Source organism: Pelodiscus sinensis, chromosome 3, assembly GCF_052426305.1.
Source record: "Pelodiscus sinensis isolate ZL-2025 chromosome 3, ASM5242630v1, whole genome shotgun sequence".
NCBI classification, from domain to species: domain Eukaryota; kingdom Metazoa; phylum Chordata; order Testudines; family Trionychidae; genus Pelodiscus; species Pelodiscus sinensis.
The window spans coordinates 37,992,723-38,281,080 of NC_143054.1; the positions used below are offsets into that span (position 1 = coordinate 37,992,723).

The 288,358-nt window shown below is 43.6% G+C and overlaps 1 protein-coding gene across 3 annotated transcripts; it reads right to left on the reverse strand.

Moving 5' to 3' along the window:
• Positions 1-48,882: 48,882 nt before the first annotated feature.
• ERICH1 (glutamate rich 1) lies at positions 48,883-228,200 on the reverse strand. Of its 3 annotated transcripts, XM_006130972.5 has the most exons (7): positions 228,021-228,179; positions 198,649-198,813; positions 169,157-169,291; positions 111,753-112,127; positions 107,134-107,328; positions 53,682-53,761; positions 48,883-51,990 (listed from the first exon to the last, which is right to left on the reverse strand). In XM_006130972.5, the coding sequence occupies exons 1-7, from the start codon at positions 228,163-228,165 to the stop codon at positions 51,844-51,846; spliced, it is 1,242 nt and encodes a 413-aa protein (XP_006131034.3). In that variant the 5' UTR covers positions 228,166-228,179; the 3' UTR covers positions 48,883-51,843. The 3 variants fall into 3 exon arrangements, with proteins under 3 accessions (XP_006131034.3, XP_025044387.3, XP_014432940.3); XM_025188602.3 differs by lacking the exon at positions 198,649-198,813 and having other exon boundaries at positions 228,021-228,200; XM_014577454.4 differs by lacking the exons at positions 48,883-51,990; positions 53,682-53,761 and adding an exon at positions 97,046-97,707 and having other exon boundaries at positions 228,021-228,177.
• Positions 228,201-288,358: the final 60,158 nt, after the last annotated feature.

A 288,358-nucleotide genomic window follows, 5' to 3' on the forward strand; every position in this document is an offset into this window, starting at 1 on the left:
GAGTGGATGAGGGTTTTTACTCCTCTGAGTGTACAGTCTAAGGGATAATTTACATGGGGAAATTTACTTCCATAACTATAATTTTATATAACTGTAAATATACAACCATTCTTATACTGGTTTACTGAAGTAGTGATAGGGCCTGATGGGTCAGTGTGTTTCGAAAGGACTATGGAAATGCCACCCACTGTGGAGATTGCTTGAATTACTTGTGGGTTGTGAGTTCTTAAAGGCTGGGTTGTGAGTTCTTAAAGAGCCAAAAGGGGGAAAGAGGAGGGATACAGAATCAGGGTGCCTGAAGGGTGACCGCGCACTGACCCTAAGGAGGAAGAACCCCTGTCTAAGCCCAGATGGGCAGAGATGGAGCATACCCCTTTAAGTCCACAGAGGCCTATGGGTGGGGTAGGAAGTATAAAAGCTGAGCTCAGAAGCTCAGTAAGGAATCAGCTGCCAGAGGGTGCAGAGGCCTATCCTGAACTCTCACGCTGGAAGGTCCCTGAAGTTCTGGCTGAGGCCGACGACTGGCCTGGGCCAACAGGCCTAGGCATTGAAGAGGAGACCTTTTTTTCCCTATCCCCAAATATGGACTATGCAGACCCTGTGAACCCGCTGCTGCTTGGGAGCCAGGTACAGACTGAGGGGGAGTCCAAAAGTGGCCCAGGGGAAGTGAAGAATGGCCAGGTGAACCTGGAGTAATGATAGAAATGTAGCCGTGTTAGTCTGGTGTAGCTGAAACAAAATACAGGACTATGTAGCACTTTAAAGACTAACAAGATGGTTTATTAGGCGATGAGCTCATCACCTAATAAACCATCTTGTTAGGCTTTAAAGTGCTACATAGTCCTGTATTTTGTTTCAGGTGAACCTGTTCGTCCTTTGATGTGTGGCAGAGTGTTTTGGAGCAGATTTCCTGCTGACCCCAGTGGCCGCCAAGGTTGTCACTGCTACAGCCCTGGACCAGGATGTGGTGGAGTAGGGAGGGCTCATGTCCCCTCTGCCAGCCCACGAACTGGGTGGCAATCTTACCCTCTCCATTTGAGACAAATAACTGTTTGCTTGCCTGCCCTGCCCTGAACCTGGGCTGGGCTAAAACTGACTGTGGAAACTGGTTGAGCCAGGGGCAGGGCTGTGTTGACATTTAGGCTGGTGAGGGCATTGCGCCCTGTCCCATCTGCAGGCCCCACTGTCATAAAGGGGCCGCCAGACTAATAAGTATAGGCCAAAGCACCAGTCAGGGGACCAGGATTGAGTGAGACCACTTACAGTGCCATAGAGTGACCTTTAGTCATGAGGGGTACTTGAGTGTTACAAATAATCCATAATATATTTGCATTTGAAATGATTAAAACAGCTATTAATAATTTATTAACACTTTATAAACTATTTATGCAAAATTACCAAATAAAGTATATATCATGTTGTATGTGTTGACTAGATTACATGTGGCTCCCCAGCAAAAGGGAAGGACTGTTTTTCCTTTGGCAAAGAAAACTAGTTATAACTTCTTAAAATACCCAACAAAACTGAAATCACTCACAGCCTGCAAATAATGTCTATCTAATAATACAAATAAAAGACAATGGTGAGCATTTATGAAAGAAACTTCTTTCTTGGAGACATTTTTATGTTACAGATGATCAACAATGCTTTTTTGTTGAAATATATAATGCAGTAAAAGAACATTTCAAGGTGTCTTTGCAGTTATTTCTCAACTAAAAACCTACAGCATACGTACACGAAATAAAAAAATTAAAAGCTTTATCAGGAAATATCCCTGCTTTCAGTTGCTTTTCAACCATGCCAAATATATTTGCATAATATTGCTTGGTGAAAATTACATTATAAAACACCAGAAGATTTATCCAGCATTGCTTTGGTCCTTAACTCAATTAATTTTTCTTTTTTGGAAAACAAAATTAAAATCTATATGCTTAATTTAAATCATTGGTCTGGGGATGAGGGGATCAGTATGCAGCCTTCTCCAGGGAGAAAGGTCTACCCTAGCCCTCACTCACTGCAGCAGCTTGGGGCCAGGTGAGAAAGCACCTCTTCATGGCTGCGGTAGCTGCAGTGGGCACAATCGGGGGAGGATGCATGTCCCCCAGCTGGGGAAGGTCCAAGTTCATCTGCTTCCTGTGCACCTCAGCCAGAGTGAGAAATGCAGCAAACTGTTCAATCTCCCCTCACTCCCTGACAAAAGAGAAAAGCCAGTAATGTCCCTGTATGAAACAGGGTGGGGGAGAGCATCAGCCCCTATTTGCCTTCCCTAAAGGGTACCTGGAGTGATGGAAGACTCTGGGATGGGCCAGGTTCTTACTCATTTAATTTTGTTTTTTTGGAAAATAAAATTAAAATATACATGTTTTACTTCATTCTGCTCCAGTGAGCACAACTGAGGGAGGGGTGCATGTCTCCCAGATGGGGCAGGTCCAGGTTCATCTGCCCTCTGTGCTCCATAGTCAGAATGAGGAATGCAGCAAATTGTGAATTTTCCGTAACTCCCTGATGAAGGGGAACAGCCAGCAATAGTCCCTAACAGTGCCTGGGGAAATAGGAGGCTTGGGACTAGGGCAGTCCCAGAGGAAGGGGGATGTGCCCCCAGCCAACCCCTTTCACCTGCTTGGTGATTCTGTCTCTCTTCTGTATGATTTTATGGGAAGCAATCCCATTCCAGGCACATCCCATTTTCCTGGCACAACCAAACCCTTACCTTCCTTAAAGTTATGATAAGAAGAAGCCACATACAAAATTTAGTGGTACTCGCTCTTACCATTAAGAGGAGTTCTTGAGTGGACAGACACACATACACAAACATACAATCTCTCTCAACTATATAGCAGAATACACTGAAATAAAATAAAGGGTTATTTCTCTTGGAAGTTACACCAACTAATTTATTTTAAGGTACTGTACATAATTTTAAAAATAGTTGATACTTAGCAGTGCTGATTTGAAACAGTCATTGGTTACCAAATATTTGCAATATACCATTTTAAAATATTTAAGGGAGGCTTGCAACATATGTATTGAGTCTATCAGCTCTGAATGAAATCTTGTTTGGAGGCTAATTCTTTTCTGATGAAACTTCAGATACTGAAGAGATGTCAGTTCATCATAGTTTAACACAATTAAGGCATTGTAAAAGTGCAAGGTGTTAGTAGTAGTAGTATTATACTACTATTAATTCACATTATGATCATATTTATACTGGCACTCTGTTACTGTGTAAACAATAGTGATGAGTACTTTAATTCAATTCTGTGGACCACAGGGGAAAGGAGGTTTTGAGTGAACGAGGATACCAAGTTTTAGCCCTATGATTTAGTGTAAGGTTCATATGCTAAAAAAGAAGAAGAGTGGTTAGTAGAGAAGGTCAATATTTTCCAATCGAGGTATTTACATTTAAGTTTCCTGAATCCAGACTTAGTTCATTCCATGTAGCTGTCTATCTTTCAATAGTTCCAGCTGCTGTTGTCTTAGGTGGGAGCAGAGATAGATACTCAGTATCTCTGAAAAGCAGGTCTGTTATATTTAGATACCAAAGGTGGCTTTAGAAACCTTAGTTTGAGAACTTAGTCTGAAACCTTAAACATGTTCAGTCATTGGATAACTTCACAGTACTCAGTGCTATCAGACTCTTTCCAATTTGTATGGAACAGTCATCAACAAATATTGGTGGAAATGTGGGATAGCAGGTTCTTCCTTCTATACTGGTGGGGGCATCCCTGAAATCAACCATTTTGGTTCATCTTCCTCTGCTGCAGTATCAGCAATTTCTCCAAGGGTTCTTTCTGTTAGGACTACTGATAGAAACAGTTTTATCTGTCAAAGGAGGGAAAATGATTTCTGAGCTTCTGATGATTGCAAGATATACTGTATCAACCAAATAGAAAAATATATCAGTGCCCAATGACATCACTACCCAATTGAGGATAGCATTTGGCCCTTTAATATTGGATCCCCACACTATCATGATGTCATGTTTCAACAAGAGTATTTCCTATGACACTGCTAACCATAATATGAAAACATTTTGGGCCTGACTCAGTACTACCTAGCACTACGGAAAACAAGTGCAATGTGGGTGTGTTATTCTTAGCATTTTACATTCTTTTGCGCCCACTTTGCATAGGTGTATGATTGCACTCAGTGCAAACAGTGGAGAATCAGATCTGTTGGAGTAATGCTTGGTGTCGGTGGAGGGGGAGCAGCTGGCTCCAACTACCTTACAATTCCCCTGATCCTGAGTCTGCTGAGGACCAATTTATAACAGCTTAAAGGTTATCTTGTTACACTGTCTGGCATAGTCACATAGGGGTCACTCTACTAACCGAGGATTGGCTGGAATATTGTGCATTCTTTCCCTACCCTTGACATAGCTTCTCTGGCTGATTGGGGTGTATCTAGACTACAGGGCTTTTTAAAAAACAAAGTGGCCTTTTTTTGAAAAAACTTCCCCTGCTGCCGTGTTCTTTCGAAAGTAAATCGAAAGAACGCCACGGTTTTTTTGAACACAGAAAACATCGTTTTCGAGTGCTCATTCAAAAGTGCTCTTTCAAAAAAAGGCTCTATGTAATGCAAACTGTGCTTTTTTGAAAGAGAGCATCCAGACTGCCTGGGTGCTCTCTTTTGAAAAAGCGGCTTGCTTTTTTGAAAGTACTGGTTGTAGTCTAAATGCTCTTTTTCGAAAGAGGCTTTTTTGAAAGAGGCTCACGTAGCCTTAGTGGCTAATGCTAGCCAAGGATTACTCTGCACCTGGAGACTCCTCTGCTGCCTTTTTGAAACTGTGTTATTCTTATTTGCACCACAGGGATGAGGGAAGGGTTTCTCCAGGGTTGAGAAGCTGGTCCTTTATTTCCATTTTTCCCCCACAGCATGGCAGGCTGAATGAACGGAACACCATTTTCTTTTAAATACTTTAGGGTGTGGGAGGAGGGGGGGCAGGTAATATTAGTAAGTTGAACCTAGTGTATATATGATTCACAACATTGAGAGGTAACAATACATCACATGGATGCAGTTACCACTTAATCTATTATTAAAAAAGAAATAAAATGATCAGTGCAATGCTGTGCCAGAATTACTACTGTATTAGAACAAGTGAATGTTTTACAATGGTATTTCTATACACAAATGATTAGCAAAGGAAAAGAACTGGACCACTACCAACTAAATTATCTATAACACCAAAAACATAATTATAGCTATTATGACAAAAATCCTGTCTGATGCTTTTATTTTTAATATCTTCACCTAAGATTAATAATTAAAAATGGTTTGCTAGTGTGACTATACGTGTACTGGCAAACCCTCCCAGTATAGATGCACCTTCTACAGGGGGAAAAATGTGATAGTTGTCAGTATGGGTATGTCTAGACTGCATCTCTCTGTCGACCTGCCTAATCTGCATCCCTCTGCAGACAGAGGGATGCAGTCTAGACATACCCTATGGTTTATACCAGTTCTCTCAGTTAAATAAACTACACTGGTGAAAACATTTTTTTTTGCCAGTATAACTGCATCAACACTCGGGCTTTTGCCAATGTTAAAAATCACACCACTAGCCAAAATTTTTATACTGGCAGAAGCTTCTGGTGTAGATATGACCTTAAGTTCTATAGGCCCCATGTAGATAGCAACCATTTTAATCATATATTAACATTTTGTTTACTAAAAAGAAGATATTCCTTTATGAACACTGGATCATTAGTTCAGTGATATCAGCTTGTAATTTATGATTCGTTCATTTTTTTATATGAAAGAAGGACACTTCTTTTGATTGTTCATTTCTTGATTCCTTCAACCTCTCTAACAGATTTGAAAATTACTAAATGAGCATACACCTGGGAAAACAAAAAAAAATCCATCTTCATTGCCAGCATATTAGCATAAATCTAGTAGAGAATTCTAACTAAATTCAGTGGAGGTGTGCAACTGTTTTACATAAGAAGGTTATGAAATATGAAGATTTCATCAAACATTATAAGAGGGAATACTAGAAAAACAGCAAAAAGACAACAGTAAAGTGTAACTCATTTGTGAGGAAGATGAAAGTCAGACATATAAGAAGACTTAAAGAGATAACATTGTTTTAATTCCTATTGTAAAACTATGTATTCACTGTGGAAAACAGGCTGAAAGCTAGAGGTACTCAGAAAAGAGCCCTGGGCCCCTCTGAATCACTGGGCCATGGGCAACTGCTCCCTCTACCCTCCTCTGTCAGCAGGTCTGCCTGATTCCTCTATATATTCAATACTTTACTTCCACATTAGCAAGGTTCTTATTGTGTCACTGTATATCTGTATTTGTGTAACTATAGTTGAGTGAAAATTAATGACCATTCGCTGATTATGCTGATTTTTTGCAAGACATCAGCATGGGCAGTGGGTGTATTAGGCCAGGGAAGGCTCTCTTCTGACCTGGCTGAGGCTGCTCTAGTCCTGGGACCAGCATAGGGCTCCTCTGGCAATGGGGAAGAGTTACTCACCTTGGTGCAGTAACAGTGCTTCTTCGAGATGGGTCTCCATGGGTGCTTCACTCTGGGTGCTGGTGTGTCTTCGCGCCAGTGACCGGAGACTTTTTCCAGCAGTTGCTGCTGCACCGCACAGGCACCGTAGCGCCCTCTAGTGCCGTTGGAATTGTTGGGCACCTGCGTGGCGCGGCTCCTCCGTTCCTTCTCTACCCGCTAGAGTACAAGGCTTCAAAGCAGGGGAAGGAGGGAGGGTAGTGGAGCACCCACAGGGACCCATCTCGAAGAAGCATCATTACTGCACCAAGGTGAGTAACTCTTTCTTCTCCTTCGAGTGGTCCCCGTGGGTGCTCCACTCTGGGTAACTACAGAGCAGTTGTTGGCTCACGGAGGTGGGTTTGGAGCCATGTAGTAGTCACTGTGGACAATACTGTGTGTCCCACCGCCATGGATGACGCTATAGAAGAAGAGAGTGCATAATGCCGTGCAAAAGTGTGGTCGGATGACCAAGTGACGGCGTTACAAATATCTTGGAGTGGAACATTCTGAAGGAAATCGGTTGTGGAAGCCACGGTTCTGGTGGAGTGAGCAGTGATGTTGTCAGGTAAGTGTTTATCGTATAAGGTATAACAAGTTCGAATGCAAGAAGTAAATTAATTCGAGATTCTCTGAGACGAGATCACTTGTCCCCTAGATCTTTTGGCATAGGAGATGAAAAGCCTATGTGAGGCTCGCCACGGCTTTGTGTGGTCAACATAAAATGCCAGAGCACATCAGACATCTAAAGTGTGCCATGCTGCCTGGATTGGGTCAGCATGAGGCTTCGGAAAGAAGGCGGGTAAGTGTATGGGTTCATTCACATGGAAGGATGAAGGTACTTTGGGGAGAAATTTCGGTTGGGGTCAGAGTATTAGCCTGTCCTTTGTAAATACAGTATATGGTGGATCAGCCATCAAGGCTGCCAGTTCGCTCACCCTCCTTCTGGAGGTAATTGCAAGGAAGGATACCTTCATGGATAATAGAGAACAAGAACAGGTAGCCATCGGCTCGAATGGTGGCTTTGTCAAACTTTTTAGAACGTGATTCAAATCCCAGACAGGGACCGGTGGACAGACCGGCGGGAATGTGTTTTGTAAGCCTTTAAAGATGCGTTTGGTGAATGGATTAGCGGGGAAAGATGCGCCATCCATAGAATGATGAAAAGCCACTATAGCAGCAGCGTGGACCTTGACACTGCTGAGTGCGAGGCCTGACTGCTTGAGGGATAACAGATAGTCCAGCAAGGTAGGTACAGAGGCCGACTGTGGAGGAGTTGCATGTAGCCGACTATACCAGTGGGAAAATCGCTTCCACTTGTATAAGTAAGCTCTTTTGGTAGAATGCCTTCCACTGTTAATCAGTATGTCCTTCACCTGTTTTGAGCAGGTAATCTTGGCATCCTGGAGCCATGAAGGAGCCAGGCGTGAAGGTGAAGCTTGCGAAGGTCCGAGTGGAGAGTCCTGCTGTGATTCTGGGACAGGAGATCGTGATGGAGAGGGAAGGGATACGGGTCCGTCAGCATCATCTTGATAAGGTAGGGGTACCATGTCTGTCTGGGCCATGCGGGAGCCACTAGTATGACCCACTTGGTATGTCCTTATTTTGTTGAGGACTCTGTGCAGGAGCGGGAAGGGAGAAAACGCATAGAGGAGAGGGGCGTTCCATGTGATGGAAAACGTGTCTCCGAGAGAATGTCTTCCCAGGGCTCCTCTGGAGCAATACTGATGACATTTCCTGTTGTTCCTCGTGGCGAAAAGGTCTATGTCTGGCTGGCCCCACCGAAAGAATAGTAGGGTTAGGGCATGTCTGTCGAGCTCCCACTCGTGCTGATCTCGGAATGTTCAGCTTAGGGCATCCGCTGTGACGTTGAGGATGCCTGGGAGGTAAACGGCCAATGGAGTGACTTGGTGTGTGTGACACCAATTCCAAAACTTGACAGCTTCCGAACAGAGGGAAGGGGATCAAGCCCCCCCTTGTCGGTTTATGTAGTACATGCACGTAGTGTTGTCTGTCATGATGGTAATGGACTTGTGCATTATGTACTGTTTGAAGTGTTGGCACGCATATCTGACCACTCATAATTCAAGGAGTTTGATATGGAAGGTTTGCTCCGTGAAAGACCATTTCCCTTGGCCTGTGATGTTTCCTAAATGGGCTCCCCAACCCATAAGCAAGGTATCTGTTACTACTGTGAGTACGGGAGGAGGACATCCCTGCAGCATGTTGTGTGGAATTGTCCACCAAAGCAAGGAGCTGAGGATGCATGGTGGGATAGCAATGAGCTTGGAAAGTTGGTCTCTGGAGGGTTTGTAAACCATTGTGAGCCACAACTGAAGAGCTCTCATGTGGAGCCTGGCCAAGATGACGACGTAGGTCGTGGAGGCCATATGCCCAAGGATCTTGAGACAATGTCTGACCATCACGGTCGGAGTTGATTGCACCGATGAGATCAAGTCGCGAATGGTGGCAAACCTGTGGTCGGGAAGCATAGCTCTCACCATAGTTGTGTCGATGAGAGCGCCTATAAATTCTAGCCTCTGAGCTGGGAGTAAGGTGGATTTTGCATAGTTTATGTGAAAACCAAGGCTGAATAGAAGGGCTACTGTATTGTCCATCATGGTTTTGGTTTCGTGGAAAGACGCGCCTTTTATAAGGCAGTCATCCAGGTACGGGAATATTATGGTCTCTTGTCGGCGCAGTGATGCCATTATGACTGCTAAGGTCTTGGAAAACACTCTGGGGGCAGTTGATAGGCCGAACGGGAGTACCCGGTATTGGTAGTGTTGGTTGCCCACCGTAAACTGTAAGAAAGGTCTGTGAGCAGGATGAACCATAATGTGAAGTAGGCATCCTGGAGGTCAAGAGCCAATAGCCAATCTCCTTGATTCAGAGCGGGGATGATTGTTGCTAGAGTAACCATCTTGAAGCGGTGGTACGCCACGTGCTTGTTGAGGTGCCTGAGGTCTAAGATGGGTCGCCATCCTCCCGTCTTCTTGTGGGTTAAGAAATAGGTTGAATAAAAGCCCTGGCTGTGGAATTGAGGAGGTACTTGTTCTACTGCACCGAGTTGAAGAAGACGTGCAACGTCCTATTGGAGAACTGCCTTGTGAGATGGGTTCCTGAAAAGGGAGAGGGTAGGAGGGTGGGTAGGAGGGATGGAGGTAAATGGGATAGAATAACCATACTGGATCAGTTCCAAAATCCACTTGTCTGAAGTGATGAGAGGCCATTGGTAGAAAAAGGCCCGGAGGGATTGGTGGAACTGAGCGGTGTCAGTTGGCGATAATGGTGGATTAGCTATGCGGCTCTCGACCTGACCTTCAAACCTGCTATTTGGTTGCTGGCAGGTGGGTTGTGAGGTGTTGGTGTTGCTGTTGGGGTCTACGCCTCTGCGGTCTTTGTCTTGGGCAGAAGTCGGTTCTGGATTGCTGCCTGAAGGTGTCTCTCTGGCATTGGTATGGCTGATATCTAGTTCTCTTGAATGGGGGAGTGTACATTCCCAGTGTCCTGAGAGTCGTACGAGAGTCGTTCATTGAATGGAGCACTTAATCCATCTTTGCCACAAAAAGGTTGGCTCGATCAAAAGGTAGATCCTCAACCTTTTGCTGCAGATCCTTGGGTATGCCAGATGCCTGTAGCCAGGATGCTCTGCAGAGGACCACCGCGGAGGCCGTCATGCGAGCTGCAATGTCCGCTATGTCCATGGAGGACTGTAGGGCTGTATGACCAATGTTGTGACCCTCTTGCATGATGTTAAGCAAGGTTGGCCTCTTGTGCTCTGGTAGGTATTGGAGCAGATCCTGTAATTTCGAGTAGTTCAGAGTCTGCTAGCATAGCTGAGATGACTGAAGAGCGACGGGACCTCCCTGAATGAATGGAAGATCCCAGAGAAGGCGGTGCCGAGGACGTGTGGCTTCCGGTCGGAGATTGGTTCTGTTCACGCCTCCCGGTCGGTGCCGTGTGGTGTGGCGTAGGCGGTGCCAGGGTCGGGCCCGATAATGGTGGAGATGACGGTGCCGAGGGCCAAAGTACCGGGTGGTGGCATGTCAGTGTGGAGCTTCTTCGGCGCCGGGGCCGGTGCCAGCCTCGCATGGTGCTTTGGCCGATCATTGTGGCCGCCTGTTGGTGTGGTTGGCACCGAGGGTGTCTCCGGTGCTGAACCAGTCGGTGCTGCCAAAACCTGTGTTGGCTCAGAGTGAGCTCTCTTATGCGGTGCCGATGGTTTAGACAGCGCCGTTCCCGAAGTTCCTGGCCTGGCCTCAGTACTAACCCGTGCGGCCGACAGCACCGAGGGCCGCGATGGGCTCGGGGTTAAGCCCATTTTTGAGGTCACAGGCCCAGAGTGGGTAGAGGGAGGATTTTTCTCCATACCCTTTCTCAAATGAGCTGATGTTGAAGCCGTAGGAGAATCCTCTGAAAATGGGCGAAGAGACTTCTCATAGAGCAAGGTTTTCAGTCTGTTGGCTCAGTCTCGTCGTGCCCGCGCTGTTAATTTTGAGCAGTGGGGGCACTTTTGAGTTTGATGCGCCTCCCCTAGGCACTTAATGCATTTGGAGTGCCCGTCTGAGGCGGGCATGGCATCCCGACATGACTTGCATCTCTTGAAGCCCGGGGAACCGGGCATGAGGGATCGGGGAAAAGTGGCAAGTGCAACAAGGAAAAAAAAATTATTTTTTTTAACTGACAGGGGAGGAGAGGAGGGCTAAAAAACTTGTACTATGAGGAAACTATAGGATAAAACGCGTTTTTTTGTCTATTTTTAAACAGGGATAAGTAGAACAGTTGGCTCCGTCTGCTGCCGAGGATGGTAGAGAAGGAACTGAGGAGCCATGCCGCGCAGGAGCCCAACAATTCGAACATCACTAGAGGGCACTATGGCACCTGCACGTTGTGGCAGAAACTGCTGGAAAAAGTCTCCGGTCGCCGGCACGAGGACACACCAGCATCCAGAGTGGAGCACCCACGGGGACCACTCGAAGGAGAAGGGATGGTGGCTCACGTTCCACTGGCCCAAGGATTCTCTGGCCATATGGGTGGGGGTTGGAGGTGTTCTAAGCTCTAGATGCTGGGGAGCAGGGCCTTGTGCGGAAGGGACAGGGCTGTCGGTGAGCTAGCCCCCCTGAATTGGGGGAGTCCACCTGCTGATCATGGAGATCAGCAACAGATATGTTACAAGATTATGTGGAGTGTGTCAAATTCTCTGATTTGTGGGTACTGGCAGGAACTGCACAGTCTGCCGGATGAGGCAAAATAAGAGCAGTAGCAAACTAATGAGATTATTGTAATACTTCCTCCTTACTGTCTACCACTGAACTAATATTATTTCTTGGGTGCTCCCAATAAAATTGCTTAGGTCACTGATATATTTGTCTGCCTTACTATTTTTAATCTAAGCAGATCTCAGGAACAGATGGGGAGGACTGAGCATGTGAGCATAACCTCTGAGGGAAAACACCAGTAGCTTTTTTAAAATTAAAATGTATCTTTGTTTCTATATACAACACAGAGCTTTTTTTCTTAAGACACACTGTAATTAATACTATAATAAAGGTAAAGCCACTGACGAGCAAAAGAGGAAACAACAGAATTCCACTTGTCATCACCTACAGTCCATAACTTAAACCCCTCCAATGCATTATCCACAATCTACAACCTATCCTAGAAAATGAACCCTCACTCTCAGAGGCCTTGGAGGAAAGGCCAATTCTCACTTATAGACAAACCCCCTAACCTGAAACAAATTCTTTCCGGTAACCACAAAGCACAGCTACATCATAAACATCCAGGAACCTATGCCTGCAATCAGCCCCGGTGTCAACTCTGTCCACATATCTACACAAGCGATTTCATTACTGGACCACATCAGCCACTAAATCAGAGGCTCATTTGACTGCACATCCACTAATGTGATCTATGCTAGCAATGCCCCACTGCAATGTATATCGGCCAGACTGGACAGTCTCTACGGAAAAGAATTAATGGACACAAATCAGATATCCGAAAAGGAAACACACAAAAATCTGTTGGAGAACACTTTAATCTTTCTGGACATTAATGGATCTCCAAGTCACTGTTTTGTTTCAGACCAATTCCACCAGCCAAATACGTAGTGTTTAATTCTTATACTAATGGTTTGAATTGTAATATTGGATGGCTCGCACATTATCAATCAACCAAACTATGAAGGTGCTAATGGTTCTTGATGTCTGTGTAGACTCTGGTGTTGGTCATCTTTCTTTCCAAGTGCTAACTAATGGTTCTTATCATCCTCTTGTAACTATTTAGTCTTTGAAATGCTACTAAACTAATTGGCTGTGTCTAGACTGGCCAGTTTTTCCAGAAAATCAGCCCCTTTTCCGGAAAAACTTGCCAGCTGTCTACACTGGCCGCTTGAATTTCCGCAAAAGCACTGACTTCCTCCTGTAAGAAATCAGTGCTTTTTGTGGAAATACTATGCTACTCCCGTTCGGGCAAAAGTCTCTTTTGTGCAAAAGTTTTGCGCAAAAGGGCCAGTGTAGACAGCTGAGATTTGTTTTTCGCAAAAAAGCCCCGATCACGAAAATGGCTTTTTTGCGGAAAAGCACGTCTAGATTGGCCATGGACGCTTTGCCGCAAAAAGTGCTTTTTTCCGAAAAACTTTTCCGTTAAAAGCATTTCCGGAAAATCATGCCAGTCTAGACATAGCCATTGTGTTTTTTAAAGTTTTTCCTGTTACATACTCACTTGGCTATCCCTCTGAAGCTTATCTACTCACTGTCTTTTTTTTTCTTCCTCCCCTTCAATTTTTTTCCTCCCCCCACCCCTCTTCCCTTATTTATTCTTAGATCTGGACTTCCAACACTCAAGTCATCTGAAGAAGTGGGTTGTGCCCACAACAGCTCATACCATCTACATGTTTTGTTAGTCTTAAAGTGCTACTAGACTATTTGTTGTTTTTAAGTTTTTCCTGTTACAGACTAACTTGGCTACCCCTCTGAAGCTCATAGGGGCCAGTTTGTCAATTATCATGGGGCCATTATTTTGAAAAATTGCTCTGACTTTCCTAGCTCCCCTCTTGGGCAGAGCCTGACCTCACCCTCTCACCTGACTGGAACTCAGGAGGCATGGCTTGGGCTATAAAAAGCAATCCAGGAGCTCAGTCAGGGCCCAGCCATCAGAGGAACCAGATGCCTGCCCTGTGCCCCCGAGCTGGGAGACTGAGGACTGACCTGGACCCCCCAGGCCTGCCAGAGATTGAGGACTGGCCTGGACCACTGTTCCTGCCAGAGACTGAGGACTGGCCTGGACCACTGTGCCTGCAGGATGCTGAGGGCTGATCTGGACCAGCGAACCTGCCGGAACTGTCAAGCCCCAACACCCCAGCAGACTTGCTAGATGCCCAGGCATATGCAGAGAGGGAAACAGAAGTAGTCTTGGGATAGCCGACCACAGTTCAGATGAGCCAGAGCCAGGGTAGACTGCTGTGCTGCAATTAGGTCCCTAGTCTGGGATGAAGTGGAGTGGGTGGGCCTAGATCCCTCTCCGACACCCAGTCCCTGGCTGGCAGTCTCCCATCTCCACCATTTCAGGTGAACCATCTGTAGTTGCTGGATCTCTGCCTGAACAGAGATACCCAGCTGTTTGGTTGTTATTATTAACTACTAACTATATAGACTAATGACAGTTTCTATTACTGCCCCACCCTTAACCAGGGCCTGAGCCTTACTGACTGTTGGCTCACTGCCCTGCCTCGTTCCAGGGCATGGGTTTTGCTGACTGTATTGCTGCCCCGCCCTGAACCAGGGCTTGAGCTATGAACTATATTCATGGACTATTTGTTTGCCACACCGCCCTAAACCAGGGCCTGGGCTATTGACTGTATCCTGGGACTGTTTGTTTGTTTTGCTGCACTGCTCTGTACCATGGTCTGGGCAGCCAATTATACTGACTAACAGTGGATTTGTCGCCTTGCCCTGAACCAGGGCCTGGGCTACTTACTATTTGTATTACTGCCTGCCCTGCACCAGGGCCTGGACTTCAGTGATTATTTAGTTGTGGCCCCGCCCTGCACCAGGGCCTGGGCCTTTTTAATTGATTGCTTGTTTTTCCTCTCTGCTCTGACCCCAATCCAGAGCCTTATAGAGTCAGACTGTTGGCTCGGCCCGAGCATTGGCCTGAGTTCAGGACTAGAGACTGCCAACCATGATGAGGGCAACTGATTTACCAACCCCCTGTTCCATTCTGATTACCTGCCCGAGACCCAAGAATACGGGGACTTGCACAAACCTAGGCAGGGTGGCCATCCACTGACCCAGACGGGGAAGAGCCCCTCTGTGAGCCTCATTGGGCTACAAATGTAGACACAGACTATGTTATTTTAGAATAATGTGAATTATTCCGAAATAACACTGCTATGTAGACGTACCCTGGGAGGCAGAATGACGCCACCTATTCCGTGCTCCCTGCGGTAGCTGTCATGTAGGGAGTGTTACCATATCTGTGTAGGGTGGGGAGGAGAAGACGGCATCTTACACCCCAGTGCCAGCTATATTATATTGTTTTATAATCTAGTCCTACAGAAATATTAACAAATAGAAGTATCAACTTGGTTTCCTTTTATATTGTGCCCTCTACTGCTCTTAAATTTCTTCTGGATTTTGCTGCTGCTATAGACAAAAATATTCTCTTATTGTGTGTACCTCTGACTCAGCCTTTGGCATGACAATACATCATGTAGAGTAGCTTTTCAGCTGTGAACTGACAACACCACAATGCAATACTTGGCATCTCTTGCCCTAGTGGAAGACATTCTTAGATCACCTTCTTTATGGGTTTGCCTGACTTGTGAATTTACTAATCCAGAATAATTTCTCCAGAATATTATTTCAGTATAAACACTCACACGGACCCTCTTATTCTAGAAAAAGAGTGTTTCTTTCCAATTTAGCTTAATTTACTCTACAAGCAAAATCAGAAAAAGAGTATCCACTTGGGGGCTTTATAATTAAATAGCTATTCTAACTATTGTTCTGGAATAGTTATTTTGGTAAATTTCCAAGTGTAGACAAACTCTTGACATTCTGTAAAATGTATTTTTCTGGGAAAGGAAAATCCTCTTGCCAAAGAGTCTTGCAAAAAAAAAAAAAATGTTATCCTGAACCACAGCTGTTGTGACAAATGATCAATCAATAGACATTGCACTTTATTTCTGGAGTTTAAAGAAGTGAAAGCAGAAATTTAGCTTGTATTGCATCACTGTGTTACTCACTGAGTCGCTTTAATCTTAAATAGAGGAAGATGATTCACTTCTATCTAATGACAAGAAAAGGAAATACTGTTTAACATGCTGAAATGATGCATTGGTTTATTTCTCTTGCCTTGTTACTGAGGTTTGTCCTTAACAGGGACCGATACTGGGCCTTGTCACTCAAAGGAACTGTAAAGCCAGCCCAGCTAGCTTTTTGGGAAATGATCTGCTGGTACAAAGTAGGTGTAATTGGCTCTCTGTCCTCTCCTCCTCTGCACATAAGGAGCATAGCCAATAGAGACTTTGTAGTTGGAGTGCTCTTGCTTCATTCCCATGATTCCCCGCTGCCAGAATTACCTTTTGTGGCTTCTGCAGGCAGCTACTAACTAGAGCAGCCCCAAATCTGGAGATCTGTTAGACCAGAGAACAGGACAAATCATATATGTGTTTCATATATGACAGTAGATGTATTTCAAGTGTTGTTCATATCCCAGTAAGTTCTATGGAAATGGTCTGTTTTTCTATAGATTATGATACTCAGTTTCATAAAATTTAAAGATGGAAGTCCAAGGTGTTTGCAGGAAGCAAGGTACGAAGCCTATTATAAAAGGGATGAATCCCATGAATGCTGGGAAGACTGAACTTTATTTCTTGGTCCGACACATCTGCTGAGTCCAATTTAGAAAAGATTCATAAACATGGTAGATGACAGAGGTCAGCATTTGCTGACTCCAGTGGTTACTGTTACAAGCCCAAAAGACAAAAAATAACTGTCATATGATTATGCAAATCATTCTGCTCCATTTGGCTGATAAAAGGCTTCCGTTATTCATACAGCAGGGATCTGCATGCTGTATAATTAGTGTAAAATAATTGTTGTTCATTACAATTTCAGCACCCCAACAACACTTCACCATTTTGGACAGTGGAAAATACTACTAATAACATAGACATTAATTATTAGTTATATAATAACCGTGCAAATCAGATCACTTCCATCAAGCAGAAAGCAAAGAACCGCTTTATTAGAATTAACTATGCAAGTTTATAACACTACAGAATTCCTCTTCTTTGACTGGTTGAATGCACACTTTTTCAGCACAACCCTGAATAAACACTTAGCATTTGAATATGCAAGCTTTTTTATATGAATAGCAAAACTTTACACGTTATCCAAGGACCTCAAATAATTTACAACAATAACTTTTTGTGACACCTCTGTAAAGGTTAGATGGGTAAACTCAGTCACAGGAAGGTGACTTGTTCAAGGACTCACAAGAGGGTAGCAGCTGAAACAAGAACTATGTGGTAGCTCTCTGATCCCCTCTCTAAACACCAACTAGATTTCCCTTTTCTGGTCAGTCAGGTATATCTGGTGTACTGTCATCTATCTTAGGTATTTAGAAGATGCCTATCAACTTGGAATCACAGATTATTTAAATATGCATACTTTCACCAAGCACTATGATAAGAGCCATCACTTGGGAGAAAAGCCTATTCATCAGAATTACAGGTATGAATCATCAGTTAGCAGGGTATCTCCCTTCATTTGTAAGCTCCCATAAGATGCCAGAGAAGAGCTAAAGAGTATTACCTTAGAAGGCCATTTAGTAGTAAAAATATCACTATAAGCTTTCATGGATGCTTTGGATACAGCAGTTAGAACCAGGACCACCACTGTGATCATGTGCAGAGATTCATGGATCTAAGTCTCTGGCATTCCGATAGAAGTGGAAGGCACTACCAAGGACTTAGTTGAGGCAGAGAAGTACTCAGCATGACTATGGACAATGCACTTCTTTCTCAAAGATTCCAAGGCAGTGATCTATTCTTTGGGCATATGTACCTGAGCCCTGAATCATAATTCCTTCAAGTATTAAGGGCAACCCACACCAAACACACCTTATTGTTATCAGAATAGATCCTCCCATTATCCTCTTAGGGAAATGCCTACATACTCTCAAAGAACAGCACGGTCTTCCTTAATAGTTGGTCACTCCACACCAGCATCCACCTGTTGTAAGGCCATGTATCACCTACCTATGCCTCTCTGCTGGTAGACTAGCTCTGTGAAGTCTGAGGTAACAGTACTTTGGCTCTCTGATCTCAGTCCTACCAAGGTGCTTTGGTTTTAAAGAAATTGGGAACAAAACAAAACAAAAAACCAACACATAACTCAAAAAGAAGGGCATCCAATGAACTCTCATTAAGACTCCACCCTTTTGTTCCAGACTTGTCTCCAGCCAGTAAGCCAGCTCACACTCTGGGCTGCAACCCAGCTTGCCTCACATCAGGAGCAGAAGAATTCTGATCTCTTTGCTGAACAGCCCTGAATTAGGCTAGATCTCCTCCCTTTAATTCCCCTCTCCTAGTGCAGGTATAGTGGAGCATGGCCCATTGATGCCATAAGCCTCATTAACCCTCTTGTTCCTCTCTTCTAGAAGAGAAAAAAAATTACAACTCGGACTTGACTGATCACCTTGACAGGACAAAGCCCTTTTGATTCTTTTTTCATCTCTTCACTGACATCTCTGGTGCTTCAAAGGGTCAAGCCATCTTTTCCCAGAGAATATCAAAATGGGCTAAATACTGCACCCGTCCATCTGTTACCACATAGCTGATATACCTCTCCCCTCAATGTTAAAGTGCACTCTCTTCATGCTGTACATGCTTCAGAATGATCCCCATATCTGAAATTCTGGCACTGTTAAGCAGTAGGCCCTTCATCTGGCAGCCAATGCTAATTTCAGGAGAGTAGTGCTGCAATAACTTTTTAGTTAGTGTCAGGACCACTCAGTTTCATCTTCCAATAGGCACTGAATATCAGGCCCCCAGAGAGACAACCACACAGACACATCCTTGAACAAGAGAGAAAACCCTTACATATCTTACAGTGGATCCATGACCTGCCCTTCATTCTTGCTTTTTAGAGTCCTTATTATCTAGGATTTCTGAATTATCCAGGAAACTGAGGGAAGGTTGTGACTTCTCTGCTGCTTGTGCCTTTAGGGGTGGGGAGAGGGCAGGTGCAGCCCAATGGACCCTGCTATTCAAATGAGTCAGATCTGGCATGCATGGTAATGCATGTGAACTTACAATGAGATCCATATGGATAAAAACATCATTATAAGATAAATAATCATTCTTTTATACTAGTATGGCAAGGGGAACAGCCATTTTTTAAATTTTGATTGTATTGCCAATAATGTGGTAGTGGCTGCCAGTGGGAGCGCCTTCGATCAACAGAGTATCATGGGCCTGACTGAAGCTGATGTGTATGCCAGCCAGCTTCCATTCAGGATAAATGAAGAAGCAGTTAAGCTTATTTATCCTGTGAGAGCGATGAAACAATAGAGGCAATTATCCAAAGCTCTGGACCACATGGGAAGGCCTAAGCAAGAAGTAACTCAGAGAAAACCATAGGGGCTTCCTAGGCACTGGCTGAAAATTCAGGGGCTGGGGCACTGTTTCAATTGCAGCTTTTTGGGTACATCTACACAGCAGGACTAAAGTTGAATTAAGCTACACAACTTAAACTACACAATGGACGTAGCAGAAGTCAAAATAGCTTAATTCGGTTTTTTACATTGTCTCAACAGCAGGAAATCGTATGGGTTACCTAGGAGGTGGTGGAATCTCCATCCCTAGAGGTTTTTATGTCTCAGCTTGACAAAACCCTGGCTGGGTTGATTTAGTTGGGATTGGTCCGGCATGGGCAAAGGGCTGGACTTGATGACCTTCTGAGGTCTCTTCCAGCTCTATGATTCTATGAAGGAAGAACACTCTTCCTTCAATTTCCCTAACTCCTCGTGAAATGAGGGTTACCGTGAGCTGGAGTAAAAGTTCTCCAGTTCAACATTATTTCAAAATAAAGGCTTGTAGTGTAGACGCGCGCTATGTTATTTCAGAATAATGTAAGTTACTCCAAAATCATGCTGCTGTGTAGATGTACCCCTCAGTGTCAAAGCAAAAGAAATTAGTAAGCTGGGAGAAAGCTAAAGAAGCACTGGTAGTGTGGTCCTGAGAGGAAGCAGAGAATGAGCTCCTTGGGGGGCACTGGACTAGATTTCTGAACAACAAAACTGCCTCCTATTTGTTCCTAATGCGTTTAGTGAAAGAGAACCTTGTTTATATTCCTCACAAATAAACAGGATTCCACCAAAGGAATAGCTGACTCTATCATAAATATTTTGTTCTAAAAGAACCAACCCCACTATACCCCAAATACTGGGTAGCCAGTTGGCTCACTGGTCAACAAAAATAATAATATCCATCAACAATCTAAAAAACAATGAAAAGTCTAGTAGCACCTTAAATACTAACAAAACTTGTAGATGGTATCATGAGCTTTTGTGGGCACAACCCACTTCTTCAGATGATCACAAAAGCTCATGATACCATCTAAATGTTTTGTTAGTTTTTAAGGTGCTACTAGACTTTTTGTTGTTTTTTAAGTTTTTCCTGTTACAACTTACTTGGCTACCCCTCTGAAACATCAACAATCTGACAGGCACGATACTTGGCTTCTGAGTAAAAGACACAGCTTAAGAGACTAGAGAAGGCTTGATCCAGATTTACTTAGTTCAGGTTTGCCCAAGGGTAATTCCAAAATCTTCAGTGAAGTCATTCCTGAATTACACCAATATAACTGATGGCAGAATCAGACAAGAAGAGCTAATGAAATAAAGGAATAAGTTATTCTATAAGAGTATGTCTACACTACCCCGCTAGTTCGAACTAGCGGGGTAATGTAGGCATACCGCAATTGCAAATGAAGCCCGGGATTTGAATTTCCCGGGCTTCATTTGCATAAGCGGGGCGCCACCATTTTTAAATCCCCGCTCGTTCGAACCCCGTGCCGCGTGTAGCCGCTAGTTCAAACTAGCAGGGTAGTGTAGACATACCCTAACTGAATTCAACAGAAGCTCCCTTCAGAGCAGAATAAAGGATGTGATCTACTTATCATTGTATGTTAAGTAATCAGATTGCATTTGTATATAGACCAGTTTAAATAAAGTGATGAACAACTCTTGTTTCAATCAACCATGTAATACTTCAGAATGAAGGAGCTAACATCTTTCTGGGTTCTCACTAAAATCCCCAGAAACAATTCTTTGTCAGGTATAGCAGATCATTTTAATGGAAGCAGTTCTGATCTCTTCTAATTCTCCCTTCTTTTGGCTCTAAACTTCTGTCTATCCCTATGTCACCTCACAGTTGTGATATTTTTTATAGCTTTTTTTTCCAAATGACAATTTTACTACTGGGAGTTGCCCATCCTCCTTTCAAGATCGTCACTATGAACTTTCAGACTCACTTCTATGGGCTTCTTTTTTTTATTTTCTCATTTCAGAGATACTGGATCAGTGCAGCAGAAGAAGAAAACTGGAGATCATATATAGAACAGAGCAATAATTTATTTTGCCATAGCCAGATATAAAAAATCATCTTCCTGTAAATCTCACCTGCTGTACTGTGAAACTGAGATCCAGTTGCTGAATGCATTACAAGAAATCTCATTGTCTTCCACATCAAGTTTAAATTTCCTGTCATCATCTTCAGTGATCTGCACAATTTTGTGTCCATCTATATCTGTTCTAATCTAGTTCTGATCTGACCTTTATTTCTGTTTCCTTTGGATCCATCACCAACTTTTCTCTTTTCACCTTTTTTCTCGCTGCCCTTTATTCCTTCTTCTATGAGTACACTAGACAGCCTCTTTCCTCTCCTCCAGATACCTTCTTGATTGAAACACATTTCTTCCATGGAACCTAGGCTGAGTCTACATTGGCACGATCTTGCGCCAAAGCAGCTGCTTTTGCGCAAAATCTTGCTGCCTGTCTACACTGGCGGGGAGTTCTTGCGCAAGAACACTGACGTTCTAATCTGTGAAATCAGTGCTTCTTGCTCAAGAACTATGATGCTCCCGCTCAGGAATAAGCCCTCTTGCACAACTGTTCTCGTGCAAGAGGCCAGTGTAGACAGGCAACATGAATTTCTTGAGCAAGACAGCCCGATGGTTAAAATGGCCATTGGAGCTTTCTTGCACAAGAGAGCATCTACACTGGCACAGATGCTCTTGCACAAAAGCACATCTCTTGCGCAAAGGCACATTCCAGTGTAGACGCTCTCTTGTGCAAATAGTCTTTAACGCAAGAGTTCTTGCATTAAAAGTATTTGCGCAAGATCATGCCAATGTAGATGTAGCCCAGTAGCACAAAGTTCAGCCAATCTTAAGCTACTATGTATGCAGTTTTCAGCTCTGCTTTGTGATAGAGCCATCTTCTGGACAAGTGGTACTTTGTTCATCTGAATTGTTAGGTTGATATTTTAGTTGGCTCTTCCTTTGTGTTTTGTATAGCAGCAAGCACATTTTTGGCACTCATTACATAATCACAACAAGCTGATTGCAAAATTGCCAGTCTGAGATGTACACTGTGCTCTCCAAAGGATAAGCCTCTGGAGGACAATCATACCATGAAAAGGCAAGGGTACCCTCATTGCTGGGTGATGAAATGTAGTCCAATGAGAATATTGCATGTAGACTTAATTCCAGTTCTGTGGGAAAATGTTTTCTTCTTTTTTTAAATAAAGAGATTTAGATGATTTTACGTGACTCAATAAACCTGATTAAACAAACTGCTGCCAGTTTGTCGGTCTGCCAATTTCATATTATGCTCCAAACACAAACTCTGAAAAGGACATTCCACATGTCCCTAATGTAAACTTTACCTCTATGAGACATGCCAACAGGCAGAATGCTAGTAATGTCACTTTTTCAATGGATGCTTGCTGAAACCATGTCCTTAGTATGAAGTAAGATCAGTAACATTTAACAAACCTATTGTATGCTGTTGAAAATGCTTCTTATATACTTAAATTAAAATATATAGTATTTTAAAAACCACAACATTTTGCAGTAGCCAGGACTGATGACAGACTTCACTAGGCCCTGAGCAATGGGAGGGGCCTTGTCTCTCCCTTCACCAGAAGCAGCGGGACCTTGGACAGAAAGGGTGAGGCTAGGGTCTAGCCTCCCCAGTTCAGCTCTCAGCACCCACTGCTCTGTGCCACATGGGACTCTGGAGGTGATTTAAAGGCTCAGGAGTCCAGCTGCTGCTGCAGTTGTGGCAGTGGTGTCCCTGAGCCCTTTTAAATAACTGGGCACCAGGGCAACTATTCTCTCCCTACCCCCAATCAGTGGCCCTGGCAGTAGCACATAATTGTGGGGGGAAATATAAGGCAAGCCTTAACCTTAAGGCTAGCTCCTGTCTTTAAGCCTCCAGCCTTACTGCCTCAGGGTTTGATCTGAACAGTTTTCATTAGCAGGGTTGGGCCTTGTTAGTACTTCGATGATGGACTTTCAAGGAAGCCTCATGTTGCTGTGGGTCTTAGTGACTCAGTAGCTGTCACTCTTCTGTCTTCATTGGAACTGAACTAAAGTCATAATATGGTGTGATGATCAAGAGCACTGTGCTGCTGGGAGTACCATGATTCAGATGAAGGAAAATGCTGGAGGTTCTGGCCATTTGCAGTCAATTCATATCCCATGGAACTTTTGGCAGCAGTATATATGTCCAGTGCTTTTTTTGTGACGGTACGGCCTGGAACGGCATACCATCACCTATTTTCTCAGCACACAGAAAAGGAATGGTATTTCCCCCGTGGGTACCGGCACCTGTTTTCCTGGGGTGGCTCGTCTCGTGACGGAAGCCTGCTTAGGACACAAGTGTTTTTTCTTGTTGAAGGGGAAAAAAAAGTTTGAGCCTGGAGTATTGGCACCTTTTTTCTTACAAAAAAAGCACGGCATGTATCCATTTTGCCATCCTGAACACATTTGTAATTTGGGTAGTTAGATTCTACTCTTGGGCTGCTCTAATTTAAACAGGGGGCTGACCTGGCTTCTGGAAGCCCTGGAAATCAGGACAGTAGAAAGATACTTAAAGCTACTTTTTCAATTCCCTCTTCTCGGGTGCACCAGATACAATTCTAGCACGTGTGAGGATCTGGTAGAGGAGTTACTGCACTGTAAAAATATCAGGTTTTATGCATTTTTGGCACCATAATCATCAGAGACTATACAAATATGATAACGATGCCAGAGTAAGATTTTCCATTGTTCTTAGATGGGGCATACAGCACTAAGTTTTAATGGCAGAATGAAACAAGGCATAAAGACAAGAGTCAGGGAAGTATACAAATAAAGACTTAGGTCTTGATCTTGAATCACTGAAATTCAAGGGATTCAAGATTGAGTCAAATGCTTGCTGTATCAAGCTCTTCATGCAGGAAGCAGAATAGGGGAGTAGAGGTATTATTATATGAACATTTGCACAGCACTGTTAATTTTTATTTTGAGACATTATACTGTGGTGTCTAGTTCCTTTTCCTAGCTTTTTTCACAAAGAGTCACATGTTAAAGATGTTTTGCAAGATGCTGTTATTAGGCAAATAATAGTGGATAGGAAAGCAGAACACTTCCATTTCTTTTAATGACATACTGTGAATCACTGACCCTGACATTTCTTTCTCTGTTTATTTTTTCTTTGGGGAATACATTAAATTCCTAAGCAATAATGTGGACTAAGATTAAATACCAAGCAAAGATTTCTAAAGGAGGCTCTTTTACTGAGAATGTGGATTTTATGTTATTTCCCAGGAAGATATAAGATATATAGCTTAAGAAAAGTAACATGCACTGTTCACTTTGCTATCTGTCACAACTATGGAGACATTTTACTAAAGTAAATGAAGAGCTGATTAGACCGAGTAGAGCAAGCATGTCAAACTCGAAGCCTACTGAGGGCCACACAAATGAAAACTGAGAGCTTTCAGGGCCACCTAGAGTTCCCAAATGGTTTGTCCAGGGGGAAAAAAAAAGCATTTTAGGTGCCAGGCAGAAGGCACCTGGCAACCCTAGGGCCACCAAAGAAAATGTATTTTGTTGGAAAGTTGTAGTTATTTATTATTATAGATTATGTTTTAGGTATATTTTCTAATATTACAGGGTATGTCTACACTACAGAGTTAGTTCGAACTAACTTAGTTCGAATTAGTTAATTCGAACTAAGCTAATTCGAACTAACGCGTCTAGAACTAAAAACTAGTTCGAATTAGCATTTTGCTAATTCGAACTAGCAAGTCCACATTGAGTGGACCCTGAACAGGGCTTAAGGATGGCCGGAAGCAGTGCCGGCAGGGCATCAGAGGAGGACTTAGAGCGTGGAGATGCTGTCTCAGGCTAGCCGAGGGCTGCGCTTAAAGGGACCCGACCCCCACCCCAGACAGACAGTTCTCAGGGGTGCCCCGCTTGCAAAGCAGTCCTGGCTTGGAGTGCCCGGAGTGCCCACACTGGGCACATCACACCACTTGGCCATCAGACCGGCTGCACTTGCCGCAGGCTGCCATCTGGGGAGAGGGAACAATTGGGGGGCTGCAGGAGAGCTTCCACCCCCAGAAGGCCGCAGAGCCAGCCCAGTCCTCCCCATCGGGGGCTCGTACCCCATTCCTCCCTCACCTCCTTCCACTTACCCTTCCCTAGCTCCCCTTCCTGATGTACAAAATAAAGATAACGTTTCTTCCAACATTGACTCGGTCTTTATTGAACAAAACTGGGGGAGACTGGGAAAAGGAGGTGGGAGAGGGGAAGAGAAAGGCTGGAAGAGGGGAGGGCAACTAACATGATCAGGGGTTGGGAACAGGTCCCAGATGAAGAGAGGCTACAGAGACTGGGACTGTTCAGCTTAGAAAAGAGGAGATGGAGCAGGGACAGGATAGAGGTCTCTAAAAGCAGGGGTTTGGTTGGAGAGGGTGCATACAGAAAAGTTCTTCATGAGTCCCCATAAAGAAGGACTAGAGGACACCAAAGGAAAGGAATGGGTAGCAAGCTTCAAACTAGTAAGAGAAAGTTGTTCTTCACAAAGCAAAGAGTCAACCTGTGGAACTCCTTGCTGCAGGAGGCTGTGAAGGCTACAACTAGAACAGAGTTTAAAGGGAAGTGAGATCAAGTCATGGAGGTTGGGTCCATGGAGTAGTCTTAGCCAGGGGGTAGGAGTGGTGTCCCTGCCCAAAGTTTACGGAAGGCTGGAGAGGGATGGCACGAGACAAATGGATGGTCACTGTCTTCGGTCCATCCCCTCCAGGGTCCCTAGGGTTGGCCACTGTCGGCAGACAGGCTACTGGGCTAGATGGACCTTTGGTCTGACCCAGGACGGCCATTGTAAGCTCAGGGCTCAGGGTCGGGGGTCTCAGTGGACCCCCTTGATTTTCATGCACACCTGCTCCTGGGTGGCCAGGCTGACAGCTGTCCTGCCCTAGACGGCCACTTTCCTGTGCCTAGTGCGGAGATCGTGGACAAGGTCCACAATGTCTGCACTAGCCCAGGAAGGTGCCCGCCTCTTGCGGTCCCGGGCAAGCTCCCGGGAGCCGCCAGCCTGGTCCCGGGAAGAGGGGGTGTGCTGGGGGACATCGGGTGGGTGGCTCTGTGCCGTGCCAGGTGCAGGGTCTGCTGGCTGGGTGCTGGCAGGCTTGCACCTGGCACGGGCACCGTAGCCAGTCCGTGCCCCTTTAAGGAGTCCGGGGCCGGGAGGGGGGCAATAGAGTTTCCCTGGTGTTGGCCAGAGTGGCCACCAGGGAAACCTGGGGAGGACTAGCCTCCCACTAGTTCGAATTAAGGGGCTACACACCCCTTAATTCGAACTAGTAAGTTCGAACTAGGCTTAATCCTCGTAAAATGAGGTTTTCCTAGTTTGAACTAAGCGCTCCGCTAGTTCGATTTAAATTTGAACTAGCGGAGCGCTAGTGTAGTGCCTATGAATGTTAGTTCGAACTAACGTCCGTTAGTTCGAACTAACATTGTAGTGTAGACATACCCCCAATGATTTGATCTGTAGAATTATTTGCTCATATTAAATAATCTTTAAATTAATTTTACATAATTTTTAATTTAAATATAAATTTAAGGTACTTTTAAATTTTGTATATGGTATATAACTTGTTCTGTTGAATTAAAAACAAGTATAGACCATGGTTAATCAAATAGAACAGGCTTCTGTGAAAATTTCAGCTACTTTGTAAGTTTGAGATTTTGCATAAAGATATAATTATTCATGCAATTGCAAAAAATTGACATATTTATTGATATAAAATGAATATACATTGTGATTTTATTTGGGAATAAATTAAAAACAAAATATTAACAAAATAACCCTTTCTTCTGCCCCATAGCCAGGCACTCCCATACCCCCATTCTAACCCAATCCCCCTCCATTCCTCCAGAGCCAGGCTGCCCCCCAACCTAATGCCTCTCCCCTGCCCCAGAGCCAGGCTCTCCCAGCCCCCCCAACCTAATACCTGGGTCCTGGAGTTGATGTTGCCGCCTAAGGCACTGGGGTAGCATGAACACATCGGCCAGCTGTGAGCGCCTGTTGGAGCACCCAGGCAGCCATAAGCATGTGCGCAGAGCAGCCCGGCCAACTGTGAGTTCCTGCTGGAGAGCCCAGCGCAGAGCGCCCAGCCGGCCATGAGCATGCACAGAGCGGCCCAGACAGCTGTGAGCGCCTGCTGGAGAACCCAGCATAAAGTGCCCAGCCGGCCGTGAGCACAGGCACAGAGTAGCCTGACTGGCCGTGAGCAGTTGGTGCAGCCCAGCCGACTCTGACCAGGCACTCGGCCACATACTCCAAGCGGCCAGCGGACCACACTTCATTTTTTTATAAAAATGTTCTGGTATGCCGTAAAAATTTCGATCGGGTCACATGCGGCCCTCTAAATGCCAGTTTGACATGCCTGGAGTAGAGGGTTAAAAAAATCACAGAATGTATGTGCTTTTAAAATGTCCAGATACCAATACCAAACATTGTATTCTTTAAGGGTACGTCTACACAGCAGGGCTAAATTTGAATTCAGTTATGCAACTTCAGCTACATCAATTGCCTAGCTTAAGTCGAAATAGACTAACTCAGCCTTAGGTGCTGTCTACAGAACAGGAAGTCACTCTTCCTTTGACTTCCCTTACTCCTTGTGAAATGAGGGTTACCATGAGTCAGAGTAAGAAGTCCTTCAGCTTGATATTATTTCAAGTTCTCCAGCTTGACATTATTTCAAAATAAAGGCTTGTAGTGTCGACACCCTCTTTCTTATTTCAGGATAACATCAGCTAATCAGAAATAAAGCTGCTGTGTAGACATACCCTAACTGATAAAACAGAATATTCAGGAATTCCTGAAAAGGGGAGGACATATATTACCCTAAGTAGACCAGTACATCACAGACTGGAATTTTCAGAAATAGCATCAGTCAAACAAACCCAGGAACAATTTCCAAAAAAAAAAAAATGAGCAGTTTGACATTTTCCAACGGGACTGACACTTAGCTGATCAGACCAGTGATTTTGTTTTGTTTTCTAAAGTTGTCCCCTATGATTCTCCATAATCTGGTCTTCGGTTTATAGTTAATGAGCCTACAATATATTAATTGAAACGGATTAATGTGTCCATTTAAGAGACTATGTTGATGTTTTTCTTATTGCTTTTAAAGTAGCGATACTTTGATATAAAAAAAATCAGTACATGAAATAGTTTCCCCCTCCCTGATTTCTAGAAACATCTCAAACTATTCTCTTTCTTTTTTCAAATCAGCCTAGGGGCGTGTAACCCACAGGACTGGCCACATTTTTGTAATATTTCCTTAACAGCAGCATAGAATGCACTTCTTTCCAAATTCAAAGCCCATTGAAGGCAATTGAAGGATTGTCCTTGACTTCAATGAACTTTAGATCAGGCCCATACACTATTATCCTTGTAGATCAATGATTTTGACTAGTAACTGATTTCTATGTCTATGCTGGAAAGATTTGGCCATAAAAGTACCATCGACCTTCAAGTCACCAAAACAAAAGTTGACAACTCATGATTACACTGTCACCCTCTGTAGACATATTATGTCCACATTGTTAACTCCCCCATCGACAGAAAGAACAAAGCAATGTGGGTAGTCATCCAGAGTGTTTGGTGTCACCTTCCGTCACTAACCACTGTGGAATGAACAACATAGCACTAGGCATCTTGGGAACATTTAAAATGTCCCGTCATCCACCTCCATGCTTCCCAGCCCTCCTGGGGCTTTTAGCTTACTTTCACATCACATGAATGACAGTCCTTGCTGCAAATGACAGCATCTGCTGTGAGAAACCATGGATCCCAGACTTCTCTCCCACCCATATAGCATTTAATGTGCTTAGGACATGTAAAATCTCATTTAGTTAGTTAACTGGTTAAAAATTAAGTTTAACTGGTAAACTGATTAAACGGGGGCCAGCAGCCTCACACAGGACCAGAAGTGGCAGCAGCGGGGGAGGGGTGGGGCTGGAGTGCCCCTTCAGCTGCCAGAGGCCACGGGTTGGGGGTTGTTCCTGATTAAAGGTTAACTGTTACCTGGTAGACATTACCCATTCACATCCTTACATCACTCATTGCAGCAGAACTACTTATGCACTTAATAGCAGAAGACTTGGATGTGGACAACAGTGTGAGTGACAGGCACAGCAGTGAAGTGACATTGCATTGAGCTGTCACAAAGCAGCTGTGCATAGTAGAGCATTGTTATTGGGCAAGGGAAACCAGCATTGAGTGGTCAGATTGTATTGTCATGCAGGGATGGGATGAAGAGCAGTGGCTACAGAACTTTTGGATGTGTAAAACAACCATCCTGGAGCTGTGTAATGAGCTGGACCCTAAACTGCGGCACAAAGACACCCAAATGAGAGCTGCTTCTTGGTACAGAAGTATGTTGCAATTGCTTTGTGGAAGCTGATGACTCCTGATTGCTACTGTTCAATTGTATATCACTTTGGAGTGGGAAAATTTACTGTTAAATGGGGTAGCACTTATGCAAGTGTGTAGGGCAATAAATCATATTTTGCCGCATAGGACTATGCCTCTGGGAAATGTGGATGACATAGTGGCTGATTTTGCTGAAATGGGCTTTCCAAACTGTGGCAGGGCAATTAATGGAACACACATTATAGTGTCATCCCACCTTGCCTCAGAGTACATCAATTGGAAGGGGTACTTCTCCATGGTGCTTCAGGTGCTTGTGGCTCACCGTGGGCATTTGACCGACATAAATGTGGTGTGGTATGGACAGGTGCATAGTGCACACATCTTGAGAAACAGTGGCCTGTACAGAAAGCTGCAGGCTGGGACTTTCTTTCCAGACCAGAAAATTACAGTGGGGAATGTGGGAAATTCCCATAGTGATCCCAGGTGACATGGCCTGCTCCTTCCAGCCCTAGCTCATGAAGTCTTACATGGGCACTTGGACAGCAGTCAGGTGCAGTTCAACAGGCTACGCCAATACCACTTAGTTGTTGAATGTACCTCTGGCAGATTAAAAGGGAGATGGAGGCATCTTTATGGCAGGCTAGACCTTCTGGAGGTTCATCTCCCCGAGGTGGTGGCCACATGCTGTTGCTTACATAATTTGTCTGAGAGCAAGGGTGAAGTATTTGCCTGTGGGTGGAACAATGAGACACAGCACCTGGATGCACAGTTTGAACAGCTCATGATTATGATATGAGAAAGAAATAAAATAGGGTAGTGATAGGACCTGAAACACAGGCTAAAGACATCACAGTGATTTAAAAAAAATACAAAACCTATCAAGAGAAGCTGCGTAGAGCAGATTAGAGGGCGTTAGTGAATAAAGAAATATATTCATAGCTATTAAAAAGCCAAAATTCATTACAGGTCATCTGGTCCCTGGGTATCCTTAATATAGGAAATCTAGTTAATGGTATTCTCTTAAGAATCTATCATCATGGACTCCATCTTATAACTGATTCCCAGTCATGTCTATATTTCAACAATAAGCTCTGTTTCTTAGCCTAGACATGATATGGTTGCCATGTGAATGTATGTGGGTTTTATATTATGATGAGATGTGCCTGTCTGCATTCCAGTTGCCTCTCTGGCTGTAAAAAAGCATAAAACGGAAAACAGCACTTTCTACCCAATCAATGTCTCCTAATGGGGCTTATGCTAGCTCAGCAGCACACTAATGGCCCTTTGACTATCCTGGTGTTGACTCTTTGCTTTCAGTGCCACCAGAGTATCCCGACCTCACTCACACTAAGTATGGAAGAAATTCTTCCAGCAAAATGAGCAGTTGCTGCGAAGGGCAGAAGAAGCAATGGGAAAACAGGGCAGACCTTTGGTCAGACAGCATTTTGTTAGTTCAAGCACATTCTTCCCAAGGAGTTATCACCTTAATATGCAGGTACTTCAGTAGGCCTAACTTTCAATTTGTGGGTTAATGGGGAGAAATGGCCAAATTACTGTAAAAGTGTAAGTCTTATGATGACAAATCAAATATATTGCTTTCATCAGTGGACACAACCCCACTGAAGCCACATTTGTGCCTACTTATACCAGCAGTGAATTTGGCACAATAAATTTAAATAACCATCTAAAATTGCAAGTTTATGGGTCAGATTCTTCAAGGAGATGCCTAAATGAACCCTGTTTGCCATGCAGGTATGCTTGATGTGACATGCTTTCTACAGAGAACCCCACTTAAAGAACATTGTAGGGGAGAGGCCTTGATTTCTTAAGCTGTAAGATCTACACATGGCCCACTTGAAGTCAATGAACATTTTTCCATTTACTTTACTGAGAGCTGAGTCAAGCCAATGCTGAATGCTTTTGAAAATTCTTTTCCATCCATACTATGCCTTTGCTCCCTTAATAATGCTGTACATTTCATTGCATGCTTTTCATACATATATAAGCAGGGTCCGAATCAATGCTTCCATTACAGCCAGCTGCAATAGGAAAAGAAATCCTGGGTGTGGTTATGTAAATACAGATAACTTAGTTTGCTTAAGCCTGCTAGAGATTCAACTGTTAGAAGGTGTTTTGGGCATTGTAACCAGTGTGGCTCTTGTGTGGTCACAAACTATGTTAACACTAACCCCAGGAATTGTAAGATATGACCACCAATGCTTATTGGGAGAATGCAGAAAAGTCAGACTGTGTTTAAATCAGTTCAAAGGAGAGACCCTATCAGTGGGTCACTTGGATGGACAGAGGCTCATCTTCCAGAGCCCTATAGATTAAGCTGGGGAGGGAGGTAAGACAGCAAGCTGCATGCCTTCCAGGTGTGAGCTCTAAGAGGGGTTCAGCATCTTTATTCCCACTGTTTACTTGTGGTTTTGGTTATGAATTTTGTTTGTGGTGTTTTCCCAAATTAATGCCATGCTACTTCTTTCCAACTTTATTACAAGTTTTTTTCCACACCACCATCTGTGTTTGCGAGTGGGGAAGCATTGCCTCCCAGAGGCACCCAGGCGTGTTATGTAAATTTATCAGGTTACTGGGTGGAGACTCAAGCCAGTTCTGTGATGGATGGAGAGAGAGAAACCCCTAGATATTGAACCTGGTTCTGGCTGCTGGTGGTGCTACCTGGCAGAAGGGTTACACATACTACATTTTTTCCTAAAGCCAGAAGGGACTATTATAATAATCTGCATTCAGAACCACCCAGTGAGTTTTGCATTAAGCTCACAGCTTCTGATAGGGTTAAGGTGTATCTTCTAAAAAAAACCCATCTTGATTAAAAGAATTTGAGTGACAGAGAATTCACCACATCCCCAGGTAAACTGTTCAAATGGCTAATCACTCTCAGTGTTAAAAGTTTTAATCTTGATTTCTAGTGTGAATTTATCTAGTGTCAGATTGGAGCCATTAGATTTTGTTTCACTTTTATTTCACTGCTGTTTAAAGAGCCAGAGAGACAAGAGGGGTGAGATAATATCTTTTATTGCAGGGGTGGGGAACTTTCTGGGAGTTTGGGGCTGCTGACCCACAGAAAAATCAGTTGGAGCCCCACACAAGTGAGTAGTAGATGTTGTGTGTTCCAACCCTGTGGTGGGACAGCAGGGGTCTGGAGGACCAGTGCAGGCTCCCCAATTTTGGAGTCTTAGGGACTGGATGCAGCAAGCTGGGGGCCGCATCCAGCCTCCAGGCTGGAGGTCCCCACTTCTGTTTTAAGGGATCCATCCAGCCACATACATAGTTCCTACCATAAGGAAGGAAATTCCATTCTTTCTGTTTTTAATTCTCATCCCAAACATGTGATATGGTGTATTTACATGCCAATAGGATGGTTTAGATATCATTTGAAATAATAAACACGGTGGGTGAGAAGTTTGTTTTTATTTTTTGTGGCTTTTCCTTCTCTGCCTCTTCTTTTTCTTGTAAATAGACATGGAAGGAATTCATGACATCACTGCTTGTGGCTGTTCTTGTGCAGCTTATTCTGGAAGTAAAATGTGAATGAAAACAAACCTCCCCATTTACATTTACATTTACAGGAATTTGTACATGTGAACTGGTGACTGCACATATTTTACAGGCACAATTTCAGAGGCCTGTTTGGAAATCTGCTCCTTTCTGCACAGCAGTGGTTTCTCAAGGTGAGTATTTCTCTGCAGTTATTTGGCATTATGGATTAGGTACAAGAGCTAACTTAAAATGGAACACATTGGATTGTTTTTTATAGAACAGCCTTAATAGGCAATATTGCAAAATGCTGTATAGGTCAAGGTTGTATACATAAGACTTCTTCAGCTCACTGAGCTGTAGAACCCACTTCTTGCAGCCTGCTGGAACGTTGTGCTAATTCAGAAGGCTTATTTATACTGATTTGACATTTCAGTTGGGATTTTCACTGATATAATCATCCTCACCATGGCAAGGGTGTTACTCTGCCATTTGCTAATACAACAAAATGGGGCCAATTTTGGCAGTAGGAGTTAAAAGGAAAACCGCTTTGCCCGAGCCACTATGAAGTCTGATCAACATGTTTCAAAACATTGAGAACCTCTCTCCCCCACAATATTTTGTCTAGTTTTAGCAATAGCCAGAAGATGTTTAAAACTCCAAGGAAGGACAAAATACAATCAGAACCATTTCCCTGAACATTTTTGCCACTTATGACCAGCTCTGCTAAGTTATTTTTTTTCTGGTTCTTCTAGTGCTCCCATCATTGTGATATCGAAGTACCATATACAGTTAAGAACCAACAAAGAGACTGTGATGAGTTCCAATCCCTAGTTGATCAATTCTGTGCAGCACAACTCAGTGGACCATTTCAGCATTAATTACAGGTTTGTTGTTACCCCATTTACACTCCTTGAATTATTTAAATGTTTTTGGGACTAAAGGCAGTTTCCCTGGGTCCCTCTATAATAATGAGTAGCCTCTGTTTCTCTGGAGGTGGACGACAGGGGAGGGATTATGTGAGGATTACCTGTTGTGATCTCTCCCTCTGGGGAATCTGGTATTGGCCACTGTTGACAGACAGGATACTGGACTGGATGGACCATTGGTCTGACCCAGTATGGGCATTCTTATAGGCCTACATGCCCTCCAGGCACAAGCTGTAAGACTTGTTTAACTTGTTTCTCTCCTCTCCTCCCACCATTCTAATGATATAACTAAAAAAAGCTCCACAAGGAGTCTCTTTATTATTTTAAAGAGTTATTCCAGTGAATGCTGGAATCTTTTAGCTGGCCTGTGCTGTGGGCCAAGACCTGAAATCACTTGGTTTGGCCTAGAGCCAAATCAATCACAGGGCCAGTGGGGTGGCTGGCAGGAGCAAGCAGATGCCCAGCGGGAGCAGCGGCCAGCAGGGAGGCTGGCAGGAGTGAGCAACCAACAGGTGGCTGGCAGGAGCAGCTGGTAGGAGTAAGCAGCTGGCTGGAGGGAGCAGCCAGTGGGAGCAGTGGCAAACGGCCCAGCAGGCAGCAGGTGGGAACGGCCGGCAGGAGGCCAGTAAAGTGGTGGCAGAAGGCAGTGAGCATGTGGATGCAAAGTGACCAGCAGAGTGGATGAGATGCTTCCTATCCCACCCACAGAATGGGAGGTGAACTCTGCAGATCACCTCTGAACTCTGGTCTGCCCTGACCAAGGGCAGCAGCTGTAAGTGGGGTGCAAAGAAGGGTTGGGCATGTGAATGGGACACTTACATAGCTGGACTTGCAAGCTGGAGAGACAAAGGACATTGCCCAACCCACTTGAGCTGGGATGTTTACTTATGGTTTGGTCATGAACTATGTCTGTGGTGTTTTCCCAAATGAATGCCACGTTACTTCTCTTCCTCTTTCATTACAAGTTTATTTTCAATCTCAGTATCTGTGCTTGCGAGTGGGGAAGCATTGCCCACCGGAGGTGGTTTGTGGATTTCCCAGATTACTGGGTGGGAGCTCAAGCCAGTTCTGTGTTGGATGGATGAAAAGGAACCCCTAGATATTAAGGACCCTGGCTACTGCTGGTGCTACCTGTCAGAAGGGCTACAGATTATTAAAATAATGAATATTTATATATATTTTGGAATTTTAGGTTGCATTCCAAGCAGCAACCTCGACCCAACAAATTTGAAATTAGACTGGTCAGTTTCTGCTTTGAAAATGAACAATGGCCACTATCCAAAGCAGTCTCAATGGTCAAACTGCCACTTAGCCTACTGCTCACTTCCTGAGAGTGAAAGGTAACACCGCGAGTCTTTCAGTTCACTCCTCAGGCAAGCCTGGGATTTGACTTCCACTCCAAGCATTAGATCCATCCAGACTGCCCAAGTCAACTTTTATCTTCAGTAAGTCTAAGGCAGTGGTCCCCAACCTTTAGAAGTTCCCGGGTGCCCGGGGGCGGGGCCACTCACGCGCCGGGCGCCCGGGGTGTGGGGTCACCCATGTGCCAGGGGCAGGGCCGCGTGACCTGGGGCACGCCAGGGGCAGGGATGCCCTTGCACCCGGCGCCGGCATGTGCCCCAGGGCCGGGGCCACCCGAGCGCCTTGTGCCGTGGGCCCGGGGCCAGCGCCGCCGCCAGAGCCGCGCGCCTGGGGCTGGCACTGGTGCCGCGTGCCTGCATGTGCCCCGGGGCTGGGGCCGCCCGAGCGCTGCGCACCAGGCGCCGGTGCGTGTCACGCGCCTGGGGCCGGCGCCTCCAGTGCACCGTGCACCAGGAGCGGGGCCGGCCCAGGTTGTCGGCGGGCGCACACAAATGCCCTGGCAGGCGCCATGGTGCCCGCGGGCACCGCATTGGGGACCACTGGTCTAAGGCTTTGTCTACACTGGCAAATGAGTGACAGAGCTTTTGTCCTGCACAGGTGCTTACCCTGCCCCCTCCACATCCCCAAGAATGACAAAATCTTTGCCGTGACACATGTTAGTGTAAACAGTGTTTTGCCTGCACCGTGTGGGGGTGGTGTGTGTGGAAGATTTTGTCGGACAGTATTTGCTGACGGTATTTAAAGTGCACAACTTCTGACAAGATTGGCCATGTTGTCACATGAGCGGGCGTGTCTTTCCCAGCCCATAGCATGGGGTTAGCACCCACTTGCCCAATACTGGGCTGATATATCCCATCATATGTCCCAGACAGTCACCAACATGTTTTAACTGAAAATGCAGTACTATTACATTTTGTTCATCAATACCAGGTATCCAAATGGTGAGTGTAGCATTCATCTTTAAATAGCGACCAGAGTGAATATTAATGTGGGAGCTGCAGGTGAGTACATTAATGTCCTTTAGAATGTCAAAATAACATATTAGTTTCAAAAGATAAGCAGTTGCTATATGTGAATTTTAATTTTGGAAAAGTAGTCAGATTAATGCACTATTTGTGGGTTTTCTTTATATATATATATATGAAACGTCAAATGCAACAATTCAATTTTTGTATTGTTTAATGAGAATTTCTTGCAAAACTAGGAGAATGTTAGAAAGTGCAACAGAAGAGATGAATTTAAAATTTTTTGTCTCGAAATATGTTCACTGAAGTGAACACTCCAGTCTATGGACATAGGGAGGGATTCTCCCACTGTGCCGGGGGAAGGTGTGTACAAGGCCCACCCACAGCTTAAATTCCATTTATGTTCTTGCTGGGTTGATTTAGTTGGGATTGGTCCTGCCTAGAGCAGGGGGCTGGACTTGATGACCTTCTGAGGTCTCTTCCAGCTCTATAATTCTATGATTCTATGCTGACAGCCTGCATCAAGAACTTGGTGACTGGTGCATGTAATGCATTCTCCTTAATCTTACTCTCAACTTTTTCTTTCTTTTGTTAATAAACCTTTAGATTTTAGATTCTAAAGGATTGGCCTAGTGTGCTCTTGTGGGTAAGATCCAAAGTGTAAACTGACCGGGGATCTGTGGCTGGTTCTTTGGGACCAGGAGAACCAGTTTGGGGTAGGTGAGATTGGGTTCTACAACCTCTCACCTGTGTGTAAGGTCAGGGCTGATTGTGGCATAGGGAGAGCTGGCATGTCCGAGGGGTTTTGCTCCTGAGGCTTCCTGCTGGCTGGATTGGCAGCTGAAGTGCTCTGTGTGACTAGTTTGTGACCTGTTTGGGAAAGGTCTCCAGTCTAGGGCTGTAAGCAACCCTGGTTTTGACCAATTCGCCTTGAGCGGATGCCCTCAGCAGTGCCCAGACCCGGCCCAGTCCGTCACCCCCTCCACTCACTGCCTCCCTCCTTCCCTTATTTAGTCTTGGATCTAGACTTATTATACTCCAGTCATCTGAAGAAGTGGGTTTTGCCCATGAAAGCTCATGACGCCATCTACATGTATTGTTAGTTTTCAAGGTGCAAATCGACTATTCGTTGTTTTTAAAGTTTTTCCTGTCAAACTAGGACAGGCCTGGGCAAAGTACAGCCCATGGGCTGGATCTGGCCCACGGATGCAGTGGAGAACCCCTGACAGGCTCCTTCCTTACCTCATCCCACCCGCTCAGAAAAGCAGGGCTGCACCTGGCCCAACACAGTCCCCTTGGCTTGTTTCTGTCCAGAAACCAGCCTATGGGAGCTGCCTGTTTGAATAACAGGCAGCACACGGATCACTATGCCTCCCTCCCCTCCAGCTTGTTATTCACATTCGCACAGGGTTCCTGCAGCCTGTGCAGGGGTGGGGCAGATGGTAGGCTGCCTCTGAAACATGCTGGGCCAGGAGTCACCTAGGCTAAAGCTGGCCTCCGGCACCCCAGCCCCTCTATTCCCCATCCCTCCACCCCCAACTCCTGCCGCCCTGGTCTACATAACCCAAACCCTTGGCCCCCCTTCTGCACCCATATTCCCTCCCAGATTCAGCACCCCAATCCCCTGCCCCAGATCACAATCCCCTCCTGCCTTAGGTCACATCCCAAACTCCTACACCCCAGTCCAGTGCCCCAGGTCATAACTGCCTCTTCCATCCAAACTCCCTCCCAGATCCTACTCTCCCTCCTGTACCCAATCCCTTACCCCAAGTTCCCTTCTACACTCAACCTCCATCCCAGACCCTTCACTTCCTCCATTAATATCATGGAAGAGTATGGCCTTTGACCACTTACCAAATTCTTAGACTGGTCCCCCATCCAAAATTATTGCCCACCCCTGAACTAGGAGGACAAATCTGTAATACATTCATTATGCTCATTAATGACTTGGATAATGGAGTGGACGGTATCCTTCTAAAATTTGTGGATGACACCAAACAGAGAGATTGCAAGCGCTTTGGAGGACAGCATTGGAATTCAAAATGTCCTTGACAATTTAGAGAATTGGTCAGAAATCAACAAGATGAATTTCAATAAAGACGGATAGAAAATGGTTCACAGAGGAAGGAAAAATATCAAGTGCACAACTATAAAATGGAGAATAACTGGCTAAGTGGTGGTATTGCTAAAAAGGATCCAGAGGTTAGGGTGAATCATAAATTGAATCTGAGTCAGTAATGTGATGCAGTTGTGAAAATGGATAATATAATCCTGGATATATTAAGACCGTCATATGGAAGACAGAAGAAATAATTGGCCCATTTGGCACTGATGAGGCCTCAGCTGGAGTACAGTGTCCAGCTCTGGGTATTATGTTTTAAGAAACATGTGGATAAACTGGAAAGAGTCCAGAGGACAGGCACAAAAATGATAAAATCTTTAGAAAATCTGTACTGGGGTGCACCTCTTATTGCTTGATGGAGACTCCTCCTGGTTACTCTGGGGATCGTTCAAGGCCGACAATCCTGATGATGGTCTGCACACCATCACTCCATCTTCCAGAACCACCACATGCTCTTCATGACTCAGCCTTCTGCCGTATCGCCAGCCAGACTTCCCCCTTGCAGGGGTGCAAATCTCAGTCCTATGCCCAGCCTCTTCCCCAGCAGTAAGTGGGGAGAACCCAGGCCCACCCACTGCTCTGGTTTCCAGGCCAGGTACTGTGTAGAGAACAGCTTCTTGCTGCCTTTCCTTAATTGTCTGCCAGTGCTGCTTCAATTCCCTGGACCACTTCCTTGCAGCCCCAGCATCTTCTTCCCCTTCTTGCATGTCCAAGCAGCAATCCAGGAGTTCACTCTTACTCCCCCAGTCTCTGCCAGTAGATCCTCGGTCTAATGAGCTTGCTTCCATTCTCCTGTTAGCAGCCCACTTCTCCCTCCTTGAGCTCCAGTCAGCAATCTGTCTCTGGCCCTGCTGTGCCTTCAGGTAAGTCTGTTGGGCCCTGATTGGCTACTCTGTGTGGCTTCTTGGCAGTTGGCTGTCTTTGAACAGCTTTCCTAGGCTGCTTTTAATCTCTTCATTTCCGGTGTGGTAAGAACACCTCATCATACTGATGTATTAATAAATGTTTACAAAATTGGGCATGTTTTAGAAGAATGAGGTGGAACCTGATAACAGTCTTCAAATGTATTAAGGGTTGTTATAAAAAAGATGGCAATCAATTATTCTCCAGGTCTAATGATGGTAAAACAGGAAGTAATGGACAATCTGCAGCAAGGGGGATTAAAGTTAAATATTAGGGAAAACTTTTAACTATTAGGGTAGTTAAGCTCTGTAAAGGCTTCCAAAGAAGCTACTGGACTCCCCTCACTGGAAGTTTTTAAGAACAGGCGGGACAAACACTTGTCAGGGACAGTCTAAGTGTTGTTGGTGTTACCTCAGCAAAGGGGGCTGGGCCAAATGACCTCAGAAAGTCCCATCTAGCCCTACATTTCTATGATTGCGCTAGTTACAGTACAAATGGATAGTGAAAGATTCTGTCTCAAAGAACTTATAAGTAAAATGTTTTATTAATTGAATGAAAATAGAACCTAGAGACCCCCCATCAGGGATCAGGGCCTCGCTCTGATAGGCACTGTACAGAAGTATAATGAAAAGTTGATGCCTGCCACAAAGAAATTAACCAAGTTGATGAGACAGACAAAGAATGGAAGAAAAGAAGTTTTATTATTCACATTTTACAACTGAGGAAAAGAGACAAATAATAAGCTCCATGATCAGCAGTAAATATAAAACGTGAGTTTTACTCACCAAAGACTATGTCTCCATTTCTCTATCCCTTAGTAAAGTTACTGCAGATCTTTGGCATCTTCTCAGCTCTAACTGCTTGAAGCACAGCACTTTATTTACAGTACACCATGGATCTACTGGTAAGTCACCTACATAGCTATTATATAACTATGTACACACAGATGCATGTACTGAAAATAAATGAAAACATTATTTACATGCAATCCTTCCATATTATCAGGATTAATCAAAATAATAATGAGTAACAATTCTTATACAGCAAGCATTGCATTTAGAGAAAGAATTAAATACTAGAGATAATGTTATGTTAATATTGTATTTAAAAGATTATTATACTACACAAAGGCATGTTTTAAGTCTAGTTTTAAGGAACCAAGAATGTCAGCAGTGCAGCACAATTCCCTCTTAATATCATTCTGAAATGGCCACAAAACACACAAACAACTGCCTAGTGTAGCCTAATTGGCAGCTGACTTTCTACACAGTCAAGTATTGGTAACACACAACATAAGAACATAAGAACGGCCGTACTGGGTCAGACCAAAGGTCCATCTAGCCCAGTATCCAGTCTACCGACAGTGGCCAGCACCAGGTGCCCCAGAGAGGGTGGACTGAAGACAATGATCAAGCGATTTGTCTCCTGCCATCCCTCTCCAGCCTCTGACAGTCAGAGGCTAAGGACACCATTTTATCCCCTGGCTAATAGTCTTTTATGGACCTAACCTCCATGAAATTATCTAGCTTCTCTTTAAACTCTATTATAGTCCTAGCCTTCACAGCCTCCTCTGGCAAAGAGTTCCACAGGTTGACTACACGCTGTGTGAAGAAGAACTTTCTTTTATTAGTTCTTCTAACACAAAATCTGTTCATCTGTCAAATGTATGATTATCATATCAAAGTGCCATGGATATTGTGATGGGTAGGACCCCCATGTGATGTCATCTGTTGTGCTGAGATTCCATTGAGCTTGCCTTTTCTGCCAGCCTGGACAGAAATTAACCCTGTCTTGCTGAGCCAGGCTCTTAAGCCTACTCCAGCACATGGATAGGCAGAGCCACACCCAAATGCAGAATCACACACACCGAGATCCGCTCTGGGAAGATTCAGCTTAAGGGACTTGCCACAACACCCAGATGCCAACCTCTCTTGAAGTGCAAACTCAAAACTATATGAAATTTGCTCCTTCAATGTGGAGGAAGATTTGCACAACCCCACTTTCCAGTTAGAAGAAAGTGTATTAAATAAAAAAGGTGGATTTTAAGTGGATAAAGAGGTAGCAAGCAGAACAAAGCGGATTACTAAGCAAATAAAATAAAGGACACAAACTAATCTTGAGTCACTAAAAAAATTGGTTACAAATATTAATTCCTCACCCTAAATACTGTCCCAAGTAGATTCTTTTATGGGCCAGATATCTTTCCAGCCTGGATCTAGAATTCCCTACCCCCACTACAGTAGACTTCCAATAATCCGGAACCTATGGGACCTAGGTGGCCAGGTATGCTGGAGTATCAGGAGGTACTATAAGCTGGTTATGTATATACTGTATACATATATACTGTATATAAAGTGTTCTTAACCCTTTTTATTGTATATATTGTATACAGTATACTGTAATGTTTTAGTTTTGTTAACCCTTTTTTATCCTTTTTGTTCAGTTCAGCTGCTGCTGCTGTTACCTTGTGACTCATTTTTTGCCGAAGCTCACTCACTAGGCTCTTGCCATTTTGATGCCGGACTATCAGGAGTGCCGGACTATTGGATGCCGGACTATTAGAGTTTTACTGTACTTAGTTCCAGTTCTATTTTTCCAGGCATTTTCAAGTATCTCATGAGTTATTTGGGTAGGGAGGCAGAGGAGAAACAAACTGAAGACTTTGATTGTCCGTCTCCCGCCTCCCCCCCATTTAGGATTTCCACACAATGGGAATCATTTGGTTGAGTCTCCCACATCTCAATGGAAAAGTTCAGCAGTCCAAAATGGAGTTTAGTATCAAGTGACCAGGTCAGCTAACCCTGTAGTATCGCCGAGGCCCTGAGTTAGCCACAGTATGGAATTGTCCAGAGGAAGACTAAGCCTCTTCCCAGTGCATTGTTCTTCCTGATGGGCTATTAGCCCTGTCTGGCTTTTCCATTGTTGCACCTGAAGTGTTAGCAGTGGACACCACACAAAGCAGCACAGTTGAAATACAGATAGATAGTCAATATTCCTAACCTCAGATACAAAAATGTTACAGGCATACAAGTATCATCCAGTAAATCATAACCTTTACAATGATAGCTTACATGAGTTATTTGCATAAAGCATATCTTAGTTTTGCCATATAAATATCATAAGCACATTTTCATAAAGAATATATGAATAGGCATCCAGTGGCTCATGCATTCCAGAAAAACAAATGGTTTACACCAAGCTACCTTTCTTGGCACATAGGAACCTTGCAAAGTACATGATTTGCAGTTAATGTGCTGAACAACATGGCTCAAGGATTCCATCTGCTTAGAAGATCAACATTTTGGGAGCTTCTGCCCAGATCCTGAGATCATTCTGACTCAATATTGTTCAGTCTTGGCAATCAGAAAGCAAATACCTTCAATGAACAGTTTGGACAGATCCCAGCCAATTTCTCAATGTTCTCCCCCCATTTTCCAAACATCACCTCTGTTTTACCTGAGTTGAACTTGAGTCAGTTGCTTTTTATCCAGATATTTATTTTTCCCAGGCATAGTGATGGTTGATAAGGGCACAGTCCCTGATAGATTTATGTACAGCTGGGTATTGTCAATGTATTCCTGGCATCAAACTCACCGCATCACACTATTTCTATTAATGGTTTAACATAAAGGTGAGAGCTCTTAAAAGTCACAAGGAGCATTTGCTCGTCATAATTTTCTGGAATCCATCCAGTAAGAATGAGCAAAGGCAGCTTACCACTACTCCATTTGTCCCAACATTATTTCAGTCCTACGTGCATTCATCTGGAGCCTGCTGCTTTTCAGCCAGTCACTTACTTCTCTCTGGCATGAAAACAGTTGGCCAATGGCAATGCCTGAATTTAATATAAAAGAGTTGTAGCAGTAGGTGCCATCAGCATATTGTTGGCAAAGAAGGTCTGAAGAAAGCTAACTTAATACAATTTCAGCCACCCCTGCCAGGACTCGTAAATGATTCAGGACCATCTCGTGATGAATAATGTTGAAAGCTGTCACTAGATCTAGAAACACTAAGATGGATATTTGCTCTCTCTCCATGAGTGAAAGAAAATTATCCACTAGTGTAAACAGTGTCTCCTCCATACCATATCCTAGTATGAATCCTGACTGGGGGAAGTCACATCAGGATATGGCAAGATCAGGTGTTATTAGTGTGTTCACCATCTTGATAATTTTGCCTAAGAAGGGGAGCCAAAGGATAAGGCAGTAGTTGATGAGATTGTATGCACTGAGTGGTGGATTCCTGAGATGTGGTTGGACTATTGAACTTTTCAGGGTGGTTGGAAGGCTGTCATTTCTGAATAGGGCATTTGCAGTCTAAGTTATCAGTGGCTTTAGGCCAGGCACTCATCATTACCCACCAACCATAAAAATCATAGGTCTATTTCTTATGCACGGATTTTTGTTCATGTCTTGACATTTGAGATTTCAGCAGTCTCTATGAAAGAAAAGGTTGGGTTTGCTGGCTACTGCTGTGATTCCAGTTCCTCAGACCCACAGGAAAATGTTTGAAACTCAACTGACCTTCTCTGAAGAAAAAAAAAAGGCTTAGTGCACCACACAGCAGGCTGCACTTGTCTGAGAGAATGCACTAATTAATCCACTATCTAAAACAATTCTAGCTAGTTGGAATTTTGCAGACACGAGGATTCTGACTTTTTGCCTCCCAGGGTGTCTTGGTAGACTGTTCAGTGAAGATGTTTGCTTAATGCACAATGGTAGTCAATAAAGCAGAAATCTGGCTGTGTTAAGGAGGGATAACAATTTATAAAGAAAATATTATAATGCCCTTACATGTTGTGCTCCCCATATTCTTCACGGTATTACGTTCATGTCCTTTCCCCTCACTTCTCTTTAGGATAGAAAGGAGGGGGGAGATTTAAAAAAGTTCCAAAGTGTTATCAACAATGACAAAAATTATTTACAAATGATGGGAGAAAATGACCCATTTTGTTTTCATATTAAAAATACCTTCTGGAGTTTTTTAAAGCTTGTATTCAGATTCCTTCTCTTGAAATGTGATATTATCAGCTTCCAGTAAGAAAAGTGAAAATAATACCAAGGCAAGGTCAAGGTCTGAAGCACAGTGCTTAATCCGTAAGTGAACAAAATGGAAGGGAAAAAAGAATCAGAGAGGTCTGATGAAAGATCAGATTCTAACCAGATCTATACTACAGAGAGAAACTAAGAACCAAGGGAGGCTATTGTTTTCTAGTTAGGTAAGGGATTTGCACAGAGTAGGTTATACAATGGCAGTCTTCTTCACATCTCTTCATTATTAAGCTCTTCTGTAATTTGAGTATCAGAACTCCATCCTTGCCCTTGAATGCTCTTTCAATCTCTCTTCATGCTCCTGTAGTACAAAGGGGCCAGAATGCTGTTCTAACAGGGTAGCTGATATACAAAAAGGTGATATGGAGTTGGCATGGTGAATCGGGCCCGGCTAGCATAGATATGTCACTGCCTGTCTGTGCTATCCCCCTTGATGTATCTTAGTGTGTAGCCAGAGTACATAATACTCAGAAAACCCCAATCCCAACCCAACAGAATTTAGTTATGGAAAGGGTTGAATGGCTCTTGGCAACCCTAGGGAGTAAGGCATTCTTAAAGCACCATTACTCTCCCCCTTTTCCTCACTGTGTCCAACAGAGCTCACATATTGCTGCAGGTGTGGCTCAGAGAATATAGCACAATCTTATTCATTAGTTTTTAATAATAAAAGTCTTACTATCTTTTTAAAAGAGATCCGACTCACAGACTAATGATAGGAAGGAGCATCATGATCATCTAGTCTGGCCTAGATCCAGTCCTCAGGGTTAGCCCCTGGCAGGCCCCCAGCCCCATGTTTACCTGTGCCTCTGAAGATATTGGAGGATCGCAGCTCTCGTTGGCCGTGAATTGCCATTTGCGGCCAACGCAAATGGCGGGAAGCAGTGTCCCGGTCTACAACGCTCCCCACCACTGACATTGTCCACCAACGGCAATTTGTGGCCAACCAGAGCTGCGATCGTCCAATACCTACAGAAGCGCAGGTAAACATAGCAGTGGGGTCCCACCAGAGACTAACCCTACGGGCTGCCGTTTTTTTATTGCTCATCCCTGAGCTTGTCTGACCTCCAACACTTTGCATGACAGAGAACCTTGCTTACCCACTCCTGTAATAGACCCCAACCCCTTGCTGATATACTGAAGTCCTCAAATCGTGGTTTAAAGACTTCAAGTTACAGAGAATGCACCCTTTAAAGTAGTTTCTATCAGCAAGTGACCCATGAGACAGCGAAAGGTGAAAATCCCCCAGGGTATCTGTCAAACTGATGTGGGAGGAAACTCCTTCCTGATGCCAAATATGGTGGTCAGCCCCTGAGCATGTTGGTGAGACCCACCTACCAGATATCTGGGAAAGAATTCAATGTAGTAACTCAAATAAAACCATGAGCTATATTCTCTCTATATTCACAACCTCCATGGAAGGCTCTGTGCATTGCACAGCTATGCACCATCACCACTTTTCTAGTGTGCAATTTCAAATCAACAAGGACCTTGGTGTGCAACACACATTGGAGGACAATTTTCTCACATGAAGTCCTTAGCAGCAACGTCTTTCTTCCTCTTCATTTATAAACAAGAGGTCAGCAGGATTAAAAGGAAAGCAAATGGGAATTTACATGTTGTCATGATTATGAGGGTTAGCCAGCAGCCTGGGGATTAAGGGGTTAACTACACCTAGCCAGGTGGAGTGACCAATAGGAATGTAGGTGGGATTTTTCAAACTGGGACAAAGGAATTTGGGTTTTTTTCTTTTCTCCCTTTGTCTCTCTGAGAGCTCTCTGCAGCTATAGAGAGGGACAAGCATCTCTCTCTCTCTCCAAGACACCATTCTTCATTTTCTGTAAGTAGGGTAAAGTTTAGGTAGTCTCGTTAGGTTTTATTGTTTTAAGGATTGGGTATGGGATCTGAGATCTGGCACTGCTTAAAAGATGTTTTGGCTTTTCTTTGTAACTAAGTTCTAGGCCCATGGAGTTTCTCCATGAGTATATTTTGTTACCTCCCTATCTAGTCATTATGTCGCAACAGGAATATTGTTGTGATAATAAAAAGTTCTTTCTTTTCTTTTATTAACCTGGCAGTGGTTAATAGTGTGTCCTGATGTTTATTTTAGGGGTAAGATTTCCCAAATGATCTTTCCCCTGGTTTCTTTAGCAACATTTGGGTGGTGGCAGCGGAAGTTTTATTCCCAAGATCTAGGTTTTTAAGATCTTGGGGGAAGTTTTATACCAAAGCCTGGTAGATAAGGCTTTGGGGTACACTTGCTGGCCCCCACTTCTGCATTTATCATGCCAGAGTGGGGAAGGAGCCATGACACATGTATAGTAAGAACATTCACATTCTATTAGACAAGTAAAGCATGGACTAATGGTTTGTAAACAGGAAAGAGTTCCATGAACTTCTGAGATCTAATTTTGCGGCTCTAACTATGGGTCTCCACTGTAGCTATGGTCAGATAATTTAACCTGTCTGTCTCAGTTCCCCTCATCAGTAAAACAGGGCTATCATTATGACTTACCCACAGAACATTTAGAGATGGTGTTGATCATAGAAAGCTAATACAAATTTTTTAAGTTGAAAAATGCTTATTAATTATTGTTATTGAAGATGAAGATTGAAATGCTTGAATTTTGTAAGATCACAACAGTGACTGAAGTAAAATCACTCATACAACTTATTAGGTAACAGATTTTAGGCAAAAAATAAAATTCCAACATGGAAGTGAATAAGCATCTCTTTCAGGCCACGTTGAGTCACTGATTTTTAAACAGAATTTTCCATTAGAATCAGTGGGAAGCCCGGTTTACAAATCGATGACACAATATGGTTCTTGATTACTCTGGAAGTAAGTGATTAGATGCTCAGTTAAAAGCTGAAGTGAATGGATCTCCTTGAACCTTAGTACACTACTATTTGATTAAACTACCATTCAGCAGCCTTATTAAACTACTTCATTTATAGAACTGTAACATGAGAGTTGCACAAAAAAGAACAGACAAATGTAGCCACTTCTTCTATTTCTTGGTGCTGTTGTTGACTATTTTTAAACCAAAGGGTAAAGGCCATAAAATAATGAGCACTAATTTAAAAAACACTGTCCATGTGTCCTGGAATCACTGTATAAAATTTCAAAGCCTTTTTTGAAAGCACACACATGTATTAGTATGAAAAGGTGCTCTGAGGTTCAGATGTAGTCTATTCATCTAACAATGCAGATGGTGACATGCAAAGGTATATCTTTTAAGGGAAGCTTTTGCACAGAATAAATTTGTGCTTCCTTTACATCAGGGGTTCTCAAACTTTTTGGCCCCACCATTCAACCACCCATGATTACAAAATGGGTGCAGAAGGGAGTGGGGGTCTAAGTGGGAGGTTGGGTGCAGGAACAGGTTGAGAGTGGGAGATCTGGCTGGGAGGTTAGGTGCAGGAGCAGACTGAGGAAGTGTGGGGGGCTGTGTGGGAGATTGGGTGCAGGAGTGGACTGAGGGTGGGACGTTGGGGTTGAGGTCTGGATGGAAAGAAGGGTGCAAGAGCAAGGTGGTGGTGCAAGGTCTTGGCACGAGGAGATGGGGGGAGGGGGACTTACCTGGCTCTGTGCCTCCTGCTGCTCCCAGGCACTGCTTCTCCACTGCTCCCATTAGCCATGATTCTAGCTAATGGAAGCAGTGGGGAAAAGCCTCGCAGCGAGTAGTTTCCTGCACTGCCATTTCCCCAGCAGTGGGTAGAGGGAGTGGCAGTGTGAGGAGCTGCTTCCTTCCCCCACAATTTGGATTTTGGCCAACCTTGTTAGTGGGGGGTTGTGGGGCTGCAGTGCCAGTACAGGCTCTCTGTTGCAGAGGGAGAGCCCTGAGCCCATGGCCTGCCTGCAAGATGGTCGTGGACCAGTGAGAACCACTGTAGTGTTATCAATACCGTTACAAAAACGAAGCATCAGACACAGAGCTAAAACCTCGCTCATAGCTTTTAACTTTTTAATTAAAAAGTTTATAGCAGTAGAAATCTTACCATGTTTGCAGGACAGGAAATGTTGAAGACAAATGATTTGATTATTCAAAGCACAGCACTTCTCCTCTATAGTGAAGAACATATACAATTCAGGGAAGGAAACATGCATTTTCCCATTTCAGCCTTATGAGCTGTATTAATTGAATACTGTGGAGTCTAAAACAATCCAAGTTGCAGATGATGTGAATACAGTGAATGTTTCAATGGAGTCATAGTTCAGCATACTTTTTCTGAGATCTCTTGGCACATTTGTTTACCATTTAGGTCATTTAGGCAAACTGTTTCACATCATGAGGTCCTTGAGCCCACACCGAGCCCCTTTGAAGTAATCTTTTGCATTACCTTTCTGGAGTTTTCATCAGATTTGGGTTCTGGTGCTTGCATTTTAACAAGCTGTTTACATAAATTATATTCCGTGACTCAAAAACCCCCAGTGCTTTTCCTTTAGTCTTTATGTAGTCCCCTAGCCAATCTCTAGATACTTGGGGCTCGATCTTCCTCCCATTAAAGTAATACAAACACTTCAATAGAAGCAAGATAAAATTTTTCACAACTTTATTTGCCACAGATACACAACCACAGCACTCTGTTGAACTACCACCCAATATTTTCCAAAGCAAAGTAGTAGCATAACTACTGTTATGTGCAAGAGTCTCTACAGATTGGCATCACTTTAGTGCAAGGATTCTCAACCTTGAGGTTGTGACCCAGAGTGTCGGGAGTGGGGAGTATCCAGTAGAGAGAGGGAGCTATCAAGAGGTATCAGTGAAGTTGCAACCACACTGCCCTCCCATATTGCAGTTCTGGGATGGGCCAGATATGGAGGAGACTGAGAATCATGATGGTAGAAGATATATTCAGTAAACCTATATAAATGCAACGCATTGGTAAAACACATTTACGTCTCTGTCCTGGACTTCTGGACATTCTTTGATATACATGGGCTACTGCTTTTATCTCAAATAGCTCAAAACTCAACCCGGTGTATTTCTCCACAGAATCATTTTCTAATCCCTTTCTAGCTGATGAGAAAAATAATGAAAATATCTGATTTACTGTTAAGATGTTCATGTTATTTGATGTAAGAGTTATGCATGAAAACAGAACTGTTACAAAATCTTCTGAGGCTCGTGCTGGTTAAAGTAATAATTAACTGGAACTATCAATCTGTAATGCAGACATGAGAAGTTATTGCTGACTGAAGTGGATTAGTTTAGTTAAAGATTGTTTGGCATCAAGAGACATTCATTTATATCTGCCTGATGTTGAGTTAATAAAAACAAGAGATAAATTCTGTGAAGCAGCTCTTAATACACATTAGTGAACAAGGCCTAGTGTTTACTTATACAATGCTGCTATTTCAATGTTTTCACACAGCTAAGAAAGTTTAAAAGTAATTCCTGGCATATAATATCTCAAAACTAACAAATTATGTGCCAAATTAAATACATTTTTTTTGTTTCTAAAAATCTTCACAGTATTAAGTAAGCAGCTTTATCTTACAAGCACTCAACACTTTTGCACTGTGTAAAAAAGCTGATGAATCACTGAATCCGTAAGATTTTCAAAGTTAAAATCATATACAGTAAAAAGGTGAAGATAGATAAAATACAAATATTTCTTTTTGGAGGTCCAGGGAGGAGCAAGGAGATCAGCATATTAATACCCTGACTCAGAAAGAAACTTTACCATATGCCTAAATCCCTTTTACTTTAATGGGACCTAAAAACATGCTGAAAATTCTATTTAAAAATAATATGTCCATTATATGATACACTTATTATCTAGGCAAAAGCTTTTTTAAACACAGTGGAAATGGTAATATCCAGTTATTTTACATTCTTCTTTACACAGTAGCTGAATGAATGGCAAACAGGATACAGTACAAAAATACAGCTGACCAATGTAATGTGCAATAATTAGAAAGTCACAAGAATATAGATTTTTGTGGAACAATCTGTGTACAGAATCTCTTGATCATAGATGAAAGATCTGACACAATTAAATATTTTACAAATGCACTATTAGTATTAGTTTTACTATTGCCTAAAAGATTACTTTTTTTCTACTCTTCAAAAGTGAAGGCTATTTCAGCAAAGTAGAAACAAAGTGATAGCAGATGCTAGGTAATTTGTCAGAAAACAACCCACTAAAAACTCATGTTCTGATTTTCTTGAGTTTCATCACACATGTGTTACTGGAAAACAAACAAACAAACAAAAAATAAAAATAGTACAACAGGGTTTAAATCTGAATCTGTGATTTTACAACACTGCACTGAATAATCTTGAGACTTGAAAATATTCAGCTGTGTAGGATGCCCCTTAGTGGCAGATTATAAATATTGTTGACAGAAGAAATAATTTTTAACACTGAAAAAAAGAAAATAGTATTATGTTTGGTTATTAGGCCAGAACACAAGAATTTAAATACTAACTGGTTACATAAAGTTTAAATACTAATTGCCTACAAAAGCTATTTTTGCATAAAATCTTTGAAACAGTGAAAACAAAATGAATAATAGCTATAGAGATTGCCTGAGTAAAATGTTCATTAAATAAAAATGAACAGCAATACAAGCGGGGGAGAGGAAAAGCAAAAACTCCAATCCAATTTTAATCAGAATACGTGCTGTGGAGTCAACAGGCTAAGCAGAGGAATGTGATCAGACATGTTGAACTCTGCATGAGACAATTCTTCATTTGTACTATTCCCTTTTAGAGTAGAATATTTCCAATGCTACATACCACAAACACAAAAGCAACTCAGATTTAAAAAAATCATATCAAGTCATAAAACACCAATACATTCATTCATATATTTGCTTTGGTATTATCCTTTCTTTCTTATACCATATGCACAGTATATAATATGCAGCATTTTTTGTTTATTACATTGAGAGATATTTTTGTATACACATTTTCAGACCAAGGTAGCCAAAGGATTGTAGATGTAACACACAATATTAGATGTTAGATCCTGCAAATTCTGCAGAACACACAGATAATATATATATATATATATATATATATATATATATATATATATATATATATATATAAACAGTATCAACTGTCCATGGGATGTGTTTTTCTACTTGCTTGTCAGGAAAACAAATTGCTTCCAACTCTCCCTTTCAACACAAGGCTTTGTATTGTAGATGATTTGCAGAAGCAGTAACAAGGTGACCCTAATTGAGCATAGTACCCTCATCAATCGGTTTGCACTTGTATGAAATACAATTAAAATCAGAACATTTATATTTCTCTCAATGTACATATTGTATGTTGACAGAAATAAATCACATTTACACACATTTCTTCTTGCTTGTAAATCAAATGCTTCCCCAAATCATTAGTCTTTTTAAATGTTATTTTATTTTTGACAGCAAGATCTGCAACTCTTCTTCCATCTTTTTCAGCTTGCATTTAAAAATCAGGATTGAAAAGAGTCTCATGACCACCAAGCTGATTATGATCTTGGATCATATTTCATCACTTTAAAGGTTCAAGGGGATTCTCTTCTTTTGAGTTAGCTGGCGTGTGCTATAACCAGATATACTAATCCCAAACATTCCTAGGAGCAAAGCTGTACGTTGCATCAATATGTCTGTTGTGTTGATAACAATTTTTCCAGCTGCTTGAGTCTATGGGAAAACCAGGAGAAATTACATGCCAACTCTGTTGAGTTTGATAGTAAGCTAGCTCTTTACAACTTTCAAGACAATTCTCTCCTCCCTACACATTATTTAATGCTTTCTGCTGAAAACTATCAGGCAAAACTTCTTTGTACTGAGAAATATTAGGATTTCTCCTTTTTTACAAGTCAGCTATGAATGTAATCTCACTTCCTTGAATGTTAAATATTAATTCTTTAATGAAAGTCTGAATAAGGAATGAAGACTATAGCTGACTGGTATTGCCTAGCACATACATCTTCTTAGGAATCAAAGAAACGAATGCATGGATTTAATTGCAACATCAATCATAACTTAAAATGTATCGTGTATCTTTCCAGTAGCAGCATTTGTTACATTAAAATTGTTTGAGCACCATTCAGGGATTTATTTCTTTTACACCTTTACCCTGCCCACTCATAGTGAAATCATGGTCCTAGTGAAGTTAGTGGCAAAACCTGCATTCAGTGGACCCAGAATTTTCCAGGCAATAGCTATTGTATGTGTGCTTGAATAATGAGAGTTTGCTGCTCTAACCTTGATAAATGTCATAGACAACAGGATACTGCAACACATAAAAACAAAAAGATTTAAACACACAAATAACAATATAAAGATATCACAAGTCAGAGGCAAACAGAGGAAATTCTGTGTTAAGAATGCAACAGTATCCTTAGCTCACTCATAGTGTTGGTGAAACAAAAGACAGGACTATGCAGCACTTTAAAGACTAACAAGATGGTTTATTAGGTGATGAGCTTTCATGGGCAAGATCCACTTCCTCAAATCAATTTGTGGAGAAAATTGGCACAATTTTCTTCCACAAATTGATCCGAGGAAATGGGTCTGGCCCACGAAAGCTCATCATCTAATAAACCATCTTGTTAGTCTTTAAAGTGCTGCATAGTCCTGTCTTTTGTTTCAGCTAGACCAGACTAACATGGCTACATCTCTATTACTATTCATAGTGTTGGTATCTGTGTTATATTATATATGGCTGTTGGACTCTCGGAGGAAAAAATATAAGTACTACAAGCACCAAAATATGAACCAAGTTATGGAGAATGCCCCAACAGCCTTAATTCACAATCTCCTTTACATTGATATTTTATTCCAAAGTATTAAACTTATTTAAAGGCATTTAAAGTATTAAACTTATTAAAGGCATATTAGCAGAATTTACTTCTCCATATATTTCACTTCCAGAGCTCATAATTGTTCCAGATCTCCTCATCCAAAATCACCAATCTAGGCACGAATGTTTAATTATTGATCTTTTTTAGCTGTTTTGGAACACTGCCATTCTCGTTAGCATTTTCCTACAGTTTCATATACACCCTATTAGTGTAATCTAAAGCCTTGCTGAGAAATATTCATCATTTAAATACATTAAAAAAACTTAAAAACATATCTTCTTCCAAATAGTCTCCATTAGGTATTCCAGAACTACATCAATTATCAAGCATTATAACTCATTTACTTGTCAACAGATGCTTAATCAAGACTTCTATGAGTTCTTATGAAAGTTAACCCAGCAGAAGCCAGTGTTCTCTTGGGTTGGTCACATATTGTTATGAACTAGAATCCCTTTTAAACAAGATTGGTATAAGTATTTCAAAGTTCTAATTAAAAGAGGAAGGAAGAAGACAGACTTTTCATACCTGCAATAATCTTATATACCCAGGCGTGATCCTCCGCAGACGAATAATCATTTTACCAGAGTTTTCGTGGACTTCTGTTCCTGAAATTTTATAACATCAACAGTATTAGTAAACTCTGGAGGTTTCTTTACAAGATGGCATCTCAATGAAATAAAAGATTAAATCAAATGTGGTTTGTTATAATGCCAAAGCACTTTAAGAAGCAATATTAGAGGAACAAGTGTATTTTTCCTGACCCGGTACAGTTCTTTCCATAAGCCCTTTACATACCAAACTCCTACTAGTATATAAAGCCCAAGTCAATTGCATAAGCTGTCATATGTGATCCATCTGTAAAGCTTAGTTGTTGGCAGAAGGTCTTATCTACCATGCCTGGGGCTAGGTATGTCTGCAATATTGGAAAACTCCTCAGATATGTCTGAAGCTCATTAAGAAAATAAAGGAACAGTTACCCTGCTTTAGAACAAAAGGCCTTAAGCTTGTTTAATAGACAGTATTTGAGATAAAGGAGGTCATTGAAGAATTGTGTGGTGACCAAACAAATTGGATTCTACTGACTTAATATAACTTACGTACATATATTTATATCTGAATGGCAATTTACTATGTAGTGAGTTTAATTTAGCCATGATCCATCTTAAAAGGATAGGCTATATTAGGGTTATACAACTTTGAGCAGACATTTAGAAGTAGCCTGTTTCTTTTCTGCATTATTCTGTATGCAGCATAGGTTTGTACCACTTTCTACTGCTACAAACCTAATTCATAGAAGTGAGACCCATCACTTGCCTGAACATTTTCAATTAATTTTAAAATTCAAACAAATAATAATAATACAACTACAAATTCTCTTAACCGTGGATACCATCTTCAGGTGATGTTGGTCCCAATACTGTCTTTCTTACTGAGAGGGTAAAGTATTACTTGGTGTGAGTAAGGATGTTAGAATCTGGTATTTTGTATTTCATTTCCCCTTCTATAAATAGAAACAATCAGGGCTACATTGTGGTATGTATGGTAAAGCTGCCTTACATCCATTGGTGGTGCTCCTGTGAACAAGGTGGAATTTAAAGCCCCAAAAATATTTTTAAATCAACACACCCTAATTCATGGAGATTGCCTATCTCTTAGGACTGGAAGGGACCTTGAAAGGTCATCAAGTCCAGTCCCTTGCCTTCACAGCAGAACCAAGTATCATCCCTGCTGCCCCAAAACCCTGAATGGCCTCTGCAAGGATTGAACTCACAATACTGGGTTTAGCAGGCCAATGCTCAAACCGCTGAGCTATCCCTCCCCTGTGCAAACCAACATAGATCCACTGAACACAAGGAAGCTAGCCCAATTTACACTAGCTAAGGATCTATACTGCTCCATGGTACTAGGCTCATTTACATCCTTTGAGGAGCTTGCCATCTTAGCACAGTCTGGCCTTGAATATTGAAATCTAATGCCGAGTGAAGAAATATTTCTCATTTAAATGAAGCAAAAACATAAAAGGTATCTCCTTCAAAATATTCTGCATTATGTATTCCAGAATTACACCAATTATCAAGAATTATCATAATTCATTTACGTTTCAGCAGATGCTTAATTAAGAGCATGTCTGTACAGAAGAGCAATGTGCACAACAGGAGTGTGATTTCTAAAGTGCACTAACATGTTGCACACTAATTGGACACTGTAAAGCCTGCTGATGCACACTTTGGAAGTTCCCTAGTGCTCTGTAAAGCAGTATTGATTGGAACAGTATAAAGCCTGTCAATTGCATAAGCATTTGAGAGATCTTTTAGTTCACACCAGAAGGGTCTAGCTGGGACAGCTAGAGTGCAACATTCTCAGTAAGCATGAACAGGGCCAAAGTAACTGTCCTGTGGGCCTGGGGCTATTAGATTTGGTGGGGCCCCTGCATACAAGACTGTTTTCTAATTTAAAACAAAATGATCATAATTATGTCATCAAGGCTATTAATACTATACAATACTTGCCTTTTAATTAATATAAAGCCATTCTGTGGTTACATTTCAGTCTTAAAACATGTAGAATACAGTTAAGTTAATTCAAAATAGCCTACTACTTACCTTAGAACATCTGTTATATTAGTTTCTTGCTGGGATGGAGATAGGGTGAAGGAGGGGGTGTCAGGCTCAGGGAGAGTATTGAGATGCAGGAGAAGGGAAGGAAAGTGAGCTCTTGGGCTATGTCTAGACTGCAGGCTTCTTTCGAAAGAGGCTCTTTCGAAAGCATCTTTCGAAAGAGCCTCTTTCGAAAGATCGCGTCTAGACTGCAGGCGGATCTTTCGATAGAGAAATCCGCTTTTTCGAAAGAGAGCACCCAGCGAGTCTGGATGCTCTCTTTCGAAGACGGCCTCTTTACATTGTAGAACGCCTTCTTTCGAAAGAGGAACTTTCGAAAGAAGGCGTTCTTCCTCGTGAAACGAGGTTTACCGCCATCGAAAGAAAAGCCGCGTTCTTTCGAAATAATTTCGAAAGAACGCGGCTTGAGTCTGGACGCAGGGGAAGTTTTTTCGGGAAAAGGCTACTTTTCCCGAAAAAACCCCTGAGTCTGGACACGGCCTTGGAGGGAGTTTAGGGCAAAAAGGGATTTTAACCTAGAGCAGGGTTTGGGGTGCAGGAGCAGATGCAATGTGGAGGCCTGGTCCAGGAGGTGCTTACCACAAGTGGCTCCCAGCTGGCAATGCCTGCATACAGTGGACTCACACCACTCAAGGAAGTGGCCGGCTGTCGGCACGTCTCTGCCCAGCCCTGATCCCCTCTCCCTGCACACCTCTGGGGAAAGGGGGACAGCATGTCTCTGTGTATTGCCCATGCCCGCTTCCCTCCCTCCCCCCCCAGCTCCCATTGGCTACTAAACACCTGGAAAACATGATTGGGGCAATAGTACATCCTTACTTAACCCCAATTTCAATGATGATAACAGGGTTCATTTCCAGGCCATCACAGAGAATGATGGCAGTCATCTGATAATGAAAAAGCTTTAGGACCTTAATAAATTTTGAAGAGCAGCCAAATCCCTGCCAGTGCTTTCCACAGGGCTTCATGACTGACGGAGTCAAAACTGTTATCAAATCAATGGATGAGTGCTTGCACAGGCACCCAGGAGAGATTCAAATGCCACCCAATTGATTAGCAGAGCTCTCACTTATAGCAACCACTGGACAGATTTGAACATAGGACATTTGGAGATTAATATAGGAGACACTTAGCTTTGCTAGCCCCTCTACTGTAGTATGTATTGTAAGTAATTTCATACACCATTCCTCCATAGCTGTCGCATCTAAACATGATGGGATACAGTCACTCCAACTATCATTTTATTGACGTCAATGGAGTTAAAAGCAGAGATAAATTTGAGATAGTGTTCCTCATGAAACACAATTACTTTACATGCACAACTATTTTAAAGTACGTAACCTACTTCTGCAGTGTATTTAAATCCGTATTGTGGAAAACAGCACACCTAACTTCCTCACTGGTTGCAGGTGTGAGGTTAAAGGGCAGTTTGAAAATGTGGCAAGGCAAGTTGGTAACACTGTGTCTTGGCTCCAAACTTCCTTTTGGGTTGCAGTAGATATTTACAACCACGGCTGGGATTTTCAAAGGAGCCTAAGCCAGTTAAATTCACCATCTTCCAGAGTATGCCAATTGGATTATTGGCACCTAACTCCCTTAGGCTCGTCTGGAAATCCTAGCCTATGTGAACAGAACAACATACCTACTGGAGTAGCCAGGAATGGTGCAGAGATAACAAAGTGACTTCCCCAAAATGCTCATGGGGGAAAATAGGGAGAGTTGGTGCTGGAATAGAAACTCAACAAGCAACAGATCTCCTGGGGTGAAAATGGGGGTCTTAACTTCAGAACAGAGTCTGAACCGTTTGATCCATCAAAACATGGCTTCACCATTTCTAAGAGCTGAAGTCCATATAGCTGCAGTGTGATTTCCCCCATCCCCGCCACTACAGTAGTGGACTGAGAACATCCTCCCAGTTTGACAGTAAACCTTTGCTAATTACTCTTTTAGCACGTTCTTTCAACCAGTTTTGCACCCACCATATAGGAATTTCAGCTGGGCCATATTTCCCTAGTTTGTTTATGAGAATATCATGTGAAATGGTGTCAAAAGCATTACTAGCATCAAGCATTACTAGCATCATGTCTATTGTTTCCTTCCACCCACTAGGGCTGTGTCTACATTGGCACCGTTTTCCGGAAAAGGGATGCTAATGAGACAAGTCAGAATTGCAAATGCCGTGGGGGATTTAAATATCCCCCGCGGCATTTGCATGAACATGGCTGCCACTTTTTTCTGGCTCAGGGCTTTGCCAGAGAAAAGCGCCAGTCTAGACGGGATCTTTTGGAAAATAAAGCCTTTTCCGGAAGATCCCTTATTCCTGATTTTAAGAGGAATAAGGGATCTTCCGGAAAGGGCTTTATTTTCCGAAAGATCCCGTCTAGACTGGTGCTTTTCTCCGGCAAAGCCCTGAGCTGGAAAAAAGTGGCAGCCATGTTCATGCAAATGCCATGGGGGATATTTAAATCCCTCGCGGCATTTGCAATTCCGACTTGTCTCATTAGCATCCCTTTTCCGGAAAAGGGTGCCAATGTAGACACAGCCTAGGTGAACAGGCCTGGCCTAGGGCAAGGTGAGGAAGGCAAATGCCCTGGGCCATGCACTTTCGGGTCCTGTGCTGCTGAGTATTCACCATCCACCAAATGGGCCTGGGGCCCTACTCCTAGGCTGTATCCAGACTCAGGGTTTTTTTCGAAAAAAGTAGCCTTTTTTCGAAAAAACTTCACCTGCGTCTAGACTGCAGCCGCGTTCTTTCGAAATTAAATCGAAAGAATGCGGCTTTTCTTTCGACGGTGGTAAACCTAATTCCACGAGGAAGAACGCCTTCTTTCGAAAGTGCTCTTTCGAAAGAAGGCGTTCTTGAAAGCAAACAGGCTTTTTAGAAAGAGAGCATCCAGACTCACTGGGTGCTTTCTTTCGAAAAAGCGGCTTGCTTTTTCGAAATTCCGCGTGCAGTCTAGACGCTCTCTTTCAGTCTAGACATAGCCCTAGGGTGTGTCTAGACTACATGCCTCCTTCGACGGAGGCATGTAGATTAGCCAGATCGGAAGAGGGAAATGAAGCCGCGATTAAAATAATCGCGGCTTCATTTAAATTTAAATGGCTGCCCCGATCTGCCGATCAGCTGTTTGTCGGCAGATCGGGGGAGTCTGGACGCGATGCCCCGACAAAGAAGCCTTTCTTCATCGACACAGGTAAGCCTCGTGAAACCAGGTTTACCTGTGTCGATGAAGAAAGGCTTCTTTGTCGGGGCATCGCGTCCAGACTCCCCCGATCTGCCGACAAACAGCTGATCGGCAGATCGGGGCAGCCATTTAAATTTAAATGAAGCCGCGATTATTTTAATCGCGGCTTCATTTCCCTCTTCCGATCTGGCTAATCTACATGCCTCCGTCGAAGGAGGCATGTAGTCTAGACACACCCCTAGTGTCCTGCCTTGGGCCCTGCAAACCCTTTGGCTGGGACTGTAGGTGAGTAATCCTGCTAAAGAAGGAAAGGAGGTTGGTTTGGCATGATTAGTTCTTGACAAATGCATGATGGCTATTCCTTATAACTGCTTACAAATTGCTTAAAATTGCTTAATAATTTGTTCCACTGTCCTTCCAGGTATTGAAGTTATGCCAGTTGGGTCTATATAATTCCCTGGATCCTCTTCATTTCCCTTTTCAAAGGTAGAAGCACTCAAAACTCTTTAATTCGGCTACCCTGGAAAACAGGGTATGCTGGATAGAAGATTGTCTGAATCAGGGAGGGCACTGCAGGGTCTGGGCATGAGGGGCACATGTGGCTCTGCACCCCGACACACTTGGGCACTAACCCCCACTTTAGAAGAAGCATGTCACTACCTTGTTGTTCCCCCAGAAGGAGGGAATAGGGAACGACAGCATGCAGAGCCGTTTCCTCCTCCATCCCATGGGTGTTTCTTGATTAGGGACACCTGGAGTACAGAGGCTCAAGTGTACTATGTTTGCCAGTCCTCTGATACCTCATATCTCCTTCATGAATTCTCAAAGATAAATACTACTGTCTCCAAGATTGCTTCAGCTAGTTCCTTAAATAGGTGTTGAAAATGTCAACCTTCTTGACATCATCAGTTACTAGGTTTCCTTATCTGCTAAACAGTGGACTTTCCTTTGTTTTTCTCTTGCTCCTCATGCATTTAAAGAATCTCTTCTTACTTTTGATTTCTCTGCGTAGATGTCACTCAGTTTCGTACTATAGCCTTTCCAATTTTTTGTCTGCATGCTTGTGATATTCTTTTGTACTCCTTACCATCACTGCTCAGAAGGTTCCTTTTGGCTCATATTCTACCCCCAAATCCCTCTCTCTCAGTTTTCTCAGCATCAGGGATCCCTTGTTACCCCATCTCTGGACTTCTGTACTGTTTGTGGTATCTCTCTTTCTCTATGTTACACACACATCCCTCTCTCAAATACTAAACTCCCTGTATTTGCACTCAGATTCCAGGGAAAATCCCTTCAGACCTCACAGCACAATGTCTTCTCCAGTTTTGCATGTCATCTGTGTTTTGGACAGTTGTTCCTACTGGCAGTTGTCTATTCCATATTTCACATTTATCCTGAATGAAGATCAATTTTTATGTCCACTAGATCCAATGACATTTCATCCAACCCCCCGCATAACAATATTTTAAGACAACTTGATTATCATTAATATTTTGTCCTCAAAAAGAACTTGACTTAGCCCTTACTGTATATTGTTACATGGTGATGGTATAGCACTAAATAACATATTGTAAATCATTATTTCAATATAAAAATGTCATGAGTGTTTGGATAAAAATGATTTCTTATGCTAGGAATGCAAAAATGAGAAAGCTAGAGACTTACAGGCCTTTGGCTACTTTTCCCTTTGGCTTCTAGAAGTTTTTTTCCATATATTTGTCCATCCTTTTTTCCTCTGATTGTTTCTCAAACTATCGACCTTCTGAGCCTTCTTTGGACATAAGAAGAGCAAGGATAACTCCACCATCCTTTAGAGAAATAATTCAAATTGGCAGGGTGAAAGAAAACAAAGAGAACAAACCAGTGCTTGCAGTTTTCCATTCCTCTCAATGGAGAGGCCTTCAGTACTGAGTTTTGGCCACCATCTGGTGTTATGCAAGAATATTAATTAGTTGCACTCTCTAGCCCATTCACATATTTCAAGGCAACCCTTGGTAGGGAAAACTGGCATTGATGGTTTCTCTTGTGTTCCTGAATTAAAAAGGGCCTTCATCTCCATATATCTGAATTAAAAATAGCAATGATCACTCTTCTTTTTCTTCCTGGTCACTGCATAAGCAGAGTCCTTCATTAACTCCTAGATTTCCTAGAACTACAGATCTGAAGTTCATTTACAAAAGCTCAGCCCATCAGCCTTCTTTTTTAAATTAAGTGAGCCCGATTCTCCCCTCACTTTGCACTAACATAAAATCAGTGTATCCTCGCTGACTTCATCAGTGTTGCCTCGGATTTACAGCAAACACTGAAAGAAGGCTCAGATCTGGTCATTTTAGCAGAATATTCCAATAAACTAGACACAGGTTTCACTCTATAGCAAGACAGCAGAGAGAAAATATAACACTTTAAACCAAACAATAAGATATGATTAGACAACTTGAAATTATTAAATGTTTGTATGAGAAGCTTCAGCATAAACCCAGAAGAGGGCAAAGCAAATATATATAAACACATGAGAGAAAGTCTTAAATCCTAACAGTTATCAATTATACCAGTTAAGATATTCAACAAAATATGGAAATACTTTTCAAACTTTGCTAAAAGCTATTTTTTACTGTTCCTACAACAGAAATTTTTCATGCCCTTCATCCTTCTAAGATATAGCAGATAAATAGAGATCCATGATTTCAGGTTGGATTGAAAAATCTGAGGTGTTATCTAGTGTCTTTGTAGAGGAAAGGTCTCACGGCAGTGTCTCAAAGACTGAGATGTTTTGTCTCTGATCAAACGTTCTCCTTCTGCATTTCTGCATGCCATCATGTCCACAGAAACACTACAATGTAGTTGTTTTTTGGTGATGTGTGTGGAAAGGTTAGGGATTAAGTTCAAAGCTATGAATACAAGTTATCATATGGGGTGGCCCAAGGCATCTGAATTTACTAATGACAACCATTATGACCCTACTTGACTAATCTTCTTATTTCAGCAAAATGTCCATTTATTAGGTCTGACAGTGGCTCCGTGTCTGTCACTCTGTCACATTGTATAATATGACTGATACTAGAAAAAAAAGTAACAAGTTAAAAGGAGTCTTGCCTAAGGAAAGCCAGTATAAAACCAGCAAAGATCTTCAACAGTTGGCCCATTATTCACAGAGCTTTAAGTTTCATACTTTTTAAGGATCATATGACAGGAGGTGGCTTTTTTTTCCAATGCTACTTTTATTCTAGTGACTAGCAGATGGATTCTGCAGTTATGTGACAGCGCACAAATGTTCCAGCAAAAATCAGTGTTTGTCATCTTAATATCACAACACTCTGGCAACAAAGTAGTTCATCTCACTATACTTCACATTGTAGTTTTGCTTTATAGTACAACATTCTACTGAGGGATGCTAGCTGCAGCTATAAATGCCACTCCAGCAAATCTGGCTCTGACCATGTTATTTACCTTTTGTGAACTACATTACTTTTAGAGAAACCAGGTGGGTAGGGTAGTATCTTTTTCTGCAAAAACGTCTATTAGTGAGAGAGACAACGTTTCACTGCTCTTGGAGCTGTCAAGGGACATGAGGCACTGCTGCAGAAAACATATGTTGATTTTCTCAATTTTCTATCTGCTTCCAATGTTTGGACAGTGCAGGGTATGGAAAAATAGGCCATTCATAGAAAGAGCTGGTCAAACATTTTTCAACAAACCTTCCATTAAAAATGCTATTTTGTCAAAATCTCAGTGTTTCATTAAGAGATTGAACAAAAATTTCACATGTCAAAATGAGAACCAGAGAGAGGCCCCACAACAGCCTGGTGTTTAAAAAAATTACCTGTAGGAGACCGAGGCTATGTCTAGACTGCAGAGTTTTTGCACAAAAACTCACGGAGTGGCCACACCTCAAGTGTGTTTTTGTACAAGAAAATCGACAGAATGGAGGGTTTTTTGCACAAGAGTTATTCCTCTTTCTATGAGGAATAACTCCTTTTTGCGCATGAGCGCTTGCGCAAAAAGGTGTGTGAGAACAGGGAACTGCCTCTTTTTGTGCAAAAAACCCCTACAGAAAAAAGCACAGGTGCCCTGGTGACCATTCTGTGAATAGCTATCAGTGCTTTCTTTCGAGAGAGCGCCCATGCAATCTGGACACTCTCTTGTGCAAAAGTGCATCGCTTTTTTGATGCTCTTTTGCAGTGTGGACTTGCTCTTGCACAAGAAGTTTTTGCAGAAGATCTCTTCGGCAAAAAGCATCTAGTGCAAGAAGCCTATAGTCTAGAGACATAGCCTGAGGTACAAGTCCTTGTTTCAAATCAGACAGAACAGAGACTTGAACCTGATCTTCCATTTCTCAGACAAGTGCCCTAATCGGTAGCTATTGACTATCTGGAGGGTAGGTCTTGATCAGTTTTTATTTTTAAGCGCACACAAATATCACAAGGACTAATTTTTTTCCTTATCAAAACAAATACCAATTCTTGCTAGCCCAATTCTTAGGCCTGCTTTGGGATAGAGGGCTGCCAGCAATAATGTGGCTTCAACTCCATTGAACTATGACATAATAGCACAAATGAGGATCTTGTTCAATGCTCACTGAAGTAAGATCTATGGTAGTGGATTTTCTTTTAATTCAGTACCTTTTGTGATAGGCTTTTGTGAATATCCAGCACTTTATGCCTTTAAGGTGAAATGCACCCCAAGTAGAGAGGACTAACATAAGGTCTACACACCACATAAATCCTATTTTTAAGGCTTTACAAATTAGTATATAGTTCACTTTACCCAATGCTGAAATGTTTCATGGGGCACATGGTGGTTCTTTAAGAGCACACAGCAGATTGATGAAGTAGAATAGCCACCATTTAGCTGTAATTCCAGAACACTGATTTATTCCAGAAATATATAATTCCAGTCATTCTTGGAACCCATATGTCACTTTTCCCTGCAAACCAAACGTTCAGATTTTTATCATACCAACATAGATTGTGTGGGTTACTGTATCCTAGGCATTATTTTTAGAAGTTGTGAGTCATGAATCCTAGGATTTTTTTAACCTAGCAATATATTTTTGGATGTCACCTCCAAAATATCTGATCAGCATGGCTGCAGAAGCATCTTTCTTTAATGTGTTTTTGGGTTGGGCTGGTCTAGACAATATTTTGTATGTGATTTAGGTAAAAACTAACCAGTGAATTCATATCAAAGTGTAAAATAATGTCATGTTTAATTATTATAGCTGGAACAAGGAGCAAAAATCTTAAATTACCCTGTATCTATTCGTTTTAGAAAGTTATTGTTTAAATTCAGCAATAATTGATAAGTAAATTTTCAGAATCTACAAATACTTCCTAATTTAGAAACTGTACATTCTTTTATCCACCTTAGTAAATATTCATTGGCCACAATCACCGCTGTGTTACTCCAAGTTTCATGTTACTTTAACTCCATTGTAACACATTAGTGAAATGGGCCAATAATAGATATGAAATGTCAGAGAATTCACTTGCTGTCTCTAAAGTACTGAAAGTGCATTCCAATAGCATACCAAGGTATAAATTACTGTAGCCTTAGTATGACAGAAAATGATTTATAGCTTTAAATTAAATAGTTTTGGTGAGGTCTTTGTTAGCTGAATTTCTATTGTTGCACTCTTTTTGACACATTCACTGTTGTTTCTGTTCACTTGTAACTGCCTTACATTATAGATTATGTATGGTTCTTATCTTTTTCTATTTGTGTTCTTATTTAAATGTCCTAATCCCTTTACAAGGCATCTATTATTTTTGGAGCAGCATTGTGCCAGCACAGTTGTTGGCTATTTAACTTGATTAGATAGGTATTCTTAGCTATAATCTGTAGTAGAGGTACATTTATTATGCTGTACACATTATGGCCGACCACTGGAAGATTCTCACATCAACTTAAACACAGGATAAAACAATCTATGAGGTAATTAAATCATAGACAATATATTAATTAAAAAGTGAAACTTTTGTACAATATTTATTTTTTCATTAGGCAGCTTTATCCTGATTGACTGCTGAGGCCTACTGACTGTGAGGTGAAAATGATACAAAGAAGTTAAATACCTTAATAGAGTGAAAGTGTAGCACAGAAAGCAGAACAGTGAAAAGCCATACTTCTGACATCCATAGTATGTGGGGATTTCTGATTTCTCCTAAGATTTTGCTCTATTCTCTCTAAAAATAGCTTCTTTACCTTTTGATTGTAAAGGTGCTATTGTTCTATCATTTTGCCATGTCAAATGGTTTCAGACATGGCTACAGACTGTCATATAGACCCATATTAATTTTTCTTATGTGCAGAATGACAGCCAGGCTTAGCACAAATGTTATAGTGGTAAGTGTGCAATCCTCGTGACCCTGATTCACATTCACTCTCCTCTGCTCTGACTTGCCTAAATCCAACAAAACTCTCTTCTCTTTATCCCTCTTCTTTCCCTCTTCATTCATGATTTCCTCTTTATTCACTCCTCATTTAGGGTTATTCACAGGGTGGAAAAAGCTCAGAATAGTTGGTGTGGAATAGCTAGTGCCAAATAACCAAAACATCAATAAAAGACTAAGTATGTGTCTACACTGGTGCTGGATGTGTAAATTCGAATTTGTAGAGACCAAGAGTACTGGTTAATTTTTTTTATAGCGTGGGTGTTGAAAGCCATTGAACATTGTAAACCCTGTATATGATACAAACAAATTCAAGACAGAGGGTGCTGCTGCATCCAGCACTCCTAGTTTCAGCACCTATGGTGGAGACAGAACATGCTAAAAATAGAAATGTAGCCATAGTGGCAGTAGCTGTGGGAAGGACTAGCCACCTGAGTACTTAGTGATAGTCTCAGAAAGGCCTCTAGGGCAGGACTACTCAACTTTGTAAGCCCCAGGGGCCACAATGATACCCACAGCACATGCCGCAACTTAAGTATGGTTGCAAATAAATGCAAAAATATGCAAATAGCTTCTTTGATACTGATGGACATGAATACAAAAAGATTGGGCACTGCTTACCTCTGGTGGCTCCTGGGTGGTGGTGCAGTGGGGTTAAGGCAGGCTCACCCCTGCCCTGGCCCTGCACCACTTCCAAAAGCAGCCAGCAAACTCTCTCCATCCCAAGTCCTGTTGTGCCCCCTCTCTGATCTGCTCTGTGGAGATAGGATATACTAGGGCCTTCACTATCTCCCCTGCATAGGTGCTGCTTGGCAAGTTTCATGCAGAGTAGGGAGCTAAGATTGTGATCTAGATTCCCCTCCTGGTCACTGCAGGGATACTGCACAGTCTCTCCCTTCAGAGTGAACTGTGAAGTGGTTTGAAATTCTCTCTCCCTTTACAATACTGTTAACTTTGTAGTCTCATCACAATAATTTCAATATCAGTCAAGGTATCTGCTTCAGTTAACAGATGGACAATGCTTTTAGCCAAGCATGATTTCAACTGCACGTTTCAATTTTGCCTTTCCCCTACTGATTTTGTTGTTGCTGCAGTGCAGTAACTATAAAATCTGACTGGGCATTGATACTTTCTGAAGCTTGATCAATAAGTTCAGCTCAAGCCAGCTCAGGAATCCACCAAGACCTGAGAAGCATGTATATGGATTTCTTCCCATCTGAGCCAAAGACAGGCACTAAGCCAGCTTCATGGAATCAAGATGATTCCACGGGCCAAGGCAGGAAGAACAGAGCTGAGATGAATGTTAGCTGAAAGTTAACCTTTATTAACCTGCTAGCAGTTTGATTTTGCAATAGTTTCATTCCTTACACTTCCCATGATGTGGTGTACAGATCAATTTACTTCTAACATGATCTGCAGTGCTAAAGCCTTTATCTTACAGAAGCAATTCTGTTGCTGAGCTGAAAACAAGTACATGTTTTCAGGAAGCTATTGAAATGTCCCTGAATTTGCTTGGCATTCTAAAAGATGAAGCACCAGAACCAGACAAAGGTTAACCCAAACAAGAATGGCAGCAATTAGGCCTGCTGGGCCATTAATCTGAATGTGGTACGTGAAACACATGCTTACCCACGTTGCCAATTTTTGCTAATTGTCATAGAAAAGTAAGGCACAGCAACAAATATAGAGGGCACTAGAAATGGACAGTGCACTTGGTGCGGATGGATAGCAGTGTACTATAGAAAAAGATAGTTGAAAGTTTGTGTTAGGGTTTCTTACCAATTGCAGCACAACGGTGAAGTGCAGTGAACTGAAAAAGCTGTATCTCTGCACTGTATGTATTGACGAGGCCTCTCCACCAAAATAACAGTATTACAGCTGTTGTCCTGATGCAGAGTATTCTTGGGTGTTAGGCTCAGAGTCATAGCCAAGGTATTCCTGCTGCCTCAGGGTACACAGTAGAGTTGAATGCTCAGATACAATGATTCTTATTCACACGCACAGAACTGAATTGACTTCCAGACTGAGGGGATGGGAATGAATTCCTGTGGGGGACACTGGTAGCTTTTGAAGAACTGGCCATTGCAAGTCCATGAGTCTCTGACTGGGACAATATCCAGGTTCATGGATTCTGATATTGCCCAGAGAAGGAACAGGAGCTGACTGTAAAGATACTTTTTTCCAATGAGCTTTTGGATGGTCTGCTTGATAATGGACATTTTGTATTCAAAATGTTTCTTTCTAAGAAGAGTTACAAGATTCACTTGATTAGAGTTTGTCTGTATAGCTTTTGTAGGGTTATATAGGATTTCCAGTTTCTTTTCTGATTTGCTCCAAGCAAAGGAAATGTTCTTGAAGAGTTTGAAGAGCCCTCCTCCTCAGCCAAATTAGTCAGGACACTGTCCACTTACATAAGATTATAGTAAAAAGGCAATTTCTCAGGTAGCCAAGATAGCTCTGATTAAAAACAGGGTTAAAGGCTTAACTTAGATCATTTGGCTTATGTGTACAAGCTAAGTAGCTAACCAGATTTGAAAACAGGAAGAAACCTTCCCAGACCATACTGGCAGACTTATTATTTGAGACAAAGAAACTGTTAGAATCCCATAGATCACTTTGTGAGGACTACCATGGGGGACCTCATTCTTTCCTGTCTTCACTGGTAGGTCACCCACGATAGAATAGAATTTGGCCTATGTTATGTTAATTAGATTTTTTGGAGCTGCAGAAACTGACCTATAGTCATCCACATTTAGAAAACCAATAATCATGTAACTGTAAAAAATCATGTTCTATTTATGGTACAAAACATTCCAATTCTTCCTTTTCCTTTAAAACTAAACAAATCTATTTATGGCCTGTATAACTGGAAGGATAGGATATTTCAAATTACATTTTGTTTTAAATTCCCTTTCCTTGCACGTTTAGTTCCTGTTTTAATTGGCCCTGCGGTGACTGTATTTGTAACTCTGCTATTATTATGCAACTGTTTTTCCTTTGTTTTTCCCTAGAGAAGATTCAAGACCAGATTGTGACACACTCTGTACTGGGAGGAGTTAGTTGGGTGAGAAGTTGCATAGACATGATGAGAACCCCAACAGGAATAATGTCTGACTTAGAAATCCTCCTGGGAGTGTGCCTATTCCCCTCTTGAGTAGGGCAGCTTTGTGCAGAGGATAACAGGGTCTTTTGCTCTCACACCACACACTCTTTCAGCTGCCTAGCACAAGTCAATAGAAGCAGTAAAGCTGTCTACCATGACTGTGTTACCTCTTTGGGTCTGTGTAAGATTTGGCCCTTAGTGAACAATCTCGGTGGCTGAGAGCCACTATCACCATGGTGTAAAGCATTTGGTCCCTCACAAATAGCGTTGAGTGCAGAAAGCGTTGCTTTGTGCTAGTAGTCAGCTAATATTTTGCTTTTGTACTTTGGAAATCTGCCATAATGCACCCATGAAGTTATCACACACAAATGCTCTGTCATGCCTGAAAGACTGGGTTGTAATGTAAAAATTGCAAATGTTGCTTCTCAGGCTAATTCCTGGATCTCAGTTTTTTATCATTAATCAATACTTAATGTGCATGTAGTTCAAAGATCCTTCATTCCTCTATCAGCTGAATATAACAGAAGAGATAATGTATAAATGAGACATCTAGCTGAACATAGAAACAAACACCCTCTGGCTACGTCTAGACTGGCATGATTTTCCGGAAATGCTTTTAACTGAAAAGTTTTTCCGTTAAAAGTATTTCCGCAAAAGCACATCTAGATTGATCCCGGAGTTATCGTTATAATGATGCGCTTTTGCACAAAAGCGCGTCTACATTGGCGGGACGCTTTTGCGCAAAACCGGAAGCCCAGAACCATTTTGCAGAGGGCAAAAAGGCACCAGCCCTTTCCGGGGGTGGGGGCTGGAGCTCCTTTGAGACACGTGCTTAAAGGGATCTCCCTGGATAGCCGTTTCTCTCCTGCTGAGTGCTATAGGACCTCTTGCAGGGACTATCAGCTGTAGTAGTTTTGGTGGTTGCCCTCTGCCTTTTTGGTCACCACTGCCTTTTGTCACCTAGTGCCTTTGCTTGTTTCTTTTTTAATCTCCCTTATTTTTTCTGCCATGGAGCCAGGGGTGTCCATGTGCCTGCTCTGGCCCCTGCCAGCCATTTTGGAGTGCCTGCAGCTGGTGCTCCAGGCTGCTGCCCTCCTGTTCCAGGACATGGAGGCACAGATCGCTTTGGACTCCCTCACCACGGAGGCCATGGTGTCCCTGTGGCATCCCCACCCCAGGGTGGAGAGGCCACTGTGGAGACTGGACACCAGTACGGACTGGTGGGACCAGCTGGTCCTGGGGCAATGGGACGACCAGCAATGGCTCCGGAACTTTCGCATGCGAAAGTGGACGTTCCTGGAGCTATGTGCCTGGCTTGCCCCTGCGCTCCAGAGAGCCACCACTCGGCTGCGGGCACCCATCCCCGTCGACAATTCCATCACACTATGGAAGCTGGCAACCCCGGACAGCTACCGATCGGTGGCACACCAGTTCGGGGTAGGCAGATCAACCGTCAGTGTTGTTGTGCTGGAGGTAAGTCCCAGGGGGAGTTGGGTGGGGGGAGGGTGTTGCACTTCACGCCCAGGGTCAGCCAAGACTCCAGGCTGGGTCACCCAGGGATTTGGGCCGTCCCTCCCTTGCACAGGCCTGCTGGTGGGGGAAGGGCTGTAGGGCGAGGGGGCCCTGGTGTGTGTGAGCACAGAGGGCATCCCGGGGGGGGGTTCAAGGGAGCACACACTCACCCTGCCTTATGTGATGTGTTCCCCTGTGTTTCTCTGCACCCTCCTGCAGGTCGTCCACACCATCAATGATGTCCTGCTCCCGAGAGCGATCTGCCTGTGCGATGTGGATGCTACGGTGGCCGGCTTCGCTGCCCTCGGGTTCCCCAACTGTGGGGGAGCCCTGGATGCAACCCACATCCCCGTCCGGGCCCTGGAGCATCGAGCGGCCCATTTTATGAACAGGAAGGGGTACTGCTCGATTGTCCTCCAGGCCCTTGTGGACCACCGTGGCCGCTTCTTAGACATTTATGCGGGCTGGTCTGGCAGGGCACACGACTCCCGCATCCTCCTGAACTCCGGCCTGTTTCGCAGGTTGGAGGCGGGCACCTACTTCCCCCGGTGGGAGTTGACTGTCGGGGATGTGCCTATGCCCATATGTGTTGGCGGGGACGCGGCCTACCCCCTGCCGCCCTGGCTAATGCGGCCCTACACGGGGCGGCCGGACCAGAACCGGGCCCGGTTCAATGACCGCCTCAACTGGGCCCACAATCATGTGGAGTGTGCCTTCGGCCACTTGAAAGCCCGCTTCTGGTGTTTGCTCACCCATCTTGAGATGGTGAGCGGAATGCCACGGAGGTAGTGGCTGCGTGCTCCACAATCTTGTGGAACGGAGTGGGGAGGCCTTCCTCCCCGCATGGATGGCAGCCTAGGACCAGGGCGATGAACAGCTCCACACAGCTGCCATCCGCCAGGCGCACCAGGATGGGGTGCGCATCCGGGAGGCCCTAATGGGCATGTTCGCCCAGGCCTCATAGTAGGGTCGCCTCGGTCTCCCTTGACAACTCCCTCCCATCCCCTCTCCTTCACCCTCCCCTCCTTTTTCCCCCCCCAATAAACACCAAACACAAGTTTTGTTTTGAACAGAAAAAACTTGTATGTTTTTATTTACAAGAGGGAGAGGCGGAGGAGATCTTGAACTGGGAGGGGGAGGAGCTACTCCTCGGAGGGGTGGCCCCTGCGAGCACTCCTGTGGGGGGCGAACCTGCACATGGGGGGCAGGCCGCATCGGGGCAGGCTGCACGGGGAGGTGGGTAGGAGGGGCAGGAGGAGCAGAAGCAGCAGGGGCCATTGCAGGAGCAGGAGGGGCAGGAGAGGCCATTGCAGGAGGGGGCAGCTGCAGTGCTAGGGGAGGGATGGCAGGGGCATGGGGCAAGGCCATTCCAAAATAGATGGCATGGCTAAAGTGGGCGGTGAGGGTGGCGATCGAATCCGCCAGTGGCGCCACTGCACATCCGCCTCCATGCGTCTAGTGATGGCTGCCTCTACATGCTCGGCGGCCTGCATGTAGCGCTGAAGGAGCTGGTCCCGGTGGCGGAGCCACTGTCTTGGTGGTTGGGCAGCTGGGGGTGCTGTTGCTGCCGCTGCAGGACTTGAGGCTCCCTGGCTTGTGCTTGGTCCCGCTGCAGGGAAGAGAAGAAAGGATGGGTCAGTCAGGCAGCCCGGACACTGTCCCCATACCTCATGCCCTCCACCCCTGAGCCCAGGTGACACCACAGTAGTGTGGCTTGGGCCCACTCAGTTACCCCCCTACACCCGTGTTGTATGTTTGCATACAGGACTGCCCCTGGAGTAGGGTCTTCCTCCATGTATTGTGGCCTGGCCCCGTGGAGGGTGGAAGGGCACTTGTGTTGTATTCACCTGTGGAACTCCCTGCCGGTGGAGGCTGTGAGGCTCTGGGCTAATCAATGGTGTTTGACAGGGAGCAAAATGAATCCCTAAACAGTGCCTGGGAGCACATCTGGCAGACGTGGTCTGGGCTCTCAGATCCCCATCGCGTGGGATGTCTCCTGGACGGAACCAGGGGAGACTGGGGAGAGTATCATTCTTGCAGCAAAACTCAGGCAGCCCTAGGGCCGGCCCGAGCACTTCCTCCCCTCCCCCTCCCATTAGCCCTCACACACACGTAGCCCAGCCAAGGCACTGGGAGCAGGCGAGGGGCTCAGTGGGGGCCACGCTCACAGGGCTGTGACGCTGCAGTTTTCCCATGAGCAGCTGGCTGTGCCTCACAGCCAAGCATGGGACAGTGTGCTGTTCTGTGTGCTGCACCCTTGTGGAGGTGCGGGCTCTGGCCTGAGTCCCTGGCTGGTACCAGCCAGCATCCACCCTTCCCCCTGGTCCTGCCGGATGTGTGTGAGCAGCATGGTCCCAGGCATGCCCTGCAGCTGCCTGCCATGGCCACATCCCGCTTGGTCACCAGGCTGCACATGCTGCTTCCTGCCTAATGCTACACAGAGTGCAGCTCACGCGGCCTGAGTGACGTGCTGTCGTCCTCCCCCCTCCGGGTGCCTGGTTCCCCTCCCCCCGCCCTTGTGAGTGCAAAGTGCAACACTCACTGGTGGATCCTTCCCCTGCCTCTGAGGATGCATGGGAGACATCAGGACTGCCGGAGGGGGCCTGCAGGGTGGCAGTGCTAGCCTCGTCCTCCGACTCACTGCTGTCTCTTTTCCCTGCCTCGGTGGTCCTGGTGACGGGGGGTGCATGCTGCTGTTCACAGGGACATCCGGTGCCTCTGGTGCTGGCTGGCCCAGGATAGTGTGGAGCTGTTGGTAATGGGGGCAGGTCTCGGCTCCTGCCCCCTGGCCCTCACTGGCCCAGATGTAGCCCAGGTGCAGTTCTTTTACCTTAGCCCGGACTTGCTCCAGGGTCCGGGCTGGATGGCCCTGCTGGGCGAATGCCTGGGCCATGCGGGAAAAGATCTCCGCGTTCCGGCGCTGGGAGCGGGTCTCGTGCAGGGCCTCCTCCTCCTGCCAGAGGTCCAGGAGGGCTTCCAGCTCCCCCAGGGACCAGGATGGGGCCCTTCTTTTTCTGGCCCTGGGAGCCGCCAGAGCTGGGGGTGCGGGTGGCTGATTCCCACCTGGAGCTGCCATCGTGCTTGGGGGGGGGGGGGTCTGCTGGACGGCAGGAGCCACGTGGCAGAGCTGTGGCCAGAGGTCTGAGAAGGGCTCCTGCCTTGTGACCTCAGCAGCCTGCATCTGCTTTAAGGAGACTCGGGTTACCAGGAAGTTCGAGAGCTGATTGTGGCTATGGAGCCTCTGAGCATCCACTAGGGGTTTTTTCCGTTTAGCCTGCTTTTGCGCAAAACGTCTTTGCTGCCTGTCTACACTGGCCCTTTTGCGCAAAAACATTTCCGCAAGAGGGCTTTTTCCAGAATGGGAATGTCAAAGCATTTGCGCAAGAAGCACTGATTTTGGACAGTAGAACGTCAGTGCTTTTGCGCAAAATCAAGCAGCCAGTGTAGACAGCTGGCAAGTTTTTGCGCAAAAGCAAGTGCTTTTGCGCAAAATTTTGCCAGTCTAGATGCACCCTCTTATTGGTGGTGGAGTTAATGATATGGATCACATCTTGCAAAGAAAATGAATATGAATTTTCCTTTGATGCTTGGAAGTGTGGAACCTTTCTGAATAAACACTTCTTAACTAACACAAACAATTCCCTGCAGAGCGGTAAATTGAAAATAAACACGAGATGTAATTGAAAGGTGGTTTGTTGCAAATGGTTTTCAATTATTCTTCTTTCCACATTTTAAAATGTGTTCTACTCATAGAAAACATTATGGCTAGGATGACCATCAATATGGTCTGGTTCTTGGACTTTTGTAATGTATTTGACTTAGTAATAATATATGACATTTCAATTAAAAATAAGGCACTACTTAAAATCAATAAAGAACAGATGAAATGGATTAAGAATTGACTAACAGATCTAAAAAAATATTAACAATAGAAAATCATCATGAAATGAAGGTGTTTCTAGGAGGGTTCTACAGGGATTAGTGATAAGTGTGATGCTATTCAATATTTTCATCTATGATCTGGAAGTAAATATAAATTTAGTGATGATAAAATTTTGAGATGGGAAAAGATTGGCAGGCTGGCTAATAATGATGAGGCCAAAGCAGTAATACAGAGCAATTTGAATTGCTTGGTAAGCTGGACCAACTGAAACAAAATGAATTTTTGTACAGCCATATGCAAAATTATATGCCCATAAACAAAGAATACAGGCCATACCTATAGAATGGGAAAATGCCTCTTGGAAAACAGTGACTAAGAAAGCTTTAGGGATCATAGTAGTGGACAAGCATCCCATTATGATCTCCAGGTGCAATGCTGTACCAGAAATATGAATAAAATCTTTGGATGTATAAATGGAGTTTATTGAACAGAAGTAGGTGATTTTACCTATGTACATGGCAATGGTAAACCAGTACTGGAATACTGTGGTCCAGAATCCACATTTTGAAAAGGAGGTTGAAAAACTGTTAGGGTGCAATAAATGGTTTAGGGGCTGCAGATGCACAGTGAGACACTTCATAAGGTCCATCAGTTTAGTTTACCAAAAAGAAGGAAGTGTGGTGACTTGATTACAATGCGTGTCTACCTTCACAATGAGAAAATACCAGGTACCGAAGGGTTTTGTAAGCTAGCTGGGAAAGGCATTAAAAAAACCTGCAGCTGAAAGTTGAAGCCAGAAAAATTCAAATTACAAACTAATTGTGATAGGTCTGAAAATGTAATTGTAAATGGGGAATAACCATTGAGTGGGTATGTCTCCAGCAGGAACTGGTTCTTGGTCCTATACTACTTAACATCTCTATCAGTGAGTTAGAAGAACACCTGCAGTTACTACTGATAAAGTTTGCAGATGACACAAAAACTGCAAGAGTTGTTATAATAATGAAGATAACAGGTTGCATGATAAAGTGATCACATGATAAAGTGGGCACAACCAAACAATATGTATTTTAATTTAGCTAAATGTAAATACACACATGTTGGGATGAAGAGTGTAGGCCATTTTTACAGACTCTATCCTGGGGAGCAGTTACTCTGAAAATGATTTGGTTATCATGATGGATAATCAGTTGAACATGAGTACCAGGTACCATAGTGGCCAAAAAAAAAAAAAAAAAAAAAAAAAAAAAAGCTAATGCCAACCTGGGATGCATAAATGGGGGAATCTTCAGTATCAGAGAGGTTATTTTACCTCTGTATTTGGCACTGGTGAGAGCACTGCTGTAATACTGTGTCCTGTTGTGCTGTTTTCAGTACAAGGATGTTGATAATTTGAAGATGATTCAGAGAAGAGCCACAAGAAGGAATATAACAAGAAAATGTGGCTAATAGTGATAGATTCAATGATTCAGGCAAGAGGAGGTTATGGGGTGATTTGATTACAGTCTATAAATACCTATATGGAGAACAAATATGCATAAGGGGTCTTCCATCTAGCAGAGAAAGATATAACATGATACAACGGCTAGAAGCTGAAGTCAGACAAATTCAGACTGGAAAGACAGCAAGTATTTTAAACAGTGAGAATAATTAACCACTGGAACAATTTACCAATAATCATGCTGGATATTTAAATCCCCCGCGGAATTTGCAATTCCGAAGCGTCTCATTAGCATCCCTTTTATGGAAAAAGGTGCCAGTGTAGACACAGCCTATGACTAAAGCAAGGAACAAAACACATCCAATGATAAGAATATATCAGAATCCCTCAAGAAGAATCCATCTTTTTTCCAAAGCCTGCCAAATTAGAAATTTATTTTATTTGAGACACATACATGCTACACTGGATATTTGGGTTAACGTGAAAGAGTTAAGCACAAAAGCTAATGAAACACTGTGCCACGTACTTAGGTTAATGTGGCTGGAAAAATCAATACACTTTAGTCTCTCAGTTAGCAATCTCACATTTAATTGAATAACATGTCAAGTATTTTAAACTGTTTACCAGTGTAAACAGAATCTAGCAGAACACTAATGCTAATAAGCTAGGATACTTTTCCTGAATTGCAATTGGATTTGTACATCACCTGCATTTTATGACCTTCAACATGCTCAGATATAGACCAAAATGCTATCATTATGTCCATAGATTCTGGTGATGACCTTTGATATTCAATTATATATTCACTTGTTGATTCACTTTCTAAACTCAAATAAAGGGCAATCGGTTAATATTTCTAGAGATGGCTACTTCCAGGGTGTTCATTTGTATTCACTTTCATTTTATTATCTTCACTGTGAGAGGACAAAAATTGGGCAGCAGTCTATTCCTGAACCTGTTTGATAAACAGTTGGAGCCAGATTGTGTCTTCCCCTTGCACAGACACATAAGGAAATTGAGGAGAAAGGCACAAAGAAACACTCTTCCTTGCATCTTCTAGGCTTGGATTAGGAATAATTGCAGCCCCTCCACTCTCCTGAAACTGTTGCTGGACTACTTCCTCTTAGCTCTCCCTGGGATACTAGTTATCCAAAAGAGGGTGAAAAGGGGAAAGGAGGAGGTGGGCCCATGGTCTTGTCCCTCATTAATGATCTTACCAGTAACAAAAGGAGAGCAAGCTGCACCATATTAATGGTTGATGCCATTGGAATGCTCCTTCTGAGTGTTTTGAATCACAGGGCAGCACATTCTGGCTTGACACTCTCCTTGGTAATGTACAGCTGGGTATTGTCCCCAAAGCAACCAGCACCTATCAGGCAAAACATGGCCCCTGGGTTCTGTTCATTAATTGCAGGATTAACGTAAAATATTATTTAATTTGTAGTCATTCCACAGCCTTACTGATCATATGTTATGGGATATATGTTGTTGTTGCTGCTGCTATTATTATAGCACCCAGTTACAGACAGGGAAACCATTGTGCTAAGTGCTGTACAAACACAGAACAGAAAGAGTCCCTGGCCCCACAATCTAAAAATAAGGCAAGAAACAATAGATGAAAGGCTACAAGGAAACAATGATGTGGTGTCCACTAATCACTCAGAACCAGGGAGTCTGACAGGAATCTGCTGCCTTTACTGTGAGAGTTATAATTGATCAGCATTATGTCATGCAGCATATTACACAACAATCCATTTGAATGGACTCATGCCAGAGCCTTTTAAGGGTTCAGTTTCTCACATCTTCTCCAAATATAATAATCAATATTAATACTAAATGTGAACTACTTACAACCACCCTGCTAACTAACTAGCAGTGTTCACTTAGTTTCTAAGGTGCCATGCACTGTTGGGTAGACTTGCAAGGCACCCCTGAAATATCAGAGCTAAGGATGTTAAGTAATGGTTATTTTACTAGCTGAGTAGTCAATGGAATTTCCATCGGCTACTCAACTAGCCGACAGGCACTTCTGCATTCCTTCTTTGAAATGGCTGCACGTGGCGTGCCAGCTTTGAAATGTACGAGAGTTCCCCAGGCTCCATGCTGAACTGCCCATTTGAAATGCCACATGGTGCTGGGGTCAGCTGGGGACTCCACAGCTGATTCAGGCTCCACATGGCATTTCAGGGGAACCCGGGATCAACTGGGGACTCCCCAGCTAACCACGGGTTCTATGTGACATTTCCCCAGAACCCGGGGTCAGCTGATCCCAGGCAACCTGGGCTCAGCTGTGCGGCCCTGCCGCTTTGAAGTACTCTCTCTTCCCTCTCTTTGTTGCCTCTATCTGATAGAGGCAGCAAAGGGGGAGGGGAGGATCAACTAGTCAACTACTCAACTGACTATCCAATAAGCATTTTGCTTATTGGATAGTTGACTAGTCAACTAGTCCTTAACATCCCTAATCAGAGCCACTGTTTTCAGGTGATAGTAAATCCGTCACCAATTACTTGGTCAGTACATATTTTGTGGATTACCATTGAGACTAGGGATTGGTGGGAAGGCATAGAGAAATGGTACTGTCTAAGGCAGGAGAAACATGTCTCCCAATGAATTCCTGCCTTAGCCTGCTTTGGAGCAGTAATATGGACATTTGCGATTGGTTCTGGTTGCAAACAAATCTTTTGTCGGGAATCCCCACTGGTAAAATATGTGAAGGATCGTGGGATTGAGATCCCACCAGTATTGTTCTCAGAACTGTCTGCTAAGGGTATCTGCATGATGTTCTGGTGGCCTGGAAGGCACATCACTGTTGGAATTATGCAGTTTGTTATGCACCAATTCCAAAACCTGGTCACCACAGCACACCCTGTCAATTGATATAAAACATGCACGATGTGTTGTCCATGTGGATGCAAATGGGTTTGCCATGGATTATGGGGAGGAAGTAGAGACGAATGTTGTGGACCACTCTCAGTTCCAATATGCTGATGTGTAGGCACATCTTGCAATGTGACCATCTGACCTGAACTGTACGATGACAGCAGTGGGTGCCCTATCCAGCGAGAGATGCATCAGTGATGATAACACGTTGGATTGTGTTGCTGGAAAAGTACTCTGCAGAAGATTGTGAGGGCATATTCGCAAGTGGAGAGAGGTGAGTACTACAGGAGGAAACGTCAATAGCTTGTCTAGGCTGTGTTGATTTGGGATGTACACTATTGCCAGACATCCCTGTAAACCAGAGCTACTCAACTTTGGAAGTCCTGGGGGCCACAATGATATTCTCAGCACATGCCAAGGGCCGCAACTTAAGTGTGGTTGCATATATATACAAATAACTATTTCACACTGGCTGGCATGAATATAAAGATTAAGGCAAGACTACACAACACACATGCCCACTTGAGTCAGATCTGCTGATATTAATAAAATGCAATATTTACCCGATTTCCACCCATATGACAGCACTTTTAATGAGCAATGACAGCCCAGAAATTTAACTACTAAAACGCATATGAACAGACGACCATTATATTGACTACATTTTTGTTTTGGCTCCCACGCGCAGGCCGTGTGTTGAGCCCTGCGTAAACCCAAACTGCATCACGGGCCACACAAAAAATGGGCCACGGGCTGCATGCGGCCCAGGGGCCATGTGTTGAGAAGCCCTGCTATAAGCAGTGCATGTGGAGTCTAATAATAATATTGAAATATCATTATTATAGATCTCATAGAGCTGGAAGGAACCTTGAAATGTCATTGAGTCCAGTCCCCTGCGTTCACAGCAAGACCACGTACCATCCCTGACAGATTTGCCCCAGATCCCTAAATGGCCCCCTCAAGGGCTGAACTCAAAAACCTAGGTTTAGCAGGCCAATGCTCAAACCACTGAGCTATCCCTCCCCAAGTTTTGCAAGTTGTACCACAAATGTAGTGGCTGCTATGTGTGGTTGTAAATGGAGTATATAACACTGTGTTGATGAGGTCATGGAACGTGATGAATCAGTGGTACGAAAGGATTGCCTGGGCTCTAGTGGATCTAGTAGCGCTCCTATGAATTCTATTGATTGGGTGGGCTCCAAGGTGGATTTTTGGAGATTTATTAGGAGACTGAGATGAGAGAAAATATCCTGAGAGATGTTTATCATGGTTAAGGTCTGTTGGTGAGAAGCACACTTGATCAGACAATCATCTAACTAGCGGAATATGATCACCCCCTGCCTTCTCAAAAAGGCATTGATCACTGCTAGTGTCATAGAAAATACATAGGGTGCCACTGAAGGATAAGACACGGTACTGGTGGCAATCTCCCCCCACTCTGAATATGAGGAATCTTCTGTGAGAAGGGTGGACTATTATGCGGAAATAGGCATCTTGAAGGTCGAGAGCTGAGAACCAGTCCCTCTTGTGCAATGCTGGTATGATAGTCCTCAGTGTCATCATCTAAAATATATGATTATGGATAAATTTGTTTAACTTTCTGAGACTGAAGCTAGCCCTCCAGCTTCCTGTCTTTTTTTGTGAGGAAACAGTTTGAATAGAACCCCATGGAATTTCAGAGAAATTGATTTAATGGCACATAGGCTGAAGAGGTTTTGTACCTCTTCTTGTAACATGTGCTTATGGGAAGGGTCCCTGAAAAGGGATGGGGAAAGTTGGATCGTAGGGAGCACAGACAGGAAGGGAATGGTGTAGCCCAATTTCATAATCTCGAGGATCCATTGGTCCATGGTAATAAGGGCCCACTAATGGTAGAAGAGCCATAGATATTGGCCAAAAAGGTGCCTGGACTGCGTTGGCTCTGGGAGAAGGTCGCTGAGATTCTTAGCCACACCTTCAAAACTGCAGCTTTTTCACTGATGGTTGTAGCACTGTGGCCTGTTTATGTTAATCCCTTCTGCCTGAGCACTGTATGGACCTTTGGTTGAAGGGTCTCTGGTGTTTTGGAAGGATGAATCTTGTGGCCTCTGGTATGGCATATAGTACTTCCTTTTGTTGGGTGGGGTGTACAGCCCTAATATGCAGAGGTTCATATGGGAGTCCTTCATCGAGTGAAGAACTTCATCTGTTTTTACTGGAAACAGATGGACACTGTCAAACGGAAGGTCTTCCACTCTGGTCTGTAATTCCTTTGGGATGCCTGAACATTGAAGCAGGAGCTGCAGCACATCACTATGGCTGTGGCCATTGCCCTAGCTGCTGTGTCCGCCACACCCATTGAGGCTTAAAGGGCAGTGCGGGTGATGGACTGATCCTTTTGAATAATGGATTGGAGCTGTGGTCTTCTTTGCTCTGGAAGGTTGTTCATGGGAAGGTTCCTGCAATCTTGAATAATTTGCATGATCGTAGTTTACAACGAGGGCTGTGTAGCTGGAGATTTGGAATTGCAGGCTTGCCGAGGAACAGACCTTCCACCCAAAGAGGTCTAATCTCTTGTATTTCTTGTCTTGAGGAATAGATCTGAATTGTGGAAGTCTAGAGCAGTGATGGACTGAGTCCACAACCAGTGAATTTGGCTGGGGATGAGAAAAGAGGAAATTCATCCCCTTTGCTGGCATAAAGTACTTCCTGTCCACCCTTCTATTTGTAGGAGGAATGGAAACTGGCATTTGCCATGTGGTCTCTGAGGGCTCCCTTACAGCCTCATTGATAGGCAGGGTGATTTTTATGGAGGAGGCTGCAATATCTGTAGAAAGGTGTGCTGGTTTTTTTGCGCCTCCTGCAATGAGATGTCCTGTGAATTTGCAAGCCTCAAACAATTCTTGGAATTGTTTTAGGTCATCCACTGGAGAAGAGAAGAGGGGAAGACCATCTCATCAGGGGATGGGGCCACTCAAGACAGATCCTCCATGTCAGATTGTGGTAAGTCATTTTCCTCCTCTATCGAGTCAGTCTGTGTCACTGCAGAATGTGACTCAAGTGGATGTGTTGGTGATAAACAGATTGCTGGATGGGCTGGAGTGGAAGGAGCTGTATGTTGACAATGGTGTTATTGCTCTTGTGGTTAATATTGTGCCCACAGATCCCAAGGGGCCACTGCAGGAGGCAGGAGTGAGGTGGATATGGAGATGGTTAAACCATAGAAATTGAGGTAGTAGCTGCTGACTGACTGGTCTTTTGTCTAGTTGAGCGCCAGGATAGTGCCCAATAGGTGGGAGAGGAATTCTGTGACGAAAACCTGCTCCGATGTTCAGTGCCAAGCGCAGTGCAGGGAGAGGACGGTGTAGGCGAGAAGGAAATTTCATCCATTCGGTGCCTGTGTGGGCTATCTGCACCGAGCATCGGTGAATGTAGTGATGCTTCATCCTTTGGTTCCATCGGGGGGTTGCTGGCTCCTGTGCTGCTTAGTGCTGGGATTCAGACACTTATGCGTCTTGTGTGCTGGGGTCCCCAGTGCCAAAGATTGTTTAGTTGTAGGACATTATGGAGGAGGGGAATGCGCTGGTACCGTTGTATCTGCCAGTGCTGGAGGAGGAGGCATGTCTGGCTTAGCCTTCAGTGTCAGGTGGGAACCCGTACTGGTCTGTGCAGAAGAGCTCGAATTTAATTTCAGTTCTGACTCTGCTCTCTTAGGTGGTGCCACCTTATGCTTTTTAGCAGTGCTGGAGGAAGATGAAACAAAAAACAGGACTATGTAGCACTTTAAAGACTAACAAGATGGTTTATTAGGTGATGAGCTTTTGTGGGCCAGACCCACTTCCTCAGAATGGTGGTGAATGGGCGGTATCGGTCGTTGTCTTATGGGAGTCCTGGGGCAAAGGTGAGTAGGCTCTGACGGAGCTGGTTTCTTGGGTTCTGATGGTTGAAGGGACGTCTCCCACAAAATGTTCTTCAGCTTCATCTCTTTATCCCAGCTGGGCTTCGCCATCATACTCTGACAGTGTTGGCACTTCTGCGCAACATAGCCTTCATCAAGACATCTTGTGCGGGATGTATGCCTGTCAGAGACAGTCATGGGATCCCTGAAGGAGTCACATTTCTTGAATCCAGGAGAGCCTGGCATTCTGAAAAAAATTGGGGTCGAGGGGAGTTGGGGAAAAACAGGGTGGGTTTTTTTAGAGGCCAAAGGGATAGGTTAAGAAAAAAAACTGACCTAAGATGCCTAAAAAACTGAAACTTTTGGACAAAATTCTATCTTTTAAAGGAGAAGGTCACACGGCTAAGGAGTTCCATCTTCTGCTGATGATGGCAGAAAAGGAACTGAGGCTATGTCTAGACTACACCTCTCTGTCAACAGAGAGATGTAGATTAGACATGTCAAAATTGCTAATGAAGCAGGGATTTAAATATACCGTGCTTCATTATCATAAACATGGCCACCGCTTTTTTCGAAACTGAGCTTTTTAAAAAAACCTGGCAGTCTAGATGTGGATCTGTCGAAAATAAACTGTTTTTCGACAGATCCTGCATTCCTCAAAAAATGAGGTTTACGGGATCTGTTGAAAAAGGCTCTATTTTCGACAATATCTGCATCCAGACTGCCGGGTTGTTTTTTTTCAAAAAAGCTCCATTTCTAAAAAAAGTGGTGGCCATGTTTATGCTAATGAAGCACGGGCTATTTAAATCCCTGCTTCATCAGCAATTTCAATGTGCTTGATTTGCATTCCTCTGTCAACAGGGAGTATGGACACCTGGGTGGAGCACTTACAAAGATGCCACTTGAAGGAGAAGCAGACAAATTAAAATTGCCTCCTATGTATAAGCACAGAGGGAAGGTGCTTCCTACTTTTGACAGAGCAGTGTTGCAGTCCATATTCACATAATGGACCCCTTCTCCAGTCATTCAGCTTGATAATCACCTACATGGAATACACATGAGCACTCACGCAAAAAAAAGAAAAAATGGTTACCTACCCTCATAACTGTTGCTCTTCTTCAAAATGAGTTGCTCATGCCCCAGTCCAGCCCACCACTCCTTCGTCGGAGTGCTCTGACAAGAAGGAACGAAGGAGGTGGAGGGTCAGGAGGGGTATATGTGTGTCACCATGGAGGTGTCACCCCATGGGGCTCCAGAACTGACTTGAAAGGTATCTCTAGGGGGGGAAAAAACTTTCCAACAATTGTACACATGGCACATACACACACCTAATTGAAATGGACATGAACAATCACTGGAAGAAGAATCTTGATTACATAGTCTTTATTTACATGAACATATAGTGTGCTATGCATAGGAATCCTGCCTCATTCAATGCACAGGATGGATAGTTCTCATTTAATAAGCAGCTATTCAATATTTTGTTTTCTGCTCGTTTTTCAATGTGCGGTCCAATGCCTTATTTGTGTGCTACATTCAAACCTTATGCTGAAAAAAACATTATTAATTTCCTTCTTAGGCTTTTCTATGGTGGTCCTCACTATCTCATCCTACTACCTCACCAACACTCACAAATGTTCACAATGCCCTTGTGGTGTGAAGGTGTGGGGAACTGAAGCACAGGAGATCAAGGCAAGAAGTATTAACTGATTTTGTGTACCCAACCTGAGATACTCAGTGCCTGACTTTTCAAGGCACTTAGCATTTTGGTAGCACTTTAAACATTTAAAGCACAGGTCCCACTGACTTCACTTATCACCATCATTATGTACTTTGCAGTAGTGCCTAGGAGCTCCAGTCATGGACGTGGACTCAATTCTGCTAGGTACTGTACACAGAGAAAAGTAAGCCCCTTCTAAAAGAGCTAGTATACAACAAGACAATATCAGTGGAACAGAAAGACTAACAGAGGAGTACAAGGAAACAATGAGATAATTTTGGTCAGAGGCCTTGGGGGAAGAGTTGGAACTTAACTTCATTTAATAGTTGATTTCTATTAGATGCCATAGATCACATTAGTGATTGTGCAGTTAAATGAGCCTTTGATTTGGTGGCTTATGTCACTGGGTCCAGTAATGAAATCACTTGTGTAGATGTGTGGACAGAGTTGGCACCGGGACTGATTGCAGGGGTGGGTTCCTGGATGATTATGATGGAGGTGTGTTGCGTGGTTACTGGAAAGAATTTGTTTGAGGCTAGTGGGTTGTCTGTAAGCGAGAATTGGCCTTTTCCCCCAAGGCCTCTGAGAGTGAGGGGTCATTTTCCAGGATAGGTTGTAGATTGTTGATAGTGCATTGGAGGGGTTTAAGTTGCGGGCTGTAGATGTTGACAGGTGGAATTCTGTTGTTTTCTCTTTTGGGCCTATCTTGAAGTAGTTTGTGTTTAGGTACTCTTCTGGCTCTGTTGATCTGTTTTTTCACTTCCCCTGGTGGGTATTTCACATCCTAATGACTTCAACCAACCAACCAACCAATGGGTGCAAGGAGAGAGGCAATTCTCAATTTAGTACTGAGTGGAGCGCAGGATCTGGTCCAGGAGGTAATTATTACAGGACCGCTTGGGAATACTGACCATAATATAGTAATATTTACCATATCTGTGGTGGGAAGAACACCTCAAAAAGGGGAATTACACAAAAATAAGGAGGTTAGTTAAACCAATCTTTTTTGTGGTCTCCTCATCTCAAATAAGATATATTAGTAGTAGAAAAGGTTCAGAAAAGGGCAACTAACATGATTAGGGGTTTGGAACAGTTTCCATATGAGGAGATATTAAAGGGACTGGGACTTTTCAGCTTGGAAATGAGGAGACTAACGGGGGATATGATAGAGATATATAAAATCATGAGTGGTGTGGATAAAATGAATGGGAAAAGTTATTTACTTGTCCCCATAATATAAGAACTAGGGGCACCAAATGAAACTAATGAGCAGCAGGTTTAAAACAAATAAAATGAAGTTGTTCTTCGCACAGTGCATGGTCAATCTGTAGTACTCCTTGCCTGAGAAGGTTGTGAAGGCTAGGTCTATAACAGGGTTTAAAAGAGAACTAGATAAATTCATGAAGGTTAGGTTCATAAATTACTATTAGCCAGTATGGGTAAGGAGTGGTGTTCCTAGCCTCTATTTGTCAGAGGGTGGAGATGGATGGTAGGAGAGAGATCACTTGATCATCACCTGTTCAATTCACTCCTTCTGGGACACCTAGCATTGGCCACTGTTGGCAGACAGGGTACTGGGCTGGATGGACCTTTGGTCTGACCCAGTATGGCCATTCTTATGTTCTTATGTTAGAAATTAAAAGGTACAATGACTAGAGTAAAAGCCCTATAAGCTGCATGGAAACTTTTCAAAGACACCATAATAGAGGCCCAACTTAAATGTATACCCCAAATTAAAAAACATAGTGAGAGACCTAAAAAACAGCCACCATTGCTGCTTAACAACTATGTAAAAGAAGCAGTGAGAGATAAAAAGGTATATTTTAAAAAGTAGAAGTCCAATCCTAGTGAGGTTAATAGAAAGGAACATAAACACTGCCAAATTAAGCGTAAAAATGTAATAAGAAAACCCCAAAAAGATTTTGAGGACCAGCTAGCCAAAAACTCAAAAAGTAATAGCAAAATGTTTTAAAGTACATCAGAAGTAGGAAGCCTGCTAAAAAACCAGTGGGACCCCTGCACGATCGAGATACTAAAGGAGCAATCAAGGACGATAAAGCCATTGCGTAGAGACTCAATGATTTCTTTACTTCAGTCTTCACGGCTGAGGTTGTTAGGCAGATTCCCAAACCTGCACCATTCTTTGTGGGTTTTGAATCTGAGGAACTGTCCTGGATTGAAGTGTCATTAGAGGTGGTTTTGGAAGAAATTGAAAAACTTAACAATAACAAATTACCAGGAGCGGATGGCATTCACCCAAGGGTTCTGAAAGAATTCAAATGTGAAATTGCGGAATTATTAACTGTGGTTTGTAACTATCCTATCCAAGGACTGGAAGACAGCTAACATAATGCCAATATTTTAAAAGGGCTCTAGAGGCAACCCTGGCAATTACAGACCAGGAAGTCTAAAGTCAGTACCGGGCAAATTAGTTGAAACAATAGTAAAGAATGAATTGTCAGACACGTAGAAGAACATAATTTGTTAGGCAAAAGTCAAGATGGTTTCTGTAAAGGGAAATCCTGTCTTACTAATCTATTAGAGTTCTTTAAAGGGGTCAACAAATGTGGAGAAGGGGGATCCAGTAGATACAGTGTACTTAGATTTCCAGAAAGCCTTTGACAAGGTCCCTCACCAAAGGCTTGTGTGTAAATTACGTTGTCATAGGATAAGAGGGAAGATCCTTTCATTGATTGAGAACTGGTTAAAAGACAGGAAACAAAGGGTAGGAATAAATGCTAAATTTTCAGAATGGAGAGGTGTAACTAGTGGTGTTCCCCAAGGGTCAGTCCTGGGACCAATCCTGTTCAACTTATTCATAAATGATCTAGAGAAAGGGGTAAGCAGTGAGGTGGCAAAGTTTGCGGATGATACTAAACTATTCAAGATAGTTAATACCAAAACAGACCGTGAAGAACTTCAAAAAGATATAACCAAGCTGAGTGATTGGACAAGAAAACGGCAAATGAAATTTAATGTGGATAAGTGTAAAGTAATGCACACTTGAAAAAATAACCCCAACTATACATACGATATGATAGGGGCTAATTTAGCTACAACTAATCAGGAAAGAGATCTTGGAGTTATCGTGGATAGTTCTCTGAAAACATCCACTCAGTGTGCAGCGGCAGTCAAAAAAAGCAAATAGGATGCTAGGAATTATTAAAAAAGGGATAGAAAATAAGACAAAGAATATCTTACTGCACCTATATAAAATTATAGTATGCCCACATCTTGAATACTGCACACAGATGTGGCTTCCTCACAACAAAAAAGATATTTTGGCATTAGAAAAGGTTCAGAGAAGGGCAACTAACATCATGAACTGGTGATCAACTGGTTATCTGAGGTGTTTCTACACTAATGCAAGAAGCCTGGGCAACAAACAGGAAGAAATGGAGGCCCTGGCCCAGTCCAAGAAATATGATTTAATTGGGATAACAGAGACTTGGTGGGATGACTCGCATGACTGGAGCGCTGTCATGGAAGGGTATAGACTGTTCAGGAAGAACAGGCAGGGGAGAAAAGGAGGAGGAGTTGCACTATACATAACAGAGCACTATGATTGCTCTGAACTTCAGTATACAGAGGGAGAAAAACCTGTTCAGAGTCTATGGGTTAAGTTTAGAGGTCCAAACAACAGCAGTGATGTTGTGGTTGGTGTCTACTACAGGCCACCGAAGCAGGTGGATGAGGTAGATGAGGCTTCCAGATTGCAGACCCTGGTTCTCGTGGGGGACTTTAATTACCCTGACATCTATCGGGAAACCAATATGGCAGTACACAGGCAATCCAGGAAGTTTTTGGAGAATGTTGGGGATAACTTCTTGGTACAAGTGCTGAGGGATCCAACCATGGGCCGTGCACAGCTTGACCTTCTGCTCACAAACAGGGAGGAACTAATAGGGGAAGTAGAGGTGGGTGACAACCTGGGAAGCAGTGATCATGAGATGGTAGATTTCAGGATCCTGACCAAAGGAAGAAAAGAGAGTAGTAAAATACACACCTTGGACTTCAGAAAAGCACCTTTGACTCCCTCAGAGACCTGATGGGTAGAATCCCCTGGGATGCTAACATGAAGGGGAAAGGAGTCCAGGACAGCAGGCAGTATTTTAAAGAAGCCTCATTGAAGGCACAGAAGGATACCATCCTGATTGCGTAGCAAGAGAGGCAAACATCGTAGGAGACTGGATTGGCTTACAGGGGAAATCGTTGGTGAATTTAAGCACAAAAAGGAAGCTTACAAAAAGTGGAAACTTGGACAAATGACCAGGGAGGGATTTAAATGTATAGCTTGAGAATGCCGGGAGGTTATCAGGAAGGCGGAAGCGCAACTGGAATTGCGACTGGCAAAGGATGTGAAGGATAACAAGGAAGGTTTCTACAGCCATGTTAACAAGAAGAAGGTGATCAGAGAGGGTGTGGTGCCCCTACTGGATGAAGGAGGTAACCTAGTGACAGATGATGTGGAGAAAGTTGAAGTACTCAATGCTTTCTTTGCCTCTGTATTCATGGACAAGGTCGGCTCCCATCTTATGTGCTAAGTGACATAAGATGGGATGAAGATGGACAGCCCTTGGTGGGTAAAGAACAGGTTAGGAACTATTTAGCAAAACTAAATGTACACAAACCCATGGGTCCGGACTTAATGTATCCGAGGATACTGAGAGAGTTGGCAAATGTCATTGAGGAGCCTTTGGCCATTATCTTTGAAAAGTCGTGGAGATCGGGAGAGATCCCGGATGACTGGAAAAAGGTAAATGTAGTACCCATCTTCAAAAAAGGGAAGAAGGACAATCCAGGGAACTATAGGCCGGTCAGTCTTACCTTGGTTCCTGGAAAAATCAAGGAAGGGATCCTTAAGGAATCCATTTTGAGGCACTTGGACGAGAGGAAAGTGATTAGGAATAGTCAGCATGGATTCACAAAGGGCAAGTCGTGCCTGACCAATCTGATTAACTTCTATGATGAGGTAACTGACTCTGTGGATATGGGGAAGTCAGTGGTTGTGATATACCTTGACTTTAGCAAGGCTTTTGATATAGTCTCCCACAATATTCTTGCTAGCAAGTTAAGGGAATATGGATTGGATAAATGGATGGAAAGATGGACAGAAAGCTGGCTAGAAGGCCAGGCCCACCAGATAGTGATCAACGGCTTGATGTCAGGATGGTGGTTGGTTTCTAGAAGAGTACCCGAAGGTTTTGTTCTAGGACCGGTTTTGTTCAGTATCTTTATTAATGACCAGGATGAGGGGATGGATTGCACCCTCAGCAAGTTTGCAGATGACACTAAGCTAGGGGGAGAGGTAGATACGGTTGAGGGCAGAGATAGGGTCCAGAGTGACTTAGAAAAATTGGAGGATTGGGCCACAAGAAATCTGATGAGGTTCAACAAGGACAAGTGCAGAGTCCTGCACTTGGGACGGAAGAATCCCAAGCATTGTTTCAGGCTGGGGACCAACCAGCTAAGTAGTAGTTCTGCAGAAAAGGACCAGGGGGCTACAGTGGATGAGAAGCTGGATATGAGTCAACATTGTGCCCCTGTAGCCAAGAAGGCTAATGGCATATTAGGTTGCATTAAGAAGAGCATTGCCAGCAGATCCAGAGATGTCATTATTCCCCTTTATGCGGCTCTGGTGAGGCCACATAGAATCATAGAATCATAGAATAATAGGACTGGAAGGGACCTCGAGAGGTCATCGAGTCCAGCCCCCCGCCCTCAAGGCAGGATCAAGCTCCATCTACACCATCCCTGACAGATGTCTATCTAACCTGTTCTTAAATATCGCCAGAGAGGGAGATTCCACCACCTCCCTTGGCAATTTATTCCAATATTTGACCACCCTGACAGTTAGGAATTTTTTCCTAATGTCCAATCTAAACCTCCCCTGCTGCACTTTAAGCCCATTACTCCTTGTCCTGTCCTCAGAAACCAAGAGGAACAAATTTTCTCCTTCCTCCTTGTGACACCCTTTTAGATATTTGAAAACCGCTATCATGTCCCCCCTTAATCTTCTTTTTTCCAAACTAAACAAGCCCAGTTCATGAAGCCTGGCTTCATAGGTCATGTTCTCTAAACCTTTAATCATTCTTGTCGCTCTTCTCTGTACCCTTTCCAATTTCTCCACATCTTTCTTGAAATGTGGCACCCAGAACTGGACACAGTACTCCAGCTGAGGCCTAACTAGTGCAGAGTAGAGCGGCAGAATGACTTCACGAGTTTTGCTTACAACACACCTGTTGAAACAACCTAGAATCATATTTGCTTTTTTTGCAACAGCATCACACTGTTGGCTCATATTCAACTTGTGGTCCACTATGACCCCTAGATCCCTTTCCGCCATGCTCCTTCCTAGACAGTCGCTTCCCATCTTGTGTCCAGTTCTGGGCCCCCCACTACAAAAAGGATGTGGACGCATTGGAGAGGGTCCAGCGGAGGGCAACCAACATGATTAGGGGGCTGGAGCATATGACTTATGAGGAGAGGCTGAGGGAGTTGGGTCTGTTTAATCTGCATCAGTGAAGAGGGAGGGGGGATTTGATAGCAGCTTTCAACTTCCTGAAGGGAGGTTCCAAAGAGGATGGAGAAAGGCTGTTCTCAGTGGTGACAGATGGCAGAACAAGGAGCAATGATCTTCTCAATCTGCGGTGGAAGAGGTCCAGGTTGGATATTACGAAAAACTATTTCAGTAGGAGGGTAGTGAAGCACTGGAATGTGTTACCTAGGGAAGTAGTGGCGTCTCCATCCCTAGAGGCGTTTAAGTCTCGGCTTGACAAAGCCCTTGCTGGGTTGATTTAGTTGGGATTGGTCCTGCCTAGAGCAGGGGGCTGGACTTGATGACCTTCTGAGGTCTTTTCCAGCTCTATGATTCTATGATTAGGGGGTTTGGAACAGGTCCCATATGAGGAGAGGCTAAAGAGCCTGGGATTTTTCCGTTTAGAAAAGAGGAGACTGAGGGGGGATATGATAGAAGTATATAATGTCATGAGTGGTGTGGAAAGCGTGAATAGAGAAAAGTTATTTACTTGTTCCCATAATATCAGAACTAGAGGACACCAAATAAAATTAATGGGTAGCATGTTGAAAACTAATAAAAGGAAGTTCTTCACACAGCACACAGTCAACCTGCGGAACTCCTTGCCAGAGAAGGTTGTGAAGGCTAGGACTATAACAGAGTTTAAAAAAGAGCTAGATAAATTCATGGAGTTACAGCCATAAAAGGCTATTAGCCAGGGGGTAAGGAATTGTGCCCCCTGGCCTCTGTTTGTCAAAGGCTGGAGAAGGATGGCAGGAGACAAATTGCTTGATCATTGTCTTTGGTCCACCCTCTCTGGGGCACCTGGCACTGGCCCCTGTCAGCAGACAGGATACTGGGCTAGACGGACCTTTGGTCTGACCCAGTATGGCCATTCTTATGCTCTTATGTTATGTTCTTATCAGCATCTTGTAACTTGAACAATCTAATTCATTACTTTTTTTCTCACCCTTCCCCCCTCCTTCCCTTATTTATTCTTGGATCTGGACTTTTAATAATCCAGTCATCTGAAGAAGTGGGTTGTACCCATGAAAGCTCATGATACCATCTACATATTTTATTAGTCTTTAAGGTGCTGCTAGTCTGTTCATTGTTTTTTAAGTTTTGCCACTATAGTGTTAAACTCAAGGGGAACCAGATATCTCACATTCATTCATTCATTCATTCATTCATTCATTCATTCATTCATTCATTCATTCATTCATTCCCTCAGGCACTCACACACTTACACAGACCAAAGGTTGCAGGGTGAACCAAGGCATAGGGTATGTCTAGACTACATGCCTCTGTCTCCACAGGCATGTAAATTAGACTACTCTACATAGTCAATGAAGCCGGGATTTAAATATCCCCGGCTTCATGAAAATAAAAATGGCTGCCGCACCTGTAAACGAGGTTTACGGGAGTGGTCAACAAAGGCTTCCCTTGTCGACTGCTCCTGTAAACCTGGTTTACAGGTGTGGTGGCCATTTTTATTTTAATGAACCCAGGGATATTTAAATCCCGGCTTCATTGACTATGTCAGGTAGTCTAATTTACATGCCTCTGACGACAGAGGCATGTAGTATAGACATACCCATGCTGATTCCGAAGGTTTCCCTCTAGCAATGGATCCTGGCTGGTAAGCAGATGAGAAAGAGAGCTTCTGCCCCAAGCTCTCTCCTTTTATTGGAATTGGGCAGCTCCTGTCATACACGCAGGGTCCTTCCTCCACGTACATCACTGATGAGCATACCCAGACCTCCCACAATCTGGGTCCTTTGTTTGCTTAGAGCAGTGATGTCTCCGTGATTGCTTTAATTAGTCATCACTTGGCTCCATGTGTTTAGCCTTGCTGTTTTCCTCCCCAAACACACTCTCAGCCTCCATTCACACTTTCTCTCTTATCACAGGATGGAATGTAGCTTAGAGTAAGTTATAAGCAAAGTGACTGAAAGTTACAAAGTTTACAAAGCTCAACAATCACCAAGCTTCCAGTAGGTTTCTGAACTTATACAGGAGACCCCCAACTTGCAACCGCCAGAGTTCCAACCCCTGCACTTACAACCATTTCTGTAAGTGCGGAAGGGGCTGAAAACTCCCAACTTATGTCCGCAGCCCATATTTACGATGGCTCACGGTGCCTATGGTAAATGAGGATTCGAGTTATGACGCCCCCGACTTGCGTCGCTTCCCGTGGAACCAATCGTGTTGCAAGTCGGGGGCCTTCTGTAAACCAAAGTGGCTGAGAGTCACAAAGATTACAAAGTTTCAAAGCTCAACAATCTTACAAATTGCAGAATTTAAAAGGCAAAGTAGCTGAAAGTTACAAGGAAACAATTACAAAGCTTCAAAGCTTAATGGTCAAAAAGATACCTTCCAAAGCACAGCAACTGACTGAGAACAATTTCCATCTCGATCATCTACAAATCAAAAGTAATGAAGTGACTTAGAAGACAACTGCCCCCCCCCCCCCCCCCCCGCTCTCAAACAGTGTTCACAGCAATACAGTCAGCAGCAGATTTTGTCATTCTCTTATCATGTGTTGGAGGACCTTACAGGTTAATACATTTCCAGAAAATTTACGTATGTATCAAGTAGCTCCAATTTAGAGGGTAATAGCTCGGGCAGAGGCTTCACACAACACTAGTGACCACTTGGGAAAAGTTTGATTTAAATGACTCGCTTAATATAAAAACGCTGTGGCAGAGATATGAATAAAATCCAGTTTTTCAGGGCAGCATTCAGCTCCCTTAAACAGGAGACCATCCTTCTCTTTCAACAACATCCTGCTTCCTTTTCAACATCTGCAACTAATGAAGTAGGGGTCCCACAGACAAAACCACTATGATTGATCCCCAGAGTGGTCCATCCTGTGCACTGAATGATGTGGGGTCCTGTGGAACCTCTAGCCCACTTACTTAGCCTTATTAAAACAACTGACGGGTATTTCTGCTGTTATATGTGTAACCCCTCCTGTTCACTAGCCCAACGTGAGGTTATTCAGCATAGGGGAAGCCTTGTGACTTCTTACACAACTGTGGGAGGCTAGGCCTGAGGCTCCTTGGTGTGCTCTGTTTGGGTATTTTGTGGGTGCACCTCAAACCAGACCCACTCAGACAAACCACCAGGAACAGGCTTTATTCTGTAAAAAAAACCATAGAACAAGATCACAGTTCAGCAGCTCCTCCTCTCAGCATGCAGCCTGCATGCTGCTTCTAGCACAGTCCCTGTTAAGACCCTCCTGGGGGCAGAGGACACATTATACAACACAGCCCCCTTACAACATGTCCCAGCTCCCACAGTGACTAAGCCCCACAACAACCAAGTCTATGTCCTCCCTTGGTGTCACCTAAACTCCTCTCAGGGTGGCTCTATAGCCCTTTTTGGTCCTACCTGTAAAAAAAACATAGGACAGGATCACAGTTCGGCAGCCCCTCCTCTCTGCATGCAGCCTGTGTGCTGCTTCTAGCACAGTCCCTGCGGAGACCCTACTGGGGGGCAGAGGACACATCCTGGTAGTCTAGTCTACAACTTGTAGTTTCCAAGGCTGATGATGAAGCACACTGGACCTTGGGCTACATATGTATCTTTTGGTTTCTGTTATTTCCACTCAAATTCATCTGATGAAGTGGGTTTTACCCGCACAAGCTCAGGATTCTATATATTTCAGTTAGTCTCTAAGGGTTTGTCTACACTACAAAGTTAATTCGAACTAAGGGTACGTCTAGACTACATGCCTCTGTCGCCAGAGGCATGTAGATTAGGCTACCAGGCATAGGAAAATGAAGCGGCGAGTTAAATAATCGCTGCTTCATTTAAATTTACCTGGCTGCCACGCTGAGCCGACAAACAGCTGATCAGCTGTTTGTCGGCTCAGCACGGTAGTCTGGACGCGCGGGTGTCGACATCAAAGGCATTTGTCGACCACCCAGGTATACCTCATCCCAGGAGGCATATCTGGGTGGTCGACAAATGCCTTTGATGTCAAAACCCGCGTGTCCAGACTACCGTGCTGAGCCGACAAACGGCTGATCAGCTGTTTGTTGGCTCAGCGCGGCAGCCATGTAAATTTAAATGAAGCGGCGATTATTTAAATCGCCGCTTCATTTTCCTATGCCTGGTAGCCTAATCTACATGCCTCTGATGACAGAGGCATGTAGTCTAGACGTACCCTAACAGACGTTAGTTCGAATTAACTTTGATAGGCGCTACACATGCAAACCGCTAGTTCGAACTTAATTCGAACTTGTGGAGCGCTTAATTCGAACTAGGTAAACCTCATTCTACGAGGACTAACGCCTAGTTCGAATTAAGTAGTTCGAATTAAGGACTGTGTAGCCACTTAATTCGAACTAGTGGGAGGCTAGCCCTCCCCAGCTTGCCCTGGTGTCCACTCTGGGCACCACCAGGGAAACTCTTCTGCCCCCCTCCCGGCCCCGGAGCCCTTAAAGGGCCACGGTCTGGCTATGGTGCCCGTGCCAGGTGCAAGCCTGCCAGCACCCAGCCAGCAGACCCTGAACCTGGCACGGCATGAACCAGCCACCCGCTGCCACCCAGCCCTACGCCTCTTCCCGGGACCAGGCTAGTGGCTCTTGGGAGCCTGCCCAGATCCGCAAGAGGCAGGCACCCACCTGGTCTAGTGCGGAGATCATGGACCTCATCCATGACCTCCGCACTAGGCACAGGAAAGTGGCCATCTAGGGCAGGATAGCTGCCAGCCTGGCCACCCAGGCGCAGGTCTGCATGAAAATCAGGGTTGTCCAGTGAGACCCCCGACCATGAGTCCTGAGCTTAAACTGGTAGTACTGTGTCAGACCAAAGGTCCATCTAGCCCAGTAGCCTGTCTGCCAACAGCGGCCAACACTAGAGACCCTGGAGGGGATGGACCAAAGACAATGACCAAGCCATTTGTCTCATGCCATCCATCTCCAGCCTTCCACAAACAGAGGCCAGGGACACCATTTCTACCCCCTGGCTAATACCACTCCATGGACCCAGCCACCATGAATTTATCTAACTTCTCTTTAAACTCTGTTATAGTTCTAGCCTTCACAGCCTCCTGTAGCAAGGAGTTCCACAGGTTGACTATTTGCTTTGTGAAGAGGAACCTTCAGTTATTAGTTTGAAGCCTGCTACCCGTTCATTTCATTTGGTGTCCTCTAATCCTTCTATTATGGGAACTAATGAAGAACTTTTCTGTATGCACCCTCTCCACACCACTCATGCTTTTATAGACCTCTATCATATCCCCCCTCAGTCTCCTCTTTTCTAAGCTGAGAAGTCCCAATCTCTTTAGCCTCTCTTCATATGGGACCTGTTCCAAACCCCTGATCATTTTAGTTGCCCTCCCTTCTCCCACCCTCTCTCTTCCCCTCTCCCACCTCCTTTTCCCAGTCTCCCCGAGTTTTGTTCAATAAAGAGAGCTTCTATTTTTGAACGCACGTGTCCTTTATTTTGTACATTAGATAGGGGGGTTAGGGAGGGGTAAGTGGAAGGAGGTGAGGGAGGAATGGGGTACGAGCCTCCGATGGGGTGGATGGGGGTGGCTCTGCGGGCTCCTTGGGGTGGAAACTCTCCTGCAGCCCCCCGATTGACTCCCTCCCCCCCCCGGATGGCAGCCTGAGGCAAGTGCAGCCGAGCTGATGGCCGAGTGCTGTGATGTGCCGAGTGTGGGCACTCAGGGAACTCCAAGCCAGGACTGCTTTGCAAGCGGGAAACCCCTGAGAACTGTCTTTCCGGGGGGGGGGAGGGGAGGGCGTCGGGTCCCTTTAAGCACAGCCCTCGGCTAGTCTGAGGCAGCAGCTTCACGCTCTAAGTCCTAATCTGATGCCCTGCTGGCACTGCTTCCGGCCATCCTTAACCTCGGTTCAGGGTCCGCTCAATGTGGACACGCTAGTTCGAATTAGCAAAATGCTAATTCGAACTAGTTTTTAAGTCTAGATGCACTAGTTTGAATTATCTTAGTTCGAATTAACTAATTCGAATTAAGTTAGTTTGAATTAGTGCTGTAGTGTAGACATACCCTAAGGTGCCACACGACCACTTATTTTTAAAGTTACAGACAGATACAACTACCCCACGGAGATTGTGTATGATCATGCAATTAAAAGGTGGTTCTAATGCATATGTATAAACAGGCTGAATGAAAGTAGCAGAGGTAAGTTCTAGTCTCCTTCTCTATCTTGGGTCCCAGTTTGTCTCTACACTCCCAGCCTAGGGGCCAATATGGTGGTTATTAAAGGCTTAAGAAAGACAAGTTTCCTGTGCTTATTTCTGGTACTCAGCTCCCCCTTGTCCAGAGTAGCCATTGCAGGAAAAGTCAGACTTCACCCTGTAGCTCTAGGTTGGAGAGAGCATACAAATCCAGTCACACACGGGAATTGTGAGGAGATGGAATCTTTGAAGATGGTAGCTATTAAACTCTAGGAAATCTATATAAATCATGTGCAAACTATGATTTTTTTCAAAGGTTTACAACTTTGCCAAATTTGAATAGATTTTCATAATCACAAGAGACACACACTTGCCACAAATACCACCAGTCCTTGACAAATTTCAAGTACCTGCTACGGAGCATGCAGGAACTAGAGGTTTCTAAAGAAAAGATTACTAGATTTTTTTTAAATTTATAAATATATATGTAATTTAAAATTATTACAATTTTTAATAAAACAGCATGGCTAGAAAGATGTTCTTAAAATTTAAAGAAATAACTAGTTTCCTTCTTGTCTTTCTTGAGAACAGTAGAACTGTTGTGGCTGAAGTTTTCAAAAAGACTTAGACTGTAGCAGACACTTAGATGGAAAATTTTAGCTCAAATGATTGAAGTTTGGCAAAATTAAAAGCAACTCAAAAAAGGTTTTTATATGGGTAGTGTTGGGCTACTTTACAAATAGGTGGTGCTATAAATTCTAGTTAGAATCATTCTGATACCCTATGATCAATAATGGCTAAGAACCACATTTTCTAGTAAGAAATTATCAATAAACACTTAAATTTAATGTAACTCTTGAATCAAAAGGAACTGAGCACCCTAGAAACCATCCTGTATGTCCTAAATCTTGCAAACTGATGCATCTGTTTGCCTAGATCCAACAACTGATTAAGGGTCTAATGTTAATTGATTTGGTCAATACATGCCCATATGTAAGATGTTCTCAACCAACCAAATACAAAATCAAAGTACTTTTATATTGTACATTATCTTTTGGAGTAAGTCAATGATAGAAAAAATACCTCATTTACCTTGCTGAATATTCAACATATACACTGCTATCTCTGAACATTTGTTATTCAGCTTATAGTTTGTATATTACATTTTAACTCTGCACAGATGGACACACACATATGCTTTATTTCCTGTTCTTCACAGGAAGGATATCTGTAATCCAGTAGTGGAACAGAGAAGAGAGTATCTTGGCGTGATCTGAAAGAAGAAAACAAATTCTTCCTGAAATACTTTTGTGGTATTTTTCAACAATCAAATACCTGAAAGTTAAAATAAAAGCCATATAAACATCTGTTTCCATCTGACATTAGCATTTAAGGAAAACAAAATAACCCTTGGAAGTTGAGATACAAATATAAATGTGAAGGTAACAGACCAAATTCATTCCTGGAATAAGCAAGTGCAGCTCCTCATAGGAGGTTAGGTGTTGCACCAGGGCTGAGTCTGGCCCTACACTATTCAGTGCAACTACTAAATTGCTTCTTTATCAATAACACTGAAAAATGGATTAAAATGATACAAGCACAAGTGTATAGATGAGACTGAAAATGTCTGTGATCTGCATAATTTCCTTGGGTATTCTCTGATTTTACCTATTTAAGTGCTTTTACGCAAAAGCATCCGTGCCCAGTATAGATGCGCTTTTGTGCAAGAAAGCTCCAATGGCCCTTTAGCCATCGGGCTTTCTTGTGCAAAAAATTAAGATGCCTGTCTACACTGGCCCTCTTGCGCAAGTATTCTGGCACAAGAGGGCTTATCCCTGAGCGGGACCGTCAAAGTATTTGCGCAAGAAGCACTGAATTCTTACATTAGAACGTCAGTGCTCTTGTGCAAATTCTAGTGGCCAGTGTAGACAGCTGGCAAGTTTTTGCGCAAAATCGTCTGCTTTTGCGCAAAATCTTGGAATCATAGAATCATAGAACTGGAAGAGACATCAGAAGGTCATCAAGTCCAGCCCCCTGCAGGACCAATTCCAACTAAATCAACCCAGCCAGGGCTTTGTCAAGCCAAGACTTAAACACCTCTAGGGATGGAGACTCTACTACTTCCCTAGGTAACCCATTCCAGTGCTTCACCACCCTCCTAGTGAAATAGTTTTTCCTAATATCCAACCTGGACCTCTCCCACCACAACTTGAGACCATTGCTCCTTGTTCTGCCATCTGTCACTACTGAGAACAGCCTCTCTCCATCTTCTTTGGAACCTCCCTTCAGGAAGTTGAACGCTGCTATCAAATCCCCCCTCACTCTTCGCTTCTGCAGACTAAACAGACCCAAGTCCCTCAGCTTCTCCTCATAAGTCATATGCTCCAGCCCCCTAATCATTTTGGTTGCCCTCCGCTGGACCCTCTCCAATGCGTCTACCTTGCCAGTCTAGACGCACAGAGCCTCAAGCCTTAACAGATTCCTGTCTATGTAACTTTATTTTTGATAGGTATATCTATATTACTTATTCCTGTGCTATCACCTTGAAGACTGCTCTATAAAATCATTTTAATGCAGCTTTTCTATTTTATTTCCTCAAATATGAATACTCTGTAAAAATGTTATTTTAAATCATTTGAAGGCATATGTACTGTATCTAGGTGAAGCATAACTATTACTTTTCCAGGCCCACAAAACACAAACAAAACATTTTTATAGGACATTTCTCCAAGAAAACCAGCAAAAAGTAGCTTTTAGCTCTTTCGTGAGTGATAATTTCCTAGGCAACAAGAGAGGAGTCTATTTTAGACTTGATACTTGCCAATGAAGAGAAAATGTTAACAGACAAGGGAAAAGGGCTAATAAGTAGAAACTGAATAAGGTCACATATTAGAGAATAAAGACATTATTATTCTATTAGATAATTGATATATTCTTAACACAATGTCAGGTGAAGACTACATATCCCTCATTCTGAAATTTGCAATTCCTAACAGCATATAAAAACTGTATCTCCTAGTCCCAGACTATTTTTTGTCTGATGCACAATAAGGTGAGAGAGAACAGCCCAACCTCCTTTTGAAGGCAGACTCACGAGGAGTATTCCGTGTCCCACACTTTCTGGAATAGGTTAGTGAAGTTCTTACTAAGAAAGATGCCTTTATATTTGATCACTAGCCCTGAGAGAGGGCTAGAAAATGGTAAAGTTAAAAATTTTTGAAAAGAATTGAAAAAACATTAGGTCTCCTTGCAAAGACTTTTTTTTTTAATTGCCATTTTAAAACTTTTTTTAAATGAAAATTTTAATCACCTCTAACTTTCAGGTGATTACTGCAATGGAAACCATCCAATTATCTCAGTCTGCCCACTGAATTCACTTCCTCTGGTTCTAGAGTAAGCTAGGGGACCAGCTCTAGATTGTTTAGGAAGGCCTCAGGGCCAGAGAGAGGATGACAGTTTGAAGTGCCTATCTCTACAGTTTCACTGTCCTAAGAAGTCTCTACTGGGTTCCCGACCTCTCCTCTTCCTGGCATCTCCACCACCACCATTGCATACTCTGCCAAAGAATAGGAAATAAAAACGTAAAATGTAAATTTCCTTTTTTCTTCTTTCTCTCCTTTTTTTCTGTCTGCTGAACAATACTACAATACTTCCCAGTCACAGTGATGTGCTGGGAGGTGTGAACAGAATTTCAGATGAATGCTTTATTCAATTATCTTTTCTATAATGGAGCAAAGTAATGATAACACCATTATAAAGTTTGGAGATGAGACAGACACATTATTATGTGTAAGGAGAGGGGCTGCGTATAGAAACTTCTATTCATTTTTCTTCATGACTATCCACAGCAACATCCTTTATTTAAGAAAAAAGACCCACACAAATGTTAGTCATTTGCCCTAGGTGTCATGTTGAATTATAGCCATAAGGAAAAAGGGGTTCTTTTGTTAACATAATGCTTCTTGAAGCACGGGTAAGAGGGGGAGAGAAAACTTGGGTTTGTTTTGAAAAAATAAGCCACCCTGATAATATTAATAAAAAGTTTCCTTTTCATCAAGTTAATGAGGAATGACCTTTTATTCTAGGGCATCATGACCTAGTGAAAAAATAAACAGGCACACCAGAAACAATGGTAAGAGTCATAAGAGCAAGTTCAGATGGAATTTAGATATAATGTTTGGGAAAAATTGGGGTTACTGAAAAATACTCTATGTTTTATCTTCCTGTATAGCCTTGGATTGTGTTTCTGTAATGAGCAGTTGGAGTCTGCTGAGGCAGCAAGCTTTTGTAATAGCTACAAGCAAGGCTACCTGCTTTTATCAGCTGTCTTTTGTAGATTAAATCTGGGGTTTTTTTAACTGTGAAAGAAAATTTTTATTTATTAAAAAATAAATACATCATTAAAAGTCTGATGTTGGAAATAATTTCTTACCATTATATTGTAGCTCACTGAGGTTTCAAAAATACATTTGAAAGATGTTTACCTCTGCTGATATAAGTTAGTATAGAGCAGGCCTTAACATGGCACTTAAAATACAGAAGACTGGATTTTTCTCTTACATTGGTGTACATGAGGAATAGACATTTGATTGTATTGCCAAGTGGAAAAGAGGTGTGACAGAAGAATGGAACTAGGCATGACAAAGACATGAAGAAAAAAAATCAAGAATAAATAAGACTGTACATAAAGGGTACGTCTACACAGCAGCATTATTTCGGAATAGTTGACATTATTCCGAAATACAGGCAGTCCCCGAGTTACGCAGATCCGACTTATGTCGGATCCGCACTTACGAACGGGGCTCTCTCGCCCCGGAGCTTGCAGGCAGCGGGACTGCCCAGAGCACAGCGGTCCCGCCACCTTGACCTCCGGGGCGAGAAAAGCTGCTCCAGATGCTCCTGGTCTGCTGGGGACCGTCTCCAGCACACCAGGGACACCCGGAGCAAAGCCGGGAAGGCGGAGGGGTCCCGCGCCTCTGAGGCTTTGCTGTGGCAAAGCCGGGGAGGCGCAGGACCCCGCCGCCGCTGCCGCTTTGCTCCCGGTGCCTCTGGTCTGCTGGGGACCGTCTCCAGCAGACCAGGGACACCCGGAGCAAAGCCGCAGCGGTGGCGGGGTCCCACGCCTCTGAGGCTTTGCCAGAGCAAAGCCGGGGAGGCGCGGGACCCCGCCACCGCTGCGGCATTGCTCCCCGTGTCCCTGGTCTGCTGGGGGGGGGGGGCGCAACTAGTGCGCCCCCCTCCCCTCCCAGCAGACCAGGCTTTTGTTGTGGACCCTGGGGTAGAGCAGCTGGGGTGCTGCCGGGTTGGTCCTGCAGGGACCTACCTGGCACCCCAGCTGTTCTGTCCCAGGCTCGAGATTCAGCCGCTGTTGAAACTGATCAGTGGCTGATTCCAGGAAGCTGGGGGCAGAGCAATTCTGCCTCCATCTTCCTGTAGTCAGCCCCTGGTCAGTTTCAGCAGCAGCGGCTGAATCTGGAGCCAGTTCCGACTTACATACAAATTCAACTTAAGAACAAACCTATAGTCCCTATCTTGTACGTAACCCGGGGACTGCCTATAACATAGTTTGTGTCTACACCACAAACCTATATTTCAATATACTGTCAAGCTGGAGGACTTCTTATTCTGACTCCTGTAACCCTCCTTTTATGAGGAGTAAGGGAAGTAAAAGGAAGAGTGTTCTTCCTTCGACTTCCTGATGTGTAGACAGCACCAAAAGCCGAATTAAGCTATTTCAACTTCAGCTACGCAACATAGAACTTTCCCTGCAGTGTAGACGTTCCCAAACAGGGATTTTCTATATTCTTCTAAAAGAGGAAAAATATTTATTTCAAAGGGCACCTCTGTTGTGTATGCTTACTTTATATTTTTGAGTAGATTTTTTCCTAAACAAAAAATATTTATTTTATTTTACTTATTCTGTTCAATAATTCTGTTTCACCAAAAAGCAAGAGAGAGAAAAGGTAAGCCTGATCCAAAGCCAACTGAAGATAGAAGAAAGATTCCCATTAACTTCTGGGTCATGCCCATAATGACTATGCACATGACTCAACTCTTGCTTCTCATTGACTTAATGGAAGCTGAATGTTTAAGGTTTTATTAAAGGCCCAATTCTGTTACCCCTATTAATGCCAACTTGTATTTTACTTTGAGTATTCACACTGAAATCAGTGAGGTAACACATCATGCTTAAGACTGGAAGAATCTGGTCCTAAAATTCCAACTTCAACTTTAGACAGTTCTCCTGTGATCATAGTAAAGGATAATTCTGTATGTTTACTGTACACATGCATTTTATTCCACACGCAAACATGCCAATGCACCCAGTCTTCAATATTTAAAAATTCCAAATGTACTCTTTTTGAAAGAGTAGGTGAGTTCTAATAGAATTCCTGAGTTTTGGTTAATAACCTCAGACTGTAAACCCTTCAACATGGGGATTCTCTCTTTTCTGAGTCTGTACAGCACAATGATGCTCCAAACCCTGCTGGGGCCTGAGGGTGTTACTATAATATATAAGACCCAGTCATCTATGAGAGATACTGTCAGGTACTCAATGGGCTACTTTCTTTGTTTACTTAGTTATTTCACTACTGGGACAGAATACACCGCTGTATTCAGACCCTACACCAGGGGTGGGCAAAAGAGCCTCTGTAGGCCATATCCGGCCTGCCAAGTGGGTTGACCCAGCTCAAGGAGGCCCTGCCACTCCTCCACCCCCAGACCAATTAGGGTCTAGGGATGAGGGAGTGCGCAGCTCTTAGAGTCAACCACCAGAGTTGACTCTAAGCGCCATGTGCCAGAGAGCAGGGACTGAGAGACTTCGCGTGCTCCCCCCATCTCCACGCCAATCAGGGCCTGGGGATGGGGGAGGGGGAAAAGCACGCAAAGTCTCCTCCTGCCCTGCCAGGAGTGTGTGGCACTGCTAAATGCCATGCACTCCTTGCAGGGCAGGGGCAGGGTGGGAGGAGACTTTATGTGCTCCTCCTGCCCACAGGCCAATCAGGGCTTGGGAGTGGGGGATGCGTGTGAAGTCTCCTTCTGCCCTGCAAGAGGTTCAGCACTTCGAGTCACCTGCCAGCTGCTGCTCAGCTGGTGGTTGACTCTAAGCATGGCGTCCCCTTGCATGGCAGGGGCAGGGAGTGAGAAACTTCATGCGCTCCCCCTCCCCCAGGACCTTATTGGCCTGGGAGTGGAGGGGACTGCATGAAGTCTCCTCCCACTGCCAGAGGCACAGGCATCTAGAGAGAACCGCCAGCTGTTCTGAACAGCTGGCGGATCTCCGGGGAGCGGGAGGGGGTAAAGACTTAACTGGTTAACATTCAATGGTGATGCTTACCGATTCCAGTTAACTGATGGGGGCTGGAGCAGCTCCCTGCCCACTGCAGGCAGGGGGTTGTTCCAGCCCAGCAGAGTCCGCCGCTGATAGAGGCACTTCATCTTTCTGGCAGGCTCAAACTTGTCGCAGCTCCTGTCTGTGATGAGCCCAACTCCTGACTGTGCAGAGGGAGAGATGCTCCAGCCTGGCTCTCTTGCCCATGCCCCCCTTTAATCAGTTAACTATTAACTGTGGTTTATAACCTAACCTTTAATTCAGCTTCCATACCTATTGACTGGAAGATAGCTAACATGACGCCAATATTTAAAAAGGGCTCTAGAGGTGATCCTGGCAATTACAGACCGGTAAGTCTAACTTCAGTACTGGGCAAATTAGTTGAAACTATAGTGAAGAATAAAATTGTCAGACACATGGATGAATATAATTTGTTGAGGGAAAGTCAACATGGTTTCTGTAAAGGGAAATCATACCTTACTAATCTGCTAGAGTTCTTAGAGGGGTTCAACAAACATGTGGACAAAGGGCATCCAGTGGATATAATATACTTAGATTTCCAGAAAGCCTGTGACAAGGTCCCTCACCAAAGGCTCTTAAGTAAAGTAAGTTGTCATGGGATATGAGGGAAAGTCCTTTCATGGACTGATAACAGGTTAAAAGACAGGAAACAAAGGGTAAGAATAAATGGTAAGTTTTCTGAGTGGAGAGAGGTAACTAACTAGTGGAGTCCCTCAAGGGTCTGTCCTGGGACCCATCCTAACCAACTTATTTATAAATGTTCTAGAGAAAGGGGTAAACAGTGGGGAGACAAAATTTGCAGATGATACTACACTGCTTAAGATAGTTAAGACCAAAGGAGACTGTAAAGAGCTTCAAAAAGATCTCAACAAACTAAGTGATTGGGCAACAAAATGGCAAATGAAATTTAATGTTGATAAATGTAAAGTAATGCACATTGGAAAACATCATCCCAACTGTATATACAATATGATGGGGACTAATTTGGCTACAACTACTCAAGAGATAGATCTTGAAGTCATTGTGGATAGTTCTCCGAAAACATCCACTCAGTGTGTAGCAGCAGTCAAAAAAGGAAAGAGAATGTCAGAAATCATTAAAAAAGGGATAGAAAATAAGACAGAAAATATCTTATTGCCTCTATATAAAAGCATGGTATGCCCACATCTTGAATACTGCGTATAGATATGGTCGCTTCATCTCAAAAAAAAAAAAAAAAATTGGCATTGGAAATGATTCAGAAAAGGGCAACAAAAATGATTAGGGGTTTGGAATGGGTCCTATATGAAGAGAGATTAAAAGACTTGGACTTTTCAGTTTAGAGAAGAGGAGATGAAGGGGGGATATGGCAGAAGTCTATAAAATAATGACTGGTATGGAAAAAGTGAATAAGAAAAAGTTATTTAATTATTCTCACAATAAAAGAACTAGGAGTCACCAAATGAAATTAATAGGCAGCAGGTTTTAAAACAAACAAAAAGATGTTTTTCTTCATGCAGCACTCAGTTAACCCATGGAACTCCTTGCCAGAAGATGTTGTGAAGACCAGGACTGTAACAAGGTTTAAAAAAAGAACTAGATAGATTCATGGAGGCTAGGTCCATCAATGGCTATTAGCAGGATGTTTCTCTGGAGGTGGGTAACAGGGAAGGGATCACGTGAGGATTACCTGTTGTGATCTCTCCTTCTGGGGCATCTGGTATTGGCCACTATCAGCAGATAGGATACTGGGCTAGAGGGACCTTTGGTCTGACCCAGTATGGCTGTTCTTATCTTCTAAACATAACACTTAATTGGTTAACCAATTAAATGGGATTTTACACCCCTAATATATGGTATGGATGTGGCTCACACAACACATTAAGAGCTGCATATGTAGCCCACAATCATAAATTTATTGAGAATTTCTGCTCCATTGTAATAATTTTTGTACAAAATATGTCTTGTAAAGTATCAGTCAAAAGTTGTAATTTGCTGGTCAGTACTATCCTTGTAAATTATGTGTAGTGACATTTTATGTGACGGTATAAAATTACATTAGCACATTTCCAAATTCCACTGCCCTGCCCAGGCATAAGTCAGGTCTGTTCTAAAACCAGGAAGGTATGCTTGCCTTAATGTGCATTTAAGAATCGGATAGAGTCATCAAACAGGGAAGGAAAACAAAGGAATTACTGACAAGGTTTATTTTAAAAAAAAATTTCCACAGATTCTATCTCCTGCATCTCAACTGGAAATGTTTTTAAAGAGGGGGCTGAAAAAAAGGGGAAAACACCACAAGGGTACCCTCCCACGCCTTTCTGCCCATTGCATTCACTATATCTGAAGAGACAAAGGAAGCAGCCATTGGACTCTGGGAGAGGGACTTGACCTAAAGAGTTTAGCCAATGAGACTGCTGAAACCATGTGGTGAGAGAACTTTGCTTTGAATCTAGTATAGCTTGTTATGTTTGTTGCCAGTAAGCCTTTAATCTCTATTTTTGTTGTAACTATGTCTTTCTTTGCAGTGAATAAACTTGTTTTATCGTTTTATCTAATCTAGTGTGTTCATGTTGATGCCTCTGGGTAACTCCATTTGAATAATAGACCTAATTCACTGTCCTGCAGAGGGCTGGGTAGTAGCATGTTTCGTGGGGGGAGGGGAGGAGAGGGGAGGAATCTTGGACTGGGACTGTTTTGGAGTTATCCTGTGTTAATTTTTAAGGATGCTAAGAACCAAGGTTTTGCTGTCTGTCTGCAGCACACACAGACATAGGTAGGATTGACTTCCATGCTGGAAGCTGCTTGTTGAGCACTCCAGGGTGGAGGCTACAGTTGTAAGGCACTCAAAAGGGCACCCTAGCTTGAAGGGTAGGTGTGACACAACTACTCATTAGTCTGAACTGTACTTTGGTAAGTCACAACTAACAGTATCTTGCTCATTACTTTTCAAGACGCTTTAAAGCACTACTGTATATACAAAGGGATAGGTATAGTTTACTATACTGGTTACTTATTCTAAGCACGGAGATGAAACAGGGAATAACTCTATTCAAAAAGTTGATCTTTTACTATGCCATTCTGAGAATCTTCACCTCTTACTAACTTCTTTGAAAGCTGAGGAAACTCAGAACCTTGAAGTATTGGCCACTGGTGTGGTTTCATATCACTCCCCACAAAAGGCAAATTAATGTCTTCCCTGTGAAAAGCGATGCATGCATAATCTTGTAACAATCTTACTTTTATCCTTATGTAGTTATTTAATTACTGTTATTTCCTATATGAGGATCATGACAAATTTTAATATTTAAACATTTCTCAATGTTGAGAAGAATATCAATATTATGATGAGTAAACTGTACATACCAGGCAGCATCATGGAATATTCCTGGAATTGTTCCAAAACACTCTTCAGTCTCTCAATATCCTGCAAAAGTACAAGGGATTTCATCTGATGTAGAAGTGCCACATCTGAGGAAGCCATGCTGTGAGATTGAAGATGTTGTAAAATATCTTGGAAGGTTGCTGAACTCATAGTTGAATCTGTGCATGTTGATTTATCTGAACAAAGAAAGCCAAATAAATATAAGAACTTCCTCTGCTTTTGTTGAACGTGTTTTAATTACTTCCACTTTTAAAAATACATGTATTTCTTTTTTTATTTATACTTCCTTAAAACCAGTGCCATGCTGTACTGGCATGCGGTCTATTTCTTCTTCGATATTAAAATAACATGATAGGCAGGAAGATGTTGAATATGAAAAGAAAAGAAGAGGCCAATAGTATTAAAAATCAATTGTGAGGAATCTAACCTCACCACTCAGTTTTTTTGATAAAAACAACTGTGACTTATGATAAAGCAAGATAGACTAATGAAAAAACTCTACTATAGTTATAGTAATGTGTCTGTGTACAGTACACATATTTATAGATATACATATACAGGTCTGCTGTAAAGCATTTTGGGAGAAAACTGATTTATCTTATAAATGCTATAAAATCATGACAGGCATGGAGAAACTGAATAAGGAAAAATTATTTACTTGTTCTCATAACATAAGAACTAGGGGTCACCAAATGAAATTAATAATGGAGATTGCCTATCTCCTAGAACTGGAAGGGACCTTGAAAGGTCACGTAGTCCAGTCCCCTGCCTTCTTAGCAGGACCAAGTACCATCCCTGATGAATTTTTGCCCCAAATCCCTAAATGGCCTCCGCAAGGACTGAACTCACAACCCCGGGTTTAGCAGGCCAATGCTCAAACCACTGAGCATTTCTTCACACAGTTCACAGTTAACCTGTGGAACCCTTTGCCAGAGGATAATGTGAAGACCGGGACTTTAACAGGGTTCAAAAAAGTACTAGATAAATTCATGGAGAATAGGTTCATCTATACTTATTAGCCAGGATGGGTAGAAATGGTGTCCATAGCCTCTGTTTGTCAGGGCTGGAAGTAGGTGACGGGGAGGGATCTCTGGATGATTACCGGTTATATTCACTCCCTCTGGGGCATCTGACATTGGCTACTGTCAGAAGACAGGATACTGGGCTAGTTGGAGCTTTGGCCTGACCCAGCATGGCTGTTCTTATGTTCTTTGAAAATATATATCATAATATGCAATAAAACTAGAAAGGAAACTATTATTTCTCATATTGTGCCGCTGCTTCTCCTAACTTGTCCAATTCCAATACTTTTGAATGATTTGTCCCTATTAAGTCCTATAAACATGCTTCCTTTTAAAGTTACAATTATTTTTATTAGAAAATCTAAGTGATTAGTTTAAATGATTCATAATAAATCTTTCTAATAGAAATATAAAGGTATAATAGAATATGACCAATGGTAGATGACATTGAAAGCAGTGGTTTCCAATTTTATCTAAAAATGGGAATGGAGGTGTTAAGGCAGCCAACAAGAAGGCCTGTGATAAAAGCAAACAGCATAATTTAAGATCTATATATATAAACCCCTGTTTGCCTAATAGGCAAGTTAGTCCTATTCTGATGTGTAGATGCAACATCTAATCTGTAAAATAGGATTTGTTTTTGCCTGACAATTTATTTTCTGTGTATTAACAGGTCCATGTTGGATTTACTGTCTGCTCTGCCCTTTTGGAGTCAGGGCTAATCTGTCAATCTCTGACAAAATTTAGCTTTGCCTACTTTGAAAACTGAGAAAATACTTTTTGTTAGAACTGTACAGCCAACACAGATATGGGAAAGCTATGAGGAGGATTCCATTCTGGCTCAACTGAATATTTAACAAAGAGTAAAATTCTACTCTCAGGGTACATCTGAGCTGGTGAGTATAGCTCTGCGTGGATACAAAATTTGTATCCTCATCCATATGTGCAAAATGAGCTGTGGATATCTGCATCCACATACACATATGTGGATACCTGCTGATATAAAGTTGATATCTGTGGATTTGCAATGCTCTACTGATGAGTGTTCCAGCTTATGGAGACATACTCGCGCTAGCTCTGCTTGAGCTAGATGCTGAAAACAACCACACAACTGGTGTTGTACTTAAAAGAAGTACTCAGGATCTTTTTCAGAGGGATAAGGCAACATGCCACATTTATTGATCACACATAGAATAATCAATACTTATCATATGCATATGATACATTACACTCATGCACTCACACACACACACAAGCACACTCCATCTTGTTACCAAAAGTTGCTCCCCCTAGCTGCACTGGCCAGGTGAGTTAGATGGGGGAGGGGATGGAGCCGGGCTTCTGCCAATCCGGATCGATGCTCCCATGTTGACAAGACGAAAACCCGGGGTCCCTCTGCAAGATGCCTCCTATTTATCCCTCTCGAGCAGCCAATTAGCCATCACCTTGCCTTTCTTAATGCTGCTTCAAAGAGAGTTCTTCCAAGGGCATGCACTTGCTACTTGACTCCCAAGGCGTCTGTATGTCCAGTCTTCTTAATGAGCTCACTTTGCAGGTATTGTCTTAGATCTGGCTCCCAGACCTTCTCCACCCTTGCAACTGCTGCTGGAGGTGCTCCCCTTTCAGTCTCCATTCACACCTCATTCATTTCAACAGGGCAATCAAGGAAAGGGGAGAGCTCAAAAGACATTTTTTCTTACAAGATCTTTATATCTTAATACAAAGTTATAGGAGAAATGTTACAGAGATTCTATAAGAACATCTAACAAAGATATATCCAAAAGGACAAGATCTTAATACAAATAATAATATCACAGGGATTTCTCCACACTGGGACAACATAAGCAGCAGTTTGGGCTAGCTGCCTGTGTATGTATCCAAGGTGTCTGGGTAGGTACACAGGCCTACATGTACATCTCCCAGCTCAAATTAAGACATGCTCTATTTACAGCTGTGTAAATCCAGAGTAGCACCATTAAAATCAGTTGAGTTACTCTGAATTTACACTGAAATAAAGAGCAGAAAGTAGTCAAATTCTAATTGCAAAATCTTTATTACTGATGACAACATGAGCCTGAAAAAATGTGTTCGCCTCTCATATTACAGGATTAGTATACAGGCTGGAGATAGAGTAAACTTATTTTTAAATGTAAACAGAGCAAATTATAGCTGAAAATAATTGAGGAAAAATAAATATGAATTTCCCAAATGCCATATTAATAGTCATTTTTCAAAGATGCTCTATACCTTAAAGGTAAATTTTATGAGACTGGAATCTGACAGCTTTGGCTTATGATGGATATTTTACATGCAGGCAAACTATTTACAATTCTTCACATAGTTCCACCAGGAATGTCAAAGCTGTGAATTGTGAAAAGATGATATGACATGAACAAGTTTTCAAAGCAAGTTCTGAACCCAACACTGTAAATAACAGTATTTTGCAGTTCTAAAACAAGTTAAAAAGTTACAAATCTTCATTATTCTAAATTGTTTTAGAATATGCACAGGGAATCACTTCACTCAATTAAAATCACTTCACTCATTATTAATCTAGTTCAGAAGTGGATTAATGACAGAAGCTCCACAGAACAATACTTTAGCGCTGTGTCTAGACTGCATCCCTTTTCCGTAAAAGGGATGCAAATTAGACACACCGGAATTGAAAATGAAGCGGGGATTTAAATCCCCCCTGCTTCATTTGCATAAACATGGCTGCCGCTTTTTTCCGGCTCAGAGCTTTGCCGGAAAAAAGCACCAGTCTAGACGCGGATCTTTTGGAAAATAAAGCCTTTTCCAGAAGATCCCTTATTCCTTATTTTACGGAAAAGGGATGCAGTCTAGACACAGCCCCCGAGAATAAGGAAAGAATATTATGCCCACTTGAAACAAAAGGGATCTGCCTGACCTCAGGTACCTGAATTCAAATATAATAGGACATCATCTCTAATATCTTGAAAGTCTTTTGAAGGATGCTTCAGCATCTTTACTGGCCACAGGTTTCTAAAACCTCAGCTATACATCTCATCTGCAAGATCCTTAGGTCCTCCAGTAAAGTTCTTACTGTACTACCCCATTTCTTCTGGATGACTGGTGAGTTAGAAGTCATTGTTAGAAGTCAATAGACACCGGAGAAGGGGGAGGCTTCCAGAAAAGCACATTAAAAGATAAAGACAAAAATCCCTGAGTTTAAAATAATATTTTTCTGATTTGAATGTTTCTGACATCAAGAAATTCATGTAGATGTTCATTCACAGAAAAAAATCCAATTTGGATGATTTGGTACTTTTTGTCCAAGGTTCACTATGTGAATTACAAAAGCAGTAAAGCAATATTATACATATTTTAAAGAGGAGGGAACCAGAGAACTCATTTTTTACTGATGGGCACCTATCTGCACATTTAGAGACCTAAAAAGGGGATCTGAGTTTTAGATGTGCTAAGCACTTGTAACCCTTACTCTCTTCAGTGGATTAATAAGCCAGCAATGGACATAGCCCATTTTGTATAGATATAATATGCATATTTTTCCTAATTTCAAACTGTTAATGTTATTGAAAAAAAAGGTTGGTACATACTGTCAGCAAAATAGATTTCTTGTGTTGCCTGCAAGAAGTCCAAAATGCCATCTGCTTTTTCATATATGTCTTTAATGTCTGCTTCCTCACTGTTGTCCTTCTCAGGCTGATATGTAAAATCCACAGCAGTGGTTTTTGTTAGCAAGCCAGCTGCTCTCATTTTTTCTTTTTGTCGTTTCTTTTTCATTTTCCTCTTTTTATTTTTGCTTATTTTTGTGTCTTCTGTCTGCTGCAGCTGTAAATTATCTTGAAACAGAGTCTCATGCTTCCCAGATTCAGTTTGTCCTCCACATACATTTTCAGGATTTCCAACAATATTTCTTTGTTTCTTCCTTCGAATGCGCCTTCTCTTGGGTTGTCCTTGAGAACCTTCATCTGTAGGTTTAAAAGAGTCATATTAATAATGTTTTTCTAATTCTGGAATGTCTAGGTGCTCCTAATCTTATTTTTTTTCTTCAGTGTGGCTTTCAGCTATACCTATCAATGACACATCTTGAGTCTAAGTTGATCCAGAAAAAGAAATTATCTCACCCACCTTGTCTTCGTAATATCCTGGGACTAACACAGCTACAACAACAGCTCAAAGATCTTGGATGCATCTAATAGGAAGGCCAGTGTCTCTTTCCTTCCATTTACTTTACTTTTCTTTATTCATTGTATGAGAGGCCTCAAGACTCAGGGCCATATTATGTATGGCCCTATTCAGAGAGTAAGAATGAAAGAACACTCTCACACATATGGGGGCACAACATAGTAAAGGTGGTGCTTTTGCTGTGCTGTCACTGGTATTTGATAACAGACTCAAGACAGACCCCCCACACACACCCTTCTGAACATCAGCCAGTGGAATTGACCGAGCACAGAAGAGGACTGCTTACAAGTCTACAAATGATTGATGAAGCTCCTGAATACCCTCATTGTAGGACAGTGCCTTAAATGCATAACTCAGCTCTCAGTCTTTGGTTCTTTCTTTTCCTCTTTTTCATTTACATCATTGATAGCTGTAGCCTTGGACATCACATTTATGGAGAAAGACACCTAAGGTAACAACGTCCTTGACTAAAAACTGCTGGTCTCACTAACTCAGGGTTTCCCAACCTATGGGTTGGAACTCAAATATAGGTCACCATTACATTTCAAAAGGGTCGCCAAGTGTCTCCCCAGGTGGTTCTGCCCTCCCTCCTCCCCCTGTTTGAATTGCCTTGGGTCACTAAGTCTTCCTGAATTGTCAAAATGGGTCCCCATCTGGAAAAGGTTGGGAACCACTGCTCTAACTGCTTGTCTTGACTGTCATTCCCTGATTATAACAAAACTTCTCCATTGCTTCACTTTTAAAAGGCTGAAATGACAAGAGGATGAAGTCCCCTGCTTTATGCTCCTTTTTTCAGATCTTATTTTTGCACCCAAAGCCAAAACTTTGAAATCATCCATAACACTGGACTTACCGTCTCTCCCACACATTACCTCTGAACACAAGTCTTGTCTGTCAACACCAACAGAAGATTGCCAAAGTCCACCCTAACTTTGACTGTGATGCTGCTGAAATCCTTATTTATGCCTAAAGTAATGTCCTGTCTTACTAACTGCAATTCTTTTTTACAATCTAATGATATCCTTATTCACAATCTTCATGGGGCCCTGAACACTGCTGCCTTTCTGTCTCACTTCAGAAAGCAAGACCATTTAACCCTTATTGTCCTTTTATTTTCAAATTCTGAATTCAACTGAAAACATGCCCTGAGTTTCTGCAAATTAGTTTTACACCACTGTCATTCTGCTGAAGTCAAAGGAGGGGTTTTACTCCATTACACTAGTTTTATGCTAGTGAATCAGGTCCACACTGCTGGCTGCTCTGCACACTCCATCCACTTGCCTCTGACATCCACAACTTGTGTGGCCCTCCAACCTTGGACTCTATTTTCTCAGTAACTGGGGGCTTCTTTCATTTGTGTTTCCTCTTCTATCTCAAATTCCATTAGCTCTGAGCCACTCTCTCTCTTCTAATATCACTACAAGACCCTCAGTTCCTGTTTAGATGATGGATGACTCACTGCAAAGAAAATTTTGATTCCTTCTGTGAAGATGTGCAAAAAATAAATTTTCTGTTCTGCAACTGTTAAAGACATACCAAAAACTAAGTTGCACTTTGTACCTGCACTATGGAGCATTTCATATGCATGATATTTGAGCTAAACATCTTTCTGTAGGATTTGGACATATGGGATGTAGGAAAAATACCGTCTGTGTAGCCCTGGAGGAGTAAAATATGAGAGCTAAAGGCAGGGATGAATGGGGGAAGAAAATATAAACAAAGCACCAATGTTGCATTTTAATATCTATTTTGGGCTTGACTGGATTAACTTTTTTATAATAGGTAAATCGTACCATAAAATTTGATAACCCTGAAATTACTTAACCCTCTTTTTATATAAGCACATCAATTTCTGATCACGAAAGAAGTTATAATCTGTTTCAGCTGCCATATTCTCCAAAAGTGACGAGGAGTCTTGTGGCACCTTATAGACTAGGGGTGGGCAATAATTTTTGATGGGGGACCACTCCAAGAATGTGGAAAGTGACTGAGGGCTGCAATCTTCCATGACATTAGTGGATGAGGTGCAGGGTCTGGGATGGAGGCTGGGTGCAAAAGGGAGCTTGGGGTACAGGAGGGAATTTGAATGAAGGAGGCAGTTGTGACCTGGGGCACTGGACTGGAGTGCAAGGGGTTGGATTGTGATCTGGGGAAGGGAACTGGGGTACAGGAGGGGGTATAGGGTTTGGGTTGTGAGCTAGGGCATGAGAGGACTATGATCTGGGACAGGGGATTGGGTTGCTGGATCTGGGAGGGGGTACGGGTGCAGGAAGGGGGCAGAAGATTTGGGTATGTGGAGTAAGGTGGCAGAAGCAGGGGGTAGGGGGTTGGGGAAAGGAGGGTCTGGGGTGCCAGAGGCAGGCTCTGACCAGGAGACTTACCAGTCAGCAGCCTGTTCCTGAATCAGCCTCCCTGCCTGCCCGCCCTGCCCTCACACAGGCTGCAGTGTAAATAACTACTAGCCCCTTGTGCTTCGTGGCTGCCTGTTATTGAAACAGGCATCTCCCACTGGCCAGTTTCTGTCGAGAAGCCTGCCAATGGGATCATGCTGGGGGTGGGAGCAGCTCCTAAAGTTCCCTCTTGGGCTCAATTTATAAAGTGAAACCACCCCACAGCTGTGTTTCTGAGCGGTGCACGGGTGGGGTGAGGGAAGTGGGGAGCCTGCTTGAGGCTCCCTGCAGTGTCTGTGAGCCAGATCCAGTGGTTTGGCAGGCTCGATCCAGCTCGTTAGCTGTATTTTCTCAGGGCTGCTTTTGTGGCAGCCAGAGACCACTAAGGATCAAGGCAGCTATTTCATTCTATGGAGGCAGGCACACCCCAAAAGCTTGAAGCCGTCAAGAAAAATATATCAAAAGGGTGGAAAGGGATTAATATATTAGAAATTTTGAGTGAAGTGCAAGGTTTTCCTATCCTTTGTAGCTCAGTATAGCATGAAGTCTGGAGGCAGCAGGGTGAAAAGGCAGAATGAACTGATTCTTCCCAAATATATACTGGTTCAGAAATGGTGTACTTCCATTGATTTCAATGGAGTCACATCTGTTTTACACCAGTGTAAGTTAGAGCAGAATCAGACCTAGCATTTTTAGGTGTACTTAGTTCTCTTCATCTTTCCTAAGTTAAACATCCTGTTCTCTAGCCAATCAGTAAGTGCTGCATCAGATACAGTACCACAGTACGACAACTATGATACTCGATGCAGGAAAAAAAACACCTCAGTGTTGATAAGTGAGAAGTAATGCACACAGGACGAGAAAATACATTGAAAAACTCAATACTAGATTCTTAATGAATTGTGTCAACTCAGGAAAAAGACCTGGCCATCTGTGTTGGACATCTCTGTCATGGCTCCTTCCCCACTCTGGCATGATAAATGCAGAAGTGGGGGCCAGCAAGTGTACCCCAAAGCCTTATCTACCAGGCTTTGGTATAAAACTTCCCCAAAAATCTTAAAAACCTAGATCTTGGGAACAAAACTTCCGCTGCCACCACCCAAATGTTGATAAAGAAATCCGGGGGAAGATCATTTGGGAAATCTCACCCCTAAGATAAAAATCAAGGCACACAATTAACCACTGCCAGGTTAATAAAAAGAAAAGAAAGAACTTTTATTATTACAACAATATTCCTGTTGCAAACATAATGACTAGATAGGGAGGTAACAAAATATACTCATGGAGAAACTCCATGGGCCTAGAACTTAGTTACAAAGAAAAGCCAAAACATCTTTTAAGCAGTGCCAGATCTCAGATCCCATACCCAATCCTTAAAACAATAAAACCTAACGAAACTACCTAAACTTTACCCTACTTACAGAAAATGAAGAATGGTATCTTGGAGAGAGAGAGAGAGACAGAGAGAGAGAGAGAGAGAGAGAGAGAGAGAGACATGCTTGTCCCTCTCTGTAGCTGCAGAGAACTCCCAGAGAGACAAAAGTGAGAAAAGAAAAAACCCCAATTCCTTTGTCCCAGGTTGAAACCCCCACCTACATTCCTACTGGTCACTCCACCTGGCTAGTCAGAAAAGTAAACAAAATATAAGGATGGAGAAGAAATGGAATAGATAAGAATAGAAAAAATATTATAAATCCACTGTATAAATCAATAGCATTCTCTTATCTGCAATACTGTATTCAGTGCGGGTCATCCCATTACCATCAGAATATAACCAAATACAGTAAACTTCTGATAATCCGGCACCTTTAGGACCTACGGGGTGCCGTATTATCAGATATGCCGGAGTACCGGAAGGGGGCTATCAGAGGTCTGGGGTGGGGTGGAGTGGGGTGCGGGTCGGCGGGGAACTGCGCAGTGTGGGAGAGGGCGGCACTACGGGACCAACCCAGCAGCACTCCCACTGCTCTGCCCCCGGCTTACCCAAATCAGCTGTTGGTCAGTTTCAGCAATGGCTCACTTGGGAAATCCGGGGGCAGAGCAGCTGGGGTGCTCTGCCCCAGAGCTTCCCCAAGTCTACCGCTGCTGAAACAGACCAGCAGCGGACTTAGGGAAGCCGGGGGCAGAGCAGCTCCAATTGTCTGGCTGGCCGGAGCACTTCCGGGTTCCAGTTGGTGCCAGACTATCTGGAGTGCCAGACCACTGGATGCTGGACAATTGGAGTTTTACTGTAATAGGTGAATTATGAAATAACAGTGCAAATGATGAACAGACTGGAAAAATACCACATAAAGAGAGACAGCAAATATTAGCACTATTTACATGAGAGTTCAGATGAATAAAAGAGGCTGTGATAACAACATATAAATAAAGGAATGATAGGGAGAAGTTAGAGCACATTACATAGTACAAGGACAAGGGAACATTGAATTTGCTATCTTTGAAGTAAATTGAAAATAGAAAAAAGTAAATACTTTTTTCTTAAAGTGAGTTGGCCTGTGGAAGCTAGATAATTTTATGGAGGTTAGGTCCAAAAAAGGCTATTAGCCAGGGAATAAAATGGTGTCCTTGGCCTCTGTTTGTCAGAGGCTGGAAAGGGATGGCAGGAGACAAATCGCTTGATCATTGTCTTCGGTCCACCCTCTCTGGGGCACCTGGTGCTGGCCACCGTCGGCAGACAGGCTACAGGGCTAGATGGACCTTTGGTCTGACCCAGTACAGCCGTTCTTATGTTCTTATGTAACTCACTGATGCAAGACAACACTGAGGCCATGAGCTTACAAGTATTAAAAAAGGACTAGATATTTATTTGGACTGCAAGAATAACAGAAATATATAGTATGCTATAATAGAAATATTAACAGCAAATAAGAGTTTTGGATGATATACAGGCCCTCAGGCTGATGGTATAAGCCAGCCTCTAACAGATTTGGGGGTTAGGAGGAATCTCTGTCTTGGGGAAGGGATAACCCACAACTGCCACTACAATTTTTCTTTCACCTTCAATGAAGCATTTTTGGTACTGCACTGTTACTGTGCCTATGGAGTATCGGTCTGTTCCAGTATAGCAGTGATCTCCAATCTGTGGGGAGTGGAAAAACATTTGGAAGGACAAAGAGGGGCCTGAGCTTGTGTCCATAAAGGACCGAAAAAGAGGCCCATCCAGTCCCACTTTGTTCCAGCTCTGCTCCAGCCCTGGCCTCAGCCTCAGCTTCCTGCCACATTCCCGGCCCCAGCTGTGGCTCTGTTTCTAGCCATAGCCACAGCCCTGACCTGAGCCCCAGATATGGCCCCACACCCAGCCCTGGCTCCTACCCAATGGTTCCCAATCCCAACCATGGCTCTGCTTCTAGGTCAGCTCCCAACTACAGTTACCAGGGGTGACGTGGACAATTTCCATTATGGATAAAGAGTCACAATGGGAAAAGTTTGGGGATCATTGCAGTATAGGAATGCCTAAATCTTTGTGCTCCTTGCTTGCCCATCAGAATGTGACATATCACATGCACTGCTCCCATTCATGACACTTTTTGGATCAAATTTTTATGTCTTTACGAACTGGATTTCAGATGGGTTCTCTGAGAAGTAAGACTTACTACTTAAAGTGAGTCCAAGATATTAGAATCTGACTTTTACTCATCAGTTTGGAATGCATGTTCAAATCTGTGATGTTCCACTGTTAATTAATTGATTGATCTCTTGCACCATATAGCAGTTTGTAGGGCTTCTTACATTCTTGGAAAAACCAAAGTGACAAAGATTGCTCTAATAATAATTTCTTGCTATTGATTCAAGAAATCTGTTATTTTTGAGATATTAGTATGTTTTCATAATTTATATTGTCCAAGCAATTCTAATAAGAACATATTAAATAGAATACAGTCATAAAAACACCATAAACACTGCTTCAGATTGAAATAAAGGGCTCAGATCATTAATATTCATTAGAATGAATGGATTTGTTTACTAAATACTCATACACTTGAAAGTCCCGTTGAGATCTTCAAGACAAAATAGAAATTAAGATTATAATAGTAATGCTTCATTCTTACATATTGACTTCATTTATTGATCGATATTCATATGCATCCATTCTCATGGCACCTGGCCATATGACACAAATACAAACTTGCATTTAATGTGTCTGACAAAGTCTCCCTTTTCTGCATTTTCCCACAGCCCAACCACAAAGAAAAATTCAGTGCTAGCAATTGAAAAGACAAGTTTTGTACTGTCACCTTAAAGTTACCATAATGTCTCTGGTGAATGAACACATCTGAGTGACCTCCACTGAAACACCTAACCTTCACTCCCACATGAAGACTGAGCAAATGCCAGCTGTTGGCTTCAGTAGGGGAAAAGGTGGTGTCGAAATAGGGTTGTCAACATGCACAAAACTCAACACCTTGCCCCATTATTCCTTCAAGGCCTCACCCTGCCCCATCCCTCTCTCTGTCGCTCACACTCCTTTCTCATTTGCTTATTTTCACTGGGCTGGAGGTGCAGGCTCCAACATGGGACAGAAAGAAGTCAGGTTGTGAGGGGGGCTCTAGGCTGAGACAGCAGTTTGGGATGTGAGAGGCGGTAAGGGTAGTCTATAAAATCATGACTGTTGTATAGAAAAGTGGATAAGGAATGCTATTTATTCCTTTTCATAATACAAGAACTAGGATTCACCAAATGAAATAAATAAGCAGCAGGTCTTCACGCAATGCACAATCAACCTGTTGAATCCAGAGGATGTTATGAAGGCCAACATTATAAGAGGATTCAAAAATAATTATATAAATTCATGGAAGATAGGTTCATCAATGGCTATTAGTCTGTATGGGCAGGGTTGCCTTCCCGAGCCTCTGTTTGCTTGAATGGGAATGAGCGACAGGGGATGGATGACTTGATGATTACCTGTTCTGTTCATTCCATCTGGGGCACCTTGCACTAGCATTGTCAGAAAACAGGATCCTGGGGTAGATGGCCCTCTCATCTGATCTAGCATGGCCATTCTTACGTTCTTATGTAGGTCTCCAGCTGGAGGAGTGGGCTCTCGTGTGGGCCCAGAGATCAGGTGTTCAGTGTGGAGAGGGATATCGGCTGTAGCCAAGGAGTCCATAGTATGGGAGGCAACTCTGGAATGAGGCAGGGGGTTGAAATATAGGCGCTGGTCTGGAGGTGTGGGCTCTGGGGGGAGGGGAGTGCAGAAGGGATGAGGGCTCTGGCTGGGGGTTCAGACTCCAAGGTAGGGCTGTGAATGAGGGGTTTGGGTGGCAAGAGGGTGCTCTGGGCTGGGACTGACATATTCAGAGGGCAGGAGGGGGATCAGGGCTGGGGCAGGGGGATGGAGCATGTGAGGGTGAGAACTCCAGCTGAGGGTAGAGGCTATAGGATGGCAGTGGGCATGAGGGGTTTTGGTTGCAGGAGGACACTGCAGGCTGAGGCTGAGCAGTTCGAAAGGCAGGAAGAGGCTCAGGGCTAGGACAGGTTAGGGCGAGTGCAGGCTCCAGGTGGTGCTTACCTCAAAGCAGCTCCCGGAAGCAGTACTATTTCCACCTCTGGATCCTAGGAAGAGTTGCAGCCAAGTGGCTCTGCGTGCTGTCCTGTCCACAAGTGCTGTCCCACAACTCCCACTGGCTGTGGTTCCTAGACAATGGGAGCTGCACAGCCAGCACTTGTGGTGGAGGCAGCATGCAGAGCCCCTTGGCTGCCCCTACGTGAAGGAATCAGAAGGGGGATTTACTGTTGGTTCTGGGAGCAGCATGGAGCCACGGCAGACAGGGAGCCTGTCATAGGCCCACTGTACTACCACCTAGACTTTTAAAGGCAAAATGACTATTGATAGGGCATTCCACTAAAAAACTGGACTCCTTGCAACCCTATGCCTAAGGAAGGTAAGTCCTTCACCCTATAGGGCCAGATTTTTAAGGCTCCCACCAATTTTTATATAAGTATGGGTGCTCACCACTACTGAAAATCAGGCCAGCGGATCTTTACAGATTAGAGTCAACAGCACCCCAAATTTAAAAAGACAGTGCAGAGCACAGATTTAGAGGGAGATTTTTCAAAGGCACAAAGAGTAGATACATGCCCGCCTTCCACTGGATAGATATGACCCAAAATAGCAGAGGTGGAAAAAGATAGAGAGTCAAGTGTAATGTCTGAAGAAATAAAGTTCTTGTACACAACAGGTTTCTAAAAAGATTCCTTTAAAATGCATTCTTAGTGCCAGATACTGGGATTGTCACAGCTGATTACCATATTTGGTCAAGGACTTTCAAATTCACACAATGGGCTTTTTGGAAGATGTCTATGCATAGGGGACAGGTATTAGAGGCCAGAAGAGGATAAGCCTCCCTAAATAGCTGGACCGTTGTCCCAGCTATGTGTGCCATCTGTGGCCCCACCCACCCTGTGCCCCAGGACCCCATTCCTGCTTGTCCTCTTCCCCCATAGGTTCCATCATCCTTTCTCCTCTCCCTGTCTCCACTCCACCTATGTGGAAGCCTCTCAGGAGAGGGTGAAGAAGCATGAGTGGTGGATAGGATGCACTAGAGGAGGGGACAAAGAGGCACATGTAAGTGGCTGGTGAGCAGTAGGAGGTGAGGGCAGGGGATGGAGAGGTGGAGATGGCAGAGAGCCTTAGGAAGGGGCTGACCAGGGCCAGCGGTGGAGCATGGGCAGAACTTCAGGGGAAGGAGACTAAGTAGGGGTGAGGCCACTGTCTGGGCACACTCAGTCTACCCAAATGGAGGAGGCACATGCCACCCATGTGTATGCAGTATTTATATTCAGAGAATAGCATTCATCTTCTTTTGCTCAAATAAAATGAGTTGGCTCTTTTTATCTTCCATCTATTTTAAGCTTTTTTTCCCCTTCCCTGTCATTACATATTTTTCCATAGTGCACCAAGCAGTCACTGTAAATGAATTTCATTTTGATTTAGGTTGTTTGAGAGAGAAAAAATATGCTATTTATGGTGCAACTTAAATGGTATCAGCAGGATGTAACTTGTCGAAGAGGGGAAAAAAACAGTGGCTAGCAAATGCACTAAGACTTATGGTGCATGGGAAATAATAACAATTTTCAAAAGAACTCAAAAACATAGCACTAGAAATTAGCATTTTCAGTCTCCTGATTTTCTGAAACACAGTTGTAATGGGTTTACTCATATGTAGTTTCTTTTGCGGTCTACTTCAGCATCAAAGATTATAAGCTCTACAGGCCAATAATCATTATATATTTGTGCAGTGATCATCATTGTGCAACCCTGGCATCTTAGGACTACTGTAAAAATGAATGGATAATAATAAATGAAGTATCTCTGCTCTCTATGACAAATTGATTTTTCCATCCTGGAAGGTTGAAGAAGCCTGTATGAGACATGTTCTTCACAGTTTATGGAGCTGAAGTCAAAAGAGAACTAGAAGATCTACTATTTTCAACTCCTGTATATCACAGATCACTACATTTCACAGAGTTACCCTGATATTGAGCCCAATAATTTGTATGTTTGACTAATGAGTATCTTCAGAATGACATCCCACCTTGATATGAAGATATCAAGACGTGGAGAATGACAGTCTCCCTTGCTACTTTCTTCCAATGGTTACTCATCTGCACTGCTGAAATGATGTCCTATTTCTAATTTGAATTCATCTAGTCTCAGCTGCCTGTCACTGGTTCACATTATATGTTCTTACTTCATGCACATATGGGCCATAGTTATCCTCAGAGTGCAGAGAGAATTCCTGCTAATGAATTTGTTTTCCCTAGAGATAACTGTACCCAATACATGAAATCCAAAGCATATTGAAGTCACTTAAAAGAACCCCACTGACTTTCAGAGATTTGTGATCGATCTTACTTCATATGGCTCACACTTCAGATGGACATACATCACAGAGTGCTGGTACTTCACATGGGGACTTTGGTTTACAGAAAGCTTTTTTATTTAGTCACTTCAGACATCACCACCACTCCGCTTCTCAGTCAGAACTATAAACTGGGTGTCATCTTGAATGCAAATCTCTCTCTAGATCAGGCATTCACACAATTGTTTTGGTGGCTCCAGAGTACAGCCACAGACTCTTACTGGGGGGCCACTCTGACAAATCTGTCTCTCTGTTCCTTCATTCTGTGGCTCTTCAGTGAGAGTCTGCTGCAGGGAACATAGATCAGGAATTCACCAGCTGCCTGCAGAACCCCAGGCTCTCTGTGTCCTGCTGTGTGGAAGGAGGGAGTTGACCAGGGGAGTGCCATAGTGACTAAACACAGCAGCGACTCACTGACAAGAACTGCCTCTGACACCATGCACATAGGTCCTATGTGTCTTCAGAGTTACTTCCTGGAGCTCCCAAAGAAGCTGCCAATACGGGGCACTGATCCCCGCTGGCAGTAGCCTCCACAGGAATTAAAATTATGGGGGGGTATTCGAATTTACAAGGGGGGGGGTGTCAGGGCCGATGAGGGATGAGACCGTGAGGGTGAAGGTGGGCTGTATGGCACCATAGTTCACAACACTGGAGGCATGTTGGGGAAATTCTGGGGGGGTATACACCCTAATGGGGGGGGGGGGGGAAGTTAGGGACATCCCTGCCTGCTGATACCAGGACAAACATCAAGGTAGCATTTCACACTGCCCTTGATAATGCCATTCAGGAGATTTGTAATCAGAAGTGTTGGTACTTTACATGGGGACCTTAGTTACAAATAATTTTACTGAGTGACTATGGACACCACCACCACCACCACTCTGCTGGGTGCTACAAGGACGGATTGCTGCTTTGCCTCCCCAGTCTCTGTCTATGCTTTGGAAGCTGTCAGGTCCTCAAAAAAAGAATCTGCTGGAGGCTGAATGCAGCCATAGGGGCCACATGTGAGAAATTCTGCTCTAGGTTCTCATATCCTGGCTACATCTAAAATTTGCAGATTCTTTCTAAACAATATCTCTAAGATCTGGCCTTTCTTTATCCATCGACATAGCTAAAACTCATCCAAAATCTCATTACCTCACGTCTTGATTATTACACATCCTTTTCTCTGGCCTTCGCACAAGCAATTTTGCCCCCGCAGATCCATTCAAAATGTTGCTGCAAAAATCTTTTTCTAAGTCACTTTGACCATGTCACCCCTATCTTTGCAACTCTCCACAGGATTCTTCAAAGTCCTTCTCCATCATATCAAACATAACCTGCTTGTCTTACTTCTAAAAGCCCTTAATAGGCTATTCCCCATTCCACGCTCATTGTCATTTATTACTGAAATGTTGACACCCATCTCCAGTTAGTCCAGGATGCCAGCCTTCATCACTCGTTACATTTTAAAACAAGGATCTTCATACTTTTTCCCATGTTGTCCCTCATACTTGGGAGGAGCTCCCTATAAACATCCTTAAAAATAATTCATTATCCTCCTTCAAAACTTTCCTTTGCCATGTCTAAAAAAGTCTGACAACAGTTCAGTTTACCATGTTGACCAATGCCAACTTCATTGTTTCCATTTCTCATCTCTTATCTTATATTTAGATTGTAAGCTCTTTTAGGGAGGGACTGTATTTTTTGCTCTGTGTTTGTAAGTACCTATCACAATGGCATCCTCCCCCACAATTTGAGATCCTAGACATAATACATATAATACTTTTTTAAAAAATGTGAATCAATCTGGCCCTTGGAGCTTGACAACTCCGTGGCTTGGTTTTTAAACATAAGAAACTTGAATGCTTAATGATCTCTGTTTTAATTTTAAATTACATTTATGCATTTTGGCTTTTCTTGATTGACCTCTCACTAGGACCTGTCAACTAACCACCTTCATGTTCAGACTCTAGCCAGCACTTCCTACATTTTCTCAGTAAGTTCCCCAACCTCATTGGTAATTACTACTTTGACATAAAGGGAATGTTTATGCAGCCAGCTGAAGGTGCAATTGTATGCCTTCCTGTGTTACTTACGATAGCCATATATGGCAGCATACATTTCAGCACAGGCTATCAGCCCCGGTACAAGTGTACCGAAGATCCTGAATACATACTTGGGTTGCTATTCTCTGCTGTGCTGCCAAGTCTTAGTTGCTGTTATTATTCTTACTAACTATTAAAACTGGCACAGATTTGCCTGCCCATGTTACAATTACACCTTAATTTGAGGTGAAGACAGACACTCAGATAAAAAAAAGTAGGCAGCTCTAAAGCTTCACAATTTGGGGAAAAGTGACAATGAAGGCTAAAGCCACTTTTCTGTGCCAATCAACTTCTTTTAGGGCTATTGAATCAGAAATGCTATAAAGATGCCAAGCTGTGGGTGCTCACAGAACATTTACAATTTAACAGCTGCAGAGCCTAATTGCTGCTAAATAGATTATTTTCTTAATAAGATTGTTTCTGTACATGAACTGAAGCTACCATCAAGTTTGGCCAGTCACGGAAGTGGGTTTTTACGGAAATAATTTATAACAACAAATCTGAAGACATTTTAAACATTTCAGATCACATGTTTGTTTTCAATAAAATGAATCTGATTTTTCTTCTAATTTTATACGTCACAGATTAACATTTCAAAGAGTCTTCTTTAAAATCCTTTTTTGATACTTGGTCTAGGGATGTTAAGAAGCAGGTAATATGTAGTCAATGGACTTTTTATCGACTACATGACTGGTTGATAAAGGAAGGCAGCTCGGCTCAGTCCCAGCTGTCTTGGGTCCTGGACCTACCCCCACTGTCGCTCCACATTTTAAGAGACGAGCTGCCAGCTTGTTCACATGGGTCCCAGCAGACCTCCCCGCTGGTGTTGCCTTTTAAGCCAGCTCTCCTCAGCACTGGCTCCTGCTTCCCCCCTCCTTTGCTGCCTAGGCTTATTGGTTAGTTGACTACTTGCTTACATCCCTAATTTGGTCTTCGATGAACTGGAAGTTTAAAGAACCCACAGGGTTCCCTTTTTCTCTGAAAAATAAAAGAGGAATGTTGAGAAAAGCCAGAATACTAAAACACTTGAGTGGCATTTAAAATTTCCATTTTCAGTTAGGATAAATTGATGTTGGATATAAGGCTTAATTTGAACTAATGGACTGCAGACTGTTAAATGACAAGTGATTTAATGTGGAAAATGTGATATTTATTATAACTCCTGGTAATTAATAGTATAAAGGACAGAAATGTAGTTGCAATTTGAAAATTACTTCTGAAAGACCAAAATGATATAACTGAGTACTAAAAATCTGTTCTAATTTATCAATTTTAGTAAACATGATTATAAGGCTTTAAAATATTCTAAAATATTCTTTAATTTATTGCTTTGTTCTAAATTCTACTGATTTTTTTAAATCTCTGACAGCATGCCTGATTGCTAGTCATGGTGTATTATAAGGAATACAAACCTTTTGAGTATTTTTATTTTGTAGTATCTTCTCTACATGGGTGGTTTTGTGTTATTAATACAGATTTGGATTAAAATTTGTACATTGGATATTCAAAGTTCATTTTATGTATGGTTTAAAATGTTAAGTTAGAAACTTTTTAATGAGGAGACGCAATGCTACATTAACACCATGTTAGGTGAATTCTGAGAAATGGAATGAAGAATATCATGGACCAGATCCTTCATGGCATAAACAGGCAGAGCGCCAATTTATGTCAACAAATCTATGTTGATTTACAAGCAACAGAGGACCTGGCTCAAAAATCTTCCCCACTGATTTAAATTTGGGGAAGTGAAATTTACACATACAAAAAATGTAAAATCCACATATTAGTTAAGATAAAAGTCGGGAATACACCATAAATATCCTGTGTAAAATGCTACTGTGGTGATCTGGAGTTGTGGGTACTTAGTATTAGGAATGTAAAATCCCAAATAATCAGTTAATGGATTAAATGTTATGTTAAAATGGTTTACTGCTTAAATGGGGTGTGGAGGGATGGCGGTGGCAGGCCGGCTAAGCAAGGGGCTGCATGTGAAAGGTTGGATAAGCTTACCAGTAAACTGGTTAACCATTCACATTCCTACTCAGAAGTTTGAAAAATCTGTCCCAACATGTCTCTCAGGCTAGTTATCCAAACACAGCAGCACTGAAAGTTATCAGATTCTTGGAAGTGTTCACCTATGGGTCTGCCAGTGCAGTGTCTTCCTCAGCTCCTATTTACTTCAGTGGGAGTTGGGATTGCTCAATACCTCTTCCTTTAAACACAAAGGAGATGGACTTTATTATATCAGTTCAGTTACATGGCATCACGAGGGAAATAAAATCCCTGCTGTAATAAGGGAAATAGTCTGCACTTATTATATTTCCTCTAAGCCTAAAAATATGGCATCTGCATCCAAACTAGAGTTTTTCACATTACATATTTAACACCATAACCAAGATTTGAGGTGATGCTATCACTATTAGTTACTGGAGAACTGCCCAGTATCTTTATGGACTGAAAATCTTTTTCACTTCATACAGTTTGAACTATAAACCGCTATATAATAATGTTTACAAGTATGCATAGTAGTTCTTTTCACTTTTCTCAGATTCTGGCTACATTGGTACTTATAAAGTGCCAATTACTGAAATATCTTAATTCTTCACAAGCTTTAATTCTCCCATCTGCCTCATGAGTTAGAAAAATACTATTACCCCCATTAGGAAGGGATTGGGCCATGTTGACACAATGGATAGGTTTTTCCAGAGTTCCGAGCTGCTTGTTGGCTATGGGCCAGCATCAGGATTAGGCAGCCTTGTGCATACCTGTCAGCAGAAACTTAGGTGACCGATGAGCAGTGGCTTTGAAGATGGACTCATTGTCCAATTATCTTTGTGAATTTTGCCCTTGATCTCTCCATATCTTTGCCATTAACATCAATGAGCATATGATCAGATCCTGATTGACTTGCTCAAGATCAGACAGGAAGGCTGGGGTAGAGCTAGGAACTGAATCAGCCTTTCCAAGGCTTTGTCCAGTCTCTTAAGGACAAGGCCATCCCCCCCCCCCTCTCCTCTCTCTCTCTCACTCACACACACACACCTGCCACCTCCAGGGGATGTAGGTGCGTAGCATGAAGCTTGAGAAACATGCATTTTGTAGGGGATACCTTGAGCTGGGTCTGACTCAGTTACTGTGTGTACCATTCAGTATGCAATTAGTAGTAAAAACTTCTTTAGTGATAGGAAGAACACAAGCTCCAGAGGAAATCACAATTCCTCTGCCTTAGTTTTAGTAAGATTTCTTCTAATTTGAAAGTCGGAAATGGTCAAAAACAGATTAAACTGAAACATCACTTGATCTTCATGCATCGAGACAGCAGGCCAGAGTTTTTCTTCTTGCATTTACCCCACCAATCTTTTCAGAATATGGTAGATTACAGAATCTTATTGGTTCTGATTACAACTGACGAAGACCATTATTTTGAAGAAATAAAGCCTTTACCTTGTATTGTTTATTGTAAAATGTCAACATGTAAAGACAAGAATGGGGAACCAGGCAGGGTCTCATGTGTTTACACCTTTAATTGTTCTAAATGCCCAACTGAAAAACAAACGAAGAGTTCATTACCTATATTGGTGAATCATTAAGCAGAAATCTGTTATCTACATCAGGTACAAAAACACAGAACCTAGTTAGGTGGCTAGAGATCTATACCCAGTGTCAAGATTGCCTTATGGCAGCTTACAAATGTGTTACTTAACATAATGAAAAGGGAACTCTCTCTCTTTCATTCTTCCTGACCTTTCAGCAACATTTAACACTGTGTACCATAACACTGATATAGTGATTGTGACAGCAAGGAAATTTGGCTGGCACTATTCTGACCTCTTTCGCACTATATCTGCTTATAGATTTCCTAGTTTCTCAGGGTAGCTTCTCATCTGACCTCTGTTACTAGATTTGGAATTCCTCTTTGCTATACAAGTTTGCTAGCATTTATATGCTACCTCTATTGTTCATTATTTACCATTAAAATAAGCATGGTCTTTTTTTTTTTTTTTTTTGGGCTGATAACACCAGCTTGATCCAGCATCTATTAATGTTTCATGTTTCAGTGGCTAGTCAAAGTATGGGAGGTTACAAATAAGGTAATTATCAATATTAAAACATTTTTAAAATTTCCAAATCCAGGGAACTTTTACCAGATGGTCATCCCAGTATCATCCCCGGGTCCTTATTCTTTCCTATCCCACCATGCCCGAAAAGTGGCATCGATCCTCCCGGATCCTGTTTGTGACTCCATTTTTGTGTGTTCACTACAATTTGATATGATAGGAACCAGGACACACCAGAGAGACTTAATCATTTCCTTATTTATTGCAAGCTTGAAAAGCAGTTAATTCAAGCCTTAAATGCAGTAATTATACCTTCATGCCTCAAATACAGTTAATACAGTTTATAAGCCTTAAATACAACTACAACAGTTTCAAGCCTATTTCACATTGGGGATGGCTACACTACAAAGTTAATTCGAACTAACAGCTGTTAGTTCGAATTAACTTTCATAGGCGCTACACATGCAAACTGCTAGTTCGAACTTAATTCGAACTAGCGGAGCGCTTAATTCGAACTAAGTAAACCTCATTCTACGAGGACTAACACCTAGTTCGAATTAAGTAGTTTGAATTAAGGGCTGTGTAGCCACTTAATTCGAACTAGTGGGAGGCTAGCCCTTCCCAGCTTGCACTGGTGGCCACTCTGGGCACAACCAGGGAAACTCTTCTGCCCCCTCCCGGCCCTAGAGCCCTTAAAGGGCCACAGTCTGGCTATGGTGCCTGTGCCAGTTGCAAGCCTGCCAGCACCCAGCCAGCAGACCCTGCACCTGGCACGGCATGAGCGAGCCACCTGCTGCCATCCAGCCCTCCCCCTCTTCCCAGGACCAGGCTGGCGGCTCACAGGAGCCTGCTCGGGGCCGCAAGAGGCGGGCGCCCGCCTGGTCTAGTGCTGAGATCGTGGACCTCATCGAGGTTTGGGGGGGAAGCCTCCAATGTCCACAGTCTCCGCACTAGCCACAGGAACGCGGCCGTCTACAGCCGCATGGCTGACAGCCTCCCAGCCAGGGAACGACCCGGAGGCCTGCCCCCACTTTGAGGCCCTGGACCGCATCCTGGGGGCTCATGCCGTCCATGCCCCCCAGGTGGTGATCGACCCCAGGACATAGGGACCTGTTCTGGACATGGAGGAGGAGGACACCGAGAGCCAGGAGCCTGCAGGGAGCCTGCCCAGGACCCAGGACCCCCGAGGCACCCCACAGAGCACATCGGCTGTGTCATCCGAGGCTGGGGAGGGCCCCACATGTGAGTGCCATCATGCTCCCCTTATATGTACGGGGGGTTGTGGGGAGAAGGAGCCCAGGGACCGTGCGCCATGGCCTTGCCCACCATGGAGCAACAGCTGGGTGTCATGCACGGGCCCTGGCCTTGCAGAGGGGGGCTGGGTTTCACCCACCATGTCCCCAGGGAGAACTGACCACTGCTCTTCTTTCACCACAGCCACAGCACCTGGGACTGCAGGGCTCACCACCCCGCCTGCAACAGCCACTCGCTCTCGGGCTAGCAGGTGTGCCAGGAACCTGGAGGACAACCAGCGGTGGCACCTGCGGCTACTGGAGCACCAGATCCGCATCCAGGAGCACTGGGTCCGGGAGGACCTGCGGCTGTGGCAAAGGAGCTTGGAGGTGCTGGAGGAGCAGAGCTGTGCCCTCAGATGTCACCTCCAGACCCTGGTGGACAGGTTCCTGCCTCCTCCTGCTCCAACCCCTGCGGCTGCCCCAGCTCTTGTTCCTCCTCCCACCCCTGTTCCCCCTCCCGCTTCCTCCACACCCCCTGTCCCTCCTGCCCCACCCTCCACACCCACTTCCCCCTGATGCCCCCGTACCCACAGTGCTGCGAGATGGGAGAGCCAGCAGGACCCCCAAGCCTGAGCTTTCCCTTCCCTTCCTCCCATTTCCAGCTTCCTCCTCCCAGGTTTCCTCCCACCCTCACTCCTCCCTCCCCCCACCCCAGTTCTGTAAAATAAAAAGAGATTTTGGTTGTCAAAACAGGTGTCTTTATTTGACATTAGAAAGGGGGGTTAGGGAGGGGAAAGAAGGCCCCAGTGGGGCATGCAGGGAGAGTACAGTCCTCCTCCTCCACATGGAAGCTCTCCCGCAGGGCTTCCCAGATCTGGGCGGCCCCCCGCTGGGCTTCCTAGATGGCGGCGATGCGGGGCTGAGCGTAGTGGGAAGCCATGCGCTCAGCCTCAGCCATCCAGGCTGGCAGGAAAGCCACCCCGTTTCACTCACATAAATTGTGCAGCACGCAACATGCTGCCACCACGGGAGGGATATTGTGCTCGACAAGGTCGAGGAGGGTGAGGAGGCACCTAAATCTGGCTTTCGGTCGGCCGAAGGCCCCCTTGATCACGATGCGGGCCCTGGTCAGCCTGGCATTGAAGGCCTGGCGGGAGGGGTTGAGGTGCCCCGTGTACGGCTTCATGAGCCAGGGTTGTAGGGGGTAGGCCGCATTCCCCACCAGGCAGACGGGCATGTCCACGTCCCCGACCCTGATGTGGCGGTCGGGGAAGAAGGTCCCGTCCTGCAGCCTCTGGCACATGGAGGAGTTCCGGAACACCCATGCGTCGTGTGCCTTGCCGGACCAGCCCACATTAATGTCCATGAACTGGTCCCGGTGGTCACACATGGCCTGCAGGAGCACGGAGAAGTACCTCTTTCAGTTGATGTACTGGGAGGCCTGGTGTTCCGGGGCAAGGATGGTGATGTGCGTCCCGTCAATGGCCCCCCCACAACTGGGGAAGCCGACGGTGCCGAATCCCCGGATGACGGCGTCCGGGTTGGCGAGGCAGACCACCCTGCGGAGCAGCACCCGGTTGATGGCCTTGACCACCTGCAGAGGGACACAGCAAACCGTGAATAACTGGGGCGCCCGGGTAGCTAGGAGTGTTCGTTCCCTGGCACTGCCCCGCACCCCACTCCCGGAAGCAACCCCCGCGGGTGGTGTGTAGTACGGCCGGGACAGACCGAACCCTCGGGTGCGGGGCACTTTCGCCTCCTTCCTCCCCATTTTCTCTGGGGTGGCCCATCCCCTCCTTGCAGCCCCCCTCCCACCCTGGCCCAGTGGCCAGTGGGTGCCGAACCTGCATGAGCACTGCTCCGATGGTGGATCTCCCCACGCCAGACTGGTTCCCGACGGATTGGTAGCTGTCCGGCGTGGAGAGCTTCCAGAGGGCGATGGCCACATGCTTCTGGAGGGAGATGGCGGGCCTCATGCAAGTGTCCCATCGCCGCAGAGCAGGGGCGAGCCACTTGCAGAGCTCCAGGAAGGTGTCCCTCTTCATCCTGAAGTTCTGGATCCACTGTCTGTCTCCCCAGTGCTCCAAGACGATGTGGTCCCACCAGTCGCTGCTGGTGTCCAGATGCCAGATGTGGCGGGGCACGCTGGCGTCCGTGCACTGCTGCCGCTCCTCCACGACCCCCGGGGAGGCCAGAGGGAGAGACAAGGGGCTGATGTGCACGAGGTGGTGCAAGGCAGCCTCCAGCCATTGCTGGCAGGCTTGCATCAAGAAGTCCAAAAACTGCACCAAAAACTGCACCAAAAAGCTCAGGGCGAGCTCTGGCTCCATGTTGCCAACTGCGGCGGCGTCCCAAATGGGAACCACCGACACAGACAGGCGCAGAGAAAAACGCTTTGCTGTCCCTCGGCGAGGTAGGCAAGCAAGCGGAAAAGCTGAGAACCGGCTGTTCAGGGGGGGTCCCTTTAAGCATGAGCCTCAGACAGCAGCCACACAAAGCAACTACTGACCTGATGCCCTGCCAGAGCCAGTTTCAGCTGCCCGTAAATGCAACCCAGCGTCCAATCAGTGTGGACGCGCTAGTTCGAATTAGCAAAACACTAATTCAAACTAGTTTTTAAGTCTAGATGCGCTAATTTGAATTAGCTTAGTTCGAATTAACTTAGTTAATTCGAACTAAGCTAAGTTAGTTTGAATTAGTGCTGTAGTGTAGACATACCTATACAGTTCACCCATAACGCAGTCTTACAGTGCCAGACAGGAGATCGCGGCCTCTTTGGTTCCCCTGCATTGAGGCGCCCGCAGTGTTCCTGCCGGGATGAAGGGTTCTGACTTCTAGTTACAACAAGTAGGGTATGTGGGCTAACCCTACTCACTCACTCCCATCTAAGTTTTTGCGAAGCCTATTTTTATAGCAAAGCTAGACTTGGTCGCCTATATTCATAATTGCTACACACTTTACTGGCTAAAGTTAGTTCCCTATTCTTCAAATCATAATTACGCTGACCTTTTAACCCTATCGTATCTTTTCATTCAGATCCATTTCTGATCAATGCAAGATGTGTCCATTATTTTGCTCCCTGTTCCCACAAGTTTCAGCTCTACTTGTAATTCATACACTGTGGTCATGTCTTATTCAGCTACCTTAGGGCAAAGGGTTGCATTTCCACATATTTGCCTACTTGAGGTTCTGCCTGTGTGCATGTTTGCACCAGGCTTTAGCAGGGCCCAGGATTACAGAGCCATACTATTGTCAAGGCAAGGCCATACGGACTCCTCCACATCACTCCAATGTAACATTCTAGGAAATGCCTGCTGTGCTATCCCTGACCATACATCCTGGAGCCCCTTTTCCTTCTTGATTATAATCTGATATTATTCTTTGAACACTGGAGTCAAAAGGGTAGGGTTTCCTCATTTCCAGAAAATAAGACTTTTAGAATTGTTCCATTAATGTGACATTCAGAACTGTCAGGGCTTTATTATAACTCAAGTAAGGCACCTCTAACTTGATTTTCTGCAAAGGTACACATGTTCAGATCAGTGCTAAGGTTACAAATCAAATTACTAAGGTACTGTGGTATCTACAATGGCTTTTTGCCAAACATTTTAATCTGACAATTTCCAGAGCCTAGGATCTTCTTAGGAAAAAAAAAGCCATTTTCACCTTGTGACTTCATTTGTATCCTTCTCATCTCTCTGAATTGCATAACTCTGGGTATGTCTACACTATAGAGTTTTGTTGGAAAAATGGCCATTTTTCTGACAAAACCTGAGTTACATCCGCACTGCAGTCATGTTCTTCCAAAAGTAAATTGAAAGAACAGAGGGGTTTTTCTGGCATTGGTAATCCTCTTTCTATGCGGAAGAAGCTATTTTCTGAAAGAGCGCTTTTGGAAAAAGGCATGTGTGAACAGGGAAGAGGGAGTTCTTTCGAAAGAAGAGGAGAGAGGAAAAAGCACAGGTGCCCTGGTGGCCACTCTGTTCACAGTAATCACAGCTTAAATGCAAGATAGCGTCCATTCTTCCAAAAAAAGGTTCTTCTGAAAGAAGCCTGCAGTCTAGACATAGTCTCACATCCGACATAACTTAGGGCAGTGAAATCCTAGGAAGTTTTTAGGAACCAATTTCTGTAGACATACAGTAGAGTAGCATTCATACAGAAGGCTTTACAAACAATACCATATAGAGAGCCTTGCAGAGGTGGGATTCTGGTGACCTCACAGACCAATTATTTTCCTCTGTAATACAGGAGCAGATGACACAACATGAGGCTCTTGGTTTAGTTGTAAGATCTGGGGACAGATCTTGAGCTGGTATAAATGATCCTAACTTGAAGTCAAAGAAACTATGACCATTTTACACCAGATGAAGAGCTGCCCTGTGGTGCTATCACTGAAGCAGTCTTCTACTAGAATTCAGTCCTTTTGTTAATTTATTGTAGACTTTAACTTTGGAAACATATAAACTGTTATAACAGATCAGAACAGTGGTCCATCTAGCTCAGTATTCTCTCTCTGATAGAAGCCAGACCAAGTGCTCCTGTAATAAAGTTTTATATACCTTACACATTTAATTCATATCTTGCAATTGTGGATGTTCCCATCAATAAGCTAATTTTTAAAAATTCTGCTAAACTCTTGCCTCAAACAGCTTTAGCAGTGAGTGTTAAAGGTAAATTATGCAGAGGATAAATAATTTTTTCCTTTTTTTCCAGTTTTAAATTTTTGTGGAGACCGAGGAGCTAAAGAATTCAGTTTCTTGGGACATTTGCCCTATTGAAAAAAAGAATATCATAGATGAGGACAAAGCGAGATCACAATGATTTTTAAAAAATAAATAAAAGGAGCGTTTTACAATATGCATTGGGCTCATCATTTCTGCTTTTTAATTTATTACTACTATCATAAAAACAGCTGCAAATTGGTCAAAAACTATTAATTTTTCTGGGTAAACATTGGAGTTTATTTTGGTGGATGATAGGATGGGGGAAAACCATGCTATAAAATAGTGCTTTGATTAATAGAATTCAATGTGGTTTGCAGAAGAATCACCTCTAAGTTTAAGAAAAAAATGCATCCCTAATCCCCAAATAAAACTTTTCATTTGAATTAACAGTTCACTGTTTTAAGTCTACAACTATTAGCCTATAAATATTTACATTTAATAATTGGGCCCAGTATTTTAAAATGTTTATAAACAAGCATTCACTGTCTTACATGACAATGTAATTTCCAAAAGTCCTGAATAACGTAGACTTGCAGCAGTCTTTGTAATGGATTTTTTCCTGGGCCCATTCTCCTGGCCTTAGATGTGGTGAATTTTGAAAATACTGTTTCCAAATTAGCTGAGCCAACTTCATATGTGTATGTAGTGTGTTGAGATCCAATATGCTCAGATACATGCACTTCAGAACTTGCGTCTGCAACTGTTTGTTTATTGTATCTTCAAGACCAGCATTTCTCAAATGAGGCAAAATGCTGGCGAAACAGGCAGTTGAAGAGTCCTTCACCTTCCCAAGGGGCAGTGGGGCTCAGACTTTGGGCTGTACCCCTGGGATAGTGGATGGCAAGCTCTGGCCATGGGGCTTTCGGCTCCAGCAGTGTCTCTTCAGGGCCCGTCTTCTCCAGCCATGGGGCTTCAGGCTCTGGCCCCCTTCTACCTTCCCTGACCACTCAAACTAGGGCTTAATTTGTCCCCAGGGTTGCTTGGGCTGAGTACGTCTGCTGTGAAAAGTGATACTAGTATGTTTGTTAATATTATTTTTCCTCAACAGACAGACTTAGCTATCAATAAACAAAAATAGGATTCAGATGTGTGTGTGTGCATATTTATTTGTTTTTCCTAAGCTAATTAAGGGTTTTAAGGAAAAATGTGAGAGCGGCCACCAGCAAGAGTTCCTGGCTTCACACAGATGCCACTCAAATAATTTTTACTGAGAACTCCCATTCTTTAGACTAATATACATAGCCTTACTTCAACAGGAAGTTTTATATATACTCCCCCAGTCTAATGCATTTTATTTTCCTACTAAAACAAGTTATTTTTATATCTGAATGATAAAACAGTAGATTGGAAATTGGAAAAAAAATGTAAAGCCTTCAATGTTTTTGATACACGTACTTTTAAAAGGAGAGCAAAGGGGCTTCCTTATTGAATAATCTTCAGATATAAAGTGTGGAGAGAAATTTGAGTTTGTCAGGGCCTGTGTTACATGTTGGGAGGTATATACATCCTGAAAAATTCTGTAAGCAAGTGACCTGAGTGATTCACTGCAGTGAATGCTTGTGAACTCCCTGCAGACAGTCGCATTAGACTGAGAATGCGGATCAGCTGATGGAGAGAAAAAGTGACTATGTTTTCCTCTAGGTTGGCTATGCAACCAGGATTAGACAAGAACAGAGGAGGTTGTAAATTATAGCGCTCAACTTTTCTCAGATCACAGAAGAACAGACATGCTGTTCATGACATCAGGCAAATTACTGCCCCTTTTCCATCATCTTGAGTTCGTGCTTCTAAAAGAGGGCTTCCATCGTATTAACAAGCTATATAACAACCCAAAACAATTACAGTTTCACCAACAGAATTACACATGGTGGAACTGCAGTTTCACTATAAGTGAATTTTCCTGTAAAGCATGTATTGTACCCATAAAAGGAGGAAAGTGTATTATACAATTTCTATATATTTGAGCTAAAGAAACACATGATACACCGAAAAGTTCATACAACCCATAATATTTCAGCAAGGACTGTTTTATTTTGATATGTACATATTTAAACCAGTGCTAAAAAAGAATTTTAAGAAAAAAAAACAAAAATTACTGTCGCTATGGAGCTAGAGGAACAGAACTGTAAACAGTCACATTAATGCACGTTTGAGCCAGTTATTAATCTAAGCAAAGCTATAATGTATAAACACATGCAGAGGTACACGACCCCCCTTTTGTAATAACTTTATTGACAAAAGGGGGGGGTCATGGTACAATGAAGATTGAGAACCCCTGTCTGATAACACGAGAAGAAAGATAAATGAGTTAATGATACTTACTGGCCTTAAACTCTATGAATACACACAGATAACCCATAAAACATTGCAAGATTACACCATATAGATTTGAAGCTGCCTCAGCTGTTTGAGACAATGACACAAAATGCATTTGGCTACATTTCCTAACTCATAATATGCACATATGTATCCCAAACATTTCTGAAGTGCTTATTAAGAAAGTGCAATGCTGGCTGACCAGGTCATAGCAGAGTGTATTCAGGTCATTTACTTGGATTAAGTTAAAAAGACTGTAAATGTGTAAGTGTATTGTGTGTTTAAATTTCATACAACTAATGAAATGTTACTTGCATTATTTTCACTTATTTGTTCCTATCATAATATAATGGCAAATATTTATGTTGTAAATACTATTGTGACTAAATAAACCATAAAATAAATCTTATGAAATGCTAATGAAGGACTTACAGACTTTAAAAAACAATTATAACTTCATAGCAAGTAGCTAGTGTGCATATCAGTGGATGCTTGTGACCTGGGGCTCTGGATGGGGTGCATAAGGAGGTGTAAGGATTTGGGAAATGACCTAGGACAGTAAGAGGTTGTGACCTGGAGCAGGGCACTGGAGTGTAGGAGGGGATACCAGGGTTTGGTTTGTGACCTAGAGTAGGAAGAGACTGCGACCTGGGGCAGAGGTGCAGGGGTTTGGGTTGTGACCTAGGACAGGAGATGGGGGTGCAGGATATGGGAAAGTATATGGGTTCAGGGAGGGGCAGAAGATTGGGGACAGGAAAGGGCTGAGGTGCTAGAGACAAGCTCTGACTGGAAAACTTAGCTGAGTGACTCCCGGCCAGCAGCCCAGCAGGTTTCTCAGGCAGCCTCACTGCTTACCCCCGCCCCTGCACAGGATCCAGTGGCCATGCACGTCTGTGAATAACAGCCTGAGGGAAGGGGAGAGTGGTGTTTCACATGCTTCCTGTTCTTCAAACAGGCAGCTCCCATTGGCCAGAAACTGGCCAATGGGATTATGCTGGAGGGGTGGGGGCAGCACATGAAGCCTCTACCCTTTTCCCCAGGCTCATAGCTGTGAAAGAGAAATGGCCAGGAAGATGCTTTTCTGAATGCTGTGCAGGACAAGCAGGGAACCTTCCTGAGGCTCCCTGCTATGTCTATGGGCTGGATTCAGTGGCTTGGCATATTTTGCCCAGCCCTGATGTATGTAGTTAGCTATGTTTCCTGTAAGCTGTGCAACCGTGCAGATCCTGCTGTCAGGTACAGCACCTCTGGAGCTGTAGAGGAGAGGTGCCTGTTCCCTTGGCCTGGCCCAAATCCCCCAGTGCATTCTGGCTCCATTGGAGTTACTGCGGCTGAGAAGAGGTGCCTATTCTCCAATCTGGCCTGGCCTGGCCTAGCCCCACCAGAGCTACTGTGGCAAGGGAGATGAAACACCTTGCTTGGCCTAGGCTTGCTGGAACTGCCACAGGTAGGGTAGCTAGGTGTCCGGTATTGTGCTGGATAGTCTGGTATTTGTGCACTCTGTCCGGTAAAAAAAATAAATCAGAAAATACCGGACATGTGCAATGTCTGGTATTTTCTGATTTTTCTGGCTGCGCACCGGACAGAAACCTGGCGTGGGGGGGGGGGGGGGAGCGGCTGGGAGTCCTGGGTGGGATGAGGGGCCACAATTGCTGCCGGGAGCCCAAAATTGGTTGAGTGTGAGAAGGAGGGGAAGCCTCCTCCTCACTCGTGCATCGCTGGGAGCCTGCGTGGGACAGGCAGCAAGTGCCCAGGTCAGTTCCGCTCCCTGCTGGCCAATTTGCTCACGCCCCCTTCCCGGCCGGCCGGTACTTCCCCTCCTGATCTTCCCCAGCTAGGCCCCTGCACCCTCCCAGCTCTGCTTCCCGCCGGCCTGTTCCTCTTCCTTTTCTCTCTCCGCCCCTGCCAGCTCTGCTTCCCGCCCCTCCTGCTGCACCTCCCCCCTGCCAGCTGTACTTCCCGCTCCTCCTTCCTCCTGGCCCTCCCCGCTGCCTGCCAGCTGTGCTTCCCACTCCCCCTTCCTCCCGGCCCACCCCCGCTGAACCCCTCCCCACTCGCTCTGCTTCCCACCCCTCCTTACTCTTGGCCAGCCCCGCCCCTTCCGGCCAGTCCCCCATCCCCCGATATCCTGTGGCCAGCCCCGTTTCCCCCCCCCCCCACATCCAGCCCTGCTTCCCGTTGCCCCCCGATCTTTCCAGGCCCCCTCCCAAAGCGTGTCCGGGGTTTTTTTTCTTTTAAATGATTACCTGGTAACCTCTAGCAGTGATCCAGGTTCTCGGAGGGGTTTTTTTTTTGCTCAACAAGTTTGGTCCCCCCCCCCCTTTTTTTTCCTGCAACACATTTTTTTTGGGGGGGTAGGGGAAGGTGTGTGTTTGGTATTTTTCTTTCAGCCATCTAGCCACCCTAGCCACAGCCAGGGAGAGGAGCCCCTCCTGTGGCATGGCCCATCAGGAATTACTGTGTCCAGGGACATGAGCTCTTCGCCAGCCCAGCCCAGGTCCTTTGGGAGCTCCACTGGTTGAGGAGAGAAGCCTTTCCCCTGGTCTGGCTCAGCCTCACTGAAACTGCCTCAGCCAGGGTGAGGAGCCCTCTCCCCTGGTTTGGCCCAGCCCAGGCCTGCCAGGAGCTGCTGTACCCAGAGAGGGGAGACCTTCCCCCAATCTGGCCTGGCTCAACCAGAGCTGCAGTGGCCAAGAGCCCAGGCCCACCAAGACCTGCTGCAGCCAGCATGAGGAGCTCCTCCCCCCATCCCAGACCCTACTGCTATGAGAGACAGTCTGCACTCAAATTCCTCATCCCCAGCTCCACCCCAGAGCCTGCACCCACCCTACATACCAACTCTGCCCTAGGTCTGAGCCCCTTCCCACACTCCAAACCCCTCAGTTCCACCCCATATTAATTTTATGTGCACCAATATAGCCCTTGTTTTCTGATAGTCTGCTCTGATATAGGCACTCACAGTTTTGAGCCACTCCAGACAGTGTGACAAAAAGGTACAAATCATTAGAAGTTCATGGAAGTTACCTATGCCTTTGATATATTATTACTCTATTGCTCTACTCAAGCTCTTTGCTTAATTTTATACCTGACACGGTGACAGTATAATTATTATCTGTCAGAAATACAACAGAACAATAATACACAGTACATTTCTATGTACTGCAGATTAGACACGCTGTACAGGAACAATGATACCTGACCCAGTGTTCCATCTGAACTTTCTCAAACCTACGCCACCTCCTGTCTCCTTCCCTATTTAAAATGTCACACATACTGCTTTTTAGTAAATACCCCCTAATGAAATGTTTTGGGGAAATTTCAATCCTCTAGTATTTCAGGGGAGGGCTGGTATCTCTGGCTTAAGGAAACAACTAGTTCCACAAAGCTCATAACGCTCATAACGGCTCATAAGGCTCATAACGGCTAGAAAAGCAACACGCAGTAGAACCTCATCGTTCCAAGCACCTTGCGAGTGGAGCTTGTTCATAACTCTGAAATGTTTGTAACTCAGAACAAAATTTAGAATTATGGCTGTTTTCAAAATATACTGAATACTGAATATATAGCTTTGACACTTAACTATGCAGAAGAAAAACAGTGCTTTTAACTATCTTAATTTAAATGAAACAAATAATTTTCCTACCTTATCAATTTTTTTTTTAACTTTTCTTGTTTTTTTTACGCTCATAAAGTTGTGTAGTGTATAAGATCAGGAGGCTGTTCAATTAAAGTGCAGAGAGTGGGGCCCACAAAAGATTTTAAAATACCCTGCCACTAAAGGCTTCTCCTTAAAAAGATTCCCTGAACTTGGGTGATTTGCTGCCACTATCCAAATGCAACCCTCCCCCCCCCCCCCACAAAACAAACAAACAAATAAAAAAAAACAAGAAGCAGAGCAAAAAACAAATAACTCCATACCTCTGAGAGAACCCAGGAAGAAGCACTTGGGAACTTTTTCCTGTAGGGTACTTTAAAGCTTTTTAACCTTCCCACTGGAGAGAACTTGAAAATAAACTATTATTTCTTATTAACTGAACTTTCAGTCTCAGGCATGTGCATACAGAATCTCCTGTCTTACGGGATACCGGAATCAGATCATAGTCTTAAAAAGGTGATTTTATTAACAAAACAAATATGAAATACTTGATACAGCACAATTGGTTGCTAGGTGTTACAGAGCAACTGAAAAAAAGCAGATTTCAAAAAAAAGAATTGTTTTTCTGTGATTCAGTTTAAAAACAGCAATATTCTGGGATTCAGTTTAAAAATAACAATACAGGCAGTCCCTGGGTTACATGGATCCGACTTACATCGGATCCCTACTTACAAACGGGGTGAGGCAACCCCGCCCTAGCTGCTTCCCCCCAGCAGACCAGGGAGACACGGAGTGGCTTTTCTCAGCAGACACCTCAGCTTGAGAATAAAGGACTGAGGGAAGTGAGGTGTGGGAGAATAAAACTGAGCTCTGGAGAAATGTTTGGCTAGAGTTTCCCCTACAATATGTACCAGTTCCAACTTACATACAAATTCAACTTAAGAACAAACCTACAGTCCCTATCTTGTACGTAACCCGGGGACTGCCTGTATATGGAGGGGTACATAGGCTCATCACAGAGGCATTCAATAAACCCAAAGATAAAGAAAATAACTTGATGGTGTCTCACTAAATATTCCCTGTTCTACTACAGTATCTTCTGTTCAACATGTAGTCCTTCCGAAGCCATGGTCTCTCCAGCTCAGCCCTGGCAGAAAGAAAGACTGAAGCAGGGAAGTCCTGCTTTTCAATTAAAAACTACACTATGTTTTCATTTCTCTCCTGGCTCCTGCCAACACTTCTTGGAGACTCTCTAGGACTCATTGTCTCTGTTGTTTAACCATTACAGACAATTTAGTTAACCAAATGGCTGAGATGTCCAGAAAAGGGTGGCACTACTCCCATTCATCACAAATGAAGGTTAGCATGTTTTGTTGGCTTAATGACTGTTGGTGAAAGAGACGAGCGTTTGAGCTACAAAGACCAGAAGAGGTCTTCATAGCTTGAATGCTTGCCTCTTTCACCCACAGAAGTTGGTTCAATAAAAGATACTACTTTACTTACTTTGATTCTTGTATTTTGAGACTAACAGAGATACAACAATGTGGCAAAGTATTAAGTCAACTGCAAGGCTGAATGTCGTACTGAGTACAACTGTCCGCTAGCAACTGTACCTTATTTCACTCAGATCACCAACAGCACTCTCATGACAATGTCTCTTAGGATATATCTACACAGCAAATTATTTTGAAATAACAGTCGTTATTTCGAAATAACTTCACTAGCGTCGACACAAGACAACCACTATTTTGAAATTAATTCAAAATTGCGGAGGGCTTATTTCGAAATAATTGCTATATAGACTTGTATTTCGAAATAGAGGACCCTCCAGACCTTTCCAGGGTGCCCTGGTGCCACTCTGGCCACAACCAGGAAAACTCCTCTCCTCCCCACCCTCCCCGGAGCCCTTAAAGGGGTAGAGTCTGTTTGGCCACAGTGCCTGTGCCAGATCCAGGCCTGCCATCCCAGAGCCAGCAGTCGCTGCACCTGACTCAGTTGCCTCAACATGAGCGAGGCAGCCAGTACCAGACAGCCCTCCACTGCTCCCCAGGAGCAGACTGTAAGCTCCCAGGAGCCTGCCAGGGCCCGGAAAAGGCGGGCACCTTCCTGGTCCAGTGCAGAGATCATGGACCTGATTGATGTCTGGGGGGAATCCTCCAATGTCCATGATCTCCGCACCAGACGGAGAAATGCAGCCCTCTACAGGCGGATGGCTGCCAGCCTGGCCACCAAAGGCCACATGCGAAGCCAGGAGCAGGTGTGTATGAAAATAAAGGAGCTGAGGCAGGCCTATGCCAGGGCCACAGGGGGCAGCTCCCAACCACGGGCAGACCCAGACTCCTACCCCTATTTTGATGCCCTGGACCGCATCCTGGGGGGCCAGTCGGTCAGTGCCACCCAGGTGGTCATAGACCCTGGGGCACAGGGCCCTGGCCATGAGACCGAGGAGGAGGAGGACGATGTCATCCGACGCCAGGGAGGCAACAACATGAGAGTGCCATCACTGTCCCCTTATGCGCCGGGGGAGGGAAAAGAAGGGGAGAAGAGGGAGACCATGGATCACGCAGCAACCTGTGCATGTGCCGTGCCACCCCTGGACATGTGGCTCCAGCTGGCTGCCACACAGGGGCCTTGGCCTGTTATCCACATGCGTGTATGTATGAAAGCACATGACGTGCTCCTGACCCCGGGGTGGGACACTGCACAATGCCCTCCCTCCACAAGTCCCCTCTACACAGAGGCAGGGGACATCCCCTCCCACCCCGCCACTATATACAGCACAGAGGCATGGGTGCAGTACCGGGCCAGCTCCCACTCCCAGGGATAGCACGACATGCCGAACATGGCCTGTGTGCAAGCACAGCAGCTCTGATGATGCAGGGAACGGTCATCCTCACCTTGCAGAGTGGGGCTGGGCTTCACTCACTGTGTCCCCAGGGATAACTGACCACTTCTCTTGTTTCTCCACAGCCGCAGCACCTACAAGTGCAAGGCGCACCACCCCGCCCCGGACATCCTCCCGCACCTGAGCCAGCAGGCTGACTCGTAACCAGAAGGAGTACCAGCGACAGCACCTGGGGATCCTGTGAGGCCAGCACTACACCCTGGACTACTGGGTGCATGAAGACCTGCAGCTGCGGTGGGAGAGCTGGCGGGAGCTGCTTGCCCAGGGCTGTGCCATCTCTGACCACCTGCAGACCCTGCTGCAGAGATTGCTGCCTCTTCCATTTTAAGGGTGAGAGGGAACAAACCAGTCCACCGGAATAAGTTAGGATAGAGAATAAGAGCAAGAGTTTGAAACAGATGTGCACTTAAGTGATTGCACTGGTCACAGATCCACAGGTTCCCCAAATGTATGTGTTGATCTACATGACCCTGCACAACCTCATCTTGCATACGTACACTTCTGGGGTAACAGTAGATCAGGATCATATGCTTGAGCTGAGTGTACAGCAAAAGAGAGCATAATTAGATGTGCGTCTCTGGACATTTGGGTTGAGTGAGTAAGAAACAATAAACAATTCAGTAGTGATATCACAAGGTTAGTAGATTGAGGGGCACTATTGGAGTTTATAGTTCGACATGCTTTCAGCCACGCATCTGACAGCTAAAATCAAAATGCAATGTATGAATAATATTCTCTTTGAAATCTATAAAAGGAGGATTAGCATCACTATTTCCATATTACAGGTGGGGAAACTGAGGCATAGAATGGTGACGCAAATTACTCAGTTACTCACAGTGAGTCAATATCACAAACAAAATAAAGGTTTTACGTGACTCACAGTCCAGGGCTCTATTCACTGTATCATAACACTGCAGGCCAATTTAAATACAGAAGTACAGGGTCAGAAAAATTGTCCATAGATAAGGAAAGTTAATTGGTATGTTCTAAAAGCTTTAGGGGGTTGCATGAGGTGGACCTTAAGGCAGGTCCAAGTGCCTGTCCTCTGTAGGTCCTGCAACAAGACAGAAGCTGCATGTTCTCTTCCTTTCGCCTTCCTGCAAATTGCCTGCTATCACTATGACAACAGGAAGCCTGCAGCACAGCTGCAGGGGAAGAAAGAGAAAACACATGGCAGCAGTCTAGAGAGGGAAAAGATAGATTGGGTGGGTGGGGGGCAGGCAAGAAAAAGAATAACAGAGAAGAAAGAATGAGGAAACTACAAGGAAAGGAAAGGCAAGGAAAGGAAGAACAAAAGTCATTAAGACACTGCCACTAAACCATTGCATGGTGTGAAGGAACAAAGAAATCAATAGGAACAGCCTATCATAAGGGTGAAATTTCTAACTAAACAAGGTGGGAACCACTGAAATATATAATTTTAAACGGTCAGCCAAAATGTCCCAATGACCCTTACCCCAGTCCTCCCACTTACCCCAGTCCTACACCATGGAGATCCACTGACTTCATGCTACTCCTGATCTACAGGAGTGTGACAGAGACCAGTCAGGTTCTTTGAGAAAGTGAGACTTATTCAAGACAGCAAAAAGATCCTGAAGGCAGAAATACAGTATGCAGAGCTAAATAAAGCAGTTTAAATGCCATAAACTGCATTTAAATGTTTCTTCACTACATGTGTGAGGTTGATGATGGTAGTGTTTTTTCTCTATCGCTTAACAGTCCCTAAGCGCAAAGCTCCTTGTCATTTCTAGCCTGGTATTTTGTGTGTGTGTTGTGGTAGCCCTCCAAGACACAAATCAAGATCAGGATCCCATTGTGTTCAATGCTGTACAAATAGGTAGGAATTCATAGTCCTGTCTACAAAGACTTTATAACCTATTCTTCAGTCAATTCAAATTTTTAAGACTCACTCTTCTCCAACACATACATAAAGTGAGCCAGTAGGGTATAAATATAACAAACATCTCCCAACATATGCCGAAGCCTAAACTAAGTCACTGTATGATCACACTGCTGTAATCCAGGGCTACTCAACATGCGGCCTGTGGGCCACATGCAGCCCGCAGTGCAGTTTGGGTTTACACGAGACTCAACATGCTGTCTGCGGGTGGGATCCTTTGAATATGGCCTCCACTGGGAACACACTCCAGAACAGTGAGGTGTCTCCCAAGTGGGGTGAGCACTGAAAGACGCAAGACGACGGGATGGCTGGAACAGACGGGTACAGGGTGTTAGCGTTTCTAGCCCCCAGGAAGGAAGTACCAGGAGCGCCAGGGCATTGTGGGAAGTGCTTTGTATTCATGCACATAAGTGTGAAAGAAGCTATTTGCATGTATATGCAACCACACTTAAGTTAGGTGCTGTGCATACCCTTTGCATGTGCTGTGAGTATCACTGTGGCCCCTGGGGCTTCCAAAATTGAATAGCCCTGTAATCTTTGTCCTTTCTTACCACATCTCCATCTGAAGTTTCTTGTTTTTAACTAAAAATCAGTCAGTTCTCTAGGGCAGAAATCCTGTCTAGGTTCTTGTAAAGGCCTACTGTATGTATAACATTGCTGTCAGAACCATGTCTAACACCACTTGAAATCGCAGTGTAAAAAGTCAATAGTATGTTGAAGCTCAGAGTCCTTATGACAACAAGACAGTGTTAGAATTCTATGTGGTTGTGGAGAGGCTGGTATTTAGGAAACAGATACAGAGTTACAGATGGCGAGGGCTATGAAAGGAATGGTACTTCTATTACACACAAACCTATACCTTGAAGGGGGAGCAGGGGGAGTTTTACTAAATTATATTTATATTCAAACTGTTTAACAAACATGAAAGCTTCCTCAGTCTACATGAGGTTTAGGCTTGTTTTTATTTGAAATAAAAATAATTTAAGGTCCTAGTCGACAGCTATATGCATCACCAGTACACTGCACTGGCATGTCAAGATTAAAGTATACTAGCTGGATAGTGAGGCAAAGCTTTCAGTAGATATAGGTCAGACTGGAAACTTCACAAGCTCAGTCATGACAGAGTGATGCCCTTTTCTGCCTGACATAGCCTATGAGTACTACTCGTGTAAGCTCTACTTCAGCAAGGTACATAAGCACAGGGTGGGCAATAATTTCTGTTCCTTCTAGCTGCGGCCTGCTCCTGGTAGGGGGGAGAAAAAGAGACTTTGCATGCTCCCCACCCGAGGTCCTGATTGGCCTCGGGTGCAGTAGCATGCAAAGTCTTTGTCCCCCATCCCCGCTGCCAGAGGATGGTGGTTCCCTCTAGGTGCTGCACCCCTAGCAGGTGAGAAGATTTTGCACACTCCTCGTGTCCCCAGGTCTCAATTGGCCTAGAAGCAGGATAGAGGCAGGGCAGCCGCTGACCGGATCAAATGGATTGGTGGGTCAGATCTGGTCCATGGACCCAATATTGCTCACCCCTGCATAAGCACATACCTAAATACTATCATTTACTAATTCCCCTGAAATAAACTTGCTTAAAGTTGCTGCATTGGAGCCAAAAGAAAAGGTGGTAGAATCAGGCCTCATATTAGTAAGTTTTAAAACTGAACCCTGTTTTCCCAAGTTTAACAGAACTGGAAGTGACTAATCAAGACAAGTTTTCCACCACCCAGATAACTTTAAACCAAGCAGGGTACTTGAATCTGATCCCATTCACAGCACCATGAAACTAGAGTAGTTTCACTGATGTGATGCTGCTCCTGATTTACAATGGTGTGTGATCACCATCAGACCTTGAGTTTCTCATGAGCTCAAGAAAAAATGTAACAAGACAGACTAATAAAATGCTGGATAACTGTTTAAACTCTTTGAATAAAGCTGCCTGATTAACATTTCATCTAAAAATGATTGCAGTGATTGCATCCATTAGTATGATATATGTGGGAAAAGATAATGCAAAAAGGATGACACTTAAGCAATTGCAAAAAAGTAACTAGGATCTTCAAGGGGAAGACACTTTGAAAGCCCAAATTTCTCAGACAATTCTTCTAGGGATGTAGGTGAATAGTTGACAAGTAGACTAACTGATAAGCTAGGGTTTCCGGTTAATTTAGTAGACTACTCGCATTTTTCCCCCTTTCTGCTTCTGTATCAGAGGCAGCTGGGGAAGGGTGGGGGGAGAAGCAGGAGCCAGTGCTGGGAGTGGGGAGGAGAGGAGTGTGTGTGGAGGGGAGAGCAAGGGACGCTTCTATGAAGCAACCTCTGCCCGCAGCAACCTGGGCTGGCCGACGATAGGGGCTTCTCTGGCAGTAGCTCCTGTCCGCTGGGATCCGCCGTGGACAGGGACTGCTTGGGCCTGGCTCAGTCTTGGCTCGTGTCAGGTCTGGGACCTACCCCCGCTGAAGCAATGCAGTTTAAATGTAATGAGCCGTGCTGCCTTGCTACATTTAAGCTGCAGAGCTGCAGTGGAAGTATGTCCTAGACCCTGAGCAAGCTGGGACTGAGCCGGGCTACCTTCCCTTATCAACCAATTGAGTAGTCGATAAAAATTCTATCCATTAGTTGATTAGCCAATTAACAGAACCTTAACATCCCTACATTCTTTAAAGTTATTTACCATTTCTAGCATTTAGCGATGCTCCTTACCCTGCAACTAATTACAAAATGTCAAGTACACTTAAGCAAAATAAAATGATTACACAGAAGAAAATTGATAACCAGATAGATATCTACCTATTGATATATTTAAATTCATCGACAGCATCCAGGGGAGGATTGCATTAAAAGCCTCAACATAAGTGCCACTGTTGTCATAGATTGCATTCTAAGACTGGCAAACACAAGAGGTTTTGACTGATTAGAAGTAATTGCTAATTGGAAAACCATAGCCATACATTACTTTCTATAAGAAAGATCCACACTGTAAAGTCAAGTCCAATCACCTCGAGTTTTACAGTTAGCAAAAAGTATTGACTTTTTGATTAAAAGGTATGATAGAGATTATTTTTAATTATTTGAATATAATGAGAATTACAGGCTGAATGTCCAAAAATAAGCAGAGAACTGGTCTATCAAGCACTTTATTCAAACACATTTACCATTCTCTCCCTGACCTCTCAATGCCCCAGGAAAGCCACAATCACTATTTCTCACTGTTTATTGCTTCTTACCCTATTAGATATGCAGTTTAAGTGAAGTTTCAGTTTTGTTTTAAAAATCCGTATTAGTTTAAAAAAATAAATAAGATGCCTATCCTATAAAACCATAATAGGCTCATTAGAAGGAACTCCTGGAACTAACCATTTGTGGAATCAAGCTGACAGAGTATAAAGAGATTTATTTAACAAAAATCAAACAAACAGTTAAAAAAAGTATGAGGTGTAAAATGAGAAAATCTCTCCCCCCCCGCAATAAGCCAGTTGCAACTAAGGATGTTAAGTGGCGGGTAATTGGCTAATTGTGTAGTCAATACAATTTGTATCAACTACATGATTAGTTGATAAGGGAAGACGTTCAGTCCCGGCTCACGCTGGTTCCTAGAATTAACTGCGCTGCAGCCGGCAGTTTAAATGTAGCAGGTACTGGGCGCACAGGGTAGAGCGGGTTACAGCAGGGCAGGCGGAAGTACCTTAAACTCGAAGTCTTCATGGATGCAGAATAAGGCAGCCAACACAGATGTCATATTTAAATTCCAGGGCAAAAAAAGAATCAGCATGTACCTGGTTTACACTGTGGTTCTTTAAAGAAATTCAAAGGCCATTGTTTGCCAGGCTGAAGCAATTTTTCTGAGATATGAATTTCTTCCTTATTATTTTTGAACCTCTCATATTTGCAGTCTGGAACAGACCTGAATTTTTATAACTATAAAAAGCCATAATCTTCATAAGTAAAAAAAAATGAGGAAACCCTACCAGAGAACAACAAGCTGCAGTGAAACAGGCACTTCAAATTGTTCTAAGTCTCTACCCCCCACCATGGAAAGGAAAGGAGGAGCGGCGCACCCAATGTGAGCCCCCCCATCATGGTGAGGGGAAAAGCGTGTGTGCCCCAGAATCCCAAGAGCGGTGGGGAGGGAAGAAGCTGACCAGTTTGAACCTCCCCACCCTCAGGAGCAGAAGGGCGGGAGGAGACCCCCAGCCCAAGTCTCGCTGGCTCCCAGAGCAGTGGGGACAGTGGAGGCTCGTGTGGGAGGGCCCCGGGGCCAGATTATTTTACTGATCGAGGCTGGACTACTGCACCTGGACAGCAGTGGCTGGACGAGGAGCTGGGCCAGGATTGCCACAGATGGATTGTGGCCTCCCCTCCTACCGATGCCGCAGCAGAAGGGAGGCCACCACCAGCCCTTCCTGCAGCCAGAGTCAGACAACGGGGATTGCTCCTCTGTATCCCCTTTAAGTCACAATTCCCTCCCAGACCATGCACCCAGTCCTACCCCTTCCCTCTCCCTCAGGCCAGAATCCTTTCTAGCACCCATATCCCCTCCTGGAGCCTGCAACCCAATCCCCTAGTCCAGGTCAGAACGCCCTCCTTCACTCAAGCTCCCTCTCAGACCTCATACCTCCTCCTGCATTCTAGTCCTCTATCCCACCCCAACCCCCACTGTCCCAGACCAGGCGTCCCCTTAGTAGAAATGTGGCCCTCGACCACTTACCAAAACCTTAGAGTGGCCCCCCATTAAAAATTATTGCTCACCCCTGATATATAGTCTCATTTTTCTGAGATTATGCTGCTCATCATATTGGCAGTAGCAGCAGATCATATGCACTATGACAGTTTAAAAAAAACCCCAGGAAATACATAGCTGACAGACATAATAAAACAGGGGTGATCAAGTAAGAAACCCCCCCACACCTTTGCTGTTTGCTTTATCTGTTGATCCAGATTAGCATATTACTTTGGTTGCATTCTTTCTTTAGACTGAGTTACATTTAACATATAGTTTACATTCTATTGTATGGTATTACTGTTTTGCCCATTTTGAAATACGAAATAAAAGGTTTGCAGTTCAATTCTAGTTCATGTTTTTTTGAGCTAAGGTTCAGTTAATTCTACGTACCAGTCAGAGTAAAATTGCTCTGCTTTCATTCAGAATGCTCTTATAAACAAGATGGTGCATTACAAGAGGTTTATGTTTGATAAGTATATTTAAGTAAAGAGGTAATATGGGGAAAACACAGCACAGTCAGATCAAAATTAAAGAGCATGAAGCAATGAAAATACTGACTTTGCTACTAGAATTTGATGGATAACTTATCTATAGCTTCAACATTGAAATTTGTGTTAATGCCCTTGTCAGAAAGCATTAAGTGTAGTGCTAAAAGAAAGTTAGCTACGTGAATTTAAAAATATATAATATCAAAGTGAATACCGAAAAATATTTGTAGAAAAAGCAAGAACTTGTTTGCATTTTTACTTCATCTCCTGTCCATTTAGAACCATAAAATGCATCAAACAAGACTGATGAGGTTACAGCATCACCTCAACCAAATTCCTGCAAATACCTCAGCTGTGTGTATAAAATTAAGTCCTTATTTTAGGTTCCATTTTCAGGAACTCTGTGATCCACAAAATTCAAGCCGAACTCTGAAGGTGTTTAAACTCACTTGGCTGCAAAATGTTTTTGGAGTACAAATTCCTTGGGCACCAATGTTTCTACCTCTGAGCATAGATGTTATAGCCTCTCTCTATGGATCTGGGTTCCTACTACCCACATATGCCCTAGAGAAGTTTATGAATCAGGGCAGCCAGGCTTTTGGATGCCTACTGGATCAGGCCCTTTAGGCAAGCTCTTAAAAGGCAGCTGAGGAAAAAAAGCCCCATCGTAACTCTTCGTCTTAGCCCGAAGCCAAGGAGAATAATTTTTCTCCCCACTCCCTGGAACACCCTGTTAGATACCTGAAAACTGCTATCATATCCACGCTCAGTCTTCCTTTTTCTAAACTAAACAAGCCCAATTTTTTTCAGTCTTCCTGCACAGGTCATGTTTTCTAGACCTTTAATCATTTGTGTTGCTCTTCTCTGGACCTTCTCAAATTTCTCCACATCTTCCTTGAAATGTGGTGCTCAGAACTGGACACAATACTCCAACTGATGCCTAATCAGCGCAGAGTAGAGCGGAAAAATGACTTCTTGTGTGTTGCTCACAACACTCCTGTTAATAAATCCCAGAATCACATTTGTCTTTACAACAGTGTCACACTGTTGACTCATATTTAGATTGTGGTCCACTATGACCCCTAGATCCCTTTCTGCAGTGCTCCTCCCTAGACAATTGCATCCTGTGAGACTGGATTGTTCCTTCTTAAGTGGAGCACTTTGCATTTCTCCTTATTAAACTTCTTCCTGTTTACCTCAGACCATTTCTCTAGTTTGTCCAGATCATTTTGAATTTGGATCCTATCCTCCAAAGCCCCTCCTGCCTTGATATGATCTGCAACTTAATAAGTGTACTCTCTATGCCATCATCTAAATCACTGATGAAGATATTGAACAAAACCAGTCCCAAAACAGACACCTGGGGAACCCTACTTGTTATGCCCTTCCAGCATGACTGTGAACCGTTAATAACTACTCTCTGGGAATGGTCATCCAGCCAGTTATCCACCCACCCTACAATAGCCCCATCTAGGCTGTATTTGTCTAGCTTATTCATAAGGTCATGAGAGACCGTATCAAATGCTTTACTAAAGTCTAGGTATACCATGGCCACCGCTTCTGTTTTCCACAAGACTTGTTATCTTATAGATTTGACATGATTTGTTCTTCACAAATCCATGCTGAATGTTAGCTATCCCCTTATTATCTTCCAGAAGTTTGCAGATGAATTCCTTAATTACTTGCTCCATTATCTTCCCTGCACCAAAGTTAAACTGACTGGTCTGTAGTTGCCTGGGTTGTTCTTATTTCCCTTTTTATAGCTAGCTGGGTACTATATTTGCCCTTTTCCACTCTTTTGGAATCTCTCCTGGCTTCCATGGTTTTTCAAATATGATAGCTAAAGGCTCAGATACCTCCTCTATTAGCTCCTTGAATATTCTAGGATGCATTTCATCAAGCCCTGATGACTTCACGTCATCTGACTTTTCTCAGAAATTTTTAACTTGTTCATTTCCTATTTTAACTTCTAAACCTACCTAATTTCCACTAGCATTCACTGTTAGGCACTCCATCATTAGACTTCTTGGAGAAGACTTAAACAAAGAAGTCATTAAGCACCTCTGCCGTTCCCAAGTTTCCTGCTGTTGTTTCTCCCTCTTCACTAAGCAATGGACCTAACCTGTCCCTGGTCTTCCTCTTGCTTCTAATATTTGTAGAATGTCCTCGTTACCCTTTACGTCTCTGGGCTAGATTGAGCTTGTTTTGTACCTTTGCCTTTCTAATCTTGCCCCCATATACTTTCATTGTTTGCTTATATTCATCCATTCTAATTTTACCTAGTTTTCACTTTTCATATGACTCCTTTTTGATCATGTAAGATTTCCTGGTTAAATTAAATTTTTTTTTTTTAAATTAAATTTGGTTAAGCCTACACGGTCTCTTGCCATACCTTCTATCTTTCCTACACAGCGAAATAGTTTGCTTTTGGGCCCTTAATAATTCCCCTTTGAAAAATGCCAACTGTCTTCAGTTGTTTTTCCTCTTAGTCTTGCTTCTCATGGGATCTTATCTATAAGCTTTCTGAATTTACTAATATCTGCCTTCCTGAAATCCATGGTCTCTGTTTTGCTGTTCTCCCTTCTACCATTCCTTAGAATCATGAAATCACAGAGTTCATTATCATTTTCACCCAAGCTGCCTTCCACTTTCAAATTCTCAACCAGCTCCTCCCTATTTGTTAAAATCAAATCTAGAACAACTTCCCCCCCAGCAGCTTTTTCAACCTTCTGAAATAAAAAACTGTCTCCAATGTAGTCCAAGAACTTGTTGGATAATCTGTGCCCTGGTGTTTTAGTTTCATGAGGCTTTCAGGAGCGGTCGACAAAGGCTTCCCTTGTGGACCACGCCACGCCGGATCAGCTGATTGTCAGCACAGCGTGGCAGCCATTTTTATTTTAATGAAGCGGGGATTATTTAAATCCCCGCTTCATTGACTATGCCGAGTAAACTATTTTACATGGCTCCGTGCAGTTCTAGACCAAAATATTTTTCACCTAGTATCAGGATGGAAAGAGCTTGATTTTGGCCATGAGGAGTTTCTTAACACAGCACACTGGCTCCAAAATGCAGTCGCCACGGGGGTTGATGCTGGGACCTGGCGCGAGCTGGACCTGAGCCAGCCTGCTAAAAAATTTACTTGCAGAGTTATAGACTCATAGACTTTAAGGTCAGAAGGGACTATTATGAATATCTAGTCTGACCCCCTGCACAATGCAGGCCACAGAATCTCACTCACCCCTCCCAGAATAATCCTCTCACCTATATCTCAGATATTGAAGCCTTCAAATACTTTGAAGACCCCAAGATGCAGAGAATCCTCTAGCTGTGATCTGTACCCCATGCTACAGAGGAAGGCGAAAAACCTCCAGGGCCTCTGCCAATCTACCCTGGAGGAAAATTCCTTCCCAACCCCAAATATGCCAATCAGCTAAACCCTGAGCATGTGGGCAAGACTCACCAGCCAGATACCCAGAAAGTTCTCTATAGTAACTCCTTTCATACCTCCATTAACCTATTCCCACTGATAATGAATGAATGGACAATTAGTTACCAAGATCATGTTATCTCATCAAACCATCCCCTTCATAAACCCATCTAGTTTAATCTTGAAACCAGATAGATCTTTTGCCCCCACTACTTCCCTTGGAAGGCCGTTCCAAAACCTCACTCCTCTAATGGTTAGAAACCTTTGTCTAATCTCAAGTCTAAACTTCCTACTAGCCAGCTTATATCCATTTGTTCTTGTGTCCACATTGGTATTAAGCTTAAATAATTCCTCTCCCTCCCTGGTATTTATCCCTCTAATATATTTAAAAAGTGCAATCATGTCCCCCCTCAGCCTTCTTTTGGTTAAGGTAAACAAGCCAAGCTCCTTGAGTCTCCTTTCATGATACAGGTTTTCCATTCCTCGGATCATCCCAGTGGCCCTTCTTTGTACCTGTTCCAGTTTGAATGTATCCTTTTTAAACATGGGAGACCAGAACTGCACACAGTATTCCAAATGGGGTCTCACCAATGCCTTGTATAATGGCACTAACACCTCCTTATTCCTACTGGAAATACCTCGCCTAATACATCCCAAGATCGTATTAGCCTTTTTCACGGCCATGTCACAATGGCGGCTCATAGTCATTTTATAATCAACCAGGACTCCGAGGTCCTTCTCCTCCTCCGTTACTTCCAACTGATGTGTCCCCAGCTTATAACTAAAATTCTTGTTATTAATCCCTAAATGCATAACCTTACACTTCTCACTATTGAATTTCATCCTATTGCTATCACTCCAATTTACAAGTTCATCCAGATCTTCCTGTATGATATCCCGATCCTTTTCTGAATTGGCAATAGCTCCCAACTTTGTGTCACCCACAAATTTTATTAGGACACTTCCACTTTTGGTGCCAAGATCAGCAATAAAAAGATTAAATAAAATTGGCCCCAAAACTGATCCCCGAGGAACTCCGCTAGTAACCTTCCTCCAACCCGACAGTTCACCTTTCAATATGACCCGCTGTAGTCTCCCCTTTAACCAGTTGCTTATCCACCTCTCAACTTTCATATTAATCCCTATCTTTTCCAATTTAACCAATAATTCCCAATGTGGTACTGTATCAAATGCCTTACTAAAGTCGAGGTAGATTAGATCCACTGCATTTCCTTTATCTAAAAAATCTGTTACTTTCTCAAAAAAGGAGATCAGGTTGGTTTGGCACGATCTACCTTTTGTAAAACCATGTTGTAATTTGTCCCAATTGCCATTAGCCTCAATGTCTCTAACTACTTTCTCCTTCAAAATTTTTTCCAGGATTTTACATACTACAGATGTCAAACTAACAGGCCTATAGTTACCTGGGTCGCTTTTTTTCCCCCTCTAAGAGTTCTTACAAAGGATGATAATACGTGTACTCCTAGGGTAGTGTTAATTTTCTTTTCATATGATTTTTAAATAAATATTTTAACCATTGCTCCTTGTTAATTATCCCTTGGTTTAATATTTTTTCTTCTATATCTATAAACTTTAAAAAAATATTTATATCTAGGTTTTTTTGTTTGTATTGGTGGTGCACATCCACACACAACCCCAATATTGGTATTGCACATAAGATATTTCAACCTGCTCAAAAGAAAATTCAACTCACCCAAGGATGGAAAATATTAGAGGGAATATTAATCCCCAAGCCCCTGCCCCAGATCATTATCCACTCCTTCACCCAACCAGCCACTAAGACCCCACGCCCTCTACTGCACCCCAGTCCTTTACCTTGAGTTCCCTTCTGCACCCCACCACCATCCCAGACCCTGCACCTCATTCATAGAAAAGTGCGACCCTTGACCACTTACCAAATCTTGGAGTGGCCCACCATCGAAAATTACTGCCCATCCCTGACTTAGATATATTTCATTGTTCTTTTTCTTGCGCTTGTAGAAGACTGTCATAAATAAGAATCCTTATCTTCTAGCCAGATCAACCACAAGGCAGCGATTAGAGAAATGACAAAGAGGAATAATAAATATAGAGATGTGCAGTATCTTAGGATTGACCCTGATACCTTCCAAAGCTGACAAATAATTTTTCAACTCTTTCAATTTGTAAAATTGTAAAATAAAAAAGGCTGTGTATAATTTCTCAATTTAAATGCTTGATATTCCATTTTACCATGACTGAGTTTAATGTTTAAAAAAAAAAATCCAGGACTATCTGCTCCTATTTTTCCATCTCTGATGTAGTATCTTCCCTGTTTCAAGTCAATGGCATTCCATTGGCTTCACTGAACACTTGATCGGGCCATAAAAAACTATACAGGTCAAATAAATCTAGATGAAAGAAAGTAGGATAAGCAGCGGGACCCATCAATTCAGGAGGCAATATCTCAGGAGGCAAATTGACCTGCAGGAATACATTAGCTAGTTCTTGTCTGACCTTGCAGCGGAATAAACCTAGAAAAAAGTCTACAATCCTATTACCATTGATATTGTACCCAAATACAATTAATCTCTTGTCATTTATACCATTGTTGCACTTCTAAAGGAAATCAATTAGATTTAATACCTAAATTAATGGCAGTACTCCATACACTAGGATCACAGTAAAAAGATATGAATGAGAACATTTTACAGATATTATTTAAAAGTGTCACTAGAATTATTTTGGCCAACATGCCCACAACACCCTGTTTGTGTTTTATTTGACAATCACATTTTATGATGTCAGGAGCTATAAAGCAAGACACACACACACACACACACACACACACACAGCATTCATAAGGACATTTGTAGGAGGACACAGTGCTATGTGCACATGGGATTGTGTTTATTTCAGACAATCCTAAGCACATCTGAAGAATTCAAACAAAACTTTGTGTAGTCAAGGTCTGGGCTAGGGATGGGAGCAACTAGTCGATTATTCGATAAGCAAATGCTTATCGGATAGTCGACAGGCTAGTCACTCCTGCCCCCCCCCCCCTTGCTGCCTCTATCAGAAAAAGGGGAGGGAGGGGAGTGAGTGCTACAAAGTGGCAGCACGGTGTGGAGGCTGGGGCCAGACCCTGGGCTCCACATGGCATTTCAAAGTGGCAGCACCGTGTGGAACCCGAGGTCAGCAGCTGACCGCAGGCTCCATGCTGCGCTGCCACTTTGAAAAGCCGCATGCATCCGAGGCTCCACAGCTGGCCTAAAACTGCGTGAAGCGTTTCAAAGAGGCAGCACCGCATGGAGCCTGGGGTCAGATGGGGACTCCCCATATGGCCCAGGGCTCTATGTGGTGCTGCCACTTTGAAATGCCGTGGGAAGCATGGGGCCAGTGGGGGACTGTCCCCACGCTCCCCGCAGCATTTTTGTCTTTGAAGCATAGCAACAGACTATTCGATTAGCCAAATCGAAATTTTACATACCTCGTCTGGACATTCCCAGAGATTTTGAATGCATTCATATTCTGGGATTTTGAAAAAAGCTTCTATGGCTTTCTAGCCCATCTTGCCTCCCTGGGTGTAATTGCTGTGATGGTGTGTTGGGGTTCCCCCGGATCCTGCAGCCCCGTAGCAGCAAGAACAGACTCCGCCAGCCAGTAGAATAGAGGAGGTTTATTGCTCCTCCAGGATACAACATAGCATAGACATGATGTGGTTACAGGAGTCAGGGCCCAGATGCCTCAGACCTCTTGGGTTAGGGGGTCTATTGCCCTCCTCAACCCTCAGCACCCAGCTTAGTCTGTTCCCTTCATGTTCTGTAGCCAGAAACTGCCTCATTCCCAGACCCTGCCTCCCAGCAAGGTGTTTGTCTCTGCCTCCCTTCCTTTATCTCTTTCCCCTCCCTCCCTCCCGCTTCCGGGAAGAGCACTGTTATCTGCTCATAATGGGACTAGGTGTCTGGGCCAATACACATGTGGGTGAATCAGTGGGAATCACACATCACAGTGCAGGGGAACCCCAGGTTACAGAGCGGACAGCACCCCCATTATGTCACAATTGCATCTCACAGTAACACATCATCACTTTTGCAGGTCCTGTAAGGAATACCGAAGGAGGGGATTGAGCACAATGAAGTAGCAAAGAGGGGAGGAATGGCACAAATCCTCTATGATAGATATGACAATTTTGTGCTATACCCAGGACAAACATTATTCAATAATTCTAAATATCTTAGGAATTCAGTGTATTAAAAAATGAAATTGTTTATGGATGATTGAAAGATAATTATGTAACATCTGTAAGACAGACACCTGATTAACCTGAACCCTGGCAAGTATATTCTGGAGGGTAATTCTGTGCCAAAATATTAAAAAATTCTGTGCATAATATTTTAATATTCTACAAATGCTCGAGTGAGCAATTATGTTTGTAACAATACAGAAAGAAATGTTCCCCAAGAGTAGAGAATTAAAGAAACCCTAATGACAATTCAGTTCCTGTTTTTCTGCTCCACCACAGCCCAGACGAGGGAAGACATCCATACCCTATCACCCCAGAGCCCAGCCCTGCCTGGGATTCCCGCCCTCCCCCACTCAGTTCCCAGACACCTGCATTCCTTACCTCTCAGAGCTCAGCTGTGGGGCACTACCCAGCCCTTACAGCTGCATCCTCTTCCTTGCAGGGCCCAGCTGCAGATCCCACCAGCTCAGACACTCTCTCTTTACCCTTCCCAGAGGCTAGGGATCCAGAGGGAGAAACAGGCTGATTCTGGGTCTCAGGTTTGTGAGGAGTTTCCTGCAGGCCACCTCTTTCCTTTAGAGAATAACAGGAACTGCAGCTGCCCAGAATGATCTAGCTCCCTTCTCCTCCTCCAAGCGGTGCCTTCTAATTGTAGGGACCTACCAAAATTCACAGTCCATTTTGGACAATTTCACAGTAATTGGATTTTTTTAAAATGGTAAATTTCAAGATTTTAGCTACTTAAAACTGAAATTTGGGTCTTGACCCAAATATGTATTGTGTGTGTGTGGAGAGGGATAAGAGGCCAAGTTACTGTGTATGGGAGAGGGGGGTTGTGATACTGCTACTCTTACTTTTGAGCTGCTTAGGCTGGCAACACTGTCTCCCGAGTTGGGCAGCTGGAAAGTGGTGGCAGCTATCTGGGAGCACAGCTCTGAAGGCAGAGCCACCGTCAACAGCAGAGCAGAAAAATGTCATGGTAGGGTATTGCCACTGCTACTTCTGCACTGCTGCTGACAGGGTACTGACTTCAGAGCTGGGCATACAGCCAACAGACACCACACTCCAGCTGCCCAGCTCTGAAGCAAGGTTGGCAATACTACAATCCCCCTAAAATAACCTTGCAACAGCCTTCAGCTCTTTTGGGTCAGGACCTTCAATTTAAGAAATGCTGGTCTCCCCCTGTGAAATCTGTGTAGGGGAAAAGCACATAAATGACTAGATTTCATGGGGGAAAAAAGCAGATTTCACAGTTTGTGACTTTCATGGCCGTGATGAATTAGGTGGGGTCCTATCTATTTGTGAGCTGGGCTCTGCCAGGTCCAGCAGCCACTAGTGGCAGGCAGCAGCTCATTTCTGTGGGGAGGGAGGAAATTTTGCAAAGAACTTAATTTCTGTGCAAATTCTGCTTTGCACAGTGGTACAGAATTCCCCCAGGAGCAGATGGCTTAAAAGCTTTGATAAGGACCAGCTGAAACAATGTTAAAGTTAAGTGGGTTTCACAGGAAATTTCCAGAGGGAGGTATATGCAAATGTAAACCTTTAGTTATACAAGAACTCAGCCTTTTGAATCTTTGCCCTGAGGATCTTTGTGGAGCCGTGAACCTTTTCTCTGCTGATCACTTTTTACAGAAGGTCAGATCAAAGACCTAAACTCTTTAAAGCTCAGATTCATGGTGGTTGTCCTGAGCCAAGGTGGTTGTGAACCAGTAGCCACAGGGAAAAAGAGAGGAGTGGGGAGAGGGGAAACAAAGGCTGAAGTGCTGTACACCTGGCAGAGGCTTTGCCGGACCTGTGGTGATTTCTGGTAAACTTATTAACTTGTGTGTAGGTTCTCCTTTTTTTTAAATACTTTTTGCCTTGGTAATGTTTTGATTTTAAGAACAGTTGTGCTAGCTTAGAAAGAGCAGTGCAGAAAGTTCAATCTAGGCAGTCATGTTGTACATTGCCTGTGAGGCATGAAAATAAAACAGGCCTGCAGAAAAACACTTTCCTGCTCAGGAATTCACGGCGTAGGCAGGGAACTCTGCAGCCTGGAAATATCCTGTGCAAGGAGAGAGACGCGTATACAGTATCTGCCCAAGAGAGGTAACAACAGGGAAGCCGGGAGCCTAAAGTGGCAGTCCTTGCTGGACTACAGTTGCCTTAAACTGTGATACCCTTTATGAAATCTCATTTGCTACTTGTATAAACTCCAAATAAAACAATCAGCACAAAAGAAAATCATGAAGAAAATAGTTGTAGGAAATAAAATGGGAACTAAGTCAAAAGAACTGTTTCCTCAAATTGAACTGGTGTGATATGTATGGTAATGAAAAACAGCATCTGGCCTACGTAAATTATTCTTAAAGTTTTGCTGCAACAGTCACCTATGCAGAAAAGCTTTCGTCTGAATTTCAGAAATTGTGTTATGGTACCATTAGCTGGGGCACTGTCAGTATATTATAACAAAGAAATTATTTAGCTAGAACATCAACAGATTAAGTTTACAAAGAACATAAAAACGGCCATACTGGGTCAGACCAAAGGTTCATCTAGCCCAGTAGCCTGTCTGCCGACAGTGGCCAGCACCAGGTGCCCCAGAGAGAGTGGACCGAAGACAGTGATCAAGCAATTTGTCTCCTGCCATCCTTCTCCAGCCTCTGACAAACAGAGGCCAGGGACACCATTTCTATCCCCTGGCTAATAGACTTTTATGGACCTAACCTCCATGAAATTATCTAGCTTCTCTTTAAACTCTGTTATAATCCTAGATTTCACAGCCTCCTCTGGCAAGGAGTTCCACAGGTTGACTACACGCTGTGTGAAGAAGAACTTTCTTTTATTAGTTTTAAACCTGCTACCCATTAACTTCATTTGGTGTCCTCTAGTTCTTCTATTATGGGAATTAATAAATAACTTTTCTTTATCCACCCTCTCCACACCACTCATGATTTTATATACCTCTATTATATCCCCCCTCAATCTCCTCTTTTCTAAACTAAAAAGTCCCAGTCATTTTAACCTCTCTTCATATGGAACCCATTCCAAACCCCTAATCATTTTAGTTGCCCTTTTCTGAACACTTTCCAAGGCCAAACTATCTTTTTTGAGGTGAGGAGACCACATCTGTAAACAGTATTCAATATGTGCGCATGTCATAGTTTCATACAAGGGCAGTAAGATATTCTGTGTCTTACTTTCTATCCCTTTCTTAATAATTCCTAGCATCCTATTTGCCTTTTTGACCGCCGCTGCACACTGTGTGGAAATTTTCAGAGAACTATCCATGATAACTCCAAGATCTCTTTCCTGATTTGTCATAGCCAAATTAGCCCCCCATCATACTGTACGTATAGTTGGAGTTATTTTTCATGATGTGCATTACTTTACACTTATCCACATTAAATTTCATTTGCCATTTTGTTGCCCAATTACTCAGTTTGGTAAGATCTTTTTGGAGTCCCTCACAGTCTGCTTCTGTCTTGACTATCTGAAACAGTTTGGTATCATCCGCAAACTTTACCACCTCATTGCTTACCCCTTTCTCCAGAACATTTATGAATAAGTTGAAAAGGATTGGTTCCAGGACTGACCCTTGGGGGACACCTCTAGTTACCCCTCTTCATTCTGAAAATTTACCATTTATTTCTACCCTTTGTTTCCTGTCTTTTAACCAGTTCTCAATCCATGAAAGGACCTTCCCTCTTATCCCACGACAATGTAATTTACACAAGAGCTTTTGGTGAGGGACCTTGTCAAAGGCTTTCTGAAAATCTAAGTACACTATATCTACTGGATCCTGCTTGTCTGCATGTTTGTTAACCCCTTCAAAGAACTCTAATAGATTAGTAAGACATGATTTCCCTTTACAGAAACTATATTGACTTTTGTCCAACAAATTATATTCTTCTACATGCCTCACAATTTTATTCTTTACTATTGTTTCGACTAATTTGCCCGGTACTGAAGTTAGACTTACTGGTCTGTAATTGACAGGATTGTCTCTAGAGCCCTTTTTAAATATTGGTGTCACATTGGCTACCTTCCAGTCATTAGGTACGGAAGCCGATTTAAAGGATAGGTTACAAACCATAGATAATAGTTCAGCAATTTCCCATTTGAGTTTTTGGAACCCTTGGATGAATGCCATCCGGTCCCGGAGATTTGTTAACATTAAGTTTTTCTATTTGTTCCAAAACCTCCTCTAATGACACTTCAATCCAGGACAGTTCCTCAGATTCATCACCTACAAAGGACAGTGCAGATTTGGGAATCTCCCCAACGTCCTCAGCCATGAAGACTGAAGCAAAGAAATCATTTAGTTTCTCCGCAATGGCTTTATCATCCTTGACTGCTCCTTTTATATCTCGATTGTCTAGGGGACTCACAGGTTTTTTAGCAGGCTTCCTGCTTCTAATGTACTTAAACATTTTATTTCTTTTTGAGTTTTTGGCTAGCTGTTCCTCAAAATATTTTTTTGCCTTTCTTTTTACATTTTTACACTTGATTTGACAGTGTTCATGTTCCTTTCTATTTATCTCACTAGGATTGGACTTCCACTTCTTTGTCCCTCACTGCTTCTTAAGCCACAGTGACTCTTTTTTAGGTCTCTTGCTATGTTTTTTTAATTTGGGGTATACATTTAAGTTGGGCCTCTATTATGGTGTCTTTATAAAGTTTCCATGCAGCTTGTAGGGATTTGGATCTAGTCACTGTACCTTTTAATTTCTGTTTAACATCCTCATTTTTGTGTAATTCCCCTTTTTGAAATTAAATGCCAGAGTGCTGGACTGCTGAGGTGTTCTTCCCACCCCAGCTGCTCTGCCCCAGGCGTCCCCAAGTCAGCCGCTGCTGAAACTGACCAGTGGCTGACTACAGGAAGCCCCTGCCCCGGGCTTCCTGGAATCAGCCGCTGCTCAGTTTCAGCAGCAGCTGACTTGGGGATGCCTGGGGTTCTTAAGTTGAATCTGTATGTATGTAAGTCATACTGAACTGGCATCCAGATTCAGCCACTGTTGAAACTGATCAGTTTCAGCAGCGGCTGAATCTGGACGCCAGTTCCGACTTACATACCGATTCAACTGAAGAACAAACCTACAGTCCCTATCTTGTACGTAACCCGGGGACTGCCTGTATTATAGAGTTCTTTATTTTGGTAACCTCTCTAATCTCCCTCAGCATTTCAATGTCAGTATCGCTGTCCTGGTCAGGTGGTCGATAATATATCCCTACTGCTAATTTCTTATTATTGGAGCAAGGAATTACTATCCACAGCGATTCTACTGAACATGTTGATTCATTTAATATTTTTATTTCATTTGATTCTACATTATCTTTCACATACAGTGCCACTCCACCACCCACCCAGTCTGCTCTGTCCTTCCGATATATTTTATATCCTGGTATGATTGTGTCCCACAGATTTTCCTCATTCCACAAGGTTTCAGTGATGCCTATTATGTCAATCTCCTCCTTTACTACGAGGTACTCTAGTTCACCCATCTTATTAGTCAGACTCCTAGCATTTGTGTAGAGGCACTTTAAAAATTTGCCACTGCTTATTTGTCTGCCCTTCCTTGATGCACTGGATTCCTTTATATGCGGTTGTTTGTCTGCTCTGGCCCATGGTTTGTCCTCTCCCCTCCTCTCTTTCTGACTACAGCTTAGAGAATCTCTATCAATGGATTCTCCTCTAAGAGAAGTCTCCTTCCGATTTACGTGCATCTCTGCACCATCTCTTAGTTTAAAAACTGCTCTACGGCCTTTTTAATGTTTAGTGCCAGGAGTCTGGTTCCACCCTGGTTTAGGTGGAGCCCATTCTTCCTGTATAGGCTCCCCCTCTCCCAAAAGTGTTCCCAGTTCCTAATAAAGCCAAACCCCTCTTCCCTACACCATCGTCTCATCCACGCATTGAGACTCTGAAACTCCGCCTGCCTACCTGGCCCTGTGCGTGGAACTGGAAGCATTTCCGAGAATGCCACGACAGAAGTCTTGGATTTCAGTCTCTTTCCTAGCAACCTAAAATTGGCATCCAGGGCATCTCTCCTACCCTTTCCTACATCATTGGTACCTACATGTACCACGACCACTGGCTCCTCCCCAGCACTACACATAAGTCTATCTAGATGCCTCGAGAGATCCGCAACCTTCGCACCAGGCAGGCAAGTGATCATACGGTTCTCCCGGTCATCACAAACCCAACTATCTATGTTTCTAATGATCAAATCACCCACTACTAACACCTGCCTCTAACAAGTAGTGTTCCCTCCCCCTCAGAGGTATCCTCAGTGTGAGAGGATACCGCAACATCCTCTGGGAGGAGGGTCCCAACTACGGGATGGTTTCCCTCTGTTCCCATTGAATGCTCTGTTCCCTTGAGACTTTCATCCTCTTTAAGAGCACTGGGGCTCTCAGACTGGAGGTGGGACAGTACTACTGTAGGGATAACATATTAATGTATTGAAAATGATTCCCCAAATGGAAGTGACCCCCCATAATTTGTTCCCCACAACTTAAAGTGTTTAGATTTATTATTAATTCTTCTTCTTATTATTATTATTTGTTAAGATTGTTAAATGTTTAGATTTATGATTATTATTGCCCCTTTAGAATATAATATATTAGGTCATGTAACTTAGAACTGTTAAAAATATAATCCTAACTGTTAAGAATATAATCCTATGTAACCAGAAACAGCCCCCCCCTCCCCCTCTGTGCTCCAGGGCATGCTCAAGCTTGTGCAAGGGGCTGCTTGAAATTGACATTGCAGAGATACATTGTAACAATGCATTGTCAAGCCACTAACTCTGCTATGGGAGCCAAGCCCTGTAATTGTCTAAGGGCATTGTTAACTTTACTTAGCAGTCAGAGAATGTTTTAAGCAATACCACCCAGAAACTTTCTGTAACTACAACTTTTATTATTATACAAAATACTGTATGAATGTATGAGAGAGTGCTTGGATGATGAATGAATGGCTCTGAGAGGTGCCAGCCTGAGAATACAGCAACAAAGGGCTGAAGAAGGCGTCAGGTGCCAGTGCAACCAAAAGGTGTCAAGTGGAGAAACTGGAGGTCCACCCGATGAGATCACTGATGAGCACCTGGCAGCCACCCTGGAGACATCAGCATGATACAGCAATTTCCATAGACTGGCATAGGAAGAAATTCCTATAAGAACTGGACTAAAAAACTATGGAATCAGAGTCCAAGGTTCTGCTGCCAGCCCACCAGGAGCTTCAGATGCGCATCTGATCAGGACTTCGCTCCCCACTACCATCACTTGTGTACAGAGTACCTGGCCAGTATCCTGTCACAAGCAACTTCCAGGCTGGTAACTATACACAGAACTTGAATGAATGGATGTATGAATGAATGGTTATATATATATATATATATATATAATATACATACAAGTGTATAAGGGTTAAGTAGTGTTAGGAATAAGTAGTTAAACAACGTTGTTTGCTTCTATCTTTTCTTTATTTTTTATTATTATCTTTACAATAAATGTGGCTTTTTGCCTTATCCCCCTCAAAAGATCCTGCTTGCTTTTATTTGGTACTACACTACAGTGTCCAGGAAAGTCTCATCAACATATCTCTCTACCTCCTTTAGCTCCTCCAGTTCAGCCACCCTGGCCTCCAAAGCCCGAACTCTGTCTCTGAGGGTCAGGAGCTCCTTGCAACGGGCGCACACATATGCCACCTGCCCACAGGGCAGGTAATCATACATGTTACACTCGACACAATAAATAGAATAGCCCCCACTCTGCTGCTGGGCTTCTGTCTCCATTTTTCTTATGAATAAGTTTAAGTATAAACTGGGCTTCTCATTAAATGTCTGGAATATAAATTATTATAAAAGTTATGTTTAAAGAAGGTCAGAAGTCACTAACGCCCTCTAACCTCCCTCTCCAAACTCCCTGTTAGCTGCTCCTGGTCGTGAGCTCCCTGGTCGCTGACTCACAGCTTATGAAGTCTGGTAGCCCCTCCCCTTGACTGAGGCTCAGTCAATTAACAGAGGCTTCTAGATTTCAAACCTTTTAGAAGCTCCTTCAAACAAACAAACAAACAAACACACACACGCACACAGCACACAGCACACAGCACACAGCAAATAACCGCCCCACACACAAACACACACTCCAGACAGCCACTTACCACAAGGGTCCCATATTCACTCCTCCTTTACCTGGAGAACTCCCTCTCCAAACTGATCACTGTCATATTAATTTTATACTTCAAGAAAGTCAGTACTGGGGCACAGCTGGTACAAGAATCAGGCCCAAGATGTTTATTCAGCTGGGTAAAAGCCTTTAGTTGGATGTGTGTCCGATTAAACAAAACCCACATTTAGTTGAATTAAAAATATTTTCAGATTGATCCTCTGAAAAAAAAATTACTTTCCTGAGCCAGGAAGTTAGAAATGGAAAACTATTAGCAGCAGTAAAATGTTGCTTAGCAGGCAATACGTTTTGGGTGTTAACAGTTTTGAGACTCTGCTAGAAAGACAGCATTAAAGGAGTGTTATGGAGTAGCTAGTGTCTGCCCAAGGATCACATCACAGGATGCTGTTAATTTCACTTTACATATTTCAGATTTTCATAGCCTGTAATGACTCCTAGTATAACTAGTTAAAAAATCCTGGGAAAAAGTCCCCACTATACAATTATTTAAACTGTTCTTGCTGTATTGGCTAAACCTGCTTTGAGATTATGGCCTCGATCCTGCACAGATTTATACATAGATTTAATTATACTGGTGAATTTTATACTTTCATTTCAAATGGGACTATTCAACTGCATAAAATTAGCCATATGGGTAATCTTTGCAGGATTAACATTAATCTGTTGAAATTATATTTATTTTTATCTATCAACTACTGTACAGGTGATTAGAGTATAACTTGACTGCTCCTGAATACCTGAGAGAGGCATGAACTAAATCAGAAATTCGTCTTCCAATGGTCACAATAGTCATTGAGTGGTTCAGTGCAAACGCTCCTTGCAAAAAGGCTGAGAAATCAAAATTTTGGAGTACTGGAAAGAGCAAGTTTAAGCCAAAAAAGTGAGCACAGAACAGGCAGACAAACAGATTGTAAAGAGGAATTACATATACATATTTATTCATTTAAAATAAAAAGAATGAAAGGATGCGTAAGAGGAGAGAGGCATTTTATTTTCATGAGTTACAGTGACTATATTCATGAATTGAACAGCCATAAATCAGTGAAGCAGTCATTGCAAAAACTGAAATGCAATGTTTATACTATCTTTAAAGGAATAGCTATAACACCATTGTAAGTTTAATACTTAATTATCGTAAAATATATTGATATCCAATATGCGCAAATATTGCTTCAGTAACACTTTTAAATATTTAAACAGTAGCTGAGGAACATGACCATAGTAGTCTGGGTCCAGTATCATAATGAGGATGGTTTGATGATTAAAGCAAAGTGTACTGAGATAACTCTGAGGCTTGTACTTTAGCCAGTAGATCATCTTTATCATCCCATGTTTTATTCTCAAGTCAAATAAGTGCCTTGTTTCTCCAGCTGTAAAATTATATTTGAGACTGGAACCTCTAATTCACTCATATTAGTGAAAAGTGAAAAAGGAGTACATATGTACACTTATCAGTGTAAAGGATGTAAAGGCTTTGAACTGGTCCTATGATAACTGTTATTCAAATAAATCTTAAAAATAAATTAAAAATAGGATTATTATTCAGAATGTGAGTCTGAGAAAACAAAGAAAAAAGTGAACAATTTAAATTTGGTTTTCATATAGCTTCTTATAAGGAAAGAACAACGTCCTTAAAAAGACAATTTGAAAAAAAGAAATTATTTATGAAAATTGCTTTTTAAATCCCAAAATAATTTTAAATGAACTAACTTTGGTAGTGTATATTTTGTTTTTATAAAATGATATTTTTAATTAAAAAGGACTTCTGTACTGTCCACAGCCTTTTATATGGAGAAAGATCACATTAAACTTCCTTTTATGAAGTTTCAATTCTAGGGCAACCTACGGTTTTGATCCCCTCACTCATTCTTTCAGTGGGCACCTCCTTTGAGTGACAAGTTATGGTTGCCCTTCTGTATCTGTAAAGGAAATGCCATAATTCACTCTAATTTGAGTCTGGCTCTCCACACTGTAGCATCCCTGTTTCTTCAGTAGGTCCAAATGTGTTTTGGCCAGCTACACACTTCCCTCCTGGAACCGTGGGCAGCAGGAAAATACAGCAACGGGGAAAAGCTTGCTCAACACGAAGTATTACTTATTTGTAGGAACACACCAATCAAAGACAAAAGGGGTTAAAACAACTAACATCAAAGATTAGCATTTCCCTTAAGATTTAGGTACACCTGACTTACTTTGCCCCCCCCCCCCTTCTAATAGGGACCAAGACGATGGTAAACTTCAAAGGAATTAATATCTCCCTTGCCCATTTCAGTATCAGCAACTGAGTGAGCTTCAGCCATTGCTTGGGTGCTGTGTACATGTGGAGAACTCCAGCAGGAATTAACCCTTATAGTACATCCTAACTGCACTGCTAACCTGAGCTCTTTCTTCATATGTGGCATCTAAGCTACAGAAGGAGGAGCTAGTCAAATTCTACCATTTGTTAGCTCTATGCAATGTCATTAACATCTATGGGATTGCAAAGATGTTATCAAGTGCTGAATTTGTCCTTTTAATTCTAAAATAGAAAACCAGCCCATATGGACACATACCTTAAGAAAAGCCACTTCCTTTTGTTGAAAAACAGTGACACCCACTGGCAGGAACAGTTAAATACCTCGTTGCTCCAGTTAGGTTCTACTTGACAATCGTGTTAACATATCTTTCTTGAAGAAAATATGTTATAGAAACTGTCATTTAAAGCAACTCCTTACCTGCTACTTCATCACTACTTTCTGAGTTTTCAGCATTTGTGGGACTCCCAGTTCTTTGAATACCTGGGACATAGCCTTCAGGAGGGAGGCTTACTGTGTATAACCTTCTTGGAAGCAGGATCTCATTTTCTCTACCTGTAAGAGAGAAAAATGTTTGTGTTTTGAATACAACAGAGATTGCTCATACCAGTTTTTCACCACCATCTAGATACATTGATAAATAGGATTTCCAGAACACAGATCAAAGAGATAGACAGCAGCTCAAACAAGGAAAATTATCGCATTATTTTGTAAACTGCTGGGATAAACTATGGAGGCTGAATTCTGTGGTTGCTACAGAACAATCAGGGAACACCCAGAATTGTCCCTATTTTCAGATGATTTCCTCTCTAAGCTTTGGAAGAAGTGTCCTCCACAATGGGCTTGCTCTCGCTCTCTCTCTCTCTCTATATATGCTGTTTTCCTGACGGGCAGCAGAATGAAGACATCATGTCATCAGCTGCCGTCCACCTCAGCTGCTTACTGTGGCCAGTCTTGGCACTGTCCTCTCTGGGCATGGGCTGCTCCAGCTCCACATCCCGGGGGGTTGCGCCCCTGGGGGGAAAAGAGAGGGTTGCTGGGGCTGGGTCCCCTCTGCCATCTAAGCCTGATTTCCACTCACCCCGGCCACACCAGGTGTCCTCCGCCATCTAAGGCCAGGTGTCCTCTGCCATCTTTCCCTGAGCCGCCTCATGACCATCCGCCATTCAAGCCCGACCCCCGCAGCCTCCTCACCCCTTCTGCCTACAGCCCACACCCTTAGCCACTCCTGACCCCTCACCTTTGGCCAGACACCTATCCCCAGCCTGCTCATGCACCCTCCTCTTCTCTTGCATCCATCATCCCTGTCCAGTCACCTACCCTCAGCCCACTCCTGCCCCTTCTTTCAGACAGACACCCTGCCCCCAGGCCGCTCCTGCTTCCTCCTCCCTGGTCAGACACACTCACCAAGCCTCCTCTCTCTGAGGTAGGTAGCAAGCAGGGGGCACAGCCCCCTAATATTTTGTAAAAACTGTTTTATTTCCTTCCCCTCTGAACAAAATGAACTTTTTTCTGTTTTCTTTTAAATGGATGGGGAATAATAAATTATTCCACCTGGGAGAATAAAAAAAACTTCCACCTGGTGAGGTCTGTGAACAGTGTCTTCACAATGAGTCTGGATATGGCTCAGCTCTCTGCAGAGTTGTATGGGAAGGCAGTGCTCAGTGAGTCACCATTCATCCTTTACATATCTTTTATAGGAAAGCTTCTTTGTGGTAGTGTCAGCAGTACCTTCTAAAACAGCCAGAACAGGCTGGCTAACTTTGTTTAGCAGCTCAAAAGAGCAGATGAGATCTGAGCAAGTGAGAGTCAGGAGATTTAATAAGAGTCAGGAGATTTAATAACTTTAAGCTATTGAAAAATAACTTCACAGGTGTGGGTCAGTAACCATACACCATTCCTGAGCTTCAACTGGAGGAAACCATTACCTTTCAATACACCGCTTTGGCTCCTGCATTTGTCCAAGTGCTCAGTTCAGAGTGACTACGGGTGTAATTGCACTGAGGGCAGACAATCCTTCCCTGAGGACTTGGAGGCTTGGAAAATCTGTACTTTGTACTATTATTTTGAATGGTACGTGTTCTCTCTACAGATAGCTATCTCTGCAAACTGTGAGGGGCAGATCCAGGGCTCTACTTCCTTGTCCTTTTCGGGTGATTTGTGCCCTTGGAGGTAAGAGAAAGACCAGTCTGTATGATTCTGAGATGTAGACACCTCCAATGTGGTTGTCAGATGCAAGGGATTTGATCTCTAATCCCAATACTAAACTGCAGCAGACAGCGCTGTCACTATTGCTATGCAATGATGGTATTTTAGCTATCTGAATAACTAGAAAAGAAACATATTGCTGAGGATGCACTCTTCCAGGATCAAATTGCTTTCATTAGGATATCAACCCGGTCAGCTGTTAGCTAGTTTCAAAGGCAAGTACACAGTCTGTTGAACCTCACAGTTAGTATTTTGTACGAGACATAACCCTTTAAAACAAAGAAACTTCAACATGATTTGTGATGCTATATCCCAGCAATAAGGACATTTCAGAGAGTTCAGGGTTCCAGAAAAGCTGAATCACAGTTCCATGCATCAGCAGGATGTACCCATTTATTTCTGACAGAACGGTGAAAAATAATTTGCTTTTTTGGAGCAAGCCAGAAAAATTGACACACTGATTAAAATCTTTTCATTCTAAAAGCTAACAAAGGAAAACAAAGAAACAATGATATAAAAGATATAAACTAATTTATTGTACACTCAAAAAAAAAAAAACCACCACCAAAATTAATTTAAAACTATTCTTCAGTGAATTCATTTCATTAAGCTGATGCCAAAACCTTGAACTGTTAGTACTTGGGGCTGATTTTTCTCCACCAGTGTTGATTAACAATGAAGTGTTAATCAGTGTTAAGATTAAAAGACAAAGACATCTGAATGTTCTTAAGTGTGTTACACACTATTGAATAATATCAACGTTTACAAATTTTTCATGGTAATATTCTTGAATATGTTGGATTTGACTCCAATAAAAAGTCTTACACAAAACATTAAACACAATTTGCAAAGTCATTTTCAATTTAAATCCTTTGACCCTAGAGTGCCACTATGCAGTGAGAAGATTTCAGCACTTATAGTTGCTGACATATGCCAGAAGAAAGATTAACATGTCTAGCAGTTGAAGAAATTCCATAGAGTTAATTCTGATGATACCTACTGCCTAGGGATGTTAAAATTAGATTAATCAACCAATCAGAAATTCCATCGACTATTCGATTAGTAAGTAAGGGCGCTTCTGCTTTTAAATGTAGCAAGAGCCCAACTGGCTATTGCTACATTTCAAAGGTAGAAGTTCCGCCTTTGTAATGTACAAGAGCCCCTCCAGCAGGGCTGGCCCGAGGCTCCATGCAGCGCTTCCACTTTGAAATGTACAAGAGCCCCAGTGGGGACTCTTGTACATTTCAAAGGTGGAATTCTGCTGATGCGCTTCTGCCCCGTCCCACAGAGCTGGGGGAAACCGGCTTTTAAGCTGGCTTCCCCCAGCACTCTCTTGATGCCTCTTTCTTATACAGGCAGCAAGGAGGGAAGGGACTAGTTGACCAGTGTGTCCATTATCCAATAAGCTTTTGCTTATCAGACAGTCAACTAGTCGCTTACATTCCTACTACTGACATATTGATTTAAAGTACACTGTAGTACCAACAATGCAGGAATCTCACACCTTGCTAGGAAATTGACCAAAATGGACTATGAACTTGGTAGGGCCCTTATAAGGTAGGATGAACTAAAATTAAAGGCTGCAAATACAGAATTACAATTGTGATGGTACAGTCTTTAATCACATTATTTTTAACACAAGACTAGCGTCTCCCTTCAATGCCCAGGATCTACTCTCAGGATCAGTCATCTGAACAGTAAAGGAGGCTGCTATCTGAAACCTGTGTCTCATTTATTGCAGAAGTTGGAAGTTATACAGTGAATGAAGCAGAAGACAGCAGGATGACACAGGTGATAAGGCTCTTAAATGCTACCCTAAAAAACTGGTCTATAACCATGTCTCTATCAAAGAGTTCCCATCTGATTCTAGTCAAGCATGATGCACCAAACTTTTCATAGGTGACCACTTAAATGTGAACTCTAAATTTTATGTTTGCCTAGCCTAATAACCTGTGATTTGATCTGCAGCAGTGCTGAGTACTCACAACTACATCTGACATGAAAAGGAGCTGTACTTCAAAAACATGAAGTACTATGTAATATTAAGTACGCTAAAAGGTCAGATAAGTCCAAGGTACCTCATCATCTGAATGTATCTAAAATTAGCAGAAAAACTTAATCTGTGCCTCAGTTTCCCACATGGAAGATAATATTTCATTTCACAAGGTGCTGAAAAGATAAATTAATGTTTGAGAAGCAGTCAGATATATTGATGAATGCCATAAAACAGCTCATGAGATGAATGACTAATTCTGGCTTCATAGCAGGATTTGAATAGCATGCAGTAAATAAAGCATGAAGCTACACACTAAATGTTCAGAACACAATATTTAATACCCTCTCATTAAGTGATCATTGTCCATTCTGTATGATGAATGAAGCAGAGGTCCTATGGAAAAATAGTATGTTGACGTGGAATAAAGACGATCATAATGCACAAGAGGGTCAAATTAAGGTTGCACAAACAGCCTTAATTTAACAGTTCCCAGCATTTGAGGACTTAAATTTTGCAAACTTAATGTTCTTTTAATATACTTTGGGTTTGGGTGTTTTTTGTGGGGGGAAATGTGTGTGTATAATGTTCTAGGTTTTATAACCTACTGAGGGGAGGACAGCCCTGCCAAGAACCACATCCTCCCCAGCTTGCTGAGCCAGAGCATAATGGCTGCCAAAGGTATGGATTGAAGACCATGTCCAAAATAGGTACCTGACCCAGAAAGGCCATAGAGGAGGCCTGTGCCCTAGTGGAGTGGGCTGTGAGAGGAGGGGCTAGGACTCCAGCCAGATTATAGCACTCCCCGATGCAGGTTATCCATGAAGAAATTCTCTGGGAAGAGACCAGCTGGCCCTAGAGCCTCTTCACAATTGCCACTCATGAAAAGGCTCTCTCCTGTCCAAATAAAAAGCCAATGCCCTCCTAACATCTAGAGCATATAAAGCCTATTCTTTACCAGAAGTGTGGGGTTTGGGGTCAAAAACTGGGAGAAAAATGTGCTGGGAGACATGAAACTGAGACACCACTTTTGACAGGGAGGTGGGATGGGGCGTATAGCCTGACCTTATCCTTGAAAAAGACTGAGTAGGGGGGGTCTGAGGTAAGGGCCTGTAACTCTGACACCCGTCTGGTCGACATAATAGTTGCAAGAAATGACACCTGCCAAGACAGGAGTATTAACAAACACATTGCCATAGGCTTGAAGGGGGGCCCTGTGAGCCTGGTCAGGATCAAGTTAAGGCCCCACTGAGGAACAGATTGATGGACATGTGGGTAAAACCTGTCTAGCCCCTTCAGAAACTGATTGACCTGAGATGAGCAAAGAGCAATGTGCCCCGAGAGCCCGGGTGAAAAGCGGAAATAGCCACCAAGTGAACCCTGACTGATGAAGAGGACAGACCCTAGACCCTGAGCTCAAGGAGATAGTTCAGAATCAGCGGGACCTATGCGTCCATGGAAGAAATCCCCTTCTGGGCAACACAGATAGAGAAACACTTCAATGTAGCTAGATAGGTAACCCTAGTGGGGAGGCTTCCTGTTCTCCAGCAGGACTTCCTGCACCCATTCTGATAATGCAGCTTTGCCACTGTCAGCCACGGAGCTTCCAGGCCATTAGGTGTAGAGACGTTTGGACGGCGAAGCGTGCTAAGGTCCTGCATTATGACATCTGGATACAATGGGAGGGCCATTGGTCTCTCACAAGAGAGGCTCGGCAGGGATGCGAACCAGTGCTGTCAGGGCCAGGCTGGCACGACGAAAACGAGGGAAGCCCTAAATTCCCTCACCCTTAGGAGTACCTTGTGCACCAGCCTGCATGGCAGAAACATGTAAAGCAGGGCCTTGGGCATGAGGGAGCAGAACATGGGACACTTCCAGGAGGGGAAAACTCCACCTGCAGAAGATTTGGAAGGCCAAATCCTCTGAAACACCACTCGTGGCAGGTGAAAGAACTGCTCAGCTAGTCTGCCAGAGTATTGTGTGTCCTGGGGAAGTAAGAGGCAGTCGGTGAATATCTGACCCATTACACAGTTCCCATAGTTGAAGGGCTTCCAGGCACAAGGGAGGGGAACATGCACCAACCTGTCTGCTTATATCGGACACTACTGCCATGTTGTCAGACAGGATGAGAATCGTCCTGCCCTCGAGAAGGAAGGCCTGGCACGCGAGGCGGACCACCCATACTTCCCTGACATTGATGTGCAGGGAGAGTTCCTCCCGTGTCCATATACATTAAGTGCACACATCGCCAATGTGGGCTCCCCATCCAGTGTTGGAAGAGTCTGTCACCAGCTGCAAGGATGGGAGGGCCTGGAGAACAGGACTCTGGCCTGGGTCCTGGGAGGATGTCTGGGGGAGTGGAGGGAAGGATTATGGGCCCACGCCAGCCACAAGTGCAGTGGGTGCATGCGGAGCCTGGTGAGTTGACTCACCCACATGCAGGCAGCCATGAGCCCCAGGAGGCATATGCAGCTCCTGGCCGCAGTCATCGGAAATGCCTTCATGGCCATGATGGCTTCCCTGATAGCCAAGAAGCAGGACCTGGGTAGAGAGGCTGTGGCTGTTGTGGAGTTCAGACCAGCTCCCAGGAACTCTATGATCTGAGAGGGGACTAGGGTAGACTTGCCACATTCAGGAGGAGGCTCAACTCCAAGAAAAGGTCCAGCACCATGGCCATGCATGCCAACACTTGGTCCGAGGAAGGACCCAGCACAAGCCAGTTGTCCAGGTAGGGAATCACCTGGACTCCAGGGTTCCTCAAGAAGGTGATGACTACGGCCATGCACTTTGTAAAGACCCGAGGAGCTCTACGGAAGCCAAAGGAAAGGGCTGTAAACATATAATGGTCCTTGCCAACCATGAAAACACAAAAACCTCCTGTGGTGAGGGGTGACAGAAATGTGAAAATGAGCTTCTTTTAAGTTGAGGACAGCGTATCAGTCTCCAAGATTGAGAGAAAGAATGATGATGCTAACGTCACCATCTTGAACATGACGATGAAGGCGTTCAGGTCCCTGAGGTCTAGGATAGGGCAACACCCTCCCCTCCCCCGTTTTGGGGACTAGGAAGTACTGGGAGTAAAAACCCCTGCCCATTAACTCCTTGGAGACTACTTTGGACTCTCCTAGGCTTAGGAGCTGCTGCACCTCCTCCCACAGGAGGTGCTTGTGAGGGGTCCCTGAAGAAGAACGGGGCAGGAGAGTGGGAGGGAGGGGACAAGGGAAACAGGATAGCGTAGCCCTTCCCTACCGTCTCGAGGACCCACTGGTCCAAGATGATGGAAACCCAAATCCAATAGAAAGGGAATAAGCAGTCCAAAAAGGGGAGAAGTGAGACTGGTGAGCTGTCCTTGGGCGCACCCTCAAAACCCTCGACGAGGGCCCTGGTTTTGGTTGGCTGAACCCAACCCTAGGTTGGACAAGAGGCAGGAACGGCGTTTGTTGTTCCTGACATTGCCGTCCCTTCCCCTGCACCACAAGAAGTCTGGGCAGGCACCTGGCTTGGAAGTCTGGGGGACATTCCCTCCAGCGAGGGATTGCCTCTGGGTGGTAGGAGTGTGAATCCATAGAGACTTCAGTGTGGCCCGTGTGTCTTTGAGACTGTGCAGATGATGGTCTGTCTGCTCCAAGAACAGGTTCAGTCCTTCAAAGGGAAGGTCTTGGATGGTGGTTTGCAGCTTCAGGGGCACCCCAAACCCTTGCAGCCACAAACTGCAATACAATATTAGGCTTGGGGCCATAGTACGGGAAGCTCTGTCAGCTCCACCTAGGGCCGCTTGCAAGGCAGCCTGGGAGACAACCCTGCCCTCCTCAGAGAGGGACTTAATCTTAGACCAGGAGTCCTGAGGGAGAAGTTCGATGCAACCCCAGACTCTGAGCCAGCTGGCAAAGGAGGTCCTGGTGCGCCGTGGAGTGCATGGATGGCATCGATGGGAGGACTGTTCCCAAGGGCTCACCTGGAGATGAGAATGAAGAGCCCTTCAGACCAATGTCTCCTAGGTCACAGACCAGGAGAGCCACGTGGGAGGCTGCAGAGAAGGTCACTGTCGAGGCTTGGGTTGCGGGTGGAACACTGACTCCCAAAACCCTGCATGAGGCCAGGCCTGGAGGCAAGGACTGTTCTGATGTAGGGGAATGGATCAGCAGGGTGGCTGACGGAGGAGCCCTGGGCCCTGAACAGATCGACTCCACCCTATGAGAATCCCGCACCCTCAGGGAGTCCAAAAGGGCCACTGAACAGGTACTTGCCACTGCAGTAGTCATGACTGCTGTGCTGACTGGACAGGTGTGGGCTGGGGTGGCCATGGCTACTACTGAGACAGTGCGGAAGGACTCCAGTGCTGGGAATAGACAGGTGCAGAGACCTGGAGGCATTGACAAGAAGACCGGCTCAGCTTCCGAGCTGGTGGAGTACTCAGAGGCTGACCAGGGCATTGCCGTAGCAGTGGCCATTGGTGACCTGCAGCTAGGAGCACACCTAGCCATGGACTCAGGCTTCCTGCGGTGGAGGTGGTGGCATAGCAAGGTGCTGTAGAGGGGGATCAGTGCCAGGGCAGGTATCGGCGCTGGAGCTGGTTCCGAGACTGGTGCTGGCACCAGAGTTGGAACTTGAGTCATATGCCAGAAGCGCTGCCGGGGCCATCAATGGAGGCAGTGTCAGTGGGATGTTGTTGGCACTGTGGCAGACCTTTGGTGCCCCCTGGGGGCTGGTGCAAGGCACTTGGTGCCATAGCCTTGACATGGTGCCGTCAAGAGTCTCACTCCGTCCTCGAGGCTGACACCGAGACCAGGGACGAGGTTAGTTCGATGAGTGTCCAGTGTCAACGGCTCCAGGAGGTCTTCTACTGGGTTAGGGTTCTGTCGCAGTCTGGGATAAGGTCAAGCAGACCTCAAAGGTCCAGGTACTGAGCCCGCTGGCGCCTCATGCCCCTCCTAAGGATGCACTGTCGGCACGTGTCAATGGAGACCTGCCTCTACTCAGTCTCTTGGGGTATGTCTACACTACCCCGCTAGTTCGAACTAGCGGGGTAATGTATGCATACCGCATTTGCTAATGAAGCCCGGGATTTGAATTTCCCGGGCTTCATTAGCATAAGCGGGGAGCCGCCATTTTTAAATCCCCGCTGCTTCGAACCCCGTGTAGCGCGGCTACACGGGGCTCGAACTAGGTAGTTCGGACTAGGGTGCCTATTCCGAACTACCGGTACACCTCGTTTCACGAGGAGTACCGGTAGTTCGGAATAGGACCCTAGTCCGAACTACCTAGTTCGAGCCCCGTGTAGCCGCGCTACACGGGGTTCGAAGCAGCGGGGATTTAAAAATGGCGGCTCCCCGCTTATGCTAATGAAGCCCGGGAAATTCAAATCCCGGGCTTCATTAGCAAATGCGGTATGCATACATTACCCTCCTAGTTCGAACTAGGAGGGTAGTGTAGACATACCCTTGTTTCTTCTGCAGCACTGTGGATTGGGATCTGTGCCGCCATCTTCTTGGTGCCAGGGAGGCCTGCGAGTGGCCAGGCGCCTCAGGCACTGAAACCGGTGCACTCTGCTTGGCTGGAGCAGGATCTGATCCTGGTGCCATACAGAGAACTGTCTCTATTAGCAGAATCTTCAGGCAGGACTCACACACCTGCTTGGTGGGTGGCTTGAAACCTCTGCAAATCTTGCAGGACTCAGAAAGATGGGCCTCCCGGAAGTACTTTAGGCAGGTGTCACGTTACTGAATTTGAGGGAAGCAGCCAGATTACTGCTGCACCCACAGGTGGGGGTGTTGGCCCCAAAAATGATATAGAAGGGGGCCATGTGAGGTATTGAATAGGAGCTTACTGTCTGCTGATCCTATGTACACTAGTCATGTGATTGTATAATGTCTGTGTGTGTAGTTAGGAATCTGTAATCTGTGTGAATACTGAATATTTCTCTGCATGTGGTTGAGCATTGGGCAGAGCCCGGCCTATGGACATGCTAATTAGCGAGGCCCTGTGGGACGATGGCACTCAGTGGGCCAAGGACACACCTAAAGAATGAGGGCGGATATCTAAGGGCTACCAGCAGGGAACACAGGAATAAGCCGTGGGCCAGGTGACCTGCTGTAGCCAAAAAGAGACCAGGAAGGAGGGATAAATAGGCTATGTGGTGGACTCCATCTTGTCTTCAGCTCAGCACTTCATCCCAGAAGCAGCAGTGCAGGGACTGAAGAGCCGGAAAGACATGTGGACCCATCCTGATCCAACAAAGACTCTTAAGCCAGCAGCTGTAACATCTCTGCTAGAGCCTGCATCGAGGACTGGGAGATTCAATGCATGTAATGTATGATTCTTTAGCAACCTCACTCTCATGATTTTCTTTCTTGTGGTAATAAACCTTTAGAGGATAGATTCTAAAGGATTGGCTCAGCGTGATTTGTGGGTAAGATCCAGAGGGTAAATTGACCAGGGATCTGTGGCTGGTTTCTTGGAACTGGACAGAACTTGTTCAGGGTAGGTGGGATTGGGTGCTAAATCCCCCCACCTGTGTATGAGGCCCGGGGCCATCTGGGGCACGGATACTGCTGGGATGTTGGAGGGGTTTTGCTCGGGAGGCTTCAGGCAGACAGCTGAAGCGCTCCGTGGGACTGGTTTGTGGCCTGTTTGGAAAGGTCACCAGTCTGGGGGCTGTAAGGAGCCCCGAACTTGAGCAATTCGCCCTGAGCGGACACCCTCAGCTGTGCCCAGACACAGCCCGGTCCGTCACAGCAGGCTTCATGGAGGTTCCCACAGGGCTTGAAGCCTCACAGTGGGCAATGGAATCTAGGAATGTTAAATTGCGAGTAATTGACTAATCGAATAGTCAATGCATTTTGCATCAACTATTTGATTAATCGATAGGGCGCCTTCACCTTTGAAATGGAGCAACAACCTTAGGGCGAAAACACCGTGTGGAGCCCGTGATCAGTGGGCTCCCCCACTGACACAAACCTCCATGTGGCACTGCCACACTGAAATGCTGCAGGTAGCCCGGCATCAGGCTCCTCACGGCATTTCAAAGTGGCAGAACCCCATGGAGCCCAGGATCAGCTGGGGACTCCTACGCTGATCCCGGGCTCCATACAGCACTGTCGCTTTGAAATGCTGCGGGGAGCCCAATGTCAGGCTCCACACAGTGTTTCAAAGCGGCAGTACCGCATAGAGCCCGGGGTCAGCGGGGGAGTCCCCAGCTGATCCTGGGCTCCACGTGACACTGCTGCTTTGAAACACCACAAGCAGCCTTAGGATACCCCATTTGGCCCCAGACTGCATGCGACGTTTCAAAACAGCAGCACCGCATGGAGCCCAGGGTCTGGCCCCAGCCTCCACACAGCACTGTTGCATGAACTACCCCGTTTTCTTCCTCCCCTGGCAGCAAGGGGGTAGAAGCAACTAGCTGACCAGCCGGTCGACTATCCAATAAGCATTTGCTTATCCGATAGTCGACTAGTCCTTCATATCCCTACTGGAAACACAAAGAGAGTCCCCTTGCTGAAGTGAACTACTTACACTAAGAACCATTTACAGAGATAAGAACAATTAACAGGAACACTAACTAATCTACAAGAACAAACTAGGTGAGAACTGCTAAGAGTGCTTGTAGAGCAAGAGCAGAACACATTCTAACTAGCGTCACAAGCAGTAAGAAGGAGCTAAGAGCGTGGAGGTCCAGCAGGGGTATATATTAGCCGATATAGCAGTGTCACTCCAGGGGGCTCTCCTGCTGTCCCAATGGGTACTATTAAGGGAAAAACGTCCAATGACACATTCGGACAGGAATGCACACACCTATATGGAACAGACATGAGAAATCATTCAAAGAAGAAACAGCACTATCACATTTCTCTCCTTTCCTCTATTCCATGCATTTGCCTGCAGAAAGTTTGAGCATGACGATCCAGGCCAGGACAATGTCACTTTAGACCAGATCGACAATACGCAATAAATTTGATTTAAGATATGCAACTCTAGCTATGAAAATTGCATAACTGGAGTCAACATATCTTAAATTTAATTTCTTCTACATCCCCACAGTGGGAGGTGAATGGGAGAAACGCTTCATGTCAACTTCTCTTATGCCTCACAATCTCGGGGAGTACCGGAGTCAACAGGGATGACATATGAGTTTGATTCAGCAAGTCCTTACTCGACCTGCTAAATTGAACCCCACATGATTCATGTCACCAAAAGTTTAGACAAGGCTTTAGAAGATTAATTTAAAGACTTTCCTAAAAGGTTCCCTCTGGATTAATCCAAAATGTTAACTTGAACACAAGTAGTAATTTGGATCAGTGAACATTTGAATCTATTAACCTAGAAAAGTTTACCTAACGGAAAATTTCAATTAAAAAAAAAAAAACACTTTAAAAAAAATCCACAACCCATTTGGTATGTTAAAGTACGTACAGAGTACTTATTTGAAGAAAGAAAAGTAATTGGAAAAAATTGAAGCAGCCTATAAATTTACCTCTTCAACCCATTTAATATTTAATACATAGCCTACCACTGAAGGCTATTATGAAGAGAAAGCAGAAATCCACTTCAGATTTTTGGAAGGCCAGAAACCAATTTAAGGAAAAAAGGAAAATCAATAATATGCCTACTTTTGGTAGGGCTAAATCTGGCTACAAGAGAATCATTAAAAAAAAAAAAGAAAATGTGGCTTAATGCATAATTTGTATTCTGAAGTATGAAGACCTTTTTTACAATATACTAGAATTTCTACACCCCTTTAAAACTGAAACAAAACAGGATAAAATACCTTTTAAAAAACTGAAGTAATTATTTTGTATTTAGTTTCACTCAGTTTTAGATTAGGTGCCAGCTATATTAAAGAACAAATTTCTATTCACCAGCTGCTGAAGTCAACCATGTTTCTATGGGCAAATGAAAACCACAAAGCTCAGGCCAAAGTATATGAGAGCTAGGGACAAATAATGATTGAGGAGATCCATCTACAGGTCTTCTGCACATCCAGAGTCTGACCACCTACAATGATGGCCGCAGTCTAAGGCTATTAACTGAAATTAAGCTATTTTGTAAATACACAAACAGCTTAGTCTCCCTCATCTGTTTTTGTAAAAGGATAAAAGCAAATTATGCAGCTAAGAATGAAACTATCATGTACTTCACTGCGTATCAATATAGGTTGACATGGGCAATTTCCTACAGTATTTTTGTGAACATCTTATTGAATCAAATTTAAATAACTGTGTACTCCATTGTATTATAAACTTTGCATTTATGTACTGTTAGCACATTTACCTGGCATTGCATGGATCCTTAACTCATATTTTTTAAAAGAAAAAGAAAAAGTACATACTTTATATAAATGACTGTATTTTTCCAAAAAAGAGTGTTATTTTATGAAGGCTGCTGGCTGTTTAGGAAGCCTGCTAAACAACCAGTGGGGCCCATGGATGACCAAGATGCTAAAGGAGCACTCAAAGAGGATTCAGTTATTGCAGAGAAACCAAAGGAATTCTTTGCTTCAGTCTTCCCCGCTGAGGCTATTGGGGAGATTTCCAAACCTGAGCCATTCTTTTTAGGTGACAAATCTGAGGAATTTTCCCAGATAGAGGAGTCATTAGAGGAGACTTTGGAACAAATTGATAAACATAACAGTACAGTAGAGTCCCTCTCATCCGACCTAAACGGGACTGACACATGGTCGGATTATCGAATATGTTGGATGATACAGACTCTACTGTAGAGAGCAACGGAACAGCTGCTGCCGCTCCTGACGGGTACAAAGTCCCTGCAGGCAGCAGCAGCAGCTTCTCCTAGAGAGCAACGGGGCAGCAAGCGGGGCTGTTCTCTCGGCCCGCACTGTATCCGACCCTGCAGACCCCGGGAGCTGCAGGGTCGGATAAAGCGGAGTGTCGGATTACCGGGTCTCAGTTAATCCGGACTCCACTGTAACAGGTCACTGAGACCAAACGCCATTCACCCAAGAGTTCTGAGAGAACTCAAATGTGAAATTGGGAACTATTAACTTTGGTTTGTAACCGATACTTTAAAATCAGTTTCTATACCTAATGACTAGAACAGATAACATGATGCCAATATTAAAAAGGGCTCTAGTGGTGATCCTGGCAATTACAGACTAGTAGATCTAACGTCAGTACTGGGCAAATTAGTTGAAACTATAGTAAAGAATGAAATTGTCAGACACATAACCTATTGGGGGGGAAGTCAATATGGTTTCTGTAAAGGGAAATCATGCTTTACTAATTTACTAGAGTTCTTTGAGAGGGTCAACAAACGTGGACAAAAGGGATCTAGTGGATACAGTGCACTAAGATTTTCAGAAAGACTTTGACAAGGTCCTTCACCAAAGGCTCTTAAATAAAGTAAGTTGTCATGGGATAAGAGGGAAGGTCCTTTCATGGACTGGTAATTGGTTAAAAGACAGGAAACAAAGGGAAGGAATAAACGGTAAGTTTTCCAAGTGGAGACAAGTAACTAGTGGGGTCCCCCAGGAGTCTGTCCTTGGACCAATCTGGGATGAAGGCTGGGTGCAGAAGGGAGTTTGGCATAAGGGATTGAAGTCAAGCATGGGGGATAGGATCTGGGGGGAGTTTGGATGACCTAGGGCAGGAGGAGATTGTGACCTTGTGCTGGGGACTGAGGTGCAGAGGTTTGGGTTGTGATCTAGGGCAGGAAACTGGGATGCAGGAGTGCAAAGGGTTTCCATTACATGGGTACCATATGCGTGAAAGAGAAGGACAAGAATTGGAGGGAGGGAAGAGGGGGAAATGGGTGCTAGAGGCAGGCTCTGGTCAGGACACACTTACCTGGGCAGCTCTTAGCCAGCAGCCCAGCAAGTTTCTCAGTCAGGCTCCTCGCCTTCCATACCTGCACAGACTGCTCAGAAAAGTCGCTTACAAAGGCTGTATGTGCTGGGAGCTCAGGGGGAGCACAGGTACGTCTCTTCTTCAAACAACCCAGTCAATGGGATCTATGAGAGTGTGATGGGGGTTGGTGCAAAGCCTCTCCCCACATGCCTATTGTTCACAGATGCACAGGGCCCAGCAACTGACTTCTGGGAGAGGCAAGCAGGGGCATAGCAGGCAAGGAGCCTGGCTGAGGCTCCTGCTTAGCTACAGGCCAGATCTGGTGGCTTGGCAGGATGAATGCAGCCCGCAGGCCATATTGTGAGATTTTACATAACTTCTTGGAGGGTGAGGAAGGAGGAAATAGACACTGTATACCCTGTAATGTATTCTGAGCTTTAAAAGGAGTATTTTAAACAATGTGCCTGACACGAAAGAATATGCAAGACAAAGTAAAATGGGTTTCCTAGGAAATACCTAGGGGGAGAGGAATGTCAGGCTATGTCTAGACTACAGGGTGTTTTTTTTTTTTAAAAGTAGCCTTTTTTTAAAAAAAAAAATTTCACCTGCGTCTAGACCGCCACTGTGTTTTTTAAATTAAATTGAAAGAACGCGGCAGTTTTTTTGACAGCAGTAAACCTCATTTTACGAGGAAGAATGCCTTTTTTCAAAACGGCTCTTTTGAAAAAAGGCATTCTTGACTGCAAGCAGAGCTTTTTCGAAAGAGAGCATCAGGATTCCCTAGGTGCTCTCTTTCGAAAAAGTGGAGGCTTTCTAGACGATCTCTTTCGAAAGAAGCTTTTTCAAAAGAATCTTTCGAAAAAGCTTCTTTCGAAAGAAGCGTGTAGTCTTGACGTACACTAAATTATTTACACCAGATCCAACATTATGAGCTATGCCCTGAGAAGAGAACCACTAATTGATTACCTACTAAAAGTCTTTGAAAACCAAAGATCTTGCTTGAGCCCCAATGGTGGGCAATCTGCAGCCCATTAGAATAATCCACTGGCAGACCACAAGACATTTTGTGGACACTGGCAGGCATGGTTCACTGTTTTGGTCCAACAAGAGCTGCAGGAAGCGATGACCAGCATGCTCCTGCAGCCTGCCACTTCCTCTAGCTCCCATTGGCTGGGAACAGCAAACTGCTGTCACTGGGAATAGTGATAGAGATGTAGCCGTGTTAGTCTGGGGTAGCTGAAGCAAAATGCAGGACAATGTAGCACTTTAAAGACTAACAAGATGGTTTATTAGATGATGAGCTTTCGTGGGCCAGACCCACTTCCTCAGATCTAGTAATGGATATAACAGTCACAACCATATATACCAAAGGATACAATTTAAAAAAATGAACACACATGAAAAGGACAAATCACATTACAGAACAGAAGGGGGATGGGGGGGGGGGGGAAGGAAGGTGAATGCCAGTGAGTTAATGATATTAGAGGTGGGGAAGGGGAAATGTCTGTGAGTTAATAGTATTAGAGGTGATAATTGGGGAAGCTATCTTTGTAATGTGTAAGATAGTTGGGGTCTTTGTTAAGTCCGTTGCGGAGAGTGTCGAATTTTAGCATGAATGCCAGTTCAGAGGATTCCCTTTCAAGTGCAGATTTGAATGTCTTCTGAAGTAGGATGCAGGTTAGCAGGTCATTGAGACTGTGTCCTTTCTGGTTGAAATGACAAGAAACTGTTTTCTCTTTGTGATCTTGTCTGATATCTGTTTTGTGGGCATTAATCCTTTGGCGAAGTGTCTGAGATGTTTGTCCAATGTACATAGCAGACGGACACTTTCGGCACATGATAGCATAGATTATATTTCTGGATGCGCAGGAATATGTGTTCTTGATCTTATAACTCACTTGGTTAGGTCCAATAATGGTATCAGTAGAATGAATATGTGGACAAAGCTGGCAACGGGGTTTGTTGCAAGGGAAGGTATCAGGGTTGGTATTAGTGTGGTATGTCCTGTGGTGGTTGGTAAGAATCATCTTGAGGTTAGGTGGTTGTCTATAGGAGACTATGGGTCTGTCTCCCAGAGCCTCTTTGCTATCACTGGGGTCTGTGGGTGGCCATGCCTACGGACAGTCAGCGTCAGCAAAATATCTTGCTGCATATCAACAGATTACCTAGATGGGCAGTGAGACACCCAGGGACTGCAGGTTGCCCACCACTGATTTAGACTATATAAAATAAAGGCTAACTTATCCATAGGGGTGCTTATTCTGAGGTAACGGTTGTTATGAACTTGTAACTACAGAAGCCTCTTTGTGGGGTGTGAATAACTGACTTCTAGTAGAGTTCTTGTTGGAGCACTGGAGTGATCTCTTATTAGCATGCAGGTGGGCTCTTATTTTGGCAATGTGTTTTCTCTTTATTGACTTCATCTTAAAAATAAATATGATTGTTTATAAAGAGCTGTGTGGTACTTTTACTGTGAGCAATCACACTGCTACAAAGCTTCTATGAGAAAACAAAGCAGGCCTGCTTAAGCCATTTATCTTGCTGGCCAACTCACAGAGCAGACAGGGAACTGTGCTGCCTAGAAAAACCTGATCAGAAGGGAGAGAGACATGGGTCTCTGTCCAACAGAGGTGATGGCTCAGGTGCTGGGAATCTAAAGTCGGAGCACTTGTTGGAGGATGTAGGAGTAATGCAGATGCACTACTCCTGAACTGGGACACGTCTGCAATTACATTTTGTGTTCAGCATTATTTTTTTCTTTCAGATGTCTACAGATTTCAGACATATTGAAAGAGCACATAATTATAAAGCCATATTGGAAATATCAGTAAGTTAGCAGTTTGCCAATTATTTCAGCCAGAACTGTAGATCTTATTGGTTAAATGTTCCTTCCAAAAGTCTAATAATAGAACCCTCTGTCAATCAATGTAATTTTTATAGAATGCAGCAGCTTCAAATCCAAAAGGCCATGTCTTTGCTGCAATTTGTTAATTACCTTCAGTGATTAACTGATTATATCATTACCGGGACTTTTTCCTGGAAGAGTCACAGAAAAAAAGTTATCCATAAACCTATACAAAGTACACATTTGTACAAAGATTTTGTTTTTAAACTATTTTTTCTTCAAATATCTTTCTTACTTTGGAGAACTGAAATAATCAGTATACCAAATAGCTCCTGTTAAGTGCAGCAGTAATAGTGAGAAACATTTTGAAGGAAAAACACAATGTACAGTTTGTCAAATTCAACACAGATTTACATCTTAAGCAATCCTGCTGATTTCAACTAATGGTTTTGTATTGGTGGGGAAAGGTAAAGGAGGCAGTCAACTGTAAGAGGGGACAGATGTCAAGTTTTGCCAAAAATGGGTGCCCAGAGATCAGCAGCCAGAGGTGCCAGGGCTATGGACTTCCAAGCCTAAAGGTACCAATGCTCAGCCACAACACATATTAAGCATTGCAGCAGAGATCAGGGATGCCAAACTACAAGTTTGTCCAGGGTACCATTTTCCCTAAAGCCCAGGCCAAATAATATGTATTTTCTGATCCCCAAGATAATGCCCTCCAATTACTCATCAAAACACAACTGAGCCACAGTCAGTGCTCCCTGCACCTTAAAGTCCAGGTCTGCCTCTATAGCCAAGAGGCATCCTACTGAAGTCCTTCACAGAGAGTGGTGGATTCCCGGGCAGCCAACAAATATAGTGAAACCAAAACAGTCTATGTCCTGTGTATCCTGGTACCAACCAAAGACAGCCCTTGACCAAGTGTAAACTATAGGTAGCTCACTCCTCTTGTTGAGGCCAGTGACATAGGAGATGGTGCCTCTGGAAGTTGCCATTCATGACCATTGGGATGTCCTTCAGTCCAGGACGATTCACTTGTCACACTTCCCCCTAATCCTCAGAATTTCACAGCTGGAGGATCACGATCCACCTAGCCTTTGGCATGAGCACTAGATTATTTTCCACTCATATTTCTGTCAGCAAGTCGGCTCATGCGTGCCATCTGATGAACCCTGGAACTAAGATGTCCTATCCCTTCTCTGCTTGGGTCCTGGTAGCTACAGCGCTTTCTCGGGTTTCTTTAACTTCTATGGTTTTGGTGTGAATCCCTACAATTGCTCAGCATCCATACTTACACATCCACTGCCTATTCACCCCCCAATGCAAGTCAGTACCAGTTAGAGAACCAGGTGTTAGAATAATACTTGAGTAATAATAATCAGGTGTTTGTAATTATACAAATTTCCACCAGGAAAACTGATCTAGCCTCTTACCCCATGTAAAATCTCCACTAAGCAGAACCATTCTATGCAAACTGTGGCTTCTTGCTCCATTGTACCTGTCACCTCTGGCAATCCCCTGGATACCTAGTATACCAGATCCTTGAGGTCCAAGAACAACTCAAGGAGTGTCTCGACAGTTGTCAATGACAACCAAATTCATGGCTGTGAAAAATGTGTCAAAAACTACACAAATCAGACTTCCCTGTGAAATCTAGGTATCAGAGGGGAAGGGGGCAGCAGGACTGGGGATCCAGTTGCCAGTCCCTTCTGAGCTGGCAAAGGCTGGGGCTAGGACTTACTTTTCCCCTGCACAGCTGCTCTCGGAGCTGAGGGATTAGACCATCCTCCCCTGGATACCTTGCCTGGCTGCAGGGCACTCTGGGGCTGAGGAGAGTGCTGCTGACCTTGTGGCAGCCTTCCATACAACAATCCAGAAAAAGCTGGGCTGGCAGAGGATACCCTTGTGGTGAAGAGGGGAAAGGGGGAAGTAAGACCCAGAAGATCTTGAATGTAGGCCTGCAGAGATGCCAGGTGGCAAACACCTTTATGTGCTCCCATCAGCAACTGTAGCCAGTTCATACTCCATTTCCAATGACCTACTGTGGGCGTGGACCACAGGAATGCTTGCCTAAAGGGATCCAATGACACCTTGTGGCTCTTAATTGACTCCTGGCACTATATAAACCTATGGGAGGGGAAGGGGGGATTTCCAACAAGTGTTCAAGCCCTTTAAACTTCCAGCTTCAACAGAAATTTGATTAGGACCTCACCTCCTGACATAGCCCTCAAACCTGACTCTGATCGTTGGTATTAATCCCAGCCTAGAGGTCTATTACAAACTCCCCCCATATTCATGGCCTTCAGCTCTGACCTTTGGTCCTAATTATGCTTGTTGGGATCTGACATAGGATAGTGAGAATGGAAACTAATTTAGTCCTAGTCTGGCTTTGCTGCCTCATGCAGAAAAAAAGTGTCTATTCCCTCTAATCTGTCGCTGAAGTACTCCCCTTTTCTAGGGAATAATGAGTTGGTCAGGATTCTGAGAAACAAGTCTTTTCAAGAGCCTGAGCTGTACTCAATCCAGCTGCTATCAGACCTATATTAGTTGATATTCGAATAGGAGAAGAAAGGAGAAACTCCATACTTGCAGCAGGGTCACATGCATGCCCAAGCCAAAATACTATCCTTTGCTCGAATTCCTATCTTCCATAGGACTTTTCCTATTAATAGTAAGGCAGAACAACCAAAATTGCAAAACCATTCTGCATGAACAAAAACATGAAATAAAACCTAAGAACATATATTTCTCGAGGGCAGGCTTTTTTTGTTGTGGGTCCCCTGTAAGCCTCTTTCCCAAGTGCATAACTTCTCCTATTTTAAGGAGTACACTATCAACATAACAGCAGGGAAGATTTGGATGTTGTGGTCATGCTGAAAGAGGGAGACCCTATGAAAAAAACCCTCTTAGGAATCAGAGAGGCATGGGTGATGGAAAGATATGCATCCTTTAAGTCTACAGATGTTTGGAAATACCTTGACTAATCACTATCAGGATTAACTGAATAGTTTCTTAACTTGGAAGTAGTTCTTTATAAACTGTTTCAGCCACTTGAAATCAAGTATCAAGCAGAAACTTCCTACTCTTTGGGAATCTAGAACAGTAAACAAATGCCAAAAATGTTCTACTCTTCCAGAATAAGAACACAGGAATTACATATAGATAGTAATGAACTGCCTGTAAGAAGGTATATGGACCAGATTTTCAAAGGTTTTTAATAGGGATGTTAAATATTGGTTAATTGAATAGTCAATTAACCTCATGAATTCTTATCAGTTACTCAACTATTCTATAATCTCCAGGGGTAAGGCCAGCAGCAACTCTCAAGGAGCCCCTGCCACTCTGTGCTGCTGCCTCTGTATTGGAGACAGCAGTGCGGGGTGCAAGCAGAAGCTGCTCCACGAGGGGAGTCAGTATAAAAAACCAGCTCCCCTCGTGGACCGGCTGTCTGTCGCCCCGCACTGCTGCCTCGGATACAGAGGCAGCAGCGCAGGGTGGTAGCAGCCACTTTCTAGGGTGGGGTCTGAAGTCCTGGACCCAGCAAGAGCTGGAACTGAGCCAGGCTGCCTGCCCGCCTTGCTCCTAATACACTTTAAAGGAAGAGACGCAGCAGGGGTAGATCTCCGTCCCGGTACAAGCTGGAAATGAGCCAGGCTGCTGGCCAGCTTGCTAAAAAATGTATTGGCAGGGGCAGGGATGCGTTTAGTCTATAGCATTAACCTAGAAAAATTTTCTTATCAGTTAATCGACTACACTATTATGTTCCTTAGTTTTTAGGTAACTAAAGATGAAGATAGGGCCAAATTCTCATAGTATTTAGGCACCCATGTACCGTATTTTCCGGCGTATAAGGCGACTGGGCGTATAAGACGCCCCCCTAATTTTCTAGTTAAAAGATAGGTTTTCGTCTTATACTCGCCGTATAAGACTACCCCCCCTTAAGAGGCCAACCGGCAGCGCCCCAGCGCCCCTCTGCCTCCCCGGCTTTGCTCCCGGTGCCTCTGGTCTGCTGGGGACCGTCTCCAGCAGACCAGGGACACCGGAAGCAAAGCCTCTGAGGACGCTAGCAGCGGGACAGCCGGGATGCCCCGCTGCCCGAGCCCCTCCGCGGCTTTGCTCCGCGTCTTCCTGGTCTGCAGACCAGGGAGACGCGGAGCAGCTTTTCTCGCCCCGGAGTACACGGGCGGTGGGACCGTGAGGTCCCGCAGTCTGTGTCCTCCGGGGCGAGAAAAGCCCTGTTCAAACCTGCAAGTCGGGGACTGCCTGTATACCCGGCGTATAAGACGACCCCCGATTTTGGGGGGATGTTTTTTAGCATAAAAAGTCGTCTTATACGCCAGAAAATACGGTACTTTGGTAGAAAGGCTTAGAAATTATTGAAAATTCCTTTTTTTCCCCTTGAGCAGAGTCTAGAGTTTCTGCTGGGTGCAATAAAACTGACATCAATACCCACAGGACATTTTGTAACTACATCTCTTAGGGGTATTTGAGCTTGTGATTGGGGAGGATTTGCATTACTGAATCTAAAGAGGAGAAGATATCCCCTTTAATCCAGTGGAAAAAGAACACAACACCCAAAAATAAAAAAATATATAGGTTTGGTCCAAGTTTACTGGATTTACCACCATTACAATCAAGGTTGTTGTTAAAGGGATAGTTAGCTCATTGTATCATCTGGCCTACCCAATCAAGAAAAGTTCTTTTTGGAGAGGAGTTGTTATATATGTAACATTTTGTTATATATGTACCATTTTTTCCTATTTCTTTTTCCAAGATAATTAGTTTCCCTGCAGCTGGCTACATTTAGGGTTTAGAGGTTTTTTTTTTCCTACTTATAATTCACGTTAGCATTTTTTACTCCAGGGGTCACAACCTATGGCTTGTGAGCTAAATATGGCTCACTTAGCAGCCAGATATGGCTCTTCTGGAGCCTCAACTCAGCCCCTCCAGATCCCAGCAGCAGGGAGCCAATGCTGGTGCTACATCCTTATAACCCTCCACAACACTGGAACGCCAGGGCTGGCTTCCTGCAGAGAGAGGGGAAATGGGGAGAGGGGAAACGGGCGGGGGGAGAGAGAAGAGAAAACTCACAGTCTCCTCGCCAGATCCAGCATGCAGGAACATGCGCTGCTCTTTTCCTTCCCCCAGCGTGCAGGGAACAAACAGAACCAAAAATGCCTCTTTTCCTTCCTCCAGGACACACTTCCTGGAGGCTTCATTTTGGCAAACAGGAGCAGCAAGAGGCCATGTTACACAGTGTCTTCACCCCTTCCTATCCCAGTCACTGGCAGCCCTGACCCACACACTTAACCCTTCATTTTCTGCCCCACCCCAGAGCCTAGGGGGACCCACAAAAATTCACTACCCTGGAATCCCAGAAGAGTAAATCTGTCCTGAGGCCTTGAACCTCATTAATGCCTGCCCTACCCCCCACCATGGGGCTAGAGCACTAGGGGAGTAAGGTTTTCAGTTGGGGACCACATCAGAGTTGGGGATTTGGGGAGGTTTTTTTTCCCCCCCGCTTCTCACTTGTGTGGTCCCCAACTGATTTTTCTGTGGGTTAGTGGCCCCCAACCCAAAAAAGGTTTCTCACTCCTGCCATAAATAAAGACAATATTGAAACCTTTTGTGCTAGACTTAATATTTTACTTTATCTAAAAATGAAGCCTGGCCAACAAGCCCCCATCTGGCTGCAACATCTTACCATCCCCGCATTTATCCCATCCCCACCCCGAGCCTATCACACAACGGAACCTCCCTGCCCAGAGCCCCTCAGATCCCCACATTCTCAAACTCCTACTATAACACTCTTGCACCGCCCCGCACAAACCAACCTTGTGCCCATAGCCCCTCATACATCCCAACCCAGACTCCTTCATCCCCACATCCCCAGGCCCCTGCCATAAGACAGACAGCTATTAGATTGACAACAGACAGCCTAAATGCTCACAAAGCTGGATTTGACCAGTTATAATCAATTATAATCAATATCTTAAATTGTGTATGACTGAAAATATACATGGGCATTCTTATACGACTCTGTTGTCCACTTGTTCTGATTTTTGATGTAGTTTGGCTCTTTGTTTTGAAAAGGTTGCCAACTCCTGTTCCACTCTATTTATGCAACTGTTACACACTATTAGATGAACTACTTGTTAAATTGTTTTTGGTTGTCGCAGAAGCAAACAGCACTCTGACAGCTAACCTATTTGAAATTAAGATGCTTTAAAAAAAAAAAAGAGAAGAGAAGAATGGGTGCCTGTGTGGGCTGAGTACACAGGGTCCATCAAGCAGCAGAATACATTTAAATGTGAGAGATTAACACATCTTGGTCTCAAGACCATTCCACTGATGGCCAGGGTTGCATGTACAACAGATGTAGCTCACTTAGACCCTACAAGTGAGGGGGAAAAAAACTGATACCCAGTGTAAAAGGCATCAATTGAGAACCTTTTCGGTCATAGTGACAGGGTTGCTAACTGCAAATGGAGCATTAGTCAATATTCATTCACATTGGTTTTTTTAGGTCATAAGAATGAGACACCTGAGCACTTTCACACCTTTGAGGGGAAAACAAAAATGTGTGACATTCCAATTTGTTTTATGGTATTTATTATCTCTATAGGTTGGAGCTCCTTCGTCTGTCCCCCTCAGGACCTGACTGGTCCAGAATGAGGGGATTTTCTGGACCAGGGGAGGCCCCTCCCAATATGGCCCATGCAGTCTTGCTGCCCCAGGTTAGGGCCCCAGGCTAGCCCTGCTGCTGCCTGCCCGGCTGTGGCTACCACTGGGGTTGGAGAATCACAGCCGGAGATAGAGCTTCCCGACTGCTGCAGGAGCTGGAACTCTGCGGCTGGGGATAGAACTCTGTGGCCATGGCCGCAGCTCCTTGGCTTTTGCTGCTGGCCCCAAGCTCTGCAGCTGGGGCCAGAGTTCCGTGGCCACCGCTCCTGGGCCCCCACTACCGCCTGGCCACAGGGGCCAGAGCTCCCTGCTGCGCCACCTGAACTACAGTCATTGCCAGACCAGAGAGTCCCAGTTAAGGGCTGTACAACCTATATTGCTCTATTTTTACTCATAATTACTCCTGAAAAACTGTCTCTTAACAGTGAAATGGAAGATGAATTGTTTACTCTCCTAAGTGGTGTGCTGCAAAGATATCCTTAAGTTGTGCTGATTTGTCAGATGTGTTGAGTGAACAAGACTGTCATTGCCTACATCTTTAAGTTTTATTTTCCCAGACATTTGTTACTTGGATTAAAAATCCCTGGAATAGCAATGTGATAGACATTACAATCACATGCAATATATTTGGGAACCATATTGTTTTAAATCTATCAATGTCCTGTATCTTGTTGTGAGTTAGGGATTCTTCTACTCCCCAGGAAAGGGTTACCACAGCTCATCCAGGAACTAAAAATAGTGTGCTTCTAAAAACCCTTTCTCCAGTTAAAGGAAAAGGGATATTGTTACAATAAAATCCTTATTTAATATTTTACATTTCAAACGCTTGAACTGTTTTCCCATTCTTTTCTGTATCTTTAATAAAAGTTTTAAATAATTTTAATGGTGTTTGTGCCACGGTGCTACACAGGCTAATATCTTTGTGTACCAAACCTAGTTTAAAGCTGCTAAATGTTGGACAGCAACAGGGTCTTTGTTAACATCTTTAATTTAGATAGAACACAGGAGCCCACAGAACTAATCCAATGGGAGGTCAGAGGGCCAGTTACACTGGAAATGTGACAAGTTTTGTTATAGAAGAGACAAGAGTGAGGGCAGGATATGAGCAGCTTCTGTATTGATATTAAGGCTGAAAAGACTTTTAAAGCCACAAGTCTCAGAGGGGTAACCGTGTTAGTCTGCAGCACCTTAGAGACTAATACAAAAAATGTAGATATGTCATGAGCATTTGTGGGCACAACCCACTTCTTCACATGAATGGAGTTTAAGGGGTCCAAGTTCCAAATAAATAGCAGAGAGGGGATGGGGAGGGAAAGGAAAGGGGGGGGAAAGTAGGAGGAGGAAGAATAGTCAATTAGAGTTTTCATGCTAAAAGAAGCTGATAGGGAGGGTTCTAAGTACTCTTAAGTACCTGGTTTTTGGCCTTTTATGTAATTAGGACGTGAAATGTAGCAAGTAATCCAGTTAAGGTCTTTGTTTAAACCTCTATTGTAGGTATCAAACTTATAAACGAAATTAAGTTCTGCAACTTCTTTCAAGCTGGTGTTTGAAATTGGCTTGTAATAATATGGAAACTGAGATTCCTCGATGAGTGCCCAGACAAGTTAAAATGTTCCCCAACAGCTTTCTGTGCGTTAGCTTTTTGAATATCTGATGTGTGTCCACTAATCCTTCATTGTAGAGACTGTCCAATTTGGCCAATAATACGTGGCAGAGGGGCATTGATCATATTGGTGGCAGTGCAGTTATAGGAGTCTCTGATGTGGTGGTTTATGTGGTTAGGTCCTGTGATGATGTCACTTGTATATATGGATGTGTGAACAGAGTTGGCACCGGAGCTGATTGCAGGGGTGGGATCCTGGATGAGTATAATGCAGATGTGTTTCATGGTTACTGGAAAGAATTTGTTTGAGGTTAGGGGGCTGTCTGTAGGCAAGGATTGGCCTGTCTCCCAAGGCCTGTGAGAATGAGGGGTCATTTTCCAGGATAGGTTGTAGATGGTTGAAAATGTGATGGAGGGGTTTAAATTGGGGGCTGTTGGTGATGACAAGTGGAATTCTGTTTTCTTTGTAGGGCCTATTTTGAAGAAGCTGATGTCTGGGTACTTATCTGGCTCTGTCAATCTGTTTTTTCCATTTCTCCGGGTAGGTATTTTAGTTTTAAGAATGCTTGATATAGATCCTATAGGTGTTTGTTTTGGTCTGTGCGACTGGAGAAAATCCGGTTGTATCTTAGGGCCTGGCTGTAAACAATTAATTGGAAAATGTGTCTTGGATGGAATCTATAGGCATGTAGGTAAGTGTAACAGTAGGTAGGTTTCTGAGATAAGGTGGTAGAAATGTGTCCATTGTTTAATTGTACTGGAGAGTCAAGGAAATGGATATCTTGTGTGGATTGATCCAGGCTAAGATTGATAGTGGGGCAGAAGTTGTTGAAATCCCTGTGAAATTCTTCCAGGGTCTCCTTCCTGAGGGTCCATATGATGAAAACATCATCAATGTAGCATAAGTAGAGTAAAGGTGCTGCGGGCGAGAGCTGAGGAAATGTTGTTCAAGGTCAGCCATAAAGATTTGGGCATATTGTAGGGTCATGCGGGTGCCCATAGTTATGCCACTGACTTAAAGATAAAAATTGTCCCTAAATTGGAAATAGTTGTGGGTGAGGACAAAGTAGTAGAGCTCTGTAATTAGGTGTGTGTCATCAGGGATAGTGTTCCTGACAGCCAGTAATCCATCATCGTGTTGAATGTTGGTGTAAAGAGCTTCTACATCCATGGTGGCCAGGATGGTGTTTTCAGGAAGATTTAAAGCCACTGAAGATTACTGATTTAAGGCCACAGATGCTCCTATAGCATAATACTGCATAAATCAAAATCTAGGAGAATTCACATGAATTCACAGTAATTGTCACGCGGTGCCATTGACATGACCGATCCGTCAGTTTCTTCTCTACTGCAAAGCTCGCTGAACAAACTCTAAACTAGATGGGAGGAGAGTGGGCAGTAGAACATCCAGAGACAAATCTCCAAGAAGCTTTGTTACTGCACAAGGTCAGAAGCTTCCTCTTCTTCGAGTAGCATCCCTGTGAGTACTCTACATCTAATGTCTGTAGACCTGTGCCCTCCTGTGGACAGCAGAAGTTTGAGTGGTTGGTTGGGTGTGTGTCTGTGTGTGAGTGTGTGAGAGAAAGAGAGAGAGAGGAAAAAATAAGGCCTAGTACAGTATCTGCCATCACTTGTCAGGGTTTTGCAAAGCTGTAATCTGAGGCCAATGTGGCAGCCCTGCATACATATATAATTAGAGGGACATTATTGAAGAAGGCTGTGGATGTGGCCATGGCACACATAAAGTGAGATCAGTTCCTGGTGGGGATTTCTTGTACAGTTGATAGAAAAGCTGGATACAAGAAGAGAGCAGTGTTCCCTCTAAGATTTTCCAACCATGAGTGGAGTGAGGTTTGGCTTGTGCACCAATACAGAGGTCATGTGGGCTGGTTTGGATGTGTGCCACCATGGCACCCATTTATTAACACACATACATTCCTGGCCACTGGAGCAGAAACCCTGCCCCTCCCCCACCATGCAGCAGGTCTCATTCCCCGCTGCAAGAGCAGACCCCACTTATCACAGCCCAGTTCTCCACTTATACTGCTTTTTCAGTCATTGCCTCATATCTCTCCCTCTCCCTCCCCCCGCCCCTGTCATGGTGGATAGTTCTGAATTTCCAATGAAATAGTAAGGCTGTGATCCTTGGATGTTGTAACTGAGTGGCTTTCCCTTTGAAAGGCCAGAGGCCTAGGGACAGCCAGCCCTGTGATAAGTGGGGGTTCTTAATATTACTCTAAAACTTGATGCAGAGTTTAGGGTGCATTGTGGTACCTATTAGCAGTCCAGAATGAGGAGAATAGCAAAACTAGGATATACAAAGTTAAGGTACATGCCATTCCCTGTGTGGACCAGCCAACTGGTGTAGAGTGGAGATTCAGTGGGTAAACCTAGCCAGAGCAACGATTACCCTAGCTGCATGTTGATCTCTTCACTGCCTGTCATCATCACCTCATCTCTCCTCACTGCCAGTCCAGTCCTTTTTCCATCAGAAGCAGCTTTATATACAGCTCAGCCTATGTTACTAAGTAAAGTGCTGCCTTTGATTTGTTTGTATCAGCAATGAACAACTCTGCGTGTAGGGAGTAATGACTTAGCAAGCCAGGATGGGGAGGGTTAACAGGAAATATGGAAAAGGGTCTGTGTAGAGAAGGACACACAGGCTGTGTCTACATTGGCACCCTTTTCTGGAAAAGGGATGCTAATGAGACCAGTCGGAATTGCAAATGCCGCGGGGGATTTAAATATCGCCCACGGTATTTGCATGAACATGGCTGCCTTTTTTTTCCGGCTCGGGGTTTTGCCAGAGAAAACCTCCAGATCTTTCGGAAAATAAAGCCTTCCTGATTTTAAGAGGCATAAGGGCTCTTCCCGAAAAGGCTTTATTTTCCAAAATATCCCGTCTAGACTGGCGCTTTTCTCCGGCAAAACCCTGAGCTGGAAAAAAGCGGCAGCCATGTTCATGCAAATGCCACGGGGGATATTTAAATCCCCCGCGGCATTTGCAATTCTGACTGGTCTCATTAGCATCCCTTTTCCGGAAAAGGGTGCCAATGTAGAGACAGCCACAAAGTCTTCTCTCACATATTTAAACTTAATGTAACCAACACAAAATAAAGTCAATACATTTTCTGTGATCATCAATGTCCAATTTTCTCCCAGCCCTACTCCTCCACTCCCATTCAAAGTACAAACCATTATATTACAGCAAGGCATCCTGCAGGGTGAAATAAAGACCAGTTATTCAAGTAGCATGTCTACCATCTAATATATTGCTATCCAAATAAAGAACTCTTACAAAGAATATTTTATGTTAAAAAAAGTTAGGAAATTTACTGACCAAAAAACCCAGTGCAGAGTTAAGATTGCCTGGTAGACTCATGTGCCTTTCCAGAATGTCAAGTCCAGAGAACCTCATAATTCTGAGACCCAGAACATACAAAATCAGGGCTGCTTTGGTGCATACCTTAACTATCAGACTTCTGAGTCCTGCTCAACTTGAAATTTTGGAAGGACACCTGATTCTATCAGGCAACCCTAACTTTGTATGAACAAAGGATTTTTTTCCTCAGTGAAAAATGTAGTTTGATCAATGGGTTAGATGCTAGGCACTGCATAGAACTTGACAGGGAAAAGCCAAAGCAAATTTTGTGTTAAAAAATTGGGGTTCAATTCATAGTATAAGCTCTACACTGTGTGTTCCAGTACAATTAAAATAATGACCAAAAGCCAAACAAACATCTTCACGTTGCAGTAATTTGCAGGTTATATTATTACCTGGGGAACTGGCACATTCTGATGAAGCCTGAGCATTCTCAAAATCCTTTGGCTCTGGTTTTGAGGCTAGATTTTTCGGAACCATCTCTTCTCCACTTGGAAAAGGCACACGAGAAGTGGAGGGAGTAGCAGCAAAGAGCCTCTTCAATACTTTTCCTATGAACACTATGGATAATAAAAATAATTGTAATAAAAGTAGAAATATCTTTACAACAGACTCACTGAATTTCACAATTCTTTTTTACCATTTAATCAATTATGAGTTGCTTCCACTTCCTCCAGTTATAATGTAAGCAGCCATCTTGATAAGTAAAAAACCCCGAATTGTCACCAGCAAAATTTTTGAACCTGGAATTGCCAGCACTCTTCTCCCAAGTTAAACGATTAAATGTTAGCTGGTGGCAGCAGTTATACATTATCTTCTACAGCCAGATCTGGACATTTTACAAGCATCCTACATGAGCATCTTATGACTGCTTAACGTTTCTGTTGGCACAGAAAGACATTTCCTTTGAGCCACTGATTAAATTTTAATCATACCATAAAAGTATGGAGATTGGCAGCAATAGCACATGCTAACCCTACTGTTTCTATAAAAGAAGTAGCTTTTGTCCTTTTGCCTTCCATCTTACCATATCATCTTAGGCTTGCAGTACAAATTGCTACTAGCTATTTAACTATGAAGGTCACTTAAGCTGCATCTACACTACGAGTTTTCTCAGCAAAAAATATGCTAATGAGGGACTCATTTGCATGAGTCATGATCTCATTTGCATATTTTCTGCTGTCTTTTTGTGCTGGGATTTTTGTGCAAAGACAAGCAGTGTGGACGTTTTCTTTTTGCGCAAAAAAAACCTTTCCCCACAAGATCGGAAAACAGGGGGTTTTGCGCAAAAAGAAAATGTCCACACTGCTTGTTTTTTTGCGCAAAAACCCCAGAGCAAAAACAGAGGGCAGAAAATATGCAAATGAGATCATGACTCATGCAAATGAGTCCCTCATTAGCATATTTTTTGCTGAGAAAACTCGTAGTGTAGATGCAGCCTTAGAAAAAAGCAAGCCACAACTAAATTATCTTCTTCCAAATGAGCATGCCTGCATATTTTAGTCACTAAACCATATTTTTTTAGTCATGCAAAGCTGTTGTCTAGCGTGTGACACTGTTGGGTTATGGTGCATACTTGGTCAAGCAGAGATTTTACAGAACAGAGAAAGAGAATAGCATAGGATATAATTATCTAATCTTTCATCCATTTAAATTTTTGCAAGAAAAGGCACGCCTATCTTGAGGGTGATCTACTGTAGGATTTTTAATAAAAGCATGGTTTATTACTGTAACACAGGTGTTCCCAACCGCCAGTCCATGAACCTCTGGCTGCTGTGCTGTGATAAGTTGCCAGGCCATACTCATACATTGATGATTAGCTTGGTAGGACTCTGAAGCAAGGCTCAGTTTGCACTCAAACTCTCCTTCGCTCCCCAGGATTGTCTCTTCGCCCTGCACCCAGCACTGAGTTGGTTTCTCTAAATGACGCAGCCTTGATGCGGGGGATTCTGCCTGAGCCCAGCCGCTGCTCACAGTGACTCTGGGGCCAGGCTCCAGGCTGGATCCCCGAGTCCCAGTGGGGGTTGTTGTTGAGCCAAAAACAAAAAATTAAAATAAAACAGCATGTCCCCTTTAACAAAAAACAGGACTATGTAGCACTTTAAAGACTAACAAGATGGTTTATTAGGTGATGAGCTTTCGTGGGACAGACCCACTTCCTCAGATCAAATAGTGGAAGAAAATTGTCACAATATGGTTGTGACAATTTTCTTCCACTATTTGATCTGAGGAAATGGATCTGGCCCACGAAAGCTCATCACCTAATAAACCATCTTGTTAGTCTTTAAAGTGCTACATAGTCCTGTTTTTTGTTTCAGCTACACCAGACTAACACGGCTACATTTCTATCACTGTCCCCTTTAAGAGTGAGTGCAGGGGTAGGAACAGGGGAGTGGTTGCTTCCTACCCCTGCATTCCTTCCCCTTGGTTGGCAGCCACTTTGTGTGGGCAGTCTTGTGAAACCAAGGAGGCATGGGGACTGGGGTCGGGGATCTGGGGGTGTTGGGAGCTGGGTGTTGAGTGTTTATAGGGTTACCAGGTGCTCGGCATTTTCGCCTCCTGGCCGGGGAAAAATTCAGAGAATACCGGACATCTTAGGTGTCTGGTATTCTCTGAATTTTTTTTACAGGACAGGAGGCGAAAATACTGGACTGTCCGGGTAAATACCAGACACCTGGCAACCCTAGGGGAAAGCCAGCCCGGAGAGGGAGGTCAGCAGGGGGATGAAGAGGGATAGGGCAGATAAGGGGGAACTGGGGCATGTGAGGCTGGGGCAGGAGAGGGATGCAGGAGGCACCAAAGGGAGGTGCAAATGGGACAAATGAGGCAAATGGGAGTAAGGGTACAATGGGCAAATGGGAGTAGGGGTACAATGGAGGGAAACTCTGAGGGGGGAGTCACAGTGAGGGAGGTTGTAGGGAGGAGAGGCTGGCAGGAGACAGGATACTGGGCTAGAATCTACCTAGTTTTACCAATATACATGGCAAAGAGGCATTGCTAGCACTCAATGGCATATACCACATTAGTGGATGTGCAGTTGTATGAGCCTCTGATGTGGTGGCTTATGTAGTTACATCCGGTGATGGTGTCACTTTTATAGATGTGTGGTCAGCATTGGCAATGGGGATTATTGCAAGGGTAGGTTCCTGGATGAGTGTGTCTGAGGTAGTTAGCTAATATTTATAGCTTGGTTAATTAGTTAAACTTTTTTTTCTACCAACATCAACATAGCAATTTGCCTGTTAAATCACACATACTAAAAGGCAAAGAAAAAGTCTTGAAGAAGAATGATGCATTGCAAAGTTGATCCACATTATCCTTCAGACATATCCACATCATTTTCTCCCAATAAACATTTTTCCTATGATGGTTTCATTTGTGCAGCTAGGCTCTGCATCACCTTCTTGCTCTGCTTAGACTTGACTGACATTTTCCTTTTTTACCCAGGGAAAGAATTTCTTCAAAATATTCCCAGATATGATCTCTTTTACACTCAGAAGTCACAACAGATTTTCTGTCTGTGTGTGTACTGAATAAGGGTCTTCCCCTTTTCCTTTTCAGTGCACTCCAGTGTTCCTTTCTATACTGCCTCTCTCCTTTTCTATATATTGGCCCAGGTTCACCACCCAAATAAGCACAGAACAAAAACAATTCTATCCAGCCTACGTTTATCTTTGCACATGTTTCTCAGCAGACTAACATGAACTGAAAGCCCCGAACCTTCAAGGAACAAGGCTGGACAGACTAGATCCATTAATTCATTTTTAAGAGAGTGTAAATATAAGAATAGCATGTTTGTGATAAGACTTAATTATAACTTATTTTTAAAGTAGAAATGTAGTATTTTATTGATTACTTTTTTAAAAATCCCATTTAAATAAAGTTAGATTCAGGAGTGACTTAATGGGGCATATTTTTGATTTTTTAAAAAAAACATCAATTTTTATCCACTGTGCATCGCCTTCATACTGGCACACAACAAAATTTATTCCACTCATGGACATTTAAAAAAAAAAAAAGGAACACCGGTTACCTCTTCAGGTGCTCTTGGGAGGCAGGTACTGTGATCAAAAGGCAAGGAGTGGGGTAGGCCTGGGTTGCGAGTCTGACAAAGGGAACTCAGGGCAATGTAGGAGGAGACCATAGGCCCAGGACCAATGGTGGCTGAGGAAGCCTGGGGAGGCAGCAGTGTCCAGGGGTGATCGAAGGGGGGAAGCCCAGGGAGGCAATGGCATCAAATACATCTTTGCTCAGGGAACCATTTTCCTAAGGCTGTCCCTGGACATAGAGACATGGTTGATGTAATTGACTCAATGCAGCATCACCGTACTGTAGACGTTGCACTGCTTACAATGATTAATACTAGCTTTCATGAGCCACCCTACACAGTGCCCCACACCAATTCAAATTGACATAAATACTCCCAGTGATGCATGTCTTGACCAACACAAGGAGCCACGTGTACACAAACACAAGCAATTTAATAACTGTACCAGTTTTATGCTGACTGTCACAAGACTGGTAGACATGGTCTTACTAAGTAATTCTGGTGACAGTGAAAAAAGTTTGGGTAGTTATGAAAGTGTCTGTAAATTGGTTCAAGAGAGAAGAACAGGGATTTCTCTGATCTTCTGTTTGATCTATCAATGCCTTAAAGATGTAAATTAAGGTTGTTTAATTTCCTGTATTGAGCTCAGTTGGATTTTAAAAGAAAAAAATATTATACCACACACATCAAAACAGGGAGATAAACCTTTCAAACTACTGCTTTGTGGCAGTCACTTAAAAAAAAGAAAAAGAAAAAAATCCTGCCACAGAAATTCAAGAATTTAGAAATTCACATACCCCAGGTGACAAATGGTCTCTATTTAGCTGACAAACTATCGGATTTCATTTTTAGGTAGGAAAAAGTACATGACACATTATAGAACACAAATTAAAATCTTCTTGGCAGGGATATATTTAAGCCTAAGAAGGCAAGAGTTCTGCAAAGGAACTTAGTGCTTCCCACTGATTTCTATCTTACCGAGTACTCAAGCTTGTGAAATGTTTTGTAAATCACTCTCTTAAAAACAAACACTCTAGGGAGCCTACCATTTACACAAAACAAACCAGAGATTAGGAGAAGATTAGTAAACCTACATTGTTAAGGAAAATAGATAAAGGTTTAACGAGGCCATTATTTTGCAGTTCTACAGCAAATCCTTACAATCACAACAACAAATGATATCTAATCATCAGGCATGAACTTCTTCAGTTGAACCTGAAGACTAGCCAGCACAGCTCCCAGGAAAATTAAACTCAGCAGGGTTGCTGTAGGACAGGAATGGCCAACCTGCGGCTCACGAGCCGCATGCAGCTCTTCCCCTCCCAAAAGTGCAGCTCGCGAGTTTATATTGCAATTTATAAGTACATATTCAAGAGCATTGAGGATACATCTCTGGGGGAGGGAACGCCACTTGAAAAAAGCCTGGTGTTAGTAATGGGGAACTTGATCATTAGAAACATAGATAGCTGGGTTTGTGATGACCGGGAGAACTGTATAGTGATTTGCCTGCCTGGTGCGAAGGTTGCGGATCTCTCGAGACATCTAGATGGTCTTATGTGTAGTGCTGGGGAGGAGCCGGTGGTCACGGTGCATGTAGGTACCAATGATATAAGGAAGGATAGAAGACAGGTTCTGGAAGCCAAATTTAGGCTGCTAGAAAACAGATTGAAATCCAGGACCTCTATGGTAGCGTTTTCTGAAATGCTTCCAGTTCCATGCGCAGGGCCAGGAAGGCAGGCATAGCTTCAGAGTCTCAATGCATGGATGAGACGGTGTATGGATGCATGGATGGTGTAGAGAAGAAGGATTTAGATTTATTAGGAACTGGAGAAACTTTTGGGATAGGGGAAACCTATACAGGAAGAATGGGCTCCACCTAAATCAAAATGGAATCAGACTGCTGGCACTTAACATTAAAATGGTTGTAGAGCAGCTTTTAAACTAAAGATTGAGGGAAAGCCAACAGATGTGGAAGAACACATGGATCGGACAGAGACATCTATTAGGGGAGGTTCTTCTATTAATAGAAATGTTCTATGTCAGCCGTGGACAACGTACAGCTCGCAAGCCGCATGCGGCTCTTCCCCCCGCCCCCAGAGTGCAACTCGCGAAGCCCCCCCAATGACCCCGAAAATGGCCCCCTCGCCCCCGAAAACAGCCCCCTCCTCCCGGCTCCTTGTGTTCACAGGGGCAGGGGAGCTGTCCGGCATGGCCATTAAAAATGGAGCATTAAAGATGGTGTCGGCCGGTGGGATCCTGATGTAGCCAAAAAGCCTCTGAACGCGTTTTCTTAAAGGGGCAGATTTTTTTTTTTTTTTGCGCTTGACAACTTTGCCCTGGCTCTTCACGCTGGTTCCACTAATACCTTGGCTCTTTCCCCAGAAAGAAGTTGGCCACCCCCAATCTATGTTTTAGTCAGGAGGAGAGGATGGAAATGCTAGAAGTCTAAATAGTAAAATGGGTGAACTGGAGTATCTAGTTTTAAAGGAGGATATTGATATAATAGGCATCATGGAAAGTTGGTGGAATGAGGACAAATAATGGGACACAGTCACACCAGGTTACAAAATATATTGGAAGGACAGAGCAGGTCGTGCTGGTGGGGGAGTGGCACTATGCGTGAAAGAAAATGTAGAATCAAATGAAGTAAAAATCTTAAATGAGCCAAAATGTTCCATAGAATCTCAATGGATAGTAATTCCATGCTCCAATAATAAGAATATAGCTGTAAAGATATATTATCGACCACCTGATCAGGACAGTGATAGTGACTATGAAATGCTAAGAGAGATTAGAGAGGCTATCAATTTAAAAAATTCAGAGTGGGGGATTTCAACTCTCTCTCATACTGACTGGGTACACATCACCTCAGGACAGGATGCAGAGATAAAATGTCTTGATACGTTAACTGACTGCTTCTGGGAGCAGCTAGTTCTGGAACCCATAAGAGGAAAAACTATTTTTGATTTAGTCTTAAGTGAAGCACAGGATCTAGTTCAAGAGGTAAATATAATTGGACCACTTGGAAATAGTGACCATTATGTAATAAAATTTAACATCCCTGTGACGGGAAAAACATCTCAGCAGACCAACACTGTGGCATTTATTTTCAGAAAGGGTAACAACACAAAAATGAGGAAGTTAGTTAAACAGAAATTAAAAGGTATAGTGACAAAAGTAAAATCTCTGCAAAATGCATGGAAACTTTTCAAAGACACCATAATAAAGGCCCAACTTAAATGTATACCCCAATTAAAAACATAATAAGAGAAACAAAAAGTGCTATCATGGCTTGGCTTAACTACGTAAAAGCAGCAGTGACAGATAAAAAGATATCTTTTAATAAGTGGAAGTCAAATCCTAGTGAGGACAATAGAAAGGACCATAAACTTTGCAAATTAAGTATAAAAATATAAGAAAAACAAAAAAGGAGTTTGATGAACAGCTAGCTAAAACCTCAAAAAATAATAATAAAATGTTTTTAAAGTACATCAGAAGCAGGAAGCTGGCTAAACAACCAGTGAGGCCCTTGCACAATTGAGATGCTAAGAGAGACCTCAAAAATGATGAAGTCACAGCAGAAAAGCTAAATGAATTCTTTGCTTCAGCCTTGATGGCTGAGGATACTTGGGAGATTCCCAAACCGGAGTCATTCTTTTTAGGTGACAAATCTGAGGAATTGTCCCAGATTGAGGTGTCATTAGAAGAGGTTTTGGAACAAATTGATAAACTTAACAGTAAAAGTCACTGGGACCGGATGGCATTCACCCAAGAGTTCTGAAAGAACTCAAACGGGAAACTGCGGAACTATTAACTGTGGTTGGTAACCTATCCTTTAAATCAACTCCTGTACCTAAAGTTTGGAAGATAGCTAATGTGACACTGTAGCCAGACAGGACTCCCCCCCTCCCCCCCCATCCATCTTATTTGCCTCTCTGAGGTTCCTGAAGCATACAGGGCAGAGAAGGAGGAATAAAATCAGCAAAGCCATTAAGCTTTGATACGAGATCAGGATATGCGGGCTTCTCTGACCCTGAGTAAGCTGAAAATATAGATATGAGGAGAGAACGATTAAGGCAATAAGCTGACCTTGAGGCTGCGAGAACTGCTGTGGCTGGCACCCATGTTGATACGATCACACACAGTCATCCCTAGGAGAGGAATCTCCCACTGAGAAAAGAATCTCCAGTACTTCCAATTTAGTTCTCTCTCTTACAAGTGTAAATTAAGTTCACAACTCCCTTGTAAGAACTGGTGTCACAAGACAGACCAGCACCATTTGGCATCACAGATAAGAAAGAGAAATACGTGACTCCATGAGTATAAAGATGGGTCCAGCAGGACACTCACTTTGAGTGTCAATCTACCATCTACCTGCTGGTCGGGTTAGGTGTTTGACCTTCCGAGGTTCCACGGGGATGCCCACCTCGTATTTTTGTCTTTCCTAGGAATTGATGGACCGGCCCTGGCCTGACACGCTGGAGTCAAGAGGCACAGAAGGGGGTAAAAATTGTATCTGTATGTGGTCCTTTGTCTTAAGTGTACACATAGACTTAGAGCTCTTTAAAGATTAAGCTGTAACTTGGTACCATTATTTCTATTTTCTATCTTTATTTTCTTTGTAACCATTTTTTAAGATCTATATTTGCTAGCAGTTAAGAAAAAGAGCAATAGTCATTGTAACCATATGATTTATAAGCTTCTTTAATAAACCTGTAACTGTTTAAGTTTTAACCTGACTCCTTCAGTTGCTGTAACAGAACCAAGCACAATTTAAAAGAACTTTAGCCAGTCACAAGGAATAGGTATAGGAAGAGCTTGGGCGTTTGGATCGTGTCACTGCCAGGTGACAGATCTGTTGGGGCATCTCTCAGTCTTCCCTAGCCTGCCCGCTGCGAAGGGATCCTGTATCCTAGCAGCTGAAATCTAAGCTGTAATAAGCTCTTCCTATAAACTCGGGCCGTCTGTAGGCCTGTTGGCTGTCCTCTGCGATGGGACCCCGGTCCTAGCAGTGAAGTCACGGACGTTAAACTCTTTTCGGGGCGCCCTCCAGCCTCCTAGGCTGCCCACTGCGATGAGACCTTGCTTCTCAGCAGTTGAAGACTTGGGTGTAACACACACTTACACACTGACCTGACCGTCGGCTGACAGACACCAATATTTTAAAAGGGCTTTAGAGGGGATTCTGGCAATTAGAGACCGGTAAGTCTAATGTCAGTACCAGGCAAATTAGTTGAAACTATAGCAAAGAATAAATTGCCAGACACATGGATGAACATAATTTGTTGGGGGAAGTCAACATGGTTTCTGTAAAGAGAAATCATGCCTTACTAATCTGCTAGCATTCTTTGAGGGGGTCAACAATATGTGAACAAGGGGATCCAATGGATGTAGTGTACTTAGATTTTCAGAAAGCCTTTGACAAGGTCCCTCACCAAAGGCTCTTAAGAAAAGTAACTTGTCATGGGATATGAGGGAAGGTCCTTTTGTGGATTGATAATTGGTTAAAATTCAGGAAACAAAGGGTAGGAATAAATGGTAAGTTTTCTGAGTGGAGAGAGGTAATTAGTAGAGTCCACCAAGGGTCTGTCCTGGGACCCATCCTATTCAACTTATTTATAAATGATCTAGAGAAAAGGGTAAACAGTGGGGTGGCAAAATTTGCAGATGATACCACACTGCTCAAGACAGTTAAGACCAAGGCAGACTGCGAAGAGCTTAAAAAAGATCACACCAAACTAAGTGATTGGGCAACAAAATGGCAAATGAAAGTTAATGTTTATAAATGTGAATACATACAATCTGATGGGGACTAATTTGGCTACAATTACTCAAGAGATATAGACCTTGGAGTCATTGTGGATAGTTCTCTGAAAACATTCACGCAGTGTGCAGCAGCAGTCAAAAAAGCAAATGGAATGTTAGTCATTAAAAAACAGACAGAGAATAAGACAGAAAGTATCTTATTGTCTCTATATAAAATCATGGTACTCCCACAACTTGAATACTGCATACAGATGTGGTCACCTCATCTCAAAAAAGATATATTGGCATTGGAAAAGGTTCAGAAAAGGGCAACAAACATGATTAGAGGTTTGGAACGGGTCCCATATGAAGAGTTATTAAAAAACTTGGACTTTTCAGATTACAAAAGAGGAGAGTATGGGGGGATATGATAGAGGTCTATAAAATCATGTCTGGTGTGGAAAAAGTGAATAAGGAAAAGTTATTTACTTCTTCCCACAATATAAGAACTAGGGGTTACCAAAGGACATTAATAGTCAGCAGGTTTAAAGCAAACAAAAGGAAGTTTTTCTTCACGCAGCATACAACCCGTGGAACTCCTTCACTGCATTCTCTGTAAAGGCTAGGACTTTAACAGGGCTCAAAAAAGAGCTAGATAGATTCAGGGAGGCTAGGTCCAGAATGGGTAGGAATATTATCCCTAGCCTCTGTTTCTCTGGAAGTGGGAGACAGGGGAGGGATCACGTGAGGATTACCTGTTGTGATCCCTCCTTCTGGGACATCTTGTATTGGCCACTGAAAGCTGACAGGATACCGGGCTAGATGGATCTTCAGTCTGACCCAGTATGGCCGTTCTTATGTAGTACGGTTTTTTCCACATGTAATATGTTTAGAATATTTTTGAAAGGGCAAAGGAAGAAAGGAAGGTCCCTAACGTAGTGCCAGATACTTCTATCCATATTTATAGTAATTAGTCCCAGTGACTCAGTAGTAATACTCTTGCCAGGTCCTTAACATTATCCCACCCATTTTTAGTTTTAGGGACAAACTGTGCTCATCTTACTCGTAGGATTAATCCTATTGACTTCAATTGAACAACTAACATCAATAAAGTGGGCACAGTTTTGATACTTAGTGTTGATTATACTATACAACTTAAAAGACAAATAGTAGTCTACCACAGTATACAAATCCCCACTATAATTTCATTCAGAACAAGACTATCTTTAAATATTTAACCTGATTCTCAGTGCTATTTAAAAGCCCAAATTATTATACTAAGAATAAGTCTTGTGCCTCTAGGAAATGACAATATATGAACGAATGTGCAACATTCAGGGCAAAAGAAGAGTTTTTTATGCTGCAATCACAATTCCTATTCATTAACTAGAAGAGTAGTTTGGATAGAAATATAAGCCACAGTCATAATAAGCCTACAGAGAACAGTGTGATGGTATAGGAAAAACAAAGGATAAGGTGTCTTGCAGGCCCCACCTTCTGCACTCAGAGTGCCAGAGTGGGCAACAGCCTTGACATGGTGGCAGTGCTGGTGGGATCATTTTGAAGCAGGAACACAGAGCTCAGGATTTTAAAAGGACACTTTTTTTCCTCTTTTGTGATTTGGAAATTTTGGAATTTTTTTCTTTTGCTGCCTGAGGGGGAAAAGGCACATCGAAGGTTAAATCTGCAAAGAGACGGAAATTTAACCTGATCACGTCTAAATAGACATTTCATTCCCTATCTACTTACAGATCTATGGTTTTAGGTCCAGTTCATTTTCATGACCTATATTCCTTGTAGGCAATGGTAGTTCTGCCCGGTTCAATTCATCTTGTTCCCTCAACTCCTGGCTTAAAACTCCAACCAAGAAAACAGTGAGCAGGTATATCTTCCTATTCAAATTTCAATACCCTTTCCCATTGGCTCTCCTAGCTCCCTGCCAAAAACCCCTAGCTAATTGAGTTTAACCATTTAGTCACCAAATGCTGGCCAGCACTCCTCTTATCCATCACAAGCCCAATTAAAGTTGTGTGCTTAAGAGACTGAATTACTGTGTCCCATCACCCCTACTAGTGACCTCTACAGATAAGGGTAGAAAAAAATTGTTTAGCCAGTATTAGGAAGCTTCCAATTCAGCACCTTTCACAAACACTAAATTAACTGAAAAAGTTTCCCAGAAGTGTTAAGAAAAATGTATCAATGATCAGTACAGGGAAGACTTTCCCCCACGCTTTCTGCCTCCAGGGTACAAATATATACTCTTTGTTCAGTGAGACAGTAACAAGTTTATTTGTAATGCTCACAAAGGTGTCCAACAACTCTTTTGAGATGAAAGCATGATCTAATCTAGGAAAACAAGGGTGGGATTATCTTGTGTAAAATGAAGAAGAATCCTAAATTATATTTATGCTCTCCATTAAAATCTAGAGGTGAAACCACCACAGTAATTTAATCTCCTGTGGAAGTTTGAAACACGCTCCAAACATGAATAGAGAAAAATATACAGTAAATAGCTGAAGGAGATTAAATAACATTTTAACCTGAAAAAATAAATGCCATGAGACAGATCTGCAGAACATTAAGATCTAAACAATGAAGACAATGGGCCTGCAAATAGCCTCTAAATTGAGTTGAAACCTGTCTTCTACTTCCAGTTTTGCTAACAATGTTCTGCAATGGTTCTCAACCTGTTTACCACTATGGGCCACATATGCAGCTCTCTGTGTGTTATGTACGCTGCATCCACACAACAGATATACTTGCCCTGCTCTGCCTCCCCAGCACACGAGCTGGGGAGCAGAATAGGAGAGAGGGGGCTTGCCCCACTTCACCCCCTCACCTGACGCTCCAGTCAGGGACTGGGGTCAGGATTTGGGGGCTTGCCCTGCTCCACCCACTTGGCACTCCAGCTGGTAAGTGGGACTAGGGTGTGGGGACCTGCCAACCTGCAAATCCCTGTACCTCAACCCTGTTCCCCTTAGCAGGGTAAATCCCTAACCCCATTCCCCAGCAGGAGCACTGGGCAGGCAGTTTGGGACAAGCGTTCAATCCTGCTCCCTGGCTGGAGTGCAGAGCAGTGGTGGTACAAAACAAGCACTGAGGCCAGAACACTCCCAAGTGTTGGAAAAGGGGGGTGGGCTAGGATGGGAGTGGGCTAGGATGGGGGTGGGAGAATGTCTATTCATGGTGACATCCTTGCATGAGTACTGTTACCCACCAGCTCTGTGATTCTTGGGGAACCAGAACATGGTCACCTCACCTGTCAGCCTTGTGCTCTTGGGGAGTCAGAGTGTGACATTCATGGAAAACCATTCCCCTCCCTCAGGCCTCTGCTAGAATCAAAGACAAAGCAATGAAAAGGCCGGGGAAGACACACCTAAACTGCTTCAGACCAGGGTGATATAATTAAGGAAACACCCCAGCCTCATTTGCATTAAAGATGGAACAGAGGGACATCTCATTAGCATACAGAATGGAGAGCAGCTCTTCCAAGGCAGGAACCGCACTGAACTATGGGACACCGAAAGCAGAGAAGCACTGCCTGATGGGAAATCCCTGCTCCAGATGCTAATGAACCTAGGCCTGCTCGCACCCAAATGAGTCATTATCAGACCAACTCTAGAAACGATCCTATTGACATCTAAAATACTGAAACTGCCTAGTTGCATTGTGAGCTCATTCAAGGAACATCGCCCATAACCAGGGGTGATCAGTCTCTACTGTCTCTCCTCTTTCTCTTTGAACTATCCCTATAAAAACTCCTATCCTTGCCCCAAGAAAACTGTTCTGATACCTGGACTTAAACTGCATCAGTTCCACTGAGACTTCATCTCCTGTCTGATCGTGCTGGGGGCTCTGTTCTGCTTGTCTCCTGCCCTCTGGCCCCCCCGGCTACCATCATCATCTGGGAACCCCGATCAGTGCAAGCTCCATGGAGTGGTGAGGTCTCTCTCTCTCTCTCTCTCTCTCTCTCTCTCTCTCTCTCTCTCTCTCTCTCTCTCTCATCAACTATCTCTCTAAGCATAGCCTCCTGACCCTGCCCTATGTAAACTGTTATATGGTTATTTAATATTGTAATTGTTAGATATCTATTCACTACTCAGAAATAAATCACTTTCATTGTTAAACTGGTTGCTTCTCTCTCTTTCTTTCTCTTTTGCCCACTTTTCCTTAAGGGGTGTTGTTTTGGCTTCCCCATTCGCTCTGCAACAACGCTTCTTGTACCCAAGCAAAAGATCCCTGTAGTGCTCAAAATCCTGTGGGGTTTGCTCATCGTGTGGTTTACCAGTGAATGACTGTGGTGTGAAAGTGGGGATAGGGGGTGCTGAACCTGGGGGCTTATGAGGATGGCAGCTTAAAGTGCTGTTTAATCCAGCCCACAAAGTCCAAAGGCACATGAGGGTGCAGTGTGACATTGCTGTGAAACCCAGCCAGCTGAGTCCAGGGACATATGAGGGGGTCAGCTTGTGAGTGCTGAGTACCCAGTCCTCTCAGACATGCTCTTATTAGTGGGTGTGAGTGTCTGTGTGTGTTGCCAAGGTGGTAAGAACCCCATCCTGAGGAACCTAGTTCCTGCAGGAGAGCTCCAGTGGGAGGGGGAATTGGCAGCAGGGAGAATTCAGCTCCATATGAGAGCACAAGTAAGCACCAACAGCACACTGATAGAATAGTTAACCTTCCCCCAGTCCCATAAGGGTAACCCTGATAATGAGCATACCCCAGAGTATTGGGCAAATCTGGTAACAGTACACATGCAGGCCTTTCTCCTGAACTGCCTGACATCTTTTCCTGAGTCTGATTTTATTCTTCTTGTTTAAATGGGAGGGGTTTGTGTCAAAGTTTTTAAAGCAAGGGCCATTAACTCTGGAACTCCCTTCGCTGTGTCCAACAGAACACAGATTATCTGATGTTCATGATATAATGCAAGGTTGATTTATTTTGCCAGGTGTCAGGTTGCATAGATTTCTGGAGGAGAGACTTTTCAGCAGGGATTAAAAAAGGTTTAAACGTTCTGTAATCATTCTGATATTGTAATCAGATGCTGTACAACCATTATAGGAGACTGGATAGGGGCTTTTATAGTTTAATATATATTTAAGAAAGGTGCTAAATGACAAATTCAAAGTTTTCACTTAATACAATTCCCATTCAAGCCAAAGGACGTTGAGGATGTTCAGCATCACACCGTCCAGTGGTTCTAACCTACACATAATTGTGGACTGTATCCAATACTATCTGTATGGCCCTGAGGATACTGCATGAGCTGCAGCTGTGTGCTGACTGGGCCACAAGTTGAAAACCGCTGCTGTAAACATTCAGCACTTCAAAGGCACAATCTCTGAATGCTGAGTGCTCAGTGATATATCTGAGTACCTAGTACTCTGTTTGAAAATCCAGAAAGCTGTAAGTAGAACTACAAGATTGTACTTCATAGTGATCATGTCACAAAGAGCTTGCAGACTTTTCAGTTGACATTTTAAAGGCAGGACTGAAAGATACAAATTTTAGCTCTAGTGATTCCTGGATTAGTTGCTCCCTTAGGTAGGAGGGAAGTGAAGTCTAAGTAGTTCACAAGTTCTTGTCAAAGCGAAAGGCTGAAATATATGAAAAATAATTGCTAAATATGTGGGATGTTCTAATTGGACAATGAAGTTGAAGCAGCTGCCAAACACCACATATTTTAGCTTTCCTGGTACTCAATAGGTACCTGTTATTTTTAACAATGAGAGCAAGTTGTCACAGATACTAGACTGCTAGGTACGCATTAGTCCCTGAAGAAACAACTATAAAAGCAGTACACAGAACGAAATACAACACTTCACAAAAATAAAAGCCACAAATATTTAACCAAACTACCCCCTCAAACATAAAAATACTCCACACACAATGCACCAAACACTAACCCCCATCATAGAGAAAGCAAGGCAGTGTATGAGAGGTATTCAAGATGGAACTCACATAAAAGAACACGGGATGGTGCCCAAAGACTTCGCACCCACTCCCAAAAGAGACAACAAACCCCGTATTAGTAAGAGAAACTGAAAATAGAAATGCAAAGACAGATATCATCCATGTAGATTAGCTATGATCAAAACCAAATCTAAGCAAGAGAAATTGGAAAAAAGGCAAAAATCAACACTGTAGGCCAACACCAGTATAAATCCCAAATATAAAAGTTATAATCTAACAGTTATTCGGGGCTCTAGTTTGTTTAGCTATCCCACTCGCATTGATTACACAAAGTTAAATCCACAATCAACATCATAATAGCTCCTTTCTCAGCTTAGTGTAGGTGAGACTTTCCTTCAGAGGCCTTCTACATGGTGTGCTTGACATCTGCTGTTGGCCACCTGACATACATGCTGTGAGCACCCTGGCCTATCAGATGCATCTTGGGCAGAAAAAAAAAGTCAATATCAGGCATACTCTAGACATTAAAACTGGATTAAAAGGACGAACTCACTAGACACATGAGACTTTTCTCCTACATAGCTGCTGCCTCCATCCAACACAGAAGTGTTTTTCAACTAAGAAAGGGTGCACGAGAGACTGACTAGGTCAGGATTCCTCTCAGCTCTTTCCATGTGTAAAATGCAACAGTGTCTGTTCCTCCAGATATGTATACAGTAGGCTTGCGGGGGGTGGGGGGATTATATTGATTTGGTAGTCTACACAAAACACAGACAAAAAAATAGGCTGCCTAGTTCCTGTTCCTTCCCTCTCCCTCACACACAATAACGAAAATGGATAAAATCATTGAATGATTTTTTTCCTACATTGGCCTTTAATTATTTTGTCCTTTATTTCCAACATCTCTGGACAAGGAACTTCCACAATTTTCCTTGGAAGATTCCTTATAGAGACTTATTATATGTGTGGGGGCAAGGGAGAGGGAGGGAGCTCAGTGCCATATTGGGGGAGAGGGAAAGGAAAGAGGTTCTAAGCAACTACATGCCAAAAAAAAGATAGGGAAAGGGAGAGGGAATCAAGTGAGCTTCGTGCTCCAGTGCTGCGCTGCACGTGTGGGGCCTTGAACCAGTGCTGTACAGGGTGGGGAAGTGCCCTTCATCCAGCCTGAGGGAGGAGAAGTTCTCTGGCCAGCGCAGAGTGGGGCTGTGTCATGAGGTACTTAGCCAACTCTACCTGGGGCTGGAGAGAAGTGCTTACCACCTCTATACTCACTTCAATGGCTGGGATGGTGACAAGTCTTCAGAGAGAAACAGCAGGATCAGGGGCTGTGGCTATAGTTCCAGCTGCTCCTCTGGGCCCCTCATCCCATCTAAATTTGATGACATCAAAAGATGGAGAACCCACCACCTCCCTTGGCAGTCCCTTTTCAATTTTTCTTTGCCTGGCTTTGGGATTCAGTCTATGAGTCTTGTTATGCCTTTCTGTGCTAGATTAAAGAGTTCCTTAGTAGCCAGTGTTCTTTCCACGTTATGATAATTGTATGGTGTACTCAATTTACCCCTCAATCTTCTTGTTGAGGAGATGAAATGATTGAGCAATTTTAAAGTCTTCCATTAAGGCATTTTCTTCAGCCTTCAAATCATTTTGGCTTTCTTTGCCACAACAGTTGCTCAGCCTCCTTTTTAAATTGTTGACACCAGAACAGGTCATTCCAGTATGAATTTCACTAATGCCATACATAAGTCACCCTCGATTCAGTACTCCTCTGATTATACATTCAAAGATGATGATGAATTATCATATTGGGGGGCCTCCGAGAAGCAGCTAGAACTCTAGCCACAGCCCCTGATCCTCCTATTTCTCCCTGAAGCCTACCCCAAGCAGTTTCATAGCACAGAAGATACTCACCTCACAGTGGCAGTAAGTACTCAATTATATAGAACATCTATGAGAATCTGTAAATAATACATATACTTGCTGCCATTTTGAATTTCAATTACATTACTGTTGGGAGGGGCTCTTGTAACAATTACAAGTTTCTTTTTTTAATCAATGTCTGAATTTTGGATTATTTACTGCTTTAATTTTAATTTTTCCGCAAGTTTATTTTATACTGTTTTTCTAATGAAAATATACTTCTTAAATTAAAAAATTCAAATGCTTGTTTTGTTAAAATATTGTATGTTTACTGTTGAAGAAAATAATCCAGAATACATAACACTGATTTAGTTAAATTAAACAATTTAATTTTCTGTCTGGTATGTTTTCTACCCAATGCAGCATGGCAACAAAATCCTCCAGATATTAATGATAAACTTGTTGAATTGAAGATATTTATTCCCTTTGGTAAATGAAATAACCAATCATTCATTTTCAGATATAGTTGTATGTGACAGGGCGGACAGGCCCCTGCACTGATGGACAGGGCATAGCCTAGGCCCAGCTGGCGAAGAAAGCCCCGCCCCTCCGACCCTGCTGGGCATGCTCCCAGCAGCGGCTGGGTATAAAAGCAGAAGGGGCCCTGTAGTCAGGGGGACTGCAGGGTGAGGGAGGAGACCAGGCTGGGCCAGTGTTTCTGCAGCAGCTGGGACCAGAGTCGCCGCCCGTGCCTGACACAGAGAAAGGCGACCCAGGGCGGCAGGAGCGCGCCCACAACCCCGGCAGGTACTGCCTCAGAGGCGAATGGGCCCCAGGGGAACCGGAGCGTGGTAGGAAGCAGCCCAGGGCAAAAGATACAAAGTTTGGCTCAGTGTGTATCGGCCGGATTCCCCGCTGAGCGGGCAGGAGCCATAGACCCTGCCTAAAGGGCCCTGGGCTGGGACCCGGTGGAGAGGGAGAGCCCGGGTCCCCCTACCACCTGTTTTCCCTTCCCTGGATAAGCAAACCCAGGGCCAGGAGAGGCTACTCAGAGCGGCTAGGCCTCTAGTACCGTATATGCACTGGTAGAGGGACCTGCGCTTTCACGTTGGGACTTTGGGTACCGTACATACCCTAATAGAGGGACCTGAACTTTTGGGACTTTGGGTACTGTATAGACCTGGAGAGAGGGGGCCCGGACCGAGACATGGGCCAGTAGAAGGGGGCCATGACCCCTGTCAGGGGCGTACCCCCTGACACTGTAAAATGAACCTGAAAAGTTTTCAAAATAAATCACTGATTAAAAGTGTATAGTGTGTACCTTCTAAAAATTAAACCTGCATCTATCTGAGTTGTGTAGAATATGCATTAGGGATGTTGAAATGTGTATCTGCTCAAAATTTCAGCAAATTTACATGCACGGAGAGGGTATGGTGGCAGGAGCCGGTGCTTCTGGAGGGTGGGGAGTGAGTTGGCTTCGAGGGAGCCAGTACGCACAGGGATCTGAGGGAAAGAGCTGTTTTTTAAACCAGTTCCCCCACTAGCACTGGCTCCCACCACCTTTCCTCTCTCCCCCTCTGCCTTTGTGGGAGGCAACGAGGTGTGTATGTGAGGTGGCTCCATGGGAGCTGGCATGCACTGGAAGCTGGCTTTCTCGGATATAGAGGCAGTGGGGGCGGGAAGGGGCAGGCACAGCATGTAACCAAGAGGGGTAACCCATGAGCCCAGGCTCATCAGTTAACTGTGTTTATATATGTTCACATCCCTAATATGTATTAAGGTTATGTCAGCCAACAAGAATGCACCTTTATCTAGATTAAATCGCATCTTCCTGACTAGTGCAAGTCCTCCCTGAACATATGGAACAAAGAATATATTATGGCAAGGTCGGTTTCACTCCTGGGCCCCAGACTCCTGTTCAGTTCACTATCTCATTGGTAATTTAGGTTCTGTGGTACAGACCCCTTAGAAGGGTATTGGGGTAAGCGTCTCCTGATCAGCCTGGGACTGGGTAAACAATCTTCCCCAGCCACCTGCTGAATTCTTAAGCTACCTGGGAAGGGAGCCCAAGCACTCCTGGTCAGAGCTCTTTACCTCCCATGCTGTTTGTGGAAATGCTGCTGTTCCCCTTACCAGCTTTTCTGATTCTCTCCTTATCTGGTAAACTCTCACTTCAACTTCCTTTCCCACTCTCCACACTTTCCCCCAGCAGGGAAGGCTTTTTAAAAAGCCATGTGGCAATCTCAAGTGAGATCTGCTGGTCCTAATTGATTTATAGCGGACTCATCTCTGCTGATCCCACTCTGCCCTAGGGATGTTAAATATCCATTAATTGAATATTCAATTAACTTAATGAATTTGTATCAGTTACTCAACTATTCTATAGTACCCAGGGGTGGAGCTAGCAGTCAGCTTGCTCTGGCCCCACTCCTAAGGAGCCCCCTGCCACTGCGTGCTGCTGCCTCTGTATCGAAGGCAGCAGCGCAGGGTGTCAGGTGGGAGCTGGTCCAGGAGGTGAGATAGTTTTAAAAAACAGCTCCCCTCACAGATCCGCTGCCTGTCATTCCATGCGGCGGCTGCCTCTGATACACAGGCAGCAGCGCAGGGTGGTAGCAGCCCCTGTCCAGGGAGGGGGGAGACCTGAGCTCCTGGACCCATCACAAGCCAGAACTGACCCAGGCTGCCTGCCCGCCTGGCTACTAATAAACTTTAAATGCAGAACTACAGTGGGAGTAGGTCCCAGACCCAGCACGAGCCAGGACTGAGCCGGGCTACTGGCCAGCCCACTAAAAAATTTATTGGCCGGGGTAAATGCGTGTAGTCTAGAGCATAACCTATAAGCTTTTGCTTATCAGTTAATTGACTACACTATTACATCCCTTCTCTGCCCATGACAACTCCGGGTAAGCTGCTCCTAGCTGCCCTGAAATAAACCTCTCCCAATTAGCCAGGGCCATCTCTGTTTTCTAGAGCTGCCTCTCTCCCCTTCTAATCTAGCACTGCGCCTGACCTTGTCACAATATAAATTCTATACATTTTCATTTTAGCAAATCGTCACCATCATGCAAATCAAGAGTCAGGTTAAAATATAACAATACGAAAGTTACAATTATTTTTACACACATTCTAATGTGTGTGTGTGTGTGTGTGTGTGTGTGTGTGTGTGTGTGTGTGTGTGTGTACGTACACAGAGACCAAGTCATTTAGTTGATGCATGAGTCATTTAAAGTTAGCATCCTGAAGTTAGGAAACGTAAGCCTTTTGTAGTTGCCCCTGCAATTCCGCTTCCTTGTGCATCCAATATCTGCCCCAAATAAGACAGGGATCACATAGGGGAAAAATAAGTATGTGATTGTGTCACTGAAAACTACAACCATACTCCTAAACATACAGAGAAAGACTTTTTCTCCTTCTTCCTAATGCATTGGAATTCATTATTGTTTTCATAACTCATTTTGGTGTGTGGTTATTCTTTCAAGTATCTGGGATTGGGTTTTTTATTTGAGACACACATCTAACAAAATTACATACCATCATGCTGCAAGCAGAGATCCAAAGCCTACACTGTTGATTTTTACAAGGTCTTGGCCTAGACTGCCCAGAATCAGCATAGTTTTGATTGAAAAGATATATTATGCAGATATTATTTTAATAGGTCCCCACGCCTCATCTTTTACCAAAACCAATACCCGTTAGCAAAGATGACCCACATTTTCTGTGAGTGTCTGCACAGAATTCCTTTCAGCTTGTCTCCCCAGGACCTGGCACTCATGAGAAACTCAAGTGGGTGCATCTATTTTTGTCACTGTACTGGATTACAGACTGGCTGACTATGATTGACCCTACATACTTTTTGGGACAAGCATGGTGTCAATTATGTACTGTGTAGCACAGGTGTACTGTCTCCCCTACCTTCAGTCAAGACTACATTTTCTACATAATTCTCTATTGCACTAGATACATGGTGGCAGAGGTGTACAAGTGTTAGACTAATGTGATTTAATTCCAGTGTGAATTTCAGTCAAGGTCAGAGGTTTAAGCGAAAGTGCAGGAAACAATATATTACCATAAAGATCAAAATTTGGTTAAATCAGGTACTTAAAACTCCCTGTGGAAGTACATGGATCAGTAGCATTGAATCACTTGGGTTCAATGAAGGGGAAAAAAAAATCTTAGCTGCATTTGCATTAATAGTTCACTTGCTGCTTCTCAGAAAAATTGATGGCAGTTATGCATTATGTGAACTCTATTATTAAATGTCAAGGATAGGTTGGAATAATATTTGAAATTATTTTTAATATGGGAAATAACCAAATCACCAATTTAATCAAATTATTTTATTAAATCCGAAGGTCAAGTGGTATTTTATGCAATTGCTTTAAACATGTCTAATCACCCCAAATAAGCAATTTACTATAAAACAGTAACAAAACATTTGTAAGTATTTGATCACAATACTGAAAAATGGGCTAGAATAAGGGGCACTTCGATCCATTTTGGTTAGCTTCAGTGAGGTCAGATAGGTATTACCAATGTTAAAGAGCTGATTCTGTTATACCCTTCAACAAACAAGTGATGTCATTGCCAATTATTGACTTCAGCTTGAGATACTTCATCCTTATGTCCAGTTTTAACCCAGAGGAGATTTATAACGTCCTTTCTTCCCAAGATCTTTCCTCCCCCTCCTTCTGTGTGTCCAACAGTTTTACACATAGATATGTGGAATGAGAAGATCTGTGTTAGCTCAGTTTAAGACTTTGATTTAAAGCCACCTGCAGTCAATACTTCACTTTTTTTTTTTAATTGTATCCCTTTGGTATATATGGTCATGCCAATTTTCTTCCACAATTTGATCTGAAGAAGTGGGTCCGGCCCACAAAAGCTCATCACCTAATAAACCATCCTGTTAGTCTTTAAAGTGCTGCATAGTCCTGTCTTTTGCTATCTCTTAGAGGTCTTGTCAGACACTTCCCCTTATTTCATTATTCTTTTAACCAGATATCCTCCCTATACTTCATTCATTTTTGGCTTTAAAACATTTTCTAAGGCCTTCCTTCTACTTGCTAATCAAGGTCTTTCTTTACAACACATTTTTTTAAATGTCATGCTTATACTACAGACGATTAGCACTAGCGATAAGTACTGTTAATTTGTGCATGCATCAAACACAATAAATAAGTGGCCTGAAGATGTTGTTCATCTCTTGGAGGATTCTGTTAAGAGTGCATATTTAATTTCAGATTCCGCTGTATTGCAGGTAGAATCATGAGCAAAGCCAGCTGTCTGTCTCTCTGGCTAGAGCAAAATCCTAATACAAACAATGGTATTTCAAAAGTGCTGAATATATAGCACCTTACCATCTATACTTGCAGAAATTACGTCAAATATGACTTATTAATAGTTGGGAGCTCATGTTCCCTAATTAAGGAACCATTGTTGAGAGACCTCTGTTTAAAAGACACCATTAGATTGTGCTGTCTTGTCATATTACTACCCTCCAAACCTACGAAACTGCACAGCTGGCCAACAACTACAGAGTTAGTCATTTTCACTTTGGTTTATACTGTAACACTGAAATGGCACTGACCTAGTGGTTTAAATAGTGTCTTCTAAATGAAGATAAGAACACATACGCCTATTTGGTTTAGTTGGTAATTCCGCAGCTTTCAACACGGTGAAACCCTAGGTTTTCAAATTTAACAGGGATCTGGATGAAACAATCCTTGACGGGTTCAGGTCAGTCTTGTCTGCACCATCTGACATGAAGGAATTTTTCAATTACAACCCATTGTTTAAATTGAGATTAACTTGTGTATATATGTTTCACAGATAAGGCCAGAAGGGACCATCTGGATGATCTATTCTAGTCTGTACTGCACAGGTCTCTTGTACAGCACACACCATAGAACCACTTCAAAAATAACTCTGACAATATACCTATGCTCAAACCCTACACAATATTATAATAATATTTGTACAAGGCATGTCTTATAAGATACAATTTTATATCTCAATTTGCTAGTCAGGATTGTTCTGATAAAATTGCAGCTATACAATGTAAAGTTATAAGATCTCCCTATGATTTTAATGCTGTGTGCACCAAATCCCAAAGAAAGTCAGCAAACAGGTCTGCCCTAGCTAAAGAAATGTGTGGTCTGCTTAATTTGCATTTTAGCAGCAGAATCATCAAGCTGGAAGAGAACCAAAATTTATGTCTATACTGGGAAGGTTTGACGAAGAAAGTGCTGTAGATGTGCAAAAGTCGTACCAAAAGCAAAAACCAGCCAAACCAGCATTTCTGCCTCCCATTGTTGATATTTCATGGCCACATTGCTTGTCCACTGTCAACAGATAGAGCAAAGCAATGTGAGTAAACACTGCACTGTGGGAAGGCAAAGCTGATCCTCATGCTTCTTTGGATTCCCTTGTAGTTCTGTGAATTCTCTGTGCTAAGTACAGTAAAACTCCATTAGTCCGGCATCCAATGCTCCGGGACTCCTGATGGTCCGGCACCATCAGGAACCCGGAAGTGCTGGGGCAGCCGGACAGGCTACCCCCATTCAGCTGCTGCTGAAACTGACCAGCAGCTGAATGGGGGAAGCCAGGAGCAGAGCAGCTGGGGTGCTGCTGGGTTGGTCTCGTAGCGCTGCCCCTCGGGGCTGGGGGACCAACCCAGCAGCACCCCAGCTGCTCTTGGGGACGCCTGGGGCAGAGCAGCTGGAGTGCTGCCGGGTTGGTCCCATAGCGCCAAAGGACGGCGCTGCGGGACCAACCCGGCAGGACCCCAGCTGCTCTGCTCCAGGGTCCCCGATTCAGCCGCTGCTGAAAAAGATCAGCGGCTGATTCCAGGAAGCCCGGGGCAGAGCTGCTCTGCCCGGGGTTTCCTGGAGTCAGCCGCTGATCTGTTTCAGCAGTGGCTGACTTGGGGACCCCTGGGGCAGAGCAGCTGGGGTGCTGCCGGGTTGATCCCGCAGCGCCGAGGGGCGGCGCTATGGGACCAACCTGGCAGCACCCCAGCTGCTTTGCCCCAGGCCACGGGATTCAGCCACTGCTGAAACTGACCAGCAGAGTCAGTTTCACCAGCAGGCTGAACCCAGTCACTGTTTAAAATGTATGCCTTATTTGCAGTCTGAGTTCAGCTTAGCTAACCTGTTTTAACACATTTATTTATTTTCTTATTGCAGTGTAGCTACAGCCTGTGTTCTCTGAGGCCACTGTTCCCGCTTTGACACTGAGCCATCTCTGGCCGCTCACTCAATTGCCACTGTTTTCTAGGCCCAGAATCCTCCAGCTTGTTCTTTTTTATTGCTCTTTTCTCAGCCTTGACAAGACTGCTTGGGAACTTAAAGATGCAACTTCTCTACATACTATAGGTTTGGCTATCATGTTTGATCATGTGTTGGGATCCTCCTTATTTACACCACTGTTTTACACCTGCTTTGGTTATGCTGACAATCCCTTTTAACCAACTCCACAAGTAAACTCCAGCTGCTTCTTGTGGCTCTCTGCACTGGGGGGGATGGGGAGGGAGGGAAAGGCTTCAGTACACTAAGTGCCTCCTGGCCAGTGGCTGCCTCTGGCATCCCAACCCATCCCCTCTTGCATTCCAACTCCCTCCCAATCCCTGAATCTCCCTCCTAAACTTTTCCCTAGGCCAGAATACTCCCCTGCTCCTATATTCCTTCCTGGACTCTGCACTAAGAATGTAAGGGCTAGTCGACAAGTCAACTATCTGATAAAGCAAATGCTTATCGGATAGTCGAGTCGACTAGTCACTCCCCACCCCCTTGCTGCTTCTATTAGAGGTAGCAAAGGGGAGTGGGGTAGGGGGTACTTAAAAGCGTCAGTGCTGCACAGAGCCTGGATACGGGCTACATTCGGCACTGCTGCTTTGAAACACTGTGGCAGCGTTTCAAAGGGGCAGTGTGGCAGAGCTGATCCCCGGCTCAAAGCAGAAGTGCCCACGTGGAGCCTGGAGTCAGCCGGACTTCCGGCTGGCCCAGTGCTGCATGTGGAGTTCCAGCTTTGAAATGCAAACAACTTTGAAATTCCTCAAAGGAGTAATGGGGAAGTGCCTGTCAAGCAGTCAATGGAAATTCCATCGACTACTCGACTAGTAAATTAATCGATATTTACCATCCTTACTCTGCATCCCAGTCTCCTGCCCCAGGTCATAACTCCCTCCATCCAAACTTCCTCTCAGACCCCAGACCGTTTCCTGCACCCCAGTCCGCTACCAAGCTTCCTTTTGCACCTAATCTCCATCCCAGACCCTGCACCTCCTCTATAGAAAAGTGCGTGGTCCATGACCACTTACCAAAATCTTGCAGTGGCCTTGCTACCTACTAGTTCTGTGTTCTTGGGGAGACTGGGCATGATACTCATGGAGAACGAACACACCCACCCACCAAGAAAGCAAAGGAAGGGGACCACACACCCAAATCCCTCCTGACAACGGCAATAGAAAAGGAAACTCCCCTAGCCTCATCTGCATGGAAGATAGAGCAGACAGACATCCACATTAGCATACAAGAATGGAGAATAGTACTTGCAAAGCAAAAGCTGCACTGAACTATGGGATACCGAAAGCAGAAAAGCACTGCCTGGTGGGAAATCTCTGCTCCAGGTGCTAATGAATCCAGGTCTGCTCATACCCAAATCAATAATTATCAGACCAAATGTAGTAATAGAGCCTCTACTGATATCTAAAACACAAACTGCCTAGCTCATTATGAGGTCTCTCAAGAAACATCACCCATAGCCACGAACGATCCATTTCTATTATCTAGCCTAAATAAAATTTTAGAATACAGGCAGTCCCCGGGTTACGTACAAGATAGGGACTGTAGGTTTGTTCTTAAGTTGAATTTGTATGTAAGTCGGAACTGGTACATATTGTAGGGGAAACTCTAGCCAAACATTTCTCCAGAGCTCAGTTTTATTCTCCCACACCTCACTTCCCTCAGTCCTTTATTCTCAAGCTGAGGTGTCTGCTGAGAAAAGCCGCTCCGCGTCTCCCTGGTCTGCTGGGGGGAAGCAGCTAGTGCAGGGTTGCTTCACCCCGTTTGTAAGTAGGGATCCGATGTAAGTCGGATCTGTGTAACCCGGGGACTGCCTGTACTCTCTTGAACCATCTGTTTACCCATAAACCTGTGTTTCCCAAATGGTGCTCCGTGAAGTGCAAGTAAGGGTTCTGTGTGAACTCACAACTCCCCTCCCCTAAAGAGACAGCTTCCCCCCCCCCCCCCCGCTACCAATTTTCCTGGCTGGGGTTCCTCGAAATTCTAAAAGGGTTCCGTGGCCAAAAAAAGTCGGGAAACACTGCCATAAACAAATCCAGTGTTCTCCTTGAACCATTATGTCCCTACAAAAACTCTTACTGTTGCTCAAGAAAAGTGTTCTGATGCCTTCATCAAATGTTTGTATCAGTTCCACTGGGACTTCATTTGTTCCTGACTGATCGTGCTAGAGGCTCTGCTCTGCCTGGTTCCAACCCTGTGAACCCCCAGCTACCATCACCATCTTGGAATCTCCATCAGTTCAAGCCTCATGGAGCAGTGAGGTGTCTCTCTCTCTTACTCACATCCCTTGCCTCTCTCTAGGTCAGTGCTCACTAACCACTAGATTAAGATCTACTGGTAGATCTTGGAGCCTCTAACAGATGATCCTGACTGGTTTGGCCAAGAAACTATCAAGTTCTGGCACTTCAGCTGTCTCTTCCCCCACTGCTGCACGTTTCCTGCCCTCTGTCTTAGAGCTGCCTCCCCGCATCCCCAGGAGCCTCCTGCTTGCTGTGCAGGGCAGAGAAGAGGGGCACTGATGTCAAGGTGCCTCCTCTCTCACCCTGTATTCTATCGCCACAGGTTGTTTGCTGGCTGCTTTTGAGAGTGGTACAGGGCCAGGGCATGGGTGAGCCTGCTTTAGCCCCACTGCACTGCCACACGGTAGCCACCTGAAACCGTACCCCTGTCATGAACCCCTTCACTCCTTGACCTAGCCCCAAACACCCTCCCAGAGCCTGCAGCTAGAACCCCCTCTGGCACTCCAACTGCCTGCCCCAAACTCAGCTCCGAGCCCCTCTCACACTCCAAATCCCTTAGCCAGTGCAGGCTCTGGTCTTGGATTCCTGCCTGCTCCCCTTCCACCCACTCCTGCTACCTCTGTAGGGGGGTGCAAGGGCAGGCAGATCCAGTACTTGTGGGGACCCGGCTTTTAAGCTGGCTCCCTCATGGACACCAGCACCGGCTCCTGATCACCTCCCCCCCCCCCCGCTGCCTCTGATGCGGCGGCAGAGGGGGAGTGCATGTAGTCAACAGCTTTAACCGGAAAGCCCAAATTTATCAGTTAATTATGTAGTTATTTACACATTGACATTCCTAGCTCAAAGTAGTTCATCTCCATGATTTTCTAATGGACTATTTCAACATAAGAACGGCCGTACTGGATCAGACCAAAGGTCCATCTACCTCAGTATCCGGTCTGCCGATAGTGGCCAGCACCAGGTGCCCCAGAGAGGGTAGACCGAAGACAATGATCAAGCGATTTGTCTCCTGCCATCCCTCTCCAGCCTCTGACAAACCATTTCAGAATCCATGACGCTTAATTAAATGTATATAATTTCTGCTTTGTTTTGCAAATAACTAAACACAATCCATAGTTATCTGAGTTGCAAAAATTGTGAAGTCTTTGCTCTGTAGGGGATAGGCGTGTAGTGCTTAAGATCTTCAAAGAACTTCCAAGCTCTCTGAGTGAAGTCTGAACTAGCTGCATATAGAAGTTTATTTTGCATCACTGCATACACCCAGTTTACAACATAAAATGATCTACTGTTTGTACTCCATACTGTTTTAAAACTGATAAAAAATTTGTGAAACAACTATTTTGGAAGCCTAGCAATGACACTGTGCAGTTGGGATTATTTAAAAACAAAACTTCAATTTTCAAAGTTCATATTTTTAGAATTAGATGAACAAAAAATACCATGCACAGCAAATAACCTCAAAAACAGTCACACTGCACAAGCAGGAAACCATTTATTTCCCCCAAAATGTTATAATTCCAACTGCATAAAACAGCTAGAAGCATCTGTGCACAAACACTCATCTTCAGGCCAACAAAAAACATTTGAAGTTTCATCCAATAGTGATAGAGAGGGTGTGTTTGTTTTTGGTTTGTTGGGGTGAAGTGCAGTTAAGATTAATTTAGAAACGTGTTGAATAGAAGCATTACACAATCTTAACAGAAACTCAACTTCTGAGGCAAAAAGCAGCAGCAGAAAAAGGTTCTAACAAAAGAGAGAACTTTTGCCCAAGAACACAGGCACAAGCATCTAATCTTCCAACACCATTGCAAACTTTAGGGTCTGCAAGAGGCAGGTAGGACCTTGCTTTGATGTCTTTTTGCCTATCCCTGCCCCCTACTCCCAGCCTGCAAGACGCTCTTTCTAAAGACACAAAGCCGATTAATTGGAGTGCCCAGAGGCTGCCACATGTTCATCTACAATACAAATATTGCATTCCGGGAGAGACAAGCAGACAGACACAGGCAGCTCTCCTACCATGCCTGTCTGCATCCCTCCCTGTGATTTCAGTCATGTAGCAGGGTCACCTGAGGGTTTTTTGGCTATAATTTCTCCTCCCTGCTACCAGGATCTGTTGTGCTGCTAGCTCTTTAGGAGCCCATCTGGAGCGGCTGGCAGTAGAGATGAAGCAGCAGCATGCTGTCCCAGGTACGGGACAGGAACTTTGGGAAGAAAGAGGTAGACCAGTGGTGATCCAGACCACCCAAAACCTCACAGGCACTGAGGGCATCCCAGGCTCTCCCATCCACCAGGCTTCACCCAAGACAGCTCCCTTGCCACAGGCTGCTTCAGGCTCGCTCCCCCACTCCAGCCGCTCCTTCTTGGGAGACTGGGCCCCATCAGTAACAACTCCCAAGCTTCCTCCCCGTATTCCCTAGCTCCGTGGCTCCTCGCTGCCGCCGCTCGGGCTCCCTCCGACACCTGCTACGCGTTAGCTCCCGGCCCCCCTTAACTGTAGCGGCGCGTGGGGAAGCCGCCTCCGCTCGACCCCACCCACGCGCGTTTCGCCGGCGCAGGGGAGACACTCGCGGGAACTTTTTGAAACGTGGCCCGGTCGCGCCGCAGCCGGCCCCAATCCCCACCCCTGCCGCGGAGCAGACAAGTGGCCCCGGCGATCCCGGCCGCACCTTGCCTCCTGCCGCCAGACATGCTCCCGCCGGCAGCTCCGGCCGCGCACGGCACCCGACCCCGACAGCGCGCCCCAGCCTGCCGCGGTTCCTGTTCTCCCTCTCCAGCCGGCCGCGCCCACCGGCGGCCGGGGCCGGCGCCCATTGGCGCTAGCGGCGGAGGGGCGGCCCCCATTGGGACGCAGGGCGGACCTTCCCAGCATGGCGGCTGCGTGCGGACAGCCCTGCGCCGCGCCTGCCGGGCTCCGGCCCGGGGAGCGCGGCTGCGCAGAACGCGCGAGCCGTGTGGAGAGCGGGGGTTTGACAGCTGCAAGCTCAGCAGCGGCAGCAGCAGCCCCGGCGGCAGCAGCGCATGGCTAGCGCGAGGGGACTGGCAAGCGGTGCAATGCCCCGGCGTGTGTGACCGCTGCGGGGGAGAATGCTAGACCCACGCCGCTTCTTTCCCACCGCCGCCTCCTGCCCGGGCTTCCCCCTGCCTTGACCCGCCAGCCCAACATGCAACCCGGCATCTTCTAAATCAATAATGTACTAGAATGTCAGCGCTGAAAAAGGTAAGGACACGATGATGGGTGTCTTCTGCCATGCTGCTGAGCGCCCCAGGCTGGGGACAGTGCCGCTCCCCGGCTCATGTAGCCTCTGCTTCAGGCGAGGAGACCGGGGGCACAGTGGTCAAGGATTTGCAGGACTTTGGGGGGTAAGCATGAAACGATAGAAGTGAAACGGCTGGGCTGAGTGTGAGTCTTGGGCGGCAAAGTCTGAGAGACTCTTGTTAAAACCAATGAGACGTGCAGCTGCTGAGGGTGTTCGGGAGCGAGGGCACAGCTGCTGCTGCTGGGCTTGTTTTGTGGGCGCAGCTAATCCTGTTGGCATAGTGGGGGCGGTGTGGCTGTTGGGGGTGGAGGAATCTGTTGAGGTGTCGGGGAGGGGGCTCTTGTGACATGCTGGTCTTAGCAGGAGCTGCTTGGTTGCAATCAGGTGGGGTGGGCGTCTGCAGCTGTGCCTCGGGAGGGCAACGGCAGCAGGTGCTAGCAGGGTTGTTGTAGGTGCTAGGGATGGAGTTGCTGCTCATCCTGAGGGCTACAAGAGACGGTCTTTCTCATCGCACTGCATGGAGGACGCATCCGCTGCTGAGCACCGCTGGGATGTTGGGTTTGAGCAGCTGCGGCTGGGGTGGCTGGTCGCCGCTACTCTCGGGTCCCAGCACTCCCGCCGATGAGGCTGCAGCGGATTTGGGATGCTGCCGCCGCTGGGTGTGCAAGGTGCTGGCCGGCGGCCCTAGGTGCGAAACCATCAGCTGCGGCTCTTCTCGCTGAAGGAAAGGACGGTGGCAGTTGCGCTTTTTTAGCCCCGCGAGCAAAAGTGGAAGCCATGCAGGAGGCTGGCGCGTGGAACTGGGACTGAGGGTGGATTTGCGGTTAAAAGAAGCATTTACACAAAACGCGCGCGCGCTCCCTGCCTGTTTGGAACACACGGAAAACATGTAAATTGTGTGTGTCACACACTGGCCGGCAGAGCGGGGGGGGGGGCATCCCCCAGATGCATTTTTTATGCAGGAGGGCAGAGTGGGGCGCTGAGCTGCAATGGAGAATTGATGTACGGCACGGGGACAGCGTGCATTTGATGTCTTTGCCTGCAAGGGAGGCAAGCGCTGCAAGCGAGGGTGGTGGGTTTCAACAGACCATACTTGTAAGGGTTGCTATGAGGATGAAGCCAGAGGAAGGGCTGGTGTAACCAAGCCGCCTCTACCTCTTCGTGGTGCGCTGCACTGGCGGCGGCGGCTGTGCTCCTGCGGACAGCAATGTGCACTTGTCCCGGGGCACTGGCTTAGGGAGATGCCGGGCTGTGTGAGATTATTACCCCGCGTGCGGAGGTAACTGAGAGCTGGCTCAGGGGCTGCAAGGGTTGCGCGGGGGCTGCTAAGGTGAAGGGAGGGGCGGGGAAGAGAGAGAATGGGCTCGCGGGGAGTTTGGATTTGGCGAAAAAGGAGGAGATCCATGTCCCTAGCTGTGGTATCTCAGTCCACACCCAGCGCGCTCGCCGGCTCCTTCGCACGCTTCTCAAGAAATTGCAGCCAAGATGCTGCTGCCCTTGCCCGGAGCTGGGGTGCTGCTGCCTGTTGGCTCTTTGCAGTCTGCATCTTGTTTCAAAAACCAACTAAGGCCAAGCCATCACGTTGCGTGTCTTATTCATGGAACCAACTTGGAAAAGGTGAAGCTCCAGTGACTTCCCATCTTCCTAAACTGGGAGATAAAGGGAGGGGCGGTGTGGGTACAGGGGAGATGACTAGGTCGGAATTATATCCCTGATAGAGATCAGGGAATTTGGAGGATTGCTTTTCGGAAACCCGCACCGAGTGCCTTTGTGGCAACCAAAATCATGTAGTCAATTGGCATTTTCATGCAGCTGCATTTGATTTACTAGACACGTTATGTACTATGAATTACAACTATTCATAATAATAATAAGAGTTTAAATACGCCCTTTGCGATGGGGAATCAATTACAAACTAACGTGTCTAATTACTTTATGGAATAAAGGCTTGAACACTTGTTTAGAAGCCCTATTGTGCTCATGTCTATCAGGGAGCTAGACCCAGAGACACACTATTCCCCCCACTGTAACAAAGTCAGATCTAATCTGTAGGAATATGATGACTGAAAAGTTATAAAATACTTCTAATATGTCACCTCCCCCCCCCCCCCATCTTTAGTTGCTTTTGGAAACTAGTAGATCATATAAGGTTTATGAAGCGGGAGAGCCAATATTGCAAGAGCGGTTCAAATTGCTGCCTTGACGCTAAAATGAAAAAGTCATTAATCAGGATTTGCTAGCAGCCAAATTGTCTTGTGGTGGCTGCTGGTGACTAAGATTGTGTTAGCAATTGCGACAGTTTCCAGTGTGTGTTGTTGCATTTTCTATTACATGGTGATTCAGAAACTGAATTTCAGAGGCAGAGAACAGATTTAAAATTTTGTAAGCCAAGCAGATAATGGAAGATGAGAGGGAAAGGAGTACACTAGCATTGTGTAGGTATTCAAATCTTCTAAAAAACAGTAATACTGACCTCCATCATATTACCAAGACCAATATGTTCAGTAACTAACATCAATTATGCAAAATTCATCTTAATAGTATGCCATCAAAAGCATAAAGAACTCCTAATTTGCATTTTTTTTTAATTCCTAGAACCATTTTCTCCTCATTCCCCCCTTCTTTCCCCTTGTAACTCCTAGGGGTTATGATCAAATGGATGATGAAGTTTTTTCACTAGAGTGGGATCCTTAGCACCATTACAAGGTCTCTCCTGACATGGGCAGTCCTATTAACTTCAGTAGAAATACTTCATACAAATAAGGCTTTGCAGGATTAGGGCTCTACATTGTTTATTTAATTATACCAATTTCAATTTTAGACCAAATCTAGTAATTGAGGGAAGTTTCACTATGCAAAGATGAAAATATATAGATATAAAAATTATTCAAGATGAGACTATTTCATTTCTTTGTCCAGGTTTTGACAGTTTGCAGTCTAATGATCTCACTATTATGACCTGGATTTTTTTAAAAGTAATTTTGGTATTCTTTTCCATAAGCACATTTTATATATGCGTATATCTTCAAGTTGCGTTATACATACAACTAGTGACATATTCCCTAGTATTAGAAATTATTTTTGAACTTAGACATTACATATGTCTATTTTGCCGTTAGTTTCCACTTGTATTTTACTACATCAGAATTTTAAATTGATTTCATATGTCTTGGAAGCAAATTATAGTTGACATACTTGAAATGAAATCAAGTGTTCCACTAAACTTAAATCACTTTAGATTGTATATGCCCAGGAAAAAGACTATCACACTGAACTGCTCTTTTTTAATTGTTGGTGTGTTTCATCAATATTTCTCTATGTAGCAGTATCGCTTCCAAACAGGAGCATTGACAAAATTTAAAGAAATCCAGCACTTCAGATTATCTGGGTATAGTAACCATAGAACAAGTGTGAAAAATTGGGATGAGGGGGACGATATTTGCTTATATAAAACAAAGCCCTTAATATTAGGACATCTGGTAACCCTATTTAAATAATACATGACTATAATATATAAATCAAAGTTTTTCTTGAACTTGTGAAGTAGCACAACTCTAGATTGCTGACAACCCTAGTGTGGGTTATCTCTTTCCTCAGGGGAGTGTGAGCTTAATTATTTGTACTGTGTACTGGAATATATCATGGGAGTACATTAGCTATAAAGGGTTGATTTTAAGAAATGATTCTAGATGTGCTGCAGATGTTGAAATTATTTTCTTATACAAACATATTAAAGATACCTAAGAAACAGCTGTCTATGCTATCCATTTCCATTCCATATTTGTGTTTTCTTTGGAAACTTATTAGGGCAAAATGGGGTAAAAGAAGATTTCCATTTTTGTGCTTTCAGCGCTCAGCAATTATACTCAAAATAAAATAATTAAAAAGTCACTCCACATGAATTATCCAAAGCATTACGTCTCAGGAATTCAAGTTTATATTTTTCCAGGTGCATTAAGATCAACCAGATTTTGCTACTTTTTATTTTAAAAGTGGGTTTGTTGTTCGTATTCATGAATTATTTTGTATGCTCTTCAAAAAGTCTGGTCTGTAGTTTAAAATTGTATCAGATGATGATAATGATTTTATGACCAAGCATGATGCAGTGAAGACTTAATTTTTACTGAGTGTTCCATTCAAACTCTGTGTGATCCTACAATAAAAAATACATTTATTGTGCCTGCATGTATTTAATTAAACAAAGAATAAAGGAGTAGATGGCAAATGTAGTACCCATCTTTAAAAAAAGGAAGACGGATAATCCAGGGAACCTCAAACTCGTCAGCCTCACCTCAGTCTCCAGAAAAATCATGGAGGGAATCCATTTTGCAGCACCTGGAAGAGAGGAGCATAATCAGGAATAGTCAACATGGATTCACCAATGGCAAGTCGTGCCTGACTAACCTGATAGCTTTCTATGACAAGGTAACAGGCTCCGTGGACAAGGGAAAATTGGTGGATATGATATGCCTTGACTTTAGCAAAGCTTTTGATAGGTCTTCTACAGTATTTTTGCCAGCAAGTTAAGGAAAGATAGATTGGCAAAATGGACTGTAAGGTGGATAGAAAGTTGGCTAGATTATCAGGCTCAATGGGTAGTGATCAACAGCTCGATGTCTAGTTGGCGATTGGTATCAAGCGGAGTGTCAAGGGGTTGTTCTAGGATCTGTTTTGTTCAACATCTTTATTAATGACCTGAATGAGGGATGGACTGAAGCCTCAGCAAGTTTTCAGATAACACTAAGCTCGGGGGAAAGGTAGATATGTTGGAGGGTTGGGATAGGGTCCAGAGTGACCTAGACAAATTGGAGGATTGGGTCAAAAGAAATCTGATGAGGTTCAACAATGACAAGTGCAGAGTCCTGTACTTAGGGCGGAAGAATCCCAAGCACTGTTACAGGCTAGGGACCAACTGGCTAGGTTCAGTAAAAAAGAACCTGGGGATTACAGTAGATAAGATGCTGGTTACGAGTCAACAGTGTGCCCTTGTAGCCAAGAAGGCTAACGGTATATAAGGGTGCATTAGGAGGAGCATTGCCAGCAGATCTAGAGAATGGGGACTAATTTGGCTACCGCTACTCAAGAGATAGATCTTGGAGTCATTGTGGATAGTACTCTGAAAACATCCACTTAGTGTGCAGCGGCAGTCACAAAAGCAAATAGAATGTTAGGAATCAGAAAAGGGCAACAGAAAGGATTAGGAGTTTAGAACGGGTCCCATATGAAGAGAGTATAAAAAGACTTGGGCTTTTCAGCTTAAAAAAGAGGAGACTAAAGGGGGGTATGATAGAGGTCTATAAAATCATGACTGGTGTGGAAAAAGTGAATAAGGAAAAGTTATTTACCTATTCCCACAATACAAGAACTAGGGGGTCACCAAATGAAATTAATAGGCAGCAGGTTTTAAAACAAACAAAAGGAAGCTTTTCTTCACTCAGCACATAGTCAGTCTGTGGAACTCCTTGCTAGAGGTTGTTTTGAAGACTAGGACTTAACAGGGTTCAAAAAGAGCTAAATAGATTCATGGAGGTTGGCTCCATCAATGGCTATTAGCCAGGATGGGTAGGAATGGTGTCCCTAGAAGCTGTTTCTCTGGAGGTGGATAATAGGGGAGGGATCACGTGAGGATTATCTGTTGTGTTCCGTCCCTCTGGAGTGTCTAGTATTGGCCACTGTCAGCAGACAGCATACTGGGCTGGATGGATCGTTGATCTGACCCAGTATGGCCATTCTTATGTTCTTAAGTGATTATTTCCCTTTATTCAGCAGGTGAGATCCTTTTATTTATGGTGAGGTCACATCTGGAGTATTTCATCCAATTCTGGGCCTCCCATTACAGAAAGGACGTGGACACATTGGAGAGGGTCCAGGGGAGGGCAACAAAAATTATTAGGTCATGTGCTCCAGGCACCTATGTGGGCGAGGGCTTCTTTAGTCTACAAAAGAGAAGAATGAAGATTTGGTAGCAGCCTTTAACTACCTAAAGGAAGGTTACAAAGAGAATCAAGAAAGGCTGTTTTCAGTAGTGACAGATGGCAGAACAAGGACCAATGGTCCCAAGCTGAAGTGGGAGACGTCTAGGTTGTATTACTAGGAGGGTGGTGAAGCACTGGAATAGGTTAGGGATGTAGTAGAATCCCTAGAGGGTTTTAAATCCTGGCTTGACAAAGCCCTGGATGGGATGATTTAGTTGGTGTTGGTCATGCTTTGGGCAGGGGTTTGAACTCAACCTCCTGAGGTCTTTTCCAGCCCTATGATTCTATGATCTGTCAAATGTAGTTGCTGATTCTACTTGAGATTTGTTTAGCTTTTTCTAGTGCTGTAAAATGCTATTTGCATGCAGTTACACTTGTCAAGCAACATACCTCCTTTCTATTAGGGAAAAATGTCGGATACTTATTGACTAGCTTCTTATAATTTGTAGTCCCAGTCTGAAGATTATTTCAAAATCTAGCGTAATATTAAACTAAATTTACAGTGAAAACTTTTTAAAATAAGTACTCAGCAAACAAAGAGTACTGTTTCTGATCACTTCTGTTAAGTATTAAGCTAGAGTAAAAATCTATAGAGTGGAGTCCTGGCCCTATTGATGTCAATGGCAAAATTCTGGTGAGATCATTTGGGCCAGGATTTCGCTCACTTTTATCTAGGAAAAAGTCTCACCAAATTTAACACTGTTAGGTATAGTATATTCTCAAGACAAAAAAATTGCTTGATGAGAGTTTCGGTCTGAAATGTCCTAAGCTCCCTCAAATCTGACTGAGATAAATTCATTCATAACTTGTATTCTGATAAAGCCCCAAATCATTCCTAAAGTCAAATTACTGAAACATTCATTATTAAAATAGAATGTGATAACTGTGAAGGCAAATGGTTGCTTTATTAGGTATTCAATAGATGTGATTCTGAAACATACTAAGCACTCACAACAATTTTTAAATCAAGATTGAATGTTTTTCTGCAAGATATATTATAATACAAACAGGAATTAATTCAGGGAAATCCTATATCCTGTATTGTGAGGTTGAGACGGATTTCCCTCCAGGTCAGATTTTTGTTTGTTTTTGTTTTGGCCTTCCTCTGTAGCATGGGGCACGGTCACTTGTAGGTTTAAACTAGTGAAAATGGTGGATTCTCTAGAACCAGATGTCTTTAGCTCATGATTTAAAGGAGGGGGCCATACTAGATAATCATGATGATCTCTTCTGGCCTCAGATCTTATAAAAAATTATCATTGACATTCCCAGCACCATGGGACCGCTTTTACTAGCTTTATCATAGGTTGATTATCCTGACAGAGCTCTTGCTTCAGTTCACAATTACAACATTTTACTCTGATAGTGGATGCTATAATAATGTTTATTAGAAAGGGATTTATAAATAATATCTTCAGTGATAGAACTTTGGCTTGATAGAGAACTTTATTAGAGTATATTATGCTGAATACTCAATGGAGTGATTTTTGTAGGTTTAAGAAAAGTTAAACGTGTACATCTCTTTAATATGCAATGGAAAAAATCTTTTGCAGTTACATGTAGTCAAAGCAATTTCCTTTTATGACTGTTATAATCCTGTGAGTAATTTTGGTAATAGAGAGAACATTGAAACGTCCCTTGTTTTTTCTATGGTTTACCGTCAGGGGGCTCTTTCAAACTACATCAGTCAAACAAAAACAGCTGCTGCAATTTTACCGCATGAACAAGACAATCCTTATTAGCTGCTTCCGTTCATCACCATAGTGAATTAGCTTATTTAAACATGCATGATAAAACAGACGATTGAGACCCACTTAAGCAGAAAGCTAATGTTAGCCCTTCAAATATGATGGTAAAGCTCCTGTATATCTGTTATTATAAAGGTACTCTATAGAACAAAATATTTCTATATTGATACAGCATTTCATTATTAGGGTAAAAAGAAAATGCTTCCTTTTAATATCTAGGGAAAAAAGAAATTCTGTAAAACTTAGCTTGCTGAAACTCATAGATATCTATGAACTGTATAGCTTCCTTTCCTCTGCTAGTTAAGAATAACTATGTATAGCATAGATAGTATGTTAACGGTTATGATCAAACATAAATGTAGCTAGGTGTAGATTAATCAGAATCCCTATTGTAGTAGACCTTGCTATGACCACAAATTGTCATGCTGCATTCCATAAATACCTCAAAAATAAGCAAATGCTCCCTGAACCATATTATACTTCAGCATAACTGATTGTAGAAGCAGGAATGTATTCATTGAAGTAAAATAAGTACTTTTATATTGAAACAACAGATGTCGAGCAGCAGTTCAAACATTTATTATACACTTGATATGGTAAGAGAACTAGAAGCACTTCAGGAATATTTCTTATTCTATGTTTCTTTCTCTGGCTCTCAATTTTTAGCTTTTTAGCTTTTATCTTTTGTCTGCTCTCTGTCTTCCTAGACACTATATTTCTTACACAGCTTATCCAACTATTTTATTTTTCTCACTGACTTTCCCTTTTGTCTGTCTTGGTAAGATTTCAGAGGAGAATTGCAAATAGTTTCAGTGTTGGTACTGTATAGCTGTATTGGTCTCTAGCTATTAGGAAGATGGAGGGGGAGATAATATCTTTTATCTTACTCTCTTGTCTCAGTTTCAGACAAGATATTACTAATTTCTGTGTTTTATTGCCACATTCTTCTATTCTTTGAACTGTTTTCTCTCCCCTTTTCATAATGAAATGTGTAACTTTATGTAAGCTTTATACTGCAGAGCCCGCAGTGTATAACTGTGTAACTGCTAAGATTTTTAAAGGTTACACGGTTACCTACTTTACCGCATTTTAACATCCCTAGGCCAGATATGCTAATAGTTAAAACTCCTCTCGCAAACGAGGAGTCAATATTTTACAGCTGTTGCTAACAAGCAATTGGATAATCTGACAGTGATGAAATGGTTAAATAGAAAGTGCTATCAGAGGTGTAAAGTAAACAAATTGAAAGAGCAAACAAAATATTTTCTCTTTACTCTTGTCATGGATAACTTTAATAGGTAAACTTTGTTCATGGAACTATTGTTTTTTTAAATTAAATGTTGACATTGCCTCTTTATCACTTAGTGGATAGTATTTGCAGTGTAATGACAACTGCTTCTATGAACATCAGGTTTTCTACTAGTGACCATACTATGGAATATAATTCAAGGAAGTAAAAAAAACCCCAAGGCTATGTCTACACTGGCATGATTTTCCAGAAATGCTTTTAACGGAAAAGGTTTTCCGTTAAAAGCATTTCCGGAAAAGCGCGTCTAGATTGGCAGGACGCTTTTCCCGAAAAGCACTGTTTCCGGAAAAGCGTCCGTGGCCAATCTAGACGCGCTTTTCCGCAAAAAAGCACCGATCATCATTTTTGCGATCGAGTTTTTTTTGCGGAAAACACTACTGTGCTGTCTACACTGGCCCTTTTCCGGAACAGTTTTCCGGAAAAAGACTTTTGCCCGAACAGGAGCAGCATAGTTTTTCCGGAAAAGCACTGATGATTTTACATTAGATCGTCAGTGCTTTTCCGGAAATTCAAGCGGCCAGTGTAGACAGCTGGCAAGTTTTTCCGGAAAAAAGGCTGATTTTCTGGAATAACTTGCCAGTGTAGAAACAGCCCACATATTTATGATGATTTTTGGTAATTCAGTACTTTACAGAAACATTATCTGTTAGATAACAGAGAGGAGCTGTTTTGTATTAGTGGGTGTCTGTTTGCAGGAAGAAGCAAAATGAAGTTCCCAGCTATCATGTCATTCTCCTACCTTCACAAGAGCCCCATAAAATAGCTTAACATAAATTGCTTCAGTAGCCCTGTGTGGAGGTTTTGTCCCTAGAATGTTGTTCTTTGAAGGCAAGGGAGGAAGGGGAGAATTTCAGGCAGTCTCCACTTTCCTTTGCATTCCCAGGGCAGAGCATAAAACAGACTTACCCTCTAACCCAGTGGTCACCGACCAGTAGATCGGGATCCGCTGCTGGATCTTGGAACCTCTGACAGGTGATCCTGACAGGTTTGGCTAGGAAGCTATCAAGTTCTGGCACTTCATCTGCCTCTCTCAGCACTGCCATGCTGCTCCTGCCCTCTGCCTTGGAGCTGCCTCCACCCCCGGAGCATGGAAAGAAGAGGAGGGGGGTGCTGGTATCAGGGTGCCCTTCCCCTCACCCTGTATCTCATCTCCACAGAGCAGAGGTGGGGCAGGGATGGAGAGAGTTTGCTGGCTGCTTTAGGAAGTGGTGTGAGGCCAGGGTAGAGGTAAACCTGTCTTAGCTCCCTGTACCACCACCCAAAAGCCAACTGTGGTAAATGGTGCCCAGTTGGAGCCTGCATTCCGAATGCTGGCCCCAGACCTGAACCCCTTCTGCAACTTAAACCCCTGCCCTAGTCATGAGTCCTCCTGTACCCAAACTCCCTCCTAGAGCCGGCACCATGAACTCCCTCCTGCACATCAATTCACTGCCAGGCTCAGCTCAGAACCCCTCCATGCTCCAAATCCTTTAGCCCAAGATCAGAGACCGCATCCCCCTGCCCCAAACCCCAACCGTCTGCCCCCAGCCTGATAAATGTTAGTGAGGATAGAGTGAGTAGGGGCAGGGCCACAGAGAAGGGGCATGAAGAAGGCGGAGCAAGGGTGTTGGGGTTTGAGGTAGATCCTGGATTGCTCTTAAATTAAAAAAGTGATCACATGCTTAAAAAGGTTGGAGACCCCTGCTCTAACCTTCTCCCTGTTCAATCCTAGACAATTTCTGATTTACTAAGCCACTGGTTGATATGAAACTATGTGGCATGAACTTTGGTACACATCAGATTTTGTCTGAACAGAGACTTAAAAGAGTGGGAGAGAAGCTAACAGTTTTGTTTCATTCACTTAGGGCAGGTTACCCAAACTTTTTGACATGGGGACCAGTAAATCCATTCACGAGCTTTTGGAGGACCAGTAACATTCATTTGCATATTCATTAAGCAAATGATGAGTATTCAAATACATTGTTTCTGGTCCTTCCAAAGCCTCCACTGTCAGCTTTAGCAAAGCTTTTGATACGGTTACCCACAATATTCTTGCCAGCAAGTTAAGGGAATATGCATTGGATTAATGGACTGCAAGATGGATAGAAATCTGGCTAGACCCAGGGTTTCCAAACTTTTTATTTTAATTGGAATCTAGTTTTTTTCAGTACTGTTTTTTGCAGCCCAAAAATATAAATGCATATAAAAAAAAAGAATTAAAAATGAATACATTTTCAGTGTTTCACCCAGTGCCACACGGCACGCCAGGAGGTGGGAGCAGGAGCAAATTGGGGTTAGGGTATCAGGTTAAGAGGGAGAATGCAAGGAAGGGTAGGGTTACCAGGTGTCTGGTTTTGTACCGGACAGTCTGGTATTTGAGGGTTCTGTCCAGGAAACAAACTGAGAAAATACCGGACATTTAAAATGTCCAGTATTTTCTAATTAGGTAAGCTTTATTATTATTAGGTGTATCAGTCTGTAGCTGCAAACTGCCTAGCTGGCGGATGTGCTCACGCTGCATGAGTGTGGCTACTAGCCAGCAGTTCGCAACTACTCGAGGGAGGGTATTTGCGGGGGGGGGGAGAGACAAATGGAATCCTCGGGGCCGGAGTCACTTGTGTGCCCGGGTCAGTCCCGCTTCCTGCTGGCTCTCCCCGCCCACCCCCCGCGCTTCTCCTCCCAATCTCCCCCATCCAGCCCTGCTTCCAGTGGCCGGTTCCCCCCTGCACCCTACCGATCTCCCCCATCCAGCCCCGCTGCCCCTGATGATTCCCCTGACCAGCCCCGCTACCCCTGACTGGTTCTCCCCCGCTTCTCCTCCCGATCCCCCCCATGGCCAGCCCCGATGCCCCCGTCCAGCCCTGCTTCCGGCGGCCGTCTGCCCACCCCCCGCTCTCCGCCGGACAGCCCCATTGACCCGAATCCTGCTTCCCAGTGGCCGTTCCCCCCCCCCCCCATACGCACCTCCTCCCAGCCCATCCCGCTCCCCTCCCGGCAGCCACGCTGAGGCCTGGTATTTTTTTCCCACGGCCTGGTACCGGGCCGCAGCCCATAGTTTGGGAAATGCTGATTTAGGGTTATGTGTGTCCACACCAAAAAAAGTGTTTTAACTTGGGTTAGATAACCAGAGTTGGCTAAATCAGGTTAAAATAGCAGTGAAGATATAGCAACTTGGTTTTTAAGTCAGGTTAGGAGGTCCAGTAAAGCCCTTTAGCCACCCTGGTGTGGAACACTAGTTAAAAACTGAGTTGTTATGTCTTCACTGCTATTTAAACTACAGTATGTTAAGAACACACCTTTTTGCAGTGCAGATATGTCCTAAAGGTGAAATTCACACTGCACTAGATTAGAACAGGCCTATCTGGTATTCTCTGCATAGCAGTGGATTTTTCCCTAAATGAAATAATAGGTGATGATACTAGTTGTCTTTACTCTGATAGATAGGAAGGAACATTGCTTTTTTCCCCCGAGTCTGAATTGTCTTTCTCCATGTCATTTCCAAATCTTAAAAATCTGCATTATCAGTAGCTTTCTGGATCTTATTTAATACAAAAGTAGATATCAGTAAAACAATTAAATTTGATGTCTTCTCTACATAAATTCTCTTCCTTCTATGCCTCCCCCTTGAGTAGGATCTCAAATTATAATACAGTATGTAGTTTTAAAACTGCTTACCCAGCTTTGTAAAATGTTGTCATCTGCAATTGAAAAATGCTACATTATATACAAATTATTATTCTTTTCCACTGGCTGGTAAATCTTGTGCTCACCAGTTGGTGAGAAGGTTGGCTGTTAAGTGCACAAAGCTCACCTTTCCTTTGGAATAAAATGTAACTCTCTGCTGTTCTCAGCTCTTGATGGTGGTTGGGACGTGAAGCTGGCTGCGTGCTTTTTTCATGGCAGCTCATTGCTCTGTCATCTAGCTGCTGGCACATTTTGCTTGTTGACTAGTTCTTACTTGGATTTACTATTTGTGTGTTACTTAAAAGGCAACTAATTTTAAAATTTATTTAAATGTCTTAGAAGTTGCAGCTGTAATACTGAATTTGACAAGTCTTTCGGTCCAAGGAGTTGCTCTTAGCAGCTTTAGGAGGATTAATTTTATACTAAAAAGATCTTGATAATAAAGAATCCACTATTAATGAAGTTCTCAGAATAGCCAATGGAAAGAAAGCATCAAAATCAATTTGTTCTGAAATTTAAGTTTGTTGATTTTATTTTCAGAACTAAAAACACACAAAGAACATATGATTTGCTGACTGTTAATCACTTTTTAGTAAGTTCAATTTAGCTGAAAGTTTACCATGTATTAATTTAGAATTGTGCCTTGAAAAGCTCAGTGTTTGTGTGTATTCACTTCTAAAAGCGCTGCTATAATATTTCTGGACTACTGTAACATTTTTCTTCTTCCTGTTGATCAATACATTCTCAGCATTGACCTCTGTAGAGAAACTTGGAACAATAAGAATCCTTCACAATCTCACTTGAATCGAGGATTAGCCAAGTTAAAGATTTTTGCTTGTTTTACTTCAGAAGGGACCTGCATCACCTCTCTCTTCCACCCTTTTAGTAGGAAAGCATAGTGCATGAAATACAAGATATGCAGCCATTTAATAAATTGCAGGGTAATACAGTATTGAACAGGACCAGCCATAAGTAAGGTAGGTTTATTTTACTGAAAGCTTTAGCCTGATCTAACACCAAATATTACCCTCCCATTTTATCCACATCCCAATTTCAAATATTTTCTGCAAATTATACAGAATGTTTGCAATCTTTAATTGAGTAACAGTTTGGGATGTAATAATTGCCCTGATATTTTCACCAAACTCTTGACTAAAATGGAAGCCAAAAACTTGTAATCTATGTTCAAAAGGACAGTAGACTCCAATTACTGATATCTTCCAAATTCCCCTTTTCTGGGCTGGGGGAAAGGGCCTTCATAAAAGGAAGATTTTAACTTGCCTTCAGTCAAGGCATGAGTGAAAGCCCCTGGAAGCCCATAAATCTCTGATCCACAAATCTCTGATTTTGCCATCTATGCATCAGCCAATGAGGGAGGAGGGGTTTCCTTTTTTACTGACAACATAGCTGTAGGAACTTCCATCTCCCCTGTTAGCCACACAAGCCAGTACCATTTCTTATCTGTCAAAACTGGAAAACCTCAAATACTAGTCAGTTACTCTTTGTGACTATCACTTGATGTGCTGAAAACACAACTGAGCTTTCCTACCTGTCCTTTGGGATACCTCACCATCCTGTCCTGCTGAACCATCCTCCAGCCTCCTCCAGCACTAGCAGAGAGATGGGGGTCACAGCCCACAGCAGAGTAATACAGGTACTGACATTAGATCAGCTCTGGGAAGGCTTGGTTAAAGGGACTTACCACAGCACCCAAATGCACAGCCTCAGTTGTATACAGAATAAGTTCATATTGTCCACCATCTTTCTTATGTAAGGAGACAGATGCATGGCTGCTTCCTCCTCCGGGTAACAATTATTTACACTGGGTTTATTAAAAAACAAAAGTGATTTTACTAAGTATAAAAGGGAGTATGTAAGTGATCATAAGAGACTACAGACAGAAAAATGTGGGTTACTAAACAAAATAAAATACAATGCTAAGCCTAATACACTAAGACAGGGGTGGGAAATAAAAAACCGGCAACCCATAGTGTTAGTTCCTGGCGAGCCACTGCCGCTATGTTTACCTGCACCTCCACGAATCACCATTTGCATCCAATGGGAGTGGCAGGAAGTGTTGTGGACCAGAAGCTGCTTCCTGCCACTCTCATTGGCCATGAATGGTGATTGACAGCCAACCAGAGCTGTGATCATCTGACACCTGCAGATGCACAGGTAAACGTGGAGGTGGGGGCCTGCCAGGGACTAACCCTGCAGGCTGGAATTTGCCCACCCCTGCCCTAAGAAAATGCATTACAAATAATAATTTCCTTAGTTGTTATTTCAGGTAAAGTCTTAGGACAGTGATATCCTTTCTGACCTAAGTACATCACTTCTCCTTCATCATTGTTGTTACAATCCTTTTGTTTCTAGATGTTTTCAAAGTATCTTCTTGGGAGGGAAAGGCAGTCGGTAAAAGCCAGCTGAAGACAATCATTGTTTACTTTCCTTGCCTTATATAGAATTTCCCTAGGGTGGGAAGCCTTTGTTTGGTTCCCTTACACTCCTGTGAAAAAGTACAAAATTCAAGATAGATTTCAACATCAGGTGATAGGGTCACATGTCTTTGTAGCACCCCAGAGTCCAGGAGTCAGTATCAAAATAGCAAAACGGCAGGAAGACAGTTTTCCTCCTCTTCAATTGTATCTTGCTAATGGACTATTAACTGTGAGTGTGGCTTCTTCATGGTTGTTCCTGATGGGCTGGTAATAGGCTTTTCCCAACATGAACATACTGATAATACATCTACAGTCAGCATTCCTAATTTCATATACAGATATGGTACCTGCATACAAATAGAATATACACATTCAGCAGATTATAACTTTTCAAATATTACCTTACCCAGAATTTTTTGCATAAACCATTTCTAGTTATGCATATTCATAAGCATAAAGAATGTGAAATGCACGGTCACACTATTCAACAACTTGCTGCTGCTGAAAAAGGAGGAATGTTTTGTCTCTGAATGAGCTCACTGTAACTACTGTACATCAGTACAGCTGCAGGTCCATACAGACCTGTCATACTAGGATGCTGTAATTCCCACTGCATTCTTTCCTTACATCCAGTGCACATCAGAGAATGTTGCCCTGCCTTTTGTCCTGAAGTCCTTTTCAAATGTATCTGATTTCAGGTTTCTCCTCTGATATGAAATCACTTCTTTCTTGTCTACATGTTCTCTAGCTTGTGGTTGACTCTGATGTCTCAAATGACTCTGCAATCCTGAACAACCCCTAGAATTAGTTATATACTGACATTCTGAAAAGGACATAGAGAAAACATCATGTTGAACTTGGTCAATTACACCAGTTCATCTAGGATACATAAAACTCCTGTCAGCTTCTTGTTCCATAAAGATGCCTTCAGTCGTTCTAATTATCAATGGCCTTGTTAAGTACTAGAAGTATTTATTATCCAGCAACCTCAGCCAAAAGTTCCTGTCCCATTCAACTTGAGCCGCATAGTGGTTGAAGAACTCCAGAGGCCGCATTTGGCAGTTGTGTAAGTAGCATTCACATTCACCTTGTCCAATCAACTACTTGATTCCCTTCTAAAAGAATGTAAAAGGCCCAGTGCGTCTTAAAGGCAAATGCCCAAAACATTTTGCAACTCTGTGATGACTGATACCGCTTGTAAATAAATTTAATCAGTCCTTAAGCCTTTAGATGATTTTGTCTGATGGTCACTACAGGAAAACTGTTAAAATATACCTTTACCCTCCACACATAAACACACAAAATCTAGCTGTTGAGTTAGTAATAAGAAAGAAGTAACCTCCATGAAAAAATCTTTTCCTCAGCTTCTGATGCTATGGGCTATAAATGATGACACAGTGATATCTGATGCCCTCAACAAACAACTCCTTTCCTGGTTGCATTTCTGCAACTCTCTGCTCCAATATTGCAGTCATATAAATCTGACTCGTACTTCATCATAAGTAGCAGGCTCAGCACACCAGAAGGACTGGCCCCTCCTTCAAGTCCTTTGAGCAACCAAAACATCATTCCTGGAACATAATCTTGTTTTCTGGATCCCTATTAAATCTAAAACATGTCCTTTGAAAATCTAAGGAACCTTTGTCTCCAGCACAGATGCAGGATAGAGTACAGATTCCAAGTTGCTATTTTCAGTAACAAGTCCTCAGGTCCAAGCCATCACAGGTACTTGCAGTCCCTGCCTTGCTGATCATTTTGTTGTTGTTTCTTATCTCTGTGATTTACCCCTTTTCCTCATACTTTACTTTTTTAAGGTCTCCCCCCTCCCTTTTTTGACTGTTTTTCACTGTTTTTCATTGATTTTCCAAATCCCAGATCTCAATCCTAACTTGGATGGTTTCTCAAGTTTAGTAATTCCCTAATCTTCAGCCCCCAACAAACTTTGTGCTTACAAGGCAGATTGATTTAAATCAAAACATCTGTGAAATAACCAATTTTAATCATGATTTAAATTAGCAAGCAGGAAACCTTAATTCAACTCATCAGTTTTAATTGTACTTTTTAGTTATTTTCCTAAAGAAAGGTTGATTCTCATTTGATTTGCACCTAAACATGTTGATTTGCAACTAAATATAGCTTTTACACTAAAAATGTATGCCTCTTTGTGCTAACCATGATGATGCACTCTGTCAAGTCACATTTATTTAAATAAGTGCATAGCATAACTGACATATATTCAGATTCTTATTTTTTACTTTTTTATTGTTAGAAAATGGTAAATGTTTAATTTCGTAATTACCAGATGATTGTTAACTTTTTAATTATTATTTATGTCAAGCTACATTTGGATAGAAATTCAATTGCAAATAAAGTTGTACAAATGAACAGTTGTTTTAATATTAATATTATCATTAAATTAAACTACCTTAAAAGACTGCATACAAAAGACAAACATTTATCAAAACAAGCTTTGCATTTAAGAAAACTGATTTATTAAAAGCTTCAGAGGGGTAGCTGAGTTAGTCTGTAACTAGAAAAACTTAAAAAACAATGAATAGTCTAGTAGCACCTTAAAGACTAACAGAACATGTAGATGGTATTATAAGCTTTCGTGGGCAAAACACACTTCTTCAGATGAATGGAGTATTAAAAGTCCAGATCCAAGAATAAATAAGGAAAGTGGGGGATAAAGGAGGGAAGAAGGGGAAAAAGACAGTGGATAGAGTAAAATGTAGGACAATGTAGCACTTTAAAGACTAACAAGATGGTTTATTAGATGATGAGCTTTCGTGGGCCAGATAGAGTGTTCAAGTTACAAGAGGCTGATAAGATCAGTTAGCACCTCGGTTGGTTGGTTGGTTAAGTCATTAGGATGTGGAAGGTAGTGTGCGAGCCAGCCAATATCTCTGTTCATTCCATTCTGATAAGAATCAAACTTGTAAATGAAGTTAAGTTCCAACCATTCCTTATGTATTTGGCTTGTGGAATTGGCCTGAAACAACATGGTTACTTGGAGATCCATTAATGAGTGCCCGGACAGGCTAATGGGTTTCTGTGTGTTGCCTTTCTGGATATCTGATTTCTGTCCATTCATTCTTTCCCATAGAGACTGTCCAGTTTGGCCAATATCCATGGCAGTAGGGCATTGCTGGCATTTGATGGCATAAATCACATTCATGGATGTGCAGTTAAGTGAGCCCCTAATGTAGAGGCTGATGATGTTGGGTCCAGTGATGAAATCGCTTGTGTAGATGTATGGGCAGAGTTGGCATAAGGGCTGATTGCAGGGTTGGGTTGGGTTCCTGGATAATTATGGTGGAGGTGTGTTGCGTGGTTACTGGAAATAATTTCTTTGAGGTTAGGGGGTTGACTGTAAGTGAGGATTGGCCTTTCCCCAAGGCCTCTGAGAGTGAGGGGTCATTTTCCAGGATAGGTTGTAGATTGTTGATAATGCTTTGGAGGGGTTTAAGTTGAGGGCTGTAGGTGAAGACAAGTGGAATTCTGTTTTCTCTTCTGGGCCTGTCTTGAAGTAGTTCATGTCTGGGTACTCTTTTGGCTCTATTGATCTGTTTTTTCACTTTTCTGGGTGGGTATTTCAGTTTTAAGAATGCTCTGTATAGATCTTGTAAGTGTTTGTCTCTCTCTGTGGGATTGGAGCAAATCTGGTTGTATCTTAGGGCTTGCTTGTAAACAATAGATTGAGAAATGGGTCTGGGATAGAAGCTAAAGGCATGAAAGTCAGGGGTGGCCTGAGACGAGCTGCCGGCAACTGGCGCCCCAGGCGGAATGTGCGATCAGCACCTCTGCCTCCGAGACAAGCTGCTGGCAACTGGAGCCCTAGGTGGAATGCTCGATCGGCACCCCTGCATCCAAAGCCCTCAATGGCAGTGCATCATCATTGGGCACCCCATTTAATGCGGCGCCCTAGGCGACTGCCAAATCTGCCTGTATGTATGGGCCGTCCATGAATGGGCCATCCATAATGAAAGTAAGTGTAGCGGTCGGTAGACTTCTGGTATAGGGTGGTGGAAATTTGTCTAGCATTTAATTGTACTGTAGTGTCAAAGAAGTAGATCTCTCACGTGGATTGATCCAGGCAGTGGTTGATAGTGGGTGGAAGTTGTTGAAATCCCTGTGAAATTCTTCAAGGGTCTCTTTCCCATGGATCCATATGATGAAGATGTCATCAATGTAGCATAAGTAGAGTAAGGGTACTAGGGGCAAGAGCTGAGGAAATGTTGTTCAAGGTCAACCATAAAGACTTTGGCATATTGTGGTGCCATGCGGGTGCCCGCGGCTGTGCCACTGACTTGAAGATACAAATTGTCTCTGAAACTAAAGTAGTTGTGGGTGAGGATAAAGTCGCAGAGCTCTGAAACTAGGTGTGCAGTGGTATCATCAGGGATGGTGTTTCTGGTAGCCTGTAATCCGTCTTCATGTGGAATGTTGGTGCAAAGAGCTTCTACGTCCATGGTTGCCAGGATGGTGTTTTCAGGAAGATTACTGATGTTTTGTAGTTGCCTCAGGAAGTTGTTGTATCTCAAAGATAGCTAGCAGTGCTGGTAGCATAGGGTCTGAAGAGGGAGCCAATATAGCCAGGTAATTCTGTTGTAAGTGTGCCAGTGCTTCAGATGATGGGTCATCTGGGATTTCTAGGTTTGTGTATCTCGGGTAGCAGATAGAAAACTCCTGGTCGAGGATTGGGGGGGTGTAAGTGTAAAATTTGATCCCGAGCAGTATCCAGGAGCTTTGTGAGTAGTTGTTTTAGGGTTTTGTGGGGGTTTTGGTATTCTTTAGTGGGATCACAGAAGAGAAGCTTGTAGAATCTGGTGTTGGTGAGTTGTCTGGGTGCCTCCTGGTCATAATCTGTTCTGTTCATAATGATTACAGCGCCCGCTTTGTCAGCCTCTTTGATTATAATGTTAGAATTGTTTTTGAGGCTGTGTATAGCATTGCATTGTGCATGATTGAGGTTATATGTTATATGATGTTATCTGCTGACAGTGTCAGCCTGTGTACATTTGCGTAAGCAATCAATGTAGAAGTCAAGACTCTCATTACGACCATTAGTAGGGGTCCATATAGAATCCTTTCTATTGTGGGATTGGCGGGGGTGGGGGAAGCAGCAAGGTCAGTGTGCTGTACATCGGTGTGTTGGAAATATTTCTTTAGCTGGAGGCGGTGAAAATAGACTTCCAGATCTCCACAGAACTGAATCATCCATGGGGAGGTGGGGCAGAATGAGAGTCTTCGAGATGGGACAGATTCCTCTGCTGGGCTAAGAGTGTGGTTGGATAGGTTGACAATGTTGCTAGGTGAGTTGAAAGTATTAGGAATTAGAGATCCTGAGGCGTGTATGAGTTTGGATAGTTCTACTGTCCTTTTTCTTTTAAAGGGAGATGAAGTGATCCTTGGAGGTAGTTTGTTGAGTTTTAGTAAAGTCTGGCGAAGAGGAAGTGTGTGTGGAAGCTTGGTTTTTTATGATAGCTTCTAATATTGAGAGTTCCTCCTTGATTTCTTCTGTTTGTTGTATAGTATGCTGATAAGGTGGTTCCTGAGTTTCTTTGTGAGAGTGTGGCATAATCTCTGGCTGTAGTCTGAGAGATATGTAGATTGTAGTGGGATGAAGAAGGATGAAGTGTGTGTGTTCTTGTTCTCTCTCTCTCAGCCGAAATTCCATTCTGGACTTGAGACGTGTCTCTCAATGAAAGCTTTGTCAACCCTGGTACATTCCTTGGATAAGTTACAGTTGAAATAAATGAGCATTTTCCAACAAAAAAAATTAATCGAAGTGTTCTCTGACTTGCTCTAAATAGGGTAACTGAAGCCTGAGGGAAATGGGTTCATCAAGTTTGTTATTGGAAAAGGGGCTTGGAAAAATACAAATTTCCCAGAAGGTACAATATAAGTGTTATTCCTAACATTTAAAAACTCAAAGGATTGGGGAGAAAAACAAAAACAGGCTTTTGGAGAGAGGGAACTTTTTGATTATGAGACCAGCCAAGGCTAGTGGGAGCTGTCTGCTGAGGTCAGCAATTTGGGAGAGAAGCCCGACCTAGGAAAGTGGAGTCCTGGAGATGGATCACAGAACCTTGAAAGGACACCGACTCAAATCTCAAAGAATGCTCAGAAGGGGTGGGAAAACTAAAATATTGGTTTGTATGCAGGCATTTCTTATTTTACCTGGATCTGTACAGTATACCTCTTGTGGTTCTAAACAAAAGATTGATTGTAGTAGAAACCCTGCACATTCTGTCTCTGTTTGTTTCACCTATCATATGTTCCTGAAGGGATCAACTGTAAAATGGAGGCTCACATGTTTCAAGCTCTGTGAAAGGTATACTTAAGCTATTGAGGTGTCAGGCAGGGATGGGGGTGGGGTGATCAGCACTAGTATGAGGTTAAATCTGGACAATTGGAGTATAAACTCCCAACTCCCAAAAGAGTTGTGGGTGGTAAATAGAGGCTATGTACTCTGAGAGCATGCCTAGAGCTGCAAAACTAGTGAGTGCCTGGACTCTGCTCAGACTCAGCAAGCCAAAAAGCATATTGATCCAATGTGGGATTTAAACACAGCAGCCTGGTAATTGTCCAGGAGGGAGAGCTTGCCCAGGAGGGAAATGAGGCTTAATTTAAAAAAAAAAATTCTCAGGGAGAAGTTAAAGTATTGATATCAATGGGAGACCCACAAATGAAATGGAGGGAAAATATTAAAATATTTTATGTAAAATATTAAAGTTGAAATGCAGATCTGATTGGAGAATTTTGCCCTATTTACTCTGATAGAGACATTTCTCCACTAGAACTATTAGGTAATAATCACCTTGATTAGTAATAGACTGGCAAAAATACCTTTCAGAATTTTTGGCATCTATCTGTGGATAATCTTTTTAGCTTAGTAATTAAACGTATTCTGTCTCAAACCATTTTTTTATTTTCAGCATGGGTTTTCTAGATATAGAGAAATTACAGCCCTTAGACTTTGTTTAATGTTGAATAACTTTTCCTAGTGTCTACTTTGTTCGTGTTTTAAAAAAAAATCATATTCAACCATTTTTATTGATTAATGCTCTAAAATCTATCATAAGAGACTTGGAGGGGCTTCAGAAGCATATACATCTATACAAATAAATATTTTTCCCAAGAAATACTGTTTTTCAAACTCAATTGTTTTTTAATTTTCTCCCCCACTTTCTTAAATTACTGTAGAAAATGTGATGTCTGAATTACTGGAATACCATAATATGCATGTATCCATCAGACTTGATGTGCTAGAAACAAAATCTTTGATTAAATTGATGTTTTCATTGGGAAACAACTGAATACCAAAAGGAAGACTGACAACATTCTTCCCAGCTTGAGAGAGTATTTCTTTACAAGGGAAGCTGGTCACAAACTGTTTTGTATTACCATACGTTTGTTGTTTGTCACGATGTATTATTTAAAAGGTCATGTGAAAGAGTGGGCTTAGATTAGTATCGGAAAGCTAGCCAAAAGCCTTAGGGAGGGACATGAAGAAGGATTGTGAGGTTGGTTGGCACCCAGGATGAGGGATGTCATTCCAGGGAAAGAAGATGGCAGGAAATAATTATGCATGTGTGAGTAGGGGAGACAAAGGTTCTATAAAAGAGCTCAAGGAAAAGATAAATGTGATGGAAGCATACAGTGATGGAGGAGTAGAAGGAAATGAAAATGGACATGTAAAATGGAGAGGATATTGGTGGGTGGCTGGAAAGGAAGTTGTTTAGCACCTTTGCCAGAAGCAGCCCCTAGCCGTTTTGCCAGACAGGGCAGAAAACATTGTTTGGCAGCCTATACCCATGCAACCCCACAACGCATGGACAGCTGAAAAGAAAAACAAAAATTGGCCAATACAGCAACCTCCTGGAAGTTGGCATCCTGGGAGATGAATTGGCCCTGACCTTTGTTTCTGAAGGATCTCCGAATACTTAATTAACTATAGAAAATACAGGATTTAAAAGGTAAACATATTTCCAATCTTTCAAGTTAAATGACATTGAAAATTATTTTAAGCTGACATAGTAGCTTCTAACTGTTCAATATTTAATTGTATTTCCATAAAAATGTACTAAAGAACCCTAACTGTTGATGACATAGTTACCAGACTGTATTTCTGTGATGCACTTTACCTAGGAATGAAAAAGCTCCAACTAGTTCCAAAAACAATGCTCTGTCCTTTGAACAACAAAACATCTTCCCAGTGTTCTTAGCTCTTCACTAGCTCCTGACTGAATAATGAATCAAATTAAATCACTTCTCATCTTGAAAGCCTTTCAATAGGCCTCTTTCCAAGGTACCAAGAGAAATGGCTCACTTGGCATGATCACAACTTCCTGCAACAGTTACATTTGTCTGGAACAATAGAACTACCTGCTCCAGAATTCCATCTAGGATTTGGGAGGACAGGCAGCAGTGCTTTCTTAGCCTCAAGCCATTGTCTGTGAAACTCCCTTCAGGGAGAAATCTGAATGATCATGAATATTCACACCTTTAGAGGAAAATGTGAAGCTTTATACTGCAGAGTCTGCAGCCTGTAACTCTGTAACTGCTGAGATTTTCAGCAGTTATACAGTTACCTTATTAATCACTTTTTAACATCCCTAGAGCTCACCTAGAAGCTGGGTGGCATATGAATCTCTCCTGGGTGGCCACCCAAGCACTCAGATTAGAGGAAACACTGATTGTCGTCATATAATTAAATTTAGCGTTATAAGGATCTACAAGGGGAGGGTGCAGTCAGGGTTAAGATTGTGCATATAAATCTTAACTTTTGCATTTTCTCTCCTACCTGCTTCACTATACAACCTTAACAAGCCCTTACTTGTTTAAAATTTCCCATTTGAAAAAAAAAAAACCTATATGTTCCCTCACTGAAAAAATCCAAAACATGTGTGACTAAAATATACTGTAATAAAATACATGAAAGACACGGAAGATTACTGTACCAAAGAACTGAAAATTATCAGACACAACAAATTAGTACTACTACAGGTTGAACCTCCCTCCTTTGACACCCTTTGGATCTGACTGGTCCTGGACCAGAAAAATTTGCCCCACTAGGGAAGATCAATGCACTGGGGTCTCCACTTTTCCTACTGGCTGCCTCTCTGCCGCCTGGGGCTCTGCTCTGCCCATGGGGAGGGCCCTGCTCTCTGTTTCTCCCCTTTCCCCCACAGCTCCGTTGCCACCCAGAGCTCTGCTTTTGCCCTGTGGCTTTGCTGCCTCCTAGGACGGGGGGGATCCACACTCTCCCCAGCAACCCCACATCTGGAGCTCCGTGCTCTGTCCAACAGCTGCCACCAGGGGCTCTCCCCAGCGGCTCCATGCTCCATCCAGTAGTCCCCCTTCTGCCAGGGGCTCTACCTGGCATCCCTGCTGAAGCTTGGGACTCTGCACTTCACCTATCTAGTCTGGCAATGCTCCTGGTCCTACGGGGTCAGCCTGACAATGCCGGACCAGGGCTGTTGCCAGACGAGGGAAGTTGAGATTATGTAATATCAACATATATTATAATCATTATAGAGATGAAATTCTTGAACTGATTTCATTCAAAAAATTCTGTGTAGTCTCACTCTTACTCCTATCCAGATATGACAAAATTCCCATTGACTAGAATGTAAATAGACTCAAACTATTTAGCAATCTGCAAATGCTTGATTGTCATTTCAAAACTATTAAAAGAAAAAATTATGACCATTTTTCCTTGTGTATAAGTAAAAACAAAGACTTTTACTCAAGAAAATTAATGAAAACAATTTCATATGACGTAGATGTACATCACTAGGAAACAGTAATAATATACTCTGAGAATTTCCATAATATAAATATGTTAATAAAAATCTCACTGTTTGTTTTTCCTACAGATGATAACAACAGACTACTCAGAAACTTCAGCTGGTACCGAATATATCTGTATATTTATTTAGCAATACTTGCAGGAAGTACACTACACCTTTGTTCCATAAGCTCCATTGTTTTCTTTTCAGTTTTCTGGTGCAGTTCAAGGCACTGATTGCAATCTAAACAGCCCTTCATGGTCCAGGTCCTGTGTACCTTCCATCTTTCCATTTTTCAAGGGTCTTCTATTTTTCAAGACTTCTTTGTTCTCAAACTAACATATGAGTTTGTTTGTGGGTTTTCTTGTTAAAACAAGGGATTAATTTTGGTAATGCTGGCTAATATCGGGTTAGCAAGTGTTTAATCCTGATGGTTGATTTTAATTTATTGTAAGTGCACCTAGAGGGTATAGGTGTGTGTTAAAACATCATATTGCATTAAATAAATAAATCATGCTTATTCTTTGAACTCTTTCCTTCTTTTTCTATCTGTACTTATAATTAAGAAGAATTTCCAAACTAGATACTGAATGGCTTTCACTGACTACTGATTGCTGTAGATAAGAGTAAATTGAGATTTTTACTTTAATCCCACAATTTTACATGCCCAGAACTTTTGAAAAATTCCATTTCTGGTCAGCTGTTTTTCATGCTTGCTTTTCATTCAAGAAGTAAGTACAGTAAAACTCCATTGGTCCAGCATCCAATGCTCCGGCACTCCTGACAGTCCGACACCATCAGGAACCCGGAAGTGCTCCGGCTGCCGGACAATTGGAGCTGCTCTGAGCCCTTCTTCCCCAATCCATCCGCTGTTGCAACTGACCAGGAGCTGAATCGGGGAAACCAGGGGCAGAGTAGCTGGGGTGCTGCTGGGTTGGTCCTGTAGCGCTGCCCTTCGGGCTTCCCACTCCCCTTCCAGCCAGCCCTGCCCCCCTTCCCCTCCCTCCGTGGTGCGCTGTGCCGCTCAGCTGAGCGGCGTTCCCGCCGTGCTCTGGCGGGGAGCAAGCGGCCCTTTGGGGTCCACGGTCCCCACCTGGTGGGAGCGGTGGTCAGCTGGGCCCAGGTCGCTTGCTGCCTCTTGCTCCCCTGCCAGGGCCCGGCAGGAGTGCCGCTCAGCTGGGAGCAGCGCAGGGTGCCGCGGGAGGGGGAGGGGGAGAGGGGAAGGAGAGGCGGAAGGAGAGGCGGGGTGGAGCAGGGCACCACGCAGGGAGGGGAAGGGGGCAGGGCTGGCTGGAAGGGGAGTGGGAAGCAGAGCTGGGGGAGATCGGGGGCTGTAGGGGAGGATGGGGGGGGCCGGAGCAAGGGGGAGGGAAGCAGCACTGGCGGGGGAGGTTCCGGGGGGCCATGGGGCTGGCTGGCAGGGAGAGGGGGTGGGAAGCAGAGCTGGGGGGGGGATCAGGGGCTGTAGGGGAGGATGGGGGGGCCCGGAGGAAGGGGGAGGTAAGCAGCGCTGGCGGGGAGGTGTCAGGGGGCCGTGAGGCTGGCTGGCAGGAAGAGGGGGTGGGAAGCAGAGCTGGGGGTGGATCGGGGGCCGTGGGGCTGGAAACAGACCTGGTGGGGGGGGGGGCGGTGCAGCCACAGGCTGCTTGCTGCCGCTTGCTCCCCCGCTGGGGCCCAGCTGAGCGCCACTCAGGTGGGCCCAGTGGAACAGGAAGGGGGGTGGGGCAGTGATGTACACGGCCAGGGGGCGGGGCCGTGTACATTACGGCCCCTCCCTTCCTCCTCCTGCCATAGTGCTGAGTGATGCGCCCCTCAGCCGGGCAATCACGGGGCGGGGGGGAGCGGGCGGTGACGTAGACAGTGACTGAAGAGCATCACAAGACCAGTACCATCTCTTCTATCTTTTTTTCTGCTATTTAAATGGTGACCAGTTATGTGTTCACTTGGGCTGTGGTCTTGTTGGCTCTCACAAGCTAAGGTGATTTCACTGTTACATAGCAGTTAGTGTTACCAGAAGCCAGTTTCTTTGCCAGAGAAGTCCTGTTTTCTGTTGCTGAGATAATGATCCTCTTCATAGTCTTTATTTTGCCCTTAGTACTTAATATTTTATTACTATATTTATTTCTACTGTGGTAATGCCTAAGAGCCCCAATCATAAACCTTACTGCATGAGGGACTGTGCAAACACAAAACAGAAAGACTGTTCCAATCCCCAAGCTATACGTGAGCCATTTGCCTTTGGGCTTACAATGATTAGCGCAAGTTAGGCAAATACCAGACCATGGTCTGCATCTGGTCTGCTAGAATTTGCTCCTGATGGGCTTCCACTGCTATACTTACCTGCTTGGCCGCAAGTACCAGCGATCGCAGCTCCAATTGGCCACAGATTGCAGCTCCTGGCCACTGGGAGCTGCGGGAAGCAGGTTCCCATGCAGGTATATATTAGCAGCGGTGGCCCACCGGGGTCAACCCTGGCAAACTAGTGGGCTGTGTCTACACTGGCCACTTATTCCGGAAAATCAACCGCTTTTCCGGAATAGCTTGCCAGCTGTTTACACTGGCCCCTTGAATTTCCGGAAAAGCACTGACGATCTACTGTAAAATCATCAGTGCTTTTCCGGAAAAACTATGCTGCTCCTGTTCGGGCAAAAGTCCTTTTCCGGAAAACAGTTCTGGAAAAGGGCCAGTGTAGACAGCACAGATTTCTTTTCCGCAAAAAAGCCCCGATCGCGAAAATGACGATTGGGGCTTTTTTGTGGAAAAGCGCGTCTATATTGGCACGGACGCTTTTCCGGAAAAAGTGCTTTTCCGGAAAAGCATCCTGCCAATGTAGATGCGCTTTTTCCGGAAATATTTATAACGGAAAACTGTTCCGTTTTAAGCATTTCCGGAAAAGGGTGGCAGTGTAGACGTTGCCCTACTGTGCTATTGCCCACCCCTGGATTAGATGGAAACTGGTTACCAGCTGGTAAGTGTTATTTTCAGCCATCAAGATCACTTGTGTGTCTCTTCAAGGAGTCTTACCAAATATAAGCCCCCTGAGCTGCTGGAATGGGCAAGAATTAATATGGAAATATAGGGGCCATATTTTGGAGTATGTGTGGGTTCACCCTTCTGTCCTTTCCTTTATCCCCTTTCCCTCCTGCAGGGTGCTTTCTTGTCTATGGAGATTGCATTTAGGCGTAAGTATGTTGGGCCTCCCTTGTCTGTCACTCTCAGGACCTGACCCATCCAGAATAAGGTAATTTGACGGATCAGGGGAGGTCCCCGACATCAACCTACCAGGATGTTCCCCTCACTGTGACTGGCTCTGCTCTGGCCCCACTGCCACTGGGCTCCAGCCTACAGGGCTTGCACTTGGGCTCCAGCCCTCTGGGGTTCCCTAGGGATGAAGCTCTCTAGCCACCATGGCCCTGCTTTTCCCCCGCCCACCTGGGGATCCCTGGGAATGGGGTTTGCCAGCTGACCCACTTCTGCCACACTCTCCTGGGGATCCCCAGGGATGTGGCTTGCTGGCTGCCCTGCTTTGGCTGCACTCCACCGTGGATCTCTGAAGACAGGGTTTGCCGGCTGCCCCCCTTCTACCGTGCTCCACCAGAGATCCCTGGGACAGAACTTGCCGGCTGCCCCGCTTTTGCTGCTGGCTGCCCCGCTACTGCCCCACCTGGCCAGAGCTCACCAAGTGGGCACTTGCTGGTCCCTCTACTGTGCCAGGGACGGGGCTCATTGGTCCCACTGGCCAGGGCTCCCAGCCAGTTCTCACTCCCAGGTGCCGGGGCTCTCTTATCCAGTAACATCCGTGGTCTGGCATCCGTGGTCTGGCAGTTTGGAGGTTCAACCTGTACTAAGCTGTTATTCATTAAATTGTGATCATAGGATCTAAAATGAAGCTTTTAGCAATAAATCTCAACTGTAGTTTCCCCGGGAGCTTGAAGGAAAGCTAGAATTCTAAAAAAAGGTCAAGATGTTAGTTCTTGTATCTTCTTCCTTCACCACTTCAATATATATGTTTTGTTCCAGCTTCTCAGGATTTTTAGCAAAACCAGAAACTTTGTCTAATTATTTATCAGAGATGGCTGTTCCTTTTTGTTCTGTCTTGTTTTTGATGATTAAAAAATAGTTTGCAGTTACTATAGTTTTATTATGAAGCAGATGAAATGGTGTCTTTGCCCCTGATTCAACTTGGAGCTTAAGCACATGCAGAATTTAAACATGTGAGTAGTCTTATTGAAGTGAATGCTTAATCTTCTACAAGCGCTTAAGCACCTTGTTGAATCAAAGCAAAAAGATGCTGACTTTCTTAGGGCTCTGTGTCAGTGTTCCCTCTACATTTTTCAATCCAGGTGTGGAATACATTTTATGTGCACTGATACATGTGGGGATTGCTTATTTCCTAGAGCCAGGAGGAACCTTGAAAGCTCATCAAGTCCAGTCCCCTTCCTTCACAGCAGGACCAAGTACCATCGCTGACAAATTTTTGCCCCAATCCTTAATTAGCTTCCACAAGGATTGAATCCTGGGTTTAGCAGGCCAATGCTCAAACCACTGAGCTATCCCTCCCCCCTTCTATTGATGTGCACCAACAATAGAAACATATGCTGGTGGCCTTGGGTAGCTGTGAATGTTTTGCTAATCAGGTGGGCGGCAGTTGAATCTTTCCTGGGAAGCCACCCAAGTGCTCAGCTTACAGCAGTGGTCCTCAAACTTTTAACCCACAGTCCACCCCACTCAATGCAAACCTTCCATGGACTATCAGCCAACCATGTATCTTGACAAAATGGGTTCAGGAGGGGTGGAGGTGTGAGGCCTGCGAGAGAGGTAGGATGCAGGAGTAGGCTGAGGGTGGGGTCTGTGTGGGAGAGTGCAGGATGGGCTGCGGGTGGGGGTCTGTGTGGGAGAGTGCAGGAGTGGGCTGCGGGTGGTGGGTCTATGTATGAGGGAGAGTGCAGGAGTGGGCTGTGTGGTCTCAGTGGGAGGGTGTGTGTGTGAGGAGAATGAGGGTAGGGGTCTGGGCATGAGGGCATGATGACACTTATCTGGTTCTGTGCCCCCAGGATTCAAACTAATGGGAGCAGCGGGAAAAGCCTCTGGGTGAGAGGCTGCACTGCCATTCCCCTGCCATTCCTGCACTGCCATTCCCCTGGCTGGGGGGAGTCACTGCCTCCCCCCATAAACAGGATTTGGCCTGTGAGGCTTAGGGCCCCCTCCTGAAGCAGAAAGCCCGCTCTGGTACTCCAACATTATGAGTTGGGGACAGGGCTGGAACACCAGCGCATGCTCTCCACTGCAGAGCGGGGCAGGGGCAAGCCCCAAGCCCATGGCTCACCTGTAAGACAGTTGAGGACCACAGGCTTACAGGGAACACTGTTCTGTATGTATGAACAGATGGTAGGACATGATGGCTTTGGTGCCCTCTGCTGTCTAAATTTGATTTTTCTTGTGTTTCTGCACTGGAGAAGCAAAGGAAGAGTGAAAATTCTGTCATAACTTGCCATCTCATTCATTATTAGAATTAAGACTTTCTTTGGGCTGTCTTACTCTAGGCAAATCACAGTTAACATTCTTCTGCACTTCTGTTAAATGATTCCAAACATCTGAATAGAATTGTTTGCTGTTTATCACGTACAAAACTTTATAATGTTAATAACTTTTACAGATTCTCTCTGAAAGATCTGATAGCACATGATTTATTTTAAGAATACTCCATGGAATTCAATTACTTGCAGTTTAAATAAAATCTGTCAGACAACAGCAATACTAAATTAAAAATCAAAATTAAATGAGTAATAACTGTGATCCTCATTACTTATTCTATGTGCCAGTAAAAATGACATTTGACACTAATGGAACACCTAATATCCATCTTCTATCAAACATTTGTTGAAAACCCCTGCCTCACGTAGGTTCTAAAAATGGCATATTCATATAGAGAGCTCCATTTTTTGTGTCTCCTTGTTTCAGACTTCCTATTTGTCTCCAGTATGTGTATGTGATGTATAATCCTTGACCTTAAACTCCTTTGCTTGCACATCTGTTTTAGCAAGTCATCTTCCCATCACCTCCATATTCTACTGCCAAGTTTACCACTGCAGAAGTCTGCATGCATACCTTCATGTTTTAAGCTGTTGCAAATTCTTTCTATGCTGTCTCCTCAAAGGTCCAGTTTTCCAAATTCTAACAAGTGCAGAATACTGCTAAATAGCCTCCCCCAAGGGCAAAGAACTTTGACCATACACCATCTTTCTATATTTTGCAACTCTACTTGATTTCTATAATGAAAGCAACTCTTTTAAAGCTGTTTTAAAAATCGGAGCAGGTGTTCCTTGTCAATATTTTTTTAATTCTCTCCTCTCCCTCCCTCCCTCTCTCCCTCCCTCTCCTCTCCCTCTTCTGTCATTAGATGTCTAATTCTATTGATTCTCCATTTGAATTCACACTAGAAAAGACTTAACTTTGTGGATAGTGTCAATGGCATATGTATTATATATATGCTATTATCAAGTGTTGCCTAGCAACCTCTATGGAGCACCTTCTGCTAGTTCCTTTTCATGCATTATATCTGCTTTTGATAGCCAAAATTTAGCAACATACTTGATATGTTTTGGATGCTTGTGTGGATACATCCTGGTTTTGGAAGCATTTGAAGTTATCCGTTGAGAAATTGAGATCAGACAAACAGACTTGCCCTGTCAGGAGTTTAGATATTGAATATCTAATTTACTGTACAGTATAGGCAGCCTCTAACCCAGAATGCTGTATGGCACCTTATGACAAGTCAGCTTGTTCAAAACTTCAGTGAAAAATCTATGAGTTCAATACTGAGGTTTAGATTTTAAAACTTCCAAAAAGTCAGAAATTCAGAGTTGAGGTTCATGAGCAAGGTGAAGTGGCTAGAACTCTTGGGCTCGACAGAATTCTCACAATGATTGACACCAGTGTAATTCAGTCCAGTTCAGTGAAGTTATTCCTGATTTTGAAATGATGATTGGATTCAAGCTCATAGTTGTCACATGGTGCTTAAGACATACTCTCACCTTTGTGCAATGAAAAATTCTGTCCCAACATTGCACTACCTTGACTATGTCTACACTTGCAATCGATTGACAAAATGTTTGTCATTGATAGGTGCTTAAGCCCTTCTCTCCCGCGCAGAACAGTAAAGGTTTTGTTGCAGCAAGTGCAAGTGCAAACGCTGATTTGTTGGCAGGAACACCTCTGTTGACAAAGCAAAAGCTGTTTGTGGGGGCTTGAAGTATTTTCAGCAAAAGTGCTGACAAACAACATTCACACACGTGTGTTTTTAGCAACAGTGTTTTGTTGACACAGCTTTGGTGCTAAAAGCTGCATAGTGTAGACATACCTCTCAAGTGGTTTGCACTGAATATTAGGCCTTTCTTTCAAAGGGAGAAAATTCTGAATTAGAGCCATAGGGGTTGGTTTCTGTACCTGATCAGGTTTTTTTAAGTAGGTCAGCTTACTGTGGTTTGACCTGAAATATTCTGGGATTTTTCTCTCTGAGATGAGGCTGAATATCACTTGTAAGAAGGAGTATAGGGCACACCTGGTGCATGTACAGAATAAGCCAGTGTTGGCAGTCAGTGCTAATGATGCTATTTCTCATAGCCATATGAAGTGCCTCTTCTTGTGATACGTATTGTGTCATTCTAATCACTCCTTGAAGTTAACTACATAATAGAATCGGATGCATAAAATATTTTGACATGAGAAAGTTTGGTAGGTAAGAATCACAGATGCAGTTCAAGATTTAGGAAGACAAGTAAGGCTAAAAATATGTCCTCAGATATATACATAAATTGCACTGGCTTCATTTAGAGTTGCATACTGTAATTTGAAGGTAATGTTTAGCTATAAATGAGAGTCAAGTGAAGAAATAGCCTAATTTGCTGTTTCTTTACTTGTGAAGAATGAATCTCAGGTAAACCTTTAATCTCAAATTAAAATTCTTCTCCATCTTAAAAGGTAGTAATTTGCAGTCAGTAGTAGTACTAGCTACCTGACAATAAAAATTACACAACATTACAGTCTCCTAGAATCTTTAACAGATCTGACTGCATAATATCATCTTCCCAAAATATATGCATCCTCTGATTAATTGATTTGTCTCAATTTTATAAACAACCACAGTCTATATATTGCTGTTTTTATACTTAGAAATGTACCTTATTTCTGTCCTACCCTACACATAAAATAGCAGAAAACCTATGTTTCACATGACTCACACGTCAGTAAAAGATGTTTTCCATTAAAAGTAATTCACCTGCTCTCAACGTACCATGTGAATATTCTTTGCAATTTGTATGAATCAAAATGGGTGCTAATAGTTATACATAAATTGGCCACAGCAATGGAATGTTTGGTCAAAATTGAACTTCAGCAATGCTAGGTACATAAAAATGATGAATTGTCCACATTCATTATGTCTTTTCCAGTAACAGAACTTGGCCAGTTTTTTTTTTTTTTAAACTTTTATTCCTGATTAGTATTTAGTCCTTAGGGTATACATGCATGCCAAGTTTCAGAACTGTAAAAGAAAGCTATTTAAGTGGCTAAAGCATAGAAAAAATATTGAAGTAAGTGTTTTATATTCTGCATTCAGATGAATCAAAAATTGACTGGGGTAAATTTTAATCAAACCCAGTCAAAAACAAATTTATAATCACTTTAAAACTAAGACAAGTCTTCCAGAGTTTCAATCTGAAAGTATAATTTATTTTCCTAATCTTAAAATAGGAGCTAAGTGGTACACATGGTCCATATTTGGAAGATTGAACACACATAAAATTAGGCAAAAATGAAGGGGCTTGACCAAAATCTCCTTGACATTTATGGAGACTGTTGTTGACTTCACTGAATTTTGGATTAGATTTTGAATCTATGCTTATCAAGTACATGCTTCCACTTAAATATGCATTCTTTTCTGTTGAATCTTATGCATAAGATACTGAGTTATAGAACAACAAAATAAGCCTTCAAAAAGTTTAAAAGTACAATCTGTTCTTTCTCTCACATCCCTCCTCTCTATGTCCTTAGTATCCACTGAGGTCTTTTAAAAATTAAAAAAAACATTGAATTAACAAATTAGAGACGTCTATAACAGCAAAATTAAGTAACCAATCTCCATAATAATTCTTTGTCTCCTACTCCCAGTGTAAATAAAACAATTGAAGGAAAATTAACCATAACTTTATTATGTTCTTCACAACTGTGACAGTGTAGTGGCACCTGAGGATTCCAAAGTGCTTTACAAACTATTAAAGACTCACAACTAAGACAGATGTGAACTGCTAGCCAAAGCACAGCTCTCCCATATTCTAAGTCCTAACTCTAAGCTTCTTCTAAGGCCTTGGGAAAGTCATTTAGCCCGGCCGTGGCCAATCCCCCTGCCCCGTGGCTTGTAAAGCCACCACTGTGCCCCCAAAAACTCTCCTTCTAGCTCCCAGTGCTGACCTGGGTAGGGGAGCCTGATTGATGTGGCCAAAACCCTCTAAAAGCATTTTCTTAAAGGGGCAGAGCTTTTTTTTTTTTTTTGCTCAACAACTTTGCCCTGGCTCTTCTCACTGGATCCAGTGATATCTTGGCTCTTTGCTCATAATGGGTTGGCCACCCCTGATTTAGCCTCTGTTGCCACTTCCCCACTTAGTAAGTATAGTGATAATCATTCTGCAGACTAGGGAGACACGGAGCAAAGCCGCGGAGGACCCAGGCGGCGGGACCGCGGCGTGACTGGCGCGTTAATATTAAAAGCCTTACTAAAGTCAAGATATACAAAATCTTCTGCTTCCCCCTTAACCACAAGGCTTGCTAAGCCTTCAAAGAATGCTATTATATTGGTTTGATACAATTTCTTCTTGATAAATCCATGCTGACTATTACTTATCACCTTATTATCTCGTAGGGTATGTCTACACTTGCCTCCTAGTTCGAATTAGGGAGGCAAATGAAGCATACTGAAGTTGCTAACAAAGCACGGGATTTAAATATCCTGCACTTGATTAGCATATTTGCGGCCAGTTGCCATTTTAAAAAGCCGGTAGCTCAAATTAACTCGCCGTGTGTAGACGCGGTAGTCCGATCCAAAACCCTTCCCTCAAATTAACTGTTACTCCGCATTGGCTCATAAGAACACAAGAGTGGCCATACTGGAGCAAACCAAAAGTCCATCTAGCCCACTGGTTCCCAACCTTTTCAAACATTGCCTTTATTTTGCTGTTTTTCCTCCCGTTATTCCTTAGAATCATGAACTCTACCACTTTTACCCAAGCTGACTTCAATTTTCAATTTCCAACTCAGTTCCTCCTTATTTGTCCAAATCAAACCTAGAACAGCCTCTCCTAGTAGCTTTCTCTACCTTCTGAAATGAAAAATTGTCTCCAGTGCGTTCCAAGAACTTGCTGGATAATCTCTGCCCTGCTGTGCTATTTTCCTAACAGATGTCTGCATAATTGAAGTCCTTCATCAACACCAAATCCTGTGCTTTGAATGATTTTATGCACTGTTTAAAAAAAGCCTCAACTATCTCTTCTTTCTGGTAAGGTGGCCTGTAATAGACATCATCTTTGATTTTATTACTCCTTTTATTCTTACCTAGTGACTTGCAACAAATCTGTCTCATATTTTCTTAATCTCAGTCCAAGTGAATATATTTTCAATATGTAAGGCAACACCTGTTCTCTTTCCCCCCTGCCTTTCCTGAGCAAACTGTACCCTGTGTCTGTGATGCCAACTATGTTAGACTTGTATTTACCAGTATATCAAGTTATTCCTGCTTATCCCCCATACATCTCACATTAGTATACAGACAACTAAGTGTATGTCTACATTACATGGCTTCGTCGACGGAGCCATGTAGATGAGCTTTGTAGACATAGCAAAATGAAGCGGCGATTTAAATAATCGCTGCTTTATTTATATCAAAATGGCTGCCGCGCTGTGCCGATCAGCTGTTTGTCGGCTCAGCGCGGTAGTCTGGACGCTCCGCGGTCGACATCAAAAGCCTTTGTCGACCGCCCCGTTATGCCTCGTGGGATGAGGTTTACTGGAGCGGTCAACAAAGGCTTTTGATGTCAATCGCGGAGCGTCCAGTCTACCGCGCTGAGCTGACAAACAGCTGATCGGCACAGCGCGGCAGCCATTTTGATGTAAATGAACCATCGACGGAGCCATGTAGTGTAGACATACCCTAAGATACTGATTTGATTCTCCCTCCTTCCGTATTATCTTGTGTCTCCCTTATCCCTGCTATTACAACTCATGCTCCCCCCGACATTTTGACCCTTCTCTCAGGTCTTTCTATATTATAATTCATAGAGGTTTTTAAGAACAGGTTAGAAAAACACCAGGAACGGTGTCTAGGCAGGGGTGGCCTGTGACTATGGGCTGACTCGGCCGTCACCTAGGGTGCTGCCTTCAATGGGGCACCCAGGGCACCCGATGATGACATCACAGAATGCCCAGGATGCCTGATGATGGCGTCACTCCATTGACGGCCGTGCAGGTAGGGGTGCTGATCGCGCATTCCGCCTGGGGCAGCAGCTGTGGCAGCTTGCCTCAGGCTGCTCCTGTGTCTAGGTATATTTGGTCCAGGCTCAACCAGGGTATGGATTTGATGATCTCCTGAGGGCCCTTTCATCCCTGCATGTCTATCATAGGGAATTACAGGTGTAAATGTAGTACTTGATATTGCTCAATTTGAAAGCAATATTAACATTCCATTGTTTTCCGGTGTGAAGGATTGTTCCCTTACAATCAAATGCAGAGCACAGTGCCTGGTTGATATGTGAGTTGAGATGGTATGGGGCATGCAATATTTTTTGTACACCAGAGGAGAGCAGTTGGAATGTGGGCCAGGATGTGGCTGTGTATGTTTAGGTTTTTATATTGCAATTTTTAGAATCTAAGTTCCATTTCCTGTCATTCATTCCCAGCCCTGACAAACAGAGGCTAGGGACAATATCCCTGTCCATCCTGGCTAATAGCCATTGATTGACCTATCCTCCATGAATTTATCTAGTTCTTTTTGGAAGCTTATTAAAGTTGTGGCCTTCACAACATCCTCCGACAAGGAGTTCCACAGGTTGTCTGTGCATTGTGTGAAGAAATACTTCCTTTTGTTTGTTTTAAAACTGTGTCCTATTTATTTCATTTGGTTATCCCTAGTTCTTGTGTCATGGAAGGGGTAAATAACTTTTACTTATTTACTTTCTCCATACCAGTCAGGATTTTATAGATTTCTATCATATCCTCCCTTAATTGTCTCTTTTCCAACTGAAAAGACACAGTTTTATTTCTCTCTTCATGTCAGCTATTCAATTCCCCCAGGGAAGCTGACAGACTTGCCAGGCCCCTGTACAGATTGTGGGGTGGCTCTGTACCCTGGAAGGGGCAGAGCCTTGGGCGGAAGGGTAAGGGCTTCCAGCCCTCAGTGCTGCCCTGAGCATGCCATGCCAAGTCCTTCCAGTCCTGAGAGCTGCCTGGAGTAATGTAAAGGGCCCAGGACTCTGGCTGCCACCACTCTTGCTGCAGCAGTTGTGATGACCAGGAACCCCGGGAACTTTTGAATTGTCAGGCCCTGGGGCAACTGTTCCCTTTGCCCTCCTTCCCACCTCCCTGTCAGCATTCCTGCATGCGCCTAATCATTCGTATGGATCTTTTCCAATTGCAATATATTTTTTGAGATGAGGCCACCACATTTGCACGCAGTGTTCAAGATGCGGGCATACCATGGATTTATAAAGAGGCAATAAGATATTTTCTGTCTCAGCATGTGTCTCTTTCTTAATGATTTCCAACGTTCTGCTTATTTTCTTGACTGCCACTGCATATTGAGTGAATGTTTTCAGGGAACTACTCACAATGACTGGAAGATCTCTCTCTGGAGTGCTGACAGGTAATTTAGATCCCATCATTTTATAAGTATAGTTGGAATTATGTTTTCCAATATGTATTACTTTGCATTTATCAACACTGAATTCACTTTGAACTCTTACTATAGATAAAGTCATTATAGCTAATAAAGTTACATGTATTTTCACTAACCAGTCCTCCTCTTATGTATTTGTGCCTGTAGGGAAATCACAGTGTCTAATCTCACTTTTCTTGCACTTTGTAAAGTGATTTTTCACTTGGGGAGAGTGTAAAGCATGATTCCATCAGAATGCTAGTGTTTTACACCTAATTTGCACTTATTTAGCAAACCATAAATAAATGATGGAATAAGTGGCAAGGCAGGGTGAATCAAGTCTGTTGTGTGGAATCTGTGATAATATAGTGATTTCCATTGCAGCCTACTGATGTCAGAAATGGAGTATTCTTTGTCAGTGCAGCTAAGGCAGAAGGGGAAGTAACTCTTTGAGGGCGAAAGCTCTGAAATGGGAGTTGATAAAGACTAGCTAAGGGCCCAGTCCCACCATTAATTTCAATAAGACCCAAATCAGGCATCATATAAGCGTCCATACTTGCGTTTTTTCTCTCTTAAATCTTGATTTTCAGTACTGAAGTCCTCCTTTAAACATATTTCGTTAAATGTGCTTCCAAGTTAAGGCTGCTCCTTCCCTAAGCAGAAAAGAAAGAACTGAATCACAGTGTAACCTTTTAACTCTATTTTATTCAAACCAAAATAATGAGCAAAAATGTAAAATGCCAATTTTGAAATCTATTAAAAACAGTGTTAAGAAAACATGACTTTTACTCTCAACAGCCTTTTGTAAAAGCAAAATTGTCAAAAGGTCTGCACTATATCAATGAGAATGAATACTGCACAAGCAGTTAAGAGACACAGTATCTGATTTATCAGTGGGGAAAAAAAACTTCAATTCAGCCTTATGGCTTCATCAAATTAAATCTTTTTTGTCTTCAAAACTCTTCCCCGTGTGTCTCACAATTACTTCTCATCTTTTTATTTTACTTTTCTTCCTTCTCTCTACCAAAAGCATATCCTACCCATTCTCTTGGTTTCCTAATTTGACTCTTATTTCCATGCATCTTCCAATTTCTGCCTCTGCTTCCCACTCCTGATGCAGTCCATCAGGACTGCAGCTTCTCCAAACCTTTTCTAGATTACACTTTTTTCAAGAGGTCTATCAGTCTTAGTTTTTCAGAGAAATATCAAACAAAGCAATCCTATTGGAATCATGGTTCCTCTTTCTCCTAAACCCCAGTATTCGTTAATGTCTCTTAACTTAGGGCTCAGAACTGCAATTATTATATGATCTGTCATAGTGCTCATTATCTTGAGTATTCCCATTAAACTCAAAAGAGGGAATAAGAAAAGCTGAACAACAGAAAGATCTCGAGGAGCCAGGAGAGAAATGGTCCTGCAAAATTAAGGAAGCCTCACTTATGGGTCCATACCTGCAAACACACTTGAAAATAACTTCACTTGTGCAAGTTTTGTTGACTTCTGTAAGGCAGCTGTTATGGAGACAATCACAGAATTGTAGGCCTGGAAGGGACCTCAAGAGATTTTCTACTCCAGTTCTCTGTAACCAAGGCAGGTCTAAGTATTTATCTAAACCATCCCTGAGAGGTGTTTGCAGCAGGAGGAATGATAATTACCCTTCTCTTCCACATTTTCTGTCCCCTATCTGGATGTTCTGTTCTGCTGGGCTACGTCTACACTGGCCCCTTTTCCGGAAGGGGCATGTAAATTTCATGAGTCGTCGTAGGGAAATCCGCGGGGGATTTAAATATCCCCCGCGGCATTTAAATAAAAATGTCCGCCGCTTTTTTCCGGCTTTTAAAAAAGCCGGAAAAGAGCGTCTACACTGGCCCTGATCCTCCGGAAAAAGTGCCCTTTTCCGGAGGATCGGGGCCAGTGTAGACGCTCTTTTCCGGCTTTTTTAAAAGCCGGAAAAAAGCGGCGGACATTTTTATTTAAATGCCGCGGGGGATATTTAACCCCCCCGCGGATTTCCCTACGACGACTCATGAAATTTACATGCCCCTTCCGGAAAAGGGGCCAGTGTAGACGTAGCCCTGGAGTTAGATGCTGGAGTACTGTCATAGAATACGGAGAAACTTTGCCACACTGCCAAATAAGCTGTGTGAAACACTGACAAATAATGGCAATTTCAGCAGTTTATACCTTGGCCAATTCACAGTGGATTCCAAAAAAGAGAGAGAATTATTACTATCATTGTACAAAGCATTAGTAAGACCTCATTTGGAATGCTGTGTACTGTTTTGGTCACCCATGGTCAGCAAAGATTAATTCAAACTTCAGTGCTGCTGATGGTGGTGGCATTGCCTTCAGAACTGGGCAGCTGGAGAACAGCAGCTGTTGGCTGGGAGCCCAGCTCTGAAGACAGAACTCCTGCCAGTACAGTGCAGAAGTAAGGATGGTGTGGTATGTTATTGCCATCCTTACTTCTGTGATGCTGCTGCTACAGTGCTACCTTCAGAGCTGGGCGCCCATTCAAGAACCACAGCTCTCCAGTTGCCCAGCTCTGAAGGGGCAGCGCAGAAGTAAAGATGGCAATGGTGTGACCTGCCTAAAGAAATCTTGAGACCCCTCTGAAACTCTCTTTTGGGTCAGGACCCCCAATTTGAGAAATGCTGTTCTCCCCATGAAATCTGTATAGTATAAAGTAAAAGCACAGAGAAGACCTGATTGTGACACATTTTTCATGGCTGTGAATTTGGTAGTGTTCTAACTGTGTGAGAGTGCTTTTGTTTGAAGCATCAGAAATGGCAACAGCTGGAGATGAGAGACAGGACTGGGGAGCTACTACTCTGAAGTGGTACTGAGGAATCTCTTAAGGATTTGGCTGGCTGGTTCTTGCTCATATATTCAAGTCTAACTGATCACCATAGGTAGGATCAGGAAGCAATTTCTTGCCAGGTCAGATTGTCAGTGACTCTGCATTTGTTTTTGTTTTCTTGTCTTCCTCTGCAATGTGGGGCATCATTTATTTGCTGGAATAATGTGGGTATATCTCACTTAAACAATTCCCTGCCATTGTAGGGACATTGTTTCTCTGCTCGCATCACCTAATTATTTGGGGGTGTTAGGGTTTGTACTCCCCACTGTGCCTCAGTTACCCACCGATTGTTTTCATCTAGCCCATCTCAGGGCAAGCTGTAGTCTGTACGGGCCGCTCATCACCGGCACTTCGCTAGCCCTTCCTGGCCGCCCCAATACTGTTCTACCTCCTGGGAGCCTCCTGCTTCCTCCACTGCCAGCTCTTCACTGCTCTTCCTCCTCTGAAGCAAACTGTTCTTCTTTATATAGCCCCCAGCTGGGCTCTCATTAGCCCTAACGACCTCAACTGAGCCTTTGCTTTCAGCCCCTCCTCTGGGCCTGAGTTTTGCCCTTAAAGGCCCAGTGCAGGGCAGGCGCCCTGTCACAGAAAGAATATTTTTATGGCCTGTATTATGGAGGGAATTAAAGATGGCCTACTGTCCTTTTTTCCATTACTTTTTATGAGTAGTTTAGTCTTCTGAAGCTAGTAATTTATATCCAGTTATCGTGTTTAGTGTGGCCTATGATGTACCAAAGATTAAATTATATGAACTGGTGGTCCCTTCTGCCTTTAAACTCCATGACTCATGACTTTTCTATGCCTTATTCAGTACAGTATGTGAATTCCAAATTTGGTAGGCACCTCCCTGACCCCTGAACCTCTGCATCTGCCAAATCTCTAAGTCCTGTAGCAAACGATGGGGATGATGTAACAACTCTTCAAAAAGGTCAAAATAAGCTTTATGATGGAAAGTTTTAGGCAACCTAAATATAATGGTTTCTGAGGATCTCTGTAAAGTGTGTGGCATGCACATATGAACACACAAACAGATCCTGTTATGTACTTTTGAGCAAGATGTAGACTGGTCACTGAGCTTGCTTATACACACCAGATGCGGTCATCATAAAATCCTTTAATCCTCTACAGGTATGGGGAAGGTAAACTTTTAATAAGGTATTTTGCACTGTGGCATCACATGGTTGAACAAGATAATACTGATTAGAATTCCACTATGGATCCCAATCCGTCAAACACTTGCACACGTGAGCAGATCTACTTTAATCAATGAGATTATTCACAATTAATCATATGTCATCAGGAGTGAGCCCATGCTCTGTGGATGCTATTCCAGCATCTAGTTTTTCAGTACACCTTTGTTCCCAGCTCTGTATGGCAGGTTCTATTCAAGCTTTCTCAAAATTCTCTGATGGACCATATGAATATTACCTTGAAGTCTTCTGCTCCTTTATATCTTCTTTAGCTGTTACACTGGTATCCTGACTGTTCTAATTGTTCATATTTTCTGATATATCCTTCTGAACAGGACACATCGCTATTGAAAAAAATGCCTTTGCCTCATATTCAGGGCAATATCATGTGAATTCCAAGTTGTCCCACACTTGCTTGCTTTTTCCACCCTTCCTTTAGGGTGAGGAAGGGGAGTCCTGAGTCGGGGAGTCCTATAATATTTGTCATTAGTATCACTGACACTGTGCTCTTGCATAGTTTCACATTCCATCAAATCACACCATCAGCAGCGTGAACACAGCATAGTCAGGCTATGTCTAGATTACACTGATTTATCAGAAAAAGGAACACAAATTGCACTCTGCAGTTTGTGTACCTTTTTCCGATAGTTTTTTGGAAGAGGCTTTTCTGAAATTTGGCCCGTCTATACTGGTCCAAATTTCAGAAAAGCCTTTTATTTCGGAAGAGCCCTTCTCCCTCAAGGAAGGAGGAAGACAGGGCTTCCAAAAGAGTGTGTCTGCTCTTATGCACAAAAAAGCGGAAGAGCAGATGTGTTCCCTGGATGCGGCGGAGTTTTTCCGGGATTATCCCGGAAAACCCATGTAGTCTAGACATAGTCCTAGACTAACATAGTCACTCTGCTTCAAGCATGGCTGTGAGGTATAGGCACAGCCTGGATAGTGCTAACTCATTTTTCTAAAACATGCTCTAGAAAAAGGAGACCATCATAGTGTGGGGAGGAAATATTCAGAGCACTTAATGAATTTTAAAATCAGAAGAGGCCATTAGATAATCTAGTCTGATTTCCTGAATAACCCAGGCCATAGAACTGCTTCCCCTTTGCCCCTCCAGCCCCAGTACCAAAACTTGGCTTGGCCATTGATCAAAGACAGTGTAGCACAAGAGGCAGTAGTGATAAAGCATCAGGAGCACTTGGACTGGAATTTAAGGCTCTGCAGAGAGAAGGGGAAGAACTATGCAGTCACTCTAGAAAATTAAGATTTCCGAAAGACACAAGATTGGTATAAACTTCAGAAGTGAACCTTAGCATAGACGATAGAAGCCAGATTGATGAGCACATTTTATTCTCCTCTCCTTCCTGTTTTTTTTTCCTGGAAGCTATTGGTAGCCATGTTTTGCTCTGGCTGCCCATCCAATGAGTTTAAGCACATTTAATAATACGAAAGGGCTGGTCCATCAATATAATTACCATTACACTGAGCCTGTTCCCTCCATAATAGCATGAAAAATAAAAGTGATAGACTGCAAACCTCTTTCAAAAAAGAGCAAATACTTTCGAAAAAGCCTCTTTCGAAAAAGAGCGTCTAGCCTACAACCAGTACTTTCAAAAAAGCAAGCCACTTTTTCGAAAGATAGCACCCAGCATGTCTGGATCTGTCTTTTGAAACAGCACAGTTTGCATTACATAGCGCCTTTTTTCAAAGAAGAAAAAAAGGCGTTCTTCCTCGTAAAACGAGGTTTTCTGCAGTCGAAAAAACTGCTGCCTTCTTTTGATTTATTGTTGACAGAATGCGGCAGCAGTCTAGATGCAGGGGAAGCTTTTTGGAAAAAACCCTATAGTCTAGAAACACCCTGAGAGAAGACAACTTTGTAAGCAAGCTGCAAAACTCAACAAATCTGAGCTGAGGTAGATAATAAGAGAAGATATTTCCAAACTGCTAGCAGTCCCCTCTTTTTTTTGCATTGGGAACCCTACTTGAGATCTCTGAACTGGTAACATGCCAAAAGTAGAAAGGCAAATTCTCTGGTAGCACATCAGGTAGCATAGTTCTATAGGTGCCGGAACTAGGAATACTGCCACGTCCCTGGCTTGAAGTAGTTTCCATCATATATAGAGTTTACATTTTGGTTCACTGGTTCCAGCACCTCTTTATAGCCCTAGGAAGGTCTTTAGAGGATAAAACCAGCTCCTGGAATTGCACCTGGAAACTTATTTAAATTATGTTTATAGCACAGATTAACACATTTTTCTTTATCAAATGCTTGCAGTTTGCACTTTGGTCTTCTGGTTTGGAAAAATACTTGTTGCAGAAGATGATTATATAAGAGAGGTTCATAATGCAGTGACTCAGAACATTGAGATAACAAAATGTGTGGTTGGATTTTCATTAGCCTTTTATTCTGGGCAACCATTTCATGCAATGGTTTGCTCCTGCCCCTTCCCATTGAGTTGTTGTACTGGATCCTGGGGGGCAGAGGGATAACCACCTCTTTTGCTACAGAGCTGCTTGGTCAGTCCTTGCAGCTCTTACCTGAAATAGGCAGCATCAGTTTCCTGGCCATAAGTCTGAATCCTGAATTTGCTTCTGAATGTAAATCTCATGCGTGATGCACTGGGGGCCTAAATTAAGGCTCATTAGAGTCAGTGGGAAGACTCCTATTGATTTGAATTGGCATTGGATCAGGCCTGGAGCCACTAAATGAAGCAATGGCTTTGTTTAACTATATTTGAGTAAAGTAGCAATTGAAAGTAAATATTCATAGCTGAAGGATAATTTAATAGTCTAAATTATTTTCTTGAGTAGTTCTGTTGATATCAATGGAACTACACCAAAGATGACAATATGTATGTTTATACAAAGGCTGATTGTTTTTCACTAATGTGATCAAGACAATTAGATCTTGGCTTCGTTTTTATGGTTAAACAATATAATTATAAAAGCTGGAACCTAGAGCTATGCTTAATGTGGGATACTCACATTTAACTAAAAATGCAACATTGAGATGTTCTGTTGATGGTACATACTGTACATTAGCTGGAACATGATTTTGGACAGTATCCCTGGATTTTGCAACTTAAATGCTGATATTCAATAAAGATAATTCTAAAAGTAGAGTGTAACTTTAGGAAAAAATAGTTGAAACAGTAGTTGTCTTGATTATACTATGATGACTTGATCAAAATAATTTAAAATTTTAACAAAAATACACCAAAGTCATATATGCTTACTTCACTAAATTAAAGAAAGTTATTAGTTGCTTAGTTTAGTAAATGAAAGAGAAAGCTATTTAGTTTAAAAGAATTTCAGTAATCTGAAGAAACTTGCACATGCTAGATAATGCTGCAAGACTACATCTGTAATTTTAATTTTTCTTAAACTAATTTGACCAAAACAATAAGGAGTCCTGTGGCACCTTAAAGACTTAGGGTATGTCTACACTACAGCACTAATTCGAACTAACTTAATTCAAATTAGTTGATTCAAATGAAGCTAATTCGAATTAGTGCATCGAGACCTAAAAAATAATTCTAATTAGCGTTTTGCTAATTCGAAATAGCATCTCCACATTGAGTGGACCCTGAACTGAAGTTAAGGCTGGCCGGAACCAGTGCTGGCAGGGCATCAGGTTAGGACTTAGAGGCTACGTCTACATTGGCATCCCTTTCCGGAAAAGGGATGCTAATGAGACGAGTCGGAATTGCAAATCCACGGGGGATTTAAATATCCCCCGCGGCATTTGCCGCTTTTTTCTGGCTTGGGGATAAGCCGGAGAAAAGCGCCATTCTAGACACGATTCTCCGGAAAATAAGCCCTTTTCCGGAGGATTTCTTATTCCTACTTTCAAGAATCGCGTCTAGACTGGCGCTTTTCTCCGGCTTATCCCCAAGCCGGAAAAAAGTGGCAGCCATGTAAATGCAAATGCCAGGGGGGATATTTAAATCCCCCACGGATTTGCAATTCTGACTCGTCTCATTAGCATCCCTTTTCCGGAAAAGGGGTGCAGTGTAGACACAGCCAGAGTGTGGAGCTGCTGCCTCAGGCTAGCCGAGGGCTGTGCTTAAATGGACCCGACCTCCACCCTGGACAGACAGTTCTCAGGGTTCCCCGCTTGCTTGTCTACCTTGATGAGGGACAGCAAAGCAGTCCTGTCTTGGAGTGCCCTGAGTGCCTGCACACAGCACATCACCGCATTTGGCCATCAGCCCGGCTGCACTTGCCACAGGCTGCCATCCGGGGGGGGGGTCTATCGGGGGGCTGTCAGGATCCAGGAGAGCTTCCACCCCGAGGAGGCCGCAGAGCCACCAGAGTCCTCCCCATCGGGGGCTCGTGCCCCATTCCTCCCTCTCCTCCTTCCACTTACCCCTCCCTAGCCCCCCTTCCTGATGTAAAAAATAAAGGACACGTGTTCAAAAATAGAAACTCTCTTTATTTAACAAAACTGGGCGGGGGGGGGGATTAATCTCTGGGGAGACTGGGAAAAGGAGGTGGGAGAGGGGAAGAGAGAGAGTGTGGAAGAGGGGAGGGGGAAACCTGGGAGGAGGGAGCTGGAAGGGGGAAGCCAGGGGAAGAAAGGAGGAGGGGAAGTATAAAACTATGGTACGCCATATCTTCAGTACTGTGTACAGATGTGGTCTCCTCACCTCAAAAAAATGTTTTGGCCTTGGAAAGGGTTCAGAAGAGGGCAACTAAAATGAATAGGGGTTGGGAACAGGTCCCATATGAAGAGAGGCTAAAGAGACTGGGACTTTTCAGCTTAGAAAAGAGGAAACTGAGGAGGGATATGAAAGAGGTCTATAAAATCATGAGTGGTGTGGAGAGGGTGAATAAAGAAAAGTTCTTCATTAGTTCCCATAATATAAGGACTAGAGGACACCAAATGAAATGAATGGACAGCAGGTTTAAAACTAATAAGCGAAAGTTCTTCTTCACACAGCACATAGTCAACTTGTGGAACTCCTTGCCACAGGAGGCTGTGAATGCTAGAACCATAACAGAGTTTAAAGATAAGTTAGATAAATTTATGAAGTGGTATTAGCCAGGGGGTAGAAATGGTGTCCCTGGCCTCTGTTTGTGGAAGGCTGGAGATGGATGGCACGAGACAAATCGCTTGGTCATTGTCTTCGGTCCACTCCCTCCTGGGTACCTAGTGTTGGCCGCTGTCGGCAGACAGGCTACTGGGCTAGATGGACCTTTGGTCTGACCCAGTACGGCCGTTCTTCTGTTCTAAGCTCAGGGCTCAGGGTTGGGGGGTCTCACTGGACCAACTTGATTTTCATGCAAACCTGCTCCTGGGTTCGCATGTGGCCTTTGGGGGCCAGGCTGGCAGCTATCCTGCCCTAGATGGCTGCATTCCTGTGCCTAGTGTGGAGGTCGTGGATGTTGGAGGCCTCCCCCCAAACCTCAATGAGGTCCACAATCTCCACTCTAGACCAGGTGGGCGCCCGCCTCTTGTAGCCCCGGGCAGGCTCCTGGGAGCCGCCAGCCTGGTCCTGGGAAGAGGCGGAGGGCTGGGTGGCAGCGAGTGGTTGGCTCATGCCCTGCCAGCTGCAGGATATGCTGGCTGGGTGCTGGCAGGCTTGCAACTGGCACGGGCACTGTAGCCAGACCGTGCCCCTTTAAGGGCTCCGAGGCTGGGAGGGGGGGGGGAGAAAAGTTTCCCTGGTTTGGCCCAGAGTGGCCACCAGGGCAACCTGGAAAGGGCTTGTCTCCAACTTGTTCGAATTAAGTGGCTAAACCGCCCTTAATTCGAACTACTTAATTCAAACTAGGCGTTACTCCTCATAAAATGAGATTTACCTAGTTCGAATTAAGCGCTCCGCTAGTTCGAATTAAATTCGAACTAGCAGTTTGCATGTGTAGCCGCTACCCTAACAGATTTATCTGGTAGTGTAGACATACCCTAACAGATTTATCTGGGCATAAGCTTCCGTGGGTAAAAATCCCTTTGTCAGATGCATGTGACATTTACATGGCAATAGTTTGTCCAAAGCACCATACCAGATGACTCATGGTGACCTTATCCTTGTAGGAAATGACAGAAAAGAGGATCACACATAGGGCTTATCTAGACTATGCCAGAATGTCCAAAGAGGATATGCAAATTCCTATGGAATTTGCATATCTCAAAAAATGAGGTTTACGCGGCATTTTGACAAAAGAGGGGGTTTACTAAAAAAGCTGAGTCTAAACTACTTTCAAAAGTGAGACTGGAAGAAGATATGCAAATTCCCGCAGAATTTGCATATCCTCTTTCGACACTCTAGCGTAGTCTAGATAAGCCCATAGAGACTGAATTTAGCAATACTGTGTGAGCATGAAACATCCAGGAAATAGTTATGATCTGCCTATCTCCTATGTGTTTAAAGGACAGGGTATGTCTTTTATTTTTCTTCCCCAGTTTAGCAAGACAAAGATAAAAAGCCTTCTGGCAATTGCAGCCTGCTTGGGTCAGGGTAATATCTATGTTGTCTGGTTTCTCTTTAGATCATATACATCTTTCTCCTTTTGTATTCAAATAATAAACTGTTCCCTGAGGTAAGGATCTGAAAGAGGCTCAGCTGTGGCAAAGGTTCTTTCCTGGTCTGAGAGAGAATCTGCCAGCATACAGATATCCTCTACAGATAAAAACTCCAGCTTGCTTATCAGTGTCCGAGAAGATAATCTGCACATAATGTACTCTATGAGAGATCACATAGCATACTAATGAAACAATTATTAAATGAAATTGCTTTGTATATTTAAAAGAATTTTAGTATTTCAAAGCGTATCTTTAAAAAATCTTTAGTCTTTTAATTACAGTTTGATATTTAAATACCATAAATAGTGCTTGAAAAAAAATTACTTGTAAATCTCATGGGATCTAGAGGAGAAAGCTGAGGTTGAAAACTGAAGAATTAAAACCACAATGTTCACTGTCTTTTGTGCTCATGAAAATGAGGGATGATAGCATTTGCCAGAAGAAGAAGTGCTGTGCAAGCTTCACCAGCCAATTTGTAATTGTGTTTAATTCTGATCTATAGCTCTGCCTTAAAAATCCCCACATCTACCACCTACCTACCTTCTAGAGTAGCCAGTAATGATAAATTATTTGACATCTATTCTGGCTAATGTCCATTAAACAAGACTATAACACAATCCTCCTTATAGATTTGAACACTCCATTTGTAGGTGAGCAGCTTTTGTATTCACCCACTGTGCCTCCTACTCCCCGTGTATAATACACTTTCAGTTCAGTCCATCAAAAATATCTCTGGAGAGCTGTAAAGAGTCCACATCAGCAGGAGGCAGTGCTCACTCCCTCTATTGCTCCATTAAAGGGCAATTTCAATGTCACAGTCTATAAACAAGCAGTTTATAAGGCCTATCCCTGGGACCGGGCGGGGCAAAAAGACAAAGCTTTACCAGGGGTAGTTTGATAATAGTTTAAAGCTCCAGCTGGGTCCCAACCTGGTGGCGGTCAGATCTCCTAGCTGGTGGAGAGCCGACAAGCGCAGGGGTTTTGCCCCATAGGGGGACACCTGCCACATGAGGGGAAGGGTGTCAGGGGGGATGCAGGCCCACCCATTCCACTGCATCCCAGTCCAGAGCCCTAGCAGTGGCAGCATGGCAGCCACTGGGTCAGTGGGGATCCAGACTGCAACATGCTGAGCCAGGTCTGTGGGTCAGCGGGGATCCAAACCACAACACACTGCCCACCTCACCTCCATCTCCTCAGCCTCCCTGAGGTTAGCTGTCCCTGGGGCTGCTTCCCTGTTCCCCATGGGGGTCTACTGTGATGGACTGGGTTGGCTATGGGCACCGCTTAGGGCGTCATCTCAGGGCGAATTGCTCAAAACCAAGGCTACTTACAGCCCTCAACTGGAGACCTTTCCCAAATAGGCCACAAACCAGTCACACAGGGCAGTTTAGCTGCCAACCTGGCCAGCAGGAAGCCTCACAAGCAAAACCCCTCAAACACTCAGCTTTCCCTGTGCCACAATCAGCCCCGGACCTTACACACAGGTGAAAGGTTATAAAACCTGATCTCATGAATACTGAGCAGATCCTCCTGGTCCCAAAGAATCAGCCACAGTCCCAGGTCAATTTACAGTTTAGATCTTAGCACACTTGTCCAATCCTTTAGAATCCAAGATCTAAAGGTTTATTAATAAAAGAAAGAAAAGGTTGAGAGTAAGACTGCTAAGGAGAATACATTACATACATCAGTTACCAAGTTCTTGATGCAGGCTCTTAGCAGAGATGTTGCAAACGGCTAGCTTAAAAGTCTCCGGTGTGCATCCTGTATTAGGATGGGTCAGCAATCCTTCCCGGCTTTCCATTCTTAGCAAAGATTCATCTGGAATCAGGAGCAAGATTAAAGACAAGGTGGAGACTCCCTCATGGGATTTTTATATTCCTGGTGTCTCCCAGAGGGAGGTTAGTCACATGATCAAGTGACCTGTCTGTGTTTCACATGCAAGTAGCCATTATGCACTGGCCAGTCTGCAGGCTTCCAGACCCATTTTTCAGGTGTATATTGGCCACTCTGAAAGCCATTGTCCACGGAGTAGGGCTAATTAGCACAGCTATTTACTGAACAATTCTTCCTCACAATTGGCAGTCCAGGCCCAGACAGAGAATATTTAAAATACAAGAACAGAGCCCATATTCATAACTCCACATACAAAAATCATATAAGTACATGAGTATCACACATATAATCAATAGAGCACAAGCTTCCATTTGACACCTCACATGGCTCACTTTGTATAGAGTTTGGGGCAATCATCACCAGTGGGTACAACAATGATCTGTCTGCTCACTTTAAAATCCAATAATGTGACACCTACCTGCTTCAAGCACTACTCCTCGGGATCAGCTGAGGATGGAGGTGCTGGCAGTGTGTCCATTGGTTCCGGCTTCGGCAGGGTCCTGGGTGGACTGGTCCAATCATTGGGTCCCAACAGGCGTCCTGGAGGCCTCAGTGGGTCTTTGGGCCATGGCAGAAGTCTCAGTGGGATGGACCAGTGGTTTGGGGCTGGCAGGGATCCTGCTGGCCCAACCCAGTCCTCCCATCGGGCGCAGTAGGGCTGGGCCCTTCGCGGCAGGAGCTGGGGCCAACCATCTGGCCTGTTCAGCCGCAGGGCTCCAACTGAGCGCTGAGCTCTTATACCCTGTGTCCTGCCTCCCTGCTTCTTGTGGATGGGGTTGGGTGAGGCTGGACCCGCCCACCAAGGGGTCTTAGAGGGCCCTTTCTCTTCTGGGTCAGAAGGAGGCCATGTTGCTGGCCTAGACTCCTTACAAGAGCAAATGATTTATTTTTGCACAGAAAATGTTCAAAATACTTAAAACTGCTGTGTTTGTATTACACAATTTTTCTTAGTATCCCATGGAATTTAAAAGCTTAAGCCAGGGTTTACTTTTTTGTCTTCAGAATTATAGTTTTCAATATTTTTTTTTCATAAAGTGCTCTTTTTCTGTTTTATGATAACAATGAGATTTTTCAGGGGATATAATGCCATACTAGAAGATAGCTGGTCATTCTGCAATTGATAAAAGCAGCAACATATGCATTTTGTTGATAGAGAGTAGCAATAACAGCTGGTGTTTTCAAAGTATTACAGAGTCGCTAGTCACAACTCTTATCATTTGTGTCATGGTTATTGGGCTGCTTGATCCTGTGTCACTGTTTTGGTGTCTCTAAGACCTAGACTACACTCAGGGTACGTCTAGACTACATGCCTCTGTCGCCAGAGGCATGTAGATTAGGCTACCAGACATAGGAAAATGAAGCGGCGATTTAAATAATCGCCGCTTCATTTAAATTTACATGGCTGCCACGCTGAGCCGACAAACAGCTGATCAGCTGTTTGTTGGCTCAGCGCGATAGTCTGGACGCGGGTGTCGACATCAAAGTTATCTGTCGACCACCCAGGTAAACCTCATCCCAGGAGGTATATCTGGGTGGTCAACAAATACCTTTGATGTCGACACCCGCGCGTCCAGACTATCACGTTGAGCCGACAAACATCGGATCAGCTGTTTGTCGGCTCAGCACGGCAGCCATGTAAATTTAAATGAAGCTGCGATTATTTAACTCGCCGCTTCATTTTACTATGTCTGGTAGCCTAATCTACATGCCTCTGGCGACAGAGACATGTAGTCTAGACGTACCCTAACTCTGTCATTGATCTAATCTATGTCTCTTCCGCTACACAAGTAGCATAGCTGAAGTCAGTGTACTTACTGGGGTGTCTTGCATGGGGAAAGATTGGTAGGCCTGCTCTCCTGTCGATACCAGCTTCTCCTCTTGTCCTGGTGGAGTACCAACATTGATGGGAAATCACTTGGAGATTGATTTATAGCATCGAAGCAGACACAATAAATCAATGGCCAGTGGATCAATCAACAAGCCCTAAATGAGCTCCTTCATATGTTAGGCCAATCTATTTTGGGATGTATACAGTTCTTTCTTTCCTAGACTGAGATTTGGGTACAACACTCCATCTATGCCGACTACTTGTTACCATAAACAACTTGTGTTTCCTTCCCTCAGGACACTGTGGCTACGTCTACGTTGTGGTGCTATTTCGATATATTGGAAGTATCCCAAAATAGCTATTCTGCACCTTTTGAGAGTGCCCATTATTTTGAATGTTTCAAAATAATGGGTGTGCTATTCCAGCATCCCTGTAATCCTCATGCTCTGAGGGTTAAGGGACATTTTGGTATAATGCTTTATTTTGCCCCAATTTGGTCCCAGTTTGTCTTCCAGAACGAGTTTCTCCCAGTCCCAGCTTTCGGGGAAGCTGCCTTTTCATGGATTCATAGCTTCAAAGACCAGAAGTTGTAATCATCTACTCCAGAAGGGGGCAAACTACAGCTTTCAGGCCACATCCTGCCCCCCTGGACCCTTTAATCTGTCCCACAAGCTCCCACCTGGGGAGAGGACAGGCAGTCCTACTTTTAAGATGCAGTACAAGCACAGTATAGTATTTGCTTTTTGTTTGTCTCTGCTGCCGCCCAATTGGTTACTTCTAGTTTCTACATGATGTCAGGTTCTCCAGTCAGTCCATAACTCTGGTGTTTGTATCTTTGAAGTTCTACTGTAATTGCATTACCCTCCTTTAATATTTTTAAAAAGTGTGTCTCATATCAGCTGCTCTATATTTTGCCTTGGATCCCTGTCAGACTGTCAGGTCTATAATTACTTGGCCTGGCCTCCACCTGCTATTAAGTCCCCCTGGTCCCTGACTCCTCACTGTCCCCTGGGATCCTCACCCCTTATCCAAGCCTCCCTGCTCCCTTTTCCCTGGATGCACCCCCACCTGGGACTCTTCATCTCCTGCCAAGTCTCCCTGCTCTCACCTACAAGACCTCCTGTGTCCTATCCAACTCCCCCTTCTGTCCCCAGGCCCTTGCTCCCCCTATCTAATCATCCCATCTCTGATTGCCCTGGGACTTTCACTCCCTATCCACCCCACTTGCATCCTGCCCCTAGGACATCCTGCCCCCTATACAATCCTCTTGCTGCCCACCCCCAAGATATCTCTCCCTCCATCCAGTCCTGCCTTGGTGCCCCACCCCTCTGGACCTCCCTCCTCCCTTCCAATCTTCCCTGTCCTGACTGCCCCCAGACCTCCCCCACTCCTTTTGCATCCTCCCTACCCCCTTTCCCCAGACTACCTCCTGGGACTCTTTGGTTCCTGTCCAACCTTCCCTGCTTTCCACTCCCAGGACTTTCTGTACCCTATCCAACCCCCCCTGGTGTCACACATCCCAGGACCTCCCTTTCCCTATACAATCCCTCCTGCCTCTGACTGCTCCTGGGATTCCCCACTCCATGCAGCCTCCCTGGGACCCTACTACTCCCTGCTCCTGACCATGCCACCCGGAGTATCTGGGCTGACAGCACTGCAACCACGCTGCCTAGCCAGTGCTGCAGCCATAGCACTTGGAGCTCCAGGGTTCGTGGCACAGTGAGCACACCACCCAGGTGCTAATAGAGCTGAGGCTGCAGAGGAAAGGAGGTAGTAGAGGAGGGCACGAGGGGTTAGCCTCTTCAGATGGGAGCTTGAGGCATCAGTACCCACACATTTATCACAGCTGTCTTTTGCACTTAAAGCAGGGGTTCAACATTCTTGTTATGTATGAAGATTCTGTATGATTACAATCATATGGACAAGAAAAGGGAAGGTGCAAGTAGTGATAGATTTCTCAAAGTACATATTTCAAATTCAACTGATAGCTTTTAAATTCACAAAATTTTGAACTGCACTCAAAGAACTACTATTCAGAAGAAGCAATTCAGAAAAGTGTCCTATAATCTTTACTTAAAGAGTCTGAAAGTTTCAGCTGTTTTGATCACATGTTCTACAAAAACTTTCAAGAGAAAAATGATGGCCTCCTAACTTCCATATCCAATGTGGACAGGTGGAGCCAGAAACTCAATCAGGCTCAATGAAAAGTACTTCAAAACTTTTAAAATGTTTAGATTTAGTTATGCTTCCTTCCTGGATAGACATCCTGAAATATAAAATGTTTACTTTGAGTAATTCAAAAGAAAACCCCTTGACTTCACTATAGTCTGACTGAAAACATTATTGGAGAGACATTAGAGAACTTATTTGTTTCTTATTTCACCTCCATTTTATTGCATGCCCTATATATAATTCACAGTTTTTGCTGCTTGATATATTTTGAGTCTTGGTTAGACATCCATAGCTAGATAGAAAATTGAGGTGCTTTTATCAGTCTTTATAGGGAATGCTGGAAAAAAAGAAAAGAAAAGAAAAAAAAGGAGTATTTCTGTTCCAGCAATCCCCAGAAAGAAAATATATTTTCTAATATCTGTTTTGGTATGAATGATCTCATAGAAAGAGAGAGCCTGACTTTCATTCCCTAGATAAATACATATTTATGCCTGTGCATTTATGCACCTCTTTTCCAATACATATGATCACATAAATCCTCTAGTTGTATATGCACCTTTGCTCATATGTATCGCTAGATGAATGGATGAACACATGTCTCTGCAGGGTCTGCAAATGAGTCTCCTGATTATCAGGTAGAAATGTATTCATAAATACAGATAATCCCTACATTAAGGATATCACTTGTAAAGCCTCATCTGATGTTAAGATGCTTTACATTTCCTTTTATCTCATATATTGTGTGTTTTATGCTTAAAATTCCCTGAGTCTCATGTAAGTTCAAAGAGAAATAAGCAATTATGTAGTCTATTAGCTTAGAGTAGCATAAAAATGTTACAGTGAGATGTGTTCTAGCATTCAATTCTTTCTGGGTTATAGTTGTCTAAATTGTTAGATATCCTTTAGCCTTCAGACTTCAAAGGGAGTCTAAACCAATTGACCCTGTAATACTGAACCTCTGTTTTCCCAGGGGGTGTAGCCTCTACCATAGAATGTACATGTTGTTCATGAAATTGTTTGATTTATAGTTGTTGCAAAAGCTTTGATATATTGGCTATTTGAAGACACTGACTCACCAGTCTGTAATTTGAAGGAAATGTTAGGACTAAGACAAGGCAATGTATATGTAAGCCTATATTATACAACTATGATTCTCTACCACCTTGCTGCATCATAAGTAAGCTACTTAACCTTTTGATCCAACCATTAATAAGTTTATATTTAGAACACTGTGGTCCAGATTCTCCTTTACATGAAGGCTACGTTACACCATTCTGGAAGTGTAAAGAGACCTTAAACTAAGTGTAAATATAATTTATACCCACTTTAAGCACCTTTCCACCTTTAAAGTGCCTTAATGTAAATGAAAGTTAGGCTCTATAACATAAGTGGAATCCCTTTTCTTTCTGTGGGATTTTCAATGTAGTAGTTTCATTTGGTGACACTTGTCTTTTTGTGTAGCTGAGAAAGGTAGAAGTCTTCTCAACTGCAGTGACGTAAAGACTATACTGTGGTTGACTTACAGTAGCTGGAAATCAGTCTGCCAATAAGAATAATATAGACTAGTTAAATCACTTATCAAGTTAGTTATTATGGTTTAGACTTTGATTTTAGGCACAGGCCTGAGCAAAGGGTTGTGAGTGCCTCAGGGACTCCCTGAGGACCGTAATTTGTCAAGGGGGAATGAGGAGATTCTCCATTATTCCCTATACCTGCTCTGTGGAGGAATAAACAATCCTGCCTGCCCACTCCACTGGTTTCCAGACCGTGCTATGAGCGACCAGTCAAAATTGTTTTCTGTATGAGGATCAGGTCAGGGAACCTGAACAACACTTGCTTCTTGATTCAAAGAGTGCTCATCTCTGGGTTCAAATCCCTATGCTGCCTGATTCAGAACAGAAAGTTGAGTCTGGCTTTCCTATTCTAGTAATATTACAATATGGCTTTTGTTGGGAAAAACATCCAGTTTTGATAACAAAAAATGTCCATCCTTTGTGAGAGACAATTGTCTTTTCCCCTCCTTTTATTGTAGACTAAGAGCCAATGTGGACTCTGCTGTTTGTCTTAAGAGAACTGGCTTCCACCAGTATCACACAATGCCTACCCTGATGGCTGTGCTCAGTGTTTTGTCATCTTTGCTGCCTTGCAGGCATGCATCCCTCCCATTTCAAAGCTGAGTGATCTGCTTCCTTTGGGGAACAAACAAAGAACAAATCATTGGAATGCTCCTGTTCTGCCCTGCTAGGAACATAGCAACAGGCAGGCTGGAGAGAATGCTGTGCTGCTTTGATATTCCTTAGCATGGAGAGCTCATAGAGCTATGAGGGAATCCCAAGAAGTGCAGGGATCAGCTCTGCCTTCCCACAGCACTGGACTGTGAGATGCTTACCCACATTGCTTTGCTCTATCTGTCGAAAGAGTGATAGAAATGTAGCCATGAAATGTCAACAATGGGAGGTAGACAAACTGGTTTGACTGGTTTTCACTTTTGATGACTTTTGCATGTTGACAGCATTTTTGTCACAAAACCTTCCCGGTGTTGACATAGACTTAGAACACTTATAGAGAGTAAGAATGAGTTTTCTCTACAGCCTTAGCTAAGAGCCTGCTGGCTTTTAGATAGAGCGGTAAAGGCTCATGCACTCAGCTCCAGAGGTCCCAGGTTCGGTTCTGCCTGTCAGCATTACATTTACACTGCCTGACTTTAATGACATGGCTGTGTTGATACAGCCATCTGGCTAAGAGCTGTGTAGAATACACATTAGGCAGCTTCCTACTCAGCATCCTGGCTTCTATGAATCCTGTACTTAGTACCTAACTCTCCCCGTGCATTGTACAGGGACCCTGTGGTGCCTAACTTAGAGCTTTAGATTGCCCTAGATGGCACGGTCCCTAAAAGTTAGCTAGCACGAAACCAAACAATTTGCTTTCTGGACCTAGTATCTTCTTTTTCCTCTGAATCCTCTTTTTTCTGCACATGGGCAGAAGTAAGGACACCATTTGGCCACTGCACCAGGGAGGCAGAGTCAAGATTCTCTCTATTCCCAGCCCTTCTGTTCACTGTGGAGAGTAGAGTTTACACTCAGGGTTTTGGGTAGTCCATGAAGAGGTGTTGGGAAATCCCTGCATGACAATATAACCCAAGTTACAAACTAGTTCAGTGTTTGTGTGGAAATTAATAGTTTTTCCTCTTTCACCATGTAATTGATTGTGATATCTCACTGCTGACTTTCTTAATTTGTACCTACAATATGCTGTTTGTAAGGATCAGAAAAGTTTCATTAATTATTTTTTCTTAATGAAAAGACTTTTTTTATGTTAGATGAGCCTCACATTTGTTGGGATTTATAAAGGTCAGATTTGTGAAAACTGAATTCATTGCATTTTCCATTTGGTGCAGGCTATTAGTGAAATATGATTGTACGTTGATTAGTCTAGGAAAGAGCAATACTTGTATGTCAGTGTCCAATATACAATACATATTCAGTCAGTAGGAAATAGCTCAGGGCTTTGCTAGTAAAGAGCAGAAGTGATGAGAACTGTTACAAATACACATTGGCAAAGTTAAACACATCTAAAGCTTTTTCCACGGCATGACTGTTGATGTGCAGTCTCTGTGTTTGCTTGCTTTCATGCTACATTGCCATATTCAATTTAATTTAATGCTGCTTGGGACCATGGTTTTATTTTTGTTTTATGTGCACATCACATGGATTTATACTTTACTTTTTTTGGCAGGGGTGGGGGGTATTTTGCATTTTTATCATATTTTTCCCCATTTCTATTCACTCCTCACCTTAGGATTTCACATCCTCTGAGGCACGAATATAACCACTGCAAGTTCATCCACTGCTGCTACTTGTGAATTCCTGCAACGTGCACAAGGCTCAGACATTATGGGGACAACTCAGGTACTGTTTTAACCTCCTAGGACACAAATGCCTTTTTTTCCAAGGAAGAAGTTATTTCCCCACTGCACTGAGAATACAAAATGGCTATTTTGATCCCTAGTTTTAGATAACATCATACGGGGATTAGTTCTGCAATGCTTACTGATACTGAGTCCTATTAAAATCAGTGGGACTACTCCTTTCGGGTGGTCCTGCTCAAGGTGAGTAGAAGTAGCAGAAGCTGGCTGAAAGTAGGACCATTGGTGTTCATAACATTCATGCTTGCTGTTTACGTAAGAATTTTTTGCATTATGTTTTCTCATTAGAATTCAAGTTAGCAATTTAATTGCAGCAAAATTTATTTTGAATATTTCAATATTACAACAGACCAACACATTCTGCAGTCTTATTAAAACCAGAGAGAATTAAAATGCATGGAAAGAAGTGCATTCTTGTTTACAAGCATCACATGAAGACTATTACAGCAGCGCCCCCTGGTGCTGCTCTAATTAAAGTGTCAGTGTTATCAAGAGAAAATCCCATTTTAAGAAATTTTTTATTAGAGACCCAATCCTGCACCCTCTGCTAAGATAAGCAAGGAATTAAAATATGCAGATAAATAAGGAGAGAAGAGCTCTGTGTAATCTCAAAACATTGTGTCTCTCACCAACAGAAGTCGGGCCAATAAAAGATATTACTTCACCTGCCTTATCTGTCTAGATGGAGAAGGATTAGAATAAGTATTTGTGTGTGGTTGGTTGGGTTGGGGATTTTTTGTTTTTAAATTTATGAATATGGAATTGTTTAGCCTGAGGAATTTTTATAAACCTTTTTTTAATTGGAGAAATGCCAGTTTTAGCAAATTGGAGAAATGCCAGTTGTAAGAGAACTCTCTTTATTTTTGGTTGTTTGAGTTTTTTCTTTTTTTCATATCAAGAAGTCAAAACCAAATAACAAGTCTAGGCCTTAAGACATTTTTAGAGTCCTTTTGGAATTTGATTTTAATTAGTTTTGAATGCATTGAAAGGAACAACTTGTTACTGGAATTCTGACTCCCTTGACAACAGCGAACTTTTTAAAAATATGTTAGTTTCTTTTAACACTGTAACAGGAGAGAGGTAGGATCTGCAAAACACCTTTTGTGTTATTGTGATAGTTGTATGGAATATTAACGACAGAGCTTGACTGTAACCATTAGTTTTGTGTTTCAGTGACACTGAAGTGGTTCATTATTGCAGTGTATTTATTCCCTGTTGTTTGTGTTGTCATTTTTTCATATGCACACAGTGTACTTGTAGAAGTGTAAATGAATCTTGAATTCTTATGAATGATTCATCTAAAAATCACATTAAGGATGAGTTGTTCATTATGATCATTTAAGTTTAACTCATCCATTGAAAGAGCAGAAACAATATCATAGGATTTTGTGAGTAATCACAGAAAACAAATATTAAATGAAGAATAATAAATGGTCAAAGTGAGCAGCAATTAAATCCTGCTGAACTAAAATTTTGACCCTGTTAAATGAGATTTAGATTAATAGAT

Bases quoted from the DNA above. Each gene is read 5' to 3' on its own strand.
- ERICH1 (XM_006130972.5), bottom strand. From the start codon at position 228,165: ATGGGCGCCGGCCCCGGCCGCCGGTGGGCGCGGCCGGCTGGAGAGGGA. The intron at 198,814-228,020 runs GTGCGGCCGGGA...TATTATCCATAG, and splicing joins GTCTGGCGGCAGGAGGCAAG to TGTTCATAGGAAAAGTATTG. The intron at 51,991-53,681 runs GTATGAAAAGTC...GTTTTCCCATAG, and splicing joins GGTATATAAGATTATTGCAG to ACTCAAGCAGCTGGAAAAAT.